Below are 288358 nucleotides of genomic sequence, written 5' to 3'. Positions count from 1 at the left end.
AGGACTTCAACTATGGGATAAATATGGCAAGAATAATAATAATTAACATTTATTTAATACTTTAAGTTTTGCAGAATCATGTGAACTTAAGAAACATCAACAAAAAGGTAGTTTCTACAGGAATTACTATTATAAGAAATTTAGATTTAAAGATATTCATGGACTTATCCAGCATTATACATACACTAATTGATGGAGTTAAGATTTATAATTGTCTTTTTTTATTCCAGAAATAATGCTCAATCTACTACCCATCACTTTAAGTGTTTCAGGAAATGATAATCATTTGTGGAGTATGTTATAGGACTTACTGTTCAGTATAACTTGGTTTATATGGCCTCTGAGACTACTTAAAACTGAGATTTGGTGATGCTCTATACTATTTCAGCTCAGTTAAAGTAATAATTTTATACATAGAGATTTTCACAAGTATATACAGCTGCCTTAAAAAGCAATGAATTGAAAATGAATTTTGCATGTGTGTATATGCACACATATACTCTCTGGAAACAAAATAATGGAAAACAATTCAATAAATATGTATAGATATTCATATGTGTATGCATATGACATAAAATTACATATACATATGTATTCATAGATACATTATATGTAGTATACATTTTAAAAAGAAAGCTATTACCATTGTCTAGGTGAGAAAAGAGAGGCTAAGTTGTGGTGGTAGCTATATTTAAAGACAAAAGAGCAAAGAAAGAAAACACAAGATTTGTTCATTGATTAGATATGTGGGGTGAAGAAAGTGAGAAATCAAAGGTGACATTAAGGTTGAGAATTATGATGAGATGATGATCTAAGAAACTTAAGGACATTTGGAGAAAAAAAAAGTAGGTTTGAGAGATATACAGTGTTATGTTGAAGACAAGCTGCAGACTGATTTTTAATTGTTCAAATAGTGGGGATCAAGTCATAGTCAAAATTTAGAGACCATTTCTCTGAGACATTAATACATGGATGTATAGGAATGAAAATGAATGGTTTGAGAAAGCACATTAAGATCTTGCTGGGTACCTTCATATAGGTGTCTGACAGAAAGGGACACTATCAAGAGGCCAAAGTACAGAATGGAAATGCTAATAGCAGGAAGGTCATCCGTCATCAAAAATCTAATTAGATTCAGAAAACACAGAATTACAGAGTCAGAGGGGGCTTTGAAACTAAATAATCCAATGCATAGGGAACAAAAATTCCCTTTACAATATATTAAACATATAATTTTTCAGTCCATTACTTAATTCCAATACATTAAACAAATAAGTGGTCAACACTTTGATTAAAGAAGACTTGTATGTAACACTTACTACTATCACTTTGAGAGAGCTTCAACCATTAGTAATATTTTTCTTACACTGAGTTTAAAATGATCCTATTATAACTTCTACTTATTGCATAGAAAGTCAAAAATAATAAGTTTAAACTCTCCTGAATATGTGATCCCATCAAATATTTAAAGACAGCACTACAACATATAAATTATCAGTTTTAAAATGTTTGTGCCCATATATTCTAATCCCATAATTTTATGAATGAAGAAACTAATGAGCTATTCATGTTTTCACAAGTAATAGATGGAACATTTATAATAATTATATTATTATAGAATTATTATATCTAAGCACTAAAATGGTAAAGTTATAATATAGTGTTAGAAATAAAATATAATGGTAACAACTTAAGAAAAAAAAGTTTTTTTCTTATTTCAAAGTTTTATATCTTAATATTTCAAAGAAAACTATTAGTACTTATAGATTTATGTATACATTGATATGGCCATTTCTTCCAAATATAAAAGGGATACTCCAAATGAGCCTGTGCATGCTGGGTAACTATCATCTATGCTATCTCATAATTGTCTACAAGTGGTCCAACTAACCATCTACATGCCCCTTGGGTTCTTTTGATTTTATAAGGATAACAATGAGCAATTCTAAAGTATACCTTACTTTCACCTTGTGTCTGGTACTCCCTACACCTTTTTTTAGTTCAGTCATATATGACTCCAATGAAATAATTTCTATTCTTTGTCCTATATGCATGTAAAACCAATAGTCATTCTTTTATTTATTCCTTTAAAGATAGAGTTACAGAATCACAGAATTTAAGTTTCATGAAGTTATAATTATGAAAATAGTTCTTCAAATCCACTGTCTCATTTTTTTGAGGTCAATATTCTATCAACAACAGGATAAAATAAATATAAGTATATTTAATATTTATAAATATTTAAATTTAAATTTAATAATTTAATTTAATAAAAAATAATTTAAAAATTAAATTTAAATTTAAAAATATTTAAATTTTTGTTCGGAATCTTTCTCTTCATTGGCTTTAATTCCCAAATTTGTCAAATGACAGTGTTGGCTGACTTAACCACTAGAGTCTTTTCTAGCTTTAAATACTAGAATATAGATGGTTTTCCCTCAATTTTCTTCAAAAAAGATAAAGTGAATGGAAAGAAATGATTTCCTAATACAATCATGCCCATTTTCTGCACCATTTTCCATTTACCACTTCTATTCCTATGAAATTATTGCTATTCAAATGTGTGAATTGATAGCCAGAATAGGATACAGAAAGTCAGGGGTGCATTTCTAAAATACCATGTCGAGTTCCACTTTGTGGATATGTTTGTGTTACATCATGTCATAAGGTAACAAGATGCGACTCGATTCGACATCTCAGAAATGCAATTTAAAGTTGCCAAAAGAAATTCTTGAGCAAGGAAAGCTATCTTTGCCTCCACAGCATGAACGCTGAACAAGGTGTTTTTTTTTTTCTTCTTTTTTTTGAAAAAAAGAAAAAGAGAGTTTATTAAGTGAAGATATGTCATGGCTCAGCATGTGAAGGCAATGACAAACATTAATTCATAGTTCTTATATTTTGGAGTTGAAAAAGACCTTAGCAGTCATGATTTCTACTTTTCTTACATTCTCTATTTTATGTGTGGAATTTACTCTCAGATTATAGGAGGGAAATAGGTATTAAGGGTTTTCTGGGGGAGGGAAAGGAAGTCATGTGCAAGGAATAAGTCACTATTTTTCCACAGCAATTTGTATATATTAAAAGCATTTCTACTTTGAACAAGTTTATCTGGATCAATAGATGGGCAGAAATTAGCAATGCCCATGAATTAATTCCAAATGATTGATTTCATGTTGTCATTTCTATTATCTTTTTTTGAAAATTCCAAAACTGTATGCTCAAATCACAAATCAAGTTGTAGAGAAAAAAATTAAGATTAAAGAGGAAATATTTGAGAATTGTTGATCCAGCATACCTGTATGTAAAGAAAAGATGAAAGGAAGATTATTAAAAGGCATATCTAGGAAGTCTTCTAACATTTAAATATGGATACATGATATATCAGAAATGACTCTATGATGGAAATGCTAGTCAAGATACATCTCAAGAAAGCACATACACAAATGTATACATTTTGGATTGATGATTTCAACAAATAATTCAATTTAACCAGTATTTATTAAGTAATTACTATGTAAAAGTATTCAAAGATACAAAAGCAAATACAAAAGAAATGAATGAAATAAAAACCAAGCTTATAAACTCAAGGAAGTTATATTATATTCAAATGTAATTTTGGTAGGTAAACCAACATGATTTCTTATAGAAAAAAAATATTTTACTCAATAATACTATGTAACTCATCCCCTAAGGGGATAGCACTTTCTATGGAGCACTGAGTCTAGAGTCAGGAAAACTTGAGTTCAAATCTGACCTCAGATGCTCACTAACTGTGATTGTGACCAAATCACTTACTCCTGTTTGCCCCAGGTCATCATCCATATAACAAGTTTGAGAAGGAAAAAGCAGACCACCCCAGTATCTTTACCAAAAAACAAAGAAGCAAATAAATGAAAAAAAAATGGGATCTTGAAGAACTGAAGAAATGACTGAACAATAAAAAACTAGTCTGGAGTCAGGAAAACTTGAGTTCAAATCTGACTCAGATGCTCACTAACTGTGTGATCCTGATCAAATCACTTACTCCTATTTGCCCCAGGTTTGAGAAAGAAAAAGCAGACCACTCCAGTATCTTTGCCAAAAGACAAACAAGAAAATAAATGAAAAAAAAATGGGATCTTGAAGAGTTAGAGAAATGACTGAACAACAAAAACTCCCTTAGATCTGCAATTGAGAGAATGGTAACATAGAATGGTGTTGAAGGTCAGATCTCATTTGCAATTAAATAGCCTGATGAAAAATATGAGCCAAACATCTTACAGGAACTTCATATGGCACCCTTCTCTCTGTCCAAGTTAGAACTTTAATGAACTTATATAGGCAAAGTACTCTTAAAGCATTAATGTGTGATTATATATATATATATATATATATATATATATACTATATATGTAGATATATAGTTAGATAATTAGATAGATAGGTAGATGATAGATATACAGCCATAAATTCATATATGCTAGGTATTTTATCATCATCCTCATCATTAGCATGAGCTTTATCATCTATTTTAGAATTTATAGGTCCAAACCAATATCCCTAGGATTTGGGGAAGTGGGATATTGCAGATTCATAAAACCTCTCATGCTTTATTATGTGTTTGTTGTTTTCCCTAGTTATTAAATGCTAATTTTACTTACCAATACCATGCATAATGTTAGTCACATTCTAACCTGTGTGTTTGCTTTGGTTGAGAACCAAAGTATAATACCAAGGTAACATGACAGGCACTCATTGAAATACATCATATCCAAAAGGAACTAGAAATCTAAGTATAGATTAGAAACATGCCCAATTCCACCTATCTCTCAAGACAAAGGCATACTACCTTATTATAAGGAAACACAAATCTAATATATAGAAGTTTTCTGCTAAATATATTCCTATTTTCCAACTTTTCTGGTCATTAGGGCATGTGCAACCTTCTAGGGTGAGTATGGGACTTCCCAGTGAACATCTTTTAGCATCAGCTGGGTCCACATTGATGCAAAAGTATACCTCAGCTATACTAGGGACTTATATGAAAATTTTGCTGGCTTTTTCTGTGTTTGCCAGTATATTATGTATTTCCTTAAAAGTTTTTACCTTTATGTTGTATAATTTTGTTTATAATTTGCACTTATTTATCTGGGTTAGAACTATATTAACACAGTGAAATTTATACTTACCACCTCTTGGCAATATAAAGCATAAACTCTTCAAGAGTAGTGATTGTTTCATTCTTTATGTTTATATCCCCAGGACCTAGCATATACTAAGTGCTTAATAAATAGTCATGAATTAAATAGATTTCCAGTCACAGCAAGTAAAGACCTATTGTATATCAACAAAATGTTGAATTTAACATGGTACCTGACAAATCATTTAAGAATTTGAAAGCAAGATTTGCAAGCTAATCTAAAATGTAGATTGGATACAGAGGGTTTATTTATGGGGTATTACTGTTTCTATTCACAAAACAAGAGTCTTGTTCTCTATCAAATAATATTGAAAAAATGCTTTGACTTTCTCAAAAGTACAAAATAACAGCATTTTTGGGGAAACAAACATTTGTACTGTATTTCCCCTTTCCTCAGTCACTCAAGTTATTTAACTGCTGAAAAATCTTAGCTTATAAATTTTTCATATCATCATCAGAAAATGCTAGTGAGTTAGAACTATTTTAAAAACATTTTATGAATATATTCATCTCTTCTGAACCTAACAAAATCTTTCTCTTCTCCAGAGTAAACATATTCAATTTCTTCACCATCCATAGACTTGTATGGCATAGGACCAAATCCAATCACCTCATTGGTCTACTTCTAAAACAGTGGTTGGGACTATCGTCTTCCTTTTTTTTTTTCTTTCATTAATAATTCCAGGGAAAATTTTGATGGAGGAAGTCTTTTGGAGATGAGTTCTTACTTCCTCACAAACCAGTGAAAAATTCCATTTTGTTAAAGAGTTATTTGGAACTGAGAACAATTTTTCCCCAACAGGGGAAAAATGATATAAATAAGTATTAGATTTGGTGGTTAGCCTGGACCACCATCTAAAATAGAGTTTGGATTACTAAAAGATTAAAATGCCTACTTTCCAATCTCCAAGGATCTTTTAGTTCCATTTCTTTATTCATATAAAACTTATAGGCAGAAATGTGGGATTTTGGAGCACTAAGTTGCAAACAAATGAAGTATAAGGATCTCTGATATTTATCCATAAGATTTAGACTAGGCATTCTTAATACAACATTTTGACCAATGTAGCAAAAGTTTTTTTTCGTTTTACATATTTCTTTTTTGAGAGGGACAAAGTGTCATGAGTTCAAGGGAATCTTGACTTCCTTTCCAAATGGACTGTTTGGCAAATAAAAATAAGCAATTTTCATTTCATTTGGCAAGAGTAAATAATAATGCATAGAAAGTTATTTGAAAATCTTGCAGAAGCATATGAGTCAACTACTATTTTGATGTGATTTTTATTGTTGTTTTTAATCATTTTTCTGAATGAGTGTTTTCTTAATATAGCAGTTTCTTTAGTTCCAATCTTTAGCTAAGTCTTAATAAATAAGATATTTAATTTTATTTTCTCATACATTCCCTATTATTTTGTGATTCTCACAGGCTTCAATATTTTCTTCTCATTCCATTTAAAAGAATATGAATTGAATAGTTTTAGGGATATGCTAGAGTCTGATAGCAACTTCTATAAATGAATTTCTATACAATGAATTGCATGGGCTATATTTTTTCAGACTCACAATCTTTTCTCATTTGAGAGCTTTTCTGAGTGAAATTTTGATTTACTCTCTTTGGCAATTGGAATTTGGAGGGAAAAATCATCTGACATCAAAGAATCTTAGAATTCAGGGTGAGGAGAAATGAGATGTGAGCATGAGCTGCAAAGTAACTCCTGGGTGAGTTACTTTATTATGAACAGGTTGGTATGCTTTTAATCATGGGACTGACTCTAGCCTACTCTAAAACAAAGCTCCTTTCCCAGAGTCTATTATAACTTATTATAACTTGTGCCTGATCACTGTTTGCTCTCATGACAAAGGCTGATGTCTTTAATGAACACCCAAGGTTAAATGAGAGCAATGAAATTTCCTGACCTGTCTTTTCTGAAAAGGGAGTTCTTGAACTAGTATGAAGTATACTCCTGTCTTGTTGTAACTAATGAGAAACGGACCCACCTTAGAAGAAATAAAGCAGCAAATATCCCCTGAGAACTACCCCAAACATGTTTATATTAAACATATATGTATAAAGGCATATACACACATATAGCTATAAATATAAGACCCAATATAATGGATATAAATCCATGGGATCCATAGGATCGAATATAATGGATATAAAAACAGGACACAATATATTCTCTTTTGCATAAATTTATTTTAAAAGAACAATAAATTATTAGCTAACTCCATGTGGAACACTATGCTCAACCTAATTGATATAATTTAAGCTATTAATATTTTTATTTAAACCCCTTCATAATAAGGGTTTGCCCTGCCATTCTGGGTTATTAACATTCTTCCTCTTTGGTTTTTCTATCTTTCTGACAAACTTACTCGCTATCCCATGAGTTTCAAATTCCATTTCCTATCGGAAAGCTTTGGTATGAGCTATTCCTAGTCCTTGGAATACATTCACTCATCACCTCTGCATCTTAGAATTCTAAGATTCCTTCAAAGGTAAGGGTCATCTGTTACCTCCTTGAGGAATATTCCTAATACATATTAATGTTAATGATCTCTCCTGCCACAACTTAATATGTCTATGTTTTTTAGGTTATATTCCATATCTCATCATAGTCTCTTCTTCGTACCCTGCCTATCCTGGTAGAAACTAATTTCCTTTCTCTGTCTTAGTGTTGCTAACATCTAGCAAACTGCCTTAAAGTCATAATTTACTACTTTTTTCATCTTTTGAAAGTCTGAGTTGTATATTGTTGTGATTTCAAACTTAGACAGAAATGGGAGATATTAAGCCATATTTAAGTATTCCTAGAGGGATTCATATTGATTTGGAAAACTACAATAATATTACCTGTTTCCAAATTATATTTTAATCTGACTTAATTGAGACTTACTCATAAGTGTTGTGGTCCTATGTGTGTGTATGTGTGTTTGTGTGTGTGTGTGTGTGTGTGTGTGTGTGTATGGGGGGAACTGATTGATACTTTTGGTGTATTAAATAGAAAATGAATTTATAATTAGAAGATTCAAGTTCATGTTGTAGCTCTAACTTTTTCTAATAGTGTCAATATGGGCAAGCATTCATATAATGGAAATAATATTATTGGTATTATTTATTTCATGAGATCAATTAGAAGATAAACACGCTAAATAAAATATAAAAAGAAGTGACATTACTTTCATTATTAGTTAACTGATTAACAATGCAGTCCAAAATTATAGACTTGACAGTAATAGCCTCTTAACCTTGATACAAAAAATACAGGGAGTAATGGTTTGTTTTTTTTAAGTACCTACTTAACACTGTTCTTAAGAGAGAAATCATTTTCCACATATCATATCATATCAAAATACTTGGTTCTGGTCAAAACACACCTACTTTGTTTTGCAATTCTTGGCAATATACTTTAGGAAGGACATGGTTAAACTGGACAGCAGCCAGAGGAGGGTGACTAGGCTGGTGAAAGGCCTTGGCAACATGCTATACAATAGTAATTGTACCAAACTGGTATTATCAGGATGGACAAGAAAATATTCAGGGGAAATATGGTCTATTTATTTAAGCATTTGAAGAACCAAGTGAAATAGAGAATGGACAATCAGCTGGGGAGAAGTAGCAAAAAGGTGAATTTGGACTTATTATAAGGAGAAACTTACTAACTTTTAAAGTTATCCAAAAATGGAATGAGCTAATGTGGGAAGTAGTGGGTTCCCTCTCACTACAAACTTTTTGGGAAAATTGGAGACAGAATTCTAAAATAGGTGCAAGTTGGAGTGATATGACCCTGAGAACTATTCTAACTCTGAGATTCTTTCTTTTGTTCCTTCTTTTTTTTTCCTGTGAAAACTAACAACAAAGGTAGCAAGCTGAGAAAAGTTAGGAAAATCTCATGCTTTCCTAATGATAAAGAATTTAGGAAGTAGTTATATCACAGGGACATCATACATATCCCTATCAGATTGTAAACTTGAGACTTGGGATTATCCTGTTTCCTTCTTTATATTTTATTTAATTTTATCTTTTTTTCCCTTTTTTGTATTGTCAGAACCCAGATCAGTGTATTCCATATAATGGGCATTCAATAAATGTTTCTCTAAATTGGATAGTATTATTGAGATTATATGGAATATTATTCCATATTGTTGGAATATAGAATTATTCTTCCTTCCAGGCTTTTCTTGGGATGAGGGCTTCCTCTCCTCCTTACCCCCAGCAATCATTGTGTTTACTGCTCTGTTTTCCCATAGCATATAATCCTTCCTCTTCCTAGTATTTCCACCTGATCCCCTGGGTCTCTCCTCCTTTTTTGTTTTAATACAGCAAACACAGCTGCCTGCAAATGTTCCTTGAGGGCTTTAAAAACATCCATCAGTTTCACAGTGAGAGGTAGAGTTATGCAGATAAAGCTTCTGTCCTTCTCTCACCACAAATTGGCTTATTTATTAGGAAAACTTTTTGCACAAAGTGGAACATGACAGAGTAGATAAAAGGTGAGATTAAGGAGCAGTTGGATGCTTGACACTAGTTGTTGCTGGAAGTGGAAAGGAGAAGAGAATATTTGCTTTCCTAACCCTTTCTCCCTTTTAGTGCCTTGAACTTGCAAATACCTATCTAGTCACCTCAGTTGTCATTCAGGTTTCTAATATCTTTCTATCTCTTTGGAAGAGATATTGAAATGGTGAATTCAAACTACATCACTGAGGATTCAGTATGGAGGAGTGAAAAAATTTTAGATGAAGAAGAATTAGATTACACTTAAAAGCTATGTGACAAATTAAATCATGCAATAGCTGAAACTTTTGATTTGCACATCTATTAAAAAAGATTTTTTTAATATTACCTACTTAATATAATCATAATCAGGAAAATTATAATATTTTATATTTAGATCTTAATTTACTCATCTCTAAAATGAAATTGAATTAGATAATCTTTCAAGTTATTTTTTTTCCTGCTGTGAAAATTTAGAGTGAAATTGTTCGTTATCACTTCCTAGTTGAAATCTTTCTTTAACTTTAATAAGACCCTATTCATGTACCACCTCTTTCATGGATGCTTTCCTGATTCCTCCACATGAAACTAACTTTTTTCCTTTTTAAAATATACTCCTTTACTTAATATTTATCTTTCTCTTTCTTTTACTTTGTCTTGATTTATATTTTCTTTTGAAAATATTATTTCCCTATTAGTAGGTAACCAATTTTGTATCACTGATAACTGGCTCATATTATAGCTGCTTAATATATGATTTTGTTATTAAATTAATTGGCAATTACATTTTAGAAGGAGAGAGTTTGAAGGAAGAGCCTAATAAAACTATTATAGTAATCTAATAGAGAGGTGATGAAGACTCTTAAATGAATATAAAGAAAGTGCCCCAGAGAGATGCTGCTATGAAAAAAAATCAATAGCTTTTAGCAGCCAATTCGAATAAAAAGAATAAGACAGTAAAGTAAAGATGTCCAATGAGAACTCAGGAAAGAGATAAAGATTGGATTTGTGGATTTTGAAATTTATGATAAGAACAGTGACAGAGAAGACAATCGAGGAAAGAACTCTGATATAAAATTACAAAAAAGGGGCAAAAATAGATGATAGTTAAGAAATTATTTTCCCCAAGCAATGACAATACATTCAAGAATCTCAAGGAAAAATAAGATGGGCCAACAAGAACAGTGACAAAAATAGTGAATTCCATTCACTTCTTCCTTATGCTTCAGCTAAATTGATATATCAGCATGCCCTCCTGTCGCAACCTCCAACATTATGAACTTTTGCCTTGCTTTAAGCATCCGCTCAATAGAGTCTTCTACAGGAAACATTTACCAGTGTCCTTCACTGCTATTTCTATCCCCTCTAATTAGTCTTTCTTTTATTGCTTTTACTACCCCACTTTATTTACAGGATTTATCAGTGTCTAGCACATAGTACATGCATAATAAATGCTTATTGACTGAAAATATCTTATATTCGTACATTTTCAGTGGAATTTCTTGATTAGATTACTTAGTCATGTTATTTGCATAATTCCAAATTATTTTCCAAAATGGGTTATACTGATTTTCTATTCCATCAGCAAAGCACTCGTATATCCATCTTTCCACAACCCCTCCAATTTTGACTATTCCCATATTTTGCTATATTTAGCATTTTTTAGGGTATGAGCTAAGATCTCAAGTTTGTTTTCATTTATATTCCTTATATTAATGGTAATTTAGAGCATTTTTGTATATAATTATTAATTATTTACAACTTTTGAGAACTGCCTTTCAATTAAATTTTAACTCTATACTTTCAAACTCCTACAGTATAAGCATCATCATTCCAACTTTTCTTTTGGTTTTATTAACTGTTTTCAACTTGAAAGCAAAACTCAATTTAGGAATTTCTTTGATCAACCAATCTCTTAAAAGGATAAAAACTAGAGTTATTTTTTCTATGTGCAAAATCATACCTCATATTCACCTAAATTAACTTCTCTGTTATACTCAAGAGTATAAATATCTTGATTCTACATTTATAGAAATGATCAGAGAATCATAGCATTTCAGAATTGAAAGTGCCTTTAGAAATCATCTGAACTCTTCTGTAATATCACTGACAATACATGATCTGGTATTCAGTTGAGAACTTCTGAGTTAACTCATAGCAGTTTTGAATTATTCTTATCACTAGCAGTACTTAAGTAGAAAAATGCTTACCTCTCTTAACATCCTCTTCTTTCCTTACAGTTTTCTTCCTCATGTCTTATTCTGTCATTGTCTGAGGTGAGTATGTTTTTACTTATATCAATATTGCTTTAGTTTCCTTTATCTTAAATTCATGGCATTTCCCCCTTGTCATCTTCATTTATTCAGGACTTCCTACTATACTGGTTTGTGATATATTATTATTTAACATTTCATGTGTTTAACTAGGTCAAGACTCCATGCATAGGGAATTCTCAAAAATATTTTGAATATATTGTTCTATTCTTTCCTACATAATCATGTCTGCCATTGTTATCCTATCTGCAAGAATTTTAATTTTAAAATCTTCTAGCTTTCTAAGTTTCTCTGGACCATAGTTTGTTTACACTAAGAATAAAGAGTCTACCTAGTTTTGGGGTCATTAGTAAAATGCTTAAAAATTTATTCTGAGTCATGGGATATCAACCTAATATAGCAATTGGATTCCTGTATTTGTACTTAGGAAGACCTTGATTTAAATTCTACTTCTTTCTATAATTACCAAAGGTAACTATGTGCAAGGTACTTGAAATCTCTGTGAGAAATTCTAGTTATTATAGTTGCATGAAAGGTCACAGAGGAACCTATCTTTTACATGTACTCTGTATAAGATTTCACAAACAGCACAGAATTGAATAAGATAAGAAATTCAAAGAGAACCTACAGTAAATTCCTTTTTCCCACCCCAGAGCAATACAAAAAGACAGCTAGAAGCCCGTGGGATCTCTTCTCCAGGGCAGGCAGCATGAATGCAGGTAAACAAACTGAAAGCCTGCCAACACTCTGGACCAGGGATGCTCTAGAGGAATGGGAAGCCTTCAGCACTCTGTAGAGAAGGAATGGGGGAGGTAAACTGGAAATTAGTTTTGAAGGCTTCAGGAACCCAGAATGCACTCACCACTCTAGCTACATATCATAAATGCAAGCCATGAAGTGGACAGGGAATACAAAAGAATTCTAACCTGAAATACCAAAGAGTATCCTGAAATCTAATGAACTCTATTTATTCTGGTTGTTGTTGATGGTGGTGGTTGAGATGGGGGTGGGAGGGAGGGAAATTGGGGAAATATGAATACAAGAGGTCTAGAATGTTTGGAAGAAGTCTTAGTGGGATTGTTAACCTATTACACTATGGTCATGCTCATGGGACCAAAAAAATGAGAAAGAATTTATGGACCAAAATAAAATTTTTATAAATTTAGTATGGAAATCTGATGATTACTGAATGGGAATTAAAGAAATTTTATATATGTATATATATTTTTAATGAAAGCTATATATTTTAATGAAATGGAAACATTGATCTTTTGGTAATAAAGTTAAAAATAATTTCACAAACAAAAGAGAAAAGCAGAAATAGTTCCCCCCCCCCCCCCCGGCTGGCTAGTGAAAGATAAAACTATCTTTGATGGAAAACCTTTGAAAGGATTAAAATGAATTGCAGGGAAGGATTCTGGGAAGATAATAGATTAGGTCAGAAAATTCCAAGATCAACAGACTTCTCTCACAAAAAAAAAAACAAATATGCTTCAGGATGAACACAGATCAGTTAAGAACGAATAAGTCTTGGGGGAAAAGAGAGGTCCTTCTGAGACAACCTGAGAACTTATTGGAATTCAAGGGAACCCCCAAATGTTGGGGTTCCAGACTATTGTCTCAAAAGAATTTTCAGGCTCAGACCAATTTCTAAGTCAAAGGTGAATTTATTATAATTATAATGAAAATTAAAGCTGTCTGGATTCTAAAAGAAATAAGCAAAGAGCCAAGAACAAGAAGTTAAATCTATTGAGAAAAATAAGAGTAACCAGGTGCTTCATGTCACTGATAAAATAATTTTATGGCCTAGAGGTGGAATTAGAAGCAGCCTAGTTCTGACTTTGAGTGCAGGTGCAATACCCATAGTTCCCTGGGCACAGTTCACAGGGAATTTTACTAAGGTGTACCATTCATTCATCCATTTATTTATTTATGTACTTATTCATTTATTTATTTATAGAACTTTTTATTTTTCAAAACATATGGGAGGACAATTCTTCAACATTAGCCTTTGCAAAACCTTGTGTTCCAATTTTCCCTCCTTTCCCACATGCCCTCCCCTATATTGCAAGTAGTCAAATATATGTGAAACATGGTAGAAATATACAATAAATCCAATATATGCATATAGATTTATATAATTATCATGCTGCACAAGAAATATCAAATCAAACCTGTAAAAAAGGAAGCAAAATAAAATGCAAACAAACAAAAACAAAAAGAGTAAGAATGCTATGTTGTGAACCACATTCAGTTCCCAGAGTCTTCTCTCTGGGAGGAGATGGCTCCTCCTGTCATTGAGCAACTGGAACTGAATTGGATCTTCTCTTTGTCGAAGTTATCCACTTCTATCAGAATACATCCTCATATAGTATTGTTGTTAAAGTGTATAATGATCTCCTGGTTCTGTTCATATCACTTAACATCAGTTCATCTAAGTCCCTCCAGGCCTCTCTGAAATCATCCTGCTGATCATTTCTCATAGAAAAAAAATTTCATAGCATTCATATGTCATTACTTACTCAGGCATTCTTCAATTGCTGGGCATCGATACACTTTCCCTTTTCTTGCAACTACAAAAATGACCGCCACAAACATTTTTGCATATATGGGTCCCTTTTCCTTCTTTAAGATCTCTTTGAGATATAAGCCCAGTAGTAATACTGCTGGATCAAAGGGTATGCACAGTTTGATAACTTTTTGAGCCTGATTCCAAATTGCTCTCCAGAATATTTGGAGCCATTCACAGTTCTACCAAGCATGTATTAGTGTCCCAGTTTTCCCACATTCCCTCCAGAATTCATCATTATCTTTTCTTGTCCTCTTAGCCAGTCTAAAAGGTGTGTAGTGGTATCTCAGAGTTATCTTAATTTGCAATTAATTGGATCAATGATTTTATTTAGAACACCTCATAGAACTAGAAATAGTTTCAATTTCTTCATCTGAATATTGTGTATTCGTATTATTTGATCATTTCTCAATTGGAGAATGGCTAGATCTCTTATAAATTAGAATCAATTCTCTATATATTTTGGAAATGAGGCCTTTATCAGAACCTTTGAAGGAAAAATGTTTTCCCAGTTTATTACTTCCCTTCTTGTCTTGTCTGCATTAATTTTGTTTTTCCAAAAAAACGTTTTAACTTAATATAATCAAAATTATCTGTTTTGGGATCAGTAATGATCTCCAGTTCTTCTTTGGTCATAAATTCCTTCCTTCTCCACAAATCTGAAAAGTAAACTATACTATGCTCTTTTAATTTGTATATGATATCATCTAGATCATGAATCCATTTCACCTTATCTTGGTGTACGGAGTTATGTGTGAGTCAAAACCTAATTTCTGCCATAACTAGTTTCCAATTTTCCCAGCAGTTTTTGTCAAATAGTGAATTCTTATCCAACAATCTGGGGTCTTTGTGATTGTCAAACACTAGATTGCTACAGTCATTGACTATTTTGTCCTGTGAAGCTAATCTATTCCACTGATCAACTTCTTTTTTTCTTAGCCAGTAACAGATGGTTTTGATGACTGATGCTTTGGAATATAGTTTTAGATCTGGTACAGCTAAGCCACCTTCATTTCTATTTTTTCATTAATTCCCTTGAAATTCTTTACCTTTTGTTCTTCCAGATAACTTTATTGTTATTTTTCTAGGTCAGTAAAATAGTATCTTGGGAGTCTGGTTGGTATAGAATAAATAAGTAGATTAATTTAGGTAGAATTGTCATCTTTATTATATCCGCTCCACCTATCTGATAAGCATTTGATATTTTTCTAATTGTTTAGATCTGACTTTATTTGTGTGGAAGTGAAGTGCTTTTTTTTTATTTGTTTGTTTGTTGGTTTTTTGTTTTGCTCATACAGTTCCTGACTTTCTCTTGGCAGATAGACTCCCAAATATTTTATAGTATTGACAGTTATTCTAAATGGAATTTCTCTTTGTATCTCTTGCTGTTGGATTTTGTTAGTAAAGTATAAGCATGTTGATGATTTTAGTGAATTTATTTTGTATCCTGAAACTTTGCTCACATTGTGGATTATTTCTAAAATATTGTCCTGGTGATGACTTTCTGTAATCTCTTTGCTAATATTTTATTTAAGATTTTTGCATCAATATTCATGAGGGAAATTGGTCTACAATTTTCTTTTTTCTGTTTTGATCCTATCTGGTTTAGGTATCAGTACCATGTCTGTGTCATAATAGAAATTGGGTAGGAGTCCTTCTTTTCTTAATTTTTTTCAAATAGTTTACATAGAATTAGAGTTAATTGTTCTTAAATGTTTGGTGGAATTCACATGTGAATCCATCTGGCCCTGGAGATTTTTTCTTAGGGAGTAGATTAATAACTTGTTCTATGTCTTTTTCTAAATTGGGACCATTTAAATGATATATTTCCTCTTCTGTTAATCTGAACAATCTATATTTTTGTAGGTATTTCTCCATTACACTTAAAATTTCTTTCCATAAAGTTGGGCAAAATAACTCCTAATTATTGTTCTAATTTCTTCTTCAGTGGTGGAAAGTTCTCCCTTTTCATTTTTGAGATTAATGATTTGATTTTCCCCTTTCCTTTTTCTAATCAAATTAACTAAAGGTTTATCTATTTTGTTGGATTTTTCATACAACCAACTCTTAGTTTTATTTATTAATTCAATAGTTCTTTTACTTTCAATTTTATTAATCTCCCCTTTTATTTTTAGAATTTCAAGTTTGGTATTTGGGGGGGTTTAATTTGTTTTTGTTTTATTTTGTTTTGTTTTGTTTTTCCTAGCTTGTTTAGTTGCAAGCCCAATTCATTGAGATTTTGTGGTTTATCTATGCAATAACCTCGCAGTCTATATTATAAGCTACCTATGTTTAAAATGATATAAACATATAAACATAGCAAAGCACTAATAACGAAAAATTTTATAACTCTAGATGTTACTTGCCAAAAATAAAGAAAAGATCAATTAATTATTACTTCATTCTCCTTTGCTATATTTACATATTCACACAAACATACACATGCACACATATGCACAGAGTATTGATTTGTATATATGTGTGTGCGTGTGTGTGTGTGTGTGTGTGTGTGTGAAAAGGCAGTGAGAGGGAGAAAGAGAGAGAGTGGTAATTGGACATACATACATATTTATGGACATACATGTATATATATATTGCATATTATAAATATATGTGCAAAGATGGAGAGATTATGTGGTTTATTTATGCAATAACATCGCACAGTCTATATTATAAGCTACTTATGTTTAAAATGATATATAATGAATTTTTAAAATGAGAATAAAAAGTAAGTTTCTATTGTATTATTTCTTTTGCTAGACCTTCATATAATCTTGCCAAAAAAAGAAGAGAGCCCATAAATATATGTGTAACTAAGAGCTGTGTCACCTAGTTTTTGTGGAGGAGAGACTATATATGAAAACTACTTCTTAGAAACTTGTGATTTTGCAGCTACGGGAAGACAATCAATCAACATTCCCTTTCCATGTTAATCTTGTTGGAGTAAAGTCATGAAAGATTAGAAATTGACTTAAGAGTGACTATGAAGCATATGGGGTAATACTAAATCATGCCTTTTAACCTTGCAAAGTATATTTTCAGAAGACAGTTGCCACGAATCAGCCTAACATGATTAGGTTTTGAAGCTTTATTTATTTTTAAGCAAAAGGATATTTTAATATTGGAATTTCAAGGAAAAAAAATGGCTCTGATTTAAACCATGTATAAAAACACAAGGGAAACTACACTGAACAAACAGAATATCTATCTGTCACTTGCAACACAATTAAAGTTAAAACTCACAACAGTGAGAGTACAAAATTGAATCGTTTCCAATAAATCAATTTACCCAGTAAAATATTCACACAAACACAAGAGAGGGCAGATTGTCTTAGCTTAACGGTTGAGAATACCGAGGGGAGAAAGTATATAAAACATTGCTTTCTGGAATACATGAATAGCATTATAAATGGCCTGCTTTGGGGGATAAGCCTCACTCTGACATCAAACAAGGCAAAATTCTCATAGATGTGCTCTCCATACCCCACTAGGAATACTTGCCAATGTTTCCTAGAGACTTGGAGCTGGAGTTATATAATAACTTAAATAAGCCATTTCAATGTATATGATATATTTTCTCATATAGACAGAATTGATTTCAACCAAAAGGAGTTGGTTCATTCAGAAATCACAGGATAATAGTATTGCACTATTTCAAACTCTTCAGAGAGACATAATTACTAAAATTAATAATGGCTTGGAACAATCATAGAGAATTTGAATTTTATAATTGGAAAGATTTGAAGCATAATCCAATTCACTTGCCTTTGTTTCCAAAGGAGGACAGTGAGACCATTCACAAAATTTTCTGAACATTATTCAAATGCAGTAGAACAAACAATAGATGAGTTGGAATTATTTTATATTTTGATTTCAGAATTACAGATTCTTAGATTAGGAAGAGATCACAGGACATATCTAACCCCAAAAAAATCCCCCGTTACAAATTAAATAACAGTGATATAATAATATAATATGATATAATACAATATGATATAATATAAAAACAACATAAAATGTAACAATAAACTGTAATATATTATAACAACATTATGTAATGTAATATAAAATAATACAATACAGTATAACATAATTAACCTAATAATGTAATACTATAATATTCAGTGAATCTTTAGATAATGCAGTGTGGCCTAGAAATCTTGTGGTTCCACATTAAAACTGTAAAACTATTTGAGTCTTTGTCTTTTACCCCATTTTAGGAACAGCGGAAAGTGAAACTGCTATTCCTGGATGAGTAAATTAGCAGTTCAATACTATGCCTTTAGTTGCAGTTTAGGATAAAGCAGTAATTTTTCATTGACATTAACCCAGGAGCAGGAATGTTTGTGACCATGACCCTTTTCACTAATGCAGCAGACAGAGAGCTAATGGTATAACTAGCTTGAAAAACAGTAAACAAATTCCTGATAATGAAAAATGTTAAAGCATATAAAGCATATATTTTGAAGCATATAAATTTCATTTGATCCTTGAAGCAATCCTTGAAGTAGATATTAAAAATGTTCTTAATCTTATTTCTTATTTTCAGAGAAATTAAGACACTACTTGTGATCAGTAAATCTGGTATCTTATCCACTACAGCACTATAGTGAGTTGAGAATTTACACAGGTTACAGAATCACAAATTTAGAGCTTTAAGGAATCTTCAAGTTTATCTAATCTAATTTTTTCACTTTATAGATGAGGAAACTAAGACTCATAAGTCTTAAGTAATAGTGTTGAGAACTGTCAGTAGAGAAGGTGTTCATAACAAAATTAGGCTTAATCAGCTGGCTACTATTATGCTTCCTGAGTAAATGTTATCCTTTTATGTTTAAAAACAATGAAATTATTACATATTGTTCCATAAAATCAAATTAGATGAAATCTGGGTAATAGCGCTCAGTTCATTTGTGCTTACAAAGAGTCATGATAAGTAAATACTCATCATGAGTGTTCCACTAAAAAAAATTGAAAGCAAGTTTGGGGTTAGGTCATGATCACTGTGTATAGGACTAGACTGGTCATAAATATAGTGTACTCTGCCCCTGGTCAAACTGCATTTCAAGTGTTCTGTTCTGAGAGATCAAATTTCACGATTGTAATGAGCTGCAAAGTGCTTAGAGAAAAGCAAATAGGTTGGTAAAATGCTTTATAGATTTATAAGTTGATGAAAGGCTTTATAGATTTATGTTGTATGTTGTACCTAACTAGTTCAATAGACAGAATGCTGGATTGGAATAAGGAAAACTTAAGTTCAAATACAGTCTCAAATACTTAATAACTGTGTGACTCTGAACAAGTAACCTAATCTCTGAATATCTTAGTTTATCTCCCATGGTTGTTGTGAGGATCAGATGAGACATTTGTAAAGTGTTTTGCAAACCATAAATAAGTCCAAATAATAATAATAATAACAATAATCATTGTTTTTAACAACAATTTGATTGGCTGGCCAGTTAAATAACTGATGATATTTAGCCTCACTAAAAAAAAAAAAAAAAAAGATACTTGTTGGAATTGGTATGAGAGCTAACTTTACAGGTTTCAGAAACTGTCACCAAATAGAGCTTGACATTTTTTCTGATTATCCCCAGAGAATAGATCTAGGATTAGTGGGTAGATATTACAAAAAAGTCAATTTAGGTTTGAGGTAATGACAAATTTTCTGATAAGTAAAAGTAGATAGTTGGTGCAGAGAATAGTGATATGAAGTCAGAGAAAGCACTACCTCTGGGATCAAATATCCCAAATTCAAATTCAACTCTGCCAATTACCTTTATGCTTTTGGTCAAGCAACTAATCCCTACTGGTCCTGAAGATTCTGATCTGAAATATTCAGTGGTTTGACTAGATGGACTTCTAAGACTGCTTTTAACTGTAAATCTATAATCCTATTTCTTTAAACTAAATTTGAAATTTTAATGTTATTATTTTTATAATAATATAATTATTAATCATCTCCTGTACATGAAGCACTCTGCTAGACTAAGAATACAAAGACAAAAATTACATAGTTTTGAAAAGATTGCTCAAATATTCTGCTTGATCTTTTAGAGGTGGTACATGGGGCTTGAAGTGTCATGTGTCAAATTTTGTTTTTTAATAGTCAGAACCAGAAATATGAGAACAAATACCTGGAGAAGAGAGCCTGTCACTTGAGGATAGATGGAATGCCCAGATTTCTTTGTGGCTTCTGGGCCAAAAGTATTCAGACTTTTGATCTGAAACCAGGAGGCTACAATCATATAAACATGAGTGTAGTAGAATGAACTCTATTCTGTTATTGAAAAGAGAGTTTTTTTTCTTTCAGACCCTTTTCACTTATGCCATATAATGTAGAAATAGAAAACAGACTTCCTCAATGATTCATAAGTTTCACAGATGCCCTCAGGCTGCAGCCCCCTTGTTTCCTTCTTCTTTGCTTTGTTTATCCATGACCAGAGTAATCCAAAAATGCAAACTACTGGGTTTCAACACCTACTACATATATAACTAAATTTAAATGTCACTCTGAAAGGTTTTGATGAGTTAATCATATTTGATTATTGTGAAATGTCTTACCACATCCCAAGTCACTTGACATTAAAAGAGCCCCTACTAGGTAAAAAGCTATTCTAGAACAGCAGAAAAGAAAAAAAAAAGAAAAAAAAAACAGTCACTAAATTAAGCACTGATTACTATTTTACCCTCAAATCTTTACTCCATTGTGTTAAATTATTTCAGAATTTCTGCAAGCACTATTTTAGAGGGCATGTTTGAAAGAAATATTTCCAGGCTTCAAAATTACAAGAATTTTCTTATTTAAATTAAACAAATGCTTATTGAGTACCTTTTGTGTATCAGGTGTTGTGATGGGTAATAAAAATTCAATAGCACAATGAAATTTTTCATCTTTCAAGAAGTTCAGTAGTAACTGACTTCTCTAGACAAAATGAGACAAAGCGTAAGTCCTAGGAAAAAAAGAGAAAGCTTTGAATTTATATATTTTTTTACTTCCCAAGTTCCTTCCTCTTGTCCCTGAAATAAGGAAGGCAAATAATTGTTTATTGAACAAATGTAAGATATTTAAGTGAATCTGTGTTCTCATAGATTTTGGAATTCCCTCTCAATATGCATATTAAAATTCATTTATATCTGTCCATTATGTGAAATTATTATTTATGTTCTCATATAGTTTGTCCTGAGGAGGGCTATTTACTTCAAATGCTCAACATCTTCTATGGTTTTTCCTGACGCTGAAGTAGTATAGCACACTGTCTGTCCATCATCTTTCACTCTTACCAATGACCAGCCCATCGTCTCCTCCTGTTATACAGTTCCTTAAGGTTGTCCTTTGTTCCTGTTCTTCTTTGTAGCTCATCAATGATCATATCTTGCGAACTGTTCCCTTCTCTCTTGCCTTCTGTGAAATACTTATATTTAGTTCTTCAGAGGCAATACTGTTCCATGACTCTGCTATATGAAAGCATTGGAAATTCAAGGTATGGCAATATAAAGACTTTTATAAATCGTAAAAGCTCTATAAAATCATCAATTATTAGTCTTTGTTGTTATTTAAAGTATGTTTAATAATTTAGTTTTTAAATCACTTAGAAAACCTAAGTGATTTCTTTCAAGAAAACCTAACATTGCTTTTTGTCATGAATAAGAATTAAGCTTTTGAGGCACAAGAATATTGAAAATAAATAAATTAATACCACAAGAGAATCTTTTGTTGTTCTTCTACTTCTCATTTAAACAAAGGTAAAATGAACTCTCTAGTATAGGTGATTGAGATTAACCTGATCAAACATGTTCAGTATCACAAAGGCTAAATGGTACTTGTTAAAACTAAAAACTTTTTATCTGTTTCCTGCCACCGATTATTAATTACCTGGAAAAATTAAATAAATCCAAAAGACTTCAGTCTAAGTGGAAATGCTCAAGATTTCTTATTGAAACAGCAGTGTATTATGATAACACATGCCTGTGGAATAATGAAAACACAAAGAAGGAGTAGATTAAAAAGGAACAAAAGACCTCTTTAATTCCTTTGACTCATACTCATAAATGTAAGAGGGATAGAAGAGAAGCAGAAGAGGTTAGAAGAGGGTTTGCATCCAATTAATGTGATTAACTGACATCTCAGGCTCTGTTGCGTTGTTAATGGATGCATGGCTAAGCCCCTGTGGGCTGTAAGACATCATAAAGTGTAGTAAAACCAAACCATAATGCTTAATTGCCCTTCTATACTGAATATCAATAAGATGGACAGTGGTAATAGACAACTGTTGATTTGTAGGCCATGTTTGCAAACAAAATTAATTCATTTAAGGATCCCTTATATTTTCTAAAAATGGTGACCACACTCGATAGCTTGGAAACTAATAAATCAACAGCCATGAATATAGTAATTTTATTTTACACATCAATGTCACTTGGGGAAGTCATTGATTTAAAAAAAAAGGTTACAACTTTCTAGCATTGCTCATTTTTTTTTCATCAATTATACACTGGCCTTCACCTCCTACAGGAACACTTTCCTGATTCTCCCTCCCAATTATCAGAGCCTCTATCTCTTTGAAATTTTTTTGTACTTATGTACAAAGTTTGTACTTATTTATGTAAATAACATATCCCTCTGGTAAACTGTCCCTTAAGGGTGGTAACAGCTTATTTTAATTATTTTTTAAGTCATTAGCATGGTACTGTACTTGTAGAATATCTTAAATTAATTTAAGGTAGTTGTTTGAAAAGATGTATAAGTGGACTAAACAGATTAACAATACTTAATTTGGATTTTGTGTCTCCTCTATATTTATCATTATAATAAATCTTTTTGACAAATGTTTAAAATATATTAACAATTTATTTTACTATCATATTCATGCCTTCTATTAGAATATGAAATGTAAAATCAGAATGTTAATGAGGGTAGGTTGGAGAAGTTACTATAATCATTAATCTTGCCAATTACTCAGTACCCAAAATCACAAGTTAACGAACAGTGAAATCGTATATGAACTAATGTACCAGTATCATTGCTTTGCACAATGATGAGTTTAAGATGTTCTCAAGAATGTGTGGAGTTTTTAAAGACTGGTCAGAGGGTAGATTTGCTGCTATTCCCAATTGTGAAAATATCGTGTGTATTTTTACAAATATTGCATATAGTGCATTTTATATTAAATATTACTGATGGAGAAAAGAAAGAAATAAGGCTTAAGGGGGAAAGGTAGAAATAAGAGAAGCCATCAAATAGCCAAATAGAGACTTGCCAACTTTATTTAAGGAATTCTTATGCATATATAAGGCATATGTCTCTTGATCAACAACAAAGGGAATTCTATATTTTTAATTAATTTGTCAAGTCAGTCAATAAAAATTTAGTAAGTACCTATAATGTTTCATATACTGTGCCACAGAGGAGGCAAGAAAGGCTCTGGAGGAACTCATAAACTAATATGGAAGACATTATGAAAATAAAGAGGAATCATAGGATAATAATTAACAGAGTGAAAAGGCTAGAATTAAGAAAGATTGGGGAAGGTTTCTTATAGAAGATGAAATTTTATCTAGGATTTGAAGAAAACCTGGTTATATGCTCAGATTATGTATTAATTTGTCAGAGTTTTATTATAGCCTTCTGATACCCAATCTTCTACCAGTACTCCATGGTTGTGAGTCATGGAACATTTTAGTAGCCAAAGAACAGAAGAGCCAAATTTTTTCAATTGGTAACATTTAGAGACACACATGGAATAAGAATAATTTCGCTTCTTAGTCTTTTAATCTATTATATGAATTATCCATTAGTCCTCACCATAAACTAACTACATTGTCATCTTCAATACTAAGTAAATAAGTATTCTCTCAGTATCATTTTTATTAATATCTAGAAAATGTCCTCAGACCCATTTGAATACTTGGACAATATCTTCCTTTAGTTAAAATAAATTATCTGTTCTGTCTCTGTACCTAGATTTACAATTTAAAAACAAATCTTTTAATAGAATGCCATCAATATGAATTATCCCTCTTTTTAGCTCTCTGTTGTATTATTCTAACATTCTCTAGACAAGCAGCATGATTCAGTGGGTTTAGGGGAATTGACTTTGGAAACAGGAAGACCATGATTCAAATCCTGTTTCAGATGCTTACCAGATATATGAACTTGAGCAAACCACTTAACCAATCTGTGTCATAGTTTTCTTAACTGCTCAATAACTAGATTGGCCTTTAAACCTGTATATGTATGATGCAATGATCTTATATCTTAGGAGTTTCTCTAGAACATGTTGATAAGCTTCAGTTTATTTCAACAGACTTGTATTAAAGCATATGGGCAATCCATGAGAAGAAATTAAGATGGCAAATTGAAATGATCTTGGCTATCAAGATAAACGGATATATTAATATGTTCAGGGGGTCAGAGACTATTAAAAGCTAAATTGTAATTCAATATGTAGCTCACTTTACATCAGATCTCTGAGTTTCTAAGTTTTCCTTAATGCTAAGGGACGGGAAGAACAGCAAGTAAAATGATTAAACAGATCCCTGCAGACTTAAGGCAAAATTCATGATTAGTTTAATTTCAACTGGAGTCATGGATTTTCCATGGGTCCAAAAGAAATTAGACTGATTTTGGGTAATCTTATTTGAATTTGTGGAAAGGATAAATTTTATCCTAAGATTTGTAAAGAACTGTATTTTTATCACCTTCAAGCTTATGTATCCACTTGAAAAATGATTGTCTAATACCTATTTTTATAAAAGATAATTTTTGTAATTTTCAATGCCATCATAATCATTTTCAGATAAACACACCTACCCAACACTCATCAAGGAATCTTTACTTTTAACATAACTTGAATAATTGTTGCCTATTAGATGTCCCTGAAGTAAATACGTTAGTAATTCACTTTTTTAAAATTAAAGTTTTACTGAGTTTTTGGCAGGTTTTTTTTCCTATCATAGTGATTTCTAGAAATATACACTTCTGAAATCTTCAAGGAATCTTCTTGTAACAAAAATGAACAAATTCTATAAAGCATCATTCATTTGTGAGAATATATGCAATATTCTGCAACCATAAACCTTATTTTCTTCAAGAAAAGGAGATAGGTGCATTGTATCTGTTCTCCACGTTTGAGATTGATCGTGATTATTGGCATGGTAAATAAAAATATCTATCCTACTGAACCTAGCATTCTACAATACTTGGAATGTAAGGAGTTAGGAAAACAAATAGTGTTTGTCAGTAGTGAAAAAAAATTTTCCTGGGCACCAGCAACATATAAATAAAACCAAGAAGAGTCAAAGATTTAGAGATTATATCTGACACACAGTGACTGAGCTTTCTGCTACACAGAAGTATTTTGCTTGTCTGGTAGATGTCTATATACAATCTGTCTTTACATGAAAATTTTGAACATTGAGGGATAAATGACAGGCAGCATAGGAAAAAAAAACAATGAGAAAAAGGAAGCTATATCATACTATGATGATTAGAGAATGTGACAGTGAGAGAAAGTGGCAAACAATTTGAGAATGGAAGGTGGAACAGTATGCTGGAGTAAAAGAATTCTGACACGGGTAAGTGGACATGTTAGTGCCAAAGAGTCACTCGGTAAGCCTGGAAAGTCTCAGCCTAACATCCCAGAGATGTGCTGATTCACACAATTCATTATCAGTAAAAACACCTAAATATAATTAGGTTTTTATGGCACAGCATAATAATCGGTGTTTTTAATAATGAGTCTGACTCACTAAGAAAAGGTGAAATTATATCAAATCAATCTATTAAACATAGAAAAAGAAAAGTTTATAGTGTATCAGAAATATTTTTATCAAAAAATATTTTCTTGGCATTCAAAATTTTAATCTCATTTGCAAGTTAATTTATCCATAATAATTTATTTCATTAGGAATGTCAAATTTTGTTCAGGAGATGCTTGCTATATGGATGTAATCAAATGTTTTCTGAATTCTTAAAAGCATTTGTTTATTTAAATATAACATGTTAGCAGGAATTTACAGAGGAAGTATGATAAAGTAGAAAGAGCAATGGCTCTGCAGCCTGAAGATCTGGGTTCAAATCCCCCTTCAATATTTATTACATTTTAATTTTGGACACATCAGGTTGTCAGGTTCCTCAACTGTAAAATTAAAGTCTGAACTACATGGTTTCTCTAATACTTTAGAATCTATATCTATGATTCACAGCTCCTTGAAGTATTGATTAATTAAATCCCAAATATGAAAAACAAATCAGGTAGTTCATCATCATCTTACTGTATCTCCACGAACTAAAGTTCCATATATTCACTCAGTCAGAATTGCTTAAAATATGTTTGGTGCCATAGATTTCTTGGCAGTCATGAAGTCTATGGAGCCAAATAGTTTATAGAAATATATATTTAAAAGCACAACATCAAACACATTGTATTCCAAAAAAACAATTATAATGGAATAACAATCAGATTTTTTGTGAGGGAAGTTCATAAACCCTTGGTTAAAAACAACTAGACTAGATAGACTATTCCCACATATCTCACTTCCTTCTTATTTTTTAATATATAGAATTTTAACCAGGAGTACATAAACTTTTAAAAATACATATTTAATAATTATTTCATAATGATTAGTATCCTTTTAATTTTAAGTATTTTTTCATTAAAACTTATTCTGAGATGGGTTCCATAAGTTTCACTCAAAAAAGTGAAACTCAAAGAAGTCTATGACATCAAACAGATTGAGAACCCCAGATTTAAAGTTTGGGTATAGGCCCTTACTAGGTTTAATCTGGATTATCAAAATGTTCTTTCTTAGAAATATTTCTGCTTCAGCATTCCCTTATTCTCATTATCTTAATGTTCACAATAAAGTTATCATCTAATGCTAGTTAAATCATTGTCAAATTTTTCTTATGACCTATATCTACTTGTTTCAGGAACCATTATATAACATTTCTTGATTATACCTCATCACATTTAAATAGGTGCTACAGAAATGATCTAAAGTAAACATGCCTTACATTCAAATATGGCCTTGAACCTTACTAGTTATATGACCCTGAACAAGCTATTTAATGTCTGTCAGCCTCAATTTACTCCTATGTAAAAAGAGATAATAATACCTACCTTTGAGGATTTTTGCAAGGATCAAATAAGATAATATTGGTAAAGTAGATTGCAAACTTTTAAATGTTAATCAAAATTTGCCTATTATTATTATTATAATTGAATCATATTCAAAAAACCTTCCTAAGAATTTAGGTCTTGAAAACTTAATTTATGCCCCCTAATTTATAAACTGAGGAAGCATGAAATACTATAACCCATCTGAATTTTCAGTCAAAAAATCTATATCTAAATCTGTCAACTGTCTTTACAACTTCTTTAGATCTCAGTTTCCTCATCTGTAAAATGAAAGAATTGGAATAAATGCCCCCTAATGTTCCTTCTAATTCTTAATATCACCCTATGAAGATTCAATGATAAAATATTCAAAACTGCCTAGGGTGAAAAGGTTTAAACATACAGAAAACTAATTAGTAAAAGGTGTTTCCTCATTATGAAATGATAAATCTAGTAAAAAAAATATATCTTTTTTACTTGTATTTTATTTTTCCAAACACTTACAAAGATCTCAATATTTACTCCTGTAACAACCTGTTTTCTAATGATTTTCCCCTCTATTCTTCCCCATTGCCAAAACAGTAAGTAATGTGATATACTCTTCCAAACAAATCTCCACATTTGACATGGTGCACAAGGAAAAACAGATCAAAATGGGAAAAACAAGAAGAAAAACAACAACAAGCAACAACAACAAATTACCCAACCTTATTACCCAAACCACATTCTGTCTCCACGGCTCTCTTTCTGGATACAGATAGCATCTTCGTGGTCTTAGATCACCTCCTTCTTGAAAAGAGCCATGTTCATCAGAATTGATCATTGTGTAGTCTTGTTATTGCGTTTATAATAAGCTCCTGGTACTACTCATTTCACTTAGCATGAATTCATGTAAGTCTTCCCAGGTCTCTCTGAAATCATCCTTCTGATCATTTCTTATAGAACAATAATATTCCATCACTCTCATATACCATAACTTTTTCAGCCATTCTCCAACTGATGAGCAGCCACTCAGTTTCCAGTTTCTTGCTGCTACAAAAAGGACTGCCATAAACATTTTTGTACATGTGGGTCCTTTTTCCTCTTTTGTGATTTCTTTGGCATACAAGCCCAATAGAAACACTGCTGGATAAAGGGGTGTGCCTATTTTGATAGTTCTTTGGGCATAGTTTCATATTACTCTCCAGAATGGTTGAATCATTTCACAACTATAGCAACAATACATTAGTGTTCCAGTTTTCCCACATCTCCAACATTTATTATTATCTAAGAGCTTTGAAGTGGTACCTCAGAATTGCCCTAATTTAAATATCATATATCTCCATAATAACTATTAATTTCCTTAGTTCTGACTAAAGCTAAGACTTAACTTTGATAAAGGAGTATTTACTAAGGTACTACAGTGAGAACAAAATAATTTGCAATAAAGTCAATAAGCAAGTTATCTCTTCACCAAAAGTTTGTGATATACTCTCCTACCAATAAATTTAGAGTCCAAGGAAAAGTGGACTCAGGTTTAGAGATTATGATTGCCAAGGGGAGACTCACAGCTCCTAGATGTCCCTTTTGTTTTTCTTTTCGAAATGTTCTCTTTAGGGTATATGGTTTTTGCTAGGCTCTCTGTAGATTATTGCTTTTGTTTTTTCATAGTATTGAATTTGTTCTTGCTTTCAAATGCAGACACTCCTGCCTGCTGCTGCTGTCCTGTAGAGAACAATACAATGTGATGAGAAAATGCAAAGTTCCAAACCTTTTTGAAGTTTAAAAGACCTTTATATAGCCAATGAGTAAGGAGGCTGAGACTAAGGCAAAGAAGGACAGGACTCTATATCTTCTCCCTACCCTTTTAAATCACCTCCTTCTAAGAAGTTTATTTAGAATTCTCATGCTTCTCTGCTAAGAAAGAAAACATGGAGTTCTGAAATTGTCTCTAAATTTTGGAGATTGGTTGGGCATCACAAACCAGAAACAGACTTCTTTGTACTTACAGGTTTTTATGCCATATATATACCTCATGAACAATCTGGATTTTTTTTTCCTAGATAGGATTAAAACCATAATTCCATGGAGAAACTGTTAAGATCTCCCACTCTGTATCTTTAACAAAAAATTAAGCACAAGAGAGGAAAACAAAGCAAGATATGTTGGAAAATCTTTATCAATATTAAGATTAAAGCTTTTTTATTTACAAAATATATGCATGAGTAATTTTTCAACATTGACCCTTGCAAAGCCTTTTGTTCCAAATTTCCCCTTCCTTTCCCTACCTCCCCCTCACCAGATAGCAGGTAGTCCAATATATATTAAATATGTTAAATATATGTTAAAATATGTTAATGTATATATAGTTATCTTGCTGCACAAGAAAAAATCAGATCAAGAAGGAAAAAAAAAACAATGAAAGAAAACAAAATGTAAGCTAACAACAACAGAGAGAGTGAGAATGCTATGTTGTGGTCCATACTCAGTTCCCATGGTTTTCTCTATGAGTGTTTTTGGCACTCTTCATCACTAAACAAGTAGAACTTGTTGAATCATCTCATTGTTGAAGAGAGCCAAGTCTGTCGAAATTGATTGAGATTGTATAATCTTGTTGTTGCCATGTATAATGATCTCCTGGTTCTGCTCATTGCACTTTGCATCTTTCCATGTAAGCTCCCCAGGTCTCTCTAACATCATCTTGCTGGGCGTTTCTTAGACAACAATAATATTCCATAATATTCATATACCACAATTCACCCAACCATTCTCCAATTGATGAGCATCCACTCAGTTTCCAATTTCTTGCCACCACAAAGAGGGCCACCACAAACATTTTTGCACATGTGCATCCCTTTCCCTCTTTTAAGATCTCTTTGGGATATAAGCCCAGTACAAACCACTGCTGGATTAAAGGGTATGCACAGTTTGATAACTTTTTGAGCATAGTTCCAAATTGCTCTCCAGAATTGTTGGATCTGTTCACAGTTCCACCAACAATGTATTAGTGTTGCAGTTTTCCCACATCCCCTCCAACATCATTATTGTTTCCTGTCATTTTAGCCAATCTGATAGGTGTGTAGTGACAGGAGTGTAGTATGATTAATCTCAGAGTTGTCTTGATTTGCATTTTGCGAATCAATAGTGATTTGGAGCACCTTTTCATATGACTACAAATAGTTTCAATTTCTTCATCTGAAAATTGTCTGTTCATATCCTTTGACCATTTATCAATTGGAGAAAGGCTTCAACCATTATAAATTTGAGTTAATTCTCTAGATATTTTAGAAATGAGAACTTTATCAGAACCTTTGGATGTAAAAATGTTTATTGCTTCCCTTCTAATCTTCTCTATATTAGTTTCATTTGTACAAAAACTTTTTAACTTAATATAATCAACATTTTCTATTTTGTGATCAGTAATGATCTCTAGTTCTTCTTTGGTCACAAATTCCTTCCTCCTTCACAGGTCTTAGAAGTAAACTATTCTATGTTCTTCCGATTTATTTATAATATCATTCTTTATGTCTGAATTATGAAACTATTTCAACCTTTTCTTGGCATATGGTGTTATGTGTGGTTCAATACCTAGTTTCTGCAATACTAATTTCCAATTTTCCCAGCAGTTTTTGTCAAATAGTGAATTCTTATCACAAAAGTTGGGGGTTTTGTGTTTGTCAAACACTAGGTTGCTATAGTTGTGGACTATTTTGTCCTATTAACCTAACCTATTCCACTGATCAACTAGTCTATTTCTAAGCCAAATAATATATCACAAATCTAATATAATTTTAGATCTGGTACAACTTTTCATTAATTCCCTTGAAATTCTTGACCTTTTGTTCTTCTAGATGAATTTTGTTGTTAGTTTTTCTAGGTCAGTAAAATGGTTTCTTGGGAGTTTGATTGGTATAGCACTAAATAAACCGATTAGTTTAGGTAGTATTGTCATCTTTATTATATTCTCTGAACCTATGCAAGAGCACTTAATATTTAGATTGTTTAGATAGAACTTTATTTGTGTGGAAAGTGGTTTGTAGTTTTGCTCATATAGTTCCTGACTTTGCCTTGACAGATAGATTCCCAAATATTTTATACTATTGACAGTTATTTTAAATGGGATTTCTCTTTGCTTGCTGTTGGATTTTGTTAATGATTTATACAAATGCTGATGATTAGGTGGTTTTATTTTGTATCTTAAAACTTTGATAAAGTTGTGGATTATTTCTAATACTATTTTAAGTCTAGGGTTCTCTAAATATCATCATATCATCTGCAAAATTATAATTTGGTTTTCTCATTATCTAATCTAATTTCTTTAATCTTTTTTTCTTCTTATTGCCAAAGCTAGCATTTATAACACAATAATTGAATAATAATGGTGATAATGGGCAAACTTGTTTCATCCCATTCTTACTGGGAATGGTTCCAGTTTATCCCCATTACATATAATGTTTGCTGATGGTTTCAAATAGAAGCAACTGACTGATTTAAAGAAAAGTCCATTTATTCCTATACTCCCTAGTGTTTTTCATAAGAATGGTCATTGGATTTTATCAAATGCCTTTTCTGCATTTGAGATAATCATATATTTTGGGTAATTTTGTTATTGATATAGCCAATTATGCCAATAGTTTTCCTTATATTGAACCAGCCCTGCATTCCTGGTATAAATCCTACTTGGTTGTGGTGTATTATCCTGGGGATGATTTTTGGTATCTCTTTGCTAATATTTAATTTATGATTTTTGCATCAATATTCATTAGGGAAATTGGTCTATAATTTTATTTTTCTGTTTTTGTCCTACCTGGTTTAGGTATCAGTACAATGTCTGTGTCATAAAAGGAATTTGAATCCTTCATTCCCATTTTTTTTTTCAAATATTTGCATTTGGAGTTAATTGTTCTTTAAATCTTTGTTAGAATTCACATGTAAATCTATCTAGTCTTGGGAATTTTTTCTTAGGTAGTTGATTAATGGCTTGTTCTATTTCTTTTTCTAAAATGGGACTATTTAAGTGACTTATTTCCTTTTCTGTAAATCTGGGCAATTTGTATTTTTGTAGATATACCTTCATTTCACTTAGGTTGTCAAATTTATTGACATAAAGTTGGTCAAAGTAACTCCTAATTATTACTCTAATTTCATCTTCATTGGTGGAAATTTCTCCCTTTTCGTTTTTGAGATTAACAATTTGCTTTTCCTCTTTCCTTTTTCTAACCAAATTAACTAAAGGTTTATCTATTTTGTAGGTTTTTTCATAAACACCAGCTCTTAGTTTTATTTATTAATTCAATAGTTTTTTTTTTTTTTTTACTTTCAGTTTTATTGAACTATCCTTTTATTTTTAGAATTTCAAATTGGTATTTGTTTGGGGCGTTTTAATTTGTTATTTTTCTAGCTTTTTTAGTAGCAAGCACAATTCATTGATCTTCTTTTTCTATATTTTGTTCAAGTAAGTATCTAGAGATATAAAATTCCCCCTTATTACCACTTTGACTGCAACCCACAAATTTTGATATATTATCTCATTATTGTCTTTCTCTTGGATGAAATTATTGATTGTGTCTGTTTTGATGTTTCACCCATTCATTCTTTAGGATGACATTATTTTGTTTCCAATTTACTTTTTGGCCTATTTTACGCTGGACTTTTGTTGAATGTAATTTCTATTGCATCATGATCTGAAAAAATGCCTTACTATTTCTGCCTTCCTGCATTTCATTTTGAGGTCTTGAGGACCTAGTATTTGGTCAATTTTTGCATAGGTTCCATGGACTGCCGAGAAAAAAGTACACTTCTTTCTGTCTCCATTTATTTTTATTCAAAGATCTATCATACCTAAATTTTCTAATATTCTTTTTACTTCTTTAACTTCTTTCTTATTTATTCTGTGGTTTTATTTATCTAGTTCTGAGAGAGCAAGGTTGAGATCCCCTATTAGTATACTTTGGGTGTCTATTTCTTCTTACAGCAATCTTAACTTCTCCTTTAGGAATTTGGATGCTATACCACTTGGTGCATATATATTTAGTATTAATATTGCTTCATTATCTGTAGTACTTTAGCGAGTACCATATATAACAAGACATAGTTTCCTTACTTATCTCTTCTGATTAGATCAATTTTTGTTTTTGCTTGATCTGAGCTACCCCTACTTTTTTTTTTTTTTTTTATTTCACATGAAGCATAATAGATTCTGCTCCAGCCTTTTACCTTTACACTGTATGTATCATTCTGCTTTAAATGTGCTTCTTATAAACAAGAAATTGTTGGATTCTGGCTTTTAATTCAGTCTGCTATCTGCTTCTGCTTTAAGGGAGAGTTCACCCCATTTACATTTACAGTTAAAATTACTAATTTTGTATTTCCTGCCACCTTATTAGCCCCAAATTATACTTTTCTCTTTCCTTTTTCCCTTTCCCTTCTCCCCAGTATTTTACTTATGGTCACTACTTGCCTCAAGCAATCATCCCCCTTTAGAGACCCTTCCCCTTTCTTCTACCTTTCCCCTACTATTTGTTTTCCCTTCTATTTAGCCTACCCCTTCCATTTTCCTCTTTCTCCTCCGACTTTTCTATAAGTTGTCTCTTTTTTCATTCTTGTTTTAAATTTTGTTTGACTAATTCTTGATGTTTCGTGGAGTCATTAGCTTCCATTTGTGTTGTTTTAGTTTTTAATATATGATTTTCTTCAGTCAGCTTTTTTATTTATGTTTCCAGGTAATTAATTCTACTTTAAAAGATATTTTTTCTTCAGTGGGTTTTCTTTTTGCATTTGGCCAATTGTATTTTTTGAGGAGTTCATTTCATCAGTCAATTTTTGTCCTTCCTTTTTCAAGTTGTTGACTCTCTCATACTTCTCATTCCTTTTCCCATTTTTCCTTCTCTCTTTTATTTGAAGTTTAAAATCCTTTATTAGATCTTTCAAGAAGTCTGCTTAGGTTTGCGACCAATTCATGTCCCCTTTTGAGATTTTGCAAGGCATTTTGTTCTCTTCTGAATTGGTGTTTCACTTTTCCCTGTCATCATAGTAGTTTTCTATGGTCAAGATTCTTTTCTGTTTCTTGCTAATTTTCTTTCATTCTTTCTCTTCCCCTTTCTATTTCATGACTTTCAAAGCTCTGTTTCTGGAGTACCGGTGTGGTGGGGTGTAGTGTTCTATTTTTTCAGTTTCCTTGGGGGTCTCTGAGGCAGCCTTTGTTTCAGTTCAATAATCACCACATGAGTACTGCCACATGTTAAAGTCCAAATCCTTTATTATCTCTTTCAAAGTCTTGTCTCTTTTCCTGGAGCCTGGTTAGCTTTCTTAGAGGCCTATCTCTCCTTGGTTCTGAGAGTTTGAGCTCTTGTCACCAGTCCTTTGTCTTCTCTGCTTCTGCCTCTAGTTCTCTGAATCTACCTGGCTGAGGCTCTAGAGTATATGCTCCACACTGAATATAAACCAATCATTATATCATTAGGAAACCATTATTTGTTGTAAGATTAAATCAATGCTAAACTATATTTAACAATTGTCTCTATCAATTACACTGATTTAGTACCTTATAAAAATCCTTTGTTTTTGAGGGCAGAGTTCTGGCCCATAACAGTGGGGAGAAGGGAGGTTCTGTTCTAAGCTCTCTGTGAAGCTTTAAAACTTGGCTTTGAGCACAAGGGTTGCTTGTGTTTGCTTCTTACTCACACCATTGGGAGTAGCCTGATCTAGTCCTACCTGATGTTACTTGATTTCCTCCCTCCCCATCAATTTGCCTTTTTCAGAGGATCTTTTCTGGTACTGTTTTACTGAGCTAGGATTCAGGGTCTCAGATAATAATTCCTTGTGATTAAAACCTTGCCATTGTTTTTTTCAGACACAGTCTGATCTGGGTTGAGCATCCTTTTCACACCCAATGAGATCCCTTTCTTGAAATCCTTCTGACATGATCCTAAAGAGATGAAATGAACATTTTCATAGTGTTTTCATCAGACTATCATTAATCAATGCTGAAGTCATTGTCTGTGTACAGGTTGAAATCAATCCCTACCTAATTGAAGTTTCAAATGAAGGAAAAATTTTGAATGTAATTAGGCTCCTTTTGTTTGGCAAAGCATCTGTTACTGATTCTATTTCAGTTGAGATTTACAACATCCAAAGTCCATTGCTCATACAAAAGCTGACAAATTTACTGTATAAAATGGCAAAAGTAAGTTATGTTTCAGGAGTTCAAGGATATCTTCATTGACCATCTTTATAAAAATAAAGGTAACAGGTTGTCCTGTAATGATCACGTTGGATAAGGAGGTCTCTCTCGGTCATTTCTGGCAATATTCTTGCCAGAGTACTCCTTAAAAGACTATACTACACCTGGAAGATGGTCATCTATTTGAGAGCAAGTTTGGCTTCACAAGGGGCCAAGGAACTGTCAATATAATATTTGTTGCCACCATTTCCAGGAGAAATGGCAACTGAAATTAGGTTTGTAAACAAACATTTTAGATCTGACTAAGCTTTTGATACTTTTGATCACAAGGGCTTATGGAAAATTATGTCAAAATTTGATTGTCCAGAAAAGTTTATCAGTACTTCATCAATTTCATGATGATGTGCCTCCCTGGGGTCTGGACAAAGGATGGGGCTCTCAAGCTTTCTGGTCACCAATGGAGTGAAAAAGACTGTTCTTACTCTCTTGATTTTTTAGCATGATGTTTTCATCCATGTTGTCAAAACATTTCTATGAGAACAAAGATGGCATCAAAGTTAGCTGCCACACAAGCGGTAAATTCTTTAACATGAAAAGATTAGAAGACAACACTAAAGTTTATGGATCGTTGGTTCATGTTTTTGCTTTGCAGATGATTGTACACTCAATGCAACCTCCAAAGCTGAGATGCAAAACATTATGGATTGATTTCCTGCTGCTTATGCTAATTTTGTCCTAACAGTTAACACTAAGAAAACAAAGATTTTCCATCTATCATCACACCATCCATATGCACTGCCATCCATTATAGAAATTTGAGAAGTTTTGAATGCTAAGAATAAATTCACTACTTTGACAGAATATTTTTTAAGGATGTCCGCACTGATAATGAGACTGACACATGCATTGCTAAAGCTAACTAGTGTTTGAGAGATTCCAAAAGAATATGTGGGGCAATAGAGATATTAAACTGACAATCATGCTAAAGGTCTACAGAGCCATTGTGCTGGTCTAATTGTTGCTTGTGAAAGCCAGATTGTGTACAAGTGGCAGGACAGGCAAGTTAATCATTTCTTGTCTTAAGAGGACTGAAGATCACTCAGTGGGATAAGATACCAGACACTGAGTCCTTTCTTGGACTAAATTGCTAAGAGTTCCAACTTTACTGCAGAGAGCACAATTCTGCTGGGCTGGCTACACTGTTCGAATGCCAAATACATGCCTGCCAAAAAGGCTATTTTATGAAGAATTCTCACAGGGAAAGCGCTCACATAGTAGTTAGAAAGAGAAATGCCAGGACACTCTCAAGGTCACACAGAAATTGAGAATTGATTGGATGACATGGAAGATACTGGCACAGGATCACCCAGCATGACATGCCCTCATCAGAGAAGGCCCTCTGTTCTCTGAGCAAAGTAGAAGTGAAATAGCTCAGAAGCAATAGCAGATGCATAGTTACAGAATCCACTTCAAATGTCCTTATCAATTATTTGTAGCAAAGCATTCCTAGCTCATATTGGATCTGATCAGCCACAATAAGATACACTTTAATTCAACACAAATATAGTGATGTCATTGTGGTCCTTGTCAAAGACTAAGGATAATATCCAAGCAAACAACCAATACCTCGTGAGTAGTCACTTATATTTAAAGCCATGTTCCAGAATTCAAATCCCATTGTGAAGGGGATAATTATGTAGCTATTCACTCCTTAGTGTTTTTTTCTCACTTTATTTTCATCAATGGACCATGGAAAGCAAAACATCATTTGGACCATTATATTTTTCAGTTTCTTCCTTACAACTTTGTAATTTTTAGCAACAATTTTAGGCCCCATTTGATAGTAATATTTATATGTACAGGAATGAGTAGAAATTAATAATAGTCATGATTCAATAAGCCTTAAGATATTCCTGCTATGTCTCTGATCTGTAGCTTAGGAAAGGCAACAAGCTTCTCTATTGTTGTTATCAGATCAATAAGTAACTGCCTGAAAACCTCTGAAGAGGGAATCATCAACTACTATTAATCTTCTTTTCTTCCTATCAGTCTTAATGGATGATATCTTGATTGATAGTTATCTGTTGCTCTATTTCAGTGGCTGAATTTTTTTTTTGTCAATGACAATTTTAGCAGGCTTGGAATAATGTTATTAAAAAAAATAAAATCCATGGAACAGATTGGATGAAGTTTTCTCAAGTTTATGAGACTAGGCCTAAGTCTCATGATCCCTATATCCAGTTGAGCCTTGAAGGAAGTCATATGTTCCCTATTCCCAGATCTTGAACCCTGTGATGCAGGAAGTTAGTGAAGTTGCAAGAAGTGATGTGACCTGTGGGAGATAGACAACATTGGTGACCATTGGTCAAGGATAGCTACATTCTTTTATTCTATCTAATGAGAAGGCTCGGGGAATTTGCTTTTAAGTCCTGGACAAGCTGGAAGCTTTGTACCTGAAGATGTCTCTGATTAGTTAATTTGGGAAAGCAGTCTGGCACCTGTTCCACACAGTTAATGGGGGCTCCTCCAGGATCTGTGGCTTGCAAGAAAGATGGCTGGGATCCTGATTCAATGCAGGCACCAGGTTGGATTTTCTCTGACCATCCTTGAGATCAGACTCTGAGCATCCCTCTCTGTGGAAGAATGGGTTTAGGAGAGAAACTCAGATACAAACAGAAAACACACAAGCTTTTGAAGATGAAGCCCAGGTAAGAGAGAGCCAGGTAACTTAATGCATGTGTGATCCATAGAGGGGACTGTCTGTTAATATGTCCTTGAATTATCCTTAAGTGGTGGGCCCTGGGATGATCCAAATTAAGGGGTGAGGGCCAGGAAAGGGGTTCTCTTAAAGGCACAGGACATCAGCACTCTGTGGTTGGCTAGGAAAGCAGGCAACTCTTTCTGACCCTGGCCTGCCAAGCCACCCTTGGTGGGGTTAGCTGTGCATTTTGCTGGAGACCAGGTGGTAATAAGATTGGATGCTCTAAGAGGGGGCAGTCCAACTCAGATCATCAGAACAAAAAGGAAAAAGGAAAAAAGTGCACCTGAGTATTCTGTTGTATGTGGGAAATTGGGGAAGGGATGGTCTCTTCCATGTGATTTTTGTCTATGTTTGTGTCTGTGCAAAATGTCTTTGTCATGTCTGTGCTTGGAGTTAGAATTTGTTGGGGGGAATAAAAAGAGAATGGTCCGACTTTCCTGTAGGCTCCAGCTCTGGCCAAAGTTGGAACTTCAGAAAAAATCCATTGAGAATAATGATCTGGGAATTTGGCAATTGGTCATTTCCATATTCCAAAGCAATTCAATCAAATTGGGGCCTCATGGAGTAAAATCATGCAAAGAGTGAAGAAAGAATGAAGATGATATGTTTTCCTTTTCCTTCCTCATTTCCTTACTGCAGCAGGCCATATGGAGCCAGAGGGAGAGAAAGAAACTATTTTAATCACTTTTGTGAAATTCGTTATTTGAGATATGATAGGAAAAGCAGTTTTATATTATTGGGAATCTAAAATTGTATTTGATTGGATTTTAAATTAAAATATAGATTATTAAAACAAAATGCTGGTAGTTTACCTTATGGGAGGTCAAGTTTGTATCCCCTAATTAGATGGTATGTTGCTTTCTAGAAGTATTGGGTAATTTGTAAACATTAAAACTTATGTCAGCTCTGCTGGATATATGTATAACTTTTATGAAATTTGGTTCAAAGTTACTAAATACAAATCTTAAAGTTTAAAGTTACAAAAAATGGTTTAAAGACAAGAGACAAGAAAGACTGATTTACAAAAGCAATTAATAGTTTAAATGGAACATCTAGTTAGAAGGTTTATTGGTTTGGTAGTGTTTAAAGTATGTTGGAGAAGGATTGAGCATGTGGGCATCAGGAGGAGATAGAGATGGGACAGGGGAAGAGATGGAGTGAGAAAAGGAGGAAGAAAGGAAGAAAGAGAGAAAAATGGCTTATTGGAAAATAGGGGCCAAAAAGATACAAGCTGGTGAATTTGCCATTTGCCAGGTGAAAGGAGATACCCAATGAAGTTGGGGCCTGTTTTTGGCTTGCAGATTGGACCAAGGGACTTGACTCCCTACAAAAGTTTAGCTGTGAGAAGTGGGAGTCAGGAAGCATGGTGAAGTTAGGAGAATTGACATGTGGAGTGGGGCGGGGAAGGATGGCCATGTGGAAAGAACCTTATCAGGTGACAATCTAAATCCACCTCCCTCCATTAAATATGGTGCAGCAGTTTTTTTTAACAAACTGTAGCTCCTAATCACTTGTACTTTTTAAAGGAACAGCCTACATTTACATGGTATTAATAACTGAATGTTTTATTTTTATTTTTCAAGTTTATTGCTGTTCTAAGAGATTTGTTGGAATCATAAGTTTTCTGAAAGCGATTTCTTTCTACTAAGGTATCCCATCTGTCTTCAGCAAATTATTTAATATTTATCTAAGTACATAATGGTCTCCTTGTTTAAGGAATATGATAACAAAAAACCTAGAGCAGAACCCTATCTGATAAATCGATAGGGCTATTTCCAAAAAGTTTATAAGGACTCCTCAATTGAAAGAATTTGACAACCTTTTTTTAAGAATGAAGAAATTGTTAGTTCCAATAAGGTTCTTTTTATGTGTAAATTGGATATTCTGTATGAGTTTTAATTGATTATAGTCATCTTAAAGTTGTATTATTATTTAAAAGGAATCTAATAATAAGTTTTTGCCTTTGTCCTTTTGAAAATCTTTCTGTTATGCACAATATGCAATTTAGAATTTTTCTATGTATTAGGTATTTTAAAAGCAAAATGCCTGTAAAATGTTGAACTTAGAACCATCTATTTAGATATGAAAAATAAGCTGTGAACTTTCTAGGATGAATCTCTTACTGTGATCCTTGGGAGCTAGATTCATCTGAAGTTTTGATTAATGACAATTGTTATTGGAGATAAAATGTCTTGGGAGTGTAGTTGATATTATTTGGAGTTTTAAATTCAGTAATATGCCATAAACTACTCAGTTGTTACAGGTGGAAGTTAGAAGGAAAATCTTGGCCTTTGCTGAAGGTAGGATTCTTCTGACTCAATTTGCCAGGGGTGTTCTTTTGAATGAGAACCCACCTAATTATTCCTGATCAGGCTTAAGGTGGAATTATTAAAATTAGGACAATTACCTGAAGTAAAACTGCTTTAAGGATGTTTTATCCTGTATGTGCTTTTCAGGTTAAGACTTGAAGAATCAGGTTTGATACCATTTAAATCATGTTGCTGATATTTCCTCTTACAGAAAATGTCTGTAATCAGAGCAAGTGATCAGTGGAAGATATAAAACACAATACAAGTATATAGATATTTTAATTTACAGCCCAGCCCTGTAGCATTCTCTGTTTGCAAAGAATAATACCTTTAATTCTTTTGCTTCCTGGGGCAAGAGTTTTATTTAAAGGTCTACTCTTTCCAAATATTCCTTTTGTTCATTAAAAGGAAGCAAACAATCTTATTATGCCCTGATTAGACTAAGGTTATTTTTAGGACCCTAAAAGTTAAACTAATCTGCCTAGAGTCTTTTACACTGTATGTTGATGGAAGGTGGGACAAGGTCCTTGGGGTTTCTGGAACCCCAATCCTAGACTTTTTGCTTACTTATTAAAGATCTAAACTAACTTCCAATGCATTTTACATGTTTTGCATGATCATGGGGCGGAGGGTAAAATGGAAAGAAAAGGGATTTTTGATTTTTGACAGCCAAACAATTGACAGCCAAACAATTGACAGCCAAACAATTGACAGCCAAACAAATATGTAGAGAAAACAATTACTGCCAGCTGTCTATGGACCTAGAGAAGTTTCTATTTCCTAAATGAAGGGGAATTTAGGCTTACAGATCAGCTGCCCATGTTGCTGATTGTTTGCCCCTGACTTATGGCAACTTTAATTCCCCAATCCCTGACTTCTGCATTCCCTCATATAGCTCCCAGGCAAGTAAATTCTGAAAGGACCATTAAAAGGGCCTGCACATGTGCCCTTTGTGGGGGCTTCAAACGTTTTAGGTTTTGTTAACACCTGTATTAATTGGGTAAAAGCCTTGCCTTGTGAGACTCTAGGGTTTTTGTGGGGAGAGCTCATACTCACTGAAGGGCACAAGTTCTACTCATTGCATCTACTTCTTTGAGGAAACAAAAGCAAGAATTATTGGAAAATATTCTTTGGTATCTATCCTAGGAAAGCTGTTTGGATGAGAGACATTTAAGATAGCCTCATCTCCCCCCAGCCTTCCTCTGGATGGGGTTCCTGGTTACTGTCCTTAGTAACCTCCATATTATCTCTACTTTTGGTTATTCTTTCTCTCTTGCTTATATTTAGTTCTTGTATTTTTAATATATTTGTGAGAGTTGCTTCTTCTAGACTCCAAGACATGTTGACCAACACTGACCAACTACTTAGTCAAGCTGAAATCACCTGAGACCCGATTCTGACACTCAGCACCGGGCACCACTGCTGCCTACAAGTCACTTGTCTCCCCTCTTCAGTCAGTACCCCACTGGGCAGGGCCAGCTCTATGCATGCCCCTTGTCAGTCTGAAGCAGTTCCAGAAGATAAGACCTTTGTCCCTTTGTCCCAAACGAGTCTGGGTCCGGACTGTTGAGGTGGGGATGACCTAGCAATGGCCCTGAGGCCCTCAGGCCTCCACAGTGCTATAGTTCTATGGCTGCCAGACTCCAATCTGTTCTGTGCTGATAGGGTTTCCAAGACAGATAGTGGGAGTGGGTGGAAGCAAGGTCTGATCCCTGCTCATTGTTTTAAGCAGCAATATCCTGTCACCTTCTTGCTTATGCACTTAATCATTAGAGTAGTTCAAGATTTAGCCAAATTCAGGAGTAGCTAAAGTGGTTCCTGAAAGCTTCCACTAATGTGCAAGTGTTGGTTCTAAATGGCTGAAGAGGGACCTGCCTGAAGGTGCCCAGATCACAGAGGTGCCCTAATGGAAGATGTGTCTATTGGGGTAAAAAATCTTCAAATGGATGAAAAAGAGGGGAGACTGAATGAGACTGATTGGTGAAGCTTTCTCAGTTTATAATACTAGGCCTAAATCACATGATCCCTATTTCCAGACTTTTAGCCCTGGGATGCTGTAAGTTAGCGAAGTTGCAGGAAGTGATGTGACCTGTGGGAGGCAGATAACATTAGTGACCTTTGGTCAAGGATGGTTACATCCTTTTATCTATCCAATGAGAAGGCTCAGGTCTCTCAGGTCTTTTGCTTTTAAGTCCTGGACCAGCCAGAAGCTGGCCAGGTTCCAGGGGCACATGGAAGAGTTGGGATGGCTCCCAGGTGTGTGTCTGGGCCTAAATAAATGCTTTCTCTTTGTGAATATTTCTCTGACTAGTTAATTTGGGAAAGAGAGCCTAGCACCTATTCCATACATATCTAAGTATAGAGGAAATTAACCATATAGATATTGGTTATCACCATACATTTGTATATATACATGTAGATATATATTTAATATATGTCCATATAGAAACATTTTAACTTGTGTGTGTTTGTATGTATATATATTTGGGCTCTAAATTTTTAGATGATTTCCTACCATAAATTATCATTCAACAGAAGATAAATAACTTTTCCACCCCCATAGATCCAAAGACCTCCTGTTCATTTTGATTGAACAGTTGTCCTTTTCTTCTTCTTTTTTCCATTGTGCATTCATTGACTACTGAATCTCCCAAGAAGTGTTTTGCTTCATTTTATTGTACACATTTTGATTATTTAAAAATATTCATATACTACTTGTTTCAAATATAATTCAGGAATATTTCTTTGTTCTTTTCAGCCTTGGGGAAAAAATCATCAGGTATTCTCTTTATTTTAACTATATTTTAGATTCATTTATAGTTAAGATATTCTTTTATTTTTCTTAAAATTTTCACCGTAAAATATAAGCAATATTAGGATAAGGTATATTAATTAGTCACCTATTAAGAATTGTTATTTTCTGATCAGCAGGATGATTTCAGAAAGGTCTGGAGTGATTTACATGAATTGATGCTGAATGAAATGAGCAGGACCAGGAGATCCTTATATACTTCAACAACAATACTATGTGATGATCAGTTCTCATGGACGTGGCTCTCTTCTATGATGAGATGAACCATTAAATCAGTTCCAATAGAGCAGTAATGAACTGAATCAGCTACACCCAGCGAAAGAATTCTGAGACAAGACTATGAACCACTACATAGAATTCCCAATCCCTCTATTTTTATCCGCCTGCATTTTTTATTTTCTTCACAGGCTAACTGTACACTATTTCAAAGTCTGATTCTTTTTGTACAGCAAAATAACTGTATGGACATGTATACATATATTGCATTTGACTTATACTTTAACATATTTAACATGTATTGGTCAACCTGTCATCTGGGGGAGGAAGTGAGGGAAAGGAGAGGAAAAGTTGGAACAAAAGGTTTTGCAACTGTCAATACTGAAAAGTTACCCATGCATATATATTGTAAATTAAAAGCTATATAATAAAAACATTTTAAAAAAGAATCGTTATTTTCCTTTGTTTTATCATCATAAAAAACCACACATTGTACTACTGGCTAACCAGTCATCATTTTTACATTGTTTGACTTTAAGAAAACTGTTATATTCAGAAACAGAATAATGTAGGGAAAAGATAAATGGATTTGGAATTAGAGGCCTCTAATTAAAATTCCATCTTTATTATTTAAACTGAAAATTTCACCTCTCTGTGGCTCAGGTTTCTGTTTTTTGAAATGAAATGGTTTCTAACATCTCTTCCATCTCCAATTCCATGATCCTCTGTATCATGAATGGATTTTAGAACATATAAAATAAGAATTATGTTTGATCAGTATGATTTTGTGCATACAAACAGAAACCTATTCATAAAATATAAAAAATGGATAGAATTATGAAGAAGCAGATTTAACATAATTTAAGAAAAATAATCCAAATAATTACTAACGCTAAAAGGGATAGCTCAAGGAGAAATCAAGGTTAAGGAAATCTTCATAATTATGCATTTTCAAGCAGAGACTTTTTTTAAGGATGATATACAATAGATGAAATTCCCTCTTAGATGTGTTTTAGGCTAGATCGTAGACGTCACATCAAGATTGTGTGCTACAATTAAGCTGTAAAATCACCTAATTTTTTCGGAATGAGACTAAGTGTATTTGACAAATGTCTACCAAAATAAATAAAAATGCATTGTAAAATAAAAATATAACACAATAGATAACGTTACCTAGTTTTCCAGTCACTATGTAGCCTGCATTGATCCATGACTGAATGATGACATTATTGAACTAAATGATCTCTTGATATCCCTTCCAACCAAAAAAATCTGAGGTTCCATGCATCTATAAATTATTATAAACTGCCTATTTGTGTGCATGTAATATGCATTCCACATGTATATACATGAAATAGTATTTATTGTGCACTTTCATCTGGTTGCCATTAGCTTTCCTTGCATGTTCTGCAAATATAATTCATTTAAATAATTTGTTTTAATTCCATTCTTCCTCAGGATATTATCTTCATAATGCCACTAATTTCACAGTGATTTTTTATTCTTCAAAAAAAGGATGAAACTTTAAGGAATAAAATAATAACTTGTGATGTAATCATTGTGTTATATAGTGTGACATTTCCAGGGCTTGATGGTATTTTTTTTTAATTATAGAATTGGGTTAAAGGATTCAAATTACTATTTTTAGTATGTCATTACATGTTGAAACACAAAGAATAACTGTCTAATGCTTTGTAGAAATTAAAAATACTCAAGGGACCTGAAAACCTGATCTTTTATTTTGATTCCAACCAAGGAGAATAGCTTGTATTACTAAAGTTGTGTTTGTATTCTCTGGGATGCATTCTTAAGCATTCAATACTGTCAAATATACCAAAGGCAAAAATAATAAGGATATTAGGTGGTGTCTTAGGTGTGGGTAATCTACAAACTAAATAAACCATCTTTAGCTTGAATTACATTTTTTCCCTTAAAGAAATGGAATTTTAGAGGGGCAGAGCCAAGATAGCAGAGAATACATAGGTCTTTCTCTGAACGCTTCCTGGTTTCCCTCAGATCAATCTCAGATCAAGTCTCTGAATGGGTTTTGGAATTATAGAACACAAATATTTGGAAAGCAAAAAAATTTCTAGCAGATTTATATTTTGGAAGAACTTCAAGAAAGGTCTGTCTCAATTGTGCAGTGTGGGGAAGGGATTGCAGCCCACAGTAGCCTCAGCACAGTACAGTGCAGGGATACAGAGAAGCTTTCATGTGCTGGGGGAATCTTAGGCTCTTAGCCAAAATATAGCAGCTTTTGGGACTCTATTCTGGTTCAGAAGCCAGGGAATCACCAGACTAGATGTGAGATCTCCAACACAACTACAGAAGGCAAATAGTGAACTCCTGAACTCCAGCATAATGCTGTACTTGGCCTTGCCCACTCAGCCCAGGAAGGAAGCACTGGCCTCAGCACAGTCTAAAGCCATTGTCTCCTATATAGGAAGCTTGGGAAAATCTCCCCATTGCCCCGAGAGCAGACCTCAACCATTAAAAATGAGCAAAAAAGCAAAAAGAGTTCTGATCATAGAAAACTATTGTGCAGACAGGGAAGAACAGACCTCAAACCCAGAAGACACTAAAGGCAAAGTGTCTCCAGATGAAGTCCCAAAAGGTGATGCAAGTTGCTTTCCATCTCACAAGGCTCTTTTTGGAAGAATTTTAAAAAGATCTTAAAAGACAGTTAGAAGAAAATTAGGAAGAGTGAATGAGAGCTCTGGAAAAGGAAACAGAATTTTTTGAAGAAAGTCACTCCTTAAAAATAATTTTGGTGAAATGGAAATAGTAACACTGTAAGAAATATCATCTTAAATTGTAAAGTGTACTCTTTACCTTTGCAAACATCTTTACTATTATGGCACATATTCTATTTTTTAAGACTGAATATGCTCAGGAGAAGACAATTCCCAGTAATTAAGGAAATATGATTGTTAGAGAAACATGATGTAGAGAGATTGTTAGAGAAATATCACTGTTATTGATGTGGATATAAAAACAATTCCTTGCCCAGGATAACTTTGGTAAATATTGCTGTTGATTGCTGTTATTTTAGTTATTTCAATTTTTTTCTCACACTTAGTTACCCCATTTGGGGTTTCCTTGACAAATATACTGGACATATTTCTCTTTCTCATTTTATAGATAAAGAACTGAGGCAAACAGAGTTAGGAGATTTTCCCAAGGTCACACAGCTAGTAAATATCTAGGATTAGATTTAAATTCAGGAAGAGTGATCTTCCTGACTCTGGACCCAGCACTCTACTGTACCACCTAACATTTTTTTTTTGCTGTTATTTACTACCCAATGAAACTGTGTTTCCTTATGAACTGATTGCCACTCTTACAATTAACTAAAATGGAAAGAGAAAAGTGATAGGATGTCAACCAGTTGAGATTGTATTCATTTGAAATATCATTTTTTAATATTAAAAAGGACTAAGTAAATATGGTCTTGCTTGTGTGCAAAGTAAATCATTAGACATAATCCTTAGGGCTTAAAATCTAAGATGACACGTGGTGAGGATACTCAAAAGAAACAATAAATATTTCAGATTTAGATCCAGAAGACTGGTATTAAGATTGTAGCTCGTCACCTTGCTAATTTATGACACTGAATAAATCTTTTTACTAATCCAGGAATTAATTTTATCTTCAGTCATCTTGAGGACTGCAGGCAAGATGTTACACTTCTAGGACCCTCTGTTTGCTCATCTGTAAGATAAAGTGATTCACAGACTTTAAAGCACCATATAAAGCTCCAAAACTATTATTGATTTTCTTTTTCCAGAATCATCATCTTGAATGCTAATATGCAAAGGAAAATTTAGGGCAAGTCATATGCCCAATATCAGGAGTACAATCATAAGCAATGTTGGAAACATTTTACTCAACAAAGCCGTTTGGATGGGGAAAAGCCTTACTTTAGTACTTCAATAGATTTCTTATTTCCTTACTGTAAATTATTTCCTCCAGTAATGTAGATAATGGTCCATCCATGGCAACCTATTGTGGGAGCTTCTCATTCATATCTTCCTAAATGTTAATCACAAAGAAATGACCCAATATTCTAGAAATATTCATTTTCTCCCAACACTGCTCTGTTGAATGTTTTATGCCATTTATCCTTGTAATCCCTTGTTCATGATGTTTTGAATCTTATTTATATTCACAATGTATGTCTCCATTTCCCTTTGATGAATTGTCTACTTTAGTTTTTGGAAGGGTGAAGTTTGAGAAGGTAACAAGAACTGGTAGGAGAAAGAGATGGTCTGGTCAATAAGCTTTTATCAAGACCAGGGTGGACATGTGGGGAAACTGATTAGGAGAATGGAGCAGAAACTGGGCTGAAGTCAGGAACTCACATAATATTTCTCCCACTGTGACAAGTTGTCCAATATGAGATGGATGCCAAGTGACACTTTGCTTAAACTCAGCAAAGGGTCTTGTTTGGGAATCATTCTGTAAATCCCTAGATTTGTGAAGAACCCCTGTATGTGCTCAATCTGATTCATGGCTTTGGTGCTTTGTTTCAAGAGAATTAGGTTAAATGAGGTGAAAGGGACATGGAGAGGAGTAAATACAAATGGTGGAGTTACCACTGATTATTAAAGGCATTAAAAAGTTCTTCACAAAGAAGGTTGAGCTTTGAAGGAGAGTCAAGATTCTAAAAGGGAGAAGTTAGGAGTGAGAACATCCCACGCACATGAGACAGCTTCATAGCACAGTGATGGAATGATAGAATATGGAAGATGGTTAAGTGAAATAATTTAACCAGAATTGGCCATGCTCAAAATAGAATGTAATTGAATAAGTCTGGAAATGGAAACTAGAGCCAAAATGCAGTAAACTTTAAATGTCTACCTGGAAAAAAAAAGTATAGCTTACCCTAAAAGCACTGGGGAGACACTAATGTTTCTTAAGCAATAGCATAGTATGCTCACAGTTATGATTTGAGAAAATAATTTTGATAACTGTGTGGAGGATGAATTGGATAACAGCGAGGGATAATTGAAAGATGTATTTCAGTACTAAAACAGAGTCAAAGAGCTGCATGAAGAAGTGAAAAAATATTGGATGAGAGACAGAAAACCCCCTTAACTCTTATCTCATATATTTTCTATGCAATATCACTATGGACAAACTGCTTAATATCTTTCCTTCATTTATAAAATAAAACTATTAATTCCACTTATATCACAAAGATGTTAACAATATACAAGATGTCCTTGCAACTTTGAGTGGTTTTAAGTTTTAAAATTTCATTAAGATTTTTGGAATACTTTATATTTTACTATAACCTAGTTTTTTAATCTATATAGTTTATATTTTTTATAAATTTATTTTTAAATTACATAGGCATTAAATTAAATAACTAAAATATTTGCAAATATAAATATTTATATTTTACAATGAAATATGTTTATATTTATGTAAAATATAACACTTTTAAAGTATAAATCCCATTATAATTACTAATTATATAATTACTAATTACTAATATATAATCACATATAAATACATGTGTAAGATATGAAATATATTATAATTAGATCATATAATATGATATAATTAATATTTATAAAATATAAATTTATTGTATGAACAAATATGTTTGTAGACATAAATATTTATTTATCATCACAAATTAAATTATTTTTTCACACTGATTCAATGGACAGTTTAAAAGTATTTTAAGTGTAGCCAAAAAAGTAATTGAACTTCAGAAAAATCCTATTTAGGAGGTAAGCACTTCAGGTATTATTATTTCCATCTTACGTATGAGTAAACTGAGGCTCAGTGGATAATTAATCTACTAATGATTACAAATATAAAAAAGTGATACATTCTATGGCACCTTAGTGAGGAAAACTATATTGCTCCTTTTCTTCAAGATTGAGTTGTAGAACTACTGCAGGCATTCCATTGGCTTGAACTGTTTCCTGAGAATTTTAAAATCATAAAGAGAAAAGTATAAACCAAAAATAAAAAGAAAGAGGAAGAAGAAATGCAAACGTCTGTTGCAAAATTCATATGATTTGATTTTTCAGGAGCTATGGAAAAGAGCAAGAGATAGACTTGCCTGCTGGATTTGAAGTTTAAAAAAAGGGCCTGAATTTGAAATCTTCTGAAATGTACTAGCTGGTGACTGCGGGCAAGATGTTACACTCCTAGGACCCTCTGTTTGCTCATCTGTAAGATAAAGTGATTCACAGACTTTAAAGCACCATATAAAGCTCCAAAACTATTATTGATTTTCTTTTTCCAGAATCATCATCTTGAATGCTAATAGCTTTTGTAAACACTTTGTCTCTTCTTCAAACAACATATTTAAATAAAGAAATGTTTGATGTTCAAAGATAGCATATTATTAACTTGGTCAGAGAAATCCATTCCCTTGGTGAGAATGCTTCCGAGATTCTGACATAACAGTACCAGGTTAGATACTCAGGGATATTTTGAAGAATGCATCAATGCAAAGGTAAGAGAGAGCAGTGAAACGAGGCATTAAATTAACAACATTTAATTTTTAAAGAAGGTTTGTCTTTAAACACCGGCTGTAATATTTGTTACATGATAAGAACTCACTATCACAAAACAGATGATAAAAAAGAGCAAATTCTATTTTCTCTCTTTTAAGACAGGTATTTGGTTAAAGTATAAGTTATCATCAATTTGCTCGATGAACTCCTTTGTATCAACTTCCAAATTTAGGGCAAATTGAAAATATTTTAAAAATGAAAGTTTGATTGAAATTTTACCAAATATAAATATCTTTAACAAATTATACCTGATGTATTTTTCATTCTGATTTTAAATTCGGAAAGAATTTTATATATTTGAATATATTTGGCAAAGTTACGAAGCTTTAATCCTGCATAACTCAGCCATTCTTTTTGGTTGCTATCCATATGCTTAGCAGCCTTGAAGAATTTTATTTTAAGAGGATTTGTAGTCTCTGTAAGATACATGTTTGGACTTCTGCCTCTTTTTCACAAATACCTAATTGCATTTAATACAGCTGTTCTTGAATAATTTTGGTAGAACGATATTTCAAAAAAACTTTTTCCCCAGAATCCTAAAGAAATAGGGGAAGTTTATAGAATATCCAAATGTATTACACCTATTATGTGCTAGGTACTATGAAAAATGCTTTACAGATATAGAGATTTAGTTCTTTACCTAAGGTCACATTATTAGGAAGGGTCTCAGTTCATATTGAAACTTAGGTTTTCTGATTCTGGGTCTAGCATTCTTTCCACTTCATCACCTAGCTGCTTTCAATAGGAGGAATGGTATGGGGTAAGAATGAAAGTCAATCATTCTTCCAACACTCATTTATTAACCTGCCCATACTGATTGCTGAGGATACAAACAGCTTATGTTATCTTGGGTAAGACTGTATGCAAGCATGCATGTAGATAGGATGGCCATGTGTATCCATGCATGTGTTATTCATGTATACAATTTACTATATACATATATATGTACAACAGTGAATGTTACATAAACATGCATATGCATTTACATAAATGCACAATATATGTATACATCCATATCTATCTCTACACATCTATCTATGTATCCATCTATCTATCCACCTATCTATCTATGACTAGGGCAGCTAGGTAGCTGAGTGACTACCTATCTAGAGCAAAGAGGTTAGAATCAGGAAAAAACAATTTTTTTCATAAGTTCAAATCTGACCTGAGACATTTACTAGATGTGTGATTGTGGGAAGTCATTTAATCCTGTTTGCCTCAGTTTCATTCCTCAAAAATTAAATTATCTGGAGAAGCAAATAGCCAATCAAAATGGATAGATGAACAAACAGATATTGAGGAGTAAAGGTTTTGAACCCAAGACTTCTGTATCCAAATCCATACTGTATTTTCTGCATATAACAGTGTCTTCAGACTATACAAATTTTTAATTTCACTTCATTTATATTTTTGATGAGAGGCTAATACACAGATTACAAATATAAGTGGTATTTACGATTTTATATTAGAGTTATAATTCTATTTCCCAGAACATACAAATACAATATGAATTTTCTCTGAATTTTCAGAATATCCTCTCACCAAAGTCCTGTCCCAAGATTTCAATAAAACTATACAAAGTCTAGAGCTACATAAGACAAAAACAAGCAGCAACAGGACTTTCCAGCTTAAAAGATACAAATAAGGGCCCAGAGACAGATTTGACATTTATATTTGATATTTGATTATAAATACAACTCTTTGGAGTAGGTAAGATGTGCCTCTTGTTTCCATTTTTAAGTGAGGAAATAATACAAGAGATATCATATGGCTTTTCCAAGATCATGCAGCAAAAGACATGGAGACATTGGTCCATCCCCCCTTTCCTCTCAACCCCCGGCAAATCTGTACTCTTTGTACTACAGGATATATTTATATTGGGAAATTTAATATTAAGTGCCCAGACATCTTCTTGTTTCAGAGAATATATCCTAAACTACAGTATTTATCGATCACCTTTTCTCTATAAGAGGAAGCCTCATCTACTGCCGAGATGGCCTGCTTTGCTTAAAGGAAGATTTGAATTCAAATTCAACATCTTATGTATATTGACTGTGTGACTGATCTTGGGGAAAAAGACTTAACCTCTCAATGATCCAGAAAAGTCTCTGAGGCTATGTTATAGTTGAAACTATCCATTAGCATTGTTGGGGGGTTTCTCTCTCTCTCTCTCTCTCTCTCTCTCTCCTTCTATCCCCTTTTCCTTCTTTCCTTCCCTCCCTCTCTTTCTCTCCCTCCCTCTCTCCTTTTTTCTCCGTCCATCTGTCTCTGTCTCTGCCTCTGTCTCTCTCTCTCACCATATACACACACAAACCAGCCTTAATCAATATATTTTAAAATTCTTTTTTAAAATTCCATAAAGATCAAGTTATTTGTTTTTATCATATGTTAGAAAAATTCATAGGACATCTTGCCTCCAAAGTGTTCCAAAAGGAAGTAACGTTGATGTTTGGCATTATTAGCAAAGATACCTATTACTTTGTCCATTTTCAAGATTAGGAAAACTACACACACAAACTGTTGTGAAGGATGAACTCCCACAACATTTAAAAATAAAATGTTGCATCCGAAGCATTATTGATGACTAGAAGAGTAGGGAGCATTCTGGGGGCTCATGCCAGCGTGGAGAAGCAAGGCTTCTTAGATTATAAAATGTTGAAACAAAAAATTCTCAGAGCCATATTCTCCAACCACATTGACAAGAACAGTTCATGAAGGACCAAGCAAGACTTGCTTGGACCCAGCAGGAATTCATTAATCTGCAGAGCATGTCGTTAGCTACAGTGAAATGAAGAGAAATCCGTAAAGAGAACAAGCCATTTATAATGCACTGAGCAAAATCACTAACCCAATAGCTCTGGGAAACCTTGTAGATGCAGAAAAACCTTCTGGGCCTCAATCCAATATAAACCTGTCAGAAAATATTGATAAAAATATGCATTTACATTGTAAATAAACATGAATATAGAGCTTGGCCTTATTCAATTCTTTCTAGGAGAAAGGGAAACCTTCGCTCAAATGGGGTTATTTAGTCAAAATGATTTAATTAAGACGTTCCCAAACCAAATGGCTCCTCACTGAATGACTGAAACTGCTTATTGACAGATAACATTGGCATCTGAGACTAACATCAAGCGTATGCAAAGTTCTGTTCAATAGAAACTATTTTCAATAATTACTTATTGAATAACACTAAATTGCTCTAAATTTAGAGACTACTATCAGTTTTTTGCTATAATACTTTTCTTGGGATGATTTTTTTTTTGATCAAAGCATTTAGTCTTATCTATATTCCATCATAAAAGGACCATGTCTCTCTCTGGTCTCCAACTAAATTCTAATAAAGAAACAAACTAAAATCATGGTACAACATTAATATATTCCTTATTAACTGACGTCTGAGTCAGAAATATGTACATGGAAAGAGATGCATGACTTTTCTAAATACATATCCAGAAACCTTTCTGGGTTTTTGTTGTTGTTTTTTGCATGTTTAATTTTTTGTTGTTTGTTTTTTATCATGGGTAACATATGGCAATGAGATAGAAAGATCTCCCATATTACATTTCACCAGGTAACAATAAGAAGATAGGGTAAATTGTAGAAAGGATAAATTCACTAGGATTGTCCAGTGTTAAAATTCTCTCCAGTCACTCCTTGATTCAATGTATCAAATAAGGCTCCAACTGCTCATGATTTCATTCAGTTTCAGTTAACAACAGCACCTTCCTCTTTCAACTAACTGCCGCTGAGAAATGGGGAAAAGAAATATTCTAAGCTTCCCTGTCCCCTCTCCTCCACTGGCTTTTTTTCTCTCATATTCCTTCAGTCTTTCCTCTAATCTGATTAAAAATCTACATTTCCTACCAAATCCATACAAGCAAAAGCCTACAATGGTATCATCTCCATTTTTATGGCTAATAAAATGGAGCCAAAGAGAGAAAGGAAGTTAGTTACTTGCAGAAATGAGGCACCCTGTTAATGTGTTATAGCTCATATTATTGCTGATCTTCTGAATCCTATTCTAGTCCTCTTTCTTATACAAGATGCTATTATTATGATTGCATTTGAAAATAAACTTTTAAAGCTGGTATAAATCACTTACTTACCTAGTGATGGACAGCAAGAAGAAAATAAAGCATTAAGATTTGTGTAGGAGAGATGTTGGCAAAAAAGGACAACATATATATATATATATATATATATATATATATATATATATGCATATATATATATTTCTTTAAAATCATAGCATACTTTTGCGAGTAAAGTGTGAATTCTATATTTCTCTTTTTTCAGAAAAAATTATATTCAATTTAAGGAAATTTTTAGATTCATCTTCTGCCTCCCTTGCTACCAAACAAGAAAGTATGAAAAAAAGCTTAAAAGCTGTGGTAAAGGAGTGGGAAGAGAGGAGCATCTGGGACCAAAGAAATAAGCCTAGAGCTTGTAAGTTTTACAAAGCCTAAGAGATTAGTTGCCATCTTCAGGGGGTAGCTTTTTATGCCAGTCTTTGTCCTTCTTGATATATCTTAGAAATGCCAAGGTGGTATTTCTGGATCTAGTCTCAGAAAGGCACCACTAAATTAGTATTATTGAGAAAAGAAACTATTTATTATTAGTAGGGGACAGAAGACCAAGGCAATGGCTTGTTTCAAAGGAGGGTCACTATAGTAGTTTTTAACATCCAAAATCTAAGCAAGGGGCAGGGTCTCTCAGACCTAGATCAGCAGGCTGTGACCAAGCAAAAAATGGGAAAGAAGAGAAGCTGAGGACAAAGATGGGCCCAGCCTGGGGGACTGGGCATTGCCTCCATGCCCAGCCTGGCAGTAATGCCATCCAAAGCTAGACTGCTACATATGGTCACGTGTGCTACCTTGCTGCGGCAGCCCCCTTCTGCAGGAGGGTGGGCAAATGGGGGTGTCCATTCAAGAAGAGAAAGCCCTTTGGGGTGAAGAATGATCTTCAATCAAAACGTGAGATTTCTAAATGCTCAAGCTCGAGAAATGTCCCTTCTGGTCACTTTTTCTGTGCTTAGTTAGTGGGCACATTTTTGCAGTTCACTGGCACTCCTCTGTTCAGAAGCCAGGGGCACCTGTCATGCTTGGTACTCAGGTTGTGGGTCCTGAGCTGGCAGTAATGAGCTATTGATTGCTTCCTGTCTCTGCAGCGATACCCTTATTGTAGGCTTGGGAGGGAAGCTTCAGCTCCTTGTTGCCTGTGACTACAGATCCCATCTCCTTCTCCTCCCTACATCTCCCTTTGCTGGACCACAGAAGAGGTGTGATGGATATGGGTAGTGGAGGGCAGCTTCCTACTAGGAGTGCTTCCATAAAGGAAGGAGAAAGTCCTTGTTATTGCACTTGGAGAGCTTTCCATCCCTGAGTCCTAGGAGGAAGGGATGGTGTCCTCTGCTGGCCCCAGAACTTGGCAAGGAAGGCACCAAAAGCCCGGCACTCCTCTTTTTGTGGAAATTCTCGTTGACAAAGCCCTTGGTATTGTCAGTTGTTACATCAGACAATGTCACGATTTTATCAGTGGAAATGTCATTAAAGAAGAGTTATTTTCACCTGTTTTGGCATTGTAGCTGTATAGTACTGTTCCCATATGAAATGCAGCTAATTAAATTTTTCTTCCATCTGATGTTATTTAGAATTTCCATTCTGATGCTTCATCATGAAGTGAATATGACTATGAATTTGCAAAGGTTATGGAAGTAAGATGAAAGTATTACTCCAAATTGGGTAGGTCTCAATTCCAGTAATAAATCGAGTATCTGTCATCTAAGTATTGATCTTGTCAAGTGTGGAGAGGCAAAGTAACAGAAAGATGTTGAGTGATTTGGCCATAGCATTTAAAAGAATCATCAACTAAACTATGGAAAGTTTAGATCCAGATGGGTAGGTCCTACTCATACACATAAATTATATCACACATCTTTTAAAATGTTGAATTAGAAACTTTCAAAAGAACTTAGAAGTATTTATTTTGGAAAAAAAATGCACTGTGATGAAATTTGTGGCTATTCTAAATGAAATATATAAAATGTCATCAGCAAGAAATTTTGGGGATTTTAAAAATGTTGAAATAAAAACTTTCAAAAGAACTTAGAAGTATTTATCTTGGAAAAGATAGGCTGTGATGAAGTCTATGGATCTTCCAAATGAAATATATAAAGTGTCATCAAGAAGAAATTTTGGAGATGATTTAACCTGGGGCTGTCATTTTATAAGTAAGGAAACTGAACTCTATCATTTTTCTCTTAGACTGTCAGCTTTAGTTTGCATCTTCTTGCAGCAATGATGATGGTACCTTGTATTCAGTAGAAATTTAATGTCTTATGGGTCACAAAGCTTATTAATGGAAATTGGTGAATAGATCCTTCGTCTTCAGATTCTCAAAATAAAGCTTCTTCCAAATTATCATTCAATCTTGAAAGTATGATACTCCATTTGTATCTACATGTTGAAAACTGAAAATTCAGTCATTAAGCATCCATATATATATATAATCAAATAATAAATTTAATTGTTGCGTTTTTTTCCGGTCAATTTTAGGAAGCAGGTAGATATTGTTTAAAACTAACTTAAAATTCAGAAAATATGACCAAGTTGAGCACTTAGACAATTATCTTGATAGAATAGTAAATAGTTTTTAAGGTTTGGGGGTAGCATTCTCTAGGGAGAAGTGAGGGGAGTGAAAGAAAAAAAATATATTTGAAAGTAAGAAAAAGTTTTACATAGTAGATTTGCAGCTTCATGTACAATTGTCTTTTTACATATGTACTATGATGGGGAAATGCTGATTTATTCTATAATTATCTAGAATTATATAATTGCATAATTTATCCCATAAATTAAAAAATAGATTCTAAAGTATATTTGGATTGTTTCAATAGGTCTATAATCTCATCAATGCAGCAAGTATCTTCAGTGGTAGATATGGCAAAGCACCAATGATTTCTCTTTCTATAAGAATGTTGTCCATGTTATATCAAATCTTCACAGAGGAAACACTCAACTTTTTGGCATCTTCTCTAAATCTCTAGATGTTGCAAGGAAAGCAAGGGAAAGTAAGTTCTTTTTATACCTTGCTCTCAACTCATCAATGTTCAAATGCCTTTTTCAATCCCACTTCTTTCTATTGAAATTCTTTATGTTATTTCTCCTAAATGTTTCTTTGTTGGCATTATCTTTCAACCTACTTATACTCACCATGACTCCATTGATCTTTGGGGGCACAACTAAAATTCTTCAGAGACTATTGTATTCTATAACTCAGGGCTTTATAACATCATTGAAAAAAATGAATGAAAAAATGTTTTTGTTTCGGGAAGAGGCTTAGGGGCATTGAAAGAACTGCAGGATATCACAAATGAAATCCAGTTCAATCTCTCCCTCCTAATCAATTTTGATGAGCCTAGCTCATTATTTGCCCATGGTGTCTGTAAAAGATATAGGTACTGATGAGCCAGTTCTATACCCTGGCCATCTAAATGACTATTTTATTCTGGACAATAGATTTTCTTTATTCATATTTTCTTTTCCAGGGCAGATAGATGGCATGGATCTTATTAAGAAGTACTGTAGGAATTTCATTATTACAATGTCTTCACAAACAGAAAAATCTGAGGTGATAACACCTCAAGGGAACAACTCTTGCACTTGGACCATGCAAGGTCAAGACAATGGCAAATAACTTCAGCATGTTACTTTATATTTATATATATGATAAAGTATATTTATATTTATATATATGATTAAGTATATTTATATATATGATAATATTTTAAAAATAAGAACAATGAAATTAGCATAATTGAACAAAGTAATATCAATCTTTAGTTGTGCTACCAATTCATTTCATAACCAAAATTCATTCATAATCAAAAATTGACATGCTCTATTTCTCTGATGACCACAGATCATTTCTGATATCTTTCAGTCTAAAATTTATGGTGTGTTTACTGAATAATAGATTAATCATGCAAGTTAAGTGTTGTAGGTACAAAAAGGTAGGTCCTATAAGGATTAAAAATAAAGGACTCAAGTTAAAAGTAAGAACTGAGTGGTTATAGAGAGCACACAAATAAAAAGTTGAATTAATATTTGTTCAAACAAACAGAAAAGTTGCAATGACACTGGTGGGCATGAGGACCTCCTCCTATTCACTGACCATTATCTTACTAATTTGACACCTGTGTTACCAAGCTCAATTAACTATAATCATGGAGGCAGGTGACAAATTTTATGACATTTTACATAGTGTCGCAAAATGAAATTCTTTGTTTTGGCTTTAATCCAATCCAGAAGTTTCTCATTTGTTTGTAACTGTTTTTGGTTACTAGTTTTGATTTTGGTCATTTACATATATATGTGTGTGTGTGTGTGTGTGTGTGTGTGTGTGTATTTATATGTATTATATATATATATATATATAATACACATACAAACATATATATGAATAATACAAACATACACACAATCTATTTATAAATACATATGCATCCATTAAGGGGACATTAATGAGAGAGCAGAACAACATTTGCATACATTTTGAATGGGAATATCTAAACCTAAGCACTTCTCTTAATATCTTATGTAAATTTTTGTAGTGGCTAAAAACTGGAAACTGAATGGATGTCCATCAGTTGGAGAATGGCTGAATAAATTGTGGTATATGAATATTATGGAATATTATTGTTCTATAAGAAATGACCAACAGGATGATTTCAGAAAGGCCTGGAGAGACTTACACGAACTGATGCTGAGTAAAATGAGCAGGACCAGGAGATCATTATATACTTCAACAACAATACTATATGATGACCAGTTCTGATGGACCTGGCCTTCCTCAGCAACGAGATCAACCAAATCATTTCCAATGGAGCAGTAATGAACTGAACCAACTATGCCCAGAGAAAGAACTTTGGGAGATAACTAAAAACCATTACATTGAATTCCCAATCCCTATATTTATGCCCACCTGCATTTTTGATTTCCTTCACAAGCTAATTGTACAATATTTCAGAGTCTGATTCTTTTTTGTACAGCAAAATAATGTTTTGGTCATGTATACTTATTGTGTATCTAATTTATATTTTAATGTATTTAACATCTACTGGTCATCCTGCCATCTAGGGGAGGGGGTTGGGGGTAAGAGGTGAAAAATTGGAACAAGAGGTTTGGCAATTGTTAAGGCTGTAAAGTTATTCATGCATATAACCTGTAAATAAAAGGCTATTAAATAAAAAAAAAATCTAATGTAAATAGTTCAAAACAAATAGAATATCACCTTCCTATACTTGTACAATTGGAAGAATTTCCCTAGCTCTTCCCACGATAAATTTAAAGCAGCAGGCAGGATTAGCCTAAATAACTGTTATATCAATTTTGGGTAACTTTAAAATTATTATTTTTGAAAAGTGATATTTATACAATCACTTTTCAGCTATCTAGGATAATAAAATCTAGAAGCAAAGTTTTATCAAATCTAAACCTCATTTTTTTGAAATGATAAAAAAAAATTGTGACTACTCTGAGGTGACACTGTATAAAGGAGATGCAAAGTTGGATGCAAGCCTTCTGGATCCAAGTTTTGTGACTTTTACTGATGTCAGTGATGACTTACTATCTATGTAAGCTATTCGGAACAAGCAATAGGAAGAAAAATAAACTTTCTGTAACCATCCCATATTTGCCTCCAAAAAACCATAAAAGAGTGCTCCAACAGCAGTTAAAAGATGAAATGAAGCAATGTTTAAGCTCAACAAACTGAGAAGACGAACATGAAAGGTCTGTTTCCCTTGGATAAAAGGGAAGTTGGGTCCAGGGCGAGAAGCATCCGAGCAAGGCACACCGGCAATGATGCTCACCTCGATGTGGCAGAGCAGGCAGAGCTCCCACCTGCCGCAGCCCGGCCGGGACCGTGGCAGACTTTGCTCTGAGAACTGCCACGTGCCTTAGCCGGGCCCCAGGTAAGCGCGGACGCTGCGGAGGGCAGCCAGCTTCCACGTGTCTCTGAGGTGAGCAGGGTCATCCGGGTACTTCTTTCTGAAGCCCTGGGCAAATGCAGAAATGCGCGGACCAGCCACAGGCTCCAGGACTGATGCTAGTACCATGGCTCAAGGCCTACAGCTGCAAGAGTCGGAACTCATCCCAGTACATAGAAGGGTCCCCTGCAGAGCTCAGAGCAACACCAGGTAAACTGGCAGGAACCCGGGTGCAAGAAAACTGGGACAGTCCCCCCCTGTACTGCTGGAGCAGGGGTCACATTTCAAAGAAAGGGATAGTATTTACATAAATATTCCTTATTTATAGTAGCTCTTTTTGTGGTCACAAAATGCTGAAAATTGACGAGATCCCCTTGGGGAAAGGTTGAACCAATATATGAAGGTAATGAACTAGATTGTGCAATTAGAAACGATGCAGTGGGTAGTCCACCAGCTCTGCAGTAGGGAAAAACCGAGTTCAAATGCAGCCTCAGACACTTAACACTTCCTGGCTGTGTGACCTTGAGCAAGTCACTTAATCCCAAGTGTCTCAGCAAACAAACAAACAAAAAAGATTCCAACAGGCAGGTTTCTTAGAAGGAACTGATGCAAAGTGAAATGATCAGAACCAGAAACGCATTTTATATAGAATTAGTAACATTCTGTGATGATCCACTATGAAGGACTTTGCTCTTCTCCATACTATATTTATCTAAGACAAATACAAAGGACTTGGGAAGCAAAATACTGTAATACAGTCAGATAATGAACCAATAGACTCTGAATGCAGATTGAAGAATAGTTTTAAATTTAGTTTATTTTGTATGTATGTGTGTGTTTTCCTTTTGATCTATTTCTTCTTTCACAACTATGACTAATGTGGAAATATGTTTTACATGACAGCCGTGTGTAACCTATATAAAATTGTTTACCATTTTCAGGAGAGAGGAGGGAGGAAGAAAGAAAAATCTGGAATTCAAAATCTTCCAAAAATTAATGCTAAAATTTGGCTTGAGATATAATTGGAAAAACTAAAATACCATTAAAATATAATTAGAATGCTATACCTATTGCTTAAATATAATATAGTAAATTTCCATGTCAACAAAAAACAAATTTTGTCTGCTGTTATTTTTAACAGTCTACAAACTCTATCCTTATTATTTTCAATAGCGAAAAATTGTTTCTTATTATTTTCAGTTAATCCCAAACTGATTACCTACCATGTGAAAATTTAGTGGAAAGGGTAGATAAACATTGAAACTCTGCCTCTTTTTCTGTCTCTCTATCTGTCTGCCTCTCTTTTTGTATGTATGTATGTATATATAAAGCTAATTTTAATTAAAAAAAAAACATTTTTTAATTGGAGTTATCCATAATTGAAATGAATTCTTTCAGGAGATTGTAAGTTTTTCTTCATTGGATGCTTTCATGCTGATAACCCCTTGTTGAGTATGTAAAAAAAAAAGTTTTGGGAATTACGAATACTTTAGATAGCTGCTATCCTTTTCAATTCTCAAATTTTGTGATTCTAAATGAAGATAAGTTTGAATACTTGTTCTGCTAATTATGAGTCTGACCATAAGCAAGTTAGTAAATGTTGCCTGAGCCTCAGTTTTACCATCTGTTAAAATGTAGTGAATACTGGTCATCCTGCCATCTGGGGAAGGGGGTGGGGAGTAAGAGGTGAAAAATTGGAACAAGAAGTTTGGCAATTGTTAATGCTGTACAGTTACCCATACATATAACCTGTAAATAAATAAAAAAATAATAAAATAAAATAATAAAAAAAATAAATTAAAATAAAATAAAATGTAGTGAATAATATTAGCAATGTTTACTTCAGTTATGATGAAGAAATTTCTTTGCAAATATTACAGTAACATTAAAACATGAGTCATCATCATGATTGTCATTCTATAGATTATGGTATTAAAAATTAAGTTTTTTTTCATCATTTTCATGATCATATATATTGACTCTGTATGTATATGTGTATATGAATATGTATTTGTATTATAATTATAAATATCTCACTACCTCGTTTTGGCAAAAGACCAAGAAAACAAAATGTCACACATAGGGAATTTTAGCAGATTAGGCCAGTTTGTAAGGAAAAAAAAAAACTACAAATAAAACATTATAATACCAGAATAAGGAACAACTCCCTTCATAGATATGACCTTCAGGAATGATTCTTTGAAAAATGGGCTTTTAAACTCCATACCTATTTTTCCAATTCCTTAAACTAAAATATTGCTGTCCTTTTCCTGAATAACAATCATAATTTGTATCATAAAGATTAAAGACTACCTAATGCAGGAAGAATATTCATTTTCTGTAGCTCTATTTCGATTGTCCATCGAACTTGATGTTCTGTTAGTTGAAGTTCAGTTCATTTATTATCAGGTAGATTTTGATGGCATCCAGAGAGAAAATAGAGGTGTATTATTCCTAATTATAGTGTGTCAGTAAAATAGGAAGCAGTGACTAAGGAACAGTTTTTAAAGCTACTTAAACAGCTAATAATTTATATTCCTAAAATCCTGTGCAGGTGGGTATTAAACACAAAAATTAATCATATACTTACACACAAGATACTAACACACCTGGGAATGGTCCACTTTGGGAATAAGAAAATGTATACTTCACTGCAATGATGCAAATAATGGAGAAAGTAAAAATGTTTATTTTAAGAGAGATTTACTTGGTATGTGGATAATCGCCTTTTATAAAATAGATAAATAAATAAAAATAAAATTTGAACTCTGAAAATTAACTACATTTCATAACTTTACTGTCTAGTTATTTAGAAGTTTAATACTTCTCTAAAGAAGAGCTCTATAAATGTGAAATTAGTTTCCTCATCTTTGTGGCTGATTGATATGAATCATAAGGTCTCCAAAGGATTTGTAAGGTCAGAAATCTAGGCAATATGAAATTTTACATGAATCATATAATCTTGAATTTGGTTCCATTTCAATTTATTTTAGGGTAGAATAGAGGGGACATTTACTTCCAGGCAGCATGATTTGGTGTAAAATAATTTTGCCATGATTATCAGTATAAGATAGGATTTCTGTATTGCTTTAGGCATACTTCCTTACAATGATCCTGTGGAGGGGGGGAGGGAGGAGGAGAGACAGAGAGACAGAGAATAGATGTGTGCAAACATATGTGTTTTATATATATGTGTCTGTGTGTGTGTGTGTGTGTGTGTATGTATGTCTCTCTGTATATATAGAGATATACACAAGTATACAGATAGAGATTCCTACATCTATCTCTTTATCATTCAATGTGTGTTTATGTGTGTGTTTCACTACTTGAGAACCTCACTTACCAGAGCCCAATCATATTTAAAGCCTTCAGAAGTTAGGTGAGTCAATGACTTTGCTGTAGAATCTTTCATCTAATTTTCTAGGAAATAAAGTATACCCTTTTCTGATATTACTATGCTCAACAGGGGTGGCTTTAATTCTATTCTTTTCCCAGGAATAATTTTTATTTTAGATAGCAGAATTTCCCATTATGGCCCTGACTGTTTACATACTTCAGTGAAACAAGTGGGTGGAACATGAAGGAATTGACAGACTTAAATGAAAACAGAGACACCAGATTGGGATATTTAAGATACTCAAGTCTTCCCCTTGTTTAGTTGTATACTTCTCTGTCTTTACTCAGGTAAATATGTAAAACTAAACTCTGGTTCTTCCACTTTGGCTCCTCTATGATTTTTACTGTTCCTGACTTTGCTTTAGCAAATATGCATCTGATTAACTGTAACTCAGCACATTTTTGCTATACCTACTTCATCAATGTTCATCCTTTCTTGTTCTTCTAAACTAATTCTGATTCAAGACAAGTTCCTTTTATAATTATTGGTTTCATGCATCTGTATCACACCCTAATTTCCCTTAACTTTTAATAAATTTAAGGAAGTTCTGAAGCCCATTTTCCAAAAATGGATAATTTTTATGTGTACATTAACTGAGAGATAACAATTTGGGACAAATAGTATTCTTTTAAATAGATTTGTATAGAGATTTCCTGTTTAATTAATATCCTTTGCTAAATTATATTAGGGAAGAAATGTATTAAATAGCAAAAATTTTGTAAACATGAAATTTCATTTTAAATGATTAGTAAGTCATTTTCCTTCTACTTTTCATCTGACCCAGAATGAGACTTTCCCAATGTTTGTTAAGTTAAGGACAACCTGAACTTCCATCTAGACAAGAAGAAAATGATGCTGTTGGACAGGGGGGACAACATTCAGATAACTTCTAAGGAATTTTACTTAGATGTTCATAGAAAACATAGAAAACATCTCTATGCTCTACTGAGATAAACCTGATGTTTTGGGCATCATAAGAACATGAATTTTTCATTTGGAAAATTGAAAATCAATGATAAACTTCTTTTATTTAATAAATAATTACCTCTGTTTTGTTTCTTTGTTTGACTTTGAGTTGATGTTAATTATATGCAATAGATTCTGGCTCCAATCCTGTGAATTTAATAGCCCTAGTAAATATTTTCAACAAATATTATATGATAGATAAGAAAATGAAAAGGAATTGTGTAGAGGATTCAGCACTATTTTATGCTTAGAAGTAATTCATGTTCTGAATTATGCAAACCATTTTTTCTTTCCTACCACCAAATTTTTATATATGTGTGTACACATATATAGATATACCTAAATACAACTTTATTATTATATTTTGCTTATATTCATCGTTATATTTATTAATGTTATATTAAATATATATATATATATATCACTTAAATATCATTATATGTAATTGTTATTATATGCAATATTACATTGGCTCTTCAGGATTTTACACTGATATAATTGTATAAGCATATGAAGTTTGTTTAAATTTATTTTATTAATTGCCTTATTCTGTAGTTCATTTCTTTAAATTGGTGTGGGGGAATTTCCATGGAATGCTTCAAAGTGAAGTGTTAGGGAGGTAACCAGTCAATTAATTGATAAAATCTGTCAGATAGTGGCAGTATACTTGAGAAGAGAGCTCTAGGAGATAATTCAACTTATACATATATACATGAATATTTAGAGATAACAAACTGCCATTTAATCTTTCTTAACATGTCTCTTATGTGCTGCTTTCTCTCTTTTGACACTTCTGCCACCCAGGTCTAGGCTTTTGTCATCTTGTACTTGGATTGGATCCTTACTATTAATGATAGGATCATAAATCTAGATCTCAAAGGGACTTCAGAGGCCATCTAGTCTCACCATTTCATATTATAAAAAAGGAAAGGAACTACAGGGAGGTTAAAAGGCTTTTGCAAGGCTTCTTAAGTAAGACATGTTTAGGTGGTATTTGAATCTACCTCCTCTAAAGCTTTTCCTCTTTTTCCAGCATGCCCAGGACGTATAGATGGAAAACTTTAAAAGAATAATGAAAAAGAAAACATTTTTCAATATGTTACAGTAGAGATGTAACTGTTTCATAATTAAGGAATAATCATTGGTAGAGCCAATATGGTGTAAAAAAACAAGAAAGTTGCCTGAGCTCCCTCTTATTTTCCTTCAAAACAGCATTAAATCAAGCCTCTAAACACATTCTAGATTGATAGGACTCACAAAAAGAGAAAGTGAAACAATTTTCCAGTTTGATGACCTCGGGAACCATCTCTCTCACTTGGGGACAAGGGTAATGTAGCACAGCACAGTGTCCAGAAAAGTCAGTGGGAAGCTTTTAGCCATAGCACAAATCAGCACCCAAGGGCCCTCAGCGGTTAGTAGCAAATCAGGCCAGGTGTGAGGCCTCCAGCCCCAGAACAGACGGCTACTTGATTGCCTGGGTTCACTGGCACAAGAGGTGCAACTAAGCCAGATTTCTCCAGCACAGTGGCAATTTGCAAGCACCTGAGCACTTGTGTGGAAAGCCACTGACTAGCCCCCTGGCACCCAGGCCAAGAGCCTTGGGACAGTGTCCCTGTAGTTCAACAGCAGAGCTCAACTTTAAAAATATAAGAAAAGCTACGACAGTGACAGGCAAGAAAAAAACAGAGACTTAGAAAAGGACAACACATTTAAAAATGTGAAGTTTCAAAGGGAAATATGAAATGATCCCAAGCCTGCAAAATCTTTTTGGAAGAACATAAAAAAAAAGATTTTTAAAACCAAGGAAGAGAAATAGAAGAAACACGGAGAAAAGAAATGAGTTATGTAGGAGAATTATGGGGGATGAGATAACAGTTTGGAAGAGAAAACATATTTTTAAAAACAAAAGTGAAAAATTGTTTTTACATATAACTAGGAGCAAATAAAACACTAAATAAAAAAAGAAAAAATAAATGATGGCAGGAAAATTTAGGAAAAACCTGAAAAGACTCACAACTGATGCTGACCAAAACCAGAAGAACATTGTTATAGCATTGATGATCAGATTTGATAGACTTGGTTCTTCTCAGCAATGTCTTCTCAGCAAGACAATTCTAGGGGACTTGTGGTGAAAGATGCAATCCACGTCTAGAAAAAATCTGTGGAGACCAAATGCAAACTGTAACATACCATTTTCACTTTATTTTAATTATTTTCTGCTTTTTATCTGCCTTGTGGTTTTTCCTTTTCATTCTGATTCTTCTTTTCCAACGTTAATAATAATATCAAAATATGTTGAACATGATTGTACATGTATAATCTAAAAGATAAAGAGATAGCAGACTCAGAGAAACAGAGAGTTAAAGAGAGAGAGAGAGAGAGAGAGAGAGAGAGAGAGAGAGAGAGAGAGAGAGAGAGAATAAATAGAGGGAATTAAAATAGATAATGAGAAATCAAACTATTGCCCTTTACAGGTGACAGGCATCCTAGAGAATACTAGAGAATTGACAAAAAAAAAGAACACTTGAAGAATTAACAACTTTAGAAAGTGCAGAATATAAAATAAATGCATAATAATAATCAAATTTTTAAATATTAGCAATAAAATCCAGTAGCAAGGGATAGAAAGAGAAATTCCATTTAAAATAATTTTTGACAATATATTTGGGAGTCCATTTGCCAAGACAAACTCAGGAATTATGTATAAAATTATAAAATACCTTTCACACAAATAAAATCACATCTAAACAATTAAAAATAATTGCTTATAGGTAGACTGAATTAATATTATAAATATGACAATTCTACCTAAATTAATTTAATTATTCAGTACCATAACAAACCAATTAACAAAAATATAGAGCTGGGAAAAATATAATAGAATTCATCTAGAACTACAAGAAGTCAAAAATATCAAAGAAATTGGTGAAAGCAATACAAAGGAAGTTATGCTATACCAGATTTAAAACTATATTATAAAGTGTCCATTATCAAAACTATTTGGTACTGGCTAAGAAATAGAGTGGGGATCAATGGAAGAGGTTAGGTACATAAGACAGTAATAAATGACAAGTAATCTTCTGTTTCATAAACCATAATATCCTAACTCCTGGACAAAACTGACTACTTGGCATAAATTACTGGGAAAACTAGAAAATAGTATGGCAGCTACTAGGCATAAATCATCATTTCACACCCTATAACAAGATAAAGTTGAAGTGGATATGTAATTTAGACAGAAAGAGTCATACCATAAGCAAATTCAAAGAGAAAGGGATAGTTTGCCTGTCAGATCTATGAAAAAGAGAATTTATGACCCAACAGGAAATAGAGAACTTTATGAAATATAAAATGGATAATTTTGATTGCATTAAATAAAAATGCACAAGCAAACAATGCAAAGATTCATAGAAAAGCAGAAATCTGGGAAACAAATTTAGTCAGTATTTCTGGAAAAAAACCCAAAAACCTCATTTCTAAATCCACAACATTAGCAAAGTTACTGGATACAAAATAAAGCCACATAAATCATCAGCAATTTTATACATCACTAACAAAATCCAACAGCAAGAGATACAAAGAGAAATTCCATTTAAAATAACTGTTGATTAGATATAATATTTGGAAACCTATCTGCAAAGGGAAAGTCAGGAACTATATGAGCAAAACTACAAAACACTTTCCACACAAAGTCAGATCTAAACAATTGGAAAAATATTAAGTGCTCTTGGATAGGCTGAGCAAATATATAAAGATGAAAATGCTACTTAAACTAATCATTTATTTAGTGCTATACCAATCAGACTCCCAAGGAACTATTTTACTGACTTAAAAATAATAACAACAAAATTCATCTGGAAGAACTAAAGGTCAAGAATTTCAAGGGAATTAATAAAAAAAAAAAAAAAAAAATCAAATGAACATGGCCTAGCTGTACCAGATCTAAAACTATATTATAAAGCAGCCATAATCAAAACCATTTGGTACTGGCTAAGAAAAAAGAGTAGTTGATAAGTGGAATAGGTTAGGTTCACAGGACCAAATAGTCAATAATTATAGCAATCTAGTGTTTGACAAACCCAAAAATCCCAGCTTTTTGGATAAGAATTCACTATTTGACAAAAACTACTGGGAAAACTGGAAACTAGTATGACAGAAATGAGACATTGACCCACACCTAACAACATATACTAAAATAAGGTCAAAATGGTTTCATGATCTAGACTTAAAAAGTGATATTATAAATAAATTAGAACATCAGATCTGTGGAGGAGGAAGGAATTTGTGACCAAGGAAGAACTAAAGAGTATTATTGATCACAAAATAGAAAATTTTGACTACATTAAGTTAAAAAGGTTTTGTACAAACAAAACTATTGTAGACAATATTAGAAGGGAAGCAAAAAACAGGGAAAACATTTTTTTATAATCAAAGGTTCTGATAAAGGCCTCATTTCCAAAATATATATAGAGAATTGAATCAAATTTATAAGAAATCAAGCCATTCTCCAATTGATAAATGGTCAAAGGATATGAACAGACAATTTTCAAATGAAGAAATTGAAATTATTTTTAGTCATATGAAAAGGTGCTCTAAATTAGTATTGATCAGAGAAATGCAAATTAAGGCAATTCTGATTGGATGCTAATATATTGTTAATGAAGTTGTGAACAAATCCAACCATTCTGAAGACCAATTTGGAACTATTCCCAAAGGACTACCAAACTGTGCATACCCTTTGACCCATCAGTGTTTCTACTGGGATTATATCCCATATAGATCTTAAAGGAGAGAAAGGAGCCCTATGTACAAAAATGTTTGTGGCAGGCCTTTTTGCGGTAGCTAGAAACTGGAAACTGAGTTGGTGCCCATCAATTGGAGAATGGCTGAATAAGTTATGGCATATGAATGATATTCTAGAAAGAATTTTCCAAAAAGGTAAAACCGATTTTCAAAATCAAATAAGAATGAAAGAGGGGGAAAAGAGTTAAATAAAAAAAATCTTGAAAATGCAATTAATAAATTAGCAAAAGATACACAAAACCTGAAGAAAATCACCTTAATAAATATTGTTGGACATTTTTTTTAAAAGTAGCTTGAAATAATTACTTAAAAAGCAGAATTGACTACATGAACAAAAGATGTTGCAAGACCCACTAAAAGTAATTTCTTAAAAATTAAAATTTGTAATGGGCTGAGGTTTGAGTTGATGCACTGAGGTCTCAAGTACATGAGGCTAAATAGTAATTGGACTATACTCTATTAATATACATGATTGGATAAAGAATGGTCCCTGCCCACTCTCTGTGCAAGTCCTGATGTATTGTATAGGAAATGACGATTTTGGTGGGTGAAGGCAGAGAGACAGGAAGAGAAGCTGGGAGAGATTGGGCCTGGGTTCTATGCTTGTAGCTGCTGTTCGTGTGGCTGTTGGTCTAGCTAGCTTCTTGACTCAGCTGCACACATTGCTATTGCCCATTCTCTTCCACCTCCGATCTTTCTTCACTGAGAATAAAGACTGACGACTTTCCTCTAACCTGAATTCCTGACTCCGGCTGATTTTAAAATACGTGGTCTTCACAAAAATTGTCCAAATAGAAACTAATGATTTTACAAGATATTAAAATACAATAAAACAAAGTCAAAAGAACAACAACAAAGACAGAAAATAGTAGAAACCTTATTGGAAAACTCCTTACCTGGAAAATAGTTTGAGAAGAGATAATTTAAGAATCAATGGAGCACTTGACTTTATCAAAAAGTGAGCCTAGATATAATATTTCAATAAACCATTAAGGAAAAGTATCCTCATATCATGGAATCAAAAGGTAAAATAGAAATTAAAAAGAATCTACTATTCACCACCTGAAAAATATATGAAAATAACAATTTCCCACAATATTATAGAGCTCCTAGGTCAAAAGTGAATATATTCGACAGGAAGAAAAATACTACTCAAATATAATGAATCCACAATCAGGATAACATAAAATTTAATAACTATCATATTAAAGATTAATACTAAGAATAATCCAATCAGAAAAATTGATAATTTTTGACAATACAAAATTTGACAATACTTCAAGAAAATAAAAAGGAAAAAAAAAAACAAATAAACAACATGTTGCAAGTGATATTAGAAAAAACAAACACAAACCACACACATAAAAAATTCCCAATTTTTCAAAGTTTTCCCTAGAATCCTAAAGGGAAAAATGGTTATTTTCTGGGACCATTGATCACTAACATGATTAATAATTGATAAAGTAGAACCAAGGAGACTACTATACCCCTGTGAGGATATATAATAGCAAATATATAAATGACTTGCTTACTTTTACACAACTAGTGTCAGAGCCAGAATACAAACCTGATACCAAAACTAGTATTTAGAGATCTCCATCTATTCATATTTTGGCAGATATGTGATTTTATCAATGTGGATAAACCTTCCAATGAGGCAGATCATAATCTACCCAGACCTGGTTATGTTCTGAAGTTTTGGTCTATGTCCTCCCATGAATCCACCACAGGATGTAGATTTACAAAATCAAGATTCAACCTATCTAGACAACTTCCTATAAGAAGCACTTCTCTCCTAAAACTCAAGCCCATATATAAGTCCCCAAATTGCTGATTTTACAAGAATTTACCACTATGTACCATATAACACATCTTAAAACATTATTGCCAAAGGTATAAGAGAAAGTTTAAAATTTATATAAATACATCCCACAAGCCTAAGAATTTTTTTTAAATATTTGAGAAATATCCCTTCTAAATGAGAGTTAATGAACTGATTTAGCAGGAACGAAATGTACATGGTTAGATTTTGCAAATCAATTACAAATGCTTGTCATCTGATTAAGGAATTTTGCTGAGGTAGTTCTATATTCACTTGAAACTAAACTACATAGTCAGCCATCAAGGTATCTCTGCATTCCAGCCAAGTTTTCAATGAGATCTGAGAATATGAAATGTCAAAACTGATCCATTTAAAACAAACAAAAACAAAAACAGACCATCAAATAGTACATTTCATTCAGGGTATAAAACATAGAAATGTGAGCAGAATATAAATTACTTTAAGATTATCAATATCTTAAATTTTTCCACTTTAATTTTTAAATACATACTAATTAACTAATAATTTAGCATTAATCTAATATACGTAAGTAATACTCTGGGATAACTAAGATGTATTTTGTTTTTTTGTTTTTTTCCAAAAGTAATAGAGAAATCCTCTTGACCATTCCCTTAAATGAATAACAATCCATGATCTAAACTTAAAAATGTATATTATGATATATATAACATATAGATGTATGTTTTTTTTTAAATTATTGTTTCTTTTTCTATAAAGATAAATGGAGAAAACCTATGATAATTAAACAATTTCATGAATTCTCATAAAAAACTTTATCTGAAACAACTTATAGAGGAAGGTGCTGTATTTAGTTGATATAAAGACAGTCTCACAAATGATACAGAATCACAGGTTTTTAGAAATGGAAAGAATCTCACGAGCTTTCCAGACTTATAAAAATCATATAGGAATAGTGACAAATCTTTGCTTGAAAAAGTCAAAAAAGAAGGGAAATCAATTTGAAGTAGCCAAATTTCCTTTTAAATCACAAGTCCAAAAATACCTCTACAGTTTCTAGCATTACTGACATAATTGAATGCTCTGGAATCAAGAAGTTTGACATACATAAAGGTCTTTGAAATGGTTGAAGACAACTAAATGTCCCACCAAAATGTTATCTTACCTACATTAAATATATCCTAATACTCAGAAGACATGAATTTGAAACTATTCACCATTTAGGATATTCTCTTCTCAAGTCTCTTCAATTAATGAATCCTGAAATAGAATACCTAATATATCCTGCAAAACTTTTACCTCTTTATTTCTGGACATAATGCGGTTAAATGCATCCTTGTATCACATGAGCTTTCTTTGCTTGTATATGACACTATTAGGTTGCATTTGAATTATCAGAGTACATTAAAATCCACAGATTTGGGGGGGGGGTCCTTTTATATTTTTTTCCTAATAAACTCCTTCCTAACTATGCCTTTTTAATCTTGCATTTTAAGGTGATTTTTGATCCTAGGAATAAAACATTATAATCCTACTCTTCCATATGTGGTTCATCATCTTGCTTTTTAAGCATAGCAATTTTGCCTCAGTGACAGGAAGTAAAGGGTTAACAAGGCATAATGTTAGATTAAAAGACTGCAATGAGAAATGACAGAAGCATATTGTTTATTTATTTTTTATTTTTGTATTTACAAAGCATATGCATGGGTAATTTTTCCAACAGTGACCCTTGCAAAACCTTTTGTTCCAAAATTTTCCTCCTTCCTCTTACCCCCTCCCCTAGGTGGCAGGTAGTCCAATACATCTTAAATATGTTGAAATACATGTTAAATCCAATATATGTATACATATTTATACAGTTATCTTGCTGCACAAGAAAAATCAGATCAAGAAAGAAGAAAAAAATGAGAAAAAACAAAATGCAAACAAACAACAAGAAAAAAGAATGAGAATGCTATGTTGTGAATCACCCTCAGCTCCCACAATCCTCTCTCTGGGTGTAAATGACACTCTTAATTACAATTGGAACTGTTTTGAATCATCTCATTGTTGAAGAGAGCCACATCCATCAGAATTGATCATTGTATAATCTTTTATTGCCGTGTACAATGATCTCCTGGCTCTGCTCATTTCACTCAGCATCAGTTCTGTAAATCTCACCAATCCTCTCTGTATTCATCCTGCTGATAGGTTCTTATAGAACAATAATATTCCATAACATTCATATACCACAATTTATTCAGCCATTTTCTAACTGATGGGCATCCATTCAGTTTCTGGTTTCTGGCCACTACAAACAGGGCTGCCACAACATTCTTGCACATACAGGTCCCTTTCCCTTCTTTAAGATTTCTTTGGGGTATAAGCCCAGTAGAAACACTGCTGTGTCAAAAGGTATGCACAGTGTGATAACTTTTTGAGCATAGTTCCAAATAGTTCTCCAGAATGGTTAGATGTATTCACAATTCCATCAACAATGTATCAGTGTCCCAGTTCTCCCACATCCCCTCCAACATTCCACATTATCTTTCCCTGTCATTCTAGCCAATCTGACAGGTGTATAGTGGTCTCTCAGAGTTGTCTTAATTTTCATTTTTCTGATTGATCTTTTCATATGGCTAGAAATAGTTTCAATTTCTTCATCTGAGAATTGCCTGTTCATATCCTTTGACCATTTATCAATAAGAGAATGGCCTGAACTGTTATAAATTTGAATCAGTTCTTTATATATTTTAGAAATGAGGCTTTATCTGATCCTTTGGATGTAAAAATATTTCTCAGTTTATTGAAGCATATTATTTATGTAAATACAGCTAATATTTATATAGAATTTAATGATATGCCAAGCACTGCACCAAGTGCTGTATAAATATTATCCTATTTCATCCTCACAACATAACTAAATATTGTTCCCATTTTACAGAGGTTATGTAACTTGTTCGGGTTCACTAACCTAGTAGATGTCTGGAACTAGATATGAAATTAGTTGCTCTATTTATTATTTGCATGTCCTGTTACAACCACACTAACCCATCCTTCAGTAACAAAATGTCCCATTACTTAGGAGTGAAACAATGTGATGGAAGAAAACTACTGGCTTTATAGATGATAGCACTTGTAATTTTCTATTCTTTTCTTCTTCTCTTATATCTAAATCATTAATCAATCTATAAACATTTATTAAGTGCCTACTACATGCTACTGTGCCTCATACTTCTAATTCACTTTCAGAATTGACGTTTTCAGAAAGATCATTCATTTCTTTGTAAATTATTCATTCATACTGAGGATATTTTAGTCCTGTGTTTATTTGTACAGCATAGAGAATTATCTACTGCTCAGGAATTTTCCCAATGCTTCATTCTAGGAAGTAAATGTACTGGGTACAGATGGGATGGAAAGTACAAGCTGCCACTGTACCATTTCTCTCTTAATTTTTATGTCAGAAGAACAAGGGATTAAAGGTAGGTGTTCCATTGCCACAGATAATCAACATAAGGCAAAAGGAAGTGAATGTCACATAGGGAGTTCCTTAACTTCAGATATGGTCTACTATGACCCTGATATCCATATATCATGGTAATCTATTTGTTCCAGCTGTGGTAGATCAAGTAGAATCTTTAGGGTTCTTTGACATTCTGAACACAGACAATGCTACAGCAAAAAAGCCAAACATCAATAATATTTTGAAATATAATAAAATACTATTGTTTTCTGTTTTCATGTGAGAAGTGTCAATTTCCACGGTTTTCATTTGAAATGTAACATTATGTGGAAGAATTGAAATGGTAAGCAGAGGTAAAACTTAAGTTTTTAAAAGTGGTGCAGTTCTTAAATAAGCAAACCTTATTTTCCACAGTGTTCAGTCGACATTCAATTCCATTATGAAGCCTAGAAGAAATAATGTAGAAATCAATGTGGACTTTGAAAGAAAGGGGGAAATAATGTGCAATAATTGGTTTATCTCCTTTAGGAATACTACACTGCAAAAATCCTATTGACTGTACTTTTCTCACATTATTTTTCAGTATTATAGAAAGGATTCACTATTTTCCCTGAAAGTATTATTAGATTAGTAATTTGCTTTTCAGTACCAGAATTTATATAAAGTTTCTGTCACTGAACAGCTTGTTCTCTTCTTTCTGTCCCTCCTACTACAACTAATCCATTGTTACCTCATACCTCATTTTAAAAATAGCATTCCCTTTGATCTCCCTGACTTACTATCTCCAAATTTCAATGTTGTTTTTTTTTAACTACTACAAAACTCACTTGCTTTTTATCATATCACTCTTTGTCTAAAAACAAACATATATAAAAATAAATTTTGAAAAATTCAAATTCATTCATTATATACTAAGAATAGACTATTTCAAACTTGGCATTCAAGACTTTCCATGATCATATATTTGTCACAAAACTTCTAGATTCTGGGAAAGCATGTTTATTCATTATTCCCTAATTTTACCTGTGCTTCCCTGCTACCATGCATCATGATATCCTTTCTGCTCCAAAATATTCCATTGCAATCTATTCTAATTCTATTTCCCTTAGAAGGCCTATTATAATGCTACTTCTTCAGGAAGACTTCCCTCATTACTTCTGTTGGAACTAATTTTTCTGCTTGATTTATTTTATTTTATGTAATCCAGCTCTTGTTACACATCTCTATTAATTGTAGATATTTTTATTCATCCCCAACCAATAGAGAATTATAAGTTCTTTTTTTCTGTATTTCCTATATAAACATAAACCTTTCTAAAGAGTAGTAACTCATTATATATTTGTTGAATAAATGGAAGAGAGAAAAGGTAAAAGTGAACAAAGTATGAAGAAAAAAGACATATTTCCCAGAGACCCAGGTTCTAATTGAGAATATATGATGCTCCATCAGAGGACAACTTATAAGTTAAACAATAGAAAAACATACTCTCAATTCTTAGGGCTTCACTATCAAAGATTTTAATATTCAAATATAAATATAATAGTCCTTCATATTTGTATAGTACTCCATAATTTCACAAAGTCCTTACTTTATTAGAATACTGTGATATAGCAAGTAAAGTTATTATTATCCTCATTTTATAGAAGAAACAGCTTAATTCAGCCTTAGTATTAATCCAGGGTTTTTGTGGGTCTTTCCTTTATATCCCTTTCATTTTATTGAAGAGAATATAATAATTTTGATCCATCTCTGATTAGCTCATGTTGGATATGGATGGGAAGACAATTGTAGAAAGGGCAGGGAGAGGGACCAGTTCCCTTTTCCAAAACCACAGGATAACAGGAGTCACCCCTATGATAAATGATAAACCTAAAACAATTAACTCATATAAACTTCTGTAAAGAATAGAGAAAAATCATTTTCAGGCTTGGAATTTAAAGAAAGATATTTATTATGAAAATTATGCATTTGTTCCAAGGATATTTAAACTTTTATACTTGTGTATATAGATAAAGAATAAACTTTTACTTTTTTTGTAAACCACCGTCTAAGAATTAATGGTCATTTAGACAGCAACTAAAATGACATTTCTTTGCTTAGCAAGTCCTTTATTTTCATAGAAAGCACAAATCAAGGATGTAAATAAGTTCTAAGATGAAATTTCTCCATTTATTTCACACTATTTATTGTCTGCTGTGGTGGATAGAAAAAGAAGCAGGAGGAAAAATCTCCATTCTATAGAACAGGGGTCCTCAGTTCACTGTCTCTCAGACTGTTGGAGGGCCCGACTATAGTAAAAACAAAAATTTTGTTTTGTGGGCCTTTAAATAAAGAAACTTCATAGCTCTGGGTGAGGGGGATAAATGTCCTCAGCTGCTGCATCTGACCCCTGCTAGAACTTTGCCAACTCACTTGGAAAACATGAAAATGAAACATTCAAACCAAGAAAATAGCCTCTAATGTGCATCTTCCTCCAATGCCTTATTGTTATATGGAAGTGTTCTGGGGGTCCTCAAAGCTCTGTCATTAGGGCACAAGTTCTAGTAGACAGCTTCATGGTACTATGGTAGTTTAGTAAAATGGCTTTGAGAATGACCATGGATCAGTCATCCTAAACCAGGGAAACTAAGTAAAAAGAGACAGCATCAGAATGTTGGACATGCACCCATACTTTTGTTTAGTTTTGTTTTGAGACACTACTATTAAGGAAAACCATCACTTAAGATATTGAGCTATCATCATCATTGTTAGGAAAAGTACAAGCAATGATGAAATCATACCTCTTTGGAACCAGAGAGCATTTGAAATTTTATCAAAATCAATGCTGTGAGCTCACAATTTAAAGTGAAGTATACTGAACTAATATTCAGAAAAGAGTTAAAATTTAGCTTAGAATTAAATTTGATTATATTTTTGGTAGGCTAAAAAAGCAACAGGAGGGAATTTTTATTGCAATAACAGTATAGGCAAGGCTCTAACTTATGTATATATATATATATATATATATATATATATATATATATATATTGCCCACCTCCGTTACATTCATAATTCTTTGTGAGAAAGTAAAATTCTCATAGAAAATGTCTCTCAATCCCTAAAATCTAGTTCAACGTCTTAAACATTGCAGAAAATTAATATATGTTGGCTGAACTAAAACGAAACTGGGATATACATGCTGCACAGGGGGAAAAGGGAGGAAGTTAGTATTGTATTGGTGAGTACTAAGACTTAAGATTGTTAATAGTCTGGAATTCCAGATTGAAGTAGCAAATTTATTCAATTTATATTTTTAAATTTTTATTTATTTATTTATTTTTAATATACATTGATTTATGAATCATGTTCAAAGTACCATGGGAAACAAAAACCATCAGGGAGGGAAAAAAAACCAGGAAAAAAAAAAGAAGTAAATAGAGTTCTGGGGGTGCAGCCAATATTGCTGAGTGAAGTAAGGAAGCTGCTCGAGGTCTCCACATTTCCCTTGAAAAACCACCTGAAATGGAATCTTTGAACAGACTCTGACCAAATAAAACTTCTCCCCAGCAGAAGACAGACTGAAAAACTCCCAAGAAAGTTCAGTCTCACTGGGCAAAAAAGGCAGGTCAGCCCAGCTCAGAGAGCTTGGAGAAAGCTGGTGAGAGGGTCTTAATCACAGCAGATCAGGAACTCAGACCCTTGTCCTGGCTCAGCAGAGGAGCACAGCAGGGGCAGCCTCCAGCCCCAGCTCAGGAGGGAAACTGGGGGAAACCAGGCTGTTTCTGAACAGAGCAGGCAAAGCTACCCCTGCAAACACAAAGGGACGCTGTGCTCAAAGCTGAGGCTAAAGCTACACTGGAAGTGGGACAGTGCCCCTTATACTCCAGCAGCAGAACTCCACCCTAAAAGTAAAAAAAAGAAAGGAAGGAAGAAAGAAAGGAGCAAGAAACAGAAAAAGAACCTTGACCATATATAGTGACAGGGCTGACTGAAACACAAACTCAGGTGAGAATAGAATGTCCACAGAAGGAATCTCGAAGACTGATATAAATTCATCTTAAGCCTAAAGAGACTCCTTGGAAATGTTCATTTAAAAAAAAAAAAAAAAAAAAAAAACACCTTCAAAAGACAAGAGAGGTAGAAGAAAAAAAACCGAGAAAAAAAAATGAGAGGTACACATGATAGAGTCAACAGTTTGGAAAAGAAAGGAAAAACAATTGTCTGGAGAAAATAATTACTTAAACATTAGAATAAAGCAAATGGAAAAAGAGCTAAAAAAAGATACCTGAAGAAAATTACGCATTAAAAACTAGAACAGGACAAATGGAAGCTAATGACTTCATGAGACAGCAAGAATCACTGAAACAAATTAAAAAGAATGAAAACATGGAAAAAAATGAGAAATACCTCATTGTCATAACAGCTATCCTGGAAAAGAATTCCAGAAAGGACAACTAAAAATTTGTGGCCTACTTGAAAGCCATGATCAAAAATAAAAAATCCTGGACAGCATTCTACAAGAGTTCATTAAGGAAAACTGTGTCAATATTGAACAGAGGGAGAAATACTCATTGAAAGAATCCATCAATCAATTCTGGAAAGAAATCCTACAGGGAAAACCCCAAAGAAACATTGTTGCAGATACATGTATATAGATATAGATAGATAGATAGATAGATATAGATATAGACAGATATTTATATACATGTGTGTATCTCTCTCTATATATAGATATATTTAAGAGTTAACTGTTTACATCCCTAGATAGGAAAAGAGTAACTATTGGGAGCTGAATCTGTTACTGGGGCAGACAGAGGGGATCACCACATGGAATGAGAGTGCGTGAATGGACTCTAATATGATGAAATTAAGGATTGGAAAAAAGGTCTTCACTGTAAAAAGAGGAAAGGAAAGCTATAATGAAATGATTAATTCACATGAAGAGTTGCAAAAGATCTATTACAATCCAGGGAAAGAAGGGAGGGGGATGAGCATTGCCTGAAGCCTGATTTCATCCATTTTGACTCCAAGAGGAAATAACTTAATAATTCACTTTCACTTGGGTATAGAAATTCCTTTAATCCAAAAAAGAAATAGAAGGAGAAGAAGGAAAAAGAAGGAGGGACAGGATAGAAGGGAGGGCAGAAACACTAGGTAAAAAAAAAAAAAAGGTAAGAAAAGGGGAAGAGTGATAGAATATAAAGTAGTGGGTTTAAAAAACACTACTAAGAAAAGGGGGAGGGATGATAGGAGAAAAGTTAGTAGTTAGGTGGGTAAAAAAAAATATTGGACTAAGTACAGGGAAAGAAAGAACAAAAATATATACAGGGGAGAAAATTTGGATAAAGGGAAATACAGAGTTGGTGATTATAACTATGAATATGAATGGTACAAATTCTTCCATAAAACTGAAGCAAATAACAGAGTGGATTCAAAACAGAATCCTACAATAAGTTGTTTACAAGAAACACATTTGATACAGAGACACATACAGAGTAAATGCAAAAGGCTGCAACAGAATTTATTTTGTTTCACCTGAAGTTAAAAAAAAAAAAAGCAGTGATAGAAATTTTGATTTCACATAAAGCAAAAGTAAGAATAAATATTATTCAAAGAGATAAGGAGGAAAAATACATCTTGATAATGTGTACCAAAAACAATAAAGTAGTAATGATGCTAAATGTATATGTGTCGAGTGTTAGAGCAGTCAAATTACTAGAGATGTTTTTAAGTCAGTTACAGGAAGAAATGGGCAGCAAAATTATTCTAGTGAGGTACTTCAACCTTCCTTTCCCAGAATCAGACAAATCTAACCACAAAATAAGCAAGAAGGAAACTAGAGAAGTCAATAGGATTCTATAAAACCTAGATATGATATTCCTCTGGAAAGAATTGAATAGGGACAAAAAGTAACACAGTTTTTTCTCACTAGTACATGGCACCTTCACACAAACTGATCATGTATTGAGGCATAAAAATCTCACAATCAAATACAGAAAGGCACACATAATAAATGCTTTGTTTTCAGACCATAATGCAAAAAAAATTATATTCAGTAAAGAGCCAGGGGAAAAGCCAATTGGAAATGAAATAATCTGATTCTAAAGAATGATTGAGTCAAACAACAAATCACAGAAACAATTCATTATTTTATCCAAGAAAATGACAATAATGAGATAGTATGCCAAAATTTATGGGATGCAGCCAAAGTAGTTCTTGGAGGAAATTTTATATCTCTAAATAGTTATATCAATAAAAAAGATAAAGAGGAAATCCATGGATTAAGAATACAACTAAAAAGATAGAAAAATTAAAAATTAAAAACCCTCAATTAAATACCCAATTAGAAATGTTGAAAATCAAAGGAGAGATTAAGAAAATAGAGAATAAGAAAATTATTGAACTAATAAACAAAACTAAGAGTCCATTCACAACCACACCCACAGTCCATGGGATGTCCCCCTCTGTCTGCCCCAATGACAGATACAGTTCTCAAGAGTTATAGGTATTAGATACTGTTTTCCTATCTAGGGATATAAACTGTTTAACACACACACACACACACACATACACACACACACACACACATCCTATGCTTTCCTTAAGTCCTATGTTTTATAGATTAAATTTTCTGTTTAGTTAACTTTTTTTTTTCAGTAGAAATAATTCAAATTCTCTTAGCTCATTGCAGATCCATCTCCACCCCCAAAAGATGATGCTGAATCTTTACAGTTAATTCTTGGTTGTAACCTCAAAATCCTTTGCTTCTGGATTATGGTATTCCAGGCCCTCTGATTCCTTCATTGTAGTAGATGCCAGATTCTGGGTAGTCCTGAATGTTGCCCCTTGATATTTGATTTTTTTTTTTTTTTTGGGTCTGGCACCTTGTACTATTTTTCTTTTCCTTGTGCTTCTAGTTCTGGAGTTTTGCAACAATGTTTTCCTTGTGGGATCTGTTTCCAAAGGTGATCAGTAGATTATTTCAGAGATTATTTCTTCCTCTGTTTCTATGATTTGGGGGCAATTTTTCTTGATGATCTCTTAAAAAATGCTAGCCAGGCTATATTTGGTCATGGCGTTAAGGTGGAACAATAATTTTTAAATTTTCTCTTCTGAATCTGTTTTCCAGGTTGGCTGTTTTTGCATTTCATTTGACTGATTCTTTATATCTCATAAAACCATTTTCTTCCATTTGCCTTGTTCTAGTTATTAATGTGGATTTCCTTCAATTATCTTTTGTATCTTTTTCCATTTTGTTAATTCTACTCTTGAATTGCTTTCATCAGTTGATTTTTGTTTTGTTTTGTTTTGTTTTGTTTGCATTTGGCCAATGGAATTGTTTTAAGGAATTGCTGTCCTTTACCAAGATGTTGTGTCCCTTTGGCTTATCTCTTATTTCTTTTCTCATTTTTTCTTCTATCTCACTCATTTGCCTTTCAAAGGCTTTTATGAGAACTTCTAAGAAGCCTCTTTGGACTTCAGACAAATTTATCTCACTTTTTGAGATTTCCTCTATTGACATTTTGACTTTGTCAAAGTTGGTATTTTTGTCTACCCTGTCAGTATATAGCTTTCTACAGTCTTTTGTATTTTTTGCTCTTTTTCTTTCCTTTTCTTTTAGCATTTTTTTTAACTTTTAAGGTGGAGCTGTGCTCCTGGAGTATAGGGGATGCTGTCTCCAGCTTCCTTTGCAGCTCAGCTTTGAGCACGGGACCCCTTTGTGTTTGCAGGGGGAGCTTTGCCTAATCTGTCCAGGACACACCCTGGTTTCCCAGAACTTCCCTTCTGAGCAGGGACTGGAGGCTGCCCCCTGCTATCCCCTGTTGAGCCACGTCCAAGAGTCTCAGCTGTTGATTTGCTGGGGGTAAGACCCTCTCACCAGCTTTCCCAGAGTCTGTCTGAGCTGGGCTGAACACCTCTTTTATCCTGGTGAGACTGATCTTTCTTTAAGTCTTTCCAATGTATCTTGAGCTGGAGAGCTATTCATTCCATCAGACTCTTTTCAGAGGCTTCATTATTCTACTTTTAATTATATATATTGACTGCAAGCCTAGTTATGGCTTAAGAGATAAAGATACAAATTGCTATGAGTTGTATAATGATCATTACCAGGTGAATGGAAGCTAAATATGCCCAGCTCTTTCATGTTAAAGTTATTTTAGTTACTGTGTGGCTGATTTATAACATCTGGATAATTTACTATCAGTTTTGTGAAGGTGATTATTAGGGTCTTCTGATCTTTGAGATATGTACTAAAGGATTATCATTCCATGTTCTCTTTAATACAAAAATGATAGCTTGTCCGTTATTCCACTTTTATTCTCACTTATCCACAGTTACATATACTGAAGTGAGTCATTCTTAGTAAGGGCAAAATGCAATTATCTTTGGTTTTCTGATACACTCCAGTAGATTTCTCCATGGATACTTCTCCTGGCAAAGTCCTAAATTGACTTAAGTCACCATCCTTGTGAACAGAACAAAACAAAATGACTTTGCTTTCTGTGGTTATATAGGATAATAGAAGCATAGATACAGCCTGGAAGGACCCAAAGAAGATTTAAAAGACATCTATTCCTACTCTCTCATTTAAGGGAAGAAAAGGAGGTTCAGAGGGTGGAGATTAGTCAGTAAGATACATAGTAAGAATCAAAAAATGGGACCTGAATCCAAGTTTTCTGACTTTGAGGGTTTTGTTTGTTTTGAGATAGGGTTTATCTCAAGCTGGCTAGAGATGGGGTGGCCATTCATTGATCTTACTTCACTACTGATTGGCATGGGAGTTTGAATCCTCTCCATTTCCATCATGGGCCATTTCACTCATTTGTAAGCTGTTTGCTTTTCTTCCTTCCGCCAATCTGAGGTACACACCATTCTAGTGCTAGACTTTATGTGGACACCACATTAATCACTTCAGCTCAAAACTTGCAAATTCAAAGAATTCATTGGCCCCCACCTTCCTCTAGTACTTATTAGAATGTGTATCACCACACCCAACTGCCCATGTCTTTTGGTCTCTGCTTTATATGTGTTTTATATACTTCTGATCTGAGATGTGTTACAACTATGGTTTTTTGTTTGTTTGCTTTGAATATGCATACAATGTGACTCTCCATTGCAATCTAGGTTAAATGTCTTTTAAATTTTTTTTTCAGAAACTATAGTGTTCTGTAATTTTTAGTTATAAACAATGTGCAGGTGTATGTGCAACTACATACAATTGATTTGCATATACACCCACTCTTATTTGTGTTCATTTTACATCCACCCATGAGAAGGCAAGCTGCTTGAGAGAATAATGTATTTTGCTTTCATCTTTTTCTTCTAAGAAACTAACAAAGTATCTTGGACTTCCTTAATAAATGTTGATTAAATAGGTATAACTAGAGATACCTGTGACTCTTTGGTAAAACTGCTTCATAATGCAAGAATGAGAAAAAAAAAAACATTTATATTAAAGACATTTAGTCACATAATATTTAAAAGTCAGTATCATTTAACTAGATATCCGGTTCCACAATTTTGTGGATTATTCAAACTTTTCATACTTAAGGAAGAAAGAAAAAAAAATCCCCATTGCTGTTATTTAATTGGATTGTCTCAATATATAGTTCTCAAGAAACCAATTTCTGGGTCAGGTAAGAAAGAACTTCAGGACAGGGCAAAAATAAGAATAATAACCTGTTTGCTTCTCAGCTTACAATTGTCAAGCAGTTCCATGTCACTAAAGGGACCAATATGTCCTCTATGTTATTGCAAATTCAATCTGAACTACACTCCAGCACTTGTAAACCCCTGCACACATTTCTTCTGATGGTTAAAAAAAGAATACAGGAAGAAAAGTGAGTAAAACATTGGTAATTTGTTTAGCTGGTAGTGCAGGCTGTTCTCCGATCAAATTTTGTTTCCCAAAGGAAGGCATCAGTTTTAAATTACCCAGCAAGCAGGCAAGAGAAAGGAAGCAAACAATCAAAACCTTCCCAGGAGGGGAAAGAATAAGGCTAGAGCTCCAGAGATCCCATTTAATAAATAAACACCTTCATTTCTGTAAGTTAATTTCACCATAGGAAATAAGTTTAGTTTTAATTATATTGCCTTATGTCATGTTTTATAAAAGGTACATGAGGCTCATTGACTTTCTCTTATTAAAACCTTGGCTGCTTCAGAAACATTGCATGTAGATGAAATCTCTGGTGATGCTCAGTGCAATGCACAATTATGTAAGGTACAATATTTGGATTGTTATTCTGTCTTGATGACAATTAGAAAGATGGAAAATCATAATTTATTTTTCATCTTCCAAGGAAAGGTCTGAGTTTTGAGGAATTGATAAAGATCAAGTCCAATATATATGTGTCAGTTTCACCATTCACCCAGGAAGAATTTGTCAAGACGACAGATTACTGAAATAATATACTAGTTTATTTAATGAAGGGTTAATTGTTGAGAAGAGAAATCTAGACTTTAGAACTTCCTTTGCATTAAAATATACATTTTATCGAGTACATTCAAAATGAAGTGCTGTCATTTACAAGTGTATTTGATCTTTAGTATCAGAGTTCACATTCAGTCACTAGCAAAACTCTAAATTGCATCTTCAGACATAGAAACAAAAAAAAGGGAAAATATAGATGTTTGAATAAGGATTTCATAGGAAGAAAGAAAATAGTTTGATATTGCTGAAGGCAAGTCAGTGGCCATTCCCAGAGTATGAGTCAGAATGCTTTATGTCTGATTTTGATCATAAGTGAATTAATCCTTTATTAAGGATTATTATTATTAATATTCAGGAGATGGTATGATTTTGTGTTTGTATGTGTGTATGTGTGTGAGTACTGGGATGAGAATCAAGAAACCTATATTCCTGTTTTGCATATGACACAAAAAACCTGTATATCAGTGGGCAAGTTGTTTAAGTGACAGATAACATTTGTATACTGCTTATTGTGTACCAGGGTCTGTGCTAAGCATTTTACAACAATTATCTCATTTGGTCTCCAGAATAACCTTGGAAATTAGATGCTTTTATTATACTTATTTTACAGATGAGGTAACAAACAGAAGTTAAGTGAAATGCCCAAGTTTACACAGTTAGTAGGTATGGAAGACTGTTTTTGAATTTGGTTCATTCTAATTTCAGAGCCAATAATGTGTCCATTGTGCCTTTGCACAGTGAAGTAAATCACCTAAATATTCTTAGTCTAAAATTTCAGAACACAAAAACTGGCAGATTGCTCGTTATGTTCTTGTAATTATCAATCTTGGTTCCAGAGAAGAATTAAAGAAATGTGACTTCCTATTGTTGGTGGTGTGGTTTTCCTTCTCCTCCTTCTCCTTTTTCTCCTCCTCCTCCTCCTCCTCCTCCTCCTCCTCCTCCTCCTCCTCCTCCTCCTCCTCCTCCTCCTCTTCCTCCTCCTTCTTCCTCTTCCTTCTTCTTCTTGTTTTCCTTCTTTCTTCCTCTTCTGCTTTATTGAACACAAATATTGAACATATTGAACTCAAGTATAAGATTTTAGGCTTGTCCATGTTAAATGTTATCTTACTCAATTAAATTCAACTTTTAGCACAGTGTTGTTAAACAATAAAAACTCAGTCACTAAATCATATATAACATTTCTTACAGGTCACATATTGACTCAGAATTTTGTGTGACACAATCATATTACACAAATATTTGATTGTATTTTTTGCTCATTTTGTTAAACATTTATTAATTATATTTTATTCTGGTTCAGGTTGTAATTAGAGTGTTGCGCACTATGTATTTTACATCTCTGTTCAATATCTTTTTGGATCTTAACTATATCACATGTTTCTAACCTCATTTTATGCAATTATAGATTTAATAGAATGCCATGGGTGTATCTTTATATATCCCATTGAAAAAAATGTTAAATAGCATAATGCCAAAACCAGACCCTTTCTTTGGCATATAGCCCAGTAAAAGGCCAAAGTATCTCAGGGTCAAAGGGTATGAACATCACTTTAACAATTTTTAATAATTACAAATCAAGTAATAGGCTAATTTCATGATTTTATATTAAATTCTCTGAAATTGGAGCAGAGGGAAACTTGTTAAACTAAGAGGGAATTTTATTGACCAGTTATATTAAAAAGTCCAATAAAGTATTACAGGTGAGTATTACAGAGATTTGTATCGATGAGAGAGTTAGCATTTATGTTGATAATTATTAATATTCTCTTGGTTGCCTTTTTCAATATTAATTAGATCTGAGACTTTTCCCTTCCCAAGTTTGGTATCTGTACCCTTTAGTTATCTTGTATATTTATTATCCAATGATCTCACATTTGCATTGTGAAACATGTTTCTCTTTATTACATATTTGTTTCTTTCTAGCTAACTTGCACATTTTTTTTTTTTGGGAGGGTCCAACAGGACATATAATCAACAGACAGAAAGGAACAATAAACTGGTTTACATAATAACTTGGCAGCTAGATAGCACAAGGAATAGAACCCTGGACTTGGAATCAAAAAGACTTATTTTCATGAGTTCATATCCAGCTTAATATTTACTAAATGTGTGACCCTAGGTAAGTCACTAAACTCTGACTCAATTTCTTCATCTGTAAAATGAGTTGAAGAAGCAAGTGGCAAAACATTCTAGCATCTTTGCCAAGAAAATCCAAAATTGGGATCACAAAGAATCAAATAAGACTGAAACAACTCAACAAAAATAAAAATAAAAACTTGAGTTCATCAGTTTAACTACCGATGCCATACTTGAGTTTTGTCTTCTATGAATGTCTCAACTGATGTTCTTTTTGCTCCCTAGGTACACATTAGCCTTACAGGTATGAGTAAGTCCTCCTGCTCCCTTTTTATTTTTTCAAGATATGTAATGGAATCATTGGCACAGCACTTTCCTTATTTTAAAATTATAATGGAACCATAATCCCATCAATGTGGCCTCATCTTCATTGGAATAAGTCCTAACATATTCAAACTTTCTAATCTGGACAGTTGTTTTTGTTTTTATATAAATCCACCATTGCAATTATACACAATATTCTTTCTCTAAGAATTTTAATATTTTGGACCCAATCCTGCAATCTTAATATTTGTTATTCTGTGTTTTTGCTATATGATTAGCCCAAGTGCTTTTTGGGTTATATATATATATATATATTTGTGTTTGATACATCTTCTGTGTCCTTCCTGACATAAAAAAATTTCCTCTTTGGAAAATGATAAAAATTAAAAATTGCTGGAGTTATCTAATCTAATACTATTACCTACATACCACCAGAAATTCCTGTACCTCATTACTATCCTAGTGAAAGGAGGTCAAGCAATAATGGCTTGCTTTCCAAAACAGAACTGTTTTGGAATAGAATGCACAGGTCATGAAAGGACATGGTCAGACTATACTGTGGTAATATTCAACTAGTAAAATCATAGCTAGTGATGTCACCTTGGGGTTTGGGACCTTTTTTTTTTCTTTTTATAAAAGATACATTTTCCTCAAACCATTAGATGATAAATACACACACACACACAAACCAACACAAATGGCTTAATAAGTGTTAGATTGTAAACATCATTAATTAGATACTGTTGATATTAAAGTACTAGTATTATAATAATAAAGAATAATAAATGTGTTGAATATATTTAAGAATGCCTCATATTTAACTCAGAAAATGATAGAAATATTATTTTTATTACTCTAATAACTTTAATATTTTAAAATTTTAAAAATTTAAAATTTAACAAAAACAAATTAAAAAAACAATTAAAAAAACAAATGTAAAAGATGTTCACATTTTGATATATAATCCTCTATATTTTTCATATTTATAGCAGTCATTTATATAAGAGTTTTTAACCTTATCTTTCTAGAAATAGGATATTCTACCACTTCTGAGTCATTTCAATCCCATGCTATCTGTATCCTGGACAATCTCCTTATTTCCTTCTCACTTGAACTCAGATTCCATCTTTAGGAAATAATAAGCAATCCCAAGAGATTCTGATTGAAACTTTTTCCCCTGATTTTGGGCAGAATCAGACCATAATGCTACTGTCCACCTATTTCTAAACCATGCAGTCATATGCTACTTAACACGTTCCCATTCTATTTAACATATATGTTTCTTTCCTATTTAAAATAGTACATTTTGAAATAATACAACTCAATAACACTAAAAGCCTGAAAACATAAATTACATAATAAAAAGTTACCTCTTCTTAAGAATCTTTGAAAAATTTAGAAAGTATGGAACAAATTAGGCTTATAATAAATTTCAAAACAAGTAACTCTTTGTGTATCATATATTTTGGATGTGTTGATTGATATTGCTGATAGTTTTCTTCTTAAAGAATAATTTCTCTAGTAAATTGACCAATGGGAGGAAAAAGTATGGGTACAAGTAGAAATTTAGATTTTGTAAAAATAAAACATGTCAACAATGGACTGTCTTGGTTACTTGTATTTATATTAACACTAGAGAATAACACAAATTTGTTATATGTTTTTAACTGACCAATTATTATAAATTTAAATGTTATTTTTGTTGATGGTCATTAAATTCATAATGTGAAGGAAAAAATAATACATATAGAGTGTCTCATAATTATGTTATTTGATTTCTTTTTACATTCAGAATATTTTCTATTTTGCTTATATTTAACTGTACTATTTCATTTTTTCACATTTAATCAATTAACCACATTGTTTATTAAGAATATTTTGCTCCCTTTTCATTTTTTGTTGCTTCAATGATAAGATTTCCCCAAATCTTATTAACATGAAGTGTTATCAATGAGAAATTAGGTATTCAAGGAAAAGCTTTAATTTTCATTAGGTCTTTATCCTAAATTTCATCAGGTTATACTCATTTTAATTTTTTAAAATACTATCTTCCTCTCAAGTTAACAACGTATTAGCAATACCTAACATGTTTTGTTCTTAATCTCAAGCTATATTACTTTCATATACTGAACATAAAAATGCTGAGGTAAGGAAGATATATTCATATTTGGTAGGCCTGCTCAGGGAATAAATTAATTTAATTTACATGCCAATTCCAATTTAAGAAACTTTGAAACCTTTAAATGTTTTGTACTAGTCAACCTTGAATTTTAGTCTCATTTTAATCTAGTGGTAGCTACATAAACTTGCTGTGGTGATTCTGTACACAATACCAAAAAGCATGTTCCCATGAAAAATGATCACAATGAGATTCAAGAGTAGAATGCTGTTTCCTTATCTTATTTCCTGAAAGCCACTCATTTCACCATTATCTATTAATACATTATTTTAAAATTGATGCGAAGGAACTGGTAAAAATGAATATTTTTTTAAAAGAGAAGGAATACACCCTCCAAAAGAGCTGTCTAAATTTGGTTAACTTTTCTGACTCTTGATTGATGTTTTTTGTCCTTTAAACACCATCCAGACAACTATGTTATGAATCAAACCTATTGATCTCCAGCCATAAACTTTGTTAGTTAACCATCCTTTCTGCCAAAATCCTCTGGCCTTTTAATGAAGTCAGATATCTTGTCAAAACAACTGTGCTCACAGAAATCCCTGCATACTTCAAAGGGACACACGAATGATAACTTTATAGCACTAATCATTTAGTTAATAGAAGAATTCCATTAAGACGTTAAATACCTAGCAAAATAAGGGAAAATGTTATCAGATGATCTAGAAGGAAGCCAAAAATGGGGGAAATGGTAACAAAATGCTAAGACAGTCAGGAAGAAAGAGGAAAAAGATGGTGACAGAAAAAGAAAATATGGGACCTCTATAGATAGTTGGTCCATTCTTTGTCCAATTACTTTCTCATCCATATGATTCATTAATTAACAACTATATTTCCTCATACTTAAAATGAGAAAATTGCACTATAAAGCTTCTGAAATTTATCTTAGATCAAAGTACCATGATCCCTTCGGCTTTGCCATTTTTACAATGAGAGATTTGGAAGCTTCCAATTTTAAATCATATTATCTTATTTGTGTTCCTCACTATTTATTTTGACCTTCATTAGAAAAAAGATTTCTTCTTTAGAGAATGTAATGTGAACAACATTCAGATAGCTCAGTTGTAATCTATAATTCTTTTAAATTTCAATATTATACACACACATAATTTGATTTAGAATAGAGAAGTAAATAAAAATTTCATAAGTACATGTAGGTTATATGGCAAACAAAATAATCAACAGTGTTTTTTACTATGCATTAGGGAGAGCTTGAATTTAAGAATAAAGTAGTTTTTTTTTTCTTACTGAGTATTCATGGTTAGCGTTCAACCATGGTAACATAAAACAAACAACCGTCCACACAACTCTTTTGAGACCTTGTTAATATAGTTTAATTTGTTAATATGAACCTTCTCCAGATCTAATACAATTTGTCTTATATTTAAGAAGGAAGAAATTTAAAGTTTTTGTGTCATACAACTGAATTTTATATTCTCTATATTGCACTTTTGTTAGAATATTTATGATCTCACTTCATATCATAGGACTAAGAATTTTAGAAATGGAATAAATCATGCTACATGTAATTGATCTACTCAAGTTGTTCTTTTTGGATTAGATTAGCACTTCCCAGTCTCTAATGTCTGTGATTTCTAAATATGGTATGGATGATGCCATCTGCTTAAGTTAAAGATATTTTTGAAAATAGTTTCACTTTGAATTCTGTGTTATATTAGATTTCAAGCAATAGTAACGAATTATTGATCAAGGGAATTTGGACAAAATGATAACTACGTGAAAGCCTATGTTCCTTTCCAGTTCACAAAAGTTTGAAATTCAAGTCACTGGGGAGAGCATCATAAAGACTAAAGCATACCAATATCTGTTAATGAGTTAATAATTGTAAAAAGGAAAGATCTCTGTGGCATTTATGAGTAGAAGTAAATCAAAACTCTAGAAGCCAGGAATTCAAAGAATGTGCCAAGGAACAGCCTGGCTATAGAGTCAAAAAATGTGAGATTTAATAGGATCAAATAAATAATCAACATAAAAATATTACACAAGATCACAATCCAATCTTGAAACAGTAGGATATTTTGCCTTAAAATGTCTCTGATATTTTTCTATGAAATGTACATCTTTTATTTTTATATAATTTCCCCTAAACTCTTTTATCAAAACACAATTCTTTAATTAAATCTTTCAGTCCACCTCTCATGCAAAAGTTAACTTTATTGACTAGTAGCCTTTTTATAATTATAATTTGCTCTTCCATTGACCTTTTTTTCAAACTTCAGTTACGATTTTTCTGAAATTGTACTATTCCTTAATTAATTTCCATATAGTATTATCAGAAGAATATCAATGTTAAGAGCTGAAATAACAGAGAACCTAAGTATTGCTCTGGTAACTATGCCATTCTAAAATTACAGATAAATGGATGGATAGGTAGGTAAATAGACAGACAGACAGACAGATAGATAGATAGATAGATAGATGAATCTAAATAAGGTCTATAACATGTTAGGAAGATCTTTATGGAGAATTATGAAACCATGAGCTAAGGAATTAGAATATAAGAACTATAAATCCAGAGAGTAATAGCATACTATCTGACATATAGTAAACATTTAATAAATGTTTGTTGAACTGAATTGAATTCACTGCTACGTAATAATTTTGATACTTCTTTCATCAAACATCCACCAAAGCATCACAGTATTATAGGAAGACCAAATACTAGAGAACCTAAAATGTTAATGCATAAATTAAACTATTAGATTTATTATTTATTATTACTTTTTATTGGATTTCATGCAAACACACGTATGAATAATTCTATAATTATGAGACTAAATTTTGAATATTGGTATTGTTTTTGATATGGAAAATGCATGACTCAATTGTATTTGAGGAATTTTATCCAGATGGAATAACATTGTTTGAATTCTTTTAAATTTTTAAAAATTAATCAGAATCTATCCAATTAATAATCAGTGGATAATAGTGACAATAATTCCATGAAAAACTGAAATATCAGATTCTACAATCTATTTTCAGTCTCCTTTTTCTTCAAGCCTTTACATTGCTATCAAGTTTTAAAGGGAAAAAAGTTGGCAAATTTAATTTTTGCTAAGCTTTTGTTTTAGCTTGCCACTCTTTGGAGACATGCCAATGCCCAAGAAGCAGGCAACATAGAAATAAGCAAAGAGACTAGCTAATCAACCAACCAGATAAGAAAATCTTGAATAATTTCTAGTTTACAGTAACTGACTGTAAATATAGCAGACAAAATTCATCCTGGAAAGTGGTTAAAAGAAAATACTGTTTTGTCCTTATACTTATCAGGGAAATTATTGAACATTTAAACAAGAAGTGACCCTTACTTTATATATAAATAAGTAATGACTCTTTGGTTTGAAAGCTAATTAACTTTAAGCCTAAACAAATTAAAATAATCAAATATATCTAAATAAAATAAAAGCCTTATAAAACTAATCTTTTAAAAATTAAGAAATTAAAGAATGATGTCAGTATAAGAGCATATGATTGGTATTCACCATTTCATCAATCATCAGTATGTAACTGAAATCTGTTAATTGTAATCATATACTCCCCCTTTTACTTATAAATCAATTGTGGCTTTGTCTCTTTGGAAGACCATTGCCTTAGTGAAGTTATTTTTTTTAAATTACATTTAGCATTTTCCCTCTCCTATTTTAGGGAGCACTTAATTTTTTTTTTAATGACTCCACCAAAATACCCCTGTAGAGAGGTCCAAAACATAAATTATTTTACATTATTAGTAGAATAGAGGGTGGCTGGAGCCAAAATGTATTCCTTCAACAGATAAAATGTAAATAGCTTGGGGTGGCACTTGATTGGCAAAAATAATTTATTATAGAAACCCACCACATAACAACTTTCTCTCTCTACCTTCTGTAGCCTAGATCACGTTATTCTGCTATTTGTAGTGGTAGCCATTTTTCTAGTAGTATCCACCCACTAAATTGTTTCAACTGAATTTTACCACATGAAGAAACTGGGGATATTTAGGTAAAATAATAGAAAAGTGGGGGATTGGGAGCATTGTCTTCTATCATTTGAAAGTCTACCATGTGGATGAGGAATTGAACTTGTTGATTTGACACCAGTGGAAAGAACTAGGAATCATAATGAGTAGAAATTGAAAGAAGCATATTTAGGTGTGATATATATAGAAAAAAAAAAAAAAAACTCTAATAGAGCTACCCCTCAATCAAATGGGCTTCCTCAGAACATAGTTTTTCATCTCATTATAATTCTCAGAGCAGAGTTTGCAAGATCAATTGATTTGTATATTGAAGGTAGGATTCTTTTGAAGAATATTGACTGGACTAGAGATTCCCATAAATTTTTTCCAAGTCTAAAATTTAGTGATTATTTCACTTTTTGATTACCTTCAACAATGTAAAGCATTATTCTACAACTTCCTGGAGTACATTGCAGTAAAATTATACAATAATTTTGTGATTTATAAAGTATTAAACTTTACTCTCAATTGTTTTCTCATTATTTATTTTATTTATGTACTCTCTTGAGACTTGGCAGGCATTTAGATGCCATTCTTGCTATGAAAAGAAAACAATACTGACATTGTATTCAGTAACAACAACAACATATAACTGTGTAAATAAAAACTATTTGAATTTAAGAAAAATTATAGCTTTCATTAGTCTTAAATGACAACTAAATTTGTAGTGATCGTTCCACTGATATTTATTCTTTAGTTTAATTCAAATTGGATCTAGATTGTTATTATTCTTTTTTGAAATTTAAAGAAAAATAGCAAAGAAGCTTGTCTAAAAGAATATACAAGATTTTCCTGTTAGCATTCTTTTATGAAAAACACACAAATAACATAAACATGGATGAATTTCTTAGTACTTGTGTGTACGTGTGTGTTTTTCTTATAGTCACTGGAAATCAGAATATTATTCCATGGTAACATTCATTTTCTTTCATTCATCTGAATATATTCATTCTTTTTTCTTTGCCTTCCCTCTCATCGTACTTACATAGATATAATTTTATTTTATTTTATTCATTTATTTTTGCAGAAAATGTCAATATAGATAAAATAACTTATTTGTTTTTGTTTTCCAGAATTTATCATCAAAGGTAATAGATACCGGTATAGTAGAATTAGAATTAAGAAGCTGGAGAATTCAAAAGTATTGTGAATTTTTTTCACCATTAGGAAAACATAAATTTTTCTTACTAGTAAGATTTTGTATGAACGGCTAAAATAAGTATTACAAAATGCCACAGAAAATTGAGAAGGGCAATAATGTAGAGCACATATTACTTCATTTGATCGAGTTTAAACTCATTAATAGTAGAGATTATTTCTATTTTTTACTTTGTATTCTCAGTACTTAATATAACACTTAGTACATAGTAGGGTCAGTGGTAAATATTCATTTAGTGATTGGTTTGTGGAATGTAAGATATAAAAAAGAATAAAATAGACTACTAAAATTTTATTAGGAATAATTTTTTTTGATTGCTTAATATCTTACTAATTATTAGTTGGTTTTATAATGGGCTAATGAGTTGAGCAGTAATGTATATGTGTCCCAAAATAATGAATCTTTATCAAGGAAAGAAAACAAATATGATATGATTATAGTTGTTCTTTTTCATGGTGACTGAAAAGTAGAAATACATACATACAAATCATTTATGTTGAACTACAAATCATTTTCCCACTAAATCAAACACCTAAATTATTTCACTACTTCCAAAAATATTCAGTGAATATTTTCCAAGTTGTTAAAGCTCTGTGCTCATTCTCATCAAGACTCCCCACCATTACTACTCATATTTCTTTGCTTAACAACATACATAAAATACAATTATTAGCAGTTATTTTTTCTCATTATCTGCAAAGGGAATGCATCCCAGATCTGGAAAGGAGTTTGTAAATCAAAGGGCTCTGTTCACTCACTATATATCTCCCAGGCATAATGTATAAAAGGAATTACATGTTAAAAACACAGAAATTCTTTCACGCCTATATCTGGTATTAAAAGAAAGAAAGAGTAGGGGGTTAAAATTAATTCAGTACAAATAAAAAAAGTCAAAATTTTACATTCACTTTAAGTTTTGAAACAAATGTATTCTCACTTTTTTTCTTTTTCTCAATTATATTGTCAGGAAAAAATAAAAAAGGATTTGTTTTAAGGACTTAGAAATTAAGGATAGTGAATAGATGAAAACATGGAGAAATGATAAAAATATATTATGCTTTGTTATATAAACTTTTTCAAAATACTTAATGTTGAATTTCTTGCCAATAATGGATATAAAATAGAACTCAAAATGCTATAAAGAATAAAGTTGAAAATAATCTTTACATGTAATTGGAAAAAATAAAATACTATAAACATATATTTGTGTGTATATATGTATGTATTGGCAGCTCTTTTCATAGACATATAAGGGGAAGTTGAGGGTGTGCCCATCAATTGGGGAATGACTGAAAAATTTGCAGTAAATGGGAATAATATTTTCTTGTAGATATAGTGATTGATAGAATTTGGAACCACACATGCACAACCATAAAATCATCTCAATAAGCATTTACTAACACCTACTTATGTGCTGGAAATACAAAAATTAGAATCATTCCTGCCTTCAAAGCACTTACATTTTATTAGAAATGCATTATTGTGACCATTTTACAGATGAAGTAAATGAGGTTCTAAGAGTTTGAGTAGCTTGTCCACGATCATAATCCTTGCAAATACATGAGGCATAATTTGAACTTGGGTATTCGAAATTAAAAGCTAGCCCCTCTGCAGAGAACTGTCTTTTCACTACTGAAGAATTTTCTAAGTTAAAATGTATATATCCATGTCAATGCCCATTTATTAAATATTAGTTATATGCAAAGCATTGTTCAAGGTACTGAAGATGCAAAAGCAAAAACAAGCTGCCGTATAAGAGTCTATAATATTTTAAAATTAAATTTACATATTTAGATGAAGACATTAAATCACTGACAATTTGTCCCAGGTCATTTTATCCAATAACATTTAAAAATGTATATTTATTTGATGTATTTGGTTTAAGGATAATAAATATTATGCTTCTAGGTACTGATCATTATTTGTACTACATTAAATAAGGACAAGTCAAAGAGAAGTTGAGTGGAAAGTAAATCAGCCTGCTTGTCCACAGGACTAATTAGCCTGTTAAAAACCACAGTATCTTTAGTTTAAAAAAAGAAAGGGAAAAAAAGGAGAGAGAAAACACCAAAAAATTTATTATGCTTCTCCAAGATGACCTTATTTTCCCTTGGTTCTACTGTTTATAACAATAAGTTAATAAAATACCAACTTAAAGTAAAAAATACTGAGGCTTATTTTGTTTTGACTATTGGGTAATAATTTTAGTAGACACCTTTTTTTCTGGGAATAACAGTTCACCCTTCTTTCCCCTGGCTTATACAGCTGATTTGATTACAGAAAACATATCCTTTTTATTTCTATATCTCTCATGAACTTTGGACTGGCTGGTACTTTGTTATATACCAATGTCTTCATACTCTTGGGTCTCGCCACCATTTTTCTACTACTACTTTTCCTTCAAAATAATTCCAAGTCTAATTCATTCACTCATATAGAATCTCTGTTTTGGTTTTTTCAGTCCTTTGATCCCTAAAATAATGGTATCCATTGAAATTTGAACATAAATAGATTGAGGATTGGAATTCTTTATGACTAAATCGAAACTTTCATTTACATATATACATATATGTAAATTGAAGCAAAAAAGGTTAAGTGATTTGTTCAAATTCAATTATCAAATCTAATTTCTTTTTAGAAGATGACATCAAAAATGAAATAGTTGATTTCCTCATACTGCTTCTACTTTACTTCCTTTATTTTAAATTAATATTTTATTGACTTTTTTACAAGGATGACTGATAGTATATTTATCATTTTATACGCATAATCCCCTAATTTTCTAAGGAAATATGAAAAATACAGTTCCTTTTCTCTTGAGTTCATAGATAAGCCATTACAATTATATGGCATTCAGCTTCATTCCAAAATTAATTTTAAGAAACATGATTATTATGTTAAAAAGAGAAAAAAAATAAAAAGGAAATTGGAATACAAAGAAGGCATACCAGTGCAAACTAGTCTATTTCATGAACTGAAGAATAGAAGTAAAAGAATCAAACTTAGTATTACATGGAAAAACTGATGCCTGAAATTTTGTTTTTGTTGTTGTTTAATTGTGTTCAAATTTTTTCAACTCCATGGACCTGTCTATGTAGTTTTTTTGGCAAAGATACAGAAGTGATTTGCTCCTCCCTTCCCCAATGAAGTAAGGCAAACAGAGATTCAATGACTTGCTCAGGATCATACAGCTTGAAACTGTGTTCTTATTGATTGGTCAATAATGGGCTCCAATCTAAGCCTCAGTCTTCAGTCATTGTTTGAGTTTTATTGGCTCAGGGTGAGTTTAAATAGCAATTGTTTCTGTATACATGTTTATGTGTATGCATGTATTTATATATGGTCTATACACACAAATATGCACAAGAAAACATACATATATCTGTGTGAGGGAGGTATACATGCACATACACATTTATATGCACATAGTGGTATATATCTTTTTTGAACCTTGTTATTTATTTATTTGTTGTCTTCTTTTATATATATATATATTCCTTGAGGAAGATTATTTTTCTTTTCTTTCTATTTCTAATACTTGGCATATAAACTAGCAACAATATAAGTAGATTGATGAAAGATAGATACATAGATAGATAAGTAGAGATATACTTGTTGACTGAATAGGATCCTTGTCTCCTTACAAATGGGAATATGTAATTATCAGCAATTAGAGAACTGTGAATTCCAGTATGGTATGTTCAAAACAAACAACCTATATTTGTGTAGGGTTTTATTCCCCATTTTTGTAACCTTTGCTTACACATGTTAAATAAGGAAACATTTTTCAAAAAATATATAATTCAATATAAGCTTCTCAGATCTGGAAGTCAATGACTTCCTCTGAAAAATATGGCCAATATAGTGCAAGTGTTGGTATTGCTTAAGCTTTGTAAATACAATTTTCTGTCAAAAAGCACAACCTTTAGGAACTAAATACCCTTCACTTTAACAGATAATATATATATGTGTGTGTGTGTGTGTGTGTGTGTATACATACATACATATATATGTATGTGTGTGTAAATGTATATATTTTATTAACTAACTTTTTTTTTTTTATTTCTACATCTGTTTCTTTAGAGATCTTTTTCCTTTCTAGGAAATAGCACTTTAAGAAGTGAAGTATACTTTTTGTTGTTTGATTGTTTTGTTTCATTTGCGGAGGTGAGTTCTTGGTAGTGAACCATATTACATTATATTTCTGTTATTTGCGTCATTATAGACCTGGCAAAACTCCTTTACTTGTATGAAGAAATTATGGCTGACTTATCTTTAATTCTTCTTAGTTAATAATATATTAGTTTTATTTGATCTCATCAGAGCCTCCCCAGGTACTGTGCTCTTCTCTGATAATACATTGAAACCCTTATAAATGGAAAGCATCATCCTTAGCTAAGTATCAGGTGCTTCAGACAGGCAAAAAACTTTTTAAAAAATAATTAATGAATTTATTATTATTATTATTATTAAAGCTTTTTAATTTCAAAATATATGCGTGGATAATTTTTTGACATTAATCCTTGCATAGCCTTCTGTTCCAAATTTTCCCCTTTCCTCCCACTCCCTCTGCTAGATGATAAGTAATCCAATATGCATTATACATGTTGAATATATATGTTAGTTCCAATATATGTAAACATATTTGTACAACTATTTTGCGGCATGAGGAAGATCAGATCAAAAAGGAAAAAAATTAATTAAAAAAATGCAAACGAACAACAACAAAAACAAAGAGAATGCTATGTTATAATCCACACTCAGTTGTTGCAGTCCTCTCTCAGAGAGTAGATGGCTCTCTTCAACATGAGATCACTGAAACTGGCCACAATCATCTCATAGTTGGAAAGTCATGTCCATCAGAATTGATCATCATATAATGCTGTTATGTATAATGATCTCCTGGTTTTGCTCATTTCACTTAGAATCAGTTCATGTAAGTCTGTACAGCAGGCAAAAAACTTTATCTTAATTTTCTAGGTTCCCATTCAAGAAATTGCCCTTGCAACATTAGTTCGTGTCCTTTTAAAGACTGATGAAGTACAATCTCTTACCAGGGGCTTTTCATATCTTGTTAGCAGCCCTCTACCTCCAATTTTAGTTTAGATATATTTTCTATTTGAGAGTCAGTATATCAGGAGGATAGAGAGCTGATCAATTTAGAAAACAAACTAGCAAACAAGAACATCAACAAACAAATTTTAATTTTACCTTTTTCATACTAGCTATACAATTCTGGAATGGTTACTTACCTTTCAGCCTCAGATTCTACATTTATAAAATGCAGGTAGCATCTGCTTTCTAGGGTTATTGTAAGGATCAAACGAATTAACATATGTAAATTGTTTTAGATGCTTGAAAACTCTAAATGCTCTATAATATTTTTTTTGAAAATCATTCTATTGGCTATCTGACCCTAGATGAGTTGCTTATGACTTCATTTTTATAGACAATTATCTAAGACTTTAAATTGCAGAAAAGCTACATCTCTATACTTTATGATTTAACAAAGGCGCAATCATTTTGTTAAAAACATTTTCATTAGATTTGGGAAATTTTTGTTACCAGATGACAGAAACATGGGAAATAAGTGGAAATCACAAGGAATCACATTTTTGCATGGATGTTAGGGAAAATTTGGTAGCAACTAAAATGATCTTTACATATATGGGATGTATCAAAAAGTAGATGTTTCTTTAAGAATAGCTTACATTCCATGTCCAGTGGAGTTTCCTTGCAGCTATATAATTCTGCTAGTCTCTGATTCTAATCAATCATAGGTCTAGAGCCTATTCCCTTGCACAAATTATATTTACTTTTCTACAGATTGATTCCATGTCTTATCTCTGGAATTACCCACCCATGCTGCCTGGCCTACATAGCCATTTGAAGAGTTTTCTCTTTTCATCTCTTTTGTAATTCCTAGCCCAATTTAAGTGTTTACCTTACTTCCCAACAATCATTAAAATTTCTTCCATAAATTATATTATTGTTGTTTTATTTCTTATTACTTATTTTATTACATAGTCTACATCTCTGCTTTATATTTACTTCTCAATACCTGTTGTCTGCTCCATAACTCCTGTAAAGTGAGAGATCCTTTTTGTTGTTGGTCTGACATTTCCAAACCTTCATGACTCCATTTGGTGTTTTCTTGGCAAATATACTGGAGAAGTTTGCCATTTCCTTCTTCAGTGGATCCATTTTGTCACACAATCAGAGGTTAAATGATTTGTCCAAAATCACATGGCTAGGAAATATTGAGGCGCCAGGCCCAGTGTTCTATCCACTAAGCCCAGCTTCTAAAGAGCTTATATTTTAATTTTCTTTGAACTCTGGCACTTAGCACAAAGCAGACACAAAGCAAAGTTTTGCCAAGAACACAGATTTATATGACCATCTAGAAAAAGAAGCAGCTTCAGGAATATATATATATATATATATATATATATATATATATATATATACACACACACACTTTCCAATCTCTAATTGTAAGTTAAAAGAACTGTTTGCCTTTGAAAAGGAAGGGAAGGAGCACAAAATAAAGGTGTCTCATTAAATACTCATAATGATCTACATGTTTTCAGTTGTGTAAATATCAAAGAAAGATTGAGAAAGGTTAGGACTAATGAGATGTAAGTGAACAATGGAAAATTTAGTCTGAATGTCAAGAAAATGTCTGCAATGAATGGTCTGTTTGACTATAGAAACATATAACACAACAAAGTAAAAAAAAAGAGTTGATTGCTTTCTACTATTCATTATGACTCCAAATAAATATACTATTTTAACAGAATGACGAATTGTATTACTTTATATTTTGGGAGGTCTTAGAGTTCTTCTAGTCCAGAGATATAAAATACATGTTCTGAAGGCACATACTGTAGCTAATGCAACATAAACCAAGTTAACATGCAATCGGAAAGCATTTAGAAATTAATAATAATAAAATGATAACAATAAAACAATATGCTAAAAAATCAAACTTAGATAAACAAAACAGGAGCCATTTATACCTTAAATATTTAGATGTAAGATGAGAGTGAACTCGGATAAAGTAAGATAGAGAAGGACAAGCCTGAGATGTATTTTGAAAAAAGATTTAATGAGATTTGATGACAAGTTAGATATAAGGAAAAGGATAAACTGAAAGATAGTACCAAGTTATCTTTCCCCAAGACTGAATGGAATGTAGTTTGATTGAATTAAATATAGCAGACTGCAAGGGAATCTAGGTTTGAGGTAATAAGATGGATTCAGCTTTAGTTATGTTGATTTTAAGGCAATGGTAAGGAATATAATTTATCCCAAGAAACATTAAATATCTCCTATATACAAGGAATAGTGGTAGGGATACAATGCATCCAGGGCCATCTTCAGTACTCCTGATCTGTAACTTCTACTAGACCCAGATGTCACTGGAAGAAAAAGTGAGGGTGGTGACTTTGCAAGGTGCTTTATCACTTAAATTCAACTCACTTTCATATCATGGCATCACTTTCCTGATGTCATGGTTCTTTTTGAAAATGAAGGAACTCAGCTCTTGGTATCTTCCTCCCTTCCTCCCATTCTCTTTCCTTCCGACTTTCTTCCTTCTTTCTCTCTCTCCCCTCCTCTCTCTCTTCTCTCTCTTTTTCATTTCCTCCCTTTCTTTTATTCTTTCTTGCTTGCTTGCTCTACCCAAAAGAAAGTATTTTGTTTTCAACATTGAAAATTCCTAAGCTATCTTGGGGCTTCCTGACTAGATTTATTTTTTAAGGACCATTCCTTAAACACAAAAGACACTGACTTTTGTCAAGTGGCCAACAATAGGCCCAAGGCCAAGGTTCAATACATCATTATTTGTGCAGTGATTGACTCAAGTGAATGTAAATAGGGAGTTAGGTGTGTTTTATCCAGAAATACTGAGGGTCTTCCCCTTCTATATTGTTTTTTTTTTTTTAACTGGATAAAGGAAACCATTCTTTGCCTGCATTCTTACCTAGCTTTGATAGCTGAATGGGTGTCAAAGTGATATTTGTTAACTTTGAAACGTTAAAAGGCCAAAGTATCCCATTTATTGTAGGGCCATCATCAATCGTATTGCCATTGAACACATATAACTCTGGGGGAGAAAGTGATTCCCACCCTCATTTAAATCCAAACTCACTTGTGTGTCATGGCATCCCTTTTCTCTATATCCTGGTATTTTCTTAAGAATGAAGAACACACAACAACAAGCCAACACCTTTTGGCACTTTATATATTCATATTTTCCAAAGACTTATTTTAAATCTAAATTTGATTCTGTAAGCAGTCATTTCTTTATGACAGTTTTATTTATTATATATGCTTTCTATTATATGACATGTAGCTATGCCTGCAGTCACTGTTTTCAACTAATAATAAGTTTAAGTATAGTATGAATAAATAAATAATATTCTTTGGTCTTGCTCCTCAATGTGGGTCAGAAAGGCATTTTTAAAAGGCCCTCAGTTTCTTAAAATAACTATGATTCTATGAAAAAATTATAAAAGATAGTATAAGTATGTACACTTCTAATTAATAGTTGTATTACACTAATATACTGATATTATACTAAATATACTAAACTTTGAATCATGTATTTTAAGCCATTCTTATGTAAAACTATTTACACTGAGAATCATTTTATTAAATATAAAATTAACCTAATGTAAACTCTTCCATATTTCTAAAATGCAATATTTATCACAGTCAAAAATACAAAAATCCTATAATCATAAACAGAATGAGGCTAATAATGTGAAATAGGTACAAAAACCCAAAGCCAGAAAATAATATTTCACTGGTATCATTGAAACTGAGAAGGATAGGACTGATGGACTTTGTTTCTCTCTTTCTGACCTCTTCAATTTTGGGGGGGGGATGAAAAAATGCCTCACTGACTGTTTTGTTGGTTCTGCCACTGAGACTTCAGATAAAGTCATTTAGAGGAAATCTTGGAACAGCTCAATTGAGTACTTTCTCATCTCTCCCTTCTTGGTTCTGCCCCTAAAAGTTCTCCATACCCTTTCTAATACCATCAATATCTTTTGGTAGAGGCTTTGGCTAATATATCTTTTCAGCCAGTGACAAAATTATTACAAGCTGTGATCTGCTTATTATATTATGATGCCATAAGAGATGCACATAATTTTATTTTTAAAAGAAATGCATTTCTGTGAATGTTGGTTTTTATATGTGTAAGTGTGTATGTGTATGAGAGAGAGAGAGAAAGAGAGAGAGAGAGAGAAAGAGAGAGAGAGAGAATTTTGGATTTTTTTTTTATTTTTAAAAATCAGGTAGAACTTGAAGTCATAGAGATCATCCATTATCTGAATATAAACATAATCCCAAAAGGGAAAAAAAAGTAGATTGAATTCTCATTGAGCAAAAATGCCTTTTAGGGAGCTATTCTTCTCAAGCAGACTTTTAGGAGTATTGTTAAATCCACCCATCCTTAGAATGTTGCTTCTTCAGGTCCCCTGAGGAGCTCCTGTAGAGAGCTTTTTATATCTGCATTAGCACCACAGATTTTTTTAGACTTCTTTAAAAGCTAATTAATATGACAATAAGAGCCATAAGATCTATTTTGAAATGAGCATTTAGTGCTCCCCTGGGCCACTCAGATTTCACAAATGACAGTATTCCTTCACATGGCAGAAACTAGAAGTGATGAGTCATTTCCACAGCAGATTGATGTGGAAAACTTTCAAAGTAAAAACCTTGTCTATTCTATATACCCTGCTAACATTAGTGGTAACATGAAAATAATTATGAGAGTTTTCTGCTTAGCAATACCAACTGTAGGGCAGAGTCAAGATGGCAGAGAGAAGGCAAGGGCTCACCTGAGCTTTCACATAAAATCCCTTCAAAGACATTTATATAATGCCCTAAAACCAATCCTGCTAAGGTAGAAGCCATAAAAGATGAGCTGAAAAAATTTTCAACCAAAGGCAATTTAAAAGTTTGGTGAGGTACATCATACGGGATGAAAGTGGAATACAATTCAGGGCAGTTCACACCAGGGCCAACCAGTCCCCAGCAAATCAGGAGCAGACATTAGGAGTAAATGAATAAGCAGCTGTAGTGACTCTTTCTGGAATAATCAGTCCACAGACAATAAGGGGTTTGAACAACCAATCAAATGGGGATTACAGGAATCTCTTAGCTGGCACTGGGAGAAGAACCCATACTCAGATAATGATCATAGTTCTGAGTTGTAGTCATAGAACAAAGGGGAGCACAAGAATATTTCAGCTTGTGGAAGAAGTGAAACAAGTCCCTTCTCAGAGATTTAGGATGGAAAACAATGTTTGTAGTCACTCAGAGAACATAGAAAGCCTTAATTTAAAAAAAGACCCTGGATAGCATTCTTCAAGAGATCATCAAAGAAAGCTGCCCTCATGCACTAGAAACAAAGAGCAAAATATTCATTAAAAGAAACCATCAATACTTCCTGAAAGATAGCTCAAAAGGAAAACTTCAAGAAATAATGAGGCAAAATTCCAGAATTTTAAAGTTAAATTTTACAAGCTGCCCGAAAAAAAACAATTCAAGTATCAAGGAGCCACAACCAGGGTTAATTAGGATTTGGTAATTTTAACAACAAAGTTTTCAGGGCCCGGAATATCATATTCAAAGCTAAGAAGAACTTGGATTACAATCAAGAATCAACTGCCCACTGAGAATGAACATAATATTTCAGGAGAGATGAACCTTCAGTGAAGTAGGGAACTTTCAATCATTTATAGTGAAAATATCAGAGATGAACAGAAAATCTGATCTTCAAATACAAGACAGGAGAAGCATAAAAATGTAAACAGGAAAGAAAAATTATAATTAATATATATATATATATAGAGAGAGAGAAAAGTTAAACTTTTTACATCCCTACATGGGTACAATATACTTTTAACTCTTGAGAGAACTGTATCTTTGTTAGGTCAATTAAAAGGGATATATCTATATATGTGTATGTATATGCGTATATGTATATATATGTATGTATATGGACATAGGTATTAGTTGCCTTTGACATGATGATATTTAAAATTAAAAAAGACATACATTGGGGGTGGAAAAAGAATTGCACTACAAGAAGTAGAAAGAGGAGGTAAAATGGGATAAATTAGACTACAGTAACAGTCACAAAAGACCCACTATAGTAGAGGGAAAGAAGAAGGGAAAAGTACTGTCTGAACCTTAAACTCATCAAATTTGACTCAAATAAGGAAAAACATACACAATTATTTTGGTATAGAAATTTTATTATCCTTCAGGGAAGTAGGAGTAAAATGGGAAAGAATGTAGAGGGACAAGATAAAAATGAGGGCAGAAACAATAGGAGAAAAGGGTAAGAAAAAGGAGGAGGAATGATGGAAGGGGTGATAGGTTGAAGGAGAGAGTGATCAGAAACAACACCCTGGTAAGGAGGGACAGAATAGAAAGACAAAAAAAAAAAAAAAAAATTAGAAATGGAATGGAGGGAAATACGATTAGTAATCTTAGCTACAAATGTAAATGCGATGAATTCTTTCATAAAAAAAAAAAACAGATAGCAGATTGTATTAAAAACAGAATTTTACAAAAACATTTTTTTACAAGAAAAACATATGAAACAGAAAGCTACACACAGAGTAAGGGTAAAGGGGAGAAAGTTGGAGCAGAATATATTTTGCTTCAACTGAAGCAAAAAAAAATAAAGCAGGGGTAGCAATTTTGATCTGAGACAAAGCAAAAGCAAAGATAGAATTAATTGAAGGAAGAAACATCATAAAAACAATCAATAATTTCATCCAAGAGAATGATAATAATCAGACAACATATCAAAATTTATGTGATGCAGCCAGAGTAGGTCTTATGGGATTTTTAAAAATCTCTAAATGTTTACATGAATAAAATAGAAAAAAAGGAGATCAATGAATTGGTCATGCAACTAAAAGACCTAGAAAAAAGAACATATTCAAAACCCTCAATAAATATCAAATTAGAAATTCTGATAATCAAAGGAGAGATTAATAAAATTGAAAGAAAGCAAGCTATTGAACTAATAAATAAAACTGAGTTAGTTTTATGAAAAAGAATGAAATGGATAAAATTTTCATTAATTTGATTAGAAAAAGGAAAGAAATAAAAACAAATTGCTAGCATCAAAAATGAAAAAGTGAATTTAATACCAAAGAAGAAGAAAGCAAAGCAATAATTAGGATTGATTTTATCCAATTGTATTACAATTTTACAATATAATTGAAATGGATAAATATTTAGAAAAATATGAAACAGAGAAAGAAACATAAACAATTTCTCCAAGGAATATTGATGCAAAAATTTTAAAAATATATATTAGCCAAGAGATTATAATAAGTTATCATCAAGATAATATAGTATGACCACAAATATGATTTATCACAGGAATAAAAGACTGCTTCAATAGCATGAAAACTATTGGCATAAATGACCATATCAATAACAACATTAACAGAAGTCATATGATTATTTCAATAGATTTAGATGTGGAAAAGATGTTTTGACAGAAATACAGCACCCATTCCTACTAAAAAGCATAGAAGAACATAGGAATAAGTGGAGTTTTCTTAAAATGACAAGCCACATCTATCTAAAATCATTAACAGCAATTATATGTTATGGGGAAAAGCTAGAAACATCCCCAATTAGACCCAAGATGAAACACGAATACCCATTATCACATTCAATATTGAATTCAATATTGAACTAGGAATGTTAGATTTAGCAGAAGAAAAAGAAATTGAAGGAATTAGAGTAGGCAATGAGAAAACAAAAAATATCATTCTTTGCAGATGACATGATGATTGACTTAGAGCATATTAGAGAATCAACCAAAAAGCTACTTGAAATAATTAGTAATTTTAGTAAAATTACAGAATATAAAATAAATCCACATAAATCATCAGCATTTTTATATGTTGTCACCATAGCAAGGCAATTAGAAAGGTAAATTCCACTTAAAATAATTGCAGATAATATAAAATATTTGGGAGTCTACATGTCAAGAAAAATTCAGTAATTATATGAAGACAATTATATGAAGACCATTTTCACAAAAATAAAGTCAGATCTAAACAATTGGGAAAATATTGATTGCTCATGGGTAGGCTGAGATAATATAATAAAAATGACAATTGTACTTAAATTAGTCTACTTATTTAGTGCCATATCTATCAAACTGCTAAAACATATTTAATAGAGTTAGAAAAAAATTAAAAATTCCTCTGGAAAAAGAAAAGGTCAAAAATATCAAAAGAATTAATGGGAAACACACACACACACACACACACACACACGCACACGCACGCGCACGCGCACGCATACACATACAAAGAATAGGAGTACCAGACCTAAAACTATATTAGGAAGTGGCAGTCATCAAAACTATGGGTATTAGTGAAGAAATAAATTGGTAGCTCATTGGAACAACTTTAGTACACAAGACAATAACAAATGAGTAATCTACTATTTGATAAACTCAAAGACACCAGCTTCTGGGATAAGAATTTGCTATTTGAATAAGATTGCAGAGAACACTGAAAAATAGTATTTCAGAAATTAGACACATTCCAACATTTCATATCCTATACTGAGATAAGTTCAGAATGGGCACATGATTTAGGCATAAAGGAAAACAGTATAAGCAATTTAAGAGAGAAGAGATCATTTACTTATCAAATCTTTAGAGAAAGGCAGGATTTATGACCAATATGAAATAAGAAAATATTAATTATATTAAACTAAGATCATTTTGCCCAAACAAAACCAATGCAACCAAGATTAGAAAGGAAACAAGTTAAAACCAATGCAACCAAGATTAGAAAGGAAACAAGTTGGTAAACAATTTTTACAGCCAATGTTTTTCAAAAGATTTATTTCTAAAATACTTTGAGAATTGTATTAAATTTATAAAAATATAAATCATTTCTCAATTGATAAATGCTGGAAGGATAAGAACAGATAATTTCATATGAAGAAATTAATGCTATCTAAAGTCATATAAAATGCTTTACATTACTATTGCAAATTAATGTGAAATGCAAATTAAGAAAACTCTGAGTTATCACCACCTCATACCTATCAGATTGGTTAAGATGGCAGGAAAAGAAAATGATAAATATTGGTGGGGATGTAGAAAAACTGGGACACTCACTAATGCATTATTGGTGGGGTTGTAAAATTATCCAACTATTTTGGAGAGCAATTTGGAAGTATGCACAAAGTGTTAAAAAAAATTTGTTCATATTATTTGATCTAGCAGTTCTACTACTGGATCTGTAACCCAAGGAAATAATAAAGAAGGAGAAAAAACCTCACATTTTCAAATAAAAAAATGTTTGTAGCAGCTCTTTTTGTGGTACCAAACAATTGGAAAATGAGTAGATTTCCATTAATTGGGGAGTGGCTGAATAAGTTGTGGTATGGGAAGTTAATCAATATTATTGTTCTATAAAAATGATGAACAAGCTGATTTTAGAAAGGTCTGGAAAGATTTACATGAAATGATCCTGAGTGAAACAAGCAGAACCAGAGATACATTGTTTATAGTAACAACAAGATCATGTTATGATCAACTATTAAAACCTTTTTTCTTCTCAGTGGCTCAGTGATCCAAGGCAATCACAATAAACTTTAGATAGAAAATTATATCCACACCCAGAAAGAGAACTATGGAGACTGAATATAAATCAACACATATTATGTTCACTTTTTTCTGTTTGTTCTTTTTTTTTTTTCCTTTTTCTGCTTTTTTTCCCTTTTGCTCTGGTTTTTCTCTCTCAGCATAATTCATGAAGAATTTTGTATTAAAAAGTTAATATACATGAATAATCAGGAAAAATAAAACAATTTTTAAAAAATGCTAGAAAAATTTTTTGTAATAGAGTAGAAAATGGGAGAGATAACGAGTGAAAAACCTTATTGTTATCAAAATTGGCTCAAAGAAGGAATAACATACACACTAAGTTGGGCATAGAAATCTATACTATCTTATAGGAAATTAAGAGAAACTAAAGAAAGGGCAGAGTGACAAAAGGGATGGCAAAATGATGAAGATGATAGGCAGTTGAAAAATACTTTTAGCAGGGACAGTCTAAAAAGAAACAAGAAGAGAATAAATTGAGGGAGGGTATAGTTAGTCAGAATGTGAAAAAAAAATTGAAGCAAGTTTCTCTGATAAAGGTCTTCCTTCTCAAAGATATAGAGAACTTGGTTAAATTTATACAAACTGTATAGCCATTTCCCAATTAATACATGACTAAAAGATATGAGCAGTGTTCAGATGAAGTAATCACAATAATCAAACTACAGACATATGAAAAAAATTCCTCTAACACACTGTTGATTTAAGAATTCCAAATAAAAACAGTTCTGAAATACTAACACTAATATTGAATTGGCTAATAAGAGAGAAAAGGAAAGTGACAAATATTGAAAGGAATGTGAGGAAAATGATGCCCTGTTAATTTAGTTGTGAACTGATTTGATCACTCAAGAGAGCAATTTGGAACTATGTCCTAAAGGCAATCAAAACCCTTTGATCTAGCAACACCATTAGTATGTTTGTACCCCAATAATGATAAAAAAAAAAAACAAACAGAAACAAAAACAAAGAAAAGAAAGGAAGGAAAAGGAACTATATGTACAAAAAAATTATAATAGCTCTTTTTCTTAGGGTAAATGATTGGTAATTGAAAGGGATTCCCATTATTGGGGAATAGCTGAATTGTGGTATGTAATAATGATGGAATACTAATGTATTATAAGCAAAGATGAGCAGGATGCTCTCTGAAAAACCTCCATGAGCTAACACAAAGTGAATTGCACTTTGTACAAAATAACAGAAAGATTATAAGGAGATCCAGCTGTGAATAAGTTAGCTATTCTCAGGAATGCAATGATCCAAGACACCACAAATGGATTTATGATGAAAAATATTATCATTCCCAAAGAAAGAACTGATGGCTCTGAATACAGATTAAATTTTTTTAACTTTATTTTTTCTTGAGGTTTTGGTTTTGTCTATATTTTCTTTTCACAGTATGACTCTTATGGAAATGTTTTGCATATCAAATTATATGTCTTCTCAAAGTTGGGTCATGGGGAAGGACAGAGGGAGTGAATCTGTAACTCAAAGTTTTCTAAAATGAGTATTAAAATTGTTTTTAATATTTAAGTAGGGAGAAATAAAATAAACTGGGAAAGAAGGCAGGTTAAAATTTGAAGAGAACATTTGGTAAATAATTAGAACGCTTTTGATTGAATCATACACATGTGTCTACATATGTATCTATGTAGATATATATATACATATGATTATGAATATATTCTAAAATATATACATAGTACATTTGTTTATGTGCATATGCATATGTGTATACTTAAAAAGCACTCTCATGGAATATAGGCAATATTTTAAGACAAACTCAAAAAAGGACCACAATGTGAAAACATTTACATGCTTTAAAAGCATACACACACACACACACACACACACACACACACATATATACTTACTCACCCATTCAAGAAGTGGTCTTAAGTCCAGAAATAACTTAACTAATAGTTCATATAAGAGTTTTAAAATCATATAAGAAAGGTAAAAGAAAAATAATTGATCAAAGAAATGAATGAAAATGATGCAAGAGAATTATGGGGGGAAAAAAGAGTCAAACACTTAGAAAAAGAAAACAATTCCTTAAAAACTAGAATTGGACAAAGAAAAAAGGAGATTGAAAATCCACTGAAAAAAGCATCTCCTTAAAGAATGCAATTGGCTCAATAGAAAAGAAACTACAAAAGTTAATTGAGGGGGCAGCTAGGTGGATAGAGCACTAGCTCTGAAGTCTGGAAGACCTAGGTTCAAATCTGGTCTCAGACACTTAACACTCCCTAGCTATGTGAGCCTGGGCAAGTCACTTAACCTCAATTGCCTTAGGAAAAAAAAAGTTAATTGAGGAAAACAACTCTCAAAAGTTAGAACTGTGGAAGTTAAATTTGAGAACAATCATGTCAAAGAAAAAATACTTCAAGTGACCAGAAATAAAAATAATAAAATTCAATATTAGGAAGCCACAATCAGATTACATAGGATTTAGCTACAATGTTAAATGATTGGAAGTCATCCTTTTTCTTTTTAATATGATTAGTCTTTTACAACTGTGAAATACGGAAAAAATGTTTTATGAAACAACCTATGTATAACCTATATCACATTGTCTACCATTTTCAGAAAAAGGAAGAATAGGGAGTTAGAGAGAAACTGGGATCCTGATTAATGGAAATTGAATGGAAATAGCAATAATTTTAGCTTTGGCCAGAAACTCCAAGCATCTTACCCTCCTAAATTTATATATATATCTAAATCTTTGATATCAAAACCATATTCTCCTTTATCAGTAGGATCCTCTATACATGGGTGGGGAAAGAAAATTTAAAAAGGAAAAAGAAAAAAAAAACCATACAAATCTGGAAATCAAAGAAACTGAACTCTACCTCTTACTGACTTTGTAAACTTAGAAAAGCCTTGGCTTTGATAGTCATGACCTTAAATTTGACCCTTAATTATCACCTATCATTTTTCATCCATTTCAAATAATGATCTTATTTTAATCTTTACATTCCTAAAATCTTACTTTTCCTCCACTTATACAAATATCTTGTTTTTAAAAGGCTCTGATCATTTTTTACTAAGGTGATTGCTATGGCCATCTAATGGTTTTTACTTTCCTAAGCTTGATCTCAATTTGGTTCATCATATGTAATATTGCTCAAGTGATTTTCCTTAAGTATAGATTATGGCTATGTTGCTCCTTCATTCAATAAATTCTACTAGCTCTGTATGGCTTTTAGAATGAAATAAAAACTCCTCTCTTCAGCTTTTCCAGCATTACAAAATATGTCTCCAGTCTCTTTTCATCTTCATAAGACATTATTGTATCTTTGTCATTAATTGTTCCAAACAAATTTGTCTTTTTTTTGTTCTTCACATACAACTTTCCATACCCATCTTTCTAACTTTGCATTAGCTATCACCATTTCCTAGAATATATCTTACTCAATTCTGTCTCATACAATGTCTTGTTTTGAGGGATAGAGTAAACCACATTGACACTATCTTGTGATTCAATTCTAGATCAAATACAGTTCCTTTTCCATTCACTTATGGTCTAGTATAATTTCTGATTTGTGAGAAAGCTGAATTGCAATGTTTGAACCTAGCTCCACATGACTGGGAACCTGGACTACCTCTACCTGCTTCTTAGAAACCTTTAATTAAGAACTTAGGTTATACTGACTAAAATCTGATTATATCTGAAGATCAATGTAATTGTACTTTTCAAGCTACATATATCTTTTATCTGAAAATTGACCTCATACTGACTAATCAGTTATACTTCCCATGCTTCTTTGATTGAATATAGACATTTGGGAGGAGTAGGGCACCTTCTTTTTGATTTCAGGATATTGAATTGGTTTGGCTCTCCCTCTTCCAACTTATTCAGAAAGTCCCTATTATTTCCTTCAATTAGAAACCAGATTACCCAATTTTACATCCTGGTTGTTTTCTTTTAATTAATTGGAATCATTTAACTAATAGTTTTGAATGTATAAAAATCTGTTTTCCCCTATATTTGGAGTCCAATATAAAAGCTGAGGGTGGCCTGATTCCAATTTATTATGGCACTGCTTAATAAATAGATTATAATGTCATTTCATCTTTCCCCATCAAGGTTCATCTCAAGAATCATCATCCACATGAAGTCATTCCTCTTCATTTCAATTGTTAATACCTTCAAGAACCCCATGGTAAGGGAGCAAGTTATTCATTTTACTTCAGTAAATAATTCTACAAGTATACTAGAAGTCAGGGATGTAAAAAATAACAAAACAGCTTCCAAACTCAATGATTTTAACTTTAAAAAATAATTTTATTAATATATTCTGAATGATGTTATTTACAAACATATTCATTTCCTGCCCTTTCCATAAGCCTTTCCTTGTAATAAGGAAAGATAAACAGGTGGACAAAATTGATTTGTCTATTACTAAAATTCCACAATTAAAAAAAAAAAATTAAGAGGAGAGATCACCAATCAAAAATAGCATTTCTGAGGCAAGTAGCATGATTAATGTCTGAGAATCTCCAAAGCTGATATAGTAATCTGAGGAATCTGGTATGAGTCATAAAGGATAGCTTTGGTGCTTTTAATATATATTTAATTCAGTGTATCTTAGGCTAAAGAAAGTCATACAATCATGGAGGAAAGAATAGGCATATTATTTCATGTTGGCCCTAAGGCAAAGTGATTTCTTCTCGGCATCAACATCTTTTTTTTTTAATATCCTCAACTTTTTTTTTTTTTTTAACCAAGTTTGAAATTTCATAATTCTGATTCAGATACATCTCAGCCACATTGCTAATTGAAAATCAAAACAAAAATAGAATCCTGATCACCACATGCATTTTTGTGCATTATTACTCATCCATAAAATCCTACCATCTCTTCCAAGGTAAAGATTGGTCATTATAATTACACAACATTCAATCCTATTTTTTTTCATTAATTTATATTTATATCTGTGACATAAAACTTTCAGGGCCACACTAGTTAAAATCCATGGAAGTCTTTTCCTTTAACCAGTTCAATTCACTTCATTCCTTCTGTGAGTGAACTGGGATCTTCATCTTCATCCTCCAGACAAAAGCAGTAAACACTGCTTGCTTAGGGACTGGTTCAGTCTTTTGCAAGTTTCAAAGATAAAAGCAATCAATCAGAGACTACACTGAGCTATATTGCACCTATATTGACAATGTTATACAAGTCAAAACAAGTCTAAGTAACACTACCTAAATACCTATATATAAATAATAGGTAGATAGAGAAATATAGTACATAAATATACTAGCTACAGAATCTATTGTTTATATTATATATATATATGTACATATATATATATATATATATACACACACATGTATATTACACTTTCACACATGTAATATGCATATATGTTTGAAATGCACGTACCAAACAAGCCCAAGTTATACATATATGTGTAAATATGTATGCACACATATTACTATATATGTGTGTGTGTGTATATATATATTTTTTTTCTAGGCTGTCTTCAAAGTCTTAGTTTCATTTTAATTTCTTAAAGCTTAAAAATGCACAAAAGTTTTGAGCCATCCTATATTGTTAGTCATATACATGAAATAAAAAAGCAAATGACTACGTGTTATCCTGGTCATCAGAGTGGCCAGTTCTGTGACCCATATATGACACTGGAATTAGCATTTAATCTTTCTGAGTCTCTATTCCTTCATTTTTAGGAAAATGAAGCTTGTACAGCATATTTCTAATATCCTTTTCATATCTAAATAAATAACTTGAGTTACAATGTCTTGATTTATATTTATTCTAAATGTGAAGCATATTCTTTTTTTCTTTTATGCCAATTTAAAAAAATGTGCTTTACATACTTTACACATGTGGATAAAAGATGAATATACAAACTGGTGATACAAAATGAAAGTTATGAGGTAGGAATGACTTAAATAATTTAGTAACCTGAGATTTCTCAAAGCTTAATATTAGATTCAAATTTGACTTTAGAAATGACCTCAGGGATCATTTTAGTCTACTTGCCTCATTTTCAGATAAGAAAACTGAACTACACAGGGATTAAATAACTTACCCAAGATCACAGTGAGTGGCAGACCTGGGAAAGGTGATTTACAAGTATTTTGATAGATCATTTACTAAATTAGGAGAAACTAAATTCATTGTATTATTTTAAGTCACACTTTGAAGTTAAAAAGATATCAGATATGTAAAAATAAAAAAATATATAAGTACACACACAAATATAAAGATCACTATGATTTAAGGAAAAATACAAACTACTTTGCTAATTAAATGCTAACCCACACAATTCATTAATTAACAAGGGTGGTCTCATGTAACTGGTACTATTTCTTAGGCAAATGCAAGTAAGAACATGTGTCCATATCAACTGGGTTCTCATCTATTCAAAAAAGAAAAAAAAGTTTATTCAAAATTGCAGAATAATTGACAAAATATGTGAAAGGAAGTTCCCTTCCTATCCAGGGAGATATTTCCCTTGGTTTTTAAAGAGTTGGAAAGTATTTGCTATGTTAATTAAGCTATTATGCAATGACAAAAACCAAGCAATTACAATGGAAACCCCACTGTTTTCTCAATTTCAAAAATACACAAAAGAAAGAAAAGAATGGAGGAACAAAGAAAGAAAAGAAGAAAGGAATGAAGGAATGAATGGATTAACAAACATTCCTTGTAACAAACAGTCCCAAATAATCAATAATTTCATATTGTAAAAGAAACCTTTCTTTAGTTTTAATAAACTCCCTTAGTAAAACACTGAGGTATTGAAGAAAAAAAAATCCATTGGATTGCCCTTAAAAAAATAGCAGGGAGATAAGTGCATAAAAATGGAGCCTACTGATTTTAAAACTGAAAATACAGGAAATCATGTCAAAAGGTTTCCATTTTATTAAAAGATTTTCATTAGGGAAAATTGGGATCTAATTGGCTTTCATGATAACCTGGCAAGTCAGTGTACTGTTACATTGTCTGACTAAATCTTTACATATCATTTCACATTTTCTTTGCTTAATTTCTCATACTTTATTTAAAATGGTGTGTCAAGGGACTATTTGGATGTCATTTCATTATTCTCATCTTAGTTAGATTATATCCAATTAATTAATTATAACCAATGCCATAAAAATCACTATTCTCTCAATTTTATTAGTCCAGACCAGAACAATAATTCTGAGATATGCAAAACCAATTTCTGTCATATGTGTGTAACACTATTGTGAAGGTATTCAAAAGTTGGACAATTGAGGATATTAATAGGTATCAACTGGGAGGGGACCTTAGAGGCAATCAATAAGAGGAAGGCCTCCACTACAATTCAGAGCCCTCATTAAGGGTCCCAAGGGCATTATTATTAGGCAAGTTTCATAACCTTGCATAATTGAATTAAAGGAAGTTTACTGAGCTAATTAGGATTAGGATTTATACTCCTTGCCAAATATGAACTTCACAGTTTGTGGAATGGCCAATCATTGGTAAAACATGGTATCTCTCCTATCAGCTAGGCTCTAGCAATAGGTAAATCTTAACAAAGACTCACAATTTCAAAATAAAGACATATTCCCTATGATTTTTATTATAAATCTGAAGAACAAAGCACCAGTAATGAAATAAAAAAACAGTATGATCATTTAATAAAATTTATAAATTTAATAAAATTAACAAAAACATATGACCAAAGATGTAATTCAAATCTTAATTTGTTAGGGAAAAACAGGAAAAAAGTAATTTGGGAATGTTGAAGAACTCTTATTTTTAAACATGTTTATAAAACTACATATTTATTTGAATTAAAATGACACATAATAGCTAAAAGTCCTATTTAAATTGTCATCTAACCAATATAATTTTCCATATAAGCAAATTTATAGAACAGTTTTTATTATTTTCTTTAAGGATTATGATCACTGCCTCAAAAGAGCTAAAAAGAAATAAATATATACATGCACATAAACATTATTAAATAATCACAGTTGAGAAGTCTGTTAATGAACTTTTAGACTTAGTATTGCCTAAGTTTCACAGTGATTTGCATATTGCTAATCATTCCATTCAGCACTGGAGTTTTCTTTGTAATTAGTTCTTTTAAGTGCATCAAAGCTTTAGCACACATAGATTCATTTGACAGTTTGCTAATTGCTTTTTATGTTGTCATCTTTATGGCAAGGCAGCTTTATGATCTTAAACCTCTAAAACATTTTAATTTCCCTCTCAAAGTTGATATTAAATGCTAAGAACTATGGTCATATTAAATGAGTGGAGCTAATTTGGAGATACATTAGGTCTTTTTAAGGGATCATTTGACTTCATGAGTAACACTTCACAGGCTCTGCTCTCTGTCCCATCCCTTCTTGTGCAGTACTTGATTTTCAATAAGGTTACTGAATTAAGGCCAATGCAGTTATGTTAGATAGATCCTCAGTCTTGAGAAACAAGGGCTTCCTTCTGATTCATATACAGGATGTGTGACCTAAGCAGGTTGCTTAACTCCCAGTGTCCATAGATGATTATAATACAAATGAGTTAAAAAAATTACTTATGCATACTAGTTGAATTGGAAGAGGGATCTTATAGGATTTCACTCCATGAAATTGAAGAACCTCACAAGAGAAAATAAAACATGTTTCTGAAATGCTAATATGTCTAAAGCAGCTTTGGCTATAGTCAGAAAATAAATTCTAATTAGGAAATTTAAAATACAATAAAATTATATAAATTTAAGAACTTAAAATCATGTATACTAAAGGCAAAAAATGGAGTTTGACAAATCAAAAGAAAATGAATGCTAACAAACATAAAAATAAATATCTACAGATGAGCATCATTTTCCAATAACGCAAATGATGAAAAAGTCATATTGGATATTTTACCATATCATGAAGTAATCATTTATTCATGTAATAGTGAAGATAGAAGAAAAAACAATTAATACATTTACAATTACTAAAAAATCATAGAATTCATTTAGTCTGATTATATCATTCAATTTAACTCAACAAGTATGTACCAAATCCTATATATTAGTATTTAGAGTATTTCTCTAGATATTTTGGATAGAAAAAACATAGACCAATTGGTCTTTCATCTCAAGGAGTTAATATTTTACCAGCAGGTAGATGTCACAATGGATAAGGAAATGAATCGGGAGTTAGGAAGACCTAAATTCAAAACATACCACAATTACTTTATTAGCTAAGTCACTCCAGGACAAATCACTTAGCCAGTTTCTCCCTCAGTTTCCTTGTCTGTAACACAGGCATAATAATAACAACATTATAATGTTATCACTATATTTATAATTATATTAATTATAATAATAATATTCCTTAGCATTGTTTAGAGGATGAAATTAGATAATATTCATAAAGTTCTTAGAATACTTTAAAGCACTACATATATGTAAGTTACTATTGTTAATATCTACTTTAAAGGTGAGATCATTAAAGTCTAGGGACTTTTAAATAACAAGATCATATACTTATTAGTTGAAGATCCAGTATTTCAATTCAGGTTTTCAGATTTCATATAAAAATGTATCATTCTAATCTTTGAGTAATTTGGAACTATATTAACTGTGCATTCCTTTTGACTCAGAGATCACACACATTCACATATAGGTATGTGTGTATGTTATATATATTACATATATATATATATTTGCATGTCTGTGTATCTATACCTCTATATGATATAAAAAGAAATATGCACCGAATGTTTGTGGCAGCCCTCTTTGTAGTGGCTAGAAACTGGAAATTGAGTGGATGTCCATCAGTTGGAGAATGGCTGAATAAATTGTGGTATATGAATATTATGGAATATTAAAGTTCTGTAAGAAATGACCAACAGGATAATTTCAGAAAGGCCTGGAGAGACTTACACAAACTGATGCTGAGTGAAATGAGCAGGACCAGGAGATCATTATATACTTCAACAACAATACTATATGATGAACAGTTCTGATGGACCTGGCCATCCTCAGCAACGAGATCAACCAAATCATTTCCAATGGAGCAGTAATGAACTGAACCAACTATGCCCAGAGAAAGAACTCTGGGTGATGACTAAGAACCATTACATTGAATTCCCAATCACTATATTTATGCCCACCTGCATTTTTTATTTCCTTCACAAGCTAATTGTACAATATTTCAGTCTGATTCTCTTTGTACAGCAAAATAACGGTTTGGTCATGTATACTTATTGTGTATCTAATTTATATTTTAATATATTTAACATCTACTGGTCATCCTGCCATCTGGGGGAGAGGGTGGGGGGTAAGAGGTGAAAAACTGGAACAAGAGATTTGGCAATTGTTAATGCTGTAAAGTTACCCATACATATAACCTGTAAATAAAAAGCTATTAAAAAAATATGCACAAAAAGTTAGGGTATACTCATTGATTATAAAATGGTTGAACAAATTGATGAATATGAATATAATATAATGGTACTATGCTATAAAAAAGTACAAAAGTGGTGGATTTAAATATGAAAGGATTTGTATGAACTAATGCAGAGTGAAGTAAACATAATCAGGAAAATTATGTAGACACTGACTACAACTTTGTAATGAAAAACAATTGTAAAAAAGACAACTATAAAAAAAAAGGAAAATCCAACCACCCTCCCCCCAAAAAACCTTAAGAACTATTATCCATGGGATGACCAATCCAAAAGCTATAAGAATAATAATCAATCATTCTTTTTATCACTTATCAGAATATTAGTGACTATTAAACTATTAGTTTAACAAAATAGAATAATTTAATAATTTTTTTTTTAAAAAAGAAACAAGAATAAGAAAGGTTTAGAAGTTATCTACAATTGTGTGAGAAAATTAAACTCTACTAATGCTAAATTAGACCTGAACACTTTATGGAAATAAATGTTATGTGTACATGAATCTCAAAAAAAGATCATTACTACCAATGCTGTTACAATGATTAAAATGAAGTGTTACTAATGTATGGATTGGCCCCAATTACATTAACAAAAATGCATGCTTAGAATGCATCCAAGATAACAGTTTTTTGGAGACTGTCTAATTATGTAACTAAAAATACTAGTGTTTGGAAGGAATAACATTGATAATATTGTTGATATTTCAGAAAAAAATTAATGAATCTTTAGAGAAACTGTTTAAATAATAGTGGGAATTTTAGTCAGAAAGGAAAACCATTGCAAATAGGATGTCATTAAAATATTTCTAAGGATATTATATTCAGTATCTTCAAAGAAGGGGAAAATAGAAGAATTTTTAATTGACACCTTAGATGTTGAGAGTTTTCATATTGTTCTACCTCAGTTAATTTCTTGAAGCCAAAATTATACTTTCTTATGTGGAATAACACAAAATATGGAAACCTTACAGGTTGTATTAAATACGTCAGACATCCATCAGTCAAAAAAAAAATAGTTAAACTACTATGATGTGAAAGACATTGTGCTAATCTCTGGGGATATAAAGAAAAAAAAAAAGTTCTCTTCTTTCCAGGATTTCACATTCTAATGAAGCAGACAACATGCAAACAACTAAGTATGAAACAAGCTCACTGGAAAGAAACTACAGGAAAAATTGAAAATACTTCACAGAAGGAAGGCATTTAAATGTTAAGAAGAATCAGCAAAGGAGGAAAGAGATCAAGTATTTCTACTTATTATGAGACAGGCACTGTGTTTAAGCACTTTTAAGATATTTCCAGACATTTAATCTTTGCAACAATCCTAGGAATAGATGTTATTATTACCTTCATTTTATTGTTGAGGAAATTGAGCCAGGTAGAGATTAAGTAATTTTCCGAGGCTCCCAAGGTTGCTAAAATTTTAAGGTTACATTTGAACTCAGGTTTTGTTAATTCCAGACCAAGAATTCTATCCATTAATCCATGTACCTGCCTAAAAGCTTCCTGTAGAAGATGAGATTTGTTTGTATGTTTGTTTGTGTCTTTTATTGTTGTTGTTATTGGAACTTCAAAATAACTAGGGAAACAAGTAATGAGAAATGTAAAGGGAAAACATTCCATCCATGGGAGGGAACCAGTGAAAATCTCCAGAGTTAGGAGATATGGAGTATCTTATTTGAGAAACAGAAATGAATTCACTGTCACTAGCTTAAGGCATATTCAGACAAAAGGGATTATAAGATTTAAGCAGATTGAGAAAATGATAGAGGTTGATGTTATGAAGGGCTTTGAATGCCAAACCAAGGATTTTAGGTTTGAAGCTAAAAGTAACAGAGAGCCACTGGAGTTGATCCAGTGGGAAGAGTGGAGGGTGGAATTATCTGACCTGAAATTTGGGAAAATCACTTTGCCAGATGAATGAAGGATAAATTATAGATGAGAGACTTGTGGTGGTGAGTAAACCCACCAACAGAGTATTATAATTTTCAGGGGAAAGTGATAAAGACTAGTGTAAGAGAAAAAATGAGGCACATGGGAGACATGTTGCATACACTGGTAGTAAACAATTGTCTAGATGCATAAAATTATTTCTGCTTTTAAAAGCTTTATTTTTCTAAAAATTACTTGCTTGTAAAGTGATTGTTGTATCTTTAATGGCAAGCCCAAGTATTTTCTAACACAGAAGCTGGAGGCCATGAAATTAGGTTGAAAGTTAACAAATTTTTGTTGAAAGCAAAACTCTAAGAAGTTTGCTGCATAGAATTTATTGGTTTTTCAGGAAGAATTCTTTGTGTTTGTACTAACCGAGTTTCCCTGCCAACAAAGTTAGGTTTTTATAAATGATAGTTAACTCCTTAATAATCTGTGGGAGATCAGAAGGCTCTCATCATGGAAGCAGAGCTGATGATTTTAGGCCTGTCTCTAAAATGCACCACCCACCCTGATTCTCTCTCTTAACATCATTTTGAGAAGTTCATAGTTGTCAAAACCCCTGAATGTGAATTTGGCCAAATGAATTTAATTAAATTCTCCCTGGTGAATAAAAGAACATCTTGCAAGCATCAAGTATCATTCATATGAGTTCAAATCATGAACACCACATGGGTAGTAAATGCTACTGCTGAGAGACACATCTTGTAATAATGACTAGTATGGTAAAGGACACCTACAATCAATATCTTCCCACCTGGATTCCTTTTGCCACACACAGTACTCAGAAAAGAACATTTGAATTAAAATAGCAAGACTTCTTGGTAAATTACTAACTATAAGAGATATACAAAAGAAGCATTTTCCATTTGAGATTTTTTTCCTAGAACAACTCAGTTCAAACTACATTGTTAATCACTCACCTGTTCTTATGAGCTGAGGATTTGTTCCTTTGTGTGTCTTCAATACTTTCCAAGATTAGTAGCATCATTAGTATGGATTCTCTCTATTGATGCAAATCCCAAGCTTTCTATACTTTCAGTAGGTCCCCATGAATTATGGTTAAAAAAAAAAATCCATCTCCTTATGTCCAACTTTCTCATGATGATAGTCTCCAAAGATAATTGTTTTATTCCTTGTAAGACAAATATAAGTTCCATTTCTGAGACTATACTGAAAATTGTTGACCGAGTAGATCTGTCAAAGCTTCTTTTCATAGGTTTAAGAATATGTTGATATCTCGATGACCTGATGATATACCACACTATAAGGCCATTACATTATCTGAAGTTTTATATCTTGTATGACTTTTTTTTGATTGCCATATCAAATACTGTAATATTTAGGAATATTTGTTTTTACTGATTTTTACTTAAAAAGAACACAAAAATATTTGTGAAAGGCCTAGACCCAGGAAAAGAACACTGATTCTTTTCAAATGGCCACATATTTGGAAATTTAAAGTTAATAGGAATTTGCCCAATCTTCTCATTTTATTGAATGAAAAAACAGAGAACCAGAGATTTTTCTGCCATAATTCCAAAGTGATATAACATACATACTATTATCCAAGGAATTATTCCAAATACATAAAAAGATATAACCCTGATCCTCTCATAGCATAAATGAAATCAGGGTGTCATTCTATCCCATGAAAATTGAATGAATGCCTATCTCTTGGTCACTCTGTGAGTGTCCTTAGGTCAAGTACATGCTTTGAAAAGTTAGGAATCAAACTGATGACAGCTCCTTACCATTTAGTGCATTAATCATGTTAATAAAAGAAAGGAAAAAGATTTTGTGTTTTTTTGGAAAGAGGAAGTTGAAAGGAGATTTGAAGTTTTAAATATATATCAACAGTTACAAGAGGGAAAGGAAGCACTGAAGTCAGTGAAAGCCCAGTAGTATGCTGACATTTATAGCTCTATATTCCATTCCAAGAGTGAAAGATCTTTTCATCAACTAATCCACATGATAAAGATTAATGACTTTGGTGTAGTTTGTAATCCTAAGAATATATCCTGTGTTAAATGGATTATTTCTTCCCATAAAGTACAATCAGTATGGTTTCAATGAAATCAGAAATCTCTGTAGTAAAATACAAAGTGTTGGATCTAGAGTTAGAGGGCAGGCATTGGCAAGAATTTGCAAAGAGACTACCCTGAAGATAATTATAATTGATTCAGTTATCTACCAAAGGCACCCCACCATTGCCTATGAACCTTTCTCTTCTCAGAAAACAGAATCTTCCAGAGATCATACCTTATAGAGATGTGGGGATGTGGGGGAGAGCTAAGCTATTTAGCCTTGAATTGTGCCCTTTATTGGTCATTGACTACAAACTTGCTGGCATAAAAACATACTTTACATCTCATTCAGCCATCTATCTTGAAACCATATGCATACAATGCTATTCCTCTCTGCCTGCTCTGCCTCCATAATTTATTGTAGAAGCAGTAATCAAAATTATACTGGTATTTCTTTGGTAAATTGACAATTAACTATCTTCTGGCTTCTATCACCACCTCCTCAGACCAAAGCTCCTCTCCTCTCTGTCTATGACTCCGTCTGTCTCTGTCTCTCACTTTATCTTCCCTCCCTCCTTCCCTTCCTCCTCTCCCTCTCTACTTCCCTCTCCCTTCCCCCCTCTCTCTTTCTCCCTCTCTCTCTTTTCTCTTTCTCTCTGTCTCTCTCTGTCTCTCTCTCATCTTGTCTCTCTGCCTCTCTCTCATTTTTTCTCTGTCTCTGTCTCATTTTTTCTCTGTCTCTGTCTCTGTCTCTCTCTCAATATAATTGTAAAGTGGTAAAGTGCTTAGCACAATACCTGGAAAGCACAAGCAGTATGTAAGTGTCAGCAACTATTAGTAGTAAGTGTCTGAAGCCAGATTCATTAAGGTCTTCTTAATCCAGGTTTGTCACTCTATTCCCTGTGGCACTTATTTGATGTCTTCTGTTTTTTCCCTATTATCTTTTTAATTACTCAGTGATTCGAGTTGGTAACTTCAGTATCACCTTCAATTCTTACACCCCACGTTCATATTCAGTCAGTTGCCAAATCTTGCCAGTTCTATTTCTGAAATTTCTCCTATCTGCTCCATCTTTTTCCTCACATCACTATAACACAACAGTTTAGAGCCTAAACTGAATTAACTATCTTTCCTCTAAAACTTTATTTTGTCCCCTATCTTCCCTATTCTTGTTTAGGGAAGCACAATTTTCTGGGTACCCAAGTTCACAGTAGAGCTTTCACCTTCTTGTTCTCACTCTCTCACCCCCCTCTTTGGCCAATGAACTGTAGAGCTGTGTTATTTTTAACTTCATATCATGAAGATATATATCTGTTTCTCATATCTGCCATTGCGGCTGGTATTCATTTGGCTTTTAAAACCATTTATAAACTGCCCCCTTCTTAACCACTCAGGCTTCCCGATGTGTGACCATGCCTTCTTTCTGTTCCTCCCACAGGACATTCCATCTGCTAACTCTGACCACTTTCTCTGCCTGTCCTCCATGCTTGGAATTGTTTTCCCCTAATCTCCATTTCTGAGCTTTTCTAGCTTTCTTAAAGGCCTAACTAAATCCCCACTTTCTCCAAGGTCTCAATCCTCCTTAATTGTATTGCTTTACCTTTGAGATTACCTGCAATTTAGTCTGTGTAGATCTTAATGTACAGAATTGTTTGCATATAAACTTTCCCCATTAGACTGAGAGCTCCTTGAGAACAAGAATTGATTTTTTTTGGCCTTTCTTGGTATCCTGAGAATATAGCAGAGTGTCTAGCACATAGACAATACTTAATAATGTCTAGTTAATTTACTAATTAGCTTACTTTAGAAAGCAGCTTAAATTCCCTATACTACAGAGAGCAAAACCCCACCCCCCACTTCCTTTTCTTTATATATGTCTATGTGTATGTAGACATATATATGCATATAAATCTACATACACGCAAAGACATATATTGTGTATCTTTTTACACTTAATTATATCACTATAATATGTATTTATTGCCTTTTATCTTTAAAATATATAACATATATTTCATTGTATATAATATTAGTGTTATTTTTACTGCATGATATGACCCAGATTGCCCAGACAAAGAAAATATTTTATGTTTGATTCAGGTGTTAGAAGGGAGTCACTGGAGTTTATTGAAGAGGAATGTGTGTGTGTATGTGTTTGTGAGGGAGGTAAGAGACAGAGGCCAGAAAGACAGAGAAACAGAGACAATACTCAGAGAGAGATAGATGGTAGGACAGATAGTAAGAGAGACAGAGACAGACAGAGAGACAGAAACATAGACAGATTCATTGCAATAGGGAGAAACTTTAGACAAGGAAACCTGTATTGCTATTGCAAGAAGTCCAGAGATGAACTATTTTTACAAAGATGTGTATGTATGTATGTATGTGTGTATATATATATATATATATATATATATATATATATATATATATAAAAATTGATATACTTGTGGTCCCACATTTATAAAATGTCATGAGTGATTTTTAAAAGGATGACTCTAAGCTCTACACTATAGCTATTATCCCATGCTACTCTTTCACTTTTAGATAGATTTATAAAATGTATGGCCTAAAAGAATACAATGGAAGGATGTGCCTAAACTTAATTTTATGGGTGCCAATTAATACAGAAATCCTTGATTATGGCTTCCATAATTCAGGCCACTTATTTTCTATTTCTTTCAAAATAGATCAAAACCAAGAAAATGTTATTTAGAATACTAGCAATATTGATTTAAGAACAACCAAGTTATTTTGATTATTATCAATACCCAAATTAACTGTAGAGGACCTATGAAAGAAGGAAGGTGCTATTTACATCTAGGGAAAGAATGGACAAATCGATGTATAATGTGGTTCTATATATTTATCCATACTTGTGTGTAATGGTAACCATCTTTAGGGTGGGAGGAAGAAAGAGGGAAAAGAAAAAGTTACACATGATAACTATTACATATTTAAAAGTAAATTTAAGTTGTACATAATAGATGTGCAGTTTTATGTGAAAAAGATTAGTATTATGAGGGAGAGAGGTGGCAAATTGGAGGAAGGCAGATTTGATATCAAATTTTATTATCTATTCAATAACTAAACCTCTCTCCTCAGTTTCTGAATTTTTAAAGTGGGGATAATAATAGCACTTATATCACAGAGTTGTTATAATGATCAAATGAGATAAGAAATGTAAAATGCTTTGTAAATCTTAAGGCACCATATAAAGTCTAGGAATTACATGTTGGCTCTTCTAGTCATAGAGCTGCAACTTAAAATTTAATACATTGGCTTCACGGACAAAAATGCATTATAGTTGGAATTTGACCTACTTCTCTAAGGGATGACTGCAGACTGAATATTGAAGGACAATGAGAGAAAAGTTTCTGTCCTGGAGAAGAGTTCATGGAATAAAGGGAAAATGTCTAACAGTTTCTTTGTAATGGAGATCATCTGTTGTGAGTGGAGATGAGAGCCATTATATTCACATAGTTATTTTTACACACACAGTAAGGTATTTGGAAAAGTTATGAGTACATACTGAGTTTGGGTTGCATGGTATTTTTTCTACAATAAAGAAAATGTTTTTGTTCTCCTAGGAAAAATATATAAAGACTCAGATAGGGGGTGAGAAATGTTTTCCCCACTCTGTGGTTCTTTTCCTAACCACAGATGAGAATTTACTGCTGTCTGATATAATGGGTTTTGACTTGCTCATTCTTTTGGTTTTCTACACATCCATCAAAATATCAGAGTTTGGAAGCATGAATGAAAATTAGTGCCTTTCATTTTAATGGAAAACATCATTTTTAAGGATGACATGTGGTTCATAGGATTACAAGTTCAGAATTTGAAGAGAACTTAGATATCAACTGTTCAAACCCTTATCATTTTACAGATGAGGCAACCAAGACTCAGAGGAGAATAATATGTCAAGGGACACATAAGAATGTTTCAAAACTAGGTTCAAAGCTACAACATTATGATCACAATTTATTTATTTTTCACCATACTACTTAAACAGTGTTTTGTTTTGTTTCCTCTCCCCGATTAGATTCTACAGATAGTTTATTTAGATAACTAGTTAAAATCATACATTGTTGAAATTAACTAAAAAATTAAATTTATCAGCTGGCATCCAAGTATTTTTGACTTCATTTAGTGATCAAAATAAAAACAATGTGCCTATACAATTAAATGTTTTTTAAGTATCCCTAAGTCAAGTTACCTAAATCTATCAAAAACACAACATTCTAGAGGCAAAAATATTGAGGATTGTGTGTGTTTGTGGGGGGACAGGAACATGGATGCTGCCATTGTTGACAACATCACTGACTTACTAAATGTCAAAAGGAAGAAAAAAAAATAATTAATATCTATGAGTGTTAGTTTCTTCATTTATGAAATAAGAATTTTGTTACAATATTAAAGTTAAAAATGAACATTATATAACTATATGTATAAATCAATATTCACAATCCCTATTTGTTAAGGGTATGTGCATACCATGAGTCCATATCACTGAAATTATTTCAAAATTTCAAAATGAGCAGAGGAGAAAACTACTTCCATTGGAAATTACAATTGAATTTTTTTTTTTCAAAATTCACCTCAAACGATTCCAGTATATTATGCCTGTGAATGCTTAGTTAGGAACTAAAAACTTCTGTCTGGTCCTATATAAGTCTGGGTTAATTTATTAAATCCTGATTTATGTTTAAAGTTGACTGAGTATTCTTTATCCTGGGAATCTACTTTAGGAATTAATCACTTTACTATAACACTGTTGTGCATATTGTAATCTAAAAAGTTTTTTTTTTTTTTAATTGAAAGCAAGTATAAGGAAATGACTTCATAATGAGTGAACTTTGAAAAAAAAAAAAAAAAAAAGAAAAGAGAAGAAATAATTTCCTTAATGCTAAATAAATGTGAAATAAAGGGAGAGCTACACAATAATTACATACAGTTAAAATAGTTTTATTTTCTGTGGAAACATTGTATTCTCAGAAGAAACAGAAAAAAATAATCATCGCTTTTCAAGATAAACTCAAATTTAAATTGTATCATTCCAATACTTTTAATAACAAGACAGTACTGTTTTCTCTCTGCTGCTTTGAAAGTAGACTATGCATATATTCACTGTATTCACAGTAATGTGAATTAATAACCAATTCAGATTTACAACAAAAAACTTGGCACATTGATTTGTTCTCCAATTTTATTGGGTAATATTTCTTTTATTAGACTTTTGTATAATACACAATCTTAGAAGTTCCCTTTGAGTACCACTGAAGTCTCATTATTCTTGTCAACACAAAATCATTCAAGTTTCATTTTAAACAAGCAGCATAAATTGAGAAATTGTTTTAGAGCAGTATTTTCCAGCTTAACTAGTAGTGTGCTCCTGTAGAAATAAGGAAAATTATATCAGAAATAAATCTTTTCTCATAAAAAGTAGAGTTACACATTGATAAGTCTTACATACTTGCTATTGAAACCATTTGGGGAAAATGTGTGGGAAGGCATCATTACATATTTTTTCAAATATAGAAGTGAATTAAAAACAAATAGCTTGTGGAATTTATGTGCCAGCATCTCATATAGAAGAGAAGTGGCAGGTTGGGAAAGGAAACTAGAATACATTTCAGAAGAGAAAACAAATTTAATTGACATTTACTTAAAAACAAACAAACAAAACTACTGAGAGAAGAGGAGAAGATGGGTTCTTGTGTTGTTTTAAAAATGTGAAAAAATAACCAGTGGCTATAAGGAGAATAAATGTTATAAAAATTGAGAAACAGAGACAGACAGAGAAAGAGAGAGAGAGAGAGAGAGAGAGAGAGACAGAGACAGAGACAGAGACAGAGACAGAGACAGAAATGAAAGCAAAATAAATTTTGAAAGGACACCCAGCTGATCAAGGTACCACTAGAACTATCATGTCAAATTTCATATATGCTATAAAAGAGAAGAAAAGAAAAAGAAAAAGCTAGTAGCTTCAGTATCACATGCAATTATTTTTCTTTTATTATGTATATTAGGAAATGTTGATGTTTGCTGATATTTGTTCTTTATAATAACATATAATAACATTTATATATTATAAATAAAAATATTTATTTCTGGTATAATTTTCCTTATTTCTACAGGAGCACACTACTAGTTAAGCTGGAAAATACTGCTCTAAAACAATTTCTCAATTTATGCTGCTTGTTTAAAATGAAACTTGAATGATTTTGTGTTGACAAGAATAATGAGACTTCAGTGGTACTCAAAGGGAACTTCTAAGATTGTGTATTATACAAAAGTCTAATAAAAGAAATATTACTCAATAAAATTGGAGAACAAATCAATGTGTCAATAATATATATTAATTGACTTATTTATTTAGGAAATGACATGCTAATCATTCTTCTGGATACTCCATCAAAATATCTTTGATTTACAGAACCAAAGAAAGGTTGCCTGTTGGTATTTTCTCTCCTATAAAATATAATTTTCTTAAAAGAATTGAAAGTGTTACATTTTTTATTTAACAATTTATGCTGAAATTTAGTGTCAATATATTAGTTTTCCTCATCTGAGAATATAATAATTGTAGTAATATTTTGTTTCCAATTACTTTATCTTAAGGAATTTCTTTTTAAAAGGATCTTTGGTTACACACACACACACACACACACACACACACACACACATACACACACACAGAGACATACACCTTTTTTTTTCTTTTTCTTATTCATCAATAAGACAAAGAAGTCTGACACATACATAGTATATATATATATATTTATTTTTCAATTGAAGTGTTACTTTTTTATTTGCCCATGATTAGAGAGGATAAATTCTGGGATTCTTCTCAATTCTGAAAATTGTGAGCTGAATAATTTAGAATGAAATATTCAATGTTATATATTTAATGTGAAAAAGTATTACTTGACAAATAGCATCATCAAAAGATAACCTTTTCTTCTCCTTTATTGCTCATTTGAAGGAACTCATCTGTTGTTTAAAGTACTCTAGAGAATTTCCAAACTAAAGTAATTCACAAGGGTACTTGATTAGATAAATTATATGTGCAGAGGAACATTTCATAAATGCTCTCATTTAATATACAAATAATTGAAATGTATCACCCACAGACAAGGCTATCAATATAAAACCAACAACACAGCAATCTATTATTTACAAGACAACATCATCATCTTTTTCTGAATATATGTGAATTTTAACGGGAGATAATTCACAATGACATAGGAGGAACTTTTGTCTCAATAATGAATTATAGAGATATTCATGTCTCTCTACTAGATAAGCAGTACACTTCATTGTTATTTTAGTGTTTGTTTTTCTGAGGTATTCTATAAAAACAAAATAAAATAAAGTATAGGAATTTTCATCTTGACAGTATGAAGACTGTTCTCTACTTAAAAAAAAAAATCCATCCTTGAGGTTAGTGCAGAAAAAAAATATTGAATACATCTGTCACATGTAAAAATATTTAAATAATCTATTATTTATATAGAAATAGATTGGATTTTTTTGAATTTATGGAGAAATGTGCAAAACTTTTACTGACATAACCATGAAATTCATATTCAAGAGCAACATAAAATATCTATTAGTAGCAAATTTATACATCATATTTATTATAAAATAATAATAACTATGATGTATAAATTTCATTTCATTTTTAATCAACTTCTCTGATTGGCTTTCATCACCAGAAATCTTGTCACAATTAAGATTGTCTTAGAATTGGATATTCAACATCTTCTCACCTCATTCTAAATTACCTCTTCCCTCTAATTGGAGTACTGGAGGGTGAAAGACTTTAGTCTTCCCCAGGCTTTCTTTATAGTCAGTTTATAATCTTCTTTGTTATTCTATTCACTATAAGGAGTTCTTCTTGGCTTCCATTCTGTTGAACAACAAATCCTTATCGTTTGTCAGTTCTCTTTTCAGTTTTCTTTTGTGTGTATTCATCATCCTTTACATTGTAAATATATTAACATATCTCTGAGGTTGTTAAGAGGAAGTAAGGGAGAAGAACTTGGTAGAACACCTAATCATTTCAATTTTGAAACCTGAAGAATTGCTGAAGAGTGGGAGAGATAAAGTCAAGATAAGGTTGTTATTGTTGTTGTTGTTGTTTTCTTATTTTGTTTTGTTTTAGGGATTCTCCTTTCTTTTACACTGAGAAGAGAGAAATATTGATTTTAGTAACCATTTTTGAAAAAGGAGAAAAAGAACTTGTTTCTTTTCAAACAATTTTGTAGAAAATTCACTTATTCTTAGATTTTACTGGAAACTGCCCTTATTTATTTTATTAAGATTTCTCTAAAGACACACCTTTACATTTCCACAAAACATAGAAATTCAAGAGATAACCCTGCTTTATTTTGTTGTCCTGAAGTTTTCTAGACTAGTATTGAAGGACTTTTGTTTATAAAAAAATGTCTTCCTTGAGTTTTTCTATGTGATGTGTCTAATCTGATGTGTTTCATCTAAGACATATTCATTCTATAAACCATTTATGTGAAGGAATAATAGCTTTGTTACTTGGCAGTATAAATTAGAATTTTGAAAATCTGAAGATTTAAATTAAAGCTCATAGATAAGGTCTAAAGAAACAGTCCAAGATGATGGGGAAAAGGCAGGAAGTCATTTGAATTTTCCTCAATTTCCCTCAGAAACAACTTAAATCAAGTACTTAACCAGATTCTGGAGTAACAGAACCTACAAAAAATAGGGAATGAAAAACTTTTTCAATTTAAAAGAACTTAAAAGGACTTCAGAAAGTATATATTTCACTTAAGTAAAAGAGGAACAAGCAGTGTTTGGGCAAGGCAGCAGAAGGCTCTTAGACAAAACACAGATAAGTAACAAAGGCTCCATGGTCTGGTTCAGCAGACCAGTGGCACTGCATAGTCAGCTGTGAGGCTTCCAGCTTCAGTGGAGAAAGCAACCTACCAGCCCTAGAACTCCAGAACCAAAAGACCTGACCAGACCAGACGTGAGGCCATAGAAGAGAAATTTAATGACCTAGCCCTTGGTGTGCAAGGAAAGAAACTGGAGACAATATGCTCTGTGCTCCAAGACTATGGTTCAACTTTAAAAGTCATGAAATAGACTACAAATTAACAAAAAACAGAAAAAAAAGGCTCTGGTTATAAAAAGCCACTATGATGATAGGGAAGATCAACATAAAAACTCAGAGAACAACTAGGTCAATGTGCCTACCTATATAACATCAAAGGGAAAATAAGAATTTATTGAAACCCAAAAGCCCTCCTTGGAAAAATTTAAAATTATTGAAAATCAAAAAAGAGAGGTATAATGAAAAATGGGAAAATAAATGTGAGATTTATGAAGGAGAAAACAGCTTAGACAATTTACTAAAGAAAATAATTCCTTAAAAATACAATTGGAAAAGTTGAAACAACAACAAAAAAAGTGATCTATTGTTGAAAATAGTCCCAACAGAAAGAAAAAAAAGTACAAAAGGTAATTGAAAAAAACATCATTCCTTAAAAATTAGAATTGTATTAGTGGAAGCTGATGAATCTATGAGACATCAAAAATTAGGCAAAAAAAATCAAAACAATGAAAAAAATAAGAAAATGTAAAATACCTCATTAGGAAAACAACTGGCTTGAAGAGTAGAACCAAGATAAATAATTTAAAATTTTGACAATTTTAAGAAATTGTCAAAGAAAATAACTTTGATATCCTAGAAGCATAATCTTGAAAGCTATCCACTATTTACCTTCGGAAACAGATCCCAAGATGGAAACTCCAAAAAATAGTATAGTCAAATTTCAGTTTTTGCAGGTCAAGGAGAATATAAGGCAAGCAGTCAGAAAAAAAAAAAAATTGAAAAATTAAACAACTCACAATTACATAGGACTTGGCAGCTTCTTTTAACTTAAAAAATTGTAGAGCTTGGAATATATTTCTTTTTTTTTATTTAATAGCCTTTTATTTACAGGTTATATGCATGGGTAACTTTACAGCATTAACAATTGCCAAACCTCTTGTTCCAATTTTTCACCTCTTACCCCCCACCCCCTCCCCCAGATGGCAGGATGACCAGTAGATTTTAAATATATTAAAATATAAATTAGATACACAATAAGTATACATGACCAAACCATTATTTTGCTGTACAAAAAGAATCAGACTCTGAAATATTGTACAATTAGCTTCTGAAGGAAATCAAAAATGCAGGTGGGCATAAATATAGGGATTGGGAGTTCAATGTAATGGTTTTTAGTCATCACCCAGAGTTCTTTCTCTGGGCGTAGCTGTTTCAGTTTATTACTTCTCCATTGGAAATGATTTGGTTGATCTCCTTGCTGAGGATGGCCAGGTCCATCAGAACTGGTCATCATCTAGTATTGTTATGGAAGTATATAATGATCTCCTGGTCCTGCTCATTTCACTAAGCATCAGTTCGTGTAAGTCTCTCCAGGCCTTTCTGAAATCATCCTGTTGGTCATTTCTTACAGGACAATACTATTCCATAATATTCATATACCACAATTTATTCAGCCATTCTCCAACTGATGGGCATCCATTCAGTTTCTAGTTTCTAGCCACTACAAAAAGGGCTGCCACAAACATTCGTGCACATACAGGTCCCTTTCCCTTCTTTATAATCTCTTTGGGATATAAGCCCAGTAGTAACACTGCTGGATCAAAGGGTATGCGCAGTTTGATAACTTTTTGAGCATAATTCCAAACTACTCTCCAGAATGGTTGGATTCGTTCACAACTCCACCAACAATGCATCAATGTCCCAGTTTTCCCACATCCCCTCCAACAAACATCATTATTTTTTCCTGTCATCTTAGCCAATCTGACAGGTGTGTAGTGGTATCTTAGAGTTGTCTTAATTTGCATTTCTCTGATTAATAATGACTTGGAGCATCTTTTCATATGACTAGAAATAGTTTCAATTTCTTCATCTGAGAATTGTCTGTTCATATCCTTTGACCATTTTTCAATTGGAGAATGGCTTGATTTTTTATAAATTAGAGTTAATTCTCTATATATTTTGGAAATGAGGCCTTTATCAGAACCTTTGACTATAAAAATATTTTCCCAGTTTATTGCTTCCCTTCTAATCTTGTCTGCATTAGTTTTGTTTGTACAGAAACTTTTCAGTTTGGTATAATCGAAATTTTCTATTTTGTGATCAGTAATGATCTCTAGTTCTTCTTTGGTCATAAAGTCTTTCCCCTTCCACAGGTCTGAGAGTTAAACTATCCTGTGTTCCTCTAATTTATTAATAATTTCATTCTTTATGCCTAGGTCATGAACCCATTTTGACCTTATCTTGGTGTACGGTGTTAAGTGTGGATCAATGCCTAGTTTCTGCCATATTAGTTTCCAATTTTCCCAGCAATTTTTATCAAACAGTAAGTCCTTATCCCAAAAGCTGGGGTCTTTGGGTTTGTCAAAGACTAGGTTGCTATATTTGTTGACTGTTTTATCCCTTGAACCTAACCTATTCCACTGATCAACTAATCTATTCCTTAGCCAATACCAAATAGTTTTGGTAACTGCTGCTCTATAATATAGTTTTAGATCTTGTACAGCTAAGCCACCTGCATTTGATTTTTTTGTTTTTCATTAATCCCCTTGAAATTCTTGACCTTTTGTTTTTCTTGGAATATATTTCTATATAATTCTGGAATTGTATTCTACAAGGGCAAAACTGAGCATAATTATTCAAGGAAAAAAGATGGATATTCAATGAAATAAGGGATTTTCACACTTTTTAGTTGGGAAACAAAAAAACAAAACAAAAAAACCAAAAAGAGCCGACTAGAAAATCTCATCTCCAAATACAAGACCAAAGAGAAATATGAAAAAGTAAACAGCAAAGGGCAAAATAAAAGTTATTAAATGAGGTTAAACTGTTTACATGGGAGATGTAAGTCTTGAGTTTTTCTTTATTAGGGCAGTTAGGAGTATACATAAACAGAAGATATGATTATAAGTTGAATTTGATGTGTTGAAATAAAAAATAATAATAGGTTAAAAAAGGATTATATTTAGAGAAGAGAAAAACAGGAGGCAGAATAAGATAAATTATATCATATGAAGAAGCACAAAAGACTGATTTCATTAGAGGGGTTAAAGGAACAGCATGAACATTTTTTGAATTGTTACTCTTATGAGATTAGACTCGGGGAAGGAACAATTTATTATGTTTAGTATGGAAATTTATCTTATAAGAGAAGAGATTGTTTTGTTATTATTGTTTCTCCTTTTTTTGAAGAGGACATGATATAAAGGAGGCAATGTCATAGCATATAAGTAGATTGAATTTACAGAAGGGAGGGCAGTGGGAAATCACTAGCTTTCTTTCTCCTCAGAGACATCTGGGTCCAGTGGTAAGATGTTTATCAAGATGATAGATATGCCTCTGGATATGGGGAAGTTGACCTTTTCAATTTAATATCTTTAGCAATTTTCAGTTTTCTAAATCAATTGTTAAAGATAGATAATAAATGACATAGAAAGCTTATTTTCCCTTGTAAAAATACCCAAGATTTCAACACATCTGGCCACTATTCCAATAGTGGAATATCACTATTCTCTAGTGATAGAGAAAAGATAAAGATATGTGGGAAGATATGTGGAAGGCAGAGTCAGGAAAATGGTGTTCACAAACAAAACACTTTTGAAGACTGGTTGGAAGAATGAAAAGTATAAATGGGGAAAATTAAGATGAAAGTAAATACACAGTAAGTAAGCATAACTGAATGTAAATGGAATGAACTCTCACATAAAATGGAAAAAGCAGAGAAGATTAAAAACTAAATTTTATAATATGTTCTTGATGTGAAACACATTAGAATTATAGAAATACACACAGAGTAAAGGCAAAAGGCTGGAGCGACCTATATAGTTCTTCAGTTGAAATTAAAGGGGAGAAAAAGCAGTAAGAAACAAGCAAAAGAACAACAATAGCAACAAACAAACAACACCCACCACCACACAAAACAACAGTGCTACTATTCTGCTTCTCATGCAAAGCAAAAACAAAAATAGTTCTAAATAATCAACAAGGAAGGAAATTATATCTTGTTAAAAGGTACTAAAGACAGTGATATAATATCAATAGTAAACATATAAGTACTAAATGCTATAGCACCCAAATATTTTTGGAAATTTTAAGTGAGTTACAAGAAGAAATAGACAACAAAAATATACCAGTGGGATATCACAACTTTCCCATCTCAGAACTAGATAAATCCAACCACAAAATAAATAAGAAAGAAGCAAAAAAAAAAAAGAATAGAATTTTATTAAAATTAAAAATGTTAGACCACTGGAGAAAACTGAATGAGAATCAGAAGAAATATACCTTTTTTTTAGTGGTTAATCACCCAAATTTACCAATGTGTTAGGGCAAATGTATTACACAAAAATTAATCAGGTATTGGGATATAAATATTCAAATCCCTAATTAAATACTGAATTAAAAATTCTGAAAATCAAAAGATAGATTAATAAAATGAAAAGAAAAATCTGTTGAGCTAAAAAATAAAACTAATTATTTTTATGAAAAAAATAAAACTTTGATTAATTTGATTGGAAAAAAGAAAAAAAATTACAGTGTCAAAAATGAAAAGTGTGAATTTGCCATCAACAAAGAAGAAATTAAAGCAATAATTATAAACTACTTTGCCTAGTTCTATATTCATAAATATGTCAATTTAAGGGAAATGGATGAATATATATATTTCAAATTCACAGAAAAGAAAATAAAATACTTAAATTATCTAACTCCATTTTAGTAAAATAAATTGACTAAGACATCAATGAATTAAAAAAAAACCTCTCTAATATTGGAAGGATTTAGAATTGAATTCTACTTAACAATAAAACATCTAATGTTAAATAAAATATTTGGAAAAAATATTTGAAGGAAGTTTAAACCAGTTTTTAATTGCATGAATATGGTCCTGACAACTAAACCCGGAAGAGTCAAACCTGAGAAAGAAAATTATAAACCAATTTCACTAATTAATATCTGTACAAAAACTTTAAATAAACTATTAGAAAAGATATTTCAGCATATCATAAAGATAATACACTATAATTGGGTGGGATTTCTACCAGGAAGTTAGGGGTAGTTCAATATTTGGAAAACAATCATAACTAACCATAAAAATAACAAAACTAACAGAAATTATATGATTATCTAAATATATGCAGAAGATTTTGATAAAATAGAGCATATATTCCTATTTAAAAAAAAAAAGAAACCACTAGAGAACATAGGACTAGAACCTTCCTTTAAATGATAAGTGGTATCTATCTAAAATAATCAGCAAGCATTGTATAGAATAGTGATAAGCTAGATGATTTTCCAATAAGATCAAGGGTGCATCAAGGTGCCTATTATAAACATTATTCAATATTGCATGAGAAATACTAACTTTAGCAATAAGAGAAGAAAAAAAAATGAAAGAATTAGAATGGGTACATTAGTCTTTGCAGATGATATGCTGATATATTTAGAGAGTCCTAGAGAATCAACTAAAAATTACTTGAAATGCTTAACATCTTTAGCAAAGTTGCAGAATATAAAATAAAATCAGTTAAGTTATTAACTTGTCTATATATTACCAACAAAGTCCAGGAGCAAGAGCTAGATGGAGGAATTCCATTTAAAATAATTCTGCCAAGACAAACCAAGGAACTATGTAAATACATTTACAAAACACTTTTTCACACAAATAATGTCAGATCTAAACAATTGTAAAAATTTTCATTACTCATAAATAGACCAAGCTAATATTAAAAAAAATAACAATTATACTGAAATTAATTTACTTATTCAAAGGTATGCCAATAAAACTACCAAAATGTTTTATAAAGATAAAAAAACAATTACAAAATTCATTTCAAAGAAAAGAAGGTACAAAAGATTAATGATATCAAAGTAATTAATGAAAATAAATGCAAAGAAAGATGCTTAGCCATACTAGATCTAAAGGTCTATTATAAACTGAGAACAATTAAATCTATATTTTATTGGCTAAGAAACAGATTAGTGGATCATTGAAATAGGTTATGTCAATAAGATACAGCAGTCAATGACAATAGTAATCTGCTATTTGATTAATCCAAAGACTCCAAAATCTGGGGAAAGAACTCAGCATTGGACAAAAAAAAATCCTGAGAAAATCAATAAAATAATATTACTGCAACTAAGCAAAGACCAAAATCTCATAACATTTACCAAAACAAGGTCAAAATGGAGATATGTGATCTAGACATGAAGGATGACACTTTAAACAAATTAGAATAGCTTAACTATCAGAGCTATAGAGAGTATTAAATAATGTAAAAGGAATAATTTTAAAGTAAAATTTGCACAAATTTTGCAAACAGATTCTCTGCAACCAAGATTATAAGGAAAGCAGAAAGATGGGAAACAATATTATACCAGTGTGTCTGGTAAAGGAGTCATTACTCAAATATGTTCAGAAATGAGTTAAATCTATACAAATCATTTTCCAATTGTTAAATGGGCAAAGAATATAGAACAAGCAGTTTTCAGATGAAGAAATCAAAACTATTTATAGTTGTATGAAAAATATTTTAAATGACTATTGATTAGAGAAATGAAAATTAAAACATCCCAGAGGTACCACCTGACACTTAGCATACTGAAAATAAGACAGAAAAGAAAACATTTTATAAATGTTGGAAAGAATATGGGAAAATGGGAACATTAATATATTATTGATGGAGTTATAAACTGATCCAACCATTCTGGAGACCAATTTGTAACCATATCAAAAGATCTACACTGTGCAAACTGTTTGATCAAGCAATGCCTTTCTTGGATCTGTATCTCTCAGAGAGATCATAAAAAGGGAAAAGGAACTATATGTACAAAAATATTTATAGCAGCTCTTTTTATGATGACTAAGAATTGGAAATTGAATGAATGATTATCAATTAGGGAGTGTCTAAATAAAGTGTGATGTATAAATATAGTGAAATTCTATTTTTCAAAAACAGCAAGTGGATTTCAGAACATTCTTAATAGAGATACAAGAACTGATGATGAGTGAAGTGAGTGGAACCAGGAAAATATTATACACATTAATAACAATAATGTGAGATGATTGACTATGACAGACTAAAGGATGCAACATAATTCCAAAAGACTCATAATGAAAAATGTGTTCCACCTTCAGAGAAAGAATATTGACATTGAATGCAGATTAAAGTATACTATTTTCACTTTTAAAAAATTATCTCATGATTTTTCCCATTTGTTGTGATTCTTCTTTTACAATATGACCAATGTGAAAATATGTTTAACATGATTGTGCATATGTAACCGATATCACATTGCTTTCTGTCTTGAGGGAATGGCAGGGGGAGAGAGAGAAAAGTCCAGAATTCTAAATCTTGTAAAATTTAATGTCAAAAACTATCTTTACATATAATTAGAAAAATAAAATACTATTAAGTGGAAAAAGAAAGGCTCTACTTTTACAACACAGAGACTAATTATAGTTGAGAACCTGGAATTAGGAGCCGAAATTAGAACTAGGTTCACTTACTGCCAAGGGAACAGCCATTTACATAGTGCTTATAATGAAATGATTCCAGGTAAGATAATATCCATAGTAGAATCAATCTATACCTCCTTTGCTCAATTATGATTCCTATTTCAAAACCATATTGAATTTTTAAATTCTTTTTTGTGGTTAAAATAATATGTTTACATAAAGGAAATATTTGCAAGGAATTTGCAACCTTGGTTTGGGAAGGAGGGAATAGACTATCAAACTATATATAAAATCAAAGTTAATAAAACAGTACTGATAATAAAATAAAAATATAAATACTAACTTATTGTTGCATTTTCAGTTTCTCATCATGGAAAAAATACATAAAATATTTTATTGTTAAAAAAGTACTTAAAATATACATATCAAAATGAATGAACATTCTATTTTAGTGGAAAACCTAGTCGTGTGTGTGTGTGTGTGTGTGTGTGTGTGTATGGTGTCAATAGCTTATGTATTAAGCATATAGCAATTGTTCATTAAAAGAAGCTCTGTTTGTTGTAAATGTATTTTTTGTTTCTTTTGCATGTTTAGAAATGTGTTTAATAAAGAATATTTGAAATTATTTTTGTCATATTTTGATAGCTGTGCTTTTATATTTTTACCTTTATATTTTATGTACTTTATATTACACACGTGAAAACCTTATTCTGAGAAAAAAACTACAGCAATTTCAACACACTGTCAAAACTTAAATGACAGTTAATCAGAATGCAAGTTTATTCTTTAGGTCTTTTGTGAATAAAAGCATAGCAATTAACACATTAAAAAAATCCTTGATAGAAATTATATATTAATAATATTTAAAATACCTAGAGAAGAGGCTCTTATTAAGTAGCAAAGCCTTCATTGAAAACTTCTAGAATAATATAAGCAAAATTGCATAGCATTAGAAAATGTGGATATATTAAATTTGTACTAGTTGTTAAACTCTGACATTCCTGGCTTGAGATCTCTATAAAGAGAGCACTGAGATTTCTCATACACTAATGAGCTACCTCCCTGGCTTTAAAAAAAAAAAAAAAAGTCATTTTGGATGTTGGTTTTAGAGTAGAAGTAATGATTAAAGTCGGTCCATTAGTAATTAGTTTAACTCTGTTATGGGTAGAACAGAAGAGATAAATAAGGGGAAATTAGCTATTTTATCAAGCTTATAGATCAATGGAAAGTGTCCAGGGAATGCACTGCCCAGGAACTGATTTTTTTTTTTAAAGGCATTTGTTTATTATTTCTATCTGAACCAGCTAGTTATTAAGAATCAATACTTGTTTCATGGTAGAGGGGTGTTTGGGACTGGAAGTTATGAACAGAGTTGTAGGAAAATGTAGGTGGGTGCTACTTCCTGTAAGATATAGAGAAGCACTAAAAGAAAAAATTATGAGAGGAAAATCCTGTTATATTTGTGGAGTATGCACTTGTAAGTGATTGTCTGAAATCACTAGATAATGATTCCTCATTGGCTGATATGATTATTTTCCCAGAGCCCTGATAAGAGCTTTATTTGTCATCTTTGATCTATAAATAAGCCTTGTTTTCTTTCTTTTTCTTTCTTTTTTTTTTAATATAAGGTGTGTATCTGGCTGAACTATTACGCAGTGAGAAGCCTGTAAGCACATGAGTGTCTGAATATTTGGGGAGATAGGGACTCCCTGAAGATAAGATTTTAGTTCAAGCTCTGCCTGTAGTACATCTGGAAAAAAAAAAAAAAAGTTTGTTTGATTAAAGATTTCTACAAGTTGTATGCCCCCCCTTCCCCTTTACTTAGATGGTTTAGATATTTAATCTGCTTGATGATTATTTAAGGAATATTTTTAAACTTGATAGCAAGATAAAACACGATTATTTGGGGCACTGTTTTCACACAATTAGCTCATTTAAATCATGCCATACTTGCAAAAGTTTATATCCCATATAATAGTTAGGGTGGAAAATGAAAGTTTGATTATTTTCTTTCTAGCAATAAAATGAACAGCTGAGATAACCACATACATTATTTTAAAATTAATCTTTCCTAGTCTCCCTGTTGAAACAGAATATGATAAATATATCAAAGTGGAGCAAGCAAAATACTCTGCAAAATCTGAAGTAGGAGAAAAAAATATTTCTAGTAAAATTATTGATGGTTGCCTAATGTCCTTGAATTTCTTTTTTTCTATAGAGGTACAATTTCATTGTGCTGATATGGTGAAGGGAAGGATCAGAAAGGAGAATTTGTTAAGCTTAGAGAAGAAAGATGGGTTGAGTTTCAGTGATTCATATTTCTCAATTGGAGCATAATATAAAGGGAGAATCAATGAAGCTTAAGATAAGAGTACAAAGGTAAGTGGTGACAATTTCTTGAGAGTTTTAAATAGGAGGCTGGGCTCATGAGGTAAAAGGCTTAGAGAGGAAAAGGAAATCATTCTAAACAAGAGATACTTGTTTCCTCTCCAAACTAACAATCATATCAACCCACTTACCAGATGAGTTTCAAGTAGTAAATGACAGAGCAAGCATTCAAACTCAAGTCATCAGAACTTTTCTATTGTAGGAAAATATCTTTTAAAAATAACTAGTTCATCCCTGCTAAGTTTACAAATGAGGAAACTAAGACCCAGTGAGAAGTGAAATGTGTAATCAAAGGTCACACATACAAAGTGTGTCTCTAAATATGGTTTTCCCAGTCATAGAGACAAATCTCAAAATATGATCCAGAGTATAACCTCTGTCAAACCTGCAAATAATTTTCATTAAAAAATTTCAAAAATTGGTATACTTTAGTATTGAATGGAAATGTTCAGATTGATTGAGGGAGAGGACTCTGTGTCCCTTATCGCATGGATGAGGATAGGCTCTTTTGATGGGCTGTCTACATCTTTGAAATTGACAAAACTGAGCTAAATAATTTTTTTCTACTTTTTTCAATGACTTGTTCAATTTCTTTTTCTAAAATGGGATTATTGAAGTAATTTATTTCCTCTTCCGTTTTTATATCTTTGCAAATATTCATTCATTTCAGTTAGATTCTCAAATTTGCTGTCAAAAGGTAGGGTAAAATAGTTCCTAAATTATTGCTTTCATTTCTTTTTCATTGATGATAAGTTCACCTTTCCATTCTTGATCCTAGTGATTTGGTGAATTTCTTTCTCTTTTCTAATCAAATTAACCAAAGATTTATCTATTTTGCTTTTTTTTCCCCATAAAACCAACTCTTAATTTTATTAATAAGTTCAATAGTTTTTCTTAGTTTCAATTTTCTTAATCTCTCCTTTGAGTTTCAGAATTTCTAATTTGGCACTTAATTGAAGGTTTTAAATTTGTCCTTTTTCTAATTTTTAAATTAAATGTCCATTTATCAATTTCCTCTTTCTCTATTTTATTCACGTAGCTATTTAGAAAGATGAAATTTCCCCTAAAAACTGCTTTGGCTGGAGTTAAGGTACAGGTCAGTTCTTCAAGAGCCTCCATAGCTGAGGATCATAACATATGAAGGAGTTGCAAGGCAGCCTTTGCTGACACAGGTGTTGCCAACTGGGAATGAGATAAATTGGAGGCAGAGTGAAGAGAAGAGAGGTCAGACAATGCACATGGCCTCTCAATTGAAGAGGTCAGAGAACAGCAACTGCCTCTCAGTCTCCTTGTATCATTCTCTCACAAGAGGAGATCCATTCTGAGTTGTATCTCCAGCAGCCAGTCAGGAGGCTCCCATGTATTTCAACAGCTCTCCCACATATTCCAACAGCTTTTCCATGTATTCCAACAGGCTGCATGTCACAGGTATAAGTATATTGTCTCGTTATTGTCATTCTCTTGGATGAAATTATTGATTGTTTCTATGATTTGTTGTTTGACCCACTCATTCTTTAGAATTAGATTAGTTAATTTCCAATTGGATTTTAGTGTATCTTTCCCTGGCCCTTAAGAGAATATAATTTTTATTGCATCTTGGCCTGAAAATGAAGTACCTATTATTTCTGCCTTTCTACATTTGATTGTGAGGTTTTCATGCCCTAACACACAGTTATTTTGGGGGGAGATGCCATGTATTGCTGAGAAAAAGTGTATTCCTTTCTGTATCTATTCAGTTCTCTTCACAAGTCTATCATATCTAGGTTTCTTAGAATTCTATTAACCTCCCTAGTTTCTTTCTTGTTTAGATTTGTTTGATTAAGAGAGGGAAAGGTAGAGGTTCCCCACTAATATAGGTTTTCTGTCTATTTTTTCCTGTCACTATTTAAATATCTTTTCTAGCAATATATGTGCTCTATCACTGGGTGCATATACATTTAATGTCACTACTACTTTATTGTTTATAGTACTCTTTATGAAGATATAATTTCCTGCCTTATCTCTTTTAATTATATCTTTTACTTTTTTTCTGAGATCCTGTTTGCTTTTTGTTTTTTTGTTTTTTGTTTGTTTTTTACTTTAGCCAAAGATAATAAATTCTGTTCCAGCCTTTTACCTTTATTCTTTTTCTTTCTATGTCATATATGTTTATTGTAAACAACATATTTTAGAATTCTGTTTTTTAATACACTCTGCTGTTTGCTTTCTTTATATTGAAGTTCATCCCATTCACATTCACAGTTGTGATTGTCAGCTCTGTTATTTCCTTCCATCCTATGTTCTCTCCTCTATATACTTTTGATCTCTCTTCCCACATCCTTAGAAGTGTTTTTTTTTTTTTGATCCACTCCATCCATTATTACTGTACTTTCTATCATCCTCTCTCTTCCCTTACCTTTTCCCCTGGTACTTCTGCCCTCCCTTCTATCCTGCCTCATTCTTTTCTTTCCTCTTTCTCCTCCTACTTCTTTATAGGATCAGATAAATTTCTATACCCAATTGAATGATTAAGTTATTCCCTCTTTGAGTCAAAACTGATAAGATTAAGCTTCAGACAATGCTCATTCCCCTCCCTTTTTTTCCTTCCATTGTATCTTTTGTGCCTTTTGCAGTGTTAGAATTTTGCCCCATTACAACTCCCCTTTTCTTTTCTCCCAGCATAATGATTTTCCCACCCTTTAACATAATTTTCTTAAATAATATCACATCAGGGACCATTGACAACCACACCCTCAGTCCATGTGATGCCCCCTCCTCTTTCTCTCTCTCTCTCTCATATATATATATATATATATATATATATATATATATATATATATATATATATATATAATGTGAGTGTGTGTGTGTTATTTCCCACTGTTTACCTTTTTTGATTCTCTTACATTGTGTTTGTAGATTATATTTTCAGTGTAATTCTGTGTTGTTGGTTTTTTTTCCCCTATGGAAATGATTGGAAGTCTCTTACTTCACAGCAGCTCCATCATCTTTCCTGAAAGATGATGCGGAATCTCTCTGGGTAATTAATTATTGGTTGTCACTCCAGGTCGTTTGCCTTCTGTGGAATATGGTATTCCAGATTCTCTGATCCTCTCTTGTAGAAGCTGCCAGCTAATCCTGACTGTTGCTCTTTGATATTCAAATTGTTTTTCTCTAGTAGCTTGCTATATATATATATATATATATATATATATATATATATATATATATATATATATATTTTTTTTTTTTTTCCCCTTTAGATTGTACTTCTGGAGCTTTACAACAATGTTCCTTGGGTTTTTTCATGGGTTATCTCTTTCTAAAGTTGATCAATGTATTCTTTCAATGACTATTTTCCCCTCTGTTTCTAAAATATCAGGGCAATTTTTATTAATGATCTCTTGAAGAAGGCTATGCAATCTCTTTTTGTTCGTGGCCTTAAGGTAGATCACTAATTTTTAAGCTGTCTTTTCTGAATCTGTTTTCCAAGTTGATTGTTTTTCCAATGAGGTCTTTTACATTTTCTTCCATTTTTTCACAAGTTTTAGTTTGTTTGACTAATTTGTGATGTGTCATGAAATCATTAGCTTCCATTACTTCTGTTCTGGTTATAATCCTATGATTTTCTTCAGTTAACTTTTGTATGTCTATTTTCAAGTGGTTCATACTATTTTTGAAGGTATTGTTTTCTTCAGTGGATTTTTTTTTTGCATGTGGCCAATTGTATTTTTAAAGGCACTGTCTTCCTTTTCTAAGCTATTGTATCTCTCTCTTTATTTTCTCATGTTTTCTTCTACCTCTCTTATTTATGTTTTAACATCTTTTATGAACACTTTCAAGAAGCCTCTTTGGGCTTGAGATCATTTCATACCATTCTTTAAATGTTCCTATGTTTACCTTTTGTCCTCACCTGAATTGGTGTTTTGGTCTATACTATCATTATAGTAGCTTTCTATCATCAAGGTTATTTTTTGTTTCCTGCTCAATTTTTTTTTCTTTCTTTTTGTTATTACCTCTTTTTTTTACTTTTATGGTTAAGCTCTGCTTGTAGGTAAATGGGTGCTGTCCCAAACTTTCTATGCTGCTCTGAGCCTTCTCTTTGAGCACAGCTGCCCCTTGTGTTTTCAGGCATAACTTTACCTGTTCTATCCAGGAATCAAGTTGCCTGGTATTTGCCTTTTGAGCTGGGACTGGGCACTGCCCTACTGGTTTACTTTGCTACTGAGCCAAGTTTGAGGGTCTTAGTCACCTAGTATTTGCCTTTTGAGCTGGAAATGGGGACTGCCCTATTGGTTTACTTTGCTACTGAGCCAAGTTTGAGGGTCTCAGTCACTGATCTTCTGTGATTAAGACCCTCTCACTTGGTTTCCCAGACTCTGTCTGAGCTGGGTTGAACAACCCTTTCACCCCAATGAGACTGAAATTTTCTTTTTGAGGTTTTCCAATCTATCTTGAAATAGAGAGAGGGTTCATTCTGTCAGACTCTGTACAGAGGCTTGATTTCATGGTTGAGATTTCATGGGAGAGCTCAAGCAACTTACTCTCTTCACTCCACCCCCTTTAAGTCAATTTTTTCTACCACATTTACTTCAACTTATTTTTCTCCCTGCTGATTGGTCACTCTTATATGCTATGTTAGATCACAATTTACCTAATGTGTAGGAATGATGAACTGAATTGGTGAGAAGGAAAGGAATTCCTTTCCATTTTTACCTCTTTTGTCCTCATTCTGATAAATGAGTCTGAAGTGTTTGTTCCTTTTGAGTTGTTTGTCCACCTTGACTTCCCATGCTGGAAGTGATCCACAAAGGACTTGTAATTCAAGCCAGGTGTCTTTTAAGTCATAATTTTAGGCTGAATAGTGAAGCCAGAAGAACTCCTAAAAATCTAGAGTACCTGGAACTCAAGATCAAGAGATGATCTGGACTTGAAAGCAAATTTGTGATACATAGGAACTGAGCTACATTATAAACCTAATTCTTTTCTCTTCCCAGAGGAAAATAGTATGAAGTAGGGACAGATATATATGCCCTTCTCTAATGTCTGGGCTAGCTTTCTGGAGGATCTCGGGACCAGCCTTGATCTTAGTGCAGGAGGCAGAAGAGCTACCAGCTTTATTTTCTAAATTTTACTACTTTGCACTCTTTAGTCAGGAGGCATGTAGCTAGCTTCTGTTCCCCCATTTTCTTCTCCCAGAGAGACTTTAATTCCTTCTAGGAGGCAAAACAAGAGTTGAAGGGAACAGGAGCTAACTATTCTATTTTCCACAGTGAGAGCCATAGTACGATATAATTTTATCTATATGCTACATTTTATGTTATTAGTCTAGATAATGTATTTTTCAGGTTCAAGTTAAACATGTATTCACTAATTGCTAAAAGAAATCTACCAGCTTTATATGCAAGGATTTGACCCCTTTCCTACCAGATGTTATTTATACAATCTAGTAAATAAGTAAGAACTCATGAATAGAGAACTGATGATCAGGTGAGGAATATTTGTAGCTATAGCAATAAATAGAACCTCACTGTTAAAATCTAGAGATATATGATAAATGAATAAAATATTTATTAAATACTTAATATATACCTAAGTCAGATTCAAATGTACTTGAGCAATGTTTAACAACAAAAACTAAAAATAAGTTGCAACATACACAATTTTAATTTGTGGATTTTTAAATCAATATGGACTATGCAGAGATCCCTTTTTATTTGAGTTTCACATCACTGCCCTGGAACACTTGTCCTCTCACCAAACTAGCCTTTGTAGATAAGATCAAGGAAGCAATCCTTTTGGAAAATGCAGTCAGGCCACTTCTTCTATAGGTGATATGCCTCCTGACTTAAGAGTGCAAAGTAGTAAAATTTAGAAAATAAAGCTATCACCACAAATTCTTTGTCAGTGTCAAATTATTCAATATGAAAGCTAATGTGGTTTTGTTCATGTAAATAGCATTAAAAAAATCTTTTTAGTTTGATAATTATATGGGTTACCCTTCTATCCACCTTGCAGCTAAAGTCATAAGAGAAAGTATTAAGATTTTACACGAAATTACCTATACAGTTCTACACATACACAAAGACACACACACATATATGTGCATATGTGTTTAATCTTCTCTTAGAATGTGAGATTTTTTTTAGAACCATCATTATCCTGCTTTTCAATTAACATAGCTAATATTAACCCCTGAGTTTTCCACATAGTAATTGCTTAATAAGTATTTTTCACTCATTTATTCAATAAAAGTCAACCTATTTTATTATGGTATGGAAAGAGAAAGTATTAAGATTTTAATATTAATATTTTATATCAGAACATTAAAAAAGAAAATATCACACTGTACTTATTAATATCACTAACAACTCTAAGTATTTTATGCAGAGGTCTCCTTAACCAATGATTAAAACAAAGATAAAACAGTATTCTGAAGCCTAGTTGTAAAGCATGACAATAATCTTAAGTACTAAATGGATTTGGTAAAGGTTTTTTGATGACTTTGTTCTCCTTGAATCTTTCATTTTCTCCTTTTGATAAGGAACAGAATCATGAAACTATTAAAACACTGAGGACTGCACTAATAGATTTTAAGGCATTAGAAAGAGAAGCATTTAATAAGTAAGGTTATTTTTTAGAAATGAAGAATGCTTATACATGTTTCAGATCATTTCCACCTATTTCAGATGTATTCAGACTATACTTCTTCTATACTACTTTCTCTTCAGTTTGTTGACCTTTGAATTCTAATGGAATGATTCTTCAAAAAGAGTCTGAGTTTGACTCAGACAACATACTGATTCTATTCCCAAATCAGTTTTTTCCCCCCTACTTCACTCCTTATTCCATTTAAACTAAATATGTACAGAGAATTCCATTTTCCAATTCCTTTAAAAGAAGTGAAGAAATCCCTTATTACTCCATTATAGTAAACAAATGAATAAGAAAAATTAGATAATCTCTCAGACATTTTCCATTCTTAATATCCTGTGATTCTTTCATTACCTATAAATTTAACACTAGCATGTCCTCCTTGCAGTGTCCTACTGGGTAAGGAATTAACTTTTTTTTTTCCAGACTGGTGGAGGACATGGAGATTAAAGGCATTATTTCTGCCATCCACATGGAGCTTTTGTTAATACTCTTACATGGAACTCTTAGAATGACAGAGGCTTATGGTAATATTGCAAGATCCCAATGTAATTGAATAAGAACTAGAAAAATTATGGGTTGATTTGTCAGACAGGCATCCTGATAATCACCACTGCTCTAGTAAGGGAGCAGTACCTTCTTTTATATACACACACACACACCCATACACACACACACGTATGTATGTGTATATGTACATATGTATATATATATATATATATATATATAAATTAAAATCTAAACTTTAAATATCAATTTAAATAATTAAACTTTAATTTGTATTTAAATTCATTTATGTAAAGAAGAAAAACAAGCATTTACTTAAGCAACTATAGCATGCCAAACACTATGCTAAGTGCTGGGGATACAAAGACAAGCTAAAAGAAAGTCCTTGTCATCAAGAAAGAGGGACAGATAATGTCAGGATTAGATAATAGAATGATGATATCTGATAGTGGGACACGGTTTTGAAATCCAAAATCCTGAAATAGGATCAGAAGGAAAGCACAATCTCTAGGAGAAAGTCACCAGTGGAAGAAATGGTCAGACCTCACCAATGGATGGCCATTTTGGGAAGACTACAAAATGGATTGGATGTTCCAGGGCAAAGAGGTACCAGGGATTGAACTAAAGTCCAGTATGAACTAGTAAGGTTTGGGAAGTCCGAGAATCAGAAAGAACCAGGATGAACTTAAATATATATTTAAATAATCATAAATATGTAAATTATTTTAATTTATGTTATGTATTTATTATTTTAATTGTGTTATATTATCATTTAAAGCATAATAAATTTATAAGTACATGAAATATTAATCCATTTCATTCTCCCATGTCAGAATTTTATGTAAGTTCCCAAATATTTTTGTTCATTCTTATTTACTTTCACTCATGTGATTGATGTTTATGAGTACTTCATTTTTCTATTCCCTTTCTTCCATTCACTTTGTTTTATAAAGATCTTTCCAGATTTCTGTCATGCTTGTCAATTTTATAGTCTTTAATTTCATTAATATGCTACACTTTTAAACACTCCCCTATTATTGGTTATTTAAATTGTTTCTATTCTTTTTTGAGTTGGTTATTATTTTTATAACTGCATGCTATAAGCTGTGGAGAATCTTGGAACAAGTAAGAGCTGGGGATTTTTTTCCTTTTTTGGCAATAGTTTGTGGGTATATTCACAATAATAGAATTATTGTATCACATAATATGATTATTTTTTCTAATGTTATTTTGTGCTGCCAGATTGCTCTCCAAAAGAATTCAATAAATTATCATGCCATCATCAATGAATAAATGTACTTTTTTCTCCATAATCATGAACAGTGTATTATTTTATACCTTTGTTCTCTTTGAAAGTTCAAGAAGGTATTAGTTGTTAGCTTTTATACTGTCAAAGACTGGTAATTAGGAGACTTAATTTCATAGGCCCTTCACTGCTTTGTTCATTGCTATGTAAAAGCAAAAGAATAGCAAGGGGGAAAGGAACGTAGCTTGGGGATATTTACAGCTATGATAAGCACAATCGGGATTTGCTAAAACTTAACAAAATCTTGAGTTCTTAAGAGTCATTTTACCATATTTAAAGACCACTAAATATGTGGAAATATTCAGTCTGCTGATTTGTATTAAGGCCATGAAAATTCCAACCCTTCCTTGCTCATCAATTCTTTTATAGATTTCATGAGAGTGATTGAAGAAGAAAGCCATGTCAGCTACAAAGTCAAAGTCATACAATTGTTCTCACTTAGTTTAACTGACCCTCAAGTTCTGATCATCTGCCACACTGCTCATTATACAAGTTGGATCAAAGAATATATGATCTCTGAATGGTGGACTCCCATATTAATTTCAAACAAATTTGATTGTCACACATTCTCATACACTATCATTTTATGTAAAATAGTTTAGAAAGTTCAACAAAAGAAACTTTACATATGAAGACCAGATAAGAAAAGCCAGCTGTTCACAATTTATCATAATTAGGCAGAATTAGGCAGAAATGAAGGTCTTTATATTCAAAAGCTCATTGTAATTTCTTGCTCACATGTATGTATTGTCTGTATTCACGTATGTATTATGTGTGTACACATGTATATTCTAGTACATTGACAATGTCAGTTTCTTGAGATGAAAATGATAATGTCTTAAATGTCTTCAAGACTTAGGTTTGACATAATGATTTCTATCAATTAGAAATCAAGGAAATTTGGATTAAGTCTTGACTCTGCCCCTTCTTTAATTAGTTGTTTGAGGCTGGGCACCTTATTTAATCTCTGTGTGCCTTAGGTATCTCCCTAGGCTTAACACTAAAAGACTATTACATGAATTAGTAGAAAAAAGTTCTCTGTGATAATGGAATCACAAATATGTCCTCTTTTCCCTTTGTCATAAAGGGAAGTATGTCTGTTTTCCTTATAGTTTTACATTGTCTCATGTCATCATATTTCCTTTTATTTGAAAAAATTTCCCCAAATTAAAATTTATCTTCACCAATTAGAGTATGAAGCCATGTCTACATATACAACCAATGTAACCAGTGATCATAGCAACAAAAATCAGTTAACTCCCTTGTACTGAATAAATTTCTTGACCATTTCAAAGTAGTAATCAATAAATCAATCAATTAAGCATCAACCATATACCAGACACTGATGAGAGTGACAGCAAGAGAAAGAGAAATAGTGATAGAGATGTATAAAAGCTGCATGGTACAATGGAGACTGCACTGTTTTTAGATCAGAAGTCCTGGGTTTGAATTTTTATTCTGTTGCTTATAAACTATGTTACAAGAACATATCACTTAAACTTACTGGTCTTTATTTCCTCATATATAAAAGGTCCATAGGAATGTCAGTTATTGTTGTGTAGAAAAAAAGAAGTCTGACTTTCAAGTTAGATCAGCTGGTTTCCAATGCTAGATTTGCCAATTTCAGCTTATATGTTCACGAACAAGTCATTTAGACTTTCTAGACCTACATTTTCTCATTTGTACACTATGAGTGTTAAACCAAAGGACCATTAAAGTCTCTTCAAATTCCTACAGCAGTGTTTCCACTGGTCTTATATCCTAAAGAGATTATAAAATGAGGAAAAGGACCCACATATGTTAACATGTTTGTAGCAGCCCATTTTGGACAAGAAACTGGAAACTGAGTGGCTGCCCATCAGTTAGAGAATAGCTGAATAAGTTATGGTATATGAATGTTATGGAATATTATTGTTCTGAAAGAAACAACCAGCAGGATGAACACAGAGAGGCCTGGAGAGACTTACATGAACTGATGCTGAGTGAGCAGAATCAGATCATTGTGCACAGCAACAACAAGACTCTGAAGATCAATTCTGATGGATGTGACTCTTTTTAACAATGAGATGATTCAGGCTAGTTTCAATGATTGTGATGTAGAGAGCCATCTGTACCCAGAGATAGGACTGTGGGAACTGAGTGTGGTTCACAACATAGCATTTTCTCTTTTGTTGTTGATTTATTTTCTTTCTTATTTTTTTTTTCTTTTTGATCTTTTGATTTTTCTTGTGCAGTATGATAATTGTGGAAATACGTATAGAAAAAATTAACATGTTTAACATATTTTGGGTTTCTTGCTGTCTAGGACAGGGTAGGGGAAGGGTGGGAAAAATTTGGAATACACAATTTTAAAGGGATGAATGTTGAAAATTATCTATGTGTATGTTTTGAAAATAAAAAGATTTAATAAAAAAAGAAATGTCCAAGAAGCAAAGGAGAAAATGGTAGTTAAATCCAACATCAGGTACAATTTTAGAAAATTGCCAGAGGCTGGTGCTCCATTACAGGAGGTTTGGCCAATGCAATCTTCCATAAAAAAAGCAGAATGGGGAGCCTGTCTCAAGAAAATCATAATAATTCAGAATCAAAGTGCTAAGATGATTAAAATTGAATTTGTATTTTTATTGATTCTCTATATACTTGACTTTGTCCTGTAGCAGCTTTTGTGCTGCATCTTCTTAAGTCATGGTTCTTTGTCTCAGAAACTGGTTGAGAGTTCAGCTAGTTTTTAATGGTTTAATTTTAGAAATCCATTTCTCCTTATAATCTCTGAAATTTTCTTGTCTCAAGTAATTGTGCTAACCTTGGGGGATGTGTGGGGGGGAAAAAGGGGAGTTGGGCCTGCATGATAGCTTTATTTTACCAAGGAATCATTCAAAAATGTCTGTCTTGATATCCAAAAAACTGGAATGCTATTTAGCATTTGTACTCAAACAATGAGCATCTCTTAGTCTCATGAAAGAAGGGAAGTCATTGCTAACCCACATTACCAAAGTTCCAATTGATCATATAATTTCCTGGGCCATAACTCTGTAAACAGTCATACTGCTCTTAATCCCATTATGTAAACTATCTTGTTATCTTCTTTTTTATGTACTCACAAAACATAAAGGGAACTGCTCTTTTGCTCAGGGTCTTTGCTATCAAAAGAGGCAATCCATTGATTTATTTATTGATAAATAGTATTGTGAGAGATAAGTAGGGTTAAGGGTCCACAGAACAATTAAACCTCAGAAACCTTTATCAGAATATTGAAAAGTTAAGTTTCCACACAATATTGCAAGCTTCAAGGTAATGTAAGATATAATTTAAGTATCAGTGATCATTGAGTTTTCAGAAAAAGAAATTAATTTGGCTCCCAATTTCTGACAAAAATATCTGCTAGAAACTAGTTTAATCTGTCTAGAGTGAAAGACCTGGAAAAGGCTTTTGCTTATTGCACTTGCTTAATAAGTTTCATGCATATAAATTGATATATCCCACATAATATCAGAACTTCATTAACAGAACGTAGGATGTATGATGAAGGGAAGGAGAACATGTTTAGGAGTACAGTGTAAGAAATGATGTGACCCCAAAGGAGACTAACCAACCCTTTCTTCAGAGGGAGAAAACTGTGAGAAACTTAACAGCATAAAGCACCATTGTCTGCTTCTGTACCTAGTTCTCCCTTTGCCTAGAGAAGAATGGAGGCTGTTTCTAGCCAGAAATGTCCAATTACTGTGGACATTCTCTTTCAACAAATTTGCCTTGATACCTGTCAGTGTCCAGTCATTTCTAACAGTATGTCACTGCTAATAGATACTGTCTTGCTTGGAGATCTGTTTCCATGAATGCAGGAGTGGGAAAAGGGCTGATTTGGAAATCTAGATTTTAATTGAGTCTATTATTTTTAAGGATGGCAAATTGGGACACTCTTCTTCATTGTTTTATCCTGTGGTTTACACTAAGTTAGATGAGGGGTGATTCTTGAAAGTGATTTATAACAATTAACAATTATGTTTATGTTTGTTAATAGTAGATACATTATTGTAAGATTATGGGGTCAGAAAAATATATATGTATAAATAATATATATACACACACACATATATATATATATATATATATATTTATATCACATTTACTTTAAAATCAAATATGAATAATTATCTGTGTTTTTGATTCAATTAAATCTAAAAAATATTTGCTCAAACTATCTCAAGTAGGAAATGGAACTTGAGCTGAGTCGAGGGAAACTAAGAATTCTAAAAGTCAAAGACAACCACAGACACTACATATGTAGGAGTAAGAAGGAAGAAAAGAGGAGCTTTTCCACCCATGTAGGATTATGGATAGTTTTCAAAAGGTCTAATATATCTATAGTAATTATTAAAGGAATCAAAGTGAATTATTCAAACCGTTTTTATTGTTTGTCCCTAGGGACCCAGAATGTTAATGGAAAGAGAGGGAAAACAACATAATATCAAAAATTTAGATCCACTCATTAAGATATCTATTGAGCAAATGTTATGTGTTAAATGCTATTTATGGAATATCTTGGGGTTTTCTCTACCTCTGTGTGTTTTTGACTTTTCATGCATGTTTAAAAATAACTTGTGTTTCCCTTTTCCCAGGCAGTTTTTATTAGGAATATAGAAATGTTGAATCTCTGCAGTTTCTGTAACTAACTCCTTTGTTTCTAAGGGGTATCTGAAGTAATGATTTTTCCAATACCTTTGGGATAAAACCAAAACAAAATTAAAAAGTATATCACAATATTTTTGAGAATTGGCAAGTGATTTTATTTCAATGAGTAATTTTATAAAAATAATAACTTTTCCAATAGCATTGGATTTGTAGTCATAACTTGTCAATTATGATAAATTAACTTATTTAAAATGAAATAACACCATTTTAATCACTTCAATATAAACTGGGAACTTAATATCTAAGTAGAAGAAGCATTAGTATATCAAGGGTTACAGAGAGTACTATGATTATAAATTAAAAATAGTTTTCTGAAGAAAGTTGGATTTTCTATTTGGAGGTAAAATGATGCAATATAGTTAATAACATCACACTGAAATAGAAAAGAACTGGGCATTCTTTACTGTTCTTTGCACTGAATAAAGTCACCTAGACAAATGTTAATCAAAAATTGTCCATAATAATTTTTTTTAATAACAAGGAAGTTAATCTTCTTAATTAACTTGGGAAGAAGAAAAACAAAAGCTTTAGAAATTTATAAGTCTTCTGCACCACAACCTGGGATGAATTACGTTGAATAATTTTTCTTGTTAACTGACAATGAGTCTGATTGAACCACACTAAGGAATTAAAGCAGGAATTCTTGTGAAATACACAGAATTTTACAAAAAATTAGTGCTGTACTGAATTTGACATTCTAATGCTATTAAGTTTTTGTTAAGAAATACATTTATGAAAAATGTAAACACCTGAAGGAATACATTTTGCTACTTCATAATAAAGTCCAATGATTTCTTATTTACCATATAAAAAAGAGGATCTCTAGTTTGAAGGATAATCAAAAGAAAATGGTTCACAATTCTTGTAGTAAAAACCAAGTGGATGAAAACTGCCTATTGCCCTGATCATATGTTGGAGGGATAGTCTATTGAGTTATCACATCATTACAAATATTAACAGCTCTCAGTGACATAAATTGTTACATATGGGATCAGAGAACCTGGGTATGAATTTTATTTTTTACAATTATAATAATAATTATTATTTTTGCATGATTTTTAGTAAATTATTTCATCTGACTGAACTCTAATTTCTTAATTTGTAAAATGGTACAATTGGACTAAATGACATCTAAGAAATTATTCAGTTACAAGTTAGAGAATTTTATGATGTCTTAGAAAAAGGTTATAAAAGAAATATCTGTTCTCTAAGTTCACATGTTAGGTAACTGCTGATATATATACACATATATATTTTTACCACAATGCAGAAATTACAGAAGACAAACTAACTAAATTTCGTTATTATCCTCAAACATAGATTCAGGATTCAAAGAAAACTTGAACAATTATAAGGATTCTGACAAGGTCTCTTAGAGATAAAATTGCATCAGTAACAAAGAAATAATTGTTTTACATATTACAATCTTGGACATTCCCCTTGGGCTATAAAAGATAAAGAAAAGAAAGATCCATCATTCCATGCTTCCTTCAATGTCATAAAAGTTTAACAAAATTAAAATTATAATTTCATACATCTCCCAAGGATACAAATTTCATCAAATAAACTCTATAGACAAATTAAGTCAGGTTACAGATTGAACTACATTTAGAAGAATTCAAATTGATCAAGAAAGAGGATTTACATGTCACCAAATAGTCAAGGACAGATGAAATTCTTCCTCTGGCTTCTTACCTGAGGAATATGAAAAGTTTTAAGTAAATTTTCACATCCCATGGGACAGGTCAAGTGAGGTTAATACTAACCAAAATTTACAGGAGGGATGGATTATATATATAAAAAAAATCTCGTAACACATTGCATTTGGAATGAAATGAAACCTATTAAGTGAAGGAAGGAAAAGAGCAATCTTCATTGTAAAAATTGTTCAGTGCTTTTAGTTTTTCTAAGCTGCTTTTTAAACAAATACCCACTTTTTTAACACCAACATTTTTTCACTGATGTAATGAATCATGAAGTACCAAACGTTTATGAAGACTAAAACTTCCTGATAACAACAAACAAAAAACAGTGAAAAGATCCCAGATAGTTTTAATAAGTCTCTACATACTGTCATTCATTTTCCACATGAATTTTACTTTGGGACTTTCCTTTTCCAACATGTCCCAGCAAGTTCACTGTTGAGAAAACATCATTATCAATAAGGATTTCATAACCTTTGGTATTTCACCTAATTACCAGACTGTCCTTCTAATTAGAGGATGAATCCATGAACTCTAGAGCCTTCATTTAAGGGGGTAGCTTACCTCAAAACATCTCAATGCTTAATGCAATGTACTACTTCAGCATATTTTTTTTTCACTTTTTTTTTGCCATGCTTCATGAGGAGCAGTAATCTTCCCTGTCTCAGCTTATTTTATGTGCTGTATTCTCCTATTATATATAAGCTCCTTGAAGTATTTTCTTCTTCTTTTCTTCTTTCCTTCCTTCCTTCCCTCCCTCTTTCCCTCCTTCCCTCCTTCCTTCCTTCCTTCCTTCCTTCCTTCCTTCCTTCCTTCCTTCCTTCCTTCCTTCCTTCCTTCCTTCTTTCTTTTCTTCCTTCCTTCTTTTTTTCCTTCTGCAAACAGTGTTGACTTGCCCAGGATCATATCAATGAATTTCTGAATTTCAAGTCAATGAATTTCTGAAGCAAGATTTGAACTCATGGAGATCAGTTTTCTTGATTCCAAGCACAGTGCTCTATGCAATGGCTGATGAAAAAATCCTGGACTCCCAGGAAGTCTAAACTTAAAAGGGAGTTTCCAGTGCTGGAGAATGTCCACGTCTTATGATCAGTAAATATTGACCTGACCTTGGGAAAGGAGATATAAAAACTAAAGCTAGAGCATTAAGATGCCATCTTAGCTCCTAAATAAGCAATTGTTTCCTATATCCATATTCTTGTACTACCACCCCAATTGCTGCTGGTGAGGATATAGAGAGGGAATGAGAGAAATCTGTCTTAACATTGAGCAGAACATGTTAACACAGAACAAAAATAGAAGATAGAAGCAATTTTCACAAATTTTATAGTCTCCAGAAGATGTGAATCTTTCCAAGATGAAAATATATTCCTGAATTCTCAGTTTCCAATCATTTTAACCCAGCTCTCTTTACTGGGGACCAATCAGGAGTTCTTTATGTCATCCTGGAAAGGAGCATATATCTCAGTAATGGAGACACTCTATTTCAACAAACCTGATTTCCCTGATAACTCCTCCTACATTAGAGATGGAGTGAAATTATCTTTATCCCTTTTATAGCTTTATAGCTGTTCATTATTGTGACTTTTGAAGACCAGGGAAAATTGCAGAACTATAAAAAATATTTATCATGTATTTAATAATGCTTGAATCAGTCTATCTTATACTTATATACTCAATATTACTTATATAACCAGTAGCTTTTCTAGAAGAATCTCTTTTATCATACTTTGGGGACATCCTATACATGAACTACGCATCAAAGATTTGTTTTTCAGATTCTCTGGACTTTTACTCTAGCATGAGGATAAAGCAAGAGTGGGGAACAAAATGAAACTTTTTCTTTCTTTTGGGTAAATTTTCTCAGGACTAAAGCTTTGTCTAAATAGGGTCAGATTCCTTTCTTGAGACCCTTGAGCCACATGGTACACTTGTATTTAGAAAGATTATGTATTCAGCACTTTGTCACTAATAACTTTTACAGCATAATGAAATAGAAATGAAAACAAGGACAAAAGGTATTGAGTATATCATGTAGTTTTGCTACTATGCTGTGTGGAGAAAATGCAGACCCTTGAAAAGTCCTAGAGTGGGGCAGAGGAGCGTTCAGTTGAGTCTTCGGCATTCTTGAAATGGCATGACTCAAGCAAGTCTTACTCCTCTTCCCTTCATCCCCATTCTCACTCCTACTCCCTGCCTAGTCCCTAAACATAGTATTTAGTAGTCTTTTCTGATCAATTATTAAAAACACCATCAGGAATATAACTCTTTATGACTGATAAAATGCCTATGTAATAGGTAGCACAAGCACTGTTACTCCCATTATACAATAGCAGACCAGAGAAGTTAAGTGACTTCCACATAATTATAAATGTAGGCAAGATCTGAAGGCAGGTTTTCTGGCTCTGAATTCATTGCCCTTTCCATTGTATCAGAAGTATCTTTCTGTGAAGGTCCATTGTAACTTTAAGTTGCTGTACAAATGATGATGGCATGAGCTCACCGAGTTTCTGATGCAGCAATTGCCTTGTCCAGCTCATGGTTTGTAATTGGGTTATTTGTCTTGAGAACGAAATTCAAGTGAATAAAGTCAGAGGAGTCTGAAGATGTGCAAAAAGATTAGAATGTGGAGGATGACACTTTTCTATTTATCCTCTGAGACCAGAACAATATAAGGTGTTAAAATGGTGTAGAAAGAATTTAAACTGAATAAAAGGCAGGATTTTCTGAAGAGAAAGCTGTTATAAAAGAAAAAAGAAGAGGATAGAATATTTTACTTTGGACATTTTAAATGTACCTTCTCATTTCTTTCTAGGAATTAGTAACTGAGATATATGATGATGAGATGCAGGTTTCTTTTTGCAGTGCACTAAGAATTCTGGAAGAAATATTCATCTCTTTCTGTATTTGAAACTTTTCAAAAACATAATGATAATGAAAAGGAAGAGAAACGGAATAAATTGATTCTTTTTTTTTCTCTTCAGCAATAGAAATAATTTTAAGAAATTTAAGAAAAAAGCATTTTTAGGCATTCTAGTTATTCCATTTCATTTCCTTCTAGCCAGCAGTGTATATCTATGTCAGTCTGACATGATTATTTCCCCAGAAATGTATTTTTCATCATTCCTTTCCTTCCTTCCAATGCTTTCATGTAGAGTTCATTAATGCTGATCAAAGCTCAGCAATGCCACATAAAAATCCTTTTCTCTGGTTATGTTTTGTATTATATTAGTTTACATGGTCTTCAAAAATTCTTTATCTTCAAGTTCCATTTTCAAGTGTGATTATGGTCCAAGAAATGACAATGTAAAAATGTGGCATCTTGATATTCTATATTTATTTTCTGTTACTGGCATCCCTAGTTATTTTTTCTCAGTTTACAAGTCAAAACAATATTTTTCTAACTGTGAGCTTTGCAGGCCCAACCTGCTGTATAAATATCAAGCTGTCTGTATTTCCCTCCTTTTATTGGTTTAATGTCTGTATTTCTAACTCCCTTGTAAAATGCTTACAGAAAACCAGTGAAATATATTTAGCTTGGAAAGTATATAAGTTCCTTTGGTCATATTTGGAAGGATTGTTGAGATGTATAATGTTAACAACAAAATATAGCAGAAATCAGTTAAATATATATTTTCACATATTCTAATTGTATCTCAGTGGCTTATAAGTGACATATTTAGGTATAATCTATATTCAATAACTGAGAATTAGCGAACCCTTGGTGTTCACCTGATCCACCTAACTCTGGCCTGTGGCTCCAAGAAACTATAGTATGCACAGCAGTCACATCCAGATAAACTGTTTTGCCCGAATGACTAAATCAGGTTGAGAATGACCGAGAGTTCTCAAAATCTATGGTGAGTTGGGGAAGGGGATGTCTACCCCAAGCATGGGAAGGCTTTTCCTGGCAGAACAGGCAGAAGAGAACAAATTGTTCTCCTGGCTATGAAGGCAGTTGAAGCAGCTGCAGCTGCTGTGGAATATTTAAAGCTTGATTTCAATGCATCTTGAGTTATCACTAGAGATCTTGACTCTGTCCTGCCATTGAACAGTGATGACTTGAAAGAGAGAGCGAGACTGAAAACTTTATGCAACTCTGTCTCACTTAAATACAGTTTACACATGAATCAAAATAAGTCACCCATGCCATTTTACCATTTCTACCTATTTTAAAGTTCTGTGAGTATAAGTGATGGATGAAGCAGCAAGTGTTGATATACTGCACTCAGGCTGCTCAGGACATAGTTTCATCTTCTCACTGGAAGCAGTCCCTTGGGTGTCCGAACAGCTTTTTAAAGGATTTTGCTGTTCACCTTTGGGTATAAGGAACGGACTAGAAAAGGTATCCTAAAAATTGTCTTTTGTCTGATAACCACAGAAAGCGGGGATTCCATCCTATAGTCCAAATAGGTGCCCCAAAACTACTAAAATTTCTGAAAACTTATTTCCATTGACCATCAATACCTAAAATGTATCTACTCTGATAGACAACAAATCTTGTTTCAAGAGAAGTCAACCGAAATCCACTGTTTTTATTCTGCTATGAGCTAGGAAACTACATAAAAAAGCATGTTTGAACTTTATGTAAAATGAGAGTTAAATAAATAATTCTGAGTTAGAGCTCAAAATAATATCTTACTGGTAAAGTGATTGAGCTGAATTTCATAAGAGTATATACCATTTTTGAACTTTAAGTTTCTCAGGCCTTGCCCATAGAATACACCGATTAAATGTTTATTGAATTGCATTCCCTTCTCTATTCCAAATAGTTGACATTACCATAGAACATAATAATACTCTATAGCTTTTTTTTATATTGAACTAAAACGTGGTTCACTATCATTTTCACCCAAGATCAGATTATAAAACATACATTAAAATATTTTGAAATTTTCTTTTAGTGAGTTTTGGAACTCTTTGTCTTCAAATCGAAGGAAGGGAGAATCTGACAAAATACACCAATGTAGTGAGAAATAATTATTCTGGCATTGCAGAAATTCCCAAATGGAGATAAAATATGACAACACTACCATATACAAAGGAATATAGACTTAAAGGTTAAGAAATTTATCAAAGATATAGGTATAAACATGTTTCAGTGCCCTTGGAGGTAGCCTAAACCAAATTCTACTGAAATTCTGCGATATAATCAAATAGATTTGGAATATCAACTGGTTGTTAAAAGTAGCCTAAGTATTGAGAGTGATTCACTTATAGTTTCATAATGAAGAATTCAAAAATACTGATCAATATTTTGGGGAAGTCAATTCCAAATCATGTATGACAAATAGTTAACACAAAGTATAAATCAAAAGTTTATTGCTTAAGTTTTATACATCTATACATACAATATACAATTATATATACAATATAATGTATTTAATTATTATACTTGAACACGATCTATCTACCCATCTATCCATCTATCTCCCTCTTTATATCTATATCTATATCTATATGTTATGGGTAATTGATAGATAAATTTTTGAAGTGTATCATTTATATTTAGCAATACATTTTTAAATATTTAATCTTTGATTCTAAAAAACAAGGAATACATAATGGTTACAAGGTATTATTGCAAAACAGGGAGATCAACAAATATGATCTCACCTAAGGGCCAAATTTGGTCTTCCATCTGTTTTTTTATGGTCTTCAAACTAAGATTTTTAAAAATATCTATTTTAAGTACAACAATTTTGTTTATTTTAACATTTTAAAAATATTCTTAGCTCATGACCCATATGAAAACAGAGGGATGGCCAGATTTGACAAACAAGATATAATTTGATGACTCCTGGCTCCTGATTGAAAACAAAATTAACATGAATACAAAAATTTTTAAAAATTCTTATTGATGATTTTGGATATTGATGTAAATGGTCTTTTAGGTAATAAGAGCAAGGGGCCATATTTCTTTCTTTCTCTGTTTTTTTCTTTGTCATTCAAAAGATAGCAGAAAAACTGTCCAAAATCACCTCTTTATTTGATGTTGAAATCCTACCATTTGTATTAGCCATCTCCCTCTCTGCAGCCTCTTATTTTAAAATGCAAGCCTGCCTGGAAACAATATCCCTTTATCTCTACTATCTTATTTTAAATTAATTCATTCATTTGGCTGCTTTCTGTCAAAGAAAGGCTATGTTGCTTGTGGAGACCTTTAAATAGAATGAAATAAAGGGGTCAGCAGGAAGGCTTGTGATTGAAGGCAAATGACCTGTTTTTAAGTTTCACAAAGGGCCAGCCCTATCCCCAAATGATAGTGTAAACTTTGATCAGATAGTATTTTTAGTATACAACATCACTTTTATGAGTTTTTGTACATCAAGGTTTACAAGTTCCAGTGTTTTGAAGTACCAGTAACATGACATAAACCATCAAATTTAATTTGCCAAATGCTTTTGCTCAGAAGTAGAAAATTGGAGAACAGAATTTGTTTTCCTGGAATAACGTGAAAGCACATAATGTGTTGAGGCCAAAAGTACTGAGGCAAAGCTCTTTGCTCCTAATGATGTGGCCTACGAGGCTCTTTTCCCTGATGAGTAATGTTAAAGGCTCATAAATAGAGTAGTACTTATGTAGCCACTATCCTCTTAGCTTCCTCAGTCTCTATTAGATAGTAAAAAGGAATGAATAATGGTTAACTAGGAAAAAGAAAGACTATATTGGAGACAGCTTACTGCAGTAAAATAAACACTGGGGTGGAACTCAACTGCCTTAGTACTAAATGCTTATGTAATGGAATAGATTTGTTGTAGAGATTTGCATTACTCATCTCACAGCATTACACTAAGGTTCTTTGTAAACTTCAAGGCATTCTGTATAAATTCAAATTATTATTTTCTTCAGTGAATGCTAAGATTAAAATTATCTTCATAAAAATGATTTGCTCCCCAATTGTTTTTTTCTTTACTTCTTCTATTATGATCTTGACCAATTTTTGCACACTTTCACTTTTGTTGATATCTTATATGTTGAGGTAGTTTAATAGAAACACAAAGTCCAAAGGAAAAAGTAAATGTTTCCTTGAAGTGTTCCCTCTGGAGCCTTTTATTTTGGATTATTTTTCAGGCCAGGGATTAATGTGGAGAGTTAAATGCAAATTGGCAATTGATTTTCTGATTTGGATGCTTTATACTTAGCATTTCAGAAGTTCTTGGTCCTAGCATCACACAAACTAAAGTGAGGCAGGTAAATTGATGAGAACTTCTTGAGAAGAATGATAGCAAAAGTGAAAGATAATTCATAAGTGGGCAACATACTTAGGTGAAAAAAATACATTGACTTGAAATGCTACTGATTCTTTTTGAATAGGAATTTGACATTAGAAATGAACTTGTAGGCTTTGATAGGGTTCTAACTCAACAAGGCCAAGCTGTTTCTATATGCATGAAATTGTCTAGACTTTCTTTACAAGATCCATTATAATCAATTATTCCTAAGCATGGGCTATTATTTATTTATACACATTTAGAATATTTATATCTAAGAACCTCTTTGGGTCTAGAGACAATACAATTTTGAGGAGGCTGAATGCCATAAGGACATGTTGAACTAGCACACAATTGTGGGTGCTTAGAGACTTACAGAAGAGTTTTTCACAAATTTGGAGCATTCCTTTGAAAATAAATTATGGGTCTAAGTTTCATCAGAAGTGAAAGCAGCCCTTATCATTACAATAGAGATCAGGAGACAAACCTTTAACTCTACCCTGAAAAGATCAGAGACTTGTTCTTATTCAAAAGGAAAAAAAGACTAAAGACAAAAAGAGAACAGAAAGAAATGTTCACACAGAAAGAAATGGAATGAACATTCAGATGAGATCCCTTTGATAGTAATATTCTTAGAGAGCCATTTAGATTGGGCCTTTGTCATTTCTCAAGGAGTTCAATGGTTTAAGCCACCTCGGGCTGCTCCTGAAAAGAGCAGGTCATCCCGAAGTCTAAGGTCCAGTAGGAAGCAGTCTGTGGAGCACTGGACTTCAAGTCAGAATCAAATACTCTCAGAAATCGAAGGGAACTTGGAGGTCATCCAGAGCAAGCTAGACCTGAAAATGAGTCTTGTCTGCAGCCCACAGTGCAGTTCATTCAGACTTGGTTTAAAATTGCTAGTGAAAGAGTATCCACTATATGTCCATCAGTTGGGGAATGGCTTGAATAAGTTATTGTATATAAATATAATGGAACATTATTTTTCCATAAGAAATGATTTCAGAAAGGTCTGTATTTTGATGCTGAATGAAATGTGTAGAAGAACCAAGAGAACATTTTACACAGCAACAGCAAAATAATGTTTTGATCATCTGGGTAATTCCAATAGACTTGTGAGGCATGGAAAGTCATCCAAAAAGATAACTATGAAGAAGGAATATGGATTAAAGTATAGTATTTTCACTTTTTTAGGTGTCAGTGATGTTTCTTTGCTTTGTTTTTATTTTCCTTTTTCAGGTTTTACTTTTGATCCGATATTTTCTACTCAACATGATAGATATGGAAATATGTTTAGAAGAATTATACATGTTTAACTTAGAGTGGATTGTTTACTGTCAAAGAGGGGTAAAGGGAGAAGAAAAATATGGAACACAAAATTTTGCAAAGGTGAAAGTTGAAAACATTCTTTGCATGTATCTGGGGAAAAAGCTATTAAAAAGAATATTGAATACATTGGAGGCATCTCATTTCACTTTTGGATAGCTCTAATTATCATTATCATTATTATTTTTTATATTTTTTGCCTAAATCTATCTCTCTGCAACTGTGGCTCCCCATTTTATCCTCTGGCACGAAGCAGAATAAATCCAATCCATCTCTAATATCACAATGTATAAAATATGTAAAGGCAGCTATTGAACACTTCCATATTTCTCTAGGTTTATTATCATTTTTTTTCAGCTCCCCAAAAATTTACAGTTGGGCATCATATGGATAATCTTTAGTTTAAATTGTCCTTCATAAAGTGTGAAATGTTCAAACTAATCATAAAACTGTAGATGGGATTTTATCAGGGGAAATACCAGTGGTATTTTGATCTTTATTCTTGAAAACTCAGGTGTCATTAGAATTTTTGGTTGCCATATAACTTTACTAACCAGCAACTGTTATAATGGATATGGTATTGGATTTAGAGGAAAGAGAACTTGGCTTCAATTCCACCTCAGACAATTACTAGTTGTGTGACATGATCAAGTCACCCAATCTCTCTGAACCTCCATTTCTTCATTTGTAAAATGAATCCATTGCACTCAATTGCCTCCAAGATCCCTTTAAGTTCCCCATTCATGATCAATAACTTCCTTTCAATACATGTCTCTTATTTCTTGTACTTGTGCTTAACCTTATATCTATCTTCATGAAATAGAATATTATTAAATTTGCTCTAGTTCTCCAGCCTGTCAAGATGGTGTTTTTTGATTCAAACATAGCAATCTATAATTTTAGTTATCTCTTTGAATTTTATCTGACAATTTAATAGGAATGCCATCAATATTTTTGAGCAAATCTTTGAACAAGGTAGGATGAATCAGGCATTTCTAGAGCTTTCTATTAGAGATATCCTAGCAAGCTGACATTGAATTATTAAAGACCATTCTTTGGACCCAGCCTCATTCAGTTCTAAATTCTTCTGTCTTATTGTCTAGTCTTTTTTTTCTATCATGTATAGCAGGATAATATGAAAAGGCTTGTCAAATGCTTTCCTAAAATCTTCATTATCTCTGTATAGATCTTTTGATCAACAGTCTAGTTGTTATCTAAAAATAGAAAAGACTTTAGTGTAATGTGACTGATACTTGAAGAAGTCAGACGGTCTGTGATCACTGCTTCCTTTTTTAGCTATCCCACTAAATACACGTGCACATATTTTAGAATGAAACTGAAAGTCAAACTCACTAGCTCATGGTTTGTAGACTCCATTCACTTCCTCTCTCCTTTTTAGTTTGATATTTGTTCTCCACTTCTACATCTCTTCTTCCATTCTGCAGTCATTAACAGGTCACTGATATTGGCTTAGCACATTTTATCAAATAACTATTTTAATAATCTATCATGATGATGTGATTTTATTGACAGAAATTAAAAACTTGTTTTACTATTTTACTATTAATTTCAGCATGAACTTGCTAATAACCATTTTTATTCTGTATCTTATTGTGTTTTTTGAGAAAAGCAGAAAAAAGTAAGACTTTCTTTATATTAACAGATTTCACTGTTCTTTACAAAATGAGCAATCATAGTATACTCTCTTTGATTCCAGTCTTTTTCTCACTGTGACTAAAAATAAAAACTGACGCACAAAATGTCTTTGTTTTGGCCATCCTCGCCAGATTTACCTCTTCATGAACTTTTGTTTCATGATGCTATTCCACAAGACTATGCCACAATTTTGTTTTCATTCTCTATTTTCCTACCCTTCCTTTCATCTTCTGTACATGGTTTATTTATTTTATCAAAAATTATATATTATATAAATACACACATATTATTTTTCTTTTTCAAATGTATGTTTTTCAATATGTGACCCTGTGCATCCACTTTTCTTTTCATCTTAATCAAAACCATTATTCTTTTAATCTTCAGAATTTTATCCCTTCCTAGTCTGAGAATTTTGGTCCATGGCATTTTCTACCCATGGTTTCTCTTAATCCTTTGAAATTTGTTTTCTCAGAATCTAGGTAACATATCAGACTATTCCTAGTTTTCCTCACTTTTTTATTTTGAAAAGTAAGTTGAAATGATAATTTATCTCATAAGTATCTGATTAGCAATAATCTCAACAAACAGTTCTTCTTTATAGATGAAAATCAGATCCAAAATAGACATTTTCTTCTTAGTTTCTCCATTTTTAAAAAGGTTCCATCATAATTAAGACAAGTAAAACTACTTTTAGTTGTTCTGCTTTGTTCTATTCCAATGAATGTTCATATAATTGAAATTCTTTATTAATACTCTACTATTTCTTCATATCAAGATTGTGATCTGTTTTGGAAACTTCTTGTCATTTTCATCTATCTGTTCTAGGTCTTCTGTTATAATCTAATGATGAAATTATTTCTTAAAAGATGCCCACAGTAATCTTTCCTTAAATGCTTCTTCTATAGTTTCCCTGTCTGGCTCCTAGATTTCTTTATCATTATTACTTAAAATGCAATACTACTCTAATCCCTCACCTTTGCTTTTATCTATACTATACTATACTATACTATATATATATATATATATATATATATACTATATCTATTCAAATAATGTATTTAATACCAGTAATTTGGACAAAAAGGAGGTTTGCAATTTACAATTGAATTTTTCCTTGATATGTGGAAGTATTAATGTTTCATGATGTTGTCAAACTCAAAATAACAAAAAATGTATAGTATATGATATCCATTTTTGTTATTTTTTATTTTGAGTCTTTTCTATTGTTTTGAATTTTCTGCTTGGATTACGACGGTTAGTTCAACTAACTAGTTACTCAAACATTGTGCATTTATTCATGTTCAAATGTTGTGTATCTGATGTCATGGATTTTAGAGATGTCTCTATTCTTGGATGTTGTCTCCTATGAAGTTTTACTGAATTATTACTTTTGTCCTATTATTGTGAATACTCCCCTTGATATGGTGCAATATATAGTTTGTTATTTCTCTGTTTTCAGACCAAATCCTTTTAGATTGTATTTTCATAAGTCTAGTTTAAAACATCCTTTTTAGTCTTTGTTAGGTGTACCTAATTCCCTTACAAAGGAAAAATAAAAACAAAACAAAACAAAACCAAGAAATAAAAGCATTTTTAGTCATTATGATTTAAATTTACTCAGTGCTCCTTTATGTCATATCTGAGTCAACAGAAGTGCAAAATAGTTTTGTTTAGTTTTGTTAAGACTTGGTAAGATTCTCCATTATTACCTTCATTACATAATCCAAGAAGATAGAAGCTTTCTCAATCCTTTTTATTAAGTCAACAAATACCAATATTTTTTAGCAGAAAATCCACTATTAATACTTTAGAGAAATCTTGTGTTCAAAACTCTCCCCTGTTATTTATTACCTGTATGATTTTACAGTTTCAATTATCCATTCCTGTTTCCTCATCTCTGAAAAGAAGAGAATGGATTCAGTAATTTCTAGGATCCCTTCCAACTTTTGATCCGATAACTCTTTGACCAGTAACCCAAGAATAATAATGTTTCAGCAGCAATCCTTCAGTTATGAGAAAAGTGCTTTGTAAACATTAAAGCATACTCGAAATAAGTATTATTATCAATGAAATGATTTAGTAACTGTTACTGAAATAGGAGTTATTTTGATTGCACATTGATTTCCAATTAATCCATTCATGGATAGAAAGATCTTTAGATTCTTTTTTACTAAGTAGATATGACCTCCAACTACAAAACTTGCTTTTATTTTAATCAACTAATCTCATTTCCATAATAAAGACTCCTAAATATCCCACGTAATTTTACAGACACATATGTAAATTTTCTTTAATTCATTTTTGTTTTTCCTCTTCTAATGAATTTAAATCATGTAACCCATAAAAAACAAACAGTAGAATGTTTCCCCCCCTTTACCTGTTGGGGTAAACAGGTGATAGATAATTTATCCAGGAAAAATAAAAATTAAAAAAAATATTTGTTTTTTTTTTTAAGATAACTATTCCTATACTCTAGAAAGGGACTTCTAGGTGCAATTAACTCTATATCCTCCCTCAATTTTTTAAAGCAATAGACAAAAGAACATTAGACTGACCATGAACCCTACTGGAAAACAAACACAATTGTGCTGAAGAAAGAGGAGAGCTATGTTATTTATTGGAACAAATACAGGATAAAAATGAACATTGCCAATATAGGAAATAATGATCAATGCAATCTTTGACCTAATCTTATCTTCATTCTGCTTCAAATTTCAGTTAGTTTTTGATCACCATGCATGTACATTGAAACCAAGATGAGTATGAAAATAAACCAAGAGGACATAGCTTCCTTTGATGAATTAAATTTTTGAGGTCCAAAGGAAATGTACCAAAGGATCTCTGTCCTTCAAGAAAGGCAACTAAGACTAAGTTATTGGTAGTAATCTTTAAAGGATTATGGAGCACAATAGATATAAGATGAGGTAGAAAAAGAGCAAATATTATTCTACATAAAAACCAAATCAAATCAAAAACAAACAAAAAAGGAAATCAATGAAGTCTGAAAATTTTGAGCCTTTATTATTTCAAAATAAATAGAATTTCAAGCTATTTTTACTTGTTCTAAGAATCTTTCATATATAATATTTGTGACCAAAGACCCTGAAGGAGCTATAGCTAGAGGCGGTTTGTCTTTTGAAGACTCTAAACTTTAAATGAAACACAATGTGATAAAACAGCCAAAATAAATAATGGAATCTTGATGCATTTTAAGAGAAGCATTCTGATTAGAATGAGGGTCGTAACTTTAACTTTACACTTATACTTTGCTCTGAACAAGACACATTTGGAATTAAATATTCAGTTTCAGGCACCACATTTTGGAATAACAGTTACAACTTTGGGGTCCATGGGGAGAGTAAAGATGGTGAAAGGATTATAATATAAAGATTAGTTTTAAGAATAGGGATGCATAAGCTGGGGAACAATGAACTGGATTTGGATAACTGTCTTCCAGACTTAGAAGCCATTTCAATTAGAAGAGGAATCAAACTTATTCTGTTTGTCATCAGGGAGTAAAACTAGGAATAATGAGTTGAAGTTAAAAAGAAGGAAACTTTTTGCCAATTTAAGCTAATAGTTGAATAAGCTAATTTAGGAGATGCTGATTTCTTTCACAAGTTAGGTCTTCCAGCAATGTATGTAGGACAGTGTCATGTATGTGATATAAGAAATTCTCAAGAATGCAGAAGTTGAATCATCTGGCCTGAGGTACTTTGCAATTCCGATATCCTTTAATTTTGTGAAATATATGTATATTTAAATGGACTCTCAAAAAGAATGACTCATGAGGCAACTAGTTTGTGTACTGGATAGAACACCAGTCCTGAAGTCAGGAGAACCTGAGTTCAAATCTTCCCTCAGACACTTAACACTTCCTAGCTGTGACCCTAGGCAAGTCACTTAATCCCAATTGACTCAGAAAAAAAAAAAGACTCATATTTGTACCATGTTTGGAATTTTATAAAACATATTCACTACAATAAATTCATGAGAGAGGTAATACAAATATCATTCCAGCTTTATATGCAAGAAAGCTAGGGTTTAAAGTAAGACCGTGGAGCCCATTGTCCATTTGTTGAAGCCTGTGTAGTACTTCTCACAATAATGTTTGTAAATGTGCTAAATAAAATATAGAGGTTTACAAAGGGAACCAATTGTATTGTTATGCAGTTATCAAAATCTCAAAAAAAAATTAAATTCAGTACCATCAGTTTTAAGACCTGGTGCCTTAGAGTTTTTAATCCAAATTCATCCAATTAGCAAATATTCAGTCAGAGCTGCTAATGGAATTCAACTATTATGATACCAAGTCCTATGTTTTGCTTTGTTTTTTATTTTCCCTCACTATATTACCTTGCCATTATCAGGCTTTTTTGGATAGCTAATTAAATATTTATAATTTTTGAAATGAACAAAATTTCCTGTTTCATTGATATTTTTTTTTCCTTTGACATACTGTTAGAAAAAACCTCATCATCCTACAAGATCTAATTGGCCTAGTATTCTAACCCATCTCTACTCTCTATTCTCCTGATTCTCTACTCTCCACTAGAGCTATGAGCATCAAAGTCTCCATTCAAAGAGGGAGTTCATCTCAAATCAACTTTTCATTTCGTACCTGTTTGTTCAACTTTGGAACTTCTCTGACTTTTTCATTGCATCCCAGGGAGTTTGTTATTGAGAAAACCTCATCACTATGAATTGGATACCTTTCTATCCCTATCTCCCTGGCTTTCATCTTCCTTTTGTCTTAGCATAATACCCAGCACATAATAGGCACTTATTAACTGTTTCTTTACTGGCTGTTTGAAAAATCCTCAAACTTCATTTCCTTTATGAGTTAGTAAATAATCACTTTATTACCTTCTGTAATGCTATAATATATTTATTACTATTTAGAAGTTTAAATATTCCTTTGTTACTGTGGATAACCCAACTCCATCAGTGAAGACTGAATTTCAAATATTTTAATAAGGTATTTAAGACCAGTATTAAAAAGCAAGCAGAGTAAACAGTTCATCTATCAATCTAATGATGGATTCTATGAAATCTTCCTCAGAGCATAACTGTCTGTGAGGGTACATTACAAAGTACTCTTTCAAGATCCTTAAAATATTTATCACAATGACACATTGACTTTACATGTAATTTAGAATTAAATCTTACAAAAATATGAATGAAGCCCAAAATAAATCTATCTGTTCTTATCTGTTCTCTGCATCATTGTTTTGTTTCCATTTATTTTTATCATATAAAGAAATGCTTCTTTTTGGCATAAGCACCTAGTTGCATAGAGGTGTGATTTCCAGACTCAATTGTAAATTTTGCAAAATAGCATTTTCTCTGTACTGCTAATTATGAATAATCAGGATAATCTGTCAAAAATTCTTCATTTAAGCATTCTGATAATAAAAGCAAAGAGCCTTTCAAAGAAAAGTCACTGGAATTGAGAGAAGTTTATCCTGTTTTTGCTCCTGCAAAACTCAGTAACAGTCATAACTTCAATGATCATCAGCAGACCCTACTTCTCATCCCATTCTTAAATTTTCCATTCACTAATGAGCTAATTTTATTTGGATTTTTTCTGGCATTATCATCAGCAGTAAAAGCTGTCCAGACTTTCCCCTAGGTAATAATATGATATTTTAGAAAGATTACTAAATGTGAAGTTTTAGGAGCATATTGTGATACATTGGAAGGAAGAAATTTTAGTTTCAAAAGCAAAGGATGATGTATCAAATGTTAGATCAAACATTTCCTACTTGTTTGCTCTTGTTCAACTCACCCAAGGTTTTTGTTCCTGTTTCTTCACCTGTAAAATGAGAGAAATAGTGAAATCAGACGGTTTCAACGATTCTTTTTACTTTTAAATCTATATTTATCTAACCTGAGGTCAAATCTTAGCTATGTCATTTCTATGTGACTTGGCAGAGGTCATTTAATCTTTTTCTTGAATTTTATTTACCTTATTGGATAAAATGGAAATAATATTTTCACTATTGATTTCACATAATTATTTTGAGAATTAAACTAGATAATCTTTGTAAATAGGGTAGCAATATAACACAGTGGATAGAGAGCTAAACCTGGAGCCAGGAAAACTCATCTTTTTTATTTCAAATCTGACCTCAGAAACTTATTAGCTGTGTCACCCTGGGCAAGTCCCTTAATCTCATAGTTTCCTCATCTGTAAAATGAGCTGGAGAAGAAAATGTCAAAACATTCTAGTACCTTTGCCAAGAAAAGTTGTTCATGACTGACTTGATCAAACAACAACCAAAAAAATGTATGTAAAATATCCTGTAACATGTAAATTGTGATATAAATGTGACTGAGTTTTTGGATCAGGTTGCTATTTATAGCCCATCTTATTAACTGTGGAATTTTTTTTCTGACACTTTTCTTTCTTACTTCCCCCATATGTCAAATTTTAATCCCTCAATATATTTTAAATTTGCTTCTTCCTTTCTAATTCTTTAAAATAGGACCTTAATTTAGGTACTTACACATGAATTAAGTGCTTAGCCACTTCTTCTCATTGTAGCCCCACACTCCCAGATGGTTCACAGTATATTTCTTCTGCAAGGGTCTTGCCCTTATACTTTGTAAATCCCAGTTTCCTTTTATGCCAACTATTCTCATATAGTTATGCTTGAAAGATCATCTAAAATCGTCCAAATCCTATGCATTAGATACTGATCCCCATCTCCTTTTTCTCTTGTGTTCAGCCAATTTTTCCACATATTTCAAGGCTCAAGTCTTACCTTCTCGATGACATTTTCCCTGACTCATGTAACAACTACTGACATTATTTTTTCATAATTCAAATAACACGTTTAGTCCCTACTATCTGAGGGTCTTGTCATAATCCCCTAGCTGGAGTATTGGCAAGTAAGCCCATGTCTTTCGATCTGGTGTATGAAAAGTAGAATCTGGCTTTGGGGCAGATCCCTAGAACTCAGTTCTGAGCTACAATACTCGAAGCTAGTTAGTTGTCTGTCTGAACTAGATCTGTGGTCATTGAGTATGGTGAGCTCCTGGAATCTGGGGGTCCGGTGATACTTAGGGAGGGATAGGCCAGCTTGTATATATAGAAGGCTGAAGCTCCTCTTCCCATCTGTGGTGAAATCCAGCCTAGAGTAACCTCTGCTAGGAAGATAAGGACATGCAGAAGGGTTGGAGGTAAGGGTGGGGTAGGCAAAGATTTCAGTGCCTTTGACATATGAGAGGTTTTTAAATTCATGTTGAGTAATTGATTATCTTTGTGGATCCAGTAAAAATCTAAGATTTTTTTTTTAACTGCCCTGCTTACTCTGTCAAGCAATTTGTGAACCAGGTTATTGAAAAATAAACAAACATTTATTGAAATGAATACATACGTTTAATCAAACATGACTTCATGCCATAATATTTTCTCATTTAGATATTTTTATTTAAAATATAATTTTCTGAATTTCAAAAACAGTGTTTATGTGCCTCAGGGTCCAGTGATAAAAATAAACAGCTTATGAAAATACATAGGCAGGAAATAAATTGTCAGGATACATTTCTTATGTAACAGAGAGGGAAAACTCCCTCTTGTACAAATACTATAAATAATGTAACTGACATGTATTAAATCCCTTATTGAAATGTAGATCATTGTTATATTATAATCAGTCATATATCGATTTTGAGATTCAAACCTAGAGCATTGATTTTCATTCCCTGTGAATTTCTCTTGGTATGTTGTAGCTCATCAATATTTGAGGTATTATATACACTAAGATATCTCTCCCTTTTACTTTGTGAAGGCTCTTTTGGTACTCTAGCTGTTTCATGCTTTGTGATCACACAGACTGCAATCAGCCATGCTTCTAAGACCTTTGAAAGATCTTTCCAATTACTTCTAATCAGTTTGATAACCCTTTGTGGGTAATTGGAGAGTGCTGCCTTTTTCAGACTTATTCATTTGTGATCTGGGAGTCTTTCATGAAAATTGTAAAGGAAGATAACACAAAAAGAGCAACCCATATTTTCTTCAAGACTTCTCATTTTCTCCTGCTTACTGAAATTCTCTTCCAGTCATCAGATTTAAATATAGTCCTAGGCTCTGTTATAAACTACAGTATTACAAAGCCCAGGTAGAGACAGGGAAGATTTAATTGATATATAAACTTCTAGGAGGAAAATTAACATAATGAAAATAGTATTCCTAATTATTTAAATCCTTTTTGGTATTGTTGGAGTTGTCCTACTAATTCTGTTCTCTCCAATTTAATTTAAATCAACAAATCTTTAGGCAGCCCTTATTATATTCACTGAGTTAGACCCAAAAGACAAAAATGAAAAGAAAAGAATAGTCAGCTCAGCCTGTCAGCCTTTAAGGAGTCAAAAGTATCCAGGGAGTACACATTATATATATATATATATATATATATATATATATATATATATACACACATACATACACATGATATATATATATACACATACATACATATACAGATACATAAATATATACATACATATATAGGTACATACACACACACATATATATATATATATATATATATATATATATATAACATGCATATATGTATATTTATATATAAAATATAAAATAGAATATAATAGAAGAAAAGTTAAAAGGTTTATTTTATAATTACTCTAGGAAAATCTAAGAATTTTCAGGTGGAAGAAAGACAGATAGAAGGGCTTCATGGAAGAAGTGGCAGTTTTGATAAGTAACTTAATTATCACAATAAAAATTATTTTTACTTTCAAATAATTCTCTAAAAGAGTTTCAACATTATGTTGAAAATATCTCTGAAGCTGTTCCTCATTAAAATGTGAGCAAATAGAACAATTTCTTTTTTCTCTTTTTCTTCCACAATGAACTTATAATTCAGCTCAGAAGTGATTTTATATATATATATATATATATATATCTAGTACTTCCAGAATTTCTTCAATGAATAGATAAATGAATATCATGTTCATATGTTGAGAAATAACAATATAGAAATTCAAACTGAAAAGATTAGTGATCCTTTACTCAACAATGAAAGCCTAGTAACTTTTCTGAATGCTTGAAAAATCTATTTGCATTATTTTTACAGGTTTTCTGAAATGTTTCTTTCAAGTTTTACTTATGTATTGTTAAACATTGTAATTATTTTCAATGCACTTATTCTCCTAAAAAGGAAAACTACTCAAACTAAACTGATGAGTTCACTCATCAGTGTATACTACATTTCACATCTCTTTTTGAAAGGAGGCAGTTGCATACCCTTGTCTCTATTATAGAGATAAAAGATTATTATAGGAACACAATGTTCATTTTCATCTTATATTTCTTTTATCTATTTTGATAGTTATTTAATAGATAAAAATATTTATTTATTTTCTGTGCCCTACAGAACTAATGTTGGTGAAACAAAATAAGCATGTTTTTAAAAGGAAAGAAACAGTCCCTTCCTTCAAGAAGTTTCCATTCTGATGGGAAAACCACACATATAAACAAAGGGATGAACAGGGAATGACATTTTTTTTCTGTGTTTATTGTCTGAATACCTATCTTGCAAAAAGTCCCGGTGAAGAGTAACTTGTTGCTTAAGTAATTATTGAACAAACTAGTGAAAAGCACTATAATATTTATATTTCCCTTATTGATTTTCACAGTCTTTTGCTCAGTTCTGTATTAATGGTTAGTTCATATATTTTAAACAGATAAAATAGAAAAAAAATTACTGACAAACCTAGAATATTTGATGTGCAGGGAAAAGCTGTTCTCTAAAACATATCACCAAAATAATATGACCCATAAAATTGAAATGATACAGAATTAGTCATGGACAGCTTATACCCTTTAAGTTCCTATCCTCAAATCTTTTCTTTTCTCTTTTAAATGGAACTCATTGACATAACTCAAAGCTAAAATCAAACCAAAAATATCTTATACAATATCTAATGTACATGAACATCACATAGTTAAATAACTTCAGATAAACACATAGTACAGGTCCTTTAATAAATGGAATATTTCTTCAATCGTATCAAAATGATATTTCAACTTGTTAAAAGTAAATTTAGTAATACATGTCAATGAACAATAGCTACTGAAGACTGAATTTGAATTCAGAGATCTTATTGAACTGAACTTATAATTATTTTGATTCCCTTCAGTCCAGAGATATAGAGAGCATATGGCAACCAGGGAAGAAGCTGTACTAAATATATTAAGAAATTACTTATGGATATTTTAAAATTAAAGCGAAATGTAAAGAACACATTTGAATCAATTAACACTTATAAAACACCAGTCTTAGAATATGAACATTCATCTGGAAAGTATCCTCACAAAAGATTCAAACAATATTAATAAAACCATAATGCATCTTTTTATAGTAGCTCTGGGAAAAAATAAATAGATGAATTTTCTGAATCTATTGAATAATTATTAAATTGAACAAAAATTATATCACTAATACTGTTACAATAATGACAATGAAATATAACATAAAAAACAAAAAAAAATGGGGCATAATCAAAAATACACAAAATTAGTTATATTTTATACTAATAAAGGAAAGTAGAAAATTAGCTCATAGATAAAATTTAGAAACTAAAAAAAATGAAAGTGTAAATGAACATCATAAAAAAAAATCAGATATTTTGAATGAATGAATTAATGGAAAATAATTTAACTAAGTATTTATTATTCTTCAGATACTGTGCTAAGCACTAGGGATACATATTTTAAAAGTTTATTGTCTGAATACCTAAAGCATAGTGGAGTGATATTTGAGAGGGGTAATTTGGTCTGGAAAGAAACAGGTATATGGGGTGATTTGTGTCATAAAAGGAATTGTCAGGTCCAGTTATGAGAAAAGGGTGGAACTCAATACGTTGCAAAATCAGGAGTTAATGAACTCTATTGGCTGTGGACTAGAGCAAGACAAGAAAAAGAAACTGAGGTAGAGAGAAACATATTTATTCCTTATTGAAAATAGTATTTACTTAGAGAATCTAAAATTTAAATGGAAAATATTAATAACTTCATCAAAGTGGTAGGATGTTAAGTAAAACCACATCAATAAACAATTTTTCTGTATATGATGGATAAATGGTAGTAGAAAGAATTAGAATGATAAATTTAAATTAGATAAATTTATCATTACAATGATAAATTTTATAGATGGTCCTTTATGTAAATTTGAGTCTAGTATAAGAAGGCAAAAAGACTACACAAACCAGCCTTCCACTTTCAGCAAGCAGTAAGTTTGGATAGTCATTGTGCAGTCCCCAACAGGGTTTTCTGTTCTAGGCAATGAAAGTGCTCTGATGCAGTTTCAAAGCTAGACAGGGGATAGTATTATCTAGATCTTTTTGAGAGGTGTGGAAAATCTATAGAATACCATACTCACCTTATGTAATATGTATCTGCATAGAATTTATAAAATACTTATAACTGAACCTTCTTAGACACACACACAAAACTATTTGAAAACAAACAAAGTCACATTGATATAAATACATATCTAAATTGTTAGAACACATATTTCTCCCTGGGTAGGCCAAATTAAAAATATAAAATATTATTTTCTATATTAGTTTACTTATTCAATGCCAAAACTATAAAACTTCAGAAAGGTTACTTTAAAGAAATAGAAAAAAAAGTAATTGATTTAAAGAAATAAAATGTTTAAAATCCTGAAGGATATTGATTAAAAATAAAAAGTGGGCAAGAAGAGAGCTTAGTGGCATCATATCTCAAACCTGTTGTGTTAACAACAGGACAATTATCAAAATAATTTGGTACTGACAAAAATAAACAAACAAAGAAAAAAAAACTCAATTATTAGAACAGATTAGTCAAATAATATTCAATAGAGCTAACAAGCACCGTGCCCTAGTGTTTGATAAAGTTTATGATTGTAGTTCAAATTCACTTTTTGAAAAAAAATTCTGAGCAAGTAGTCTGACAGAAACAAGATGTACATTTTTGCTTCATATAATTGCTAGGACTTAAAGAGTGGCTCCATGGATTAATTATAAAACTAAGGAATAAAGTGACTTTTAGGTGTATAGATGGGGGTAATGGTTGTAATCAAAGAAAGGCTACAGAAAAATACAGAAGGTAAAAATGTGTATTTTTTCTATAAAATTAAAGTTTTTGTACAAATGGAATCAATGTGACTAAAGTTAGAAGCTAAGGAAGCAACTAAAGTGTCAGTTAAGTGATATTGTAGATAGATTGCTGGGCATGGAGTGAGGAATACTCACATCCCTGACTTCAAATATGGCCTGAGACACTTATTTGTTTTGTGATCCTTAACAAGTCTTTTTTTTTGCCCTTAATTCTGTTTTTCTGTTTCCTCAATTGGAAGAGGACATGGAAAAAGAAATGGCAAATCACCCTAGTTTCTTTGTCAATAAAATCCTAAATGGGGTCATGAAGAGTTTTATTGAAAATTACTGAACAACAGTAGGCAATTAGGAAATTTTTGCGGCAATTTTCTCTGATAAATATCTCATTTCTAAGATAATTAGGGAACTGATTAAACTTTATAAAAACAAAATGTTGTCCCCAATTGATTATGAAAGGATAGAAATGAGCAGCTTTTTTTTTTTTGTTTGTTTGTTTATTTTGTTTTGTTTGGTTTGGGTTTTTTTTGGAGAAATATGTAAGCCATATGAGGAGAAAAAAAAACTGTCATTAATAACTAATGAAATTTGGATTAAAGCAAACAATTTGGTTCTATCTCATATTCATCGGATTGACAAAGTTGACAAAAAAAAGGGAAAACAAGGCTATGAGAAAATAGGTGAATTTACACACTATTACTGGAGTTTGAAATGATATTCTAGAAATCAATTGGAACCATATGCTTAGTCTTCCTAAACTTGCATACCTTGTGCACTACTATGCTCCACAGAGATAAAAAGAAGAGACAAATAGCCCACATATAATAATAACTGTTTTTGTGGTGGCAAAGAGCTGGAAATTATAGATTAGTCATTAATTAGAGAATGAGTAGAACATTCTTGTGAACATAATGGAATATTACTATATTTTAGAGATGATTAAGTTAGTGGTTTCAAAGAAACATGGAAAGGTTTTTATGAGCAGATAGACAATGAAGTGAGCAGAATGAGAACAATTTATGCATTAACAACATTGTACAGACAATCTCAAGAGATTTAAAATCAACAGAATTATCAATTACAATTCCAGTGTACTGGTGATGAAGCATATTCATATATGTGTGAGTGTGTTTTGTGTGTAAAAATATAAATTTTATATATGTGTGTATAAATATATGAAACATACATATGTAAGTATGTACATATATTTACATATTTCTAGGACACGATCAATTAGTTTTTTTTTCCTTGCTTGCCTATGCATATTTATAACAGTGTGCTTTTTTTGTTTTGTTCTTGAGTTGCTGTTGTTGTTTAGTATAAAAATGCATGTAAAAGCTGTTTAAGATATGTCAAAATGTCCTAACTTCAATAAAAATTAAAGTAAAAAACAAAAAAGAAAATGACAGAACTCAATTGAAAGAAACTTTCATAGTTGACTAGGAAATCAAATCATTAAATATAATATTTTTAAAGAAAATCAGAAACAAGATATTTGCTTTCCTACAATATAAAAATATTAATAATAGTTGTCATCAATCTAATTATTTCCAAGTGTTCCCTGAGAAGTTAAATTCTTACTCTTAACTTTCAGGGATACTTGATAATTTACTTGTGTACCATATTTATTCTATTTATTTTTTAGAAATCAATATTCTTTATACATTTCATTCATTTGCATTAGAGATTCTTCTGTTTATTTATTTATTTTTACTGAAATGAATTCTTTGCAAGTGTTGAGTAGTATCTCTTAATCAAAATTTTAAACAAGACTGAACTTTGAGAAAATCACATATCCAGTACTAGTGTACAATATCATTCAAATGAAAAATTTGAATTGTATCAACCTGCTTTATATCTTAATAATTCACACTCTGCTTTTCTTTTACAAAAATAAAAATTGGAAGCTTTATTAGTTTTTACTTTTTCTAAATGAAATGTTTTATTCCCCATATAGAAAATAAATGTTATTTGTATTTCATGTGCTAATTAAAAAGTCATTTATTGAGGCATTTTATTTCTAAATAAGTAGGTCTAATACTACATTCTTTATTCTATTAAATATGATGCACAATCCTAGCAGAACAATGTTGGGCAATTTACTTCTTCTTTTTTAATCTTTACAAAACTGTGTTAATTCAATGAGAGGCATTATAGTATAATGGACAGATTTATTATTCTGGCATCCTGGTGTACATCTAAGAAGAGGGCATTGATTCTTGAAGATGTCATTTAAGACTCGTCTCTGATATTTACTAGATATATGATATAGGAAAATATCTGATCCTTGGAAGATGTTCTCTGTATTCTCTTAATTTCTCTGAACTTCAGGAAACTCTAATACTATGCACCACATAAGGTTTGTGACTGACCTTCACAGTCCAACTTCTGGGAAAAGCTTTTCATGTTATCTGACTTCCCTTCCTCACATACTATTCTTTTATGAAGCACTTCCCTCCAACTTAGCACTAGGTATTAAAACCACTCTCTGGGAAGTTAACAATGAACTCAACTCATGAATGTCTTGGCTTTTTCTCCAACTTCATTTTTCTCAGTTTCTTTAAAGCTTTTGACATTGTTGACAACCTGTCCCCTCCAATAAATCTTCTCCTCCTTGAGTTTTAGTAACTTTGATCTCTATTGTTTCACTTTCAACCTGTTTTATAGAGGACACTCCCATAATAACAACATTTTAAAAGTCCTTGATTTACTTACATCCTTAACAAAAGAGAAAAAAATCAGTTGGTTAGATCAGTTTCAGGAATCATTCAATTATGTAAAAAATAAATAAATGGTAAATTTGTAAAGCCTATGTTTACTATTTTCTTGAATACAACCAATGTATAAACTTGTTTATCTCATTAGTTTTAAATATTGCTTCTTATGGCTTGGATGTACCCAAAATTCTTATCTTCTTAAAAGTACAGTTCAAGTACCAGCAATTCTATAATTTCCTACTGTTCTCCTCAGTTGTTAAAGTTTTGTACCTGATGAATGAACTTTTTATTACTTTTTTTTATATGATGCTAATCAACATAAGTGTTACATCACACTTGTGAAATAAAAGCTCCTTGAGAGTATGGATTTATTTTAATATTTGTTTCCAGTACTGTGATGACTTCCTTCATATAGGGAGAGTGATTAAAGACTAGACTTGTTATGTTAATAATATAGGGAAATTATGAATAAGGATACTCTCTGTATCAGTATAGGGCAAAGACTTCTCTGCATATTATAGCCTTATAGAGTTGACTAGAACACTAAGAAGCTAAGAGATTTGCTCAAATAATAATGCCTTTATATGTCTAAACCCATATTTTTACCTAGCTCAACAGATGCTATTCCACACGGTTTGACATATGCCTTATTGCACATAATAGTTCAGTACTTAAGGTGATCTTTGATTGAACTGAATAATTTTGAGTCATACTTCCTAAGAAATACTCCTAGGAAAAACAACTAACACTTAATTATTTACAATTTTTTAAAGTAATCAATATAATATAAATTCTTATTTCTAGCGTTAAAAAATGTTTCATGTTATGAAATTATTGTTAAAATTAAATCATATGTTATAAAAACAATAATTTTAGTGTGTTATCAAAACAAATTTTGGAGTTTCCAATTAAACTTCATATTTACACAGAGAAATGTAGACACCCAATCCTTGCTATATGAAGCAGAGTGATTTAGTGAATAGAACAATTGACCACAGTTGGAATTTTGGTTCTGCTTCTAGTTAATAGTGTCACCTGGGGCAAATCAGTGCAGAGTAGACACTTAATAAATGTTAAATGATCCACTGACTAATCCAAATCATTAAACTCATTTGGCTCTTGTTTTCTTATCTATAAAATAATAGTATTAATACTTCCCTTATCTATCTCACATTGTTTTGGCAATGACTGTGTTCTATGACCTGTTATTACCTATCAATACAACAATTTATATAATAACTTCAAAACACTTCTTTCACAAAGTCCTTTTTAAAAAACCTAAACTAATTAAATATTTTAAATAAGATAAAGTTTAGAATTCTATGTGGAAAAGAGTAATGACTTCATGAATCAAAAAAAAATCAGTATATAAAGGTTTACATTTTCTCTCAGGATTTTATCATTTACATTTTCTAAGCTTATAAATTATTATGACAAAGGCCATAACTTTATTCTGTTGGGTAGTTTTTATCAGTTCTTAAGCCAAGTTTTAAAAATACAAAATATTTTTAGGGGTACACAGAATAACAGTGGTTTTCCTTTTAGACTTTTACAATTGCATTTTAATTAACCAACAAATAATAAATTATATCTTGTTTTTAAAGTGTTTTTTCTAATTCTGCAAATTAACCTTTTATGCTAGGATCAGGATTTTTTCTCCAGTACTAGCTTCATCAGCATAACTAACTCTTGCTTGGTTGTCAGGAAAATGGTGAGTCTTCCCATAGGTAATTACTCCCTACCATGGTGGTTAAGGTTTTTGATCATTTAGATATTTTAAAAAATGATCCTCAATTAGAATTCCTGTAATTGTTTTCAATACCATCTGTTTGTTTCAAAAACTAATCAAGCCCAGGGCATTTTGCATTTCTCTTCATACTCAGAAGGAGACAGGATTCTTGAGTGGTGGAGAAAATGTTGAAGCTGACACAATTTTCCATTTTTGTGTAAAGGATAGAATCTGTGCTAGAGTCTTGAGAGACAGACAATCAGACAGAGAAACATAGAAACAGAAACAAACAGGCAGACACATACACACAAATTGATATTCAAATAGAGAAATGTGGTTCAATAGACACTCCAGAAGAGACATGTTGAAAAAAGCAGCAAGCATGTGGGGAGACCAGCTTTTTAAAATATCTCTAATTTCCAGCTTATCTCTTCAAAAAGTACAAAAATGAGCCTTCTTGGGTAAGATTGAGTTCTCTGTCATGATTTCAGTTGAAATAGCTTTAGCTCCCAGCTAAAAAAATCATTCAGTTACATATTCATTATTATATTCTAATTTTGACAATTTATCAGATTTCTCTTTACTATTTGTTTGGTTAATTGGGTTAACTTGCTATTTGCTATTTGTGATAATCTTTTATATAATTGGTGTTTGGTATGAAAGAGCTAAACAGACAAATGTAAAGTAAGGAATATCCTCATCATTAAGAGCAATTGGGAGCAATTTTCCTTATGAATACTACTTATGCCCCACAGGCTACCAATTTGAGAAGGCAGATGGAAATTATTCTTTCCTCATATCTCTTTTGGAAATAATTGTTGAAGAAATACACTTTTACATGTACCCTTTTCCTACTCTCTTCAAGGAAGAATTCTCAGTTTCCCTTGGAAAGAGGTCATCTACATTCCAGGGTTATCTATCTATATGATCCCTGAGCCACAATTATATATTTAGGCCACATAGACATACTGATCTTACAATTATTGATATTTAACACAAATAAATGAAAGTGTTATTATAACTGACCTTCAGGTCAAACATCATTATTTTAAAGCAAAAGTTGTAGTGTTCTCTTCTTTTGTATAATGTGATGGTTCTCTGGGAGCAGGTTTCTTGGGGAGGTTTTCTGGAGGCAGTCTTCGTTTCAGTTCAAAGTAATAATCACTTCAAATACAGCCAAGAGTTAAAATCTAATCTTTTATTGTCTCTTCCAAATTCCAAAGCCCAGTTAGCTTTCTTTGATTCCGAGAGCTCTCGTTGCTAGCCTTTTGCCTCTGCCAGCTGCTGCCTTTAGCTCAACCCCAACTCCTGGCAATCTTCCGAACTGGCTAACTCCACTGACTCAGCTCCTTTTTATGCTCTTTTAGAGATGTAGATTCAAAGGTTGACTCCTCCTCTAAGATTGGCATTATAGGAGGTATAAACTTAGATATCTCCTGACTTGTGAACTCCAATGTGTGAGCCAATGTGTGAACTCTCAAAGTTGTAAACACAAGCATTGCTTCTATCCATTCCATCGAGTTAACACTAGGATTCTAACAAAAAGCCATTGTATAATTCTAAGAATAAATATCTAAGAAAATTTGAGGAAGATCCAATAATAGGAAAACCCACTGAAAATCTTAACCTTTGTGTCATTTCTGGGGCTATTTCATTATTGATCCAGTCTTGCTTCTTGAAGTGACTATTGCACTCTTAATTTTGTCATAGATCACTGTTTCTTGTATCCATCCCTCTGCTCAATAACAGAATAATTCAGAAGATTATATACTCAATTTTTGTAATGAAACCTAACTCTTTTAATGATAGGAGGAATGTTCTCTCTGAGATTAAAAATAGTAAAATTAACACTCATTTATCACACCCATTATATAGACAAGCTAAATGTTCTGCATAATATAATTCTCAATAGTTCTCAATAGTTCAAATGAGAACTTTCACTAATGAAAAAAACTAGTTTATGGATATCTAGCCCTTTATGGTTAATAAACTTCTTCAATAACATGATTTAATTTGCTCCTCACATCATGATCAACTTTTTTTTAGAGATAATTACCTGAAGCAAATAAATACTGGAGACAGGATTGGAATCGAAATTTTGCTGACTTCTAAATCATTTGATTTTTCAGGTTTGTTATTGTTGATACTGCGTATCTTATGCACTATCAGATAACTTTGTTTTGTTTGTCTTACCCTGTTTCAGAAGGCACTCGATTAAATTTTCTACCTTCTGTTCTAAGCTATTGATTAATCTTATTTTTTCCCTTCAATTGTTTCAATTTCACTTTCCCCCCCATTTTTCCAAACTACTCTTGAGGTATTTGTGAAAAAGCCATTTTTTTTTATTCACACTGCCCCCCGATATGTCCCTGAAGTTTTATTTGTTTTTATATGTTACTGCTGCTTTCTTCCAATTTAACTTCCTGGCATTCTGTCTGTCCCATCTTCTTAATATTAAAAAACAAAACAAAACAAAAAAAAAAAAACACGCGTGCACAATTTGTCTTTTGAGGGAATTTGATATCTAATGGTTTCAGGTTCTTTGCTCTAGAGAATAGACTGGATCCTTGTACTTGAAAGCTTCAGGTCTCATTTATGATGGAACAAGATGATTTTATATTCTACCTGGTGTGTTCCCACTCAGTGTTACCAAAAGTTTCTTGAATCATACTGACTTGGGTGGAGCAACTTACACTTAATTATCTTTAGTTCTATAGACCATCCTTTCATCTAGTGCCCTTTGAAAACTTTTCTAAGGAATTTGTTTCTAAGGGGAATTAGCTTCTTTTAAGTTCTTTCATGTTACTAACTTAACTAGCAAATTAACTTTTGACCTATCTTGTACATTATTACATTACAGGACATTTTGACTATTAATAGAGGAATAAGCCCTTAATTTCTGCCAATATGATCAAAGTATACGTCTTTTTTGCCATATACAAGTAGTAAAAGCAGCATTTTTAGATTATTGTGATGTGAAGATGCCACAAAATTATGAATTATTATAATTCTGATGGGTTAATCTAAATCTCAGTCAATCTTGTGCCTGGATCTCAGATACTCATTGAATATTCTAATGAAGTAGATCATGGTGCAAAAATAGCTTCTTATACCAAGTACTTCTTGTTCATATCTTCTAAATCTTACACAAATGATAAAAGCTAAAATATAATATTTATTGTATTTTATATATATATATATATATATATATATATATATATATATATAATCTCATTTGATCTTCAACAAATCCTATGAGATGGATGTGATTATTGTCCCATAACATTTTAAGGGAATAGACTGAGAGATGCTCAGTAACTTTTCTAGTAACACATAGTGAACAGTCTTCTAAATCTTTAAATCGTTCATAGCTCCTAATGAAACACATCTAATTGTCATCCAATAATCCTTTTTTTCCTTTATTTACTTATTTTTTACATTCAATCTTACATTCTAGCTATATGACTGATATATTTCTCTTTTCATTCTATAATTTGTTTTATAGAAATTCTTATAGATATATTAAATCATGGATCCAACAAGAACCTTTCCATTTTCCATTGTTCAACATCTACCTTTATAGCAAGAATTCAGATTTAAGCATATGATCTTTTACCTTTTTTAGCCTGTGTTTTCTTTCACAACATGACTAATATGTAAAAGTTTTGCATGAATGCATAAGTATAATTTACATCAAATTTCTTGCTTTCTTAGAAAGGGGAAAGAATAGGAACAAGGGAGAGAATTTTGAACTCAAAATTTTAAAAATAACGTCACAAATTATTTTACATGTAATTAGAAATTAGCACACATAAAATCAACAGAAACTATAAAGTATTACAATGAAGAGATTTTATGGTAAGTAGAGCTAGAAGCTATAAAGTGCAAACTTAATATCTTTGGTGCAAATATAAGAGACCAGTTTAAAGAAAAAAAAGCTATGCTAATTTGAAATGATTTTTTACAAATTCATTCCAACTACAAATTTCATGTACAAAGAAAAAAGTACTTTAAATTTGAAGTGTAAATGCATTTTGGTTTGCCTAGATTTAAATGTATTTGAAATATTGCTCTTTTTTAGTATCATTTTCAAATTCTAAATTTATTTCAATGTGCAAACTATTCAACTGTCAACCTTGTAACATGTGCTTATAAGTAGTAAATTTCTTCATTTTTACATTAAATATTCATGTCAGAAATGTCTGCTAAATTTGTTTTGAAGAACAAAATTTTCTTTAAGACATCATTAGGTAATGGAGAAAGTGCTGTGTTTGAAACTACAATGACTTGACATTTACTTGGAAACTTCAGAAATTAAGTTTAAACATAACTTTGACACACCTAAGTATAGGACCTCCAGCAAAACTCTTAACCTCTCAGTCTAAATTTTCACATTTGGAAAGTGAAGATGATAGACTTACCTCACAAATTTTTTAAAGAATCAGTAAAACATGTGTAATTACCTTTGAAAATATTGAAACACCATGTAAATATACTGTTAGATATTAAAATTTAAGGGAAAAAAGTATATTGTGCCTTTATCAGACTTCATATAGAGCATAGAGGATTCACTTCTAAGCACCACTTTGATAAAATGGACTGTTTTTAGATGGGACAATCAGATGATGACTTGCTTAGAATTGACGTCATATGACAATGTTAAAATAGCACTGTGTTGGGAAATGTTCAAAAACACAACTCTTCAGAAATTTATATATATATATATATATATATATATATATATATATATACATATACACAAACACACACACACAAAAACTTGTGTGTGTGTGTGTGTGTGTGTGTGTATGAACATATACTATGTATATGATATGGGTTTAGGTATAAATGTCCATATGAATATATACATAGGTATGACTTTGTACTCTTTTAAGTTTAATTTATTTTGCTAACATTTTCACTATCACTTTCTTAAGCCTAGATAATCATTAAAATAATAACTCAAGTCCTGATTTGTATTGTGAGCAATTTCATGATTTTTTTTTTCCTCTTTCATTTGTTTTCGGTGTAGAAGCAAAATCAGTTGATAATGAGAGTGATCCAAGGATGAAGTTTATCAGGAAAGAATTGGCAAATTTTAAAGAGAAAAAGACAAAATAGAGTTGAAGTGATCTGCAAAAATGTTAGGATGTGGAAGGGAGGAGAGTATAAGTAGTAAAGAAGTGATGACCTATAAAACAACTAACAAGTTCAGGGATTTGAGGTTAAAATGTAGACAAGAATAGCATTTTGAGTTGTGAGAAATAGGGACAGGTGTAATGGCAATACACCTTAATGAGATACATTTCAGATCCTATAAATGGAGAAGTGGTGGATTTGTGGGTCAACAATGGTATGATCACCTTTGTATGTTGATGAATTGGAATGGAACACTAGATCAAGAGAATTGAGTAAATTGGGGACTATGAGATTAGAATGTTTTAACAGAGTGTGATTATACATCCAAGTCCCGCACTATGAGGGGAGTTGATGAAAAGAAATAAGCCATGAGCCAGGCCTTGAACTTAGTGAGTAATGAAATATTCTGGAGGCTTCCCTTTAACAGCTACCAGAATTTGGGTGAAATGGTTAGTATTCAGGAAAATCATTAAGTAGGGAAGATAAAGGGAAAACTTAAAATTGGCAATGGGGCACAAGAAGTATTCCAATTCCCCTACCGCAATCGGGAATTGTAAATTCCCTGGAATTTACATAAGTAAATAAATACTTATTTATTATTTATAATAAATAAGTTCTTTTATGTTACTAACATGAATAAGTAAATATTTACTTATAGGAATAAGTAAAAAAAGTACAATGAGTGATGAAAATGGAGGATAGAGAGACTGTGTCATCAGGAGGAAGCTAAATAGAAGGAAGAGTCAGACGATGGAAGGAATGTATGTGGAAAAGAGTGAAGATAAGAGCAACAAATTAATTATAGAGCAGACATTCAAGAAAGAACAATGAAAGTGTGGGTAGCTTCATAATGGAACATTTTGCAGGAAGAGACTGGGGTGAAGGGAATGAAAATAAGATATCAGGGAATGGGAGATTTGACTGATGAGATCTAGAAATTTGGGAAGGGTATGATCAGGCTGGAAGGGGGCTTGTTAATTATGGAAGAATAAATTAAACTGCATTATCATCTCCTCAGGGTGGAGTTATCTCAGGATTTAATCAGTTTAGTAAAGACTTCTCAATTTTTTCCACTCAAGACCCTTTTTTGGCTTGAGAAATTTTTATCCAATATTGGATATATACTTATATAAAATAATGATACAGGTCAAGTTTACTAATAATATATCATAATTTCACAACCCTTATATTCAGTTATGCAATCCCAAATAGAATCAAACCCACAGCTTAAAAAAAACTGATTTAAGTGATAGAAAACAAGCGCTGAGACATGAAGGAATGTTTCTTCTCCCAATGGAATAGACAAAGGTGAAGATAATGCAATAGTCTTTTTCCTCTTCTCTGGGAGGGAGAAGTCTGGTACTTCTTAATGGAATAGAATTTCTCCTTCTGAGGGAATGGAGGAAACTTTCGTCTTCTCTTCTGAAATATTTTCCCTAACAATTTAAAGAAAAAAGTGGACATTAAGGGACATTACAGTGCCCATGGTTTAAATGAAATGAAATATTCTAATGGGGAGTCACTCAAAGAACATTGCTTAACAATTAGAGCTGTTCTGGTTTAATCAAGTCTTGTGATATGGGGTCTTCTTCCTTGGAAATCTTCAATAATAAATCAAGTGATAATATATTAAATATATTGTGGAAATGATTCTTTAAAAGTGAGAAATAACTACTTAATAACTTTAATTACTTCTATCTCTGAGATACTGTAATTTTGTGTGGTTCTCAATTAATACCACCATCCTTCTCAACATTGGTAGACCTTTTCACAGTGATTCATCTAAATTATTGGTCCAGCTAGATAGTTTATGATACATTAATTAAAATTCCTTGCAATTTTTCCTTGAATATGCATACAGTACTTTTATTAAGCAACAGGGATCCAGAATTAATAGTTCTTTGTACAAGTCCCTAAATTGTTTGCATTGCTGGAGTTAGAATTTTTGATTCTTCTTCCCTGGAGAGTTCTGATTTAGGTGTACATTTTGCTACACTTAGTCTGTGTTCTACTCCATATTCTTCTCTGTAGGCTTCTAAATGTTAATTGTCACTGCACATATCTCCTCGTGGAGGAGTCAGCAGGAATGTATTTCAAAGCAAGATCCATGATATTGGGAAAGAGAAATGCAATGCTTTCTAAATGAAGTTGATGTATTTCCTTGCAAAATTCATGGAATGCTTCATTATCTGGTTGCATTCCTCATTTGGAAAGGCATTTGGTTTTTCTTTAATGATAGAGGGAAAAAATAAATCTTTTTAAATTTTTTTCATAATTTCATTTTCCCTTTCCTACACATGTTCTCTGTTTCAGCTTCTTCTTCTCTATCTCTGTCTTTATCTGTCTGTGACTGTCTCTCTGCTCTGGCTTTCTGCCTTTCTCTTTCTCTGCCTTGCTCTCTTCCTCTTTTTTTCTGTCTTTCTCTGTCTCTGTCTCTCTCTCTCTCTCTTAATTTTTATTTATACCAATTCCTCTCTAGTATGTTAGATTTGTATACAAGTTCCTTTATTTTTGCTTGTTTTTACTGCAAACAATGAACAATGCAAATGACTTGGCTTCAACCTAACAGAAAAAATTCTGTAATTCTAGGTCTAGTTTTACTTTGTACAGCCCTGTTACCCTGAAGTGCATGTGATCTTCTGTTCTAGTCTTTCATCACTCTTTAGTGTCCTTTTCCAGGAAATAGAATTTAATAGGGTACTAAATTTTATTAAAATATGTCTGAAATTAATAGCTCTCCCAGCAAAAGGGTCACAGTTGCACTCCTGAGCTTTTTCTTGAAATTTGGTTATTACTTTTGCTGAAATAAACGGTATATTAATATAGACATAAAAGTGAGAAATCCAATTCCTATACTCTGAGCCTTTCCATTTTGGTGAGGTAAAAAAAAAAAACAACCCCCCCAAACCCATATTACAAAAGGAAAGCGAAATAGTAGAGTCCTGTCACGTTAGCTGAAAAGACAATAAATGACTTAAGTCTCTATATAATCATATTTCAGTTAAGATATGTAAGCAGTTCCAATCAATTTTATTTTATTAATGCACCTTCTTCTGGGATGCTCTACATCACTTCAAATATATTTTGAAATGAGTCAATACAACTGTTTTCTATAGTAATATACATGGTTTCATTATTTGGAGATACAACCCTTAGGAATGCCTCCAATGAATTTCATATTAGGCTGAGGGAATATTACAGATGATCACTTAAGCTCTGAACTATGATCTTTTTTTTCTCCCTGTTCCAGTGGCAGCTTTTGTGTAATTCAGTAGGCTACAAGAAATTTAACCTTTACCTCTTCATCTGTCCAAGAAATATTTTGCATCTCAGAAATCAGTATTTGATTTTTGGACAGCTTTCATTTTAGCTCTTTCTAATAAATCATGTGGGGCAAACTTCATTTGTTATTTTAATAAGAAGACAATACTGATGAAAATAGAGATAGTGATTTGCTAAAGTAGAGATGTCTGGTGTTTACAGGTGAGATGTTGAACAAAGACAATCATTCTAAAGTTAAATGAAACGAGCTTATGGAGATATATATATCAAAGAAGTCAAGAACATTTTTGCTTCAGCAAAGCTTATGACAATATCATTTAGCACATATTTTAAAAGTACTATAGAAAAATGTTTTTACTGTGCTTTATATAAGAATGGCAGTATAGTGATGTATTATATGTTGCATGACTGATTTCTTTTAAAATTAGCAGCATATTGGGATGCAAAAAGAATGCATATAAGTGCTAAAAATAATTTATACAGACTGTCTATTCTAAGTAGTTTTATTCATTGTGAGAATAAATCTACTTTTCTATTTGAAATTATCAATTAAAACTTCAATCATCATTCATTAAAACAGATTCATCATATGTTTTGGATGACAAAAAATGTATCTTGTATACTAGATCATTGAAATGGGGGGATGTAATATGGGAAATGATGGTATTTGAGTTTTCTATTCTCATTCAAATGATAGCTACAGTAAGTTGTTCCTTGGGTATTGAAATTGTAATGAATGAGCCTTTGAAAGTGATTCTATGTACTATTTTCTATTTATAAGATCTTGGATAAATTATTTCCTCTCTCTGTTCCCTTAGGTTCATCACTTATAAAATAAAGATTAGATAAACATAATATTCTTTTTCAGTCTGAAATATTGTGATCCAATGAATCACAAATAGATTTTAAACCACAGATTACTTAAATTACTTAAATTCATTGGATTATTCTTTAAGATGATAGCCAAGTCAATGAGTCCATGTATGGATGTTATTACTCTGACTGCTTTTTGTTAAACGATTTTTGATTTATAATAGCAAGCAACATTAGGGAGTAAAAAAGAATGTAAGTGACAGTGATTAAAAAAAAACAATCTGAAGAGGGTCATTGTGTCACTTAAAAATGAACAGAGATAAAGGATATAAACAATTTTTAGATGGAGAAATTGAAATCATTTCTAGTCTGCTCTAAATCAATATTGATAAAGAAATACAAGTTAGGACAACTCTGAGATACCACCACATACCTCTCAAATCAGCTAAGATGACAGGAAAAGATAATGAAGAATGCTGAAGGAGATGTGGGAAAATGGGGACACTGATGCATTGTTGGTGGAGTTGTAAATGGATCCAACCATTTTGGAGAGCAATTTGGAACTCTACCCAAAGTGCTATCAAACTGTGCATACCCTTTAATCCAGCAGGGTTTCTACTGGGACTATATACCAAAGACATTTTTTTAAAAGATATTACTATTACTATTATTATTATTATTATTATTTACAAAGCATATGCATGGCTAATTTTTTGACCCTTTCAAAATCTTTTGTTCAAAATTTCCCCCTCCTTCCCCCCCCACCCTCCCCTCTCCCCTAGTGGGCAGGTAGTCCAATACATGTTAAATATCTTGAAATGAATGTTAAATCCAATATATGTATACATATTTATAAAATTATCTTGATACATAACAAAAATCAGATCAAGAAGGAAGGAAAAGAAAAACTGAGAAAGAAAACAAAATGCAAGCAAATAACAACAGAATGAGTGAGAATGCTATGTTGTGGTCCACCTTCAATTCCCACAGTCCTCTCTCTGGGTGTAGATGGCTCTCACTGAACAATTGGGACTGACCTGAATCATCTCATTGATGAAGAGAGCCACGTCCACCAGAACTGATCATTTTATAGGTCTGTTGTTGCCATGTACAGTGATCTCCTGATTCTGCTCATTTCACTCAGCATCAGTTCATGTAAGTCTCTCCAGGCCTCTCTGAAATCATCCTGTTGATCCTTCCTTACAGAGCAATAATATTCCATAACATTCATAAACCATAACTTATTCAGCCATTTTCTAATTGATGGGCATTCACTCAGTTTCCAGTTTTTTTGCCACTACAAAGAGGCTGCCAGAAACATTTTTGCACATGTGGGTTCCTTTCCCTTCTTTAAGATCGCTTTGGTATATAAGCCTGTAGAAACACCACTGGATCAAAGGTTATGCACAGTTTGATAACTTTTTGAGCAAGGTTCCAAATTGCTCTCCAGAATGGTTGGATCTGTTTACAATAATATATATCTGCATACAGTCTAGGTGTGTATCATCTTTATCTCTCACCCTCCATCCCATTCTCCTTCTCTCTCTCTCTCTCTCTCTCTCTCTCTCTCTCTCTCTCCAAACTCTCGTAAATTCTCATATTTTCAAACATGGAAGCTTCAGACAATTCAGATATTTTGATAACCTTCTCTCACTCTAATTCCAAACTTCTCTTTAAAACACTAGTTGTGAAATAATTTAGGGCATTTTCTATTGATGTTGGTATTCCTTCCAAAATTATACATTCATATTTATCCAATCTATATAATTTTAATTCAAATTATCCCATAAATTGTCCATAAGTGACCCAGGTTTCATGCTGGGGATCTTCTTCAAGTTTTCTTTGTATTGTGTATGTTTGTATAAAAATATAGAGACAACCATACATCTATTTTATATGTGTGTACACACATAATTTTGGGCATACATATATGTGTGCATGTGCATTTATATATTTATGTCTATATGCATACTTATGCACACATATGTTTGTATGTGCAAGCATATGTTTGTATCAATGAAGCATGACCCAGATCTCACTACATGAGTGGTCCAACTTCCCTGTCATCTATCACTGCAATAGACTTTATGTTGCTTCTTAAGCTCATTTTTGGATGACTTCAGTCAGAAAGGTCCTAGTGCAAATCTTACTGATACATATTTGTAAAGTGACATTGGACAAGATACAACTTGAGATTTGTATCTATTTGCAATTTTTAAGATCATGTATGTGTGTGCATTCATGTGTGCATATATTTGTATGCAACATACATTGTACATTGCATATACTCTTAGAGGATTTATATGTGTTTATGCAACATGATATATACATGTATACGTGTATGTGCATGTTACATATATGTATACAAACTTCCACATGCACACACAGACACACACCAGTGACTAGATTATTCAGGTAAGTGCAAATCATGATACAAACAAACAACAGATATCTGTGAGAAAGTCCAGTTACCAAAGTTAAGGACAAAAAAATAAGTTAGAAACTGTTAAATTGCATTGAATTCCCAAATTTAATAATAAATCCCTGATTTTATATGTTCTTGTTCTGATGGAATGTAGTACACATAAGTAATGATTAGGTTACCTTTGAGTGAGACCCTGAAGTATGTGCAAGTTCTCATTAGGATGCGGACAAGCTATCTGTGGTAGAAGGAATGGGACAAACTGAGCCAATTAGACTGGAAATCATGGCTTCATCTTTGAGGAACCACTCAGGCTGAAGGAAAGTGTTTCAGAAAGTAATCTCAGGAAAAGATAGAAAAGGAGAAGTGATACCAGATTAATGAGGGGCTTCAGTGTTGAATTGAGGATGATGATGAGTATTTGTGAGTCACATTTTAATAAATGAATGATAGTCAGTACTATTTATTAAAAAAAGATTCTTCTGAATGTGAAGTGGTGAACAGGGAGAATGGAGGTGGGCAGATTAGATAATGGTCTATAATCATTATATGGTTATAATGGTCTATAACTATAATAGTGAGATAATGGGGGACTAAAGTGGGATGATGACATAGGAAATTAAAAAGAAGAAGCAGAGAGTGTCTTGGAAAGAAGAGTTAATTTAGCATCACCCTGCCCTTGTTCTGATCACAACTCTGCTGCTTATTACTGACCTTGGCTAAGTTGTGTTATCTCTCAGATATTCAGTTTTCTCAGCTGTGGAATAAAGGATTCTACAAGATGATTTCTAAATTCCTTCTTGCTGCAGTTATAATGTAGTAAGATACAGAGGAAGCATGAGGTAAATAGTCAACATAAGAGAGTCATAGATATTGAAAATAAAGAGAAGAGATAGAAAAGATACTAGAAGCATAATTTGTCATAGACCTTAAGTTTATTTAGCCCAGTCATTCAATCTTCTAGTTTTGATAATAAGAAAAAAAGTCCCAGAGAAAGGAAGTGATCATTGCCAGTCAAACATTTGACTAAGAGGCAGAACACTTTGATAGAAATGAATTCCATTTATTGGTTTTTATTCAGAAAGCTATCCTTAATTGGTCTATTTACAGTGAAGAGATACTTCTCTTTTTCTCGGGGCTTCAGTAGACAAAGTTATATCATGATGACCACTAAAGCTCATCCCACCTTTTGAATTTTTTGAATTATATAACAGTTTTAAATGTATTGTTTTACCTTATTTTTCATAGTCTAGAATTATCATCTTTGCTGACAAAGAAGGACATCCAGGAATGACTTTCTGTTAACAGTTTTGTCTTCACAACAGATTTCCTTGTTACTTGAACATAGAGCTCAACTTAATAAGTTACAGTAAGACACCTTGTCTTTTGTAGTTTTTAGTTGAAAATGAATGCAATCACCCAGTATACAGATAACATCCAGGTACATCCATGATTTAGAATGAAGGTGATGTAATTAAGCATATCTGAGTAATTCAGTGCAATTTCATTGATGTCACCAATTCCTCTAAATATGCAAATCACAGACATTCCATACCTGTCCATTCTGTTCAGCCTTGTTATTTATTTTCTGGTGAGAATACCACAGAGCATGCAAATTGCCCCTTATTCTTGCTATACCGATTAGAGTCTATTTTTCATTAATATGCATTTTAGTAAGATTTTTTTACATGATATAGATATAAATAATTGATTTTTGAGTTCTTAATTTATTTCTAAATAATAAAAATTTGCTAAGTAGTGAATATTGTGAATTGAGTTTCTGAATATCTGAAATAAGAGTTTCAATAACTTTCATTCTGTCTGGTGATTGCAAAGAGAAAGTATCCTGTGTTAGGGGCTGCATCCAGATTGAATCTCAATATATAGGAACATCTACATTGACAAAAGGTGTGTTAGAGGTCAGGATTTAGACAGGAGATGTTGAAGTATAACATAGGAAAGTAATTTAATAATCTGAACTGAGCTTTGTCATCTATGAAATGGGAATAGTAATTCTTGAAATAACTGCTTCACAATGAATTGGGAAGAAAACACCAAGTAAATTTAGAATAGTAATAAATACACCAGCTTTAACTAAGGCTTAATCATTTAGAGTTTGTGAGGTAGGAAAAAAAAAGAATATTTATTCCTTTGATTTAAAGTATATCATCTTGCATTTTAATATTGTCTTGTTTTGTAGGGGAAAAAAGCTATTTTCATATTTAAATCACCAAAAGTTAAAGATAGAAGAGATTATATATAACTTTACCTAATACCTGATTTCATAGTTAAACATGATGGATAAAGATTTAGCATCATACTGCCCTTGTTCAGGCATTTGCTATTTGCCCAAAGTCAGTTAGCAAATAAATGTACAATTTGTACTCAAACTTAATTCAATGCTTTTCCTAATATAAAAGTCTATGTTTATCTCTAATATGTATAATGTTTGATATCTTTCAGTTTACTATATTGTTCTTTAGTGTTTTAATAAAGTATTATTTGTAATTGTAATGTATTTATGTAAAAATGTATATCAGTAACCAATTATGTCACTTAGGTGATAATATAGTACATACATTTTCATAAAAATTCTAATTTGTGATTTTAAAATATTATATAGTATTTATAGCTTACTAATCAGGATTGGGTTTCAAAACCTTAAAATTTTAGTTGAGTTGGTATAATTATAACTTTCTAAAAGTCTAGTATAAAAGATAAGTAATGGTAAAGAATTTCTAGTACTTAATGATTCAGAAACACATGTTCAGACTTTATTCATTATCTAGTTGCATTTAATTTCTTACCTTAAAAGTAAGTTTTTTTAATTCAATAAGGGAAATTATATGATAAAATATATAAAAATCAAGACATTGTGAAACAGGATGCTTTTTTGTTAACTATAACCTTGTTAAATAGGAAAAAAATGAAAAAACTGATACTACACAGAGAAAAAAATTGTAAAAACATAAAACTCATTTTGCAAATTTGCATCTCATCTTTAGAGGAAAAAATTATTAGGCTGTCTACAGATTTGAAACCACATTTGTGGGAGAAATAGATTGATAACTACTGAAAATGTCATGGGGCCTTTTCTAGATTCATTCAGTAGTAATTATGAATGTTTCAGCCTTCTAAACAACTAATGAAGACAATTTTACCTTGAAATATATTTCCTAGAGATGAACCTAAAATAAAGCATTTGCAATTACAATGTAAGGCAGGATGATAAAATGAATATGCTTGATTCAAAGACGTACTTGTAGCAGTTCAATAAATAATATCCACGTAATCAATTACCAGAAGAAAGATGGATTGAACAAATTGTTTTCTAGCAATTTATGAAAAACAAGTCTCATACACATAGCATAATTTGATTTTAGTTTTGACAAAAATGTCAGAAGAGAAAGAAAAAGCCTTACTTAATAATGATGCATGGAACTCAATATGTATTGCTTTCTGTTTTCATTATGATTAACCATTGAGAGGTTGGAAAGTACAAATTACACAACCCATATGTAACTTTTATGCATGTGTATATCCATGTATTAAGAATTTTTGTCATTTTACAGAATCATAGATTTAGAATTGAATGTATAGATATTAAAGAAGATCTAGTCTATTCTTTTTATTTTTTAAAAGGAGTAAATGAGGCCCAAAAGTATTAAATGACATGCCCAATTTGTGTTGCACAAAAGTAGTAAATGACAGATCTAGAATCTAAATTCTATTCCTCTTATTCTAAATCTAATTCTGTTTCAGTGTAGTGAGAGAAATGATTATTCCTTTCTTACATTAATAACAAATTAATATGGGAGATTGAGAATTGTTCGTTATTATTATTGTTTTCTTTTTATTTCTACATTTAAAGCCCAGACTCTCAAAGGGATTTATAACTCTGCCTGAAGACTTTGCCACACCCAGACTTATTGAGGTTAAATTTTTACCTTAGCATTATTCAGTGTTCATTTACAAAATGGAAGATTGTCCAAGATGGAAGTGGTTTGACTTGAGCTGAATCTCTTTTTGTCTGTGAGTGACGTGGTCAGAATCTTGTATCCAGCCCTCCATTAATGCAGGTCCAATTCTCAATATAATATTCATTCTCTCACTAATAATTAACCAATCAGAGCTGATTTCTAACTATCAAGACCACCAACTCTTCCAAGGGTATTTAAACACTGAGCTGCCTCCATAATTCATCTTTGTTTTAAAAGACAAAGCCAAACGGTTTGGCCATCATTTTGCTAATTATGTGCTAGTTATAATTAACATTATTATCAATTATTCAGAAATTACATCTCTTGGAATTTTTGTATATCTCAATAGCAAAATTCCAGTTAAAACTGTTTAATTAGAGATAAACCTTAATCATGTAAATACATGCTGTCAAATGAACTAGTAATAGATTTTATCTATTTGATCAATCTTTTAGAGATAGTAAGATCAAACATCATTGATTGATTATAGACTTCTTCTAGGATTCTCTTTAATCAGGTACAATGTGATTCAGAAAAAGGAGTTTGGCTGAGAATTGTAGAATACCGTGAAAGAATTAAAAATAAATGTCATGCAAAGGGAAATGAAGAGATATATTATATATGTGACCAAGCTGTCACATATAAGTGAAGAAAGAATAAGATGAAATGTCCGGAGCCAGACTTGGGAGACAGATAGACTGAGCATATGACTATTACTCTCATGATGACAGGAAGAAGCAAGGAAGGATTCCAGCATACTGGATGGTTACCCTGTGAACAGCTTATGAGAGGATGTGGAAAAGAGTTATACAGATAGGATAGATATGGATGAGCTTCCATTTTCATCAATGAAGGAAAATTCAAGTAAATGAAACCACATATTCTTTTCAATATTTTATGCGTACACAATCAGAATGTTACATTTTGTTTTTTAAAGGGATTTAAAAACTGATGATATTTAGTTAGAAAATACTAGAGATCATTTGCTATTTTACTTTTTTTTTTAATAATTTAGCCCTGTACTCTTAGAGAGAAGGGAAAGTGATTAGAGCTTTACACTACAAACTAAATGTTTAACACCTTATAATGTGAATTATTTTAAAAATGCAAAAAAAATTGTTTTTGACCTATCCAACATTTGTCATTTTCTCCTTCTGCAATTTCAGCCTATCTGATGACTATGAGATGGTATATCAAAGTTGTTTAAATTTTCATCTTTCTAATAAATAATGATTTAGAATATTTTCATATGACCATATATAGTTTTGATTTTCTCATCTAACCACTGTATGTTTATATCGTTTCACTATTTGTCAATTGGGTAATAACATATATACTTAGAAATTTGACAAATTTCTCTATATATTTGATACATGAGAGTTAATTGATTGTTGGTGAAACTGTGAACTGATTTAACCATTATGGAGACCAATCTGGAAGTATGCCAAAAGAATGATAAAAGTGCATTTACCATTTGATCCAGCAATATCACTATTCGTTTTGTTTCCAAAATGATTTAAAAGAGGAAAATAATGTATATGTACTAAAAAAATTATAACAAATCTATTTGTGATGGAACTTAAAGGTGAGGAAGTCTATCCATTGAAGAATGATTAAAAAGTGATGGTATATGAATGTGAAAGAAAATTACTGGGCTGTGATTATTAATTAAATTATTATTATTAATTAAAATTACTTTGAGCAGACAGATCCTTTTCCCCAGCCTGGGATATTTAGCAGTGTGAACACTTCTGGGTTAATTCTGCAGGAACTCCAAATGGGGAGCCCTGGAATGAGCTAGATTCTTCTGAAGCCTCAGCAGGAACCACAGAAACTTTCACCTCCTGGCATGGGGAGCTGAGGCTCTGAGTCTGGGAAGAGTGCAGGAATTTCATTTGATAGGAACTCCAGTCTACCTGTGCTGCTGAGACATGGCCCTAGGGGAGAGGGAACCAGCACACCTGGCATGCAGAAGCAGTGGGGCAGGGATGCATAAGGCTGCTGGCACCTGCAGGAGTGTGGGGTGCTGGACAGAGGGGAGAGCTGAGGTGAACCTAGAGGTATCATCCTCTTGCCCAATGTTTATTGGTGCTTTCACTAATATTTCTCATTAAAAAAAAAAAAAAAGAATTGGCAAAAGAAAAAGAACCCCACCTTAGAAACTTACTATGGGAACAGGGAAGACCAGGATTCATCTTCAGAGGAGTAAAAGATCTTTTTCTACTCCAAAAAGTAAGAGTAAATGGATCCCAAAACAAAGAGAATTTATAGAAGTTCTAAAAAAAGGAATTTAAAAATCAAATGAGAGACACAGGAAAAACTAAAAAATAAAAATAGATTTCAAGAAAAATAAAGCAATTATGAAAAAATGTTAAAAATCTAAAAAAAGAGATACAAAGTCTCAAAGATGAAAATAATTCTTTGAAAATTAGAATTTAGGGGGCAGCTAGGTGGTGCAGTGGTTAGAGCACCAGCCCTGAAGTTAGGAGGACTTGAGTTCAAATCTGGTCTCAGACACTTAACAATTGCTAGCTGTGTGACCCTGGGCAAGTCACTTAACTACAACTGCCTTAGCAAAAAAATAAAATAAAATAATAGAACTGGGTAAAGGGAAGCCAATGAAGTTATAAGAGACCAAGAAACAACAAAATAGTATATAAAGAATGAAAAACATAATGTGCAACATGTTATAAGTAAAACAAATAAATTGGAGAACAGATCAAAGAGAGAAAATGTAGGAATAATTGAACTATCTGATAGATGTGACTAAAAGAAGAACCTTGACATAATAATACAAGAAATGGCCAAAGAAAATTGTCCTGGAGTGATAGAACATGAAAGGAAAGTAGAAATAGAAAGTCCACTGATCATCCCCTCAACGAGATCAAAACACATAGGAATATTATTGCCAAATTTTGAAGTCACAAAATCTAAGCAAATATTTTGCAAGAAACAAGAAAAAAAAAAGAAAATAATACAAATCAACTGGAGCTACAATTAGAATTGTACAAGACTAATCAGCAGCCACAGCAAAAGGCTGCAGGTCCTATAATCATATACACTAACAATCAAAAGAATTAGGCCTGTAGCCAAAAACATCATCTTCAGAACAAATACCCATAATATAGAGTGAAAAAATGAATATTCAATGAATTTGCAGGATTTTCTTTCAACCAAACTTGAATTCAATAGAAAATTTAACATATAAGAGCAAATATCAAAGATCAGTTTCAAGGATCATGGACAATTTGTTCATGTTTTTGTGTTTGTTTTGTTTTGTTTTATTTTGTTTTTAACACAGAAATATATGCCATATGTTTAAGATGGATATCAGCAATTTGAGTAGCTGAAAAGAAAAACTAGGGCAGAGTTGAGTATGATCTAAGTAAAATTGCTTAGAAAAAGGTGAAAATAATAATTATTTTATACAAACCAAGTACAGAGGAAGCATTAGAGGAGAGAGGAGGGCTTTTAGGCTTGTAGTTCTAACTTGAATATATATATATATATGTATATATATATATATATATATATAAACTCTCCAAAATCTAAGGAAGAAATAAAGGTTAAGGGATAAGTGGAGGGGGAAGCAAAGGTTAGGGGAAGAAGAGAAGGGAGAGATCCATGGGTGGGGAAAGTTATCTAGTAACAAAGCAAGCTAAGGAGCTGAATTAAAGCAGAAGAGAAAAGAAGAGATGTACACCAAAACTTCAATAAGGATCAGGAGTAGAATTTACTAGGGAGAAAAGTAGGGCTAGTAATCAGTGATCTTAATTAAAGTCAAATTTAAAAATGTGTGAGTGAATCTGTGAATGTGCATGCATATATATGTGTATACATGTGTGTATGCATATATAATATATATATATATACTAATATGTATGTATATATAAATATATGTATGGTTAATTGTAGTCTGCTTAGGAGAGATAGAGGGATGAAAGAGGTAAAAATAAATTAAAAAGGGCACAGCAGAGAACAAAATTACAAACTACAAGAAAGCAAAGATGTTTACTCATGAATATTAATTGTTCTATGTTTATATCCTTTCTTAAACTACAAATTTATTATTATATATTTTGAATTCTCCCTGATGTTCTACTGGGCACATGACAATGTTCTATTTTGTTTTGTTTTCTTTTACTTTTCTGTTTTTCTTTTTTTCTATTCAGTTTTTTAATAAAATAGCTTTTTTTCAAAAAAGGAAGTGTGACCAATGTGAAGTGCAAACTAGTCCAAGCTATTTCCACAGAAACAAGTGGAGAGCCTTGGGATTAGCTGGCTTGGGAGGTGGTCTTAGTGCCTAAAAAAATTACTTTTACTCCCCAGAGTAAAGGAAATCTGCAGGCTGAGTGCAGGAAGACTAAGGGAACCTTTAATAATAGGGAAGTTCAAGAGCCCTCCCTGACTGAGAAGGAATTAGCACACAGCCTGTCAGTGAGTGCAGAAGCAATGGGGAAGGGTTGCTGAAAATTGCATTTACTGGTGAGCAGAGTTCCTTGTTTTAAATTCCTTGCTAGGGAAGAATAGGGAAGAATGGAAGGAGACTCAAGGTCAGAGGCACCCTTAATTTCCTCCAACTTTCTACCACTACTGCCACAGGACAAGAGGTGATTACACTAGGAAGCTTTTATTTAAAAAAAAAATGAGCAGGCAATGGAGAAAGAATCCAACAATAGAGCATTATTATGGGAATAAGGAAGACCAGAGTTCATCTTCAGAGTAGGATACTGAAGCAAAAAATAAGTAAATAAAAGCCTCTCATATCACCAAAGAAAAATGCAAATGCTCAGCTACCCAAAGGAATTCATAGAAGATCTCAAAAATCAATTTAAAAATCTATTGGGGGAAGGGGGAAGAACAATTCAAGAAAAACGAGAAAATTATGAAATGAGAGCCAACCAACTAGAAAAGGAGTTTTGCAGTCTTAAGGAAGAAAACAATTCTTTGAAATTACATTTGAGCAAAGAGAAGCCAATAAAGTCATTAGAGACTGAAGGAAAAAAAAATCAGAATATAGAAGATGAAAAAATAAAAGAGAATGGTGGAATATCTCAAAAGAAAAACAACAGATCTGGAGACCAGATCAAGAAGAGAAAACATAAGAATATTTGGACTACATCAAAGCTATGATAAAAAAATCGATATAATAAATCAATAAATAATTAAAAGAAATTGTCCTAAATGTTAGAAGAAGAGGGGAAAGTAGAAATAGTTAAAAAAAAAGTTATGGATCACCCCTGAAATAGATGCTATGAAGAAAGGCTATAGGGACATCATTGTTAAATTCTGAAGCCACCAGATCAAAGAGAAAATTTTACAGCCTCAAAAGGAAAAACAAATACACTGCAGTCCCACTTAGACTCACAGAAGATCTATCAGCTTCTTTAAAAAAAAAAACACATCTTGGAATACTATTTATCAAAGGTCAAAAGAACTAAGGTTGCAGCCAAAATTATCATATCCAGCAAAACTAATTATAATTCCAAATAAAAAAATGGATATTTGACAAATTGTCAAACTTTGAAGATTTTGTTGCAAACCCCCTCAATTTAATGGAACATTTGACAAATAAGAAATATAATGTAAATATCAAAGACTGATTTCAAAGGTTTTGATAAGAATAAAATGTTCATGTTTTATACATAGAATTGCAAATGATATATCCAAGATTCCCACCAAGTAATGGTGTAGTTTTAAAAAAATTGAAGTAGAATTGAGTATGTTATTACTTTAAAAAAAAGAAAAAGCAAAACTGTGTAGGAAAAGGTTAAAATAGTAATCATGTAATGAGTGTGATACAAGAGCAAGAACTGATAGAGAGGAATTAGATGGAGAAGAAAGGCTAGTAGTTGTGAAATTATATATATATATATATATATATATATATATGTATATATATCAAATTCTTCTAAATTTCTAAAGAAATAGGAAGAGGAGAAAATAATATGTGGGGAATAGAAGAGTGTGGAGATTAATGGGAATAGATTAAAGAGGAAAAGAAGGTGGGACAGCATAAAGGAAGGATCTTGGGAGTCAGCAGGGGTAAAAGATAAGAGAGACACATAAACATAATAATAATGATCAATAATAGAATTTGGGAAAAAAACAATGATCTTAGACAAAGTTAAAGTAAAAATATATTCAATCAAAAGAGAGGAAAAGGGAAAGTACATTATATGTCAGCCATATAATTGTTTTAGACTTAACAAATACTAGATAGTATAAAGTTGGAATATTGCTGTGTAGAAAATGATGATTTGGTGTATTTAGAAAAACATGGAAAAATTTGGACCTAAGAAGAATGATGTTATCCACCTTCAGATAAAACAGAGGCCAGACTTACAAAGATATGTACAGATGTATATGAGAATAATTGTGTATGACTATAGGTTACTATGAATATTCATGTTCACATATACATGCATGTATATGTACATTTTTATATGTGTGTGTGCATATATATATATATATATATAGAGAGAGAGAGAGAGAGAGAGAGAGATTTGTGTTTAATGGTAACCTTCTTGGTGGAATTAGGGGGAGAGTGCACAGTAGGGAACAGAAGATAATCTATGAGGAAGCAAAGAAAATATTGACGATTTTGAATACAATGTGTTCTATTATACTCTTTATTGAAATTAAAATTTATTGTTATATATTTTGAATTTTCTCTTATGCTCTGCTCTGCACATTATGTTTTAATTTTCTGTTTTTTTAATGCTATTTTGCATTTAGGTTTTAAATAAATAAAAATAAACTTTAAAGATGAAAAAAAAACCTGTGAATAAAAAGAATTCCGTGCAAAACACAATCTCTTTTATAGCAAATGATTAAGAACTTGTCAAAAATCGTAATTTCAATAAATCAAATTTATAACCAAATTTCTACTAAATTTATTAAATATATAAAATACTATTTTCAGTAACTCCATATGAATCTTCATCCAGATTATTTACATATTCTCATTCAAATTTCCCTTGTATATTTAATGATTTAGTTAATTTTTTTCTAGTTTCTTCAGCTTCTTTATGGATTTCTTTGTATTTCTCATACTAGTTTGGCTTTGTTATGTTGTAATACTTATAACATTATAGTATTCTGTTATATTATATGCCACTATATATTTAACAACTTCTATGATGTTGGATATTTAGATTGTTTCTAGTTTTCTTTTTGGCAATTACAAGTAATGTTGTGCAGGCATTGCTTTCAAAAAATTGCAGATTTCTTTTAATGACTATAAATTTCTTACAGATAATAACAAGGAAAAATCCATTGTATTAATACTTCTTTTTTACTAGTGTTATTGTAGTAATCAAAATGCCTTTATTAAGTACCTTTTGTGTTCCTAACATTGTGTTAGATGATTGGGATGAAAAAACAAAACTGAAATATCCATCCTTCAGCAATATTCATTCTATTGAGGATAATGGAACATAAATGTAAAATGACATACAGTATAATTACAAGAGTTTTGTGGGACAAGCTTCTAGGTGCTGTGGGGAAAAAAATCATGTAGAATTTCACACTTAAGCTGAGGCTCGTAGGAAACTGGGCATGAATTGCTTCCAGAAAAAAAAAATGGACAATGAAAGAGTCTGAATATGAGAAATGGAGTGTCTTTATGAGGAACATGAAGGAAGCTTATTTTCATAGTGTGTTTGAAACATAATAAGGTAGTATAAGATTTAAAAGGCAAATTCAAGCCAATTTTTCAGAAGCTTTATGTACTAAAAACAAAATAAGTATATTTTGTGGCAGCCCTTTTTGTAGTGGCTAAAAACTGGAAACTGAATGGATGTCCATCAGTTGGAGAATGGCTGAATAAATTGTGGTATATGAATATTATGGAATATTACTGTTCTGTAAGAAATGACCAACAGAAAGGCCTGGAGAGACTTACAAGAACTGATGCTGAGTGAAATGAGCAGGACCAGGAGATCATTATATACTTCAACAACAATACTATATGATGACCAGTTTTGATGGACCAGGCCATCCTCAGCAACGAGATCAACCAAATCATTTCCAATGGAGCAGTAATGAACTGAACCAGCACCCAGAGAAAGAACTCTGGGAGATGACTAAAACCATTACATTGAATTCCCAATCCCTATATTTAGCACACCTGCATTTTTGATTTCCTTCACAAGCTAATTGTACAATATTTCAGAGTCTGATTCTTTTGTACAGCAAAATAACGGTTTGGTCATGTATACTTATTGTGTATCTAATTTATATTTTAATATATTTAACATCTACTGGTCATCCTGCCATTTAGAGGAGGGGGTGGGGGGTTAAGAGGTAAAAAATTGGAACAAGAGGTTTGGCAATTGTTAATGCTGTAAAGTTACCCATGCATATAACCTGTAAATAAAAGGCTATTAAATAAAAACCAAAAAAAAAAAAATAAAATAGTACTGACTCATTGGAGATTATTGAAGAGGGGCGTGATATCTTTGTTAATCTGATGGTGTAATTTCACAGTTGATTTTATTTGTACTTTTCTAATTATTAGTGGTTTGAAACATTTTCATGCCATTGATGGCTTGCTTTATTTTTTCCCTTTAAGAATCACCTGTTCTGCATACCCTTTGATCCGGCAGTATCTCTACTGGGCTTTTATCCCAGAGATCATTAAGGAGGAAAAGGGATCCCACATGTACAAAACTGTTTGTGGCAGCCCTTTTTGTAGTGGCAAGAAACTGGAAACTGAGTAGATGCCCATAAGTTGGAGATTGGCTGAATAAGTATATGAATGTTATGGAATAAAATTGTTCTGTAAGAAATGACCAACAGGATGATTTCAGAAAGGCCTGGAGAGACTTACACGAACTGATGCTGAGTGAAATGAGGAGGGCAAAGAGATCATTATACACAGCAACAAGAAGATTATGTGATGATGAATTGTTATGGACTTGGCTCTTTTCAACAATGAGGTGATTCAGACCAATTCCAATAGACTTGTGATGAAGAGAGCCACTGTACCCAGAGAGAGACTTTGGGGACTGAGTGTGGATCACAAAATAGAATTCTCACTCTTTTTGTTGTTGTTTGTTTGCATTTTGTTTTCTTATGCATTTTCATTCCTTTTTGATCTGATTTTTCTTGTGCAGCAAGAGAATTGTATAAATATATTTAGACATACTGGATTTAACATATATTTTAACATGTATAACATATATTGGATTGCTTGCCATCTAGGGGATGGAGTGGGGAAAATCAGAAACACAAGGCTATGCAAGGGTCAATGATGACAAATTATCTGTGCACATGTTTTGTAAAAAAAGTTTTAATTAAAAAATATATATATATATTAAAAAGAAATAGAGCTCCACCCTCAAAAAGAATTACCTGTTTATATTTTGCAAACATTTATGTATTAAATAATGACTTGTCTTTCTATATTTGAATCAGGTTTTTGTATATCTTGGATACCAGAGTTCTTTTCATAGAAAGAAGGGTTTTTTATTTCAGTTAATAAAGAAGGGATGTTTCCCATATACTTTGAATTAGGTTTATTTGTTAAAAAACATTTTAAATTTTAAAAAATCTAAATTGGGCATGTCATCTTTTATGTCACTCTTCTACATTTGGCCATTTTCTTCACTATTTTCATAATTCTTTTAATCTACCTTCTTAAAATTAAGTATATTGCTATGAGGAGAGAAAAAAGGGGGAGAGGCAAATGTAATAGTTAATTAAAAGAAAGAAGAACCTGTCTTTCTCATATGACTTACTATTAGAAAAAAAAATCAACCAAACTTGCTGACATTTCAAAATGTTCATGTGTCTATGTTTCTACTTTCAGTATCCAGCTGGGTCAAAAACTGATAGAACCAGGATTTTTTGAGAAAAATCTGTCTCAACTTTCCTCCTAGTGGCATTTAGCAGTCATATGTGGGAGGCTGCCCTGCAAAGATTTCACACCAAATTTTATGAACTGTTTCAGAGGTTGAAATACATGACATAGAAAAAGTTAAATCTTTTAAACCTGTTCTAAATCTAGACTGAACTTTGAACCTTTGGAGGTTCTGTCATCTATAATTTAAGAGTAGGAAATGTAGTACTTTCCTTTTTATATAATTCTGTAGATTTAAGCCTAAAATAAAAGCTAATTTTCTTGGCATGATCTCATTTGCATGATTTTATATTTAGCATCTATACATTTGTCATGTACTCTTCCTGTTCTCCATTCCCCTCTCAAACAATCATCTCTGTAATAAGTCTCCTCACCCTTTCCTCTCTTGATTTCTAGCATTTTTCAAGACTCAGTTTATATATTTACTTTCTATTCAATTTTTTTCTGAAAATGCCCTCCTCAACTTACCTTGCTTTTCCATTAATATTTTTATGCCGTTCCAGCAATAAAATGTGAGATCTTTTAGGAAAGGAATGCCTTGGCATCCACCAGAGTACAAAAAGGTGTTTTATACTGGAGAAGTGATTAATACTGTTCATTGGGTTGAATTTAAGATGCTCTTTTTAATTTATCTCAACCCAGAAGCAGCACGAAATTTGAAGAAAGATAGACTGGAAGACAGAAAGATCTGGTTCGAGATCTACCTCTGATGCACAGTGGTTGGGTTACCCTGGGGAAAATTAATTTCTCACTAATCTAGACAATTCTCTAAACCTGCTAGTTGCAGAGAAGGCAATTAGATGCATTAGGAGATGAAGTTTTTCACATGAAGGAACTCTATTATAAATAAAATTATAGGTCTAGTACCTTGTCATAGCTCTATTCCACTAGGTAAGAAGAGCTCATTCTTAACATAAAGTTGCATGTAAAAGAAAAGAAAGGAAAAATGAAAAAGGAGGAAGAAGAACAAAAACAACAACAGAGAATCTGACCACAGAAAACTACTAGGATGATAAGAAAGACCAAAACACAACTCAAAAAAGTACAATATCAAAATAGCTACTTACACATCCACAAAAAGAAATGAGAATTGGTCTCAGTTCAAAAAGATTTACTAAAAATCTCAGAAAAGATTTTAGAAATGAAATAAGTGAGGTAGAAAAAATTGGAAAAGAAAATGATACAGGATAATTATGAAAATTAAAGAGAAATAATAAGTGGTTTGATAACGTTAATTTGCTTATAATCCTACATGGGATGATACTTGCATGCACTAAGAACCTTATGATTATTAAGGTATTTGAAGGAATCTACAATATACACAGACAAAAGTCACAGGTGCCACTTGACTCTGACAGGATGATATACCCCACCTCCATGTTTTTCTTCTCCCACTCAAGAAAAGAAAAAGTAAAATCAAGGAGTAAAAAAAAAAAAGATAAATACTGCAAAAGAAGGGGAAATGACAGAACAGGGTAAATATACAGTAACATTTTAAAAAATCCAATAAATTGCATTATAATAAATTTAGTTGCACGAATTTTTCACAAAGAATTATAAAACTGCATATATACATTTTGACTAAGCAATGCCACTATTAGATATTCATTCCAAGATGATAAAAGAAAAGTAAAACAATTTCTATATTTATATTTACAGTCACTCTTTATGATGACAAATTACTGGAAACTGAAGGAATGTTGAGTGGTGAATGAAGAAATTGTGGTATATGATTGTGATGCAATACTATTGTGCTATAAGTAATGATGAGCAGGTTGATTGAAGAAAAAAGTATTAAAAGACACTCTATGTATGTAGATATATATATATATATATATATATATATATATATATATATATATGTATAAGCATATATATATATATATTCATGTCAAACAAAAACATGAAAAATTAAAATCTGATCAAAATGTAAAATTAATTAAAACCTAAATAATCTAACCCAAACTATGAGTGGATCAAAGAAAAAATAATTGAAAAGTTCAACAATTTTATCAAAGAAATTGATAAGAATAATACAAAATACCAAAATTTTAGAAGATACAGACAAAGTGGTTCTTAGACCAAAATTTATGTCAACAAGTACTTACTTCAACAAAATAGAGAATGAACAGATCAATGAATTGGCCACACAACTAAAACAAACAAACAAACAAACAAATCGAAAATATTAATTAAACACCAACTTGAAAATCATGAACATCAAAGGTGATTAATTAAAAATGAAAGAAAAAAGTCACTGAATTAATAAATAAAATGAAGTCAATTATATTAAAATAAAACAATAAAATAGATAAGCTATTTATGAACTTGTTTTTTGGAAAGAGGGTAAAAAACTAAAATGACAATATAAAAAATGAAAAGAATAACTTCACCACCAGTTGAAGAAATTTAAGCTATTTTAAAATGTTTTTTTGTCCAATTGTATGCCAATAATTATGAAAACTTATATGAAATGAATCTTTACAAAAATATGAATAGCCTAGGTTAGCAGATGAGGCAAGAAAATAATTAAATAACCAAATCTCAGAAAAAAAAAGATAATAGACTGGGCAGTCAATGAGCTCTCTAAGAAAAAATCCCCAAGGCCAGGATTCACAAGTAAATTCTACAAAACATTTAAAGAACAATTAATTCTAGTACCATATAAACTACTTAAAAAAAAAAAAAACAAATATTAACAAACTTCTTTTATCACATGAAAAATGTTTCTGCTCTCTAAACCAGAATGAGTGAAAACTGGGAAAAATACTCCAGATCAATTTTCCTAATGAAAACTTATGCAAATATTTTAAAATTTAAAAGTAATTTCTGTAATATGTCACAAAGATCAAACACTACTAGTGGAATTTATAAAAGGAATGCTAGGACTGGTTCAATACTGAAAAAACTATTAGAATAACTAACCACATCAATAACAAAACAAAAAATATACTGTATGATTATATCAGTAGATGCAAATATTAACAAAATACAACATTCATTAAAGTACAAGAAACCATAAGCCTAAGTAGAACTTACCTCAAAAATATTAACCTATAGGTAAATATTATCTACAATAAAGATAAGCTAAAAGCCTTCCCAATAAGATCAATAGTGAAGAAAGGGTTACCATTAGAGTACCATTATTCAATTTGGAATAAGACAAGTTAGAAATGCTAGTAATAGTAATAAAAGATAAAAAAATTGAAGGAATAAGAATAAGCAATAAGGAAGCAAAATTAACACTTTTGAGATGATATAATAGTATACTTAGAGAACCCTAGAGAATCAACTAAAAAATAGATGAACTAATTAACAACTTTATATAAGTTGTAGAAAATAAAGTAAAGCCACATAAATCATTAGTAAGTCTATGAATTACCAAAAATGTCTTATTATTGTGAGAAAAAGGAAGACAAATTCCTTTTAAAATAATTGAAGACAATATTAAATATTTGGGAATCTGAGTCCTAATACAAATCCCAGAATTATATGAACACAATTTACAAAACAATTTTCACAGAAATGAAGTCAGATTTGAACAAATATGAAAACAAAATGTATATTAATTTCTCAAAGGAAGGCAAAAAGAATAAACTCTACTTGATTTGCTAATACAGAGTCATAACAGTATTAAATTTAATTTAGAAATATAGAAAATAAACAACAGTGTTCATCTACAAATATATATTAAGAATATATCAAGAGAATAAATTAATGGAAAAATGTGAAGGAAGTTTTCCTAGCTATACTACTTCACAAGACCATTACCAAGCAGTAATCATTAAAATATTTTGTTACTGGTTAAGAGAGAGAGAGAGAGGTGAATAAAAGGAATAATTTGAGAAGATAATACCTGGAAGTAAATGACCATAATGATATGTCTGACAAACCTATAAGGCTATATTTTGAGATAAGTAATTACTATTTGCCAAAAACGCCAGCAAACAATGGAAAATAGTTTGTTAGAAACTAAATATAAACTAACATCTCATTCTTTATATTGATATAACATCAAAATGACTGTGTAACTAAGACGCAAACGGTGATAGTTTTTTGGATAAGGAAATAATTTTTGACTAAAGTAGAGACGTAGAGTTTTATTGAATATAAAAAGATAAGTTTAATTACATTCAATTAAAATTATTTTAATAACAGCACCTCAACACAGTAAAGTTTAAGAGGAAAGCAGCAAATTGGGAGAGGGGGAATGTTGCCCCAAATTTTCTCTGACAAAAGCCTCATTTCTCAAATCTATGGAGAACTGGATTAAATTTATAAGAATATGAATCACTGTCTAACTGATAAATGGTCAAAGAATGTGACAAGGGTGTTTCACTAGGAAAAAAAAACTTTTAATAATAAAGTAGACAAAAAATTCTGAAGTCACTTTTGATTAGAGAAGAACAAATTAAAATAACTCTGAGATAATATCTCATCAATATCAGATTGGCTAATATGATAGAAAATGCAAGTAACAAAAGTTAGAGGGTGTGTGAGAAAACTGGGATAGTAATAATGCATTGTTGATAAAGTTTATCTTACTTCACCCATTCTGGAGAACAGTTTTGAATTATACCAAAAGGGCAATTAGCCTGTGCATATCCTTTGATCCACAATACCACCACTTCTATAAAAATACAATACCACCAATTGGTTTTGATGATTGTTTATTTTTAATATGGTTTTTACATCTGATACTGCTAAGCCATCATTCTTTGTATTTTTCCCATCAATTCCTTTGATATTCTTGACCTTTTGTCTTCAAGAAATTTTGGTAATCTGAGCAATTTATATTTTTGTAATTCAACAAAATAAATTTTGGGTAGTTTAATTGGTACAGCACAGAACAAGTAGACCAATTTAGGCAGAACATTTTTATTATATTAACTCAGCCTGACCATGAACAACTGATAATTTTCACTTGTTTAGATCTGACTTTCTTTATGTGAAAAGTGTTTTGTAATTGTGTTCATATAGTTTCTGGGTTTGTCTTGGCAGATTCCCAAATATTGTATTTTGTCTACTGTTATTTTAAATGGGATTTCTTTTTCTATCTTTTGCCCCTGGTTTTTGTTTGTATTACATAGAAATGCTGACAATTTGTGTGGGTTTATTTTATATCCTGCAACTTTGATAAAGTTATTAATTGTTTTGAGTAGATTTTTGGATGATTTTCTAGGATTCTGTAAGTATAGTATCATATCATTTGTAAAGAGTAGTTTTATTTCCTTATTGCCTATTTCAATTTCTTTAGTTTCTTTTTTTTATTTCTGAAGGCAACATTTCTAGTATGATGTTGAATAATAGTGTTGATAATGTACATCTTTGTTTCACCCCTGATCTTATTGGGAATGCATACAGTTTACCTCCATTATAACTAAAGTTAGCTGTTGGTTTTAGATAAATACAGCTTATTGTTTTAAGTAATGTTCCCTTTATCCTTGATTTCTAGTTTTTTTTTTTTTAATAGGAATGAGTCCTGTACTTTGTAAAAAGCTTTTTCTGCATCTATTGAGATTATCATATGATTTATTTTAATTTTGTTATTGATATGGTCGATTATGGCAATAATTTCCTGATATTGAACCAGTGCTATATTCCTGGTATAAATCCCACTCAGTCATAGTGTATAATCTTGCTGATAAATTGCCATAATCTCTTTGCTAATATTTTATGTATAATTTTTGCATTAATATTCTTCAGGAAGATTAATCTGTAATTTTCTTTCTCTGTTTTTTTAAAGTGTGTAATTTTTTAAAGTGATTTTGTCCAGTTAGGTTTTGCATATCTTTTATTCCCATTTCATTAATTCTACTTTTTGAGGTGTTGTTTTCATTAATGGATTTTTTTTTCATTTATCCAAATTGTATATTTAAAGAATTGCCTTCCTTTTCCAAGCTCTTGACTCTCTTGCATACCTCTCATTTATTTTCTCATTTTTCTACCTTTTTCATTTGCAAAACAAATGGTCAAAGCATATGAATAGGTAATATTCAGATGAAGAAATTAAAGCCAATTATAGTTTTATGAAAAATGATCTAAATCATTATTGAATAGAGAAATATAAATTAATTCAGAGGTACCATCTCACACCACTCAAATTGACAAAGATGACAGGAAAGGAAAATTATAAAAGTTGGAAGAGATATGGGGTAACTGGGACACTAAAGCATTCTTAGTGAAGTTGTGAATTGATCCAATCATCCTATAGAGTATTCTGGAACTATGCTGAAAGGCTTATAAAATTGTGCATACCCTTTGATCCAGCAGAGACATTACTGTATCTGTATCCCCAGTGGAACAGGTTAGGTTCACAAGACAGAATAGTCAACTATAGCAATCTAGTGTTTGACAAACCAAAAGATCCTAACTTTTGGGATAAGAATTCATTATTTGACAAAAATTGCTGGGATAACTGGAAATTAGTATGGCAGAAATTAGGCATGGACCCACACTTAACACCGTATACCAAGATAAGATCAAAATGGGTCCATGATTTAGGCATAAAGAACGAGATTATAAATAAATTAGAGGAACATAGGATAGTTTATCTCTCAGACCTGTGGAGGAGGAAGAAATTTGTGACCAAAGATGAACTAGAGACCATTATTGATCACAAAATAGAAAATTTTGATTACATCAAGATAAAAAGCTTTTGTACTGTATCTGTATCCCAGGGAAATCATAAAGGAGAGAAAAGGACCCACATGTGCAAAAATGTATATAGCAGCTTTTTTTTTGGTAGCAAAGAATTGGAAAAGGAGTGGATATCCATCACTTGGGGAATGGCTGAACAATTTGTGGTATATGAAGGTAATAGAATGTTATTTTTTTCTATAAAAATGATGGATAAGGTGATTATAGAAAGGTTTAGAAATATTTACAGGAAGTGATGCTGAGTGAAACAAGCAGAACCTGGAATACATTGTACACAACAACAGCAAGAATGTGCAATGTCCAACTATGAAAAGCTTGGTTCTTCTCAGTGGTTCAGTGATCCAAAGCAATCCCAATAGACTTTGCACAGAACATGCCATCTGCTTCCAGAAAAAGAACTAAGGAGACTGAATGTAAATCAACACATGCTATATTTACTTCTCTTTTCTGTTTTTTTGTTAACTCTCCTATGGTTTTTCCCTTTTGCTCTGATTTTTCTCTTGCAACATAATTCATAAAACAATGTATATTAAAAATAAATTAATTAAAAATAAGCAAAACAAACAAATAAATAAATTATCCCCTGTTCTCCTGATTTGTTTATGGTATCCTTTATGCCCAAATCATGTTTCCGTTTTACTTTATTTTGGTATGGACTATGAGATGTAGGTCTATGCCCAATTTCTGAAATATTATTTTCCATTTGTCCCAGAAATTTTTGTGAGTTCTTATTTGAGGTGCTGGAGTTTCAGGGTCTATCACTAACCCAATCATGTTAACAAACCTGGATCTTATCTGTAAGGTTAAATAATTTTTCCAAGGTTCTCTTGATAAAGATGAACATGACCAAAGTCACAGGGTAGGAAATTTCAGAGTAATATTTTAACCCAGCTTCTGATTCCAAAATTGATACTTCTTTTACTTTATCACCTTTTCTTCATTGAGTCATTATACTATCAATAATTGTACTGGTAAGACATTTTTACTGCATATTATCTGTTCCATTGTAGCAACTCAAAAAAAAATTTAGTGAGATTTTAAAGATTATATGATCTTGAAAAGAATGAATTAAAACAAGTTGGTGTCATATAAACCAAATAACTGGTTAGGAACCAATTTTCTTTTCCCATTTAACAATAAGCTTTTTGTCAGACTCAGGGATTTGGCTCCACATACCTGAAGCATTGGTATATTGCCACATCAACTCATAGAATCATAGAGCTCCTTTAAATATCGGAAAGTATCACAATTCATATTAGAAAATTTGAATGAAGCCAGTTACTTATACAGGATAATCTTTATACAAAATACCCCTTTATGCCTAAAGGAATATAAATCTGTATATAGCTTTTGATCCAGGAGTGTCACATACAGTGGTCTGTATTCCAAAGACATCATAAAAAAGGACCCACATGTACTAAAGTGTTTGTAGGAGTCCTTTTTTGTAATGGCAAGGAACTGGGAACTGAGTAAGTCCCTTAAAATGGCAAGTATCCCTCCTTGTGGGATACAAGTGGGCAGAAATTGGAAGGACTGAAATGAAGCTGAAGGGGAAGAATGCTGGAAGATGGTCAGAAAGGTGAGAGAAGAGGAAGAGATGACAGCCCAAAATTTAGCAAAGGCACAGATATCTAGTGCTTGAGGGGGTATTATTTTGTTTCTGTTGCTTTGCTTTGTTGTTGCTGTGCTGGAGAAAGGGAACAGGAACTGTTACCCTTAGAAAGTAGGACTCAAGGGGCAGCTAGGTGATGCAGTAGTTAGGGAACTCTGAAGTCAGGAGGACCTGAGTTCAAATTCGGCCTCAAACACTTAGCTGGTCCTAGCTGTGTGATCCTGGGCAAGTCATTTAATCCCAAATGCCTCGGGGAAAAAGTAGGAATCAGAGTCTTAAGGTGACAATGAAAAGATAATGATAAAAGTTATAAGGGATGTGGGAAGACTGGGACAGCAATATATTGTTGATGAAGTTGTGAGCTGAACCAAATATTCTGGAGAGCAATTTGTAATTATATCCAAAGGGCAACAAAGCTGTCAATACCCTTTGATCCAGCAGAGTTTCTATTGGTGTTTATCCCAAAGAGATTATAAAAAGGGGAAAGGACCCACATGTGTAAAAATCTTTGTTTCAGCCCTTTTTGTAGTGGCAAGAAACTGGAAACTGACTGGATACCCATCAGTTGGGGAATGGCTGAATAAGTTATGGTATATGAATGTTATGGAACGTTATTGTTCTGCAAGAAACAAACAGCAGGATGGTTTCAGAGAGGCTTGGAGAAACTTACATACTGATGCTGAGTGAAGTGAGTAGAATCAAGAGAGCATTGTACACAGCAACCAGATTATGTGATGATCAACTATGGTAGGCTTGGCTTTTCTCTTGTAGTGATTCAAGGCAATAGATTTGAAATGAAAAACGTCATCTGTATCCAAAGAGGAAACTATGGAGAATGAATGTGGATTGAATTACAGTATTTTATCACTTTTTTCTTTATAATGATTTTTCACTTTAGTTCTGATTTTTCTTGCTGAAAGTAACAACTATGGGAATATGTTTAAAAGGATCGCATATGTTTAAACTATGTGAGATTGCTTGCTGGGAGAGGGGAGAAGGGAAATAAGGGAAGAAGGAAGAACTAGTTTGGAACACAAAGTCTTACAAAAACAAGTGTTTAAAACTATCTTTACATATATTTAGAAAATAAAATACTATTGAAAAATTCATCTATCTATCTACTATCTCTGATCTTTAACTCTCTCTGTATGGTACTGACCTTGGTACTGACTTCCTTAATTGTGCAAAGAATTTGGGTGTGGAAAATTATGGACCTTCCAAATTTATTCACACAGACCATTTATATCAAGACATAATTCTTTGGACTAAACTTTTATACAGGGATTTAATTTACAAATGCTAAAAATTAAACTTTTAATGGTAAAATTGTATTGCAATAAAATAATGTTTTTGAAAAGATAGATCCGTTACAGTCTCATTTCATTATTCATACTACTCTGCCTATGTTATTCCTTTTTTCTATCTCAAATGAGTAAATTGGAAAGTATGTTTAAAGCAGATACCCACTTTGATGCCAATGGCCATTTTAATAGAAAAAAAACAAATCCCAGATGGTTTATGTGTTAGCATAAAAGTCAGCTTAGCCTTTGGCCTTTTTCTTTATCTTTGATTTTTTACATTAAAAAAGGAATCAGAAAAGGATGATAAGGATTGGTGGCTAAGGTATGCTACCTAATATTATCTTACAAGTTCTATGAAATGAAGAAGATAGAAGCAAGAGAAAAATGTAATAACAGTAACTGAAGGTTTCAGAAAGGCAGTCTGTGAACAGTAGAATATAATTAGTTAGGATTTTGGAAAGAGGAAAATATTCATTCAGAAATGATAAAGTCTTATAAAAATTTAAAAATCATAACTGACAAGTAAAATATTTATAATACAATATTGTGGTGTGTATAATGAAATATATGCATTGAATACTATTGCCATGTAAAAATGTTGCTATTTATCTTAAATAAATCAGGAGAGTACCTAACCACACAGATTTTGAAATGTGTGCTCTCTCTGTTTACTTTATCCAAAATCAAATTTAGATAGTTTTAGTGATCCAGTTATTTTTATTTTTATTTTTTGTGTGGAAGGGGGAAAAGAAGTATTAAGAAGTAGTAGAAATTTGAATCAGTCATGGAGTCTTCAAAGTCAGCAAACATTGGAGCTAGTCTAAACCATGATTATTTGAGAAATTAAGAGGGGAAAACAATATTAATATGTCAATTTCATTTTACTTATAAATTTCATTAAACTTATTAAACAGAGACCAATAAGAAGAATCTTCATATATATTATATTTTTTTAAAATCACAAAACTCCCAAAACAGAGCTGTGCATTAATTGGGAACTAAATGAGTGTTGTGTGATTATAATGGGAAAACACTATTTTGTAAGGAAAAAAATTGATATCCTTAATAAAGAGAAGCATGGAAAGATTTACATAAACTTATACAAGTGATTTAAAGAAAAAACTGCATATGTAATTGTAAAATTATTAAAAAAAAGAACAATCATATTTGAATATTTCAAAATTATATTACTCGAATTCAGTAGAATAGACATGAGAAGAAACTTTACTTTGATCTCTAAAAATATTCATCTTATCTTTACTAAATAGATTCTTTAATAAAATGAATATTTCCATATAAGAAGTAGAATAGAAAATATTTGAAAATGTAAATTTGTAAGTATAACTTGCTTTTCAATTTCTTAATTCAAAAATATAACTTTATAATACTATTATGTTTTGCTATTTATTACCTGTATTAACTGAGGAAAGTAATTTCAACCTTCTTGGTGTTGGTATCTTTGCCATTAGAATAAATAAATTGGAATACATAATTCCTCTTTTTCTTCCATCACTAAAGAGTTTTATTTGGGATGACATATTTTCATTAACTCTTTGCAACTCTTTTTTTCTTCCTTATTCAAACTTTTCTTCCCTGATTCCATTTTAAATACTCTTACCAGATTCACTTCATGCTGGTTTTAGTATCTTCTCTTTTTTTTTCTCAAATCCTCTAAAAATTTGTAATAACATGAGTTCAAATTTCTTACATGTTGCATCACATTGCACTCAACTGAATCATTTTGGATTATTGGGAATTCATAATCATCTCTCTGATCCATTCTTTTTGATATATATATTCTTTTGTCTACATTTAGTGAGTGTCCTCCTAAACGTTATGGTCTATTACTCATACAGCTCAAGCAATCAATCTTTTTTTAATCAAAAGTGTTCCATGCTTTTTAAAAAAGTGCTTTGAAATTCAGCTCTTTGATGAGAGCCTTCACTAAACAAGTTGTGATATATTAATGTAAAGAAATATTATTATTATAAAAGTGATTAAAAACTACTTGACGCCCAAGTACTCCTGACCATTACATTTTTAAGCACTTAAATCATTTTGTTAAATGTGTTAAGAAAGCCATTTAGGTTTCTTCCTAAATAACCACTGTTTATTTCTTTGATCTCCTACTTTTCTAAATCTTACCTATCTTTTAAAGTCCAATTAAAAGCTACTTCTTTTTTGATGATTTCTCAGTGGTAATATTTCTCTATTTCAAATGTTATATAACTAAAAATAATTATCCATTTATAATTTATTATTTTAATCATACAATTGTCTGTGTATGAACTTAAATATTTAAAAATTCCTATTATATACTATGCACCAGAGATAAAAATATGAAATCAAGAGAGTTCTTGCCTTTCACAAAGCTATTTTTACTATGGGATACTATATGCAATAGATAATTGCATGGATACAAAATAGTTACCTACTAAATGCAAGATAATTTGGGGACATGGCACTGATAGGAGAACTCAGAAAAGATCACTTGAAGGATATGACACATGAGCTGATCCTTGAAAGCTGTAGGGATTTAAAACATAGAAGTGAAGAATGAGAGTATCTCAGCATTCAGTTCTGTTTTGTTTAACTCATAGACCCCTGATAGCCTTCGGGGTCCCTGAAGTCACAGGGTTCTGAACACACTATATCATTAATTTAATTTTGTTTGAAGCCATTTATTGTTGGGCTTAAAATGCAGAGGTTACTTTAAACTTATTTGGAGGACAATTGGCACATTAATACATAAAGAACATATTTGACAATTTAGTCACATTATCATTTTTAAATGTATATTTCTTGTTGTTCATTCTTTTCAGTCATGTCCAACTCTTTCTGACACCATTTGGGTCTTTCTGGAAAAAGATACTGATTTGTTATTTTCTTCTCCAGTTCATTTTACAGATGAGAAAACTAAGGCAAATAGAATTAATTTTACAGATAGTAAATGTCAGAGACTGGATTTGAACTCTGAAAGATGAGTCTTCCTTACTCCACATCAGGTAATTTATTCAAGGTGCCATCTGGCTGCCCAAATGTATATAATTTCTATTGATTTATTTCATGTTTTAGATACTAGGCAAATCTCCCACTTCCAGCAGATCAAACGCAAATCTTAATACTGATGTTAATAATGATCGTTTGGGTTAAGAAAAAATGTACTTCAGCCAATTTAGAAGATAACATAGAATCAGGATAAGTTTATAGGTGAATGTTTTAGGCTAGTCAACTTTTTGATACCCTTTAGATACGAAAGCAGGTGGACAACTATGTTTTCCATGTGTAGGGTCAATCCTTCCTGTAAGATCAAATTCTTTCTAGCACAAAATTAAAGTGAACATTCTCATGTGAATCTGATAATGGGAGCTGACATTTCCTTGTCAAGGTAATATGAACCTAATATTCCTTAAAAATCATGCAAATAACATGGTGATATATGTTTGATTTAGAAGAAAAAAATTCTTATAGTGAAAAAAATTCCACATGCACCATGGAAAGAACAGTATTTTACTATACAAGATAATACCTACAGTTCACATTCTTAGTACAACATAAGAAATGAGCATCAGAATTGCACTATGCTCAAATTACAGTCTGATGCCAGATTTTATGGAAAACAGACAGGAAAATACACAGCTGTGGTAGTTTCCAATAAGATGAATAATGCAATATTAACATCTGTAGGATTTTTAAAATGCTAAATGCTCAGATCTAAAGTCTACTGAGGATACAGATGGCAATGATATTATTGCTCCTGAAGTAAGAGGCTATTCCCCTTCCCCTCACAACCTCACAAAATCTCCAGTCACACAAGAATATGAGTGTCTGAAATAATGTCATCTTTTAGCAGCACTAGGAACTCTGTGCATCTCAGAATTATAAATACAAATAGGTTGAATTCAGTTCCAAAATTTGTTAAACTAAAGACATTCACAAATCCACATGTCTATCTTCAGCCATGAATACATATGCCAACAGCATTTTAAAATATGCACTGAGTGCATTTAGCTTGACAATCCAGTTTGTAGGTATGGTAATTAAAAGGATTGATCAGTTTCCTGAAAATGGTAGAATTAGATCTCTTTGCTTCTCTGTAAGAGTACAGGTAATAAATTTTTTGCTTTTCTGTGAATAATTTCACTTTTTGTGTTTTCATTAACTTTCATAAAGTTAATTTTTAGGCTAAATCAAATGAAGAGGGTGCCCCTAGATTTGTTAGCCCTTTCAGAGGATAAGTTAAATATGGATTATATCCATGCTCACTTATTGTGAACTTGGAAGCCTGATGCTGGGAGATCCAATGTCTTTCCAGATTACCTTGTGTGATATTTTAAATTAAAACTATTAACTGAAACTTCACATAAGAAAAGGGAAAAGATAACTCTAATGCAATGTAACTCTATTCTTTTTGAATGGACTCCCCAAACAACATTTCGCTAGAGAGAGAGAAAGAGGGAAAGACAGACAGACAGACACAGAGAGAGGGAGGGAGGGAGAAAGGAGGAAGGGAGAGAGAGAGAGAGAGAGAGAGAGAGAGAGAGAGAGAGAGAGAGAGAAAAAGAAGGAGGAAGAGGAGGAGGAGGAAGAGGAGAAGGAGGAGGAGGGAGAGAAAAAGGGAGAAAAGGAAATAAAAATCACACTAAATAAATGTCAGTTTCCCAAGTTTCTGATTTAAACCACTGTACATGTCAAGCCAAATTATAAACACCAAAGAATGCTTACAGCGATGCCTTGCTCTCTGGTTTTCATTATTTTTCCCAACTTTCACTCACACAAGATATATTAAATTATGCCAACAAAATCCATAATTTATAGGAGATATTATAAAATAGTTTTAGTTAAACAGACCCAGGGAAATGTGTGGAGTTTTTGTTTATTAAGTTTTTTAAATTACAGGGGAATGTGGGATAGAGAGAAACCATGGAAAGATGCCAGAATAGAATTGAGAAGGGTGTTTTAACAGTAAAGATTCTGATTAAATGGGACTTCTTGAAATTAATTAAAACTTGGTTCCAAGAGAGAAAGCAGCAGAATGAAGCACAACCTTTTCCCATATATTTGTTCTGTGACTCAGCTAGAGAAGTATAGTACAAAAGTCACTAATTCCTTCTTGGTAGTAAATTAGGAACTTAACCCTCATATTATATTAGGGTTCCATTTAATTTATTATTGCAGCAATATTTTCTCTATGCAATTTATATTATATATGTGTGTGTGTGTGTGTGTGTGTGTGTGTGTATGATCAAATGTTAACCCATTTTAAAAGTAAGGTGATATAGATACTATTCTAATTATTCTGTTAAAAGGTTTTATTGAACTACTTCCAGGGAAAGTATCTTGTAGTGAAGAATTTGAAAAATGTCATTTTTATCAGCACAAAGCATTTTTTATAAAACATAAATTTTATAAAAAAGAATGATCTACTTTATATTCTTAATATCAGATTTAAGATTATTAAAGAATACATTATATATGGAAAGAACAATGAAATCAAATGACTTAGATTCAAATTTAACCCATGTTATAATCTAGAGCTATGAAATGGTTTAAGTAATGTTACCTCCTCGTGGGCCTGTACTTCTTTCACTTAAAAGAGAATGAACTCGATCCCAAAGGTTATTGTTTTGTTTTGTTTTTGTTTTTTCCAGTCAGTAAGTCAGTAAATAAACATCTATTAATTGCCTATTTTATTCAAGGCAATATCCTAAATTCTAGGAATGAGATGAGAAACAAAATAAAACCCATGCCTTAAGGAGATGTCAGTCTAATGGTTCCAAACAACACATTTTAAAGCAAGCTTTATAGGAGATAAATGGAAAGTAAATATGAAAGGAAAAGCCCTCAGAATTAAGAGAGGTTTGGAATAACCTGTAGAAAATATTTTAGTTGGGATGTTAAAGGAAGCCATGGAAATGAGAGGGTATAGGGAAGGAGGGAAAATATTCTGGACATGGAAGACAACCAGAAAATAAAGAAAGAAACAAACTTTATTGCAGGTAAGAGAGGCCATGTTTTTTAATTCAATACAAGGAGGTCAGTATCACTCGATAGAAAAATACATGTCAGTGTGTAAGGTGACCAAGAAAGTAAGAGAAAGCTAGTTTATGAAGGGATTTATTTGGCAATAGGGGCTGTTGTACTTGATCCTGGATGTTATAGGGAGTCACTGGAGTTTATCGATTAGGGTTAAGACATAGGATGAAATTAAAATATCACAATAACACATGCAAAGTGAAAGCAATATTGGAGGATGTAAGATGGGTGGGGGCATATTGGAGAGATATTGTAACAGTGAAATTGAAAGATTTTGGCCATAGAACTAAAATGAGAGATAGTGAAGGGCTGAGGATGACATATAGATTCTGAGTCTTAGGGACTGGAAGAATGATGTTGTGATCTGTGATAAGTGAGGAGGTAGTAAGGGAGATTAAGAGGAAAGAAAATTGATTCAGTTTAGGATATGTGGAGTTAAAGCTGTTGTTGGACATCTAGTTTTAAGATGTGTAAGTGAAACTTGGAGATACAAGATTAGATGTCATCAGAGAAATTAAGACAGTAGAGGTAGATTTTGAAAAATATCAGCACAGGAGCTGATGAGCTCTCTAAGTAGTTTAGAGGATGGTGCTATTTTGGAGAGAAGAGTACAACTCTAATTTCATTGATTTAGGCAAGATGAAAGTGAAATCATTCCCCCAAAATTCAGATACTCTTCTCTAATTTAGTTTTAAAGAGCTGCCTAGAAAGACACAGGAGGTTAAGTCCTAAATCCAGGGGTTTCCAAGTGAGACATATCTAGTTTACATAAAAATGTCATGTGTCTTAAAAACATTTTAACTATAGTAATTATCCCTTTAATTGCAATTTTAACTAGCCCTTTGTATCATAACTGTTAAAGAGTGCCAGCATCCTGTTATTTGATGTTTGATTTGAGAGGAAAATGAGACACCTATAAATCACTTAACAGCTAAAGTATGTTTACTCTGCAAAAAGATGCATTAAGGACACAATAACATTTTACCTCTCTTATCTTCATAAATAGTTCTGGTCTAATGTCTGGACCTGCTCATTGGAGGATTTTAGTACCAGCACAAAGGGGTGGAACTCACATGGATGGTCAAACATAAGAGTCTGTTATTCCACATTTGCAGCCTTAAATACCCTAATATCCTTACATAACTGCTTTAATTACAACACAGATTGTCACACCCCCTGGCTTCTCTGGAAAAGAAAGATTCCCCCAAGGGGGTAGGGAGCCAAATCAGACATATCAGCAGGGTTCCTTTTACTAAATTAAAAGGTCTTATACCTCACCCTGAGTTCCCCCATTATCCGTGGCCCTCTACATCTCCTGTTTTCTTTTGTTTTAATTGAATCAGTGGTTAAATCCATAAAACAAGTTTCAGCATGGGAGGAATCACACAAGCAAACAGTAACATAACAAACAATATGAATAAACAAAACACTATAAAAGACTTGATGAATCCCAGAAGAAAGGTATAGAACATAACTATTAATTCATAACCATACATATACCTCCTTTAGCAGCCAAGAGATTGTCCAAAGCCAATCAATTGTCCATTAATTATTTCATGTCTCAGGAAATCCAATGATTCCTGCAGCTTTTGAAGTTCTTCATCAGTCCCATTAGCAATTACTTTTATGATCATGGTAATATTCATGAGTCAATTGCCATACACAGAGGGTTAATTGCCATGCTCTTTCAGTGGCAGACATAGTCAGAGATGGAACCACCTGATGTTTCTTGGATCTTCTCCTTTGTTTCAAGAGTCTTCTCTTTTTCCATCTCTCTCTGATGGATAAACCATCTGATGAGTGGCTCTTTGGCACCCATTGGGTTCCTTTTCCACCTAGAGAGACACAAGCAAACCCTCTCCCCCAAGTAGTTAACCTATCTGGTCCCTTCCATTCACCACTTCCTGGATCTTTCCACATCACCTGCAATTTTCTAAAGATAGTGGAGCTGCTCGCAGTGGACACTGCCCTTTCAGTGGGTTATAAAACCTGTCTGCAGGAACCAGTGTGTCAAAAATTGAAAAATTAATAGTATAAAGGGCTAAGTTTAGAAGATCTCTAGAGTTACCTGTGGCAGTATAAAGGGTTAAATTTAGAAGTTCTACTTGTGGCTCTCCTTCTCTTTTGTTTTTGGAGGAGTGTCTTGATGTCTCTATTTCTCCTCTCTATTATTGCCTGTATGTCAGTGGTGTGTAAAATCTGATACTGTGCACAAAAGTGTGCAAAATGTTTAGAAGTATATGCAGGTCCATTATCTGTTTTTATTGCTTGTGGCATACCCATAATTGCAAAGGCTTATATAAGGAATTCAGTGACCACCTGTGCAGTCTCTTTTGCTGCTAGCACTGAAAAAGTAAATCCTAAAGTATCCACAGATAAAAGACAGATGGCCAAAAGATCTATAATGATTTACATCTATCTGCCAAATTTCATTGGGTCTCAAACCATGAGGGTTCTTCCCTGGAGGGAACGTAGGAGTGTAGAAAGGAAGGAAAGCTGTAGAGGCTTTTACTATGCTCCTAGCTTCCTCTTTTGTTATCCCAAATTGCAAATGTAAAGCTCCAGTAGCTTGATGAGATTTAGAATGAGATTTTTGAGCTGCCTGAAATAAAGGAGTATTGGCTAACATGGTTAGAAGGCTATGTGCCTTTGAATTTCCATCCAAAATAGGAGATATATATATATATATATATATATATATATATATATATATATGAAAGTACAAATTGTATTTGGGCTGTGGCTTTGTACCACACCTACTGAATAGGCCAAAATAGATATTATATCTCCTGGATAATAAGAGTCCTTTTATTTAAAAAATCCTCAGCCTTATATATCTTAATACCCTTATAGAACAATAGGCTACTGAGCATGTGCTAACTGTCCATTCATGACCACATAAACTAGATACTGTGTACCTCTTCATGTGGTTTAGTTTACCCTATTTTCCCTTCATATCACATCAAAATCAATTTATAGCCACATCATGTTCCTATGTATTCTCCTTCTAACTGCCTTAAGAAAGATAGACTTGTCAAGAGGTTCAAATATTTTCTTATTAGTGATGTAAATCATTTAACTTTATGGAATATTATTTCCCCCTTTCCTTTATTTCTTTTATGGTTCTCTTGAGTTTTATATTTAAAGTTTAAATTTTCTGGTCAGCTCCTGTTTTTTCATCAGGAAAATTTGAAAATTCTCTATTTCTCTGAATATCTATTTTTCACCTGAAAAAATTGTGCTTTATTTTGCTGTAGAGTTAATTTTTGGTTGTAATCCCATCTCATTTGCCTTCCAAAATATCATATTTCAAGCACTCCAATTTTTTATGTAAACTTTGCTAAGTCCTGTGTAATCCTGAATGTGACTCTTTTAAATTTACTTTCTTGGAGGTTTCATTTGGAATCTTGCTTAGGAAATGATTGATAGGTATTTCAGTGATTATTTTATCTTTAATTGTAGGATACCCAAGCAGTTTTCCTTCATAATTTCTTAAAAGATGTTATCCAGGGTCTTTTTTATAATAGCTTTGAGATAGTTCCAGGATTCTTAAATTACCTCTCCTGGATTTATTCACTATGTCAGTTTTCCCAATTGGGTATTATTAATTTTCTTCTAACTATACATTGTTTTGATTTTGTTTCACTGATTCTTGATGTCTCATAGAATCAGCTTTCATTTGTCCTATTCTAATTTTTGAGGAATAATTTTCTTTAGTTAGTTTTTGTACCTGCTTTTCTCTTTGGTTAATTCTACTTTTAAAAGAATTGTTTTTGTTAGTCAATTGTTGTCCTTCCTTTTCAAAACAATTGACTCTCTCTTAAAATCTCTCATTTCTTTTTCTACCTCTCTTATTTGATTTTGAAAATCCTTTTTGAGCTCTTCTAAGAAGGACTTTGGGGCTTGAAATCAATTCAAATCTCTTTTCATATTTTACATGTAAATATTTTGACAGTATCATCTTTTTCCGAATTTTTGTTTTGATCTTTCCTGTCATCAAAGTACCTTTCTATTGTCAAGACTCTTTTTCCTTTCTTGATCATTTTTAGTCTGTTTTATACCTGTTACTGTTGAACTCTGCTCCTGAAGAAGAGGGGCCACTGTCCCAAGATGCTTGTGTGGGGAGCTGACGACCTGGACTTCAGGAGCTAGTGATTTTTTCATTCACTGTGTAAGTGGGACCAGGTCTAGCCATTCCTGTTGGTGACTGGTTTCCAGTGCTGACAAATTGCCTCTTGTGCTGGCCTGCTACCTGGCCAGCAGTGCGACTGACCTGCTGAGCTAGGACTGAGATGCCTTGGCTGCTGACCTATACTTTGGTTAGATCCTTCCACTGGATTGCCCAGAACACTGCTGAGTAAGGTTGTGTTGGCCTGTGCTCCCTTTTTACCCAACTGAGATGCACTTTTCCTGAAATACTTCTAAGTTATCTTAAGTTGTAAAATTGTTTCTCTCCTTCTTAAAAAAATTTCAATGTCATATTTTTTTTCCAATTAGGTATTATACATTTTCTTCTCTCTTTTTCATTATTTTAGTTTTGTTTCTATCACTGTGGGATCCATTTTGAGCCTAAATTTAATGTTGTTTTCAAGTTTAGGAAATCTTTACCATCTACCTGGTACTTCTTTTAGGCATTTGTTTTTGGATTTGGGTTTTTTTTTACTTGTACATGACTTTATCCATATGTGGCTTTTCATATAATTTTTCATATTTTTTCTCAATTTGGAAAGACAATATTTGATTTAAATTTACCAAACCTCTGCTTGTGGGCCTACTATGTGGAGAGCATAGTTATGGGAAGTAAAGAAAATGCAAAATTAACTAAGAAAGGGCTCCTAACTTCTAATTTAACCAACAAATACTCTACCTTCAATCAGGTTGAAATATATCACAAGGGGAACTTACATAGGTAATTAAATAGAAAAAATTCAATTTAAGCGCACTAGAGAAGTTCAAAACAAAAAGAAAAATCAGCTATGTGATGTTTAAAGGAACATCTAGGAAATCTAAGAGAAATTTAATATAAATTTTCAGGTTGGATATAAATTTGACAGATGAATAATACATCTATTGCTAACAGTCTTGTATTATAAAAGAAAGGACTATTCCTTTGAAGTAACAATCTATGGGGAGGGAGGCAAAGTGCAGAATCAGAAAATAAATGTTTTTAAGAATCTATTGTGTCTGATTTCCTTCACAAGCTAATTGTACAATAATTCAGAGTCTGATTCTTTTTGTACAGCAAAATAATGTTTTGGTCATGTATACTTATTGTGTATCTAAGTTATATTTTAATATATTTAACATCTACTGGTCATCCTGCCATTTAGGGAGGGGGGGTAAGAGGTGAAAAATTGGAACAAGAGGTTTGGCAATTGTTAATGCTGTAAAGTTACCCATGTATATATCCTGTAAATTAAAGACTATTAAAAAAAAAAAAAAAAAAAAAAAAAAGAATCTATTGTGTGCAAAACTATGCTAAGTACTGGAAATATAAATAACAAAAATAAGGACAATCACTCCTCAAAGAGCTTTACAATCTAAAGGGAAAAGACAACACACAGAATAGAATTGAAAAGTTATAGGGAATGATTGCAGGAGGAATCCACCATGCAAGAGAATGGTGAAAAAGTCCAAAGAAGTCCAAAAGTGTGCAACCAGTAGTAAATAAAGAGATATTCATTCTAGACATGCTCCTTAAATGTAGATTTTTGGTACTTCATGACTCTAGTGTCTGATCAGAGGAATACTGATGAAGTATGATTAAAATGTGCAAAATGATATTTCACAAAAATGTATTTTCTGGGGGCATTATGAATAACTTTCAAGAAATTAAGAAAAATACATCTAGCTATTAAATGAAGAGGTATTATACATTTTCTTCTCTCTTTTTCATTATTTTAGTTTTGTTTCTATCACTGTGGGATCTATTTTGAGCCTAAATTTAATGTTGTTTCCAAGTTTAGGAAATCTTTACCATCTACCTGGTACTTCTTTTAGGCATTTGTTTTTGGATTTGGGTTTTTTTTTACTTGTACATGACTTTATCCATATGTGGCTTTTCATATAATTTTTCATATTTTTTCTCAATTTGGAAAGACAATATTTGATTTAAATTTACCAAACCTCTGCTTGTGGGTCTACTATGTGGAGAGCATAGTTATGGGAAGTAAAGAAAATGCAAAATTAACTAAGAAAGGGCTCCTAACTTCTAATTTAACCAACAAATACTCTACCTTCAATCAGGTTGAAATATATCACAAGGGGAACTTACATAGGTAATTAAATAGAAAAAATTCAATTTAAGCGCACTAGAGAAGTTCAAAACAAAAAGAAAAATCAGCTATGTGATGTTTAAAGGAACATCTAGGAAATCTAAGAGAAATTTAATATAAATTTTCAGGTTGGATATAAATTTGACAGATGAATAATACATCTATTGCTAACAGTCTTGTATTATAAAAGAAAGGACTATTCCTTTGAAGTAACAATCTATGGGGAGGGAGGCAAAGTGCAGAATCAGAAAATAAATGTTTTTAAGAATCTATTGTGTGCAAAACTATGCTAAGTACTGGAAATATAAATAACAAAAATAAGGACAATCACTCCTCAAAGAGCTTTACAATCTAAAGGGAAAAGACAACACACAGAATAGAATTGAAAAGTTATAGGGAATGATTGCAGGAGGAATCCACCATGCAAGAGAATGGTGAAAAAGTCCAAAGAAGTCCAAAAGTGTGCAACCAGTAGTAAATAAAGAGATATTCATTCTAGACATGCTCCTTAAATGTAGATTTTTGGTACTTCATGACTCTAGTGTCTGATCAGAGGAATACTGATGAAGTATGATTAAAATGTGCAAAATGATATTTCACAAAAATGTATTTTCTGGGGGCATTATGAATAACTTTCAAGAAATTAAGAAAAATACATCTAGCTATTAAATGAAGAGATAGCAGCTCTATCTCTGCTCCTTAAATGGAGGCAGCAAAGCCCAGGGCACATTCCAGAAACAGAAAGGATTCCAACTTTCCTGGACTGTAGCATTCATAGGAGGAAATACTATCAGATTAAGTTGGTAAGATAGGATGGTCTCACTTTCAATTCATTTCAACAAACATTCTGTGCACTGTTATCAAGGTAAGATGATTTGAAGAGAGTTGAAACAATCAAGAAAATTTCCACCTATGAGATAACAACTTAACTTAGCTTGAAAAAAAAGCTGAGGCTTCCAAGATGTGGAAGCCAAAAAGCAAAACAAACAAAAAAACTGAATGTGAAGTAATGGAGTGTGGAGTTCAATATGTACAAAATAGTCAACCACTAAAGATTTCGGGTTGCTATGATCATAAGAAAATTTACTAGTGAGGATATAAAAGGAGGAAAGAATGTTAAAAAACCATTACATAATTTCCAGAGTCTTGTTACAAAAAAGGCTGGCAATGAAAAAAAAGTGAAGTGATTATAAATGCTCAATATTCCTTTAATAGAAAAGACAGGTTCATCTTCCATTATCAGTCTCTGAGTAGAGTTTTGTGTATTTAGGGTTATGGAGGGAATGATTTACATACTAAATTCCTTCCCCCCAAATCCACATTGAAACTGGAAAAAAGTAAAAATGACCCAAAGGTAAAAAATTCTATGGTAAATTTGAGGGCACTCATTATACCAATAATCTCATAAATCAAAGACTTATTGTACTATTTGATTTACATGGTCTATTGTTTGCTAAGTACTTTGTGAGTAGTAGACTTACTTTCCTAAATACCTAATTTAAAAACAGTTATTATATCTTCAATCTCTTGGATACCTCAGAGAGCTTTTACAATACTAGACACATGGCAGGTCTTCAATTTTGATTGATTGGTGCCATGAGGAAAAAATTCTCAGTAGATTTTTTTATAGTAATGAGAAAAATTATATGCATATTGCATGGATGAATAAAGTCTTTAAAAAACACCCCTGCGTTTTCACCTTATTTGAGATAAACTGTTAAAGACAAAAAAAATTGGAATAATTATTGTATGCATGATAGGAAGACAGATGCAGTGACGCACAGTTGTTAGAGCTGTAAAAAGACTGATCATTCTATACCTCATTTGAGAATTGTCTAGGAAAAGCAATTAAGCTGGCTATACCTTCGAAATCAGAAATCTCAGTGAGATGGATGAAGAATATTGAGAAAATCAAAGACAGATATAAAGTTCAATATACATCAAGATTTTAATAGTGGGTTTTTATGGTAGTAAACCTGGAAATAAAATGAGTTACAGCACACTCAATAGGGTATGGCGAAAGAAACAAAGGTATATGAATATAATGTGATATTACTATGTGAGAGGAAAAGATGAATATGAAGAATTCTGAAAAATATTAAATGATTTGTATGAACCATGGCAAAGGAATATAAGCAGATGCAAGAAAGAAATGTAAAAAATGACCAGGACAACTTAAAACAAACAAACAAACAAACAATAATAACTGAAAGAATGAAGAAAATAAAATAAAAGTTAAATCATAAATTATGGGAAAAGCAATGAAGACTCTAGAAAAAAGATAATGAAACATACTCTGTATTTCTTGGGAGAGAAGTAGGAACTATTAAGACAAGCTCTTGATATACTGTGAGGTTTTCTTATCAGATGGTTTTTAATCAACTATTTTTCTTTTTCATAGGGGAAGAGAGTTTCATTCTATAATGGAATGAATGAGTAAAAACATAAACAATAAAACATTTTAAAAATCAGTAGAAGAAAAAACAATCTATCGTCAACAGGTCAACAAGCATTTATTAAAAATTTATGATGTGCCAAAGATGTGCTGGGAATGGATGGAGAAAAAAAAAGGAAAAAAAAAAAAAACAATTCCTGACACAGGGATTCACAATCTAAAGAGGAAAGCAAAAGATAATTTGGATGTAATCTCAAAAGGGAGGTCCTAGCATTAAAAATGAGTAAAAATTGTTTGTTTTTTTTTTTTTTGATAAAGGTGAAATTTTATTTAAGACTTAAAAGAAGAGATATCTAGGTGGGGTAGTGGATAGAGTACCAGTCTTGAGGTCAGGAGGACCTGACTTTGAATTTGGTCTCAGACCCTTAACACTTCCCAGCTGAGTGACCTTGGGCAAATCATTTAACCCCAATTGCCTTAAAGGAAGTCAGGGAATCTAGGAAGCATAGGGTAACTGCTCTTAACAACTCCATCATGTCCCAGAAACCTTACATAAGCCCTACAATTACATGTCATCAGAACCCCCTGTTACTAGGGCTCCTAGAGGTCAGTCATAGTTTCATTTCAATCTGGGGCTTCTCCATCATGTCTTTGAAATGTGATATTATTGTCTGATTAAAAATAATGTATGTGAAGAATTCAGAGAAACATTGAATGATTTGTGTGAAATATATGTGATGTGGATGTATGGGCAAGTTACTTGACCTCTGTCAGAATTCACTGAAAATTAAAGTACCAAAGCCCTCCATTGTTGTTGGGATGCTAGAATACCATTATTGGCTTGTTCCACAAGGTCAAATGAAAGACTGAATAATAAAAACAACAATGTACCAGGCACTATAAGAATCGGTGTACACAAAAATAAGCATAAGAAAATTCCTGCGTTCAAGGAGCTCACAGTTGAATGGAGGAGACATAATGCAAATACATGTATATATACACACCACCAAAAAATAAGGTGTAATTAAAAGAGGGGAAGTGCTGAAATAAAGAGGGTTTAAGAAAGGCTTTCAGTAGTATGTGAAAGTTCAGTTAAAACTTAAAAGAAGTTGGGAAGGTCAGTAGTCAGCATGAAGAATGGAAAATATGTCAGCTATGATCAACATTCAGGTCAAATGTCTGGAATCAAGGGATGGAGTGTCTTGTCCATAGAACAGCCAGGGGACCAGTTATGCTTAATCAAAGATTACTCATTGGGGAGGAAGTAATAAGAAGAATGGAAAATGAGATGGGGGAATGATGAACTTGGGAGAGCATTATTCCAAAAATAGGAGCAAAGATTGAGACACATTCACAATGAGACATTCTCCCTACTACAAACTATCTCTATTAATAGGAAAAGGTCACAGACAAAATCCACATGTGATTTTATGCCATACTTTGGTAAAAATACAATTTTATTCAAAGAAAGGGAAAAACAGGAAAGAATTGAAAAATAAAGGATATTGTGGAATCCAGGAGAAGTTAAGGAGATGCCTGAAGGATGAGATTGGAAAGATGCTTGAAGGATAAAATCAGGAAAGAGTTCAGGAGAGTGTCTCAGAATGGATAAAGGAATTCAGGACTTAGAAAGAGCACAAACTTATTTGAGTTCCCATCAGGGGATGGGTTATGAAGGACTTTAAATGCAAAATAGAGTATTTTGTATTTGGTCTGACAGTCAAAAGGAAGCCAATTGTATAGCAGGTGACACAGTCAGACCTGCATTCTAGGAAAATTAGTTCATGAAAATAGAATGAATTTTGAGTGAAAGAAGACATGAAGCAGCCAGAAGCAACAATAGGTTATTGCATTCATCCAGGCATGAGATACTTAGGAACTATATAGGATGGTAGCAGTACTGGAGGAGAGAAGGGGGGTTCATTTGGGATAGTTTGCAAAAGGGAAATTTGCAAGCCTCAACAATAGCATGGAAATGATAGATGAGAAAATCCAGAATGACATCTGAAGTATGAGCCTGAGGGACAGGGAGGATGATGTTGTCCTCCACATTAATAGGGAAGTAAGGGGCTACAGTTTGGGGGATTCAGATTAAGATACATAATAGAAGTCTGGAAACAAGAGATTTGGAATCATCAGAGAAATTGAGGCACTAAAAGTATAGTTGAGAAATATTAACACAGAGGTAGTAATTAAATCCATGAGAACTGGTAGGATCACCATGGGATGCAGAAAAGGAGAAAAAATTAGAATCCAGGACAGAATCCTAATGATTCTGATCTAATAGAGGCATAGTCTGGGTGAGGAACCATCAAAGGAGAAAGGTTAGATAGATAGGAGGAAACAAGGAAAGAGTAATGTCCCAAAAATTTAGTGAGAAAAGACTTTCAAGAAATGGAGAGAAGTCAAAGGCTGGAAAGATTTTTCAAGGAGATTGAGGATTTAGACAAGGACATTGAATTTGGTGATTTTTCCAGCTTTCTTTGGTGTATTGTCTTTCTCTCATTAGATTTTAACTCTATAAAAACAGAAATTGTCTTTTTTTGTTTTTAAGGTTTTTTTTTAATTTGTAATCCTAATGCTTAGCATAGTTCCACCAAAACAGAAATAACAGTTTGCTGATTTGAATTGATTCAAAAAATTCCCAAATAAAAACTGTTTTTCTGCTTTTCCCTCTGATAATGCACACCAAAACTTATCATGTGCGAAAGCAAGTGAAAAAAAATCAACTGCAGAAGCATCAGGGCCTCATGAACAAATAATTTCTTCAGAAAGTAGGTTAATATTCATTTTAATCATTTTTGGGTTTCCCTAGGTTAAAGATAAATTTTCAAATACTGCCTATCTTTGGCTGAGACAGTTTCACAATTTTAATTTTTTTTTTCTGAAGAAGCATAGTTAAGACATTGATATAGTTAGGATTTTTAAAGAAAAATATGAACATTAATTACATGATAGCACCTAGAAATTCATTTTATTTTTGACCATCAATTATTTTTATGTATGATCACTATTAGAAAAATATTACAGCCAAAATGAGGTATTTTAACTCAAGCTATCAATAAAAATCAAACATTTCCTGCTTCTGTTTTAGTTGTCCTAATGCATCAAGTATCATCCAGAGGGCAGGTGTCCTCTGTGAATACAGGATAGATAGACTTCATAAGAAGAATGTGCTTCAGGAGCACACTTTCAGGTGAAGGGGAGTGCTACTTCAAGCACTGGGATTGCATGAAAGAAATAATGCTTGGCATTGATGTAGAGCCTTATATTTTTAAAGCATTGTCCAGTGATTATTTACTTCATCCATCTCTCCACCTTTGATATAAGTGAGGCCAGACTGAAAGTAGGAGGAAAATGAATTTCTGGGAAGTTAGTTAGGTTTACCAAACCTACACAGAAAATTACTTTTTGCTTTTGCCACTGGTGATTTCTGTATATTTGTATCTGAGTATCAGAACCTAGTTTTCCTCCTATCTCATCTGTTCTTTTGTTAAATATAAGTTGCCCTACTTGAAATGTGAAGGAAATGTTCTTTTTCAGATAATTATACACATTTGGGGCAACATCTGAAACTGCTTCCTAATACAGAACAGTTAAAGGTTTTTCTCCTTTATCTCTTGTTAGCTAAGTTGTTACACAAAATTTATTTAAAATATATTCACCCTTTCTCCTTTTCAAATGCATACATATGTATATTCATATGTGTATAAATGCATATAAATATATGTGTGTATACACAGAGATAGAGACAGAAAGAGAGTGAGAAAGAGAATATATGGTGGGGAAGGGAGTATACAAGAAATGAGAAAGGATTTTGATTTGAAACAGAATTATCATCTGATCACCTATTTTATGCATATTTGGAAGGTAGAAAAATATATTTTAATAGAAAAATAATACTAGATGAAGTCTGAGCAGTTACAAAATAAAAGTCAAATCATTTAGGGATATACTATATAATATTTCCTTTACAATACTATTTATAAAAAACAAAATATGAGTGCCATGATGTCTTAAGTGGTATTTCAATGTCATTATAAGTAATTTAGTCAAAATTGTACTTTGCAGGTGATATTAGTAGGAATAATTAAGTTATTTAACTTTTTTCTTTAAACAAACACAGGTAGTGAGCACTCTAGGCTTATATCCCAGAACTTGACTATTCTCCCCTACTAGTATAAGGAGTACTTCTGAGGAGCTAGAGTATTCCTTCTAAATTGTTGTTGACTCAATTCCAATGAGGTCCCCCTATTATTAGCAATCAGTGACTGTTGTCCCATTTCCAGTAAGCTAATCAACTATTCCAATTTCATTTACCTCGTTAAAATCAGGTGTTACAAAGGAATATTTTAATTAAATACATAGCAAGCAAGAATAAGATTACCACCAATTGCTTCCAAAACTGTCTGAATACAACTTAATGGAGTTCCTGCAATAACTGATTCAACAAGTTCATATTCAAATTTTGAATCTTTGTTGGCTGAACCCTTGCCTCTGCTAATTTTGGTAAGGGCATCAATGGTAACATTTTGCTCTTCTAGGCTTCCAATCTGAATTGTTAAGTTTTGAAACCAGGTTTACACTTCCTTGTGACTTGCTAGGAGAAACTAGGTGATTCAGGAGGTTGAGAGTTCAGAAAGAACCTTAAACACTTACTGATTGGGTATACATCTATCCCTTTGACATTGTGAATTTCTTCATGATATTTTCATATATCACAGGTCGACATAAGATATAAAATGGGAATTTGAGGAGAGTTTTGTGAAAGCTACATATGACATGTAAAGACCAGTAAATGAAACAGAAAAAAAAAATTAGATACGCAGAAATGTATAATGTTGTATGCTGTCAGTATGTTTTATCTTTTAATACAATAATAATTCAGACTCTTTCTCAGGCACAAAGAAAGCACCTAAAATTTTTACATGGATTTTCCAGATTGTGAGGGTGATACATCCCAAACCCCCATGCTTCAGAAATTATAAGTGTACTTGGATAACCATTTAACCTTTTAACCTCATATACTTTGGTTTCTTGAACTATAAAAAATAGTATACGAATACCAGTACTTTGTAAGCTTGTTGTGAGGATCAAATGAAATAATTTTTGACAAAATGCTTAGCATACTTCCTGGAATATAGTAAGTCCTTAATAAATGCTTGTTTCTGCCCTTCCTTTCTTGCTTTTCTGATCTTTTCAAATTCACAAGGTTGGAGACTCTGTTCTTCTTTCCTTATAAGATAAGAACAAACACTGAGGTAAAGAATCAAGATCACCATTCATGAGTTTTGTGTGCCTTGTGTAGGGAAACCGAAGGCTTTCTTTACATCATCATTCTGTTTCTCTTTCAGAATAGGTGCAAAAAAGTCAAACCAAACAAAGTAAGGAATTAATTATTATCCGTTAAATATCCTACCTTAGCCCTTTTTCCCCAGCTAGTCAACATTCATCCCCACCTTAAGATAAGACAACTAAACTAGGTTGAGAACATTTGAGCACCTTACCAATCTCTCCATTGTACTTCTTTTACGCATATCACAACCAGAAAGAGGATCCCAAGACTCTTCCATGTGGGAAATATTTCAGCCAAGCCTGCTGATGCTTATTTATAAAAGGCAGACATATTGGCCAGTCCGTTATACTTAAATAGGGAATGATTGTGACATTTCACAATTAAAGTTACATCCTGCTCCCTGGCTATTTCAACAATTTTCTTGCTGCTTAGGTTTTATATCCTTGATATTTTGAACTCTTTCACCTCTGGCATTCCCAGGATAATGGTGAACTGAAACATAACTGTTTAGTCACTGCTTTGGACAAACTCTAGCTACATTTTCCTTCTTTACATATTACCTATCTTCCCATGAAATGCATGATTTCCATCTGCATTCTTCTATTCCCTTTTTTCTTCCCTCTAGTTTTGAAATAGCAAATCATTACGCCAGAAGGGATATAGCTTGCTATTCCCATGACCCATTTGCCATCTCTCTAACATTTGGACTAAAGTTCCCCTCCCTGACATCATACCCTTCCATTGTGCTACTTCTCACTATTAGAATTAGGAGAAATTGTTTTTATATTTATGCCTTTTAGCACTTGCCCCAGCACTTGGCAGATTGTGTTTCATAATTGTTGATTTATTCATTTTTATCTCATGAACAAATGATTATTTTCTCCTTGTTACCTACTTTTTCAGATTCAAAGAATTGTCACATTTATTTGCCTTAATATTCCCTCTATACATAAAGTCTACCAACCCTTCTGCCTTAAGAGATGGGTCATTTTTAGTTCTTAAGTCTCTTCAATGCTAGTATTGCTTATTCTTGGAAAACAGCCAATCTTTCTCTATGCCAGTTCAATTTGGTAGTTCCTTCTTCCAGCATTTGTGCTTCACTGACATGGGAAATTAATGTACATTTGTTTAATCTCAGTTCAGAAGAACAAAATAATAAAAGCAGACTTGTTAGCCTAAAAGTTAATACACTGTCTATCCTAACTCTGATCCTGTGCAAGCCAAGATAAAAAGCATTGCTGAGGTCAAGGAATATGATAATAAGGTTGGCTCTTGTACCTGCATTTTCCCACAAGGGCTCCACAAGATCTGTCATTCAGACGTTTCTATTTCTCAACCATCCGTCTGGAGCTCCTCTAGGCTTGTCTCAGAAGTAATTCTCTAAGTCTCTATCAAAGTGAAATCCTTCACACTGCTTTATGTTCAGCTATTTTGTGTTCTTGACCATTCAGTCATTTGTCCCTTCTTCTGTACAGTACACTAACACTGACACATACTTTTGAAATTGTAGTATACTTTTCATTTATTTGTTTTACTAAAGAGATGATGAACTTTTAGTTAGATTACTTAGATCTATTTAGAGAATTTTCTTATAACTATGACAATTTTAGACCATATTAATTCATTTAGGATAATATTAAGGAAAGAATGATTTTAGTCTTGGGGATCAAACCCAGATAAAATCTTTAGAAAAACATTTTCATAGCAAACAACTGTATATGTTAATAGAACTATAAAAATGTGAACCACTTAAAAAATTTTAAAGTAGCTTTTATTAATATATTTTGTTTAAAAACAGCTTTCTCTATAGTTACCCCCTATATCTCTAACCTTTCTGTATACCAAAACACCATCCTTTTATATATATATGAAACATGGCAAAATGGATGAGGAAGAATTATGGCAAGTATCTTTTTATATCCATTGATTGGGTCTAAGCTCCATCATTTTCAATCATTTTGATTCATTTACTTGTAATTTGTGTAATTGCTGTGATACTCTTCTTCCTCCACGCCCTGTACTTAACTTCCTTTTTCATCAATTCAATTCTTCATCGTCCAAGTGGACTAAAATGATATCACTCTGTTAGAGTCACATACAGCATGTCTGACTGTGGCTGATGAGACAAATATGAGCTCAGAATGCTCTACCACAAGTCAGGCACAAATAATTCATATGAATTGGGGGAGCTTCTCTAATTTTACATATCTCATGTTGTTCTAATTCAACTGTTTTGCTTATATTTTGCAGTATCTTTTCTGATGAGGGCACCCCAAGTTGGGTGGTTCTTTGCCAGTGTTTCTCATATTGTGCAATCAATTCTAAAGTTCTTAAGAGAGACCTTGAAAATGTTCTTATATCACTTTTACTCACCATCAAGTGAAAGTTTACCTTGTACGAGTTCTACATAAAATACGCTTTTTTTTTTGGCAAGTTTAAATTTAGCATTTGAATTAAATTCAATAAGTATTTATTAAGTGTTATCCATGTGCCAAGCATTGCTCTAAGAACCAAGGATATAAATTTCTAAAAGACAGCATATGTCATTACATCATGTAAGTTTTTCCATATCATATATATTCATCATGTTTGATATTTCTTACAGCACAATGATATTTCATTATATTCATATAATTTTCAGAATTATCAGAAGAGAGTATGCTTAGCTTTTTGCCAATATACCTAGGAACACAAAGTAAATCCAGGAATGAATGTCTTTAAAAATAATTTTAAAAAATAAAATAAAGCACTGAAATGAACACAGTACAATATAAAAAAGCATAATCCAAGTTCAGAAAAAGAAGTAGAACAAAATCTAAAAGAACTACAAAAGGTAAAAAAAATTCATGGCCCAAAAGGACTTATAAAAGAATTCTATTTAAAATTTATACAATATATATTATTCTTATGCTACTCAAATTATTCTGAAATATTGAATAAACTTAGCTGAATTCCTTTTATGAAAGAAATATATTTAAACCAGGAAAGAATAAAGAAAACCAATTATGCATTAGTGTCCCAGTTTTCCCACAGCTCTTCCAACATTTATCATTATCTTTTCGTGTCACTAAAATTGTGTGTGAGCTATGAGGTGACAACTTAAAAGTTATTTTAATTAACGACTTTATTTTTTTTAATCATTCATTATTATCTACTTGAATTCATACTAAGGTGACAAGGATGTTTCAAAATTAGAAAAAACTCATTATAATTAATCAATTTAAAATCAAAAACATTGAAAAGTCACATAGCTAACTTAATAGATCAAACAAGTACAATATGGGTTCATGTTATTTAAATCAAAACAAAACCAATAAACTTCAGACATATATTTAAAATATTTTCTAGTATTCATAGCAATCATTATATGTATTATTTATTTACTAGAATCTTTCCCAATAATCACATAAAAAGCAAGGATTTTCATTCTCCATATTATCTGAAATAGTTTTAGAAATGCAAATAAAAACTATAAGGAAAAAAAAGGTCAGCCAAAAACAATTTAAAACCTATCTCTGTTGTGGGATATAATGTATTAATATTATATTTTGTTTTCATTATGTTATTTTAAATAATGAATTATGTCAAATTATAAAGCAGGCTATGTTTTTGTTAGGTTAGGTTAAATTGTGCTATGTCACGTTATGACCTGGTTTTGCATGAAAATCCTAAGGAATCTTTAAAAAAAAGTCATTGAGAAAATAGCGTTAGCAAAACTATGAAATACAAAATAACTAATAAAATTAACACTATTTCTAGGTGAGAATAATAAATAAATACTAGAGACATGAATAGAAAGTAGAATCCTATTTAAAATAAGCCTAAAATGAATAAAATATTTTAGTATTCAATGTACATAATTTATTTAATACTTGTGACATTTACTTTGCAAAAAAAGTATTTCAAGAAATTAAAAACAAAGCTGAAAATATGTTCAGGCTTGTCCCCACAGGAGAAATTTGAGAAATTACCTATTCTTGCTTTTTTGTAGAGGGTGGCATCTATAGGTTTGAAATATTGAATATAATATTCAGCTTTTTCATCATATTGATCAATTTTGCAGATTGTCCTGTTCTTTTTTAATTAAATGATTTATAGAAAGAAATTTATATTCAGAATTTATTCACAGAATAATTTATAGAACAATCTGTAGGTAGGAGGGAAAATAAACATATAGGGAAAATGTATTGGATATAAAAACAAGATAAAGTTAATCTACAAGGATATATAATATGTTTCCTTCTAATTTCAGAATTCTAGGTGAGTCTATTTCCTTATATTCTGTGTTTTTATTTAAATTTTCTTTCTCTTCACATTTTTGGAGTTTATGCCTTCTTCCCCACCATCTATATATTTTATATTTTCTGTTTTCTCCTGTTACTCTCTTTTGACTTTTCCTCTTTTGTGGTGAATTTATCCCCCTATATCCCAAGGACAAACTGCCAAAAGATCTTAGCTTTTTGCTTTTTTTTTTTTAAATTATCCTCAATTTCTGGCCTACCTAGCTTTCAGGAAAAGTGACATTGACCCCAAATGATATCATTCTAGTTCATTCAGAACTCTCAAAGGCCTTTACATTGGCCCCTAACATCAGTTTTTAACCTGTTTCTTGTTCTTTCCTTCTCGGAGATTCTCCAATACATTGATAACCTCTTTGTTATACCCATGCACAAAACTCTGGGTTTATTGGTTGAGGTCTTATAAAAATATGCATTCTGGTAGTAGAAGAATCTGTTGTTTTCTCTAGTGTTAATCTATTAGATTAATTTTCTTTGTCTTTTTTTTTTCACTTTCTTGTCCTATGGATTGAGCTGGAATTGTTCTTTATCTAATTTGCCATTTTTTTGTTGGTATAATCCAATTCTTCCATTAACAGAAGTCCTCTACTTCAACAAACCCGCCATGTTGATTTCTTTCTTCATATCTTTGCTTATATTTGTCTCCCAGTCTGAAATATGTTCCTCTCCCTCATTTCAGCCTAGCCATTTCTTATGTGCCTTTACTATTCAAGTCATTTCCCAATTCCTCCCAGAAATCTTTCTGCAGCATGTTTTCATTATGGTGATTATATAGTGGAGATTCAGAGATAGGAGACAAGACATTTTATGTCCACAGATTATACTTCAATATTATCGGATGTGTCCCTCCCAGGAATATTCAAGACCTTAGAGGATAAGAATCATTAAAAGTCTCATCTTGATCCTGTGTATGTGTTGGCCTCATATACATTATTTAAAAGTTAAGTTCAAAGTTTTAAAACTAGAAGTAATCTCTGATATTGTTGAGATGGAAGAAACTAAAGTCTAGGAGATTTAAATGCCTTACCCAAAGTCTCACAAGTAGGTAAATAAAAAGCCAGGATTGAAACCTAATAACTCAGTTAATTTTCCATTGCAAGACATTCTCATATTGGATATAATAAAAAAATCATATGTGATATGAATTCTGGATTTTAAGTTTTTCTAGTTTTATTATTTATAATTGAACTAATTAGAGTTCAAAAACACCTTTCAAAAATTTTCCTCTCTATAATGTTGTTGTCATTGTATAAATTATCTACTCAGTTCTACTCACTTCATTCTGCATGAGACTGGAAAAAAAATCTTCCCAGTTTCTTTTCAAAGGGTCTATTTTTGTCATTTTAATGGTGAAATAATACTTGGTGAGAGTATTTAACTTTTGGTCAAGGCACTAGAAGATGATGGGTAAATTTCATGTATGATTATGACAAGTTAATTAAATCTAAGTGATGCCTTAATTTCCCTGAGAATAAATATGTCTATTTAATGTAGCTGCCATCTATGCTTTAAAATATTGTTTTTCTAAGATTCTTTAATTCACCTTGGCAGCATGTTTTTTACCCTTTGTTATCAAGCAGTTCCCCTGGGGGTACAGTGCCATAACTAATTCAACAGTGAGGTTAGCTTTGAAGCCTTGGGATTTACTCCTGTCCCAAACTGTACTAGGAGAGACTGTTGCTGTTAATTATAACAATGCTAAGAAATGAATAGAAGCTAAGTGTGACAACTTCATTACTTTGTAGACCTTAAGTAACTTGAAACTTAATGCCTCAAAGACACTAGACACTCAGGATGTTCTAGTTGATATTTTCTTGCTCTTTGTCTACTAGAGAAATATTGCCTGCCATAAATTAGCTCTGAATGAAAACAAAAAAATATTAAATCAATTCACCCTCTTATATATAAAAGAACATGCCCATTTTTGAAAACTCCATGATATTGTTACAAATAATACCAAGTAAGATAAATACATATTTCGTGTGAAATAGGGTATACAAAAACAAAAAGACAACTGCTGTTTGAATGAAAGTAAAGTACTTAATTATTACACATCTCACTATGACTTGATTGTCACATTTGAAAAAAGTAGTGTTATTACAATAAAATGATTTTTATTGATATAAAGAAAATGTATTTTATTTTTCAGAAACAGACAATGTCAGCTTTTGAGACAAAAGTATTACTGAAGTTAAAATAATCCTAAGTATAATAAAAATCTAAAAGTTTTCAACCAATATATGTTTCTTTCCTTTTGAAAGTCATCTTTCCCTACCATTACCCTATCCCTTATTGACCAATAAAATAAACAACAAGCACAGTACAGAAAGACTAATTCTCATATTGAATATATCCAAAAACATACATGATATTAATTCTGGATTTTAAATCCATCTGTTTTCTAGATTAATTATTGAATTAGATTTTGAAAATTTTTCAAAGATTTTTTTCTCTATAATGTTGTTGACATTCTACAAATTGTCTACCTAGTTTTCCTCAACTCATTCTGCATCAAATTGGAAAAATCTTCTTACCAGTTTCTTTTCAAAGGATCTAATTTATCTTTTCTTAATGGTGAAATTATACTAGGTAGATCTTTAAACATAATTCATTTAGCCATACCTTTCATGTCCAACACTTGGTGATTATGAGAATTGTAATCTATATAGCTATGTATATATCTATCTCTCTACACACACACACACACACACACACACAAACATAGCCACTTCTAATTCCTACTACTGATTCTCATCTGACAGGAATTCAAGGGTCTTTAGTAACATGGGTAACCTCTTCTGAACACTTTCCAGGAGAATAATCTTCCTAAACTATGACCAGCATTTCATAGGTTTTGTCTGACCAGAGTAGGATACAGTAATTCTGTCTTTTCTACTATTTAAGCCTCTTACAATCTATGACTAATTTCCTGGAAGACACTTCTAAAATTTTATGTAAACAAATCACATGTGGGCTAATACCTAGGGAAAATTCAGGCAATGAAATAATATACCTATAATATTCTAATATTTAACTTTAACTTATTTAAAGAAGGGTGATAATGAAACCACTCACACGGTCATCTAGGGGTACTAAAAGGTTTTTATGTATAGTTTTTCTTTAAAAGAAAACAAAACAAAAAAATTGGATTTTACAATTCCAGATGAAAGTTTAAAATAAATATTGACAATGCACCATTAAGAATTTTAATTTTGCTTATTATACATATATATATATATAGGCTTTAATGAATAATTTAATTTCATTAGATGTGATGGGTAAATTAACAGTATACTTTCACAACACTTTTGTGTTGATATTGAATTGTGGAAACACAGTCTATTATCAGAAACAGTGTTCTGAAATACATCGTTTTTTGTCTGGAGATTTTAGGGGTAAGTATTAATCGACATGAATATCCTTGACCTTTATAAAAGGGACATTTTTATCAAGGATCCCAAGAAAAAAACACATTATGTAATCAGAAAAATCAATATGATGTGCAAGCATTTTGTATTTCCCTACTGAACTCATATATGAAATGCTAGCATTTGCAATTATTTACTAAACTGCACACAACTTGTAATCCTGAGGTTTTGATTGTTAAAGTTCTGCAGAGAAAATCAGTTAAACTTTATAATCATAATGCTTATTGAAACAATGGAGCTTAGTGCTGATTCAAGAAAAAAAAAGCCAACAGCCTGAGGCTTAAATCTACATCTTCTAAGAGTTTTGCATCAGTTAGAAATTGAACAGAGGGGAATCTTAGTATAGATAAAATAGGCATGGGAAATGTTTATAGTTTTTGTCAGTACATTCTCAATTCTTTATTTCCATTTCAATCATTACTCTGCCAGTTTTCCCTCCAGAGAATGAGTCACCTGACTGCCATATAGTCAAGAGCTAGTCAATGATTTAAAGCATATTTTAAAGAGAGCAAAAATCATAACTTTAGTTTGAGATTCACTGATTTCCCCTTCTCTGCAAAGTGATCCCACAAGGTTCTGGTATTGACACATTTCTTGCAGATGAATAGAAAATACTTCATGGCATGAATTACCTCTATGAAGATGATTTTCAAATCTCTTTGTCCAGCCTAAATAGTATTCCCCAAAAATTTAGTCTGATTTTTCCCCCTGATACCTTATGTTCAGAAGTTCCATTGAAACCTTTCCCCTAATATTGAATTCTTCCCTTTCAAGGCCAACTAAGGTTATACTTCTTCATAAAGTCTTCTTGGCATCTTTTTTTCTCCTCTTCCTCCAGCCAGAAGTTTCTCTTCTTGGCTTTGTATTAGCATTTTGTTGAATGACATTTTGTTTTCTTTATAGTTAAAATGCTATTTTTGTTATTTCTTTATATGTATATCTCTCTATATATATTTTATGTCATAGGAAAAGAGTTCTTGAAGGCAAAATTACATTCATTTATCTGTGTATCCTCAATGTCTTACACAATGATTTGCCCACAGTAGATGCATAAGAAGCATTTGATAAATTGAAAAGATTCTTCCCATGCAAGTGTTATATGTTTGCATTTGGAAAATTTAATTTTGAGTGGCAGCATGGTATAAGAGATAGAAATCTGGCTTCAGAATTGGCTATATCACTATATAAATCCTATCTTCCACATGCAATCTATGTGTATACTGTAATGTACATGGAGTTGTCGAGTAAATATGATACAATAGAGTATTATATTTAAATTTTAAAAAATACTGCTGCTTCCATCTCTGCCACTTAAAAGAAAGAGTTCTGGGCCAAATCACTTAAATGGATAAGTTTCAGATTGTATATCTATTAAATGACATTTTTGTTTGTTATTTTTGTTGTTGTTTGGGCAAAATTGTACTTCCTCAAAAAGCCAAGAAAGTTTAATGAATAATACATTACTTTGAAATTATAATCACTGTTTGAGACTTTTACCAAACATACTTCTATAGGATAACCTATATTTTCCGTTGGCTCTTTAAATTTCCTGGCTTTGAAAACTGAAGAGATTCTTTGGGCTGAAAGGAGGAAGAGGAACATAGCAGAAATTCAGAATATATGGGAATAAAATACTAATTCAGAGAGCACTCTTCCTATAGGAAAAAAATCGGGCAAAACGACTCTGAATTACTTATATTGAGAGTGACCCATATTGAATTTATGTAAATATAAAAAGCCCTCTACTTTATAATATATACAATAATATTTCACATTCTGACTTTATATTCATGGATATCTTTTTATATTATGCTATTATTATGTACTAGCAGCAAAAAATAATTTATTAAGTGTCTACATGTAGCACTTTCCATCCAATTGCATAGTAATATCAGTTTTTTAAAATGGCAACCCCATAATAGTGTTCAAATGCAAGCATATTGTTTTATCATGAGATAGAAAAATACATTCTTCCCTTTGTGCTGCTGTTGGGGAAAAAAAAGAAAAGAAACCTCAATTTTTTGGTTTTGTTTTCATGGGAATTGTTTTGAAAATTTCATTACAAAGTTAATTAAACTATTTAACTGTTTGACTTTTTAAAAATTCTAATTATATTTATTTCCCCAGTTACATTTAAAACAATTTTTCATATGTTTTTGAGATTTGTCATTTCTAAGTTCTCTCCTTTATCCCCATCCACAACTTAGAAACTATATATATACTTAAGAAAATATTTCCATAAAAGTCAAGTTGTGAAAGAAAACACAGATTTCCCACCCTAATGAAAATAAAAACTCTCAAAAATTAAGTTAAAAATAAAGAGAGAAATCAAGAATGCTTTGATCTGTATTCAGATTCAACCAGTTCCTTTTCTGGGTTTGGATGGAATTTTTCATCATGAGTCTTTGAGAGCAGTTGTGGATCTTTGTACTACTGAGTATAACAATGTCATTTACAGTTGGTCATCCCATAACATTGCTCTAACTTTGCATACAGTACATTTCACTTTGTTCATGGAGGACTTTCCAGGTTTTTTTTTTTTCCCCTGAGATCTTCCTGTTCTTCATTTCCCAGAAAACACTAATATTCCATCAGAGAAACTAACTTCATTTTTTTTTACATTTACTATTGCTAATTATGTACCCCCTTTTATTCTCTCTCTCCTTTTATCCTGTCTTCTTCAAAAGTGTTTTGCTACTGACCACTCCTTCCCCCAATATGGAGTTTTATTACCCTCCCTGTCTTTCCACATCCCATTCCCCTCCTATTTTCCTGTAGGATAACATAGATTTTTTAATGCCTATATTGAGTGTGTTATTTCATATTTGAGCCATTTCTGATGAGAGTAAGGTTCCTTCACTGATGCTCTTCTTCCCCCCTTCCCCTCCATCACTGCAAAAACTTTTTCTTGCCTCTTTTTTTTAATGGCAGATAATTTGCACCATTCCATTTTCCCCTTTCCATTTCTTGGAGTACATTCCTCTCTTACCCCCAAAATTTCATCATTTAAAGAAAAAAAAATCATCCCTTCATATTCAACTCATACCATGCCCCCATCTATATATACTTCTAATTTCCACCTTGAAAAAGTTCCCATGAACTTTCCTTCTCCAGGAAATATCATCCTTCTCCAGAGTCCTGTATTTGAAAATGAAATTATCTATTCAGTTCTGATGTTTTCATCATGAAGGCTTGAAAATCTTCTGTTTCATTGAATGCCTATCTTTTCTTCTGAAAGATTATTCTTGGATTTGCTGGAGAGGTGATTCTTGTTTGCAATCCTATCTCTATTGATCTCAACAATATCATATTGCAAGCTCTCTGGTCCTTTAATGTAGAAGCTGCTAGATCTTGTGTTATCCTGACTGTGGTTCTATTTATTTGAATTGTTTCTTTCTGGATACTTGCAATATTTTCTCTTTGAGCTGGGAATTCCAGAGATTGGCTATAATATTCCTGGGAGTTTTTTTTTTTTTTTTTGGGGGGATCTCTTTCAGGAGGTGACCAGAGGATTTTTTTTCAATTTCTATTTTAACCTCTGGTTCTAAAATATCAGACAGTTTTCCTTGATAATTTCTTGAAAGACAATAGTTTTACAATAAAGCAAAACTATTGTCTTTGCTTTATTGTATCTTGATTTTTCATCAGATCATTAGCTTCCCTCTGAACAAGTCTATTTTTAAAAATTTTTTAATTGAAAAAACAGTAAGGAAAAAAAAACAGAAAAGGAATACAAAACGAACTAAAACAAAATAAAACATTGTTATGTGCTCAGCAGAACACCAAGGAGGATTCAAAATATATAACAAATGACTAGATCAAGAAAGTACATGTGTGTGTATGTGTAAAAGAAATTATATTTATAAATATACTTCCTTGTGAATTATTCTTTGGTTCTCTGCTGTGCACCTTATTTACTTTATTCTTTTTCCCTCTTTTATCTCTCCCCACTACTTCTAACAAGTAAGACTTAAGAAAAAGATATATTTTGTATACACGTGTAGATATATACATACCTATCCGCATTCACATACACACATACCCCACATACCCATTCTTATACCTGCTGAGTCTTTAATTAAATTGTGCTCCATAATTTGCCTTGCAATTACTTAACTTCCCCACCTCCCGCCAGGGACCTTCCTTTGTCTTCTTCCCTCATCCTTTGTTTCCCCATCAGCCAGTCCCTTCCCTCTTTGTTCTTTATAGATTTGGAAGGGTGCAATATCCTTCATGGAATATTTATACTGTTACTTATTGAATCCAATTATTGAATCCATTTATAATGTGAGAAGGTTTTTAGGACTATCAGCCCTCCTCCCTCCCCTAATGTCTCTGTATCTATTCTTCTTCTGCACCTCTTGTTTAATGTAATTACAATTGTTACCTTAACTCTACAACGCTTTCTTTTTAGCTACTCTATGGTTGATGTGAATCTTAAACATGTAGTAGACATTTCCTATGTAAAAAATAAATAAACAAAGTCTTTATGTTTGTCCATGTTTAACTGATCTTTGTTGAATTTTCCATGAAGTTTGGGTTTAGTTTATAGAAATTCCTGAAAATTCACAAGTTCTTTGAATGACCATTTTTTTCTTCATTCAAAATTATACATCATTTTGCTGGATATGATATTTTTGGCCACAGGTCTAATCCCTTTGATTGTCAGTCGATGTAAATCCAGTATCTGTGGTCCTTTATTGTAACTACTGATAAATCTTGTAAAATTCTAATTGTAGTTCCCATGTATTTGAATTTTTTCCCCCTTGTTTCTTGAAAAATTTTCTCTTTCATCTGGGGGTTTTGAAATTTGGCAATAATATCCCTCTATTTATCACAAAGGATCTCTTTGAAGTGGTAATCAGTAGATTTTTTTTCTATTTCTACTTTGCCCTCATGTTCTATCACTCCAAGACATTTTTCTTAGCTTATTTCCTGTATTGTGTCAAGGTTCTCTTTTTGGCCATAACTTTCAGGCAGTCCAATTTTTCTTATATTTTCTCTTCTTGATCCCTTTTCCAGATTAGTTATTTTTCTTATAGGATGGTTCACATTCTGTTCCATTTTCTCATTCTTTAAAATATGTTTCGTTAATTCTCGGTCTCTCATAGTTTCACTGGCTTCCCTTTGCCCAATTCTAAATTTTAAAACATTATTTTCATCTTTGAATCTCTGAACCTCCTTTTTTAGTTGAGTAACAATTTTTTCAAAATATTCTTGTTTTTCTTGAATAGTTTTTATTTTATTTTTTTGCGTTTCTTCAATGTTTCTGATTTGATTTTTTAAATTAATTTTTAGTTCTTCTAAAAATTAAACTAAAAAAAAAGTAAAGAAAGAAAAAAGATGGTGGAATAAAGTCAGGAAATTGCCCAAGCTCTCCAAGTTTCCCTCCTAAACCACCTGAGGAAGCCTCTGGACAGAGGCTGATGAAACAAAGCCGCTCTTCAGCTCTGGCGCTCAATGTGGGTCAAAGACTAGCAGCATTGGAGAACTTTTTTTTGAGTAGGATACTCCCAGAGTTCTGTGGGTAACCCGAGGGGAAGGAAAGGGAGAAGAGACCTGGCAAGAGTCGGGGTAATTAAATGGACCAGTACATCAAAGGACCGAGCCAGGAGACTGAGGAGAGCCCAAAGAGGTTTCTTGGAAATGATAATTAAAGACATTAAAAGGCAAATAAGAGAGTTAGAAAAAAATGAGAAAAGAAATGAGAGGTATGCATGTGAGAGTCAACAGTTTGGCAAGGGAGAAAAACTTTATTTTTTTTCTTGGTCATTTCTTTTATCTATTTTAATAATAAAAGCTTTTCATTTTTCAAAATACATGAAAAGATAGTTTTCTTTTTTATTATTTTTTGTAATTTTCAAAATATATGCAACAATAGTTTTCAACATTGATTCTTGTAATTTGGAGCCCTTGTGTTCCAAATTTTTTCCCTTTCTTCCCTCTTCCCCTCCCCTAGACAGCAAGTAATCCTATATAAGTTAAATATGTGCAATTCTTTTTTTTTTTTGATAGCCTTTTATTTACAGGATATATGCATGGGTAACTTTACAGCATTAACAATTGCCAAACCTCTAAACATGTGCAATTCTTTATACATATTTTCACATTTATCATGCTACACAAGAAACATCAGAAGAAAAAAAATTAAAAGTGAGAAAAAAACAAATGAAAGCAAACAGCAACAAAAAGAATGAAAATACTATGTTGTGATCCACCCTCGGTTCTCACAATCCTTTCTCTGGTTACAGATGGCTCTTTTCATCACAAGATCATTGGAACTGGCCTGAATCACCTCATTGTTAAGAAGGGTCACACCCATCTGAATTATCATATAATCTTGTTGTTGCTGTGTATAATGATTTCCTAATTCTACTCACTTTACTTAGCATCAATTTATGTAAGTCTCTCCAGGCCGCTCTGAAATCATCCTGCTGGTTGTTTCTTACAGAACAATAATATTCTATAACATTCATACACTATAACTTGTTCAGCCATTTTTCAGTTGATGGGCATCCACTCAGTTTCCAGTTTCCTATAAAAAAGGCTGCCACAAACATTCTTGCACATGCAGGTCCCTTTCCTTCCTTTAAGATCTCTTTGGAATATAAATTCAGGAGAAACACTGCTGGATCAAAGGGTGTGCACAGATTAATGGCCCTTTGGGCATAATTTCAATGATTATTTTTCTTGTACTATTTGAATGTAGAAGCTTTTACTTTGATATTATCTTCGAATTTTGTGTTTTGATCTTCCTTGTCACTATAATAACTTTCAATGGTCAGAAATTTTTTCTGTTTTCTGCTCATTTTCCTAACCTATTACCCAGCATTTAACTCTTTATTAAACTAGGGCTCTATGTCCAGGGTGGAGGGTGCACTACCAAGCTTCAGGGGTTTTTGCAGCAGTTTTCAGAGATCCTTCTAGGAACCTGATCACAAGCTCTTTTCTGCCCTGGATCTGTTAAATCTGTCCCTGCCCCGCTATAGCTGTAAGAGCTAGTGTACTGGCTCTACTGGGAATGACAGGGGATATGACCCTCACTCCAGTGCCACAGACACTCTCCACTGACCTTCTGAGTCCTCCCTGGTGTCCCCAGGCTAAGAGGTCCAGAGGCCTCCAGCACTGCTGCTGATGCAGGCGTCCTTCCTTGCTGACCCTGGAGTCTGAACTAGAGCTGGGGCTGGCCAGCCTGGCCTTGTGATTGTGTACTGGTTCCCACTCTGGTTGGATAATTGTACAGTGACTTAAGTAATGATCAAGAGAAAAAAAAAAAGTATTTTTTGGGAAAAACTCCATAAAGTATTTGATCACACAATGATTTTTAGGGTTTCCATTAAAGTAACCCACCCCAGTTAACCAGTCCATATTTTAATTATCTTGGAATCTCCCTAATTGTGACACCAAATACCTATCATGTAGTAGATGTTTAGTAAAAGTTTGAATGAATAAGCAAGATTTTAACTTGAAATAAATGCTTTATAATCTAATACCTAAATTATAGTTTATAAATTCTCTGATTTCTTAATATAATAATCAATGATTTTATTTTTCCTGTAATAATCCAGCATGTGAATGATATAATATTAAAATAATGTCATGAATAGCCTAATGATCCACTTCTGGGAGAAGGTAATAAATTCTTCAAACTCAAGTTATCTGTCATCTGGTGTATTAATGTGTCATCAAGTTTGCAAGAGGTGTTTTCATTTCATATAATGAATTTTTCTTTAATATTCATTATTAGTAACAAAAAGAGCTGCACGATTTTTGGTTGCCAATAGAAGATGAGCTGATTGTCTTTATTGAATTTACAGTTGATACATTTCCATAATTATAATTCACCTAAGCACAATTGAAAGTTTCCTTTGAGAGAATAAAAATAAGTTCAACAGGCAGGCAATGAATTGTTATAGATATAACAATGACATCCAGATTGGAAAGGGAATGGAACTTTGGCAATATCGAAGCATAAGCTACACCTCCTATATTTAAAGGGGAAGCTGTTTAGTGTTATCCTGATTTTATTTCTATACCTTCTTATGGTAAGGGATAAAATCAACTTGAAAATTATCTTGAATATTATACATAAAACTAAACTTATATAAACATATATGTATGGTATTATTTATATATTTATATATAGAGATAAATTTATGTATACATTTATACAAATACATATATTTTTATGAATACATATTACATAAGCATTGTGCAGCATCAGCATAGAAAAACTATCTTTTCTGTACAAAAATAATTTTCTTGTTTGATTTGATTAAGAAAGTAGTTTTATTACTGTTAGAACTTTTTTTTAATCTGGGAAATAAGAATTATATATAAAGTTTCATTGAAGTGAATAAAATGTAGCATAGGGCTTTTTAGAATCTCTTGTATTATACAGCACAGCTCAAGATTATCTTTAAAGCATTATTAAACCAAGGTTAACTATCATTATTGCTGGTTATTAAAAATATGGCAATGGAAGCTGGAAAGAGAGCTGTAGCTTGGAGCTAAATCTATATCACCAGTAAAAGAAATTCCTTTTTCATTGAAGTAAGCCCTATGGATAGTTTAATGAAATCTTTTATTAATGGCTATATTATTAGAATTTTGTCACAAAAGACATATTGGAAATTATACGAATCATCAATATTCATTAGAAATGACAAAAATACGAAATATACATGCATATGCAAAACTGTACATTTTAGATTAATATTATATAACATAGGAGATAATTAAAGATTTAAGTGTATTATCTGAACAACAGTAATAACTTATTTTCATTAAAGGTTATTTTGAAGAATCAGCTAAATGTATAGGTTTCTAGTTTTTGTATGTATTGAGATTGCTATTAATGTAGACAATGAGAAAATAATGAAGACAGACAGCAACTTTTAGCTTTCAGTGATTTAAAATTTATTACATTTTTGAAATACTGAAAGTGCTTCAGAATCAACTGAATAACACGAGCTCACTCACCTGTATCATCATACAATTCTACTCTTTCATGCTATGAGGTTTTTCCTTATACTTACCTTAAGCAGAGTCAACCTTAATGTAAGAAAATTGAGAAAGGCGAGTATTTGCAGAAATTACCAGTCAAATTCTCAACATCTTAATAGTAATATCTCAATATACCTCTGTTTTGGATTTGCTGCCATCCATTTCCTTGGGTAACATAAGAATAAATAACTTAGAAACAACATAGAGTAGGGTACAATTTCCTAGATTAATTTGAGTATGATATTCTTTTATGATAGTGACACCAGAAAAGTTCCTTGTTTGGGAGCTGCTTCAAAGTGAAGGAAATAAGAAATTCAAGTTGAAAATTCACATAATTAATAGTTAGTGCAATTCACCAATTCATGAAATTAGTCCAAACTGACAACAGTTATATGGACCATGCACTATTCCAATGCTTCCTGTTGTGTGGGATATTTAGTTTTTCCTAAAGAAATTTTATGAGGTAATATTATTGTTTCCCATAAGACTATAGCCTAAAGATGTTATATATATATCAATAATTTTGCCTCTTTTGTAAAAGAAATCAAGTATTATAATTGTGTCAATAAATAATTTTAATTTCTTTTTCTGAAACATATTTGAGACTATCTGTAGATCTTTTCATATAATCCCTTCCAGTGATTGAGAATCTGGATTTGTAGATATACATTTCACTTTTTTTTCTAAAATAGTTTAGGTTCAAAGAATTATTGGACCCAACATGGCACATTTTTAGCCATACACTTCTCTTGAGATAGTTTAAACTGCATCAAAAAATGTTGTAACCCAGTGGTGTTTTTACTGGATCTATACCTCAAAGAGATCATAAAGAAAGGAAAGGAAACCATATGTGCGAAAATGTGTTAGATTGCACATGTTCAACATATATTAAATTATTTGCCATCTAGGGGAGGTGATAAGAGAAAGAAGATAGGGAAAAAATTTGGAACACAAAGTTTTGCAAGGAAAATGTTGAAAAGTATCTATGCATATGTTTTGAAAATAAAAACTTTAATAATATTTTAAAATACAGTAAGTATACTATATCTAGAACTCAAATAATAATTTTCCTTGACGTGGAAGGATTATTTCTCATATTTTCATCACATTACATTTCATTGAATCATAGCATGTGAGAATTGAAAGGGACCTCAGAGGTTATCCAGTTCAACTTCTGCCTTGACATAAATCTATTCAATAATGCAACAAACAATTCATTTCTCAGCTTTTACTTGAAAAACTCTGACTGAAAAACGATTTATCCCTTACAATCTTGAATACAAAGTGAAATGTATACAGATGGACAAATGGAATAAAAATATATAGTGCTACACAGTACTAAAAATAATTTTCCTAATTTATATAACCAAGATAATGTGGAGAAAAGATTAGAGTGTCTGAAATATTTAATTCTAATAGACTTTTGAAGTGTGATGAGAGGATTGTCAGTTACAAGAAAAGGCCATGTTATCTAGTCTCACTGCTACTGTATTTTGGTGTGTAATGTAATGAAATGTGTCAGTAAACTTGCATCACTCAGAGTAAACAAGCTGTTAAGTGTAATAGGACTGTCTTATGAAAATAAAGTAAAATCCTGATCTACTGCTGACTGCAATCAGAGAGTTAAAAGAGTCATTGTGATACCTTCTTTACTTTTATGTAATTTCATTCTGTGATGATCTTTTCTTTTCCCAAGGTGATATTTATATCTAAACTATGTTTTTCAAGAAATGCTCAATTCCTTTTCAGTTTTATATAATGTATTTTTAATTCAGATCTATTATAGCTTAACTTGATAAATTAAAAGTGACTGCTGATTTACTTCAAAGCTTTGGAACAGAGAGGAAAACAATGGAACAATTTTTAACTATTCAGGACTTCTTAGTTGTCCTCGATTAGCCATTAATAATTTCTTGAATTTTACATCTGATTTATACAAGAGACTTGTTTTAACAAGTCTTTCAAACTGCTTACATACTGCAGGGTGCTCATAGCAAAACCTTATTAAACCTTTATTTTCTTTTAACTTCTCTTAACCATGATTTTATTATCTTGTCAAAGATCCCTTTCCTGTGTTGTGAAGTTGATAGAGAAGCTAGCCTATCTGAACCTTTTTACATAACATTTTTTTCTTTTTAACAATAGGGCAGTTAGATGGAGCAATGGATAGATTTCCAGGTCTGAAGTCAAAAAGATGAGTTTGTAGACCCTCTCAGATACTTCCTAGTTCTGTATCTTTGAACATATTCTCTTCTCAGTTTCCTAAACTGTAAAATAGGGATAACAATAATAGATAATAGGCTTATTATATGGCAGCTCTATAATTCAGTGGATAAATTGTCCAGCCTGGAGTCAAGAACTTTCATATTTCTGGATTCAAATCTGGCCTCACACACTGACTGGTCACTTTAGGAAAGTTACTTAAGCTTATTACTCTGAGTTGCTCCTCTATAAAATGAGCTGGAGAAGAAAATGACAAACCAGTAGCTTTGCCAAGACAAAACACATAGGGGTTTACAAAGATCCAGCTATGACTGAAATGAGTAAATAACAAAACAACAATATTGTTAATTCTTTCAAAGATTTAATATGTACCTGCTATGTGACAGGCGATATTTTAATAGTAGAGCTACAATCAATCAATAAACAAATGTATGAATGAATGAATTAAAAAGAAAAAAAAAATAATCCTATCCTCCAGAAACTTATGTTCACTTTAACATGGATAGTTAAAAAAATAACTCTCTACCCATCTTTCTAATTATTTATCTATACATCTTTACAGAAGGCAAATAGTAACAGAAGGAAACAAATTTGTACTTTCCGAAGGCAGGAGATATCATTTGAGCTGAAGAAGGAAACTAGAACTTTTATTAAGGCAGAGTTGAAAGAGTACTTTATAGGAATTGGTCTGCAAAAGCTCAGAAAAGGAAGATAAATTATTGTTTTCAGGCATTACCTAGCTAGTTGGCCAGGTTGGCGGGAATGTAGATTGCCTGGAGAAGCATGTAGAATAAGCCTGGAAAGGTAAGTTGGAACCAGATGCGAAAAGCTTCAGATAGCAAATAAAAAAAGTTTATATTTTATCTTAAAGCCAAGAACAAGTCACTTGCATTTCTTTAGCAACAGAGTGATTTAGTTTTAAGGAGGTTGAATTGGAGAGGGAAAAGACTGAAGGCAAGGTGAACAATTAGAAAATTATTGAAATATCAGAATTCTGAATCCCACTTACTATAACTGGTACTCAAGAAAAAGTTTGGGATTCACTGTCTAAATTTGTATTTTGTAGTAGAATATTTGATTGATAGCTTTGGGACTCCTGGTATTTTTTAATTTTATTTTATTGCTGAGGCAATTGGGATTAAGTGACTTGCCCAAGGATACACAGCTAGGAAGTGTTCAGTGTCTGAGGCTAGATTTGAATTTAGGTCTTCCTGATTCCAGGGCTGGTACTCTATCTACTGGGTCATCTAGCTGCCCCTTTTGGTATCATTCAAATGAATAGACAAGTACTGCTATCACATTCATTATACCTTTTCTTCTCATCGTGCCCTTTCTATGTAACATCTTTATTTCCTCTCCCACTGACAGCTTTAGTAGTTGAACATAATTACTGTTGTGGTCTATAGCTTGGCATTAGACTCATGAAATTCTTTGAAAATGCCTTTAATTTCAATGAGTCAATTTGGGACCGAAAGAGGGAAGGATAGGACTGATATTTGCCTTTACAACCTGAAGGAACTTGGTCCTAGGATAGGTTGAGCTGGAGGAAGGGTTCATCTCTTAAACTGACTAGAGAAAAATACTCAGCCTATATTAATGCAAAAATATTGATTATCCAGCCTACATATGTTATTTGCCTCTGACTAGCATGAAAAAGACTGAAAGATCCACTCTCCTCTTTGAAGTAGATATTTAAGTTACAGAGCAGTGAATATATCCAACTTGTGAAATAAAAATCGTAGCCATTTTTTTTAATTTCAGAAACAAATTATTATCTTTAGAGTGGTAGTATCCTATCATTCCCTCCCCCAACTCCCAACAAATATTGAATAAAAAACACAGCAAACTACAAAAAGAAATACAGTGGAAGAAATCAAAGCTTTTGATACTCTTGGAGGTAAAATAGCCTATAGTTTGCTTTTTTTCCCCAGTCAGTATCACTGTTTTGATAAATGAACTATATAATATGGCAGACTATATGAAAGTTAAAGTGGAGGCATGAAATGTAGGTAGGAGGAATAAAAAAAAATGTGTGAAGTTAAAGTGAAAGGAGTGAAAGTGATGACAATATAATCAGATGTTTTAGGAGGGCTGTGAAAGTTTGTTCTGCTAATATCCACAAGAGGAAATTTGAAAGTCTAAATCCTTACTCATTGAACAAACCCAAGAGGGATTAGTACTAAGAAAACTTCATGTGTAAAAATACTATATATATATATATTCCAATTTAATGGTTATGACCATTATTTGAGAGCTAATATTTAAAAATAATAAATTTGAAAGTAATTATTATGGTAAGTAGATTTACCTAATTTTGCAGAGATGTTAACTAGCAACTCACAGACCTTGCCCTCTTATTTTAAATACTCCCTCCTGTAACCTAGCAAACACAAACTTAAGATGTGAATTTTGAGCAGAAAGTAACCAGCTATATTAGTCTTATGCATTAGGGTCAGTTTGTTGTTGTGGACTGGGGATAGGAAAGGACTAAATAGATCTAAGGAGCCATGGATTTAAATTCTGGTTTTGATACTTGTTCTATGTACCTCCTCTTTGCCTTTGATTAAGGTTACTCCAGAAGCTTCAGAGGAAGTAAAAAATACTTGCATCTTTAAAACTGCTCTTATTCTAACAGAGTAACTGCTAGAGTTCAAGGAGAAAAGCTAAAATCAAAATCTATATAAGAAAGAATGAAAATAGATTTAGAGTTGGATTAGCTCTTGAAGGTCATCTGGTATAATATCAAGTACATATTAGGATACATAACCTTGAAACTAAATGTCTTGTCCAATGCCATATATGTACTGAGTGAAAGAAATAGAATTGGAACTTGGGGCCTTTAACTCCAAATTTAATGCTTTTTCCTACTGTATTTCTAGTGACAGGGAAGTCACACAGTCCATTCCTTTTAGGGACAAGATAATACATTGTACACTAAAAAAACTGTAAAGTTGATAATAATTTTAAATGAAAAAAGATAAGAATTTTTTTGAATTTTATAAATTTATTCAGATATGAAAAATTAAATAAGCTCATAAAATAGTAAGCTGAGAGAGAAGAGAGTTTCTTTCTTTGTATTTTTATCCCCAGAGTCTAGCACAGTGTTTGGATCATAATAGACACTTAATGGTTATTGGTTGACTGAGAAGAAAAAAAAAACTATGGAAAACACAAAGGGGCTCTTCTTCATTATTATCTAAATTTTGATTAAGAACAAGAAGAATGGAAGAACTGCTGAAAATGCAATTTATTGATAATATAAAAGAAAGCATTAAAATCAAATGGAATAATATAGGTAAAACTTTGCAAACCCTTAAGTGCTTATATAGCTAAGTCTAAATTAAGGTTTTTCCTAGTTTTCAATAGAATAAAAGAATTTGAGTTTATCATACATCTGCCTAATCTCTATGCGACTAAAGGAGGACATTTTTGAAAGGACAAGTAGGTTTAGGAGTTGTAAGATAATGGAGGCTGCTTTAGATACCATTTTTGAAGAAATCAAAAGTCATTGTGACTTTTGTTAGAGACGTGTACAAATATGTATTTCTTCTGTAAAAATACTATTAATTGAAATTATCTTATTAAAGTATTTCTATTCTCTTGGGGTAATAATCTCCCTATTTTCAGTAATATTCTGCCTTTCTATAAACCTTAAAACACACACACATATGGTTATATGTCTATGTATAAAATGTACTTATTATTTTATATATGTTTATATATGTGCTCATGTAGATACAAATATAGTATTGCTTGTCCTTATCTCCAGATAAGGGTGTGTTTTATGTCTATTCTCCATAAAATACTCTTTTTGGGGGCATTCAAACAATGGGGCCAGCCCAATGGAACTGTACTCTTGTAGAGTATGAATGACTGGTAATTCAGCTCAAGAAAGGATCTTGACTTCTGGCACTGTATCTGGCCAGGTGATCTTGAAAATCATTCTAAAACAATTCAAAAGGAAGTTGTTCAATTTCTGGCTTTGCACTGGTCAAAGTCTCCAGGTTTCAGAAACATAAAACAATGATATCAGCACAAGGTTCTGTAAACTTTCAGTTTTGTAACAGTTTAATATCTCTTTTCTCGTGGTACTTTTCGTTGGAGCCTTCTAAATGCTGGCTAGCTCTGGGAGTTGTGCATCAATGTCATTATCTATGTGTATGTCCCTTGAAAGTCCTATTGTAAGTCACTTTATCCCCAGCATTCAAAATTCCTCCAGTAGCTGTAAGCAATGGTTTTACATTTGGAGGATTCAGTGTTGACTAGTGAAGAAGCTTTATTTTCTGAGAGTTAATTATCAGGCCAAAATTAACACAGGTCAAAGAATGATCCATGTTCTGGTGAATCTCAGCCTCAGAGGTTTGCAATCTCTGCAAACAAAATTTTTGCACCAATTCTTCCTCCAGTTTACTCTTGGCTTATAGCCTTTTCAAATAATTTGTTATCAGTGAGAAAGTTGATCTCAATATTATTTTTGTGCTTACTAAAGACATCTTTTTTAAAAAATATGTGTTTATTTTTAACATACATTGCTATATATATATCACATTGGGGGAGAATAATCAGAGCAAAAGAGAAAAATCATAGAAAATATTGAAAAAAAGAACAGGAAAAAAAGGAAGTGAACATAGCATGTGTTGAGTTACATTCAATATCCACAGTTCTTGACATTTTCTGTCCAAAGTCTATTGGGATTGCTTTGGATCACTGAATCACTGAGAAGAACCAAATTATTCATAGATGATCATTGTACATTCTTCTTGTTATTGTGTACAATGTATTCCTGGTTCTGCTTGTTTCATTCAGTCTCAGTTCCTGTAAATTTTTCCAGGCCTTTCTAAAATCAGTGTGTTTATAATTTTTTTTTTTTTACAGAACAATAACATTCCATTACCTTCATACATCACAAATTGTTCAGTCATTCCCCAATTGGTAGATTTCTATTCATTTCACTGAAGGCAGCTAACCACCATTGCTGGAAATACCAAGCCAAAAAGCACAGAAACATGTTTCACTCCATTGTTTACTGGGAAAGTGCATTTTCCTGAATCCATGTGGCAACATGCAAATTGCATATAACCTTGATGAACTTGAATGAGTAACTAATTTTCACTCTGATCTTCCATAAGCTCTCACAAATAACATTTTCAAAGACCTTGGTTGGACTGACAAATGTATGCAGATATCCATTCTGCTCCTGACATTTCTGCTTGAGTTGTTGGACAGTCAACACTAACTATGTCAACGATTCCTTAGCAAGTTCTGAAGTCACACTAATTTCAGGTAATGACCATCTTCCAAATGAAAGCTCAATTCGTTATGGGGGATGTTGACAAAAATCTTTCTGGCAATGACTAAGAGAGAAAACCCCTCTCCAATTGTTAGATAACAACATTTTCCCTTTTTATTTTCTTATTTTAGCAATATTTTTCTTTTAAAAACCAGAGAAATACAGAAACCATCCATGGAATGGAATGTTGACCAAAATGGAAAGTAAATTTAATAAAAAAACTATCAATCAATAAAATAATTTTATTAAAAAGAACAATTAAGGGAAACTGGAACTAAATTTAAAAGATCTGCTTCTTTTTTGGGGGAATTATATTGTTGAAAACTTACATGTTGGTGCCTGATATTGCCAAATGTTAGTTTTCTCTTAGTTTTGTTTTTTTCTTTATTATACTCTATGTATATAAGTCTTGTGTCTAAAGGGGATTTAACCTCAAAATGTTACTAGGTTTAAATTTGGTAATTATTCCCTAGTTTTAGGAAGAGTTTTAAATAAATTATTAACAAGAACATGTGATGTCTTGTACCAGTGACATCCCACATTGTGGTTGCTTCATGATTTGCACTTATCCACTAAATATTAATTATCTTTTATTTCTAGACTTTAATTTTCATTCTGGAAAATTAGGTTCCTAAGGTATTCTGCCTTTTCTAATTTTAAATAATTCTATCTCCTCCTATATAATTTAGCATTTTTGCCCTTATTTCTTTCTTTTGTATCTCACTTTTTAATAGCAACATATTTCATTAATCTTTAATATTAAAATGAAAACCCTGATGTAGACTATAAAACTGAAGGAAGCTCTGTGATTCAATCCAATCCAATAATCTTAAATTCCTATCTAAAAAAAATTTGCTAAGTGCTAGAGTTACACATAAAAACTTGAAAATAATAACCCCTGCCTCCAAGGAGCTTATATTAATTTCTGGAGATAGAGTTTCTGGATCAGAAGTTCTTAACCTGGGGTCTGTGATCATATTATTATTCCTCTCTTATTATATGTATTTAAAAATACTAATCTGATATGGAATCCCTAGATTTTATGAGAGTGTTAATGGTGTTCGTGACACATAAAAGGTTAAGTATCATTGATGTAGGCCAGCCCCCTCATTTTTCAAATGAGAAAGCACAAACTATTGTCTGATATTATCTGTAATATCAGCAGAACTGATAACCAAACCCAGACCTTCTGAATTCACTATCCCCAAATAACAGTGCAGTACCTCATTAAGGAGCTCACAATTAAAAGAAGGTGAACTCATCATAGTTTGAAAGAGTGCCAAGGCTATAATTCTATAGTCATCTCTAGAAAACACATCATAAAACACATTGTTATAAAGTGAGTCATATTTTTCTGTATGAGTCTTGTTATAATTGGAGGTTTGGTTTCTGGTCAAGGACTCAGTATCAAATAAATCATAGATATAAACTATAATGTGTCACAATACCAAAGGTACTGTAACTATTAAGCTTTTGAATAATTCAAAATATTTTTAAGTCCTATAAAATGAACTTTATACTATTCATATTTTTACATGGTGGGGGTACTTTTTCATGCTTTAAAAATCTATCATTTCATCATTGTGGGTGCCTCAATACTAACACAGATTGCAACCCTTCTGTGACTTAGTAGATTGTTAAAATTTAGTTACCATAGCCAGAATACTCATGACTCTTGAGCCAATCTGCTCATCAAGCATTCAGTTTATCACCAGGCCCATTCTCAAAGCCTTTTCTATGGCTCTGTATTAATTAGACCATAACATTACTACTGGAAATCAGTAAGTCCATCTTTCTTTGCAGCATTTGACATAGAAGATGGAATTTCCCTTCTTAATAAATATTCATTCTTTGGTGTCTGTGTTTCTTCACTATTCATTGCTCTCTTAGTTTCCTGACTCCCTCTACCATGTATCTTTCTTTTCCACCATTGGGCCCCAAGTTTTGACCTATATCCAACTTCTGTTTAATGTTTCTTTTGGTGATATCATTCATTCCCTTGACTTCAATTGCACCCCTCTCCAAATAATTTTTTAATCTATCTGTAACATTTTTCTAGATTCCAGTATTTCCATCTGAATGCTGCACTGAAAAGGCATCATGGCCATAACTGAATCTATTATCTTGTCCTCAAAATATTTATGAGTTCTTGGCCTGAATCATGATTTAATGAGTTACCCAGGTGCACCCAACCTTAATAGAATTATCCTCCTCCCCTCTACTCTTTTCATATTTTTTTGGTGTCAATAATATAAGGTACCCAAGAAAGTGTATAAGTGTATAAGGGCTATACTAAGAGAGCACAGCTATCAAGAGTAAGGGAAGAACAATGGACCCTCTATAGACCCCATGTGGAGTACCATCTTTAGTTCTGGACATGATATTTTAGGAAGATAACTAATGAAAATGCCTAAAGGAAGAAAAACAAGATTTTGAAGAACTTTGAAATCATATCATATAAGGAGGATCAAGTGAAAGAATTGGGAAATTTAACTTGGAGAAGAAGACTTTGGAGGTATGTGAAAGCTTTTTCAAGTACCTAAAGTACACTTATGTGGAAGAAAGATAATATTTCTTTTTTCTGTTCATAGAGGGCAGAGTTATACACAATAGGTAAAAGCTGCAAAATGGCAAATTTTGATTTCATGGAAATAAAACCTTCCCAACTAATCATCAGAGTGATCCCCAAAGTGGAATGGGATGCATTGGGATTTGTCAAGCAAATGTTAATGACTACTTGTCAAACAAATTGTGGTACAAGGTAGTACAAAGGTGAATGTTGAAAACCACTTTTACATGTATTTGAAAAAATAAAATATGATTTAAAACATATACTGATGGATTGTTTTTCACTTGTGAGTTGGACTAGATTGTTGCTTTCAGGTTCTAGAATGTTGTGATTCTGACAGTGATTGATATATTTTCCATAAATCAGGAAAAGCAGAAGGTAATAAATTGGCATGATTACTAGAAGTAGGGGCTGAGTCTTAGATTCAAATGAATGAGGCAGAAAAATAGGAACTGATGAAAGGAATTGACTCATTTTATTACATGTCATACTATTATAAATGCCAAGCTTCTCTTCTAAAAGACACTACTTAGCATAGTGCCTGTAAATAGCAATTGCTTAGTATATTCTTGATCCCTTTGGCTCCCACCTCACCTTCAAGACCAGATCTGTATCTACTATACCAAACTACCTCTTTCATGTAATTAAGATAATTTAAAAATAAAGTGATAGTTTCCAATAAAATATAGCATCTAGTTTAGAGTATGAATTTATTTTGATAAATATATAGTAATTAACACTTCCTAGCTGTGTGTTAGCCCTAATTGCCTCAGCAAAAAAATACTAATAAACTAAAGAAAGCAAAAATGTGACTTTTAGTTTCCAAGTCATATAACCATCTGTTCTTTCTTGGGCTTCTGCCTCAGAATGGTAGTAGAAGACAGAAGGGATCAGGGACAGGACATTATTGTGACTATGCTGACCTTACCAATTTTGATTGAATAATCAAATCATATACCAAATTTTCAAATATTTTCATCAGGTATAAAAAATTGTACAAAAAGTTGTTGCAAAGCACATAATCTTTTCTTGGGCAAGTAAACCAAAAGATTATACATGTAATGGAGCATCTGTTCACATAATTGCTCAACTTTCATTTGAAATCTCCTATTTGCATAATTGAATATGTGTTTTGTACCCTTGTGAGATTACAAATAACTGGAAGTATGAACCTTTTAATTTTCAGTTTCAGATTAGAAAAATCATAGAAATCACAGAATTACAGAAATTTCTTGTTTTTTTTTCCCTTTTTTAAATCTAATTTGAATGGAGGGAGAGATTAAATGCATGTTTTTTGAGAAAGGGAAAACTGTAGGGCAGAAGTAAAATGAAAATAAAATTTTAAAAATACTTTGAAGATGTATAAAGTTATTATTAAGCTATTAACTTCAAAGACTTAAAATGGAAATCTAATTATAAGGGATTAAGAATGTTGGATCAACATTTGAATAATCTACTACTTTCTAGCTCTATGACTAAAGCCAAATCCCTTTCTACTGTGAGCTTCAATTTTTTCATCTCTAAAATAAGATGTTTGTCATATATGATCTCTAAGATTCCTCCCAGTTTAAAAAGGTTTTGACTTTATGAAATGTAGAGAACAATTTTGACCTTCCTTGTTGAGGAAAATATTTAGGGTGTGATTTGTAAATGGGACCAATGACACAAATTTTATGCATTTTCTGAAACAGAAAGTTTGAACTCAAGCCTCTATTGGGAAAAAAACAAAAAATAAAAAACAAACAAATTTTGTGGACAGATGCAATCAATCAAGACATCATGATTGCCAAAAGATCATCTAAAAAACCTTTGGAGTTTTAGGGGCTTCAAAGGTCAATATAAGTCAATCAGTTGTATGATTTGCCAAGAAAGTGAATGTGATCTGGGCTTCAGGAAGAATCATGGATTCCAAAGAGTTCCAAACTGATGAGTTGTTAGTCCAACTATTTTATGTTTTAGCCAGTGGTTTCTGGAATATTATCTTCTGTGGTGGTCACCATAGTTTAAAAATAATTATTAGTGGAAGAGACTCCAGAAGAGGATAAACAAGATAGTATTTTTTTTTTTTCTGTAAGAAAATGTGTCACCTTGATGGTAATTGAAGTCAAGTTTACTGTCCTAGAGATTTTAGTCACGCCTCTTATTCATGTTTTGGAAACATGGTCAAGCATCTGCCCTGCTTCACTCCTGAAGCATATTTCCCATTTCCCATAAACTTTCACAAAGTACTGACAGCATTCCCATCTGCCACATTATCTTTCTAGGTAACTTTAACTTCTAACGGGGATTTTAGTGTTTTCTTACTGCCCCTCTACTTATGTTGGATATCAATTTTCTATTAGCCATTTTTGCCTTGTCCTTTCTATTTCATGGCTCATTTTCCTTGTCACAAAAAGCAAAAGTAAAATACAAATTGAACAATTCTGCTTTCTTTTTGTCTTCGGTGACAGTTTTTTATTCCATCCTGAGAAAGGCTGCAATCCTTTCTTTGATCTTTTTTTCCTCAATATAGCTTAAAATTTTACTTTCCCTTAACTTTCTGTTCCTACTTTACCTCATTCTGAATTTTTACAGTCCTGGTAACTAGTTTTTTGACCTCACATGTTTTTGTATTCATCTTATTTGCTGAACTTGTTGTCCCTCCCCACCGTCCCCCCCATTGTTGTACATTTATTTTTTTTAATTCAATTTTGCTGTGTGGGGTTTTTTAAAACTCATTTCACTCTCTTTAGACAATTCTTCTGTGCCCTCCTTGTTGGAATTTTCTGCCTTTGGACATTATGAATTTCATTCTGGAGAGCTTTTTCTGCCTTTGGGGATGATTTCTCCAGATAATTTTAATCCATGAGCTCTCTATCTATTTTTATTCTTTGAAATCTATATTCAAAAATTTTATGTGTGTCAGACTTCTCTCAACTTCTTTTTCTCTAACAAATTCTTAGATTGAATTTTACTTAGGAATAAAAATTTCAGTCATTTCTTACTTATGCAATCAGTTCTTTATAGTTAAAAATTAGGTTCAGAATAGAAATTCCTTTTGCACATGAGTCTATCTTTTTGACAAATGAAATTATCATAAAAAAGGAAATATAACAACAGCAACAATAATAACAATTAGTATTTGTATAGTATTTTCAGGCTTATAAAGTACTTTACAAAATAATATTTCATTGGATATTAAGAACAACTACAACAATAAACAAACAAACAAAAACCCTGGATGTAGGTCTTATTATTTTTCTTAGATTATTGAAAATGAGGGGAAAAGTAGTTAAATGCCCAGGGTCACCCAGCTAGTAGGTATCTTAAATCAGACTGGAATTCAGTTCTTCTTGATTTCAGGCCCATAGTTCTTTGCTTTGTGCTATCTGGATACCAATGTAAATTGTTCCTTTTCAAGCAGTAGCTTCCAGAAAATGGATAAATCATAGATTTCTGCTTTGACTCCTGTATCATGTCTCTGTGCTGATCTTGGGACAGCTTCCCTGAAATCAGTTAATATCCTTACTGTTTAGTTGATCTATAGTAGGGCTTCTTAAACTTTTACCACTTTCCACCTGAGAAATTTTCATGTAACCCTGGGTACATAGGTATATAAAAAGGTATACAAATCACACATTTATTTATAATAAATCACACTTTCATAACTTCCACTTCAGTTAAACCACATATGGGATCAAAATCCACATTTTATTTATTTTTTTTACATGACCAAACCGTTATTTTGCTGTACAAAAAGAATCAGACTCTGAAATATTGTACAATTAGCTTGTGAAGGAAATCAAAAATGCAGGTGGGCAAAAATATAGGGATTGGGAATTCAATGTTATGGTTTTTAGTCATCTCCCAGAGTTCTTTCTCTGGGCGTAGCTGGTTCAGTTCATTACTGCTCCATTAGAAATGATTTGGTTGATCTCATTGCTGAGGATGGCCAGGTCCATCAGAACTGGTCATCATCTAGTATTGTTGTTGAAGTATATAATGATCTCCTGGTCCTGCTCATTTCACTCAGCATCAGTTCGTGTAAGTCTCTCCAGGCCTTTCTAAAATCATCCTGTTGGTCATTTCTTACAGAACAAGAATATTCCATAATATTCATATACCACAATTTATTCAGCCATTCTCCAACTGATGGGCATCCATTCAGTTTCCAGTTTCTAGCCACTACAAAAAGGGCTGCCACAAACATTCGTGCACATACAGGTCCCTTTCCCTTCTTTATAATCTCTTTGGGATATAAGCCCAGTAGTAACACTGCTGGATCAAAGGGTATGCACAGTTTGATAACTTTTTGAGCATAGTTCCAAACTACTCTCCAGAATGGTTCAAAATCCACATTTTAAGAAACTGAGCCCTATAGTTAATTTAGTAGCAATATGATATTAATGTTTTATTCTGTAGCTTCATCTAAATATTCTCTATTTTGCTCCCTTCCTTTAATTTATGGTTTTTATCAAATATGTTTTTATCATATATCTCACATATTTTCCTCCTATATCTTCTTAACATACAATGCTACTCACCCCCTTCTTCTTTTACTCTTTACTGTTTCTTTTGGATAATTCATTAAATTACGTAACTGTGCTTTTAAAATTCTTATAAGTCATGCAATCAACATATATTTATACTCTGTGCCAGTAAAAATCAAGTGAAAGAAAAAAATAAAGGACTAATTCCTGCCCTAAAGAAACCTATGCTGAATGTGGGTCACATATTTTATTATAGACATAAAAATAATAAATAAAAGATAAATATGAGGTGGTTTGAGGTCAGAGTGCCTTAGCAGCTGGAGAAGGAATTCATCATTGTATTAGAAGTGAATCTTGAATAAGACTAAGAATTCTGGAAGTTTAGGAGAGGAGAAAGTACATTATATAAATGGGAGTAATGCCAATGTAAGGATAACGAAAATGAAGATGAAGTATCATTTATATTGCACAATAAGTAGGCAAACATACAGAATTATGGTGTGTACAAAGTACAGTAATGTATAAGAAAACTCAAAAGATAGTAAGGAACCAGCTTTTGACGAGAGTTAAATATCAAGCAATTTATATTTGATCATACAATTAATATACAGCTACTAGATTTCTTTTTCTTTCTTTCTTTCCTTTTTTTCTTCTTTCTTTCTTTTTTTTTCTTTTTTGAGATCAGGGAAGTACATGTAATTAGATTAGACTTACTCCTTAATCATATCACAGACTATGTTGGAGAAAGGATTGGGGTGGAAAGAGGCTTGGGTAAAGAAGACAAATAGAATATTCTTGTAATGGTTCTTGAAAGAAATAATGAGATCCTAAAATAGGATGGTCATTATGCAAGAGGAGAGGAGGGGATATACATGAGAGATTTTATGGAAATAGAAACAGTCAGATTTATCAACCAACAGATAGAATCTGTAGGGTGAAAGCAGATGAGGAAGCCAGGATGACACTGCGTTTAGCTCATATGACTTGCTGGAAGGATAGTAATTTCTCTCAATAAAATGAAGAAGTTCAGAAGAGGTGTGCATTAGAGGAATGAGTTTTATTTTTAGTCTGTTGAGTTGTGATACTTATGGGACATCTGTAAAAATGTTGGATAGTGATATAGGACTATATCTGAGAAATCCTAATCCTTTAAACAGACCTATTTTAAACAGGTATTCTATGAAGATATCTACCTTTCTTTTCCAAAAATCTTCCTTTTGATTAATAACAATAATGAAAATTTCATTCTTCTTCTGAAGTTTTTAGCCAAAGATTTCGTAAACTTTAGCCATACTTTTTTTCTAGGTTCTTTAAAGAATGCAGTTTTGTGTCCCTGTGAATGATGAGAAGTTAATTGTCATTCTGACAAGTCTTAGGAGTTGGTCTCCTGTATAATGGATATATACCCCAGGAAGACAATTGTCTCCTTTATTGTTATAAGGTCAAAAAGTAACCTCTCATCAGAGTATCTCTCTCATCAGAGAATCCTAACCACCTCGAGTCATCTCCTCTTCCTATGACCCTTTATGGATGATTTCTCACTTGATCGTTGCCATGAATTATGAAATAGTCTGTATTCCTCTTGGGGAATAATAACCTACATCTAAATTCTTGGCTAATAGGAAAGGCCACGATAGGCTAAGTGAAAGAGTATTCACTGTTCTACACATCCGAAGCCCTGGGGTCTGCTTCTGGCTTGGCTGTGTGACCTTGCACATACTTCTTAACTTCTCTCCTGAGCCAAGACACTTGTAGAACTGAGTAAGCCAGGACTGTTAATAGTAAGGAGGTTGTGGCTGAATCTCGAGGCAGTTTGGGTTACCCTTTCCCTAAGATAGGTTGACATGGGAACCAACTGTGGTTGCTTTTAGCAAGAAGAGTATAAAAGAAGTTTTTTAGGATTTTAATGGATAACTTAGAAACTGTCCTGAAAATAGCTTTTAACTCCCCCTTAATGGTTTTGATCTATGTCTATTTTCCTAAATATCTCATTTATTGACTCCCATTGTCCTTATTTGATACCTGAATATGAGCAAGGTAACTTATGGTACAAGGGATCAAACAAAAAATTCTGGCTGATTAAAAAGATATCCATGTGTCTCCTACCAATGTAGGCTAAATAATTTAAAAAAACAGATAAAAATCACCATTTAAAAATTTAAAATTAATCACTGAAGAGTTTTCCAAGGTCTCAAGAACTCTCTGCAAAATATTAAAAATGTATTAATACTTTTTCTCAATCAAAGACCTTAAACTGAGTCCCAGAGCAATCCATTTGGAGACAAGCATATTTCAAAATGTCCTAACTCTGAACCACCACTTTCTTCCTTGTAAAACTCCCAGTTTGTGTTGTGGGAGTGTAGGGAATTTGTTCTCACCTCCCAGTTCTACCACAGTGTTTCTCTGTCTTAATGTCCTAGTATTAAAATAGAAATGATATCCACACTACCAAAATGTTTCTTAAAATATCATGACTTAAATGTTGGTGAGTCTCTGTGATATAGTAGCTAGAAAGCTTAACTCTAAGTTAAGAACTGAGATAAAATCCTACCTGTGATTTATACTGATTATGTGGTCAGGACTAGTTTTTTTTTTTAATTTCTCAATTTTCCAAGCATGTCTTTAAAAATAGACTGGAAATAGTTTATGATCTGCTTTGGTAGAGATTTTTTTATGAATATCTCCTTTTAGCAATGAAATCATAGGTCTCTAAATAAAATTAAATTTATAAGTGATCTTTGATTTTGTTTTTATGGTACTGCCTCCGTGGCACAGGCCACAACCACTCTGTACTTGAGTAAACAGAATTATTAGTGGTTGTTCCTGAAAAAGTTCATCAATGTTCAAATTTCATGATAAGCTTCATTGGATCAACTTAGTCTGGGCCTCTTTTGAGGAACATACCTGGATCCATAATCTTCCAGATTTGTAGGCTTAGACTATATTGACACAACCTTGAGAACTCCATCATCTTAAAGATACAAAGAGACATCAAATTAAGGATAATAAAACATAAGCTATAGTTTATAAGTTTTAGTATGATCTATAAAACTTCATATAAACTTTAGTAAAGGATAAACTATTAAGTAATGAATTATTGTTGTCACTACAGTTCATATCCATTTACTTTTCTCATATATTTCTTGCAAAATATATTGTATTTATATACACATACATAATCAACAAACATACACATATGTAAAACATATAGCTATATTACAGCTTACTTATATTGGTATTTATTGAAATCATGCCATATTCTGCATTAGTGCCCTGGGTATTTTTCCTTTGATTTTTTGTTCACCCAAATCTGTGTGTGTGTGTGTGTGTGAGAGAGAGAGAGAGAGTGTGTGTGTGTGTGTGTAGTGTGTGACTAATTTTGTCACTAATTCTATCAAGTCTTAAAGTACTCTTATCTTTCTCATGATATTATGATGTAAATAATCTAAACTCAGTGAATCATACTGATGATTATTGTCCAGAAATAGCATGCAATTAGCAGGGAAACCTATTGAGTTTATTCCTCAGAACAATATCTCATATAGGCATGGCAGATATACAACAAACTGTGTCCCAATCTGAACAGGAAGAAGAAAGCAGGCTGGATTACATTTATGAAATTGTTCTGTGCTTTCAAGATTCCAACTTGCTCCCTGATACAAAAAAATCCATCTTTTTAACATTATTTGTCTCTTGGGAAAGCTGTATGATTGTGAATCATGGATCACCACGATCTCTGAAGGATCAAAATTGAGAGTGACATCTCTATTAGCAACCAAAAAAACCTACCTCCCTGACCCACAGATGGTGAATTTTGTGTGACATTCTCTAGTCCTAAAAACTCAAGAAAATACCGGACATTTTCTCATTTAATTTTTACATTATGTCCTTAAGAGACATGCCTTGTCAAAAAAAAGTGGAAAGGATTTTGACATTGACAGAAAGTGCTTAATTTAAAATGTATTTTCTGCTGCTTCTTTCCTACTCTTATGTGCAAAAGCATTACGCTGCTAGTATTTTGGGTACTGTCATTTCAAGATTTACCACATTTTGACTTCTTCATCACTTCTTTAGCATTTTTTCTGGGGCATTTTATTCTAAAGTAAGATGCAATATAATTAATATAGAACCATAGTGAAATGGAACAAACAACACTGAGATGAGGAGAGAAGCTATAAAACAATAGAAAGATAATGAGATTTTTGAGTCAGAGAATTCATTTTTACATCTCAGCTTTGCTACTTTTGTTATCTGTGTAAACTTGTACACATTATATAATCACTCTGTGCCTCAGTTTCCTTATGGGTAAGTTGAAAAAATTGGACTTATTTAAATATCAGATCCCTCTCTGGTTTAAATGCTATGATATAGATATGAAAAGAGAGTTTCATATCAAAACAAAAAGAAATCTGTTCGATAAGAATCAAAAAATGTCATGAATAGTCTAAAATCTATGCATTCAATACTAAACATTTTTATTAATCAAAATTTCTTTTCCATTCTATATTAATACAGAACAACAATTTCTAGAAGGAGCTTTGGGTTCATTTCTTATTCTCCTCTAAGGGTGATTCCCATCTTGATCTTCTACTTCTTGGTAGGAATGTTCAACTGTAAGGAAATACATTCAGAACTGCAGCTCATACAATTTTACCTGTTTAATATTGATAGCTTTTCTTATTTTATTAAATTATTATAATTTTAAGGATGATAAATATTAATGACTCCAGATTTAAATCCTAGGATCTAGAAAATATTTTCTAAGGACAAGAATGTTTATCAGTACACAAAGGGTAACAGAAATGGAGATTTAGAGCTGGAAAGAACTTTAGTTTCCACCATGGTCCAAATACCTTATATTACAGTTGAAAAAACATGCACTCCAAGTCCAGTGACTTGTACACTATGTCACGCTGCCTCATTTGGTGCTTGTAAATTAATGCATTTATTTTCTGTGCAGATAAAATCAGTATAGTATAAGCAAGTTTTCTCTGAACCCAATCATCAGTATTCCAAATCCAAAAGGCTGATATAACTTCACCAAGTTTGGCTCTCCTAGAAATCTAATCTAAAACAATCCATCCGTCTTATTCACTTTTCTTCATTATTTTTGTCAACTAGAATGTTGCCATAATGCCTACAACAAGCATCCTGGGGTAGTGCCCAACTGTGAGAGTGATGACTGATGTAAGGTCAGGGAATTTGAAAGAGATGGGTTCAGTAGAAGAAAAATCAATTTTGTTAAACATAAATTTCCTTACCTATCTCCTCAATGTTGCTTGCTTTTGGAGGGAATTTTATAGCCAAGCAGCACTATTTGGGGGGGGGGTAAGAGAAATCAAAAAGCATTATTTCAGGATGAAAGGACCAGAGGTAGAAAGAGAAAGTGTGAGAGAGAGAGAGAGAGAGAGAGAGAGAGAGAGAGAGAGAAGAAAGAGAGAAAAGAGAAAGAGAGAGAGAGAGAGAAGAGAGAGAGAAAAGAGAAAGAGAGAGAGAGAGAGAAGAGAGAGAGAAAAGAGAAAGAAAGAGAGAGATAACTAGATAGCTAGAAAGATGGATGGATGGATGGATGAATGGATAGATAGACAGACAAGCAGACACATGCATCAATCTAGTTTAATGACAATGGAGAGAATACAAAGCTAGGAAAAGAAAGATCTGATGTCCACAAGGTAAAATTAACACTGGCTGCTTTTCTGCTCCCATTTACTTATGCAATAGATTTGGGAATTGCTTCCTGAAATTGTTCAAACACTATGGATGACAGCATCAATTTAGAAGTCATTTGCTCTTTGTCCAACTCCCATCCATGAACAACGGAACACTAAATTATAGGTATAGTCTTCTCTGCAGTTTCATGATAGAATTGAAACTGAATAAAGGTCAGAGCCTAACATGTGCTGGGTTTCAAATTATTAAAATATGGATATTGCCTGGAATTTAAGCCTGAGCATTTGTATGAGACTCTCTTTATTGATGAAGAGAAATGATGAATCATTTAGAGTTTCTACACTTAGTTGAGGAGTAGAGTTGGTAAAAAGAGAGGAGAGTTCACCACCCCTAACCCAATTATTGATTGTAGAGTAATCATTCTCTCCACTAATAAGGAGAGTTTTATTCAATTCCCAAGCTTGAATCATGGCTTACCTGCCTGTTTTCTTTAATCACTTTGATAAAGAGTGTTTCCTAAAATAACAACCAGAACAAAGGTGACCTGATGAAATGCTTGCAAGAGACAAAAAAGAAAGAACTGTTGCCAAATGGAATCTGGATCAAAACGATATGGTTTATGAAGCCCCACGTTATTTGACTGATGGCACTCACACAGGAATTGGATTGATAGACACATCAAAGAGATTCCGAGGATATTTGCCCAGAGACCTGTAGAAATATGTCATAATGTGACACAACCTATTTAAGGGGAAAAAATTAATAGATTATCTGCTGACCAAATTATTTTGAGACATCTGATTGAGAGAATCAGGCACCTTTTTTGGTATTCATGATGCCTCCAAAGGTGCCTACCATTTATTGGCTTCCAAGCAGACATGACTCACTTTACTTTGAAGGTGTAAATTAAAATCTCAACAAGATTTTGCTGAGATACAAACAAAATGCCAGATGCTATATTTAGTAATATTGTTGCTGCTTTAGATTTTAAAAGACACTCTAGACTTAAAAGGTAGCCCCATTGAATCAACTCCTTTCATTGTTTAAAGATTCTATCTGTAAAATCTTCTATTTGCATACAAATATTTTCTTAACCTGTATCTAGAATAGATAGATAAATAGTATTGTATTGGATATATGTCTATGTATATGTGTGTGCATACATATGTATGTGGATATATATATATATATATATATATATATATATAATATGTGTGTGTGAATATAATTCAATTTAATGTCATACATACCATTAAGGACACAAATGTTTTTGTCATAATTGCTAAGGAGTAACTCAAACATCGAGAATCATTTAGGTAACAGAAAAACTAAGTATTTGCATATGTTTTCCTAGGAATTCCTACCATGTTCCCTTTTTAGTAGATCTATAAATGTGACAAAAGCACTGTAAAAAACACTTGCTATTTAAGGTGCAGTAATAGCTACAACCTTTCAGGGAATAGAATCATATGGCTTAATCTTAAGACAATGTTAATATACATTTAAAATAAATAGCAGGACAAACAGTTTTTATATGTTATGTAAACATCTGAATATAAATATTAGGTTACATCTTATTTTATGCATCTTTCAAAAATAAATAATGTGGATATTTGTAAGTAATGGGTAATAATGGAATGCAGAATATAAACTGAATAAATACAATCTTTCATATTTTCTGTCGACGTCTTTATTTTACTCTCTTAAATCCAATCAAACCAACCAAGAAAATATTCTAAATTCATTCTCAAAATTGATCAAACAGATTTGTATTTTGAATGAAATGAAAAAATCTACTTGGATCTTTAATATTAGCTAGAAGTAGTCTGCTAAGATATTTTTGGCACTCTTTTTAATAGAACCATTGAGGTTGTTTTAATTAAGAGTTCTAAAATTAATATTTAAATTTTATAATTGCTGGACTATGCTATCCTGAGCAATAATAATTACCTGTCTGATTGTAAAGTTGAAGTGAGTTGTTATGTGCACTTGGCTTTCTTTAATCTTACTTCCTATACAACCATTCATTCGAACAATGTTATTAAGTTCCCAAAGTTGATTATATGTGTTGCTTTGTGAGACTGGGCAGCCAGCCCTTTAGGCATCTAAAAATAATGCTTTATTTCAGTGAAAGGAGAAGTACTTGTACCTGTCATCACCTTTGAGGAAAATGCCCTAAATATTAGAATTAAAATTGTGATTCGTGAAATGGTTTTGGCAAATTAACACCTGGTTCAGGGTCAGTTCAAACCCCAGACTGTGCTTGAGTAATACCAAAACCACACTTTGTATCTATTTATGTAATGCCTTTCCACTTAGAAATTTGAAATATTTTATATTTCCCTTTGATTGGTATAAGGTGGCAGATAGATGCCCCCCTTTTACTCCCCCTCTCTTGGATCCAATTTTTTTCCTTTATAAGCAAGTACTTCTGTGCCTATGTAATAAACTTAAAAATGTAGCATATAAATTGTCACCATAAAATGACAAAATTGACCTGTGGGTGTGAATGCTTATAGAATTAGACTTTATTATAGATATACCCATATATAGAGAGTATATAGATTTTACTTCAATAATAATATACAAATTTTAAAATTACATTCAAAATTGGATTTTGAAAAGTGCCAATTAGTCATCTGAATGATAAGAATTGACAGAAGACTTATAATTTACTTTTCAATTGTTTCTTTTCAATATTCAAGTAGCTCTTTCACTTTTGTGTGGATATTCCTTTCCATCCATTGCTTTCCATACTATGTGACTCTCTTCCTGTTCCATAAATTCATCCAGCATTTCTAATGAATGTGCTATGAACCTTCCTAACTTATCCCCCACCCCCGTAAACAATACTTGGGAATTATATGAACTATGCTTCAGTTTTCCTTCCCTTTTATCACATGACTTCCTTATCACCTTTTCTTTGATAAGTTTAATGATTCCTGATCTTTATTGCTTTTGAATTGCATGATTGTTATGTTTTGAAATCCACCATGCACATGTTCATTGCCTTTTAAATAATATTCAGCTGCAAATATTCAGATGCTTGTTCAAGTAGACTCTAATATGTGTTTCATCTTACACTGCCTGGAACTAGGGCTCCTTGTGTCTTCAAATATATTTTCCAATTATGCCAACTTCTTCTTCTTCTTCTTCTTCTTCTTCTTCTTCCTCCTCCTCCTCCTCCTCCTCCTCCTCCTCCTCTTCCTCTTCCTCTTCCTCTTCCTCTTCCTCTTCCTCTTCCTCCTCCTCTTCCTCCTCCTCCTCCTCCTCCTCCTCCTCCTCCTCCTCCTCCTCCTCCTCCTCCTCCTCCTCCTCCTTCCTCTCCTCCTCCTCCTCCTCCTCCTCTTCTTCTTCTTCTTCTTCTTCTTCTTCTTCTTCTTCTTCTTCTTCTTCTTCTTCTTCTTCTTCTTCTTCTTCTTCTTCTTCTTCTTCTTCTTCTTCTTCTTCTTCTTCTTCTTCTTCTTCTTCTTCTTCTTCTTCTTCTTCTTCTTCTTCTTCTTCTTCTTCTTCTTCTTCTTCTTCTTCTTCTTTCCACTGGTATCTGGACTCTTCCTCTGGGCAGAGTTACTATTTAACCTTATCTTGACCTGAAGGCCATTTTCTGGGCATTTCAAATAAAGCTGTCATGTATACTTCATGGTATTCCTTGATCTTTATTACCAGATCCTTTTATCTGGGCATAGATTTTTAACATAAATATTGCTATTTATTTCATTAAATATTTCCTAACTACACATTTAAACATTATAAATTAAAGTTTTAAATTTTGTTCCTCCCTTCAACCCCTTCCCTTTCCTAAAAAAATAAGCAAAATGATTTTACACATGAAATTACACAAAACATATTTCCATATTAGGGATGTTGCAAAAGAATGCACAGACAAAAAAAAAAACAAAAAAGAAAAAAAATAAAATGATGCCTCAATTTGCATTCAGAGTTCATCAGTTATTTCTCTGTAGGTGGAAAGCACTTTTCAATATAAATCCTTTGGAATTATTCTGAACTGTTGCTTGATCAGAGATAGTTAAGTTTTTCACAGTTGATCATCCTTACAAAATATTGCTATTACTTTGTACAATGGTCTCCTAGTTCTCCTCACTTCACTTTGCATGAATTCATATAAGTTTTTCCAGGTTATTTTCTGGAAACATCCTACTTATTATTTCTTATATACAATGATATTTTATTGCAAACATCTAGCTCACTTTGTTCATTTATTCCTCAATTTCCAATTCTTTACTATTCTAAAAAGTAGTGATATAAATAGTTTTATATATATATATATATATATATATATATATATCCCTTTCTCCTTTAATCCTTTTGCAATACAGACTTCTTAGTGATAATCCTAGACTAGATCCAAGACTATTCTATGCACAGTTTTATCAGTCTTTGAACATAGATGCAAATTATTCTTAGAAATAATTGTTCACCACTAAATCTTGTGTGATCCTGAATCCCTTGCTAGGTCTTTGTTGTCCCCTCCACTTTCTCCAAATATTTGTCCAACCACCTTGCCTTCTGTGGGCTGAGAACTCCCCAAACTGCCAATGGCAATATTAAAGCTCTTTTTGGGATCTACTTCTGATATTATTTCAGTGTGTATCAAGCTCTGGATCAATCACCATCTCAGAGTCACAGATCTCTTCTTCTAGCCCAATCTGGGACTGAAACAAAAGACTCCCTACTACTTTTTTTTGGCTCTGCCACTCCAGAATTAGATTTCAGTTATTATTTTAAAGTGCTTGAAGGGGAATTTTAGTAGAGGTCATCTCAGTTGCTACTTGCACCCCACCATCTTAGAACTATCTCCTTCAGGTTGGATTTATACCAAGAATTAAAGTTTGAGTCACTATAACAGAGAAACCATAATCACAATACACCATATTAATAATAAAAATAATTAAAAACATAATAAAAACAAAAATACCTTTGGCAAAATACAAATCTCATTATATTAAAAACATTAAGAAGAATATAAATACATGGGTCATCACTTAATAGGGTAAAGAGTAGTATATAGTTAGTACTGTCTATATTGCAGATGCTCTTAGGGATTTCAGCAATAACCTCAGATGTAAAACAAGGGTAATAATCATTACCAACCAGGATTAAAGATATTTCTAGTGTTACTAGCTATAGCAATGAGACATAGACAAAAAAGAAATTAAAGTAATAATTACAGGTAAAGAAATTTTTGAAAAATGACAGTGATTTACTTAGAAAATGCTTAAAAGTTCAGCTAAATTTTAATTCATGCAATAACTTCAGTAAAGCAGCAGGATTTAACACAAGCCCACATAATCACTGACCTTCCCATATGTTACCAACATAATTCATCAAGGAACTATAGAAAATGAAAATCTTTCAAAATAACTATAGTGTGTGTAAAACTTCTGAGAGTCCAGCTTCCAAGATAAGTGCAAGAACTATATGAATTCAGCCCTATTTCCTATAACTATAAAAATAGACCGAGACAATTGGTTCAATAATAATTACCCTTGGGTACACTGTGCCATGATAATAAAATAATACTACTTACTTTACAGATTCATAACTATACTGACATATTAATAAAAGATTTATCCATATACCTAGAAAATATAATGGGATTCATCTAGAGGAAGAAAAATGTTAAAAATCTAAAGGTAATAAAAGAATGGAACCTTGATAGTGCCAGATCTCAAAGTAAAATGCAAAAGTAATCATCTTAACTATCGTATACTGGTTAAAAGACAGAAAAGTTGACCAATAAAATAGATTAAGTTAAGAAAATTAAATCTGGGTCTGTTCCCTCTTGTATCAAATGATGATTGTCTTAATTGAATTTTGAATACTTCTGAGGTGTGAGGTCTAATTCTAAGATTACGATATCTACTTTTCTATTATTCTTTGCATACTGACATTCTCATGTTTATTGAACCCAAGTATTCAAAGAATATAATTTATTTAATAATAATTAGATGAAGCCCCCAACCTATTAAAGATTATTTTTGGCACATCACTGAGCAGGCTTGGACAACAATTACATGAATCAACTAAACTATATATTATTGTAAGGAGTTTCTGTGTTCAGAATTGTGAGAAACTCTTCTTTGTATTATTACTAAGTTAAAATTGTTTGGGCTATAATTGCATATTTATTTTTTATTTGCCTTAAAATTTTCTGGATTTTTTAAAGAAAAAACAAAACAAAACAAAACACACATTTGTCTTTAATCTTTTCGCACTCAAATATCATCCAATTAGATAGGTCTATGTAGAGACATAAATAATTGTTCTCTATGGTCTCTTTGTGCAATAACAGTATGTTGAATTTTGTGAGACTGGACTAAGAAAAGGCAAATTTTGGCAGATATTTTCTTTTTCTGAAAATTCTGAGAATGATAGATTATAACACTGACAGATTTTGTATCTGTTGTCTAAGGACCTGTTTAAATAAGTTAATAAGATGGTTTATGTTTGTGCCATTTTGCTTAGTTTTGTTTTAGATTCAGCTAAGATGTCTATTAAAGAATGGAAGAAGTTATAAGTATTCTTTAAATGTTAAATGATCCAAATTCTGCTTTACCATTCTTTCTTCTTTATTGCTTGTAATTCTGGATTTATGGGGTCATTAATCCAATCAATGGATTGGGAAAGCCCCAATAGCAATTAGAACAAAAGTCCAGTCCTGGTGGCTTAGCCAATTAACAATAAAATAAAATAAAGGAATATCTAGCTGCTAATTCAGGAGGTTGAAACAAAGAATATAGTCAACCAAAGAACAAAAAAAAAAATAAAACTGATAAGTTGAGAAGTAAGCCATGTTACTCTACAATATAACCTCTACGTTATGACTCTTTTGAAGTACAGAGCAAATCTGAGAAGAAAAAAGAAACTTTTTGATACTTGGGCTAATATATAAATAGATAGATAACACACACACACACACACACACATATATGTATATATCAGAGAAAAGGCCAATCACTTGTGTCCACCTAGAACTAAAGAGATTTGAAAGTATATTATACCTAATTTCCAATTCTTTTTCTTAACTGAAACTAGCTTTAAGATTAATAATAACTCCTATTTATGTAGCACAGTATGTTTTCTACCAGACTTTTGCAACAACTCCATGAGATTAATGCTATGAATATTGTCCAAATGTTGCTGACAAAGAAATTGAAACTAACAGAGATGAATTGCCTTGCCCAGAATCACACAACTAGCGTGTTTTGACAAGGATCTGAATCCAGGTTTGTTTTGAATTCACATCTAATGCTCTTTAACCTATCATACATGGGAGAATAAATGGTTTGTTTAAATTATCAATGTGGTGTTCTGTTTTTATTTTTTTCTTTTTAAGAGATGTTTTCATATTCTCCAAATCAACAATTTTTTTTCTTTTAAGCATAGAGAGAAATTAGCACCTTATGAAGACAATTTAGCAAACTATATATATATATTTAGCTATCAGTATATTAACTTTATCTTGAACCATTTTCTCATCTTCTCAAGAATATTTTTAAAGCCAGAAGGCTATTAGATTTTTTGTTTTGCTTTAAATAACTCACAATAGTACTTTGTGATTTGAGGACAATTTAGGATGTCAATAAAAATATGCTGATGCTTTAAAATAAAAATATTATGATGCTCTAAATGATAGCTCCTTTTCTTTGTACTAATTTCTATTGTAGCCTCAGGTCCATGGTTTTAATTGTTGCAAATAATTATACCTTGTAATAACAAAAAAGTTATCTATCAATGGGTACACAGTATGATAACTCAATGACAAGTATATAAAGATCTTTGGCTATAATTGCAAATAGAAAATATTGGAAATCCATATATTTGGTGTGAAAGAAACATGAACATGACATATCAAGGGAATACTTGATATGGTGACAAAACAATTTATGAACATTTTTCCTTACAAGGAATGATGTTTTTCATCATTCTTTTCTTTTTCTGTATTTTGAAAACCTTTTCATTTTTTAAATTAAAGGTCCTACCATTTTCATGGAAGGACTCTAGTTATCCAATAGTGTAAAATAAATATATAAAATAAATGAATAAATAATTTATGAATATAGAATTCAAAACTACAAGTAATCTTAGAAACTATCTTATTTGATCCTCTAATTTTTGAGGTGTAATACTGAGGCTCAGAAAAGGAAAAAAATATTTACCCTAAATTACAAAGCTAAGACTTGTCAGAGCAGAACTGGCATTCATCTTTTCTGAATTTACAATTCGGTTTGCTTTTGTGCACTGAACTTCCTGTGCCATATGGAAATATAAAAGGTAAGTAGTCACTTTGATTTTTTTTTTCCTTGTGGTAGAACTAATTCACATTTACATTGACTTCTGTGAGAAAAATATGAAAATTGCCTCAGAAAGAAAAAAAAATTTTTAGGATCCTAGCATATTCCAGATGGATGGTGTCCAGTACAAACCAGTCAATTTCCCAGGCACCAAACAATGTTTATTCCTTCTTATACAAGACATTGGGAATAGCGGTGTGCAAAAGACTATACTTCTTATCCTTAAAGAAATTGCATTTTATTGGATGATATGATATGTATGCAATTAATTTTAATATAATATAGTATATGATAGTCTTAAATTAAAAATCTAGACATAATGCTCTGAAGAATATGGATAAGGGAATTCTTTGTCATAACACTGTTAGAGGTAGGGAAGAGAACATAAATACTTCATTTAAAAAGTGGTACCTGAGATTAACCTTCAAGAAAGGCAGAGATAGAAGTCATCATATTCTGGTTAGAAAGTTTGCTCAGTGTTTGAAGACAATAAGATGAGATCAGAGAATAGATAATATTCCAATCTACAAAATAACTAATATGACTGTTTGGAAAATAGAAAACATGAAGGGTTGAATGTGGGGATGGGAAAAGATTTGAAAGAGAAACAGGAGTCAATGTATAAATGCTCTAAAGTGACAGATTGCAAAGTTTGTACTTTATCCTATAGGGAAGAGAGAATCCCTGAAGTATATCCTGATTCTGCCAACTTTTTAAACTGTAGACTCTCAAAAGACTTCTGATAATGGAACATATCTATCAATAATTTCTACAGACAGCTTAAATGAGTAAAAGAGTTAACTGATAGAAAAAGTTAAAATGTCAGACCTAAATTAACTATGCCAGAATCATATAATAATGCTCATTTAATGTCTTGCCTGTGCAAAGCTCACAGTATCATATGTGAGGAGGTACCAAGCTATGTTTCTAAAAAAAATCTATAAAATGAACTGGTAAGGACATAACATAGCAGATCACTTTGTTATCTCTACCAAGAAGTCCCTAAATGGAGCCAGGAAGAGCTAGACACAACTCAAGAACAAGAACAAGGAGATTCTAGTCTGAGTACTGAAAAACTGTGGGGTTTTAAGCTTCTCTATCTGAAGGTTTTGTTTGTTTATTTATCCTGTCAATTAGAAACATGTAGTACGTAGCTACTGTGAAAATAACTTAATTGTTCACCTGTCCTTATTGATGCTGATTTGAGATACTGGAAACAAATAAATTTGGGGATCACTTATTATCAGTGGACATGGAAAAGAGCTGAGGAAAAAAAAAACAAAGGAGGGATGCTAATGTGTTTTTCCCCTGATTATACTCTTTATACATGTGGCACATTCTGACCCTGCAACTTACTATTGTTGTGAGCCTAAATAAGTTATTTAGACTTTTCAAATATTATATTCCTTGCCTATGGTCCCCATGGTTCACATATGTGGATGTTAATGAACCATGATATTAAGAAAGGACTATTAGGGTGAGATGAGATAATGTCCTGATATATACACACAGACTTATAGATACAATACTGCAAATGGCTAGATGATATCAAATATCTGGAGACCTTCTCCTAATATATTGTGTTTACAAATATGCATTTGAAATTTGAAATATTGATTCATACTCTAAACATAAGGTGGCTTATCCATTAAGATATCTGAGATCTATACTAACGGTTCCTTCTATTATGATTATGAAAAAGACATGACAGATTATTTTAAAGCAAAGGTAACTTCTTATAAGAAAAGAACTAATCTAATTAAATGAATATGTATATTCCTTTCATGGTAATTTCCTAGAGAGATCATAGATTTCTTTGAATGATCCTGGCAATCCTATTCAACCAGCACTTATTAAATTATTTCTATGGTTAAGAGACTCTGTTAAGAAATAAAGATTTCTTCCCACCCATAAAGATTTTACATTGAACTGAAGGCATAGAGAAGATACACAGATAAGTAAACATATGATGACTTAAGTGGTATCTAAGTATGAACAACTTGGGAGAACAAGAAAGCTTTCTATAAGAAATGGTCCTGACTCTGAGCCCAGAATTCCTTCACCAGAAGAGGGAAAGATGAGTACTTCTTAAGCACCTACTATGTGCCAGACACTGTGTTAAACACTTTGCAAATAATAACACGTTTAACCCTTATAACAACCCCAGGAGATAGATGTTAAAAGGAAAAGATGTGTATTCCAGCAGGAAAGAAAATCATTGTTAAGATTCCTAGGTAAGATATATGTTAAAATCAAGAAATAACAGCTAACTTTTCTCCCCCCCCCTTTTTTTTTTCCTTTAGAGCTGAGGCTGAATTTTTCTGACTTATATTATTAATTCATTGTCCCTTGAAGGTGGGTATGAATTTGGAAACAGCCAAAAGGTATTTCGAACCAAGCTTGGAGACTAATATGGGTGAACAAATAGAGCAATACTGTTTTGGTCTAAACGAGGTTTGAATAGAAAGTAATGAAGCTAACTTCCATGTAGCCTTGAAGGTTATTTCAAAAGACAAGTCCCAAAAATGTTATTAGCAAGAGCAGCAGCATTGGAAAAAAAAAGTGTTCAGCTTCCCAAAGTGACTTTTTTTGGAGGGCATTGGGTTTTTTTTGGTTTACTTGTTTTTATTTGTTCTCCCTTACTTGTCTTGTGTACTAAGTTCTTACTTAATCAGTTATAAGAGGAAAACATCCTCATTTAATTCTGTGCAGCCTTTTGATATTTAGGGAGTGGGGGAAGAAAATATTTACATATCGGCTTTTTTCTGATTGTTTTCTAATTGTTCTTGGAAAAAATTTTGAATAATCCAGAGTTTGAAGTTTCCCTAAAATTTGGAGGTAGAGAGAGTCTGATAGAAGAGATAAAGGTATGGACATGGAATCAGGAATAGCAAGCTGAATTTGTATGATCAAAGGCAAATCAACTATCTTCTTTAGGACTTAGTTTCTCCCTCTGCAAAATGAATATAGCACTTTATTTGCCCTGAAAATAAAGAGAGATACCATCCCTATATTGCTTCTGGAACCTGAAATGGAAATTATGATTATTAATTGCTCTTTTTATTTATTAAGTATTCTTAATATTTGGTTTCTATGCATTTTTGTTTTGTTTATTTTGTTCTTTTTGTTGTTGTTATTATTGTACTTCATAATAATAGTAATCTGTCAAATCCCAAGTCTCCTTCAGGACCTAGGACAGTACTCTTCCTAGAGCAGTCATTAAATGAATTGAAATGATCTACCAAGGACTGCATAACAGGATGTCCATTGTGTTATGGCCTAAGGAGAATGCTGATACTTTAACACTTATGGGGTGGATTTTTACTTTTTGCTATGCCCCCCTACAAAGTAACCTCTGTGGATAAATTATTTTCTTGGGGTGTGTACCAGTGCCTCTTATTATCACAGCCATCTTGAGGAAAATT

Source organism: Sarcophilus harrisii, chromosome 6, assembly GCF_902635505.1.
Source record: "Sarcophilus harrisii chromosome 6, mSarHar1.11, whole genome shotgun sequence".
Lineage (NCBI taxonomy): Eukaryota > Metazoa > Chordata > Mammalia > Dasyuromorphia > Dasyuridae > Sarcophilus > Sarcophilus harrisii.
Note: the sequence above shows the minus strand (reverse complement) of the source record.